This window comes from Anser anser (assembly GCF_964211835.1).
Source record: "Anser anser genome assembly, chromosome: 7".
Classification (NCBI taxonomy): Eukaryota; Metazoa; Chordata; class Aves; order Anseriformes; family Anatidae; genus Anser; species Anser anser.
In genome coordinates, this window is record NC_139727.1 from 20,127,495 (window position 1) to 20,404,361 (window position 276,867).

General features: G+C 50.8%; 13 protein-coding genes and 1 long non-coding RNA gene across 25 annotated transcripts; 6 read left to right on the top strand and 8 right to left on the bottom strand.

The window, feature by feature from the left end:
• Nucleotides 1–4,568: 4,568 nt before the first annotated feature.
• Nucleotides 4,569–13,316, bottom strand: LOC310902815. 2 transcript variants are annotated; one of them, XR_014587026.1, is made up of 3 exons: nt 8,578–13,316; nt 7,712–7,783; nt 4,569–7,321 (listed from the first exon to the last, which is right to left on the bottom strand). It is a non-coding gene; the product is annotated as an uncharacterized lncRNA (long non-coding RNA). The 2 variants fall into 2 exon arrangements; XR_014587027.1 differs by having other exon boundaries at nt 7,663–7,783.
• Nucleotides 13,317–17,711: 4,395 nt separating this feature from the next.
• Nucleotides 17,712–25,287, bottom strand: LOC310902807 (lipase member M-like). Its single transcript, XM_083844859.1, has 10 exons — nt 25,168–25,287; nt 22,725–22,835; nt 22,271–22,388; nt 21,575–21,773; nt 21,333–21,442; nt 20,305–20,441; nt 19,608–19,754; nt 18,779–18,850; nt 18,283–18,348; nt 17,712–18,108 (listed from the first exon to the last, which is right to left on the bottom strand). The coding sequence occupies exons 2-10, from the start codon at nt 22,824–22,826 to the stop codon at nt 17,875–17,877; spliced, it is 1,185 nt and encodes a 394-aa protein (XP_083700985.1). The 5' UTR covers nt 22,827–22,835; nt 25,168–25,287; the 3' UTR covers nt 17,712–17,874.
• An 11,414-nt stretch (nt 25,288–36,701) lies between these two features.
• LOC310902320 (uncharacterized protein) lies at nt 36,702–61,104 on the top strand. The gene is made up of 22 exons (XM_083843676.1): nt 36,702–37,778; nt 38,160–38,281; nt 39,486–39,575; nt 40,143–40,308; nt 41,936–42,134; nt 42,656–42,765; nt 43,134–43,270; nt 44,111–44,254; nt 45,232–45,303; nt 46,577–46,642; nt 47,396–47,623; nt 53,105–53,156; nt 54,559–54,580; nt 55,399–55,510; nt 56,587–56,704; nt 57,367–57,565; nt 58,213–58,322; nt 59,061–59,206; nt 59,575–59,721; nt 60,018–60,089; nt 60,455–60,520; nt 60,721–61,104. Exons 2-22 carry the CDS (start codon nt 38,273–38,275, stop codon nt 60,952–60,954), a joined length of 2,499 nt encoding a protein of 832 aa, XP_083699802.1. The 5' UTR covers nt 36,702–37,778; nt 38,160–38,272; the 3' UTR covers nt 60,955–61,104.
• A 130-nt stretch (nt 61,105–61,234) lies between these two features.
• Nucleotides 61,235–64,343, top strand: PAOX (polyamine oxidase). The gene is made up of 7 exons (XM_083844858.1): nt 61,235–61,514; nt 61,622–62,111; nt 62,223–62,422; nt 62,724–62,979; nt 63,240–63,352; nt 63,534–63,691; nt 64,192–64,343. The coding sequence occupies exons 1-7, from the start codon at nt 61,367–61,369 to the stop codon at nt 64,321–64,323; spliced, it is 1,497 nt and encodes a 498-aa protein (XP_083700984.1). The 5' UTR covers nt 61,235–61,366; the 3' UTR covers nt 64,324–64,343.
• Nucleotides 64,344–64,763: 420 nt separating this feature from the next.
• MTG1 (mitochondrial ribosome associated GTPase 1) lies at nt 64,764–67,430 on the top strand. Its single transcript, XM_083844866.1, has 11 exons — nt 64,764–64,952; nt 65,020–65,083; nt 65,303–65,408; nt 65,491–65,571; nt 65,764–65,820; nt 66,059–66,149; nt 66,236–66,297; nt 66,523–66,619; nt 66,826–66,907; nt 66,998–67,110; nt 67,229–67,430. The coding sequence occupies exons 1-11, from the start codon at nt 64,814–64,816 to the stop codon at nt 67,324–67,326; spliced, it is 990 nt and encodes a 329-aa protein (XP_083700992.1). The 5' UTR covers nt 64,764–64,813; the 3' UTR covers nt 67,327–67,430.
• A 288-nt stretch (nt 67,431–67,718) lies between these two features.
• Nucleotides 67,719–68,820, bottom strand: SPRN (shadow of prion protein). The gene is made up of 2 exons (XM_083844872.1): nt 68,718–68,820; nt 67,719–68,331 (listed from the first exon to the last, which is right to left on the bottom strand). Exon 2 carries the CDS (start codon nt 68,319–68,321, stop codon nt 67,935–67,937), a length of 387 nt encoding a protein of 128 aa, XP_083700998.1. The 5' UTR covers nt 68,322–68,331; nt 68,718–68,820; the 3' UTR covers nt 67,719–67,934.
• ECHS1 (enoyl-CoA hydratase, short chain 1) lies at nt 68,787–70,561 on the top strand. The gene is made up of 8 exons (XM_083844867.1): nt 68,787–68,980; nt 69,138–69,335; nt 69,412–69,539; nt 69,613–69,712; nt 69,796–69,900; nt 69,976–70,095; nt 70,173–70,240; nt 70,330–70,561. Exons 1-8 carry the CDS (start codon nt 68,845–68,847, stop codon nt 70,393–70,395), a joined length of 921 nt encoding a protein of 306 aa, XP_083700993.1. The 5' UTR covers nt 68,787–68,844; the 3' UTR covers nt 70,396–70,561.
• Nucleotides 69,478–73,406, bottom strand: LOC310902812 (uncharacterized protein). 3 transcript variants are annotated; one of them, XM_083844870.1, is made up of 4 exons: nt 71,619–73,406; nt 71,480–71,538; nt 71,267–71,304; nt 69,478–71,161 (listed from the first exon to the last, which is right to left on the bottom strand). In XM_083844870.1, exons 1-4 carry the CDS (start codon nt 72,090–72,092, stop codon nt 70,995–70,997), a joined length of 738 nt encoding a protein of 245 aa, XP_083700996.1. In that variant the 5' UTR covers nt 72,093–73,406; the 3' UTR covers nt 69,478–70,994. The 3 variants fall into 3 exon arrangements, with proteins under 3 accessions (XP_083700996.1, XP_083700995.1, XP_083700994.1); XM_083844869.1 differs by having other exon boundaries at nt 71,240–71,304; XM_083844868.1 differs by having other exon boundaries at nt 69,478–71,304.
• Nucleotides 73,407–73,556: 150 nt separating this feature from the next.
• Nucleotides 73,557–79,920, bottom strand: ZNF511 (zinc finger protein 511). Its single transcript, XM_083844871.1, has 6 exons — nt 79,748–79,920; nt 79,594–79,667; nt 78,814–79,015; nt 78,480–78,604; nt 77,411–77,596; nt 73,557–75,482 (listed from the first exon to the last, which is right to left on the bottom strand). Exons 1-6 carry the CDS (start codon nt 79,880–79,882, stop codon nt 75,413–75,415), a joined length of 792 nt encoding a protein of 263 aa, XP_083700997.1. The 5' UTR covers nt 79,883–79,920; the 3' UTR covers nt 73,557–75,412.
• TUBGCP2 (tubulin gamma complex component 2) lies at nt 79,920–106,975 on the top strand. Of its 4 annotated transcripts, none has more exons than XM_083844853.1 (18): nt 79,920–80,016; nt 80,807–80,977; nt 83,406–83,534; nt 83,884–84,060; nt 87,342–87,501; nt 89,153–89,360; nt 91,067–91,266; nt 92,416–92,605; nt 93,520–93,665; nt 94,328–94,508; nt 95,410–95,590; nt 96,305–96,477; nt 97,840–97,968; nt 99,381–99,501; nt 100,024–100,167; nt 100,766–100,894; nt 101,785–101,948; nt 106,610–106,975. In XM_083844853.1, exons 2-18 carry the CDS (start codon nt 80,828–80,830, stop codon nt 106,713–106,715), a joined length of 2,688 nt encoding a protein of 895 aa, XP_083700979.1. In that variant the 5' UTR covers nt 79,920–80,016; nt 80,807–80,827; the 3' UTR covers nt 106,716–106,975. The 4 variants fall into 4 exon arrangements, with proteins under 4 accessions (XP_083700979.1, XP_083700977.1, XP_083700980.1 ...); XM_083844851.1 differs by lacking the exon at nt 106,610–106,975 and adding an exon at nt 102,868–106,594; XM_083844854.1 differs by lacking the exon at nt 79,920–80,016 and adding an exon at nt 80,105–80,416.
• A 1,893-nt stretch (nt 106,976–108,868) lies between these two features.
• ADAM8 (ADAM metallopeptidase domain 8) lies at nt 108,869–123,901 on the top strand. The gene is made up of 23 exons (XM_083844850.1): nt 108,869–109,028; nt 110,014–110,123; nt 112,537–112,613; nt 112,914–112,992; nt 113,969–114,045; nt 115,193–115,379; nt 115,763–115,828; nt 115,918–115,986; nt 116,484–116,653; nt 116,727–116,808; nt 118,579–118,727; nt 118,933–119,110; nt 120,159–120,248; nt 120,755–120,950; nt 121,117–121,216; nt 121,300–121,483; nt 121,568–121,645; nt 121,772–121,856; nt 122,029–122,143; nt 122,247–122,421; nt 122,591–122,692; nt 122,816–122,920; nt 123,037–123,901. Exons 1-23 carry the CDS (start codon nt 108,968–108,970, stop codon nt 123,085–123,087), a joined length of 2,586 nt encoding a protein of 861 aa, XP_083700976.1. The 5' UTR covers nt 108,869–108,967; the 3' UTR covers nt 123,088–123,901.
• Nucleotides 123,902–127,540: 3,639 nt separating this feature from the next.
• Nucleotides 127,541–145,960, bottom strand: ERLIN1 (ER lipid raft associated 1). 5 transcript variants are annotated; one of them, XM_083844861.1, is made up of 12 exons: nt 145,764–145,960; nt 145,329–145,452; nt 143,911–143,992; nt 143,405–143,451; nt 137,035–137,096; nt 135,926–136,051; nt 134,656–134,729; nt 130,321–130,379; nt 129,205–129,296; nt 128,575–128,664; nt 128,219–128,298; nt 127,541–128,017 (listed from the first exon to the last, which is right to left on the bottom strand). In XM_083844861.1, exons 2-12 carry the CDS (start codon nt 145,439–145,441, stop codon nt 127,799–127,801), a joined length of 1,044 nt encoding a protein of 347 aa, XP_083700987.1. In that variant the 5' UTR covers nt 145,442–145,452; nt 145,764–145,960; the 3' UTR covers nt 127,541–127,798. The 5 variants fall into 5 exon arrangements, with proteins under 5 accessions (XP_083700987.1, XP_083700988.1, XP_083700990.1 ...); XM_083844862.1 differs by having other exon boundaries at nt 145,772–145,942; XM_083844864.1 differs by having other exon boundaries at nt 145,728–145,935.
• A 152-nt stretch (nt 145,961–146,112) lies between these two features.
• Nucleotides 146,113–175,740, bottom strand: CHUK (component of inhibitor of nuclear factor kappa B kinase complex). The gene is made up of 21 exons (XM_083844855.1): nt 175,541–175,740; nt 175,355–175,449; nt 174,223–174,337; nt 172,045–172,114; nt 169,546–169,634; nt 168,788–168,877; nt 168,462–168,586; nt 167,388–167,495; nt 164,311–164,446; nt 163,137–163,331; nt 162,715–162,817; nt 161,530–161,653; nt 160,134–160,285; nt 158,960–159,021; nt 155,878–155,987; nt 154,744–154,793; nt 153,904–154,000; nt 152,914–153,061; nt 150,079–150,215; nt 148,498–148,597; nt 146,113–146,511 (listed from the first exon to the last, which is right to left on the bottom strand). The coding sequence occupies exons 1-21, from the start codon at nt 175,679–175,681 to the stop codon at nt 146,485–146,487; spliced, it is 2,274 nt and encodes a 757-aa protein (XP_083700981.1). The 5' UTR covers nt 175,682–175,740; the 3' UTR covers nt 146,113–146,484.
• Nucleotides 175,703–189,610, bottom strand: CWF19L1 (CWF19 like cell cycle control factor 1). 2 transcript variants are annotated; one of them, XM_083844856.1, is made up of 14 exons: nt 189,452–189,610; nt 189,265–189,349; nt 188,756–188,834; nt 186,964–187,065; nt 185,989–186,203; nt 183,092–183,210; nt 182,280–182,364; nt 181,588–181,728; nt 181,022–181,133; nt 179,903–179,982; nt 178,767–178,976; nt 177,894–178,010; nt 176,024–176,121; nt 175,703–175,934 (listed from the first exon to the last, which is right to left on the bottom strand). In XM_083844856.1, the coding sequence occupies exons 1-14, from the start codon at nt 189,469–189,471 to the stop codon at nt 175,790–175,792; spliced, it is 1,608 nt and encodes a 535-aa protein (XP_083700982.1). In that variant the 5' UTR covers nt 189,472–189,610; the 3' UTR covers nt 175,703–175,789. The 2 variants fall into 2 exon arrangements, with proteins under 2 accessions (XP_083700982.1, XP_083700983.1); XM_083844857.1 differs by lacking the exon at nt 175,703–175,934 and having other exon boundaries at nt 176,028–176,121; nt 177,882–178,010.
• Between the last annotated feature and the right edge of the window lie 87,257 nt (nt 189,611–276,867).

Genomic DNA, 276,867 nt, shown 5'->3' on the forward strand with positions numbered 1-276,867 from the left:
TGATTCATGGATGGTAGCAAATGCCCTGTGGGGGTGGTTACAGCAATGGAAGCAGAGCAACTGGCAGCACAGAGGCAAACCCATCTGAGCTGCTGCAGTGTGGAAAGATATTGCTGCCTGGGTTGAGAACCTGGTTGTAAAAGTATGCCATGTAGATGCTCATGTGCCCAAGAATCGGGCTACTGAAGAACATCAGAACAACCAGCAGGTGGATCAGGCTGCTAAGATTGAAGTGGCTCAGGTGGACCTGGACTGGCAACATAAGTGTGAATTATTTATAGCTCAATGGGCCCATGACACTTCAGGCCATCAAGGCAGGGATGCAACATACAGATGGGCTCGTGATGGAGGGGTGGACCTGACCATGGACACTATTGCACAAGTTATTCATGATTGCGAAACATGCGCTGCAATCAAGCAAGCTAAGCGGTTAAAGCCTCTTTGGTATGGAGGACGATGGCTGAAATATAAATATGGGAAGGCTTGGCAGATTGATTACATCAGACTCCCTCAAACCTGCAACGGCAAGCACCACGTACTTACAATGGTGGAAGCAACCACCGGATGGCTGGAAACATATCCTGTGCCCCATGCCACCGCCTGGAACACTGTCTTGGGCCTTGAAAAGCAAGTCCTGTGGTAACATGGCACCCCACAAAGAATTGAGTCAGACAGTGGGTCTCATTTCCGAAAAAACCTTATAGGCGCTTGGGCCAAAAAGCATGGTATTGAGTGGGGGTATAACATCCCCTATCATGCACCAGCCTCCGGGAAAGCTGAGCGATACAATGGATTGTTAAAGACTATACTGAAAGCAATGGGTGCTGGGACATCCAAAAATTGGGATATACATTTGGCAAAGGCCACCTGGTTAGTCAATACTAGGGGATCTGCCAGCCGAGCTGGACCTGCCCAATCAAACCTGTTACACACTGTAGAATCACAGAATATTAGGGATTGGAAGGGACCTTGAAAGATCATCTAGTCCAGTCCCCCTGCCAGAGCAGGAACACCTAAATCATGTCACACAGGACCGCACCCAGGCAGGTTTTGAAAGTCTCCAGAGAAGGAGACTCCACAACCCTCCTGGGCAGCCTGTTCCAGTGCTGTCACCCTCACTGTAAAAAAGTTTCACAGATTCACAGAGATTCACAGATTTCTCTAGGTTGGAAGAGACCTCAAGATCATCGAGTCCAACCTCCGACCTAACACTAAGTACTCCACTAAACCATATCCCTAAGCTCTACATCTAAACGTCTTTTAAAGACCTCCAGGGATGGTGACTCCACCACCTCCCTGGGCAGCCCGTTCCAATGCTTAATAACCCTTTCGGTAAAGAAGTACTTCCTAACATCCAACCTAAAACTCCCCTGTCGCAACTTTAGCCCATTCCCCCTCGTCCTGTCACTAGGCACGTGGGAGAATAGACCAACCCCCACCTCTCTACAGCCTCCTTTCAGGTAACTGTAGAGAGCGATGAGGTCGCCCCTGAGCCTCCTCTTCTCCAGGCTGAACAAGCCCAGCTCCCTCAGCCGCTCCTCGTAAGACTTGTTCTCCAGACCCCTCACCAGCTTGGTCGCCCTTCTCTGGACTCGCTCGAGCACGTCCATGTCCTTCCTGTAGCGAGGGGCCCAGAACTGAACACAGTACTCGAGGTGCGGCCTCACCAGAGCCGAGTACAGGGGCACAATCACTTCCCTAGACCTGCTGGCCACACTGCTTCTTATACAGGCCAGGATGCCGTTGGCCTTCTTGGCCACCTGAGCACACTGCTGGCTCATATTCAGCCGACTATCCACCAATACTCCCAGGTCCTTCTCGGCCAGGCAGCTTTCCAGCCACTCATCTCCCAGCCTGTAGCTCTGCTTGGGGTTGTTGCAGCCCAGGTGCAGGACCCGGCACTTGGCCTTGTTGAACTTCATGCAGTTGACCTCAGCCCATCGCTCCAGCCTATCCAGATCCTCCTGCAGAGCCTTCCTGCCCTCGAGCAGATCGACACACGCACTTAGCTTGGTGTCGTCTGCAAACTTACTGAGGGTGCACTGGACGCCCTCATCCAGATCATCAATAAAGATATTAAAGAGGACCGGCCCCAGTACCGAGCCCTGGGGGACTCCACTAGTGACCGGCCTCCAACCAGATTTGACTCCATTCACCACAACTCTCTGGGCCCGGCCATCCAGCCAGTTTCTAACCCAGCGAAGCGTACGCCAGTCCAAGCCCCGAGTACGCCAGTCCAAGCCCCCAAGTTTCGTCTCAGATTTAAGCGGAACCTCCTATGTTACAGCTTGCATCCATTGCCCCTTGTCACCGAGGGTGACACCGAGGGTGTCACCGAGAAGAGCCTGACTCCATCCTCCCGACACTCCCCCTTTACATATTTGTAAATATAAACATTAATAAGGTCACCCCTCAGTCTCCTCTTCTCCAGGCTGAAGAGACACAGCTCCCTCAGCCTTTCCTCATAAGGGAGATGCTCCACTCCCTTAATCATCCTCGTGGCTCTGCGCTGGACTCTCTCAAGCAGTTCCCTGTCCTTCTCGAACTGAGGGGCCCAGAACTGGACGCAATATTCTAGATGTGGTCTCACCAGGACAGAGTAGAGGGGGAGGAGAACCTCTCTCGACCTACTAACCACACCCCTTCAGATACACCCCGGGATGCCATCAGCCTTCTTGGCCACAAGGGCACAGTGCTGGCTCATGGTCATCCGGCTGTCCACCAGGACCCCCAGGTCCCTCTCCCCTTCACTGCTCTCCAGCAGGGCAGTCCCCAACTTACACTGGCGCCTGGGGTTTTTCTTGCCCAGATGCAGGACTCTACACTTGCCCTCTTTATATTTCATTCAGTTTCTCCCCGCCCAATTCATCCAGCAGGACGCTGGATGGCAGCACAGCCTTCCGGCGTGTCAGCCACTCCTCCCAGTTCAGTGTCATCAGCAAACTTGCTGCCGGCGCACTCCATTCCCTAATGCAAGTTGTCAAGGAATATACTAAACAACACTGGTCCCAGGACTGACCCTTGAGAGACTCCACTAGATACAGGACTCCAATTCAACTCCATCTCATTAACCACAATCCTCTGGCTTCTTCCCTTCAGCTAGATTACAGTCCACCTCACTACCCAATCATCCAGATTTTTTTCTCAGTTTCTTTCTCAGTTTAGCTGCGAGGATGCTGTGGGAGATGGTGTCAAAGGCTTTACCAAAATCAAGATACACCACGTCCACTGCCTTTCCATCATCTATCCATACGGTTATATCCTCATAAAAGGCTATTAGTTTGGTCAAGCACGACTTCCCCTTGGTGAAGCCATGTTGACTGCCCCTAGTGACCTTTTTATCCTTGATATGTCTAGAGACAATGCCAATGATAAATTGTTCCATCACCTTACCAGGGATGGAGGTGAGGCTGACCGATCTATAGTTACCCAGGTCCTCTTTCTTGCCCTTTTTGAAGACTGGAGTGACATTTGCTTTCTTCCAGTCCTCAGGCACCTCTCCCAATGCCCACGACTTACCAAAGATGATGGAGAGTGGTTTAGCAATCACTTCTGCCAGCTGCCTCAGCACCTGCGGATGCATCCCATCAGGACCCATGGATTTGTGCATGCCCAGCTTGCTTAATTGGTCCTTAACCCAGCCGTCATCAACTAAGGCAAACTCCTTTATTCTGACTTCATCTGGGGCCTCAGGGGTATGGGGCTCCTCAGGAGAGCCTCTGGCATTATAGACAAAGAAGGCATTCAGTAACTCCACCTTCTCTTTATCTTCTGTCACCAGGGCACCCACCTCATTGATTAGTGGGCCTACATCGCCTCTAGTGTTACTTCTACCTGCAATGTATTTGAAGAAGCCCTTTTTGTTGTCCCTGACCCCTCTTGCAAGGTTTAATTCTAGGGAGGCCTTAGCTTTCCTAGTTGCCTCCCTACATCCTCTGACAACAGCCTTATATTCCTCCCAAGTGGCCAGCCCCTCCTTCCACAATCTGTAGACTCTCCTCTTCCACTTGAGTTTGCCCAGCAATTCCCTGTTTAACCATGCAGGTCTCCTGGCTCTCTTTCCTGACTTCCTACCTGTTGGGATGCTCTGTTCTTGAGCTTGGAAGAAGCAGTCCTTGAACGCTAACCAGCTATCTTAGGCCCCTTTTTCTTCAAGTACCTTGTCCCATGGGATTTCCCCTAGCAAATGCTTGAAAAGGCCAAAGTTGGCCCTACTGAAGTCCAGGGATGCAGTTCTGCTTAGTACTCTGTTCCTGCCACATGAGATCCTAAACTCCACCATCTCATGGTCGCTGCAACCAAGGCTGCACTCAACCTTCACCTCTTCAACCAGCTCCTCCTTGTTAGTGAGGACAAGATCCAGCAGTGCTCCTCCCCTAGTTGGCATGTCCACCATTCGCATCAGGAAGTTATCATCAATACACTGAAGGAACCTCCTGGACTGCGGAAGGCTGGCTGAGTAGGCCTTCCAGCAAATGTCAAGGTAGTTAAAATCCCCCACAATAACCAGGGCCTGTGTTCACAAGGCTGCTATTGTTAGCGTTCATGAAGACACATAATCCACAAAGTGATTATATGAAGGTGCTTTATTAGGCGCCGGAAGTTAGGGGCATGCCTGCCCAAATCTAACTTCGTCTGATTTGTTTTCTTAGTTCTCTTTTATCTCCTAAGATACTACATATGCATTAGGTTTCACAACTCATCTATGCATATTCATTTCCTAGCTCCACCTAGCCTCGCTTCGTATGCTAATTATCTTATCAGTCCTTCTGCGCTTGCGTATCACTCTCTGGTGGTCGTCCGGGTGGTCGTCGGGATGAAGTAAGATGTCTTCATCAGAGCTGAACTTTTTAACCTTTCCTTTTCACGCATGCTCTCTGAGCCCTTGGTCTCAGTCCAAACCGCAAGGTTGGTTTGACCCAGTTCCCAGAGTCCAAGAAGCCCCAGTTATCTAGATGTCTTGCAAATTGAGCATTCTTTTAATCCTCCTTACTCCTCATCATGAATTGGTGCATTCTCATGTTACCCTTGCACATATATTTTGTATCTTCCAAGCGCAGCCTCAGAACAGTACATCGCAAATGTAACATACTAAACAATATTGTATTATTTCTTCTTCTATTACTAACATTTCCCCCCTTTGAAAGCATTTCACTCCTTTCGAGGAGGGCAAATGCTTTCACTAACTAACTAAAATATTTTACACTCAGTGCTCACCAATAATATAATCACGGAAAATTACATCATTAAGAATCAAGGAAATTACAAAGATTAGGATTGTCACAACATTTCATAAGTCCACCACTTCTGCTTTATGTTACGTTCACCCTTCTGGTTGGGTTCACTTGACCTGAAACTGATCTTGTCTATTCGGTTTTCATTCTATTTCACCTCCTGGGTTCCTCAGATTCTTTCTCTGAAATCCAAAGTTGTTAGATGCCGGTGGAGGATATTGAGGATGTGGTTCCATTTGCCGAGCAATAGTTTGCATCACTGTCCGGTTCCAGGTTGTCTTCCTTAGAATCAGACTTTTCAGCATTATAAATGTTAACCAAATTAGTACCCCTACAATCACCAATATAATTATTGTCTCCAGTAAGGACTTAACCCAATTACTAATATTCCATCCACTAAAAATTTTATCCAACCAACTTGTTGTCATATCTTTCTCTTCCTGTTCTGCATCTTGTTCCACTTGAGCCAGTTGTTCTATGTCATGTTCTACGTCAATAGTCACATTTGGAATGTGGATGCAGCAATGATCAATACGATCTTTTAGAAATCCACATACTCCATGTTCCTTTAATAACAGTGTATCTAATGCTAATCGATTCTGTAGCACCATTTTAGTTGTAGATTGTAGTTGGATATTAAGGTCTCTAAAGCCTTCTTTTGTGGCTCTCGCAAGCCTACTCACTTGTCCTGTAAGTTTATAAATCATTTCCCTATTTCGATAAGTAGCTACCTGTGCAAATAGAGATTCTAATGCCCAACTGAATTTTACTCCATCCGAGGGTTCATGCCACGTATCTTCATCTTCCCCTTCTTCTAAACTTCTTTTTGCCCTACTAATTTGTAGGGTTTCCAACTTTCCCTTAAAAGGAGACTTTTTCCATATTGGACGCAGTGTGGGGAGGGAGTCCTAGAGTTATTTCTTTTACTTCCCCATCTATCAGTGGGTGTGTAGTCCAAGTTCCATTACTGGCTGCCCATACAAATTGTCCTGGACTTTGTATGGTACTATAGCTACAATCCACTGCGACTTGACTAGCCTGGCTATTTCTTTCCGAATTGTACTTAATTCCTCGGCAAGCACATCCTGCCCTAAGAGCTATCAATACCGGAAGTAAGTGCTCGATATCTTCATTATTACTGTCGCAAGTATATTTCTTCTCACAAGTCCACCAAGCTACCTTTGTTGACTCTTGTCTACCACTACTGTCAGCCCGGCTTACTGTATAAAACTGATCAGTTCCATTCTGCTTTCCCTGCCATTTAATACACCATGATGTATTCCCTCCATACTGGAATTTCTGCAATAAACTTACTGTCCAATCACTATCCCACCCTTTCATTCCTTTTGGCTCATTTTTCTCTTGACATTCCCAAACAATCTTTTCTCTAACTCCTTCTACTACACGTAGTTCATCGTAATAACACTGTCCCACATTCTTAAATCTGCCTATCGTTATGAAATGGTAGTTCTTCTTTTCACATTCAGACCTTGATGTTGGGGGGCTCAGTTTCCTATAGTATTGTGTAACATTTATCCTCTCTAGAACTTTCACTTCTTTACATTGAATTGTTTCATTTCCTTTTACTTGGGGCAGTGGCAGGTGGTTATACCCCACTCAAGCGGGTCCCCTGTTGCTTTTGGAATGGGCAAACAAGCAGTAATTCTATCAGTTCCTTTCATTATGGCAAAATCTTTAATCAATCCTACCAGTAAATTCTCTGATGGTTGCCTGTGTGGGATCTGTACCACTTGTGTCCATGGTACCTGGCCCTCTCTTTTTCTTCTAGATCCTTTTTGGTGGGCTACCAATATTCCTTTATCCAATTTCGGATATACCAATATTTCTCTTATCCCGTAATCTGTGCTATTTTCATGTGTTACCACGCACCGGTAATTTCCTTTGTTGACTTTAGTAACACTAAACAGGGTTCAGGTGGTAGCTCCTCTCAGTTGTTGGCCCAATTCTATGGTTTTACTTACGTATGCCTTCCCCTTCCATCCAGCCTTCAATCCTGTATTGTCCCTGGTTGTGTCTACGTATATTTCCTGGCTCTGTCCGGAGTCACTTATTTTTTCCCAGACCACCTGTAGAGAGCTAATTGTTATTGGTTTATCGTTGTGCATTCCACATTCCAAAGTAACATTTTCTCCTCTGAATATTTCCTCTTTCTTATATTTTTCTGGTATTTCTAGGAACCCAATTACAAGGTATTTACACAAAACAATTACTGTTATCGTTACTGTTGTTAAGAACCCCAACATTGTATGGTTATACACGCTTCATCTGTAGTTTTGTATCTCCGATTGCTCGCACTGACCAAAATTCGGGAACCTTTTTCACCCGAGTATAATGAATCCAAGCATCCACCCCTTCTACCTTTACAGCTGTAAAAGTAGTCAATAATACTTGATAAGGTCCGGCCCACCGTTCTCTCAGGGGTTCTTCATTCCAGTTTTTAATGTACACTTGGTCACCTGGCTGAATGTCGTGGACAGGATTTTCCAGTGCCAACGGTCAGTTCCACACCAGAACACTTCGAAGTTGAGCTAAAGTTTTACCAAGAGACAATACATAATTATGAACATCCTGGTTCCCTGTTATATGCATGTTAGGATTTGGTTCTGGGGATTCGTAAGGCTTTCCATACATTATCTCGTATGGGCTTACTGACATTCCACTCCTTGGCTTTATCCTTATTCTCAATAAGGCTATAGGCAAAGCTTGTGGCCATTGTATTTTGGCTTCCTGGCAGATTTTACTGATCTGTCCCTTTAGAGTTTGGTTCATCCTTTCTACCTGTCCACTAGATTGGGGTCTCCATGCAGTATGTAAATTCCAAGAAATTCCTAATAGTCGACTTACGTCTTTAACCACAGATGAAACAAAGTGCGGCCCCCTATCCGAGGATATTCCTAATGGTACCCCAAACCTCGGAATGATTTCCCGCAGTAACCATTTTACTGTCTCTTTAGCTTGATTGGTGCGACAGGGAAGGGCTTCCGGCCATCCGGAAAAGGTGTCAACCCCTACTAACAAATACCTATATCCCCCGGTCCTAGGTAACTCTACAAAATCAACTTGCCAGTAATCTCCTGGTTCTATTCCTACTCTAACTCTTCCCATTTCAGCATGTTTTCTTGCTACTGGATTATTTTTCAGACAAATTTCACACTTTGACATTACTGATTTTGCCATTGTTAACATATGTGTAGAGATGATGCTACGTTTTAAAAATGTTGCCATTGCCTCTGCACCCCAGTGACACTCATTATGTCTTGTCTGAAGTATCTCTCGCATCACCAAGGGGGGTATTACTACCTGGCCCGTAGCAGTTACATACCGTCCATCAGAGTTCTTTCGGGCCTTTAGGAGATTTGCTAATTTCTCATCCTCTGGTGAATATCTTGGTTCCTTGGGAAGATTAAGACAAGTGGGGCCTACCTTGAGTGGTACCAAAGCCATTACATTCCACACCTCCCGAGCAATTTGTCGAGCTGCTCAATCTGCCAGCCGATTCCCTTCTGATATTTTCAAGGTTCCTCCTTGATGAGCTTTACAGTGCATAATAGCCACTTGTTTTGGTTTTTGTACCGCATTTATCAAATTTAACACCTCCTCTTGATATCTTATATTGGCTCCTTGTGAGGACAACAGCCCTCTTTCTTTCCATAATGCTCCATGAACATGGACTACTCCAAAAGCATACTTTGAATCTGTCCAAATATTTACCATCTTTCCTTTACTCAGTTCCAGTGCTCGAGGTAGGGCTATCAGTTCCACTCGCTGTGCTGATGTTTCAGGTGGTAAAGGTTTTGCTTCGATTACTGTCTTCAGGGTTGTTACTGCATACCCTGCATATCGTGTTCCATTCTCCGCAAAACTACTACCATCAGTAAAAAGTTCCCAGTCATACCTTTCAAGGGGTACATCCTTCAAATCCTCGCGGCTCGCATGGGTATGTTCAATTATTTCCACACAATTGTGTTCCAACGGTCCTTCTTCTGGAACAGTTCCTAGAAAGACTGCTGAATTTAACAGGTTAGTTGTTTTCAAGGTTACGTCATCTTGTTCAGTTAGTATTGCCTGATATTTCATCATTCGGCTGGGTGATAACCAGTGGCCCCCCTTTTGTTCTAAAACAGTTGTTACCATATGTGGTACAAAAACTTCAATATGTTTTCCCATTTGAAGGCAAATAATTTTCTACTATCTTTATCAAGAGGTATGCAAAAGAAGGCATCCTTTAAATCTATCACAGTAAACCATTTATATATCTCTCTCACAGATGTTAACAATGTGTAAGGATTAGCCACTACCGGGTGAATGTCCTTTGTTATTTCATTTATTGCTCTAAGATCTTGTACCAATCTATACTCACCATTCGGCTTCCTTACTGGAAAAATTGGAGTATTGTATTCCCATTTACATTCTTCCAGAATCTGATGTTTGAGAAATTTGTCAATAATTTTCACTGTCCCCTGCCTAGCTTCTATCTTAAGTGGATATTGTTTGATTCGAACAGGTTTGGCTCCTTCCTTTAATTCCACCTTTACCGGTTGTGCCAGTTTCGACTTCCCTGGTACATCTGTTTCCCATACTGTTGGTATAACTGCATTTTCTACTTCTCTTGGAATATTAACAAAGGGTTTATCTTTGATCATTAGGATTTGTCCTACTTTGGACTCAGGTACCTTCATTATTAATTCTCCATCCTCAAAGGTTATTGTTGCATCTAATTTAGCTAATAGATCCCGTCCCAAGAGTGGAATCGGGCATTCTGGTACATACAAGAATTCATGGGTTAGTTCCTTACCCCCAAAACGCAAATCAAGGGGTTGTAAGAATGGCCGTTCCTCCTCCTTCCCTGTGGCTCCAATTATTGTAGTTGTCTTAGTTCCCAATCGTCCTTTTAAACTATTTAACACTGAATATGTTGCTCCTATTACATTTACAGACTAATTAACACAGAGAAAGAAGCTCCTGTAACCAACAACAACAAAAAATTCAAGCCTCTCTCTTCGTTTCCTAGCTTTATTTCAACTAGTGGACCTGCTAGGGTAGATGCCCCAGGTCCCCGTCATTTCTGACTGTTGTAAGTTTATCCTGCAGCCTAAGACAAATTCTTTCTGATATCAGGGGCTGATTGCCCTAGAAAGAGGCTAGCCAATTGCCTCTGTTTGTTTTCTGAAGCCAGGTCCAAATTTTCGTCTTTTTTTTTTTTTTTTCCATTGCATTTCAAAGTTGGTCCAAAAATTCAAAAATTCCATAGGGTTTTCTTTTGGACCTTGTTGGAACAGATTCTCAATTCCCAATTTAACCAGATTTTGGTATTTACATAATTTCCGGGGTGGTAAGGGTCTTGGGGGGGGGGGGGGGGGGGAGTCGGTCAGGGGAATGCAATGGTTGAAAGTTCCCTGAGCGGTCCCATTGGCAATCTGAGCTCACATAGGAACTCAGGTTGTTTTAAGAGTTAGCTGCTTTTCTGTTTCCATGACAACTCTCCCGGACCCATCACGGTCCCTCTGCCCCAGAGGGCTCACACCGCGATTTTGAGATCTCAGCCTCGGGTTGAGGCGGAACTATTAACATTCCTACATCCTCTTCCCCTGCTCATTCAACTTCAAACAGCTCTGTTAAATACTACATGCCACACAGCCTTTAACACCTTCAACAACCCTTTTAACACTTCCTTTATCTTCCTCCAGCCTGTACTTTTCTAATGCCAACACCAAAGGCTCAGTCAGGGGCCAACTTAATTCCATACCTTTTCCCTCCAAGATGCTGAAACAACATATCAGTATACAACATTTCATCCTATTTTCCTTCTCTCCTCAAAAACAATTGATCCATAAAGTGGCCATTTAGTTTATATAGTGGCCACAATTGATTGCAATACTTAGTGGAAATCCTCTTGCTTTCCGCGCCCCCCCCACTCCCCCTTCCGACAATATCCTTGCAATGTGCCAATATACACCCAAGGAGGCTTTCTTTAAAACGTCTTTGTTTTGGATATTACCCATTTCCTTGATTTCCCATTCCCTTTTATTTATTTATATTAATTACTGTCCCTTGTTTCAATTTCCACGCAAACCTTTTTATTGCAGGTTTTTACTATGTTTTCCTAGTCTTCTCAAATGTCCCAATTCTCTGGGATTAAACTCCACATACAAACTTCACTATTTCAGATTATTAATGACCCCCGTTCCAATCGTAAATCCACAGGACTTCGGAAAAACACCTGAAGCACTCAGCCTTCCGTCTTCTAGACAAACAATACCACCTTTTCCACAAAATTTACATTTCAACAAGGCCGAATTTCAAGCCGAATGCTAATTTTTCTCATGCACTTTGTTAGTAAGCCTACACAAAACAAGGAATCACTCCTGTGTATCCATCAAGACGGGGGTTTAAAAGGTATTGAGGCCTAAATAAATTCGCTCTCCCCCTTCTTACCAAATTCCCAGGGCTCAGGCCCGAACCACCAAAGAAGTGGCTCTCTGTTCTACCGCTTTGATAATCAGTCAGCCCCCCTCCCCCGATACTTGGGAAACCGACCAAACACCACCGCAAATATACTGAAACTTTTAAACTGTTATTTAGATAATGCTCCCACCTTCCTCCTTGTCACACTCAAAACATTTAAGAACGAAATAGGATTGCAAGATGCACCGCCGGGCCCGTGTATTGGGCACCACCAATCAACATTTGGATAAAGCAGCACTTCTTTTCGGTCTGTCATGCGCTTCGTTCATCTCCGGCCGCTCCCCTCGCGGAGAATACGGAACCGCGGATCGGAACTCCGCACTCGCTTCGCAGCGATGCTGCGTCTCACTCACAACACAATCACGCAATCACACAGAGGGGCCCCTTGCACTCTCGCTCACAAAATAACATTAATTGTAAGATAGTATTGTACTGTAAGGTTCCGTTTTCTGGCCAACTTTCTTGATCTTCTAGTTCATACTGTGGCCACCAAACATTACAGTAATCAACCAGTTTACCCTTTCGTAACTCCTGCCCGAAACACCCCTCCTTCCAGTGTGCTAGTAAACAGCCCAAAGGGGAGGATCGCGGTACCGAAGCATTACCGCCCAGAATACTTTTAAGTTTTTCCATTATCAGCTATAGCTTTTACCGAACCGAACCAGATGCTGAGCCTGCAGCAAAACCAGACCACTGATGCCGAACCTGCAGCGCTTTCGCGACTGTCTGACGGACGGCGCCTAGGCTTACCACGGGAATTCCCTAGCCCAACCGTGCGTGGCTTTCGCCGCGTCTGACCGGCAGGCTCCCAGACCAGATCGGTACCGATTACCAGAAAGCACCTTTTTCTTACCCTTTCAGAGGTACGTTGTGAGCAGCGGGGGTCGGTCGCGGCCGATGGCTCCCCGAGAAACTCCTCGGTGCCGGCTGGAGCGTGATCAGTTCGCGAGCCGCCTCAGCAGTGCCCACGAGGTCCCACCTGGGTCGCCAAAATGTTAGCGTTCATGAAGACACATAATCCACAAAGTGATTATATGAAGGTGCTTTATTAGGCGCCGGAAGTTAGGGGCATGCCTGCCCAAATCTAACTTCGTCTGATTTGTTTTCTTAGTTCTCTTTTATCTCCTAAGATACTACATATGCATTAGGTTTCACAACTCATCTATGCATATTCATTTCCTAGCTCCACCTAGCCTCGCTTCGTATGCTAATTATCTTATCAGTCCTTCTGCGCTTGCGTATCACTCTCTGGTGGTCGTCCGGGTGGTCGTCGGGATGAAGTAAGATGTCTTCATCAGAGCTGAACTTTTTAACCTTTCCTTTTCACGCATGCTCTCTGAGCCCTTGGTCTCAGTCCAAACCGCAAGGTTGGTTTGACCCAGTTCCCAGAGTCCAAGAAGCCCCAGTTATCTAGATGTCTTGCAAATTGAGCATTCTTTTAATCCTCCTTACTCCTCATCATGAATTGGTGCATTCTCATGTTACCCTTGCACATATATTTTGTATCTTCCAAGCGCAGCCTCAGAACAGTACATCGCAAATGTAACATACTAAACAATATTGTATTATTTCTTCTTCTATTACTAACACTATCAGCTGCCTGTAGAAAGCCTCATCAACTTCCTCATCCTGATCTGGTGGCCTGTAACAGACACCCACAACAGTATCCCCCATGCCAGCCTGCCCCTTAATTCTCATCCACAGACTCTAAATTCGCTCCTCATCCGCCCCTGCACAGTACTCAATACAATGTATTTGCTCTTTCAGGTAAAAGAGCAACCCCGCCTTGCTGGCCTGTCTTTCCTGAGCAGGACATAACCATCCATGACCACATTCCAGTCATGTGAGCTGTCCCACCATGTCTCTGTAATTACTACCAGATCATAGTTTCCTGACCGAACACGGATTTCTAACTCCTGCTGCTTATTCCCCATGCTATGTGCATTGGTGTACAGGCACTTTAGGGAGCAAGCTGAGCACACTGATTTTACCCTAGAGGGGTGGGAGGTCTCCCAGTCTTCATCACTGCTAGGATGCTGCCCCAACAGTGCAAGCCTGGCTACAACCCCATTCCCCTTCAGATCTAGTCTAAAGCTTTCCAACTGAGCCATGCTAATTCCTGTCCCAGAACCCTTTTGCCCCTGTGAGATAAAACTTTCCCGAGTATTACTGTCAGGCCTGGTGTCTTGAAAAAACAGACATTATCAAAGAACCCAAAGCCCTGCCTGTGCACCAGTCACGTACCAAATCATTTATGGACCAGATCCTTCTATTCTGTCCCATGTCATCACCCCAGAATGGAAGGAGGGAAGAGAAAATGACTTGTGCTCCAGACTCTTTCACCAACCGTCCCGAGGCCTTGAAGCCTTTCTTCATTCCCCTCAGACTATGGGACGCAGCTTCCCCCCCACCTATCTAGAAGATCAGTAGTGGGTAGTAGTCTGTGGAGCGCACCAGGCTGGGGAGTGTCCTGGTGATACCCCTGATCCGGGCTCTAGGTAGACTACAGACTTCCCTTCGATGAGGGTGAACTCTGGGCCCTCTGTTCCTCTCAGAAGGGAATCTCCTACTACAATTACCTTTCTTTCTTTTTGGACGCAGTCTTGAGGCGTGGTGTCAGCTGCCTCTTCTGATGTGACCTCGTAGGCAGGCCTTCCACCACATCCTCACCTAACTCTCCTTCAAGATCCAGGGCCTCAGACCTATTACGGAGGGGCACCTGGGGAAGCAAGGTAGGTAGGGAGGGGAGTTGCCTGTGACGTCGAAGTGGGACTCGCTTCCAACCCTCCTTGATTTTTTGGCCCCTTCCCTCTGCCTGACAGCGACAGTGCAGGGGCTCCACCACCCTCTGGGGGGCATCCCCCCAGCACCCTTCCCTCTGGCACACCAGGGAGTTACTCCACCAGTCAATCTCCTGCTCACACGCCCTGATGCTCCTCAGTCTCTCCACCTCTGCCTTGAGCTTAGCCACCATGGTGAGCAGACCTTCTTCCTGAGAACAGGCGGTCTCCCTGCTGCCCTCCCCTGGCAGCAGCAGGCTCAGGCACTCCCTGCAGCCAGAGGCCTGAACAGCCATGTCTCTGGGCAGGCCATCCGTCTGGGTCGCCACAGTCTTTGGAGTGAGCTTTCTGCCTAGTGAACGCCACAGTAGGCGTGTGATCTCGCAGAATGCCAAGAGTTGGTGTATAAGTCCCGTGCCCTGCCACCCCAGCTGCACACCAGCATGTACGCACTGCTGGCCCCTCCCCGCTCGTGGTGTGAGTTTAATGACTGCAGTGTGGGACACACAGGGCATTTCTAGGCTATTTACCTACAGCATGAGCTCAGGCCATGCCTTCACTCCTCATCTGGGTTCAATGGCCGACATGCAAACCATGCAGTTCTGCACCCAGCTGCATGCACGCTCCTGGCTGAGTCAGCCTGAAGCCTCATGGCCCTTCCTGGGTCCTGCAAAGCATGTCCCCCCTCTGGGAAACAAAACCAGCCTTCCCACGATGGTGTAGGAGCTGCCCTGGCCATGGGGACATGGGAAGGTGTAGGGAATGAGCCGGAAGCGGCTGTGCTCTGAGCCCAGGTGGCCGTCACCCCAAGAGACAGATGTCATGGGGAAGGGCCCGGTGTCACTCCCCTTGATTTGCCCTAAAGGTATGGAAAAGTGCTGTGTCCCAACCACTGCCAGAGCTGGGGCCAATAAACAGGGGTATATACTTATCTGTAGTGGGACTCGCTCTAGACCAACTACCATCATCCAACACTGGATCCAGGATCTCTGTCTTTCTTTCCTTTTTTTTCTCTTTCTCCTTCCCTCAAAGCTGCCAAGTAACCCTAGGCCTACCTTGATTTCCCATAAAGCTGCATAGCTCAGGTGGATATAATTGATAGCGCCAGCACTGACACATTGACAGAATATTTGTTCTCTGTGTTCCTATTACAGTTAATATCTATGCACATACCTTGAATGTTATCTCACCTTAGTCTGCACTGAGTGGATTTGCAAATCTGAGTCACTGTCCCCACCTCCCCACAGGTGGGACGTGACAGCAGGGAGCTGCAAAATTTGGGGGCACATCCCTGGGCAGGCAAACTGTCCTCAGAGCCAAGCGGGACCAAGCCGCCACAGCTCAGGGTGCCTGAAGGAAGGACACAGCCAGCAATCGCAGCAAATGCCACCCACTGTGGGGGAGCAAGAGAGGGGTGCAAGGAGACTTTGTAGGGACCAAAAAATGGGTGCTGGGGATCCAAGACCCCAGGGTGCATCAGAGGGGAACTTTCTCCCATCTCCACACGGTCACACGGTGTGCAGTGTCAGGGGGACAAGCAGCCAGTCTGAGAAAGTTGTACAGAAACCACCTATGATTTGGGTGATCCCAATGAAAGGGCAAGTCCTGCCATCTCAGTACTATGGGGCTGCCAGCCAGAGAGGAGAATGACAACTACCCTGGTCCCACAGCAAAACCTGGGGCAGAAACAGTGCCCAGCAAGAGCAAGGTTGTATAAAATATCTGGGGAATCTATCATGCACAGGTTCTTCCTCTGTGAAAATAATTTCTCTTTTCAATCCCTGCTTTCTGTTCACAGTGCTCCTCCCACACAGCTTTAGCTTAGATAGGCTTCATGGCCGAGTATCACACAGCACAGGAGGTTAGGATGGATAAATAGATACATAGATCTATAGAATGGATGGGTGGATGGATGGATGGATGGATGGATGGAGAGAGAGAGAGAGGGAGAGAGGAGGAGGGAGAGAGAAAGAGGGAGACAGATTTCCAACATACATGTTAAGAAAATAATGATGTTCTTGGACAACACTCCATGCCATGTTAAATTCAGCCTCCTAGAAAACACAGCTGTGTTTTTGCCATTTTTGCCAGGAGGTGATGTGGGACACTGTTCTGGGTGAGTTATCTCCCAGAAAAGACTTAGCCAAACGCCGAGGCCCAGATGTTGCCCTTTCCCAACCTCTTGGGCTTGTGGTGCCTATCTACCTCTCTGGTTTTCTTCCACTTCCTTCCAGGAAAAACATTCCTCTCCTTTAATCAGTGCTAACTCACGTCAGTCTGTCCAGAGCCACAGACAAGGTCACTTGTCACCCTTCTTTCACATAAGTCGATACTCCAAAGTACATGCTCAATTTCTGGAGTAAAATTTCAGCCCAAAATGTCTTTTCATCAAACCGCGTATAATGGCAATGCATTACAAATGGCAAGGGACTGTTGATTTTGTGGCTGAAGACACTCGCCATTGGCAAGAGGAGGGATGTTTATCAGTGTTGTGTGCTCCTCAAGTTCTCCAGATCATTGTGGGGACAATGCAGCCAAAGGAGAAGATGTGTTGACAGGAAGTCTGGGGCCAGCCAGATCCCAATATGTCCCCAGAAGGTCAATGTCTTGAGCCAGGAAAAGGGAAAATAAAAAAAGCAGCTAGGGTCTTCTGCACACCTCAGTCCAGCAGTGGGATACAAACACAGAATCACAGAATCACAGAATCGTCTAGGTTGGAAGAGACCTCCAAGATCACCTAGCCCAACCTCTGACCTAACACTGACAAGTCCTCCACTAAACCATATCACTAAGTGCTACATCTAAACGTCTTTTAAAGACCTCCAGGGATGGTGACTCAACCACTTCCCTGGGCAGCCTATTCCAATGCCTAACAACCCTTTCAGTAAAGAAGTTCCTCCTAAAATCCAACCTAAACCTCCCCTGGTGCAACTTTAGCCCATTCCCCCTCGTCCTGTCACCAGGCATGTGGGAGAATTGACCAACCCCCACCTTGCTACAGCCTCCTTTAAGGTACCTGTAGAGCTTTCTCTTCTCCAGGCTGAACAATCCTAGCTCCCTCAGCCGCTCCTCGTAAGACTTGTGCTCCAGACCCTTCACCAGCTTCGTTGCCCTTCTCTGGACAAAGCCTGGCAATGCCCACCAGGCAAAGAGTTGGAGTTAGGCTATGATATGAGAGTTTATTTTAGTCTCTAGTCACAGAAAACAGGCAGAAATTAGACAATTATATTTAGCCCATTAAATCTGTGTGGAATAGGGTGATAGGAGACATTTTTAAGAAGGGAAGAAGAGAGTGGCAGACTTCACACAAAACTCATGCCCCTGAGCTTGTGGGAACAAATGGGTTCTCCATCCCAGGGCAGCATGTAGAACATTCATGGATTTTTCTCCATCAGAGCAACAATCTGCCTGTACATGCGCTGTGGTGCATCCCGGCCCCAGTGGTGGTCAAAGTGGTTCCAGTCAGGAAAATGCTCATGATGAATGATGTTGGTGATGCGGGGGAGCAAGCGCTGGGTCTCTGCAGGTGGATTCACCCAGTCCTCACCACCACTCCACAGGGCGGTTGGCACTGTCATGTCTTCTATCCTGTACAAGGGTGGGGTGGTCTGGGGGGAAACACTCCAGTTATTCACAGCTCTGACCCTAATAATGCTATTAGATGGGGTGTGCTGTCCCTGGCATCCTGGTGTACTCTGGACACACCAGCCACTGGAGGATACAACCCTCATCCCAGTCAGCCAGCCTCATGCTCTCCTCCTCCTCCTGCAAGTGCCACTGACCTGGTTGTACTTCTCCTGATTCTTTTCCCTGTAGTCAAACTGCTTGAAGTCCCCAGTTTTGGCAGTCTGAAAGGCAAGAGCTAAGAGTCAACTCCATGCAGGTAACAGGTGCCCTGGATCAGCCCCACCAGAAGGAAAGGACAGCTGTAGGGGCCAGGTGAGGTTGCCCAGCACAGCTCTGGTGTCCAGGTTTGCACTTGCTAGTGCTCACCCCACATATTGAAGCAAAGAGAACATCCAAAAAACACCTCCACAGGGTGCTTACCCAGGACTGGAGCAGGTATCTGGGTGGCCCTGCCTTGGCCAGCCTGAAGCAGCAGCTAGCATCTGTGACTTTTGGGACACTTCAGTGTAGTAATTTCAAAATATATTTTATTGGCTTTGTCCAACTCTACCGCCTTATCTGTCTCCAGGGTGAATGAAGGGTCATTGTAAAATATCATATTCAAAGATTAAAAATCATAGGTTGTAGTCATCATAAAGTCAGAGTCCCTACCTGTCCCCAGTGGAGAAGAGTTTTTACTGATGTATAGTCTGGAAAATGAGCTAGGTATACATCCAGTCGGCTCTGCAGGAGAAAGAAAGTTTTTTCTAAGTGATTTGAGAATGATGAAAATCTGTCTAGGCCAAAAAAAAAAAATCATTCTGTTTTATAACTGCAATGTAATTTTTTATATGCAAAAGCAGCTATATTCTATTCAGAGCTAAGAGTAGCTTTTAAAGGTATATCATTTAACCATCTCTTTAAAATGGAAATGCAACTGGTACAATTTTTTTTTCTTCAAACTTGTTACATGGTCACAAGTCAGCAGAAAATAAGGCAGGAGTTACCTTACCTTTGCAGACAAGTCCACAAGTGATTGTTACCCACAGCAGCATTTCTTAGGTTTAACATCCCAACCCAGGGAATGCCGCTGAAATACCCCCAAATACCCACTGCCTTGACCAGTGATTTTTGCACCTTCATTTTTGGGAGTTTTATACTTATTCCTTATTCTTGTATTGCTAACTATGCAGATCATGCATTCAAACATAGGTTCATCTTACATCAGGAGAGACATTTTGATTGGTGAGTAATTAATACTACCTTCACATGCCATCATCTCTCCACTTTCCCATGCAGAGCATATTTACCCAACAGCATCCAGGTAAAACACTTGTACCCAGAGCAGGCTGGGGAAGAAGTACCTACCAGCACTCTCCAGGCATGAAGAAGCCTTATTTTTTGTAGCTCATTAGGTATTTCCACGCATCTAGGAAAAGCTCATGGAAATTGGAAATTACAAGTGTGGGTCACTGTGACCTGGAAGACCTAATATACCTACCATGTTCAAGTTCTTCTTATTGTATCCACCAATAAGGAAGATCTCATTTTCACAAACTTCAGCTGTTAGCAGGTTGCCGCATGTCTTGGCAAGTATGGCTCTTTCCTCCCTTCCCACCAGGGTCAGTTGTTTTGTTCCAAATATTGTCTGCAAGAGCACAAGGAAACAGGTCACTATGTGTCCTGTACCCCTCTTCACAGGAACTGCCTGTCCCCAGCCAGCACTGACAAGTAACTCCTGAATACGGTTGACCCACAGTCACACCTGGGTCTCAGAGCGGCATAAATACATCACTGTCCTTTCCACCCCATGCTGTTGTCCCCATCGTCTTGGTGTACCACTTCAGATGTACCAACTTCAAAAGCTCAGCCTAGCTGCGGTCTGCCTGGGATAGCCAGACTCATGTAACTGGTCTGTCACCTCTGTTTAAAAACAGTAATGATGGACGGGTAATGATGTTTTAGAGTGAAATGTGGCCGTCCTAAACTGGAAAGAGAGGGACATCCCTGCTGTCTGGGATCTTCTCTCTAGTCTCTCCACACACCTCTTCAAGAGCTGGTGCAGGCATGGGCTCAGTGCACAATGGCTGGAGAGCCACTGCAACACAGAGAATGTGACTTGACTTGCTGAAAGTTCTTGAATTTCATTAATTCATTGGGAGTAGACAGGGTAATAACACAACAAAATATTCGCATACCTTCAGCACTATGTCTGGTAAAAATGCTATCTTTAACACAGGACCTTTAGCATGATGAAAGGTGTAAAGAGGAGCCAAGGCAAAGAACACTTTGATTTTCTGAGCCAGCTGTGGCATGCTTGAAAATGCTATGAAACCTGAAAAACAGCAAGCGTTCACAATAACCCCAACAGCAACAACACTGATGCAGCATATGTCCCAATGCCCAGTCTGACTGAGGAAATCTCTGATGTGTGACTGAATGTATTTTTTTTTTTTTTTCTAGAAAATAAGCTTACAGAAGGAGGTGGTGGCTCCTTGGTTTGACTAGAAGCTCAGAGCTGGGCTGGGTTGGGAAAGATCTCTTCCTCTGGAAAAGTGAACTTCTGCTGTGAGGGAAGGGAAAGGGGAGCATATCTGAAGCAAGGGTAAGGCATAAAATGTAAAAAGTTCTTTGCTGGTTGTAGCTTGCCGTTAGTGTTTCTCCTTCACTAAGAGGTTTGGGTAAGTTCACCTTGGCTCTCCTGAGCTGTGGCTGAAGTTAAACCTCTTGAATCACAGAATCATAAAATCGCAGAATGGCTTAGGTTGGAAGGGGCTTTACAGCTCATCTGGTTCCAGCCCCCTGCCATGCACAGGGACACCTCCCACCTGCCCTGGCTGCCCAAAGCCCCATCCAGCCTGGTCTTGAGCGTTTCCAGGGTTGGGCCATTCACAGCTTCTCTGGGCAGCCTGTGTCAGTGCCTCACCACCCTCAGAGTAAATAATTTCTTCCTAATGTCTAATCTAAACCTACCCTCTTTTAGTTTAAAGTTTTAGTTTAGTTTTGAAGGCATGGGGGGACCTGAGGGGTGGCAGAACCCTGGAGATCCCCACCAGCCAGAGCCTGGTGTGAACATGCAGTGGCAGAAAAGACCCAATCTGCCTGATCTAAAGCTCCTCCCGAGGGCAGCAATGAACCCAGCACAGACCCAAAGGTTGCCTTCAACCTGGGTGTGCCATGGGCCAACACAGCTCCCACGCTTAGCTGGCTCCTCCTCACCACTCACCCAGAGAGTTGCCCTGAGCGTGGCCAATGTAGTACAGCTTCTCCTGCGCAGTGTGCTGCAGAATGAAGGACACCATGGCTGGCACATCGTACATGGCCATCTCGTGGAAACTGGGAAGCAAGGGGAGAAGCTGGAGGGGATGCCTATTTACCATCCACCGGCTGTCCGCAGCCTCCCATGGATGTAGGGTGGGTGGTGCTGGCAGCCCCACATCCTGGCCGTGTCCTTGTGGTCCTCCTCACCTGAAGTCCCAAAACTCCTCCTGGTTGACAGAGAGGTTCAGGTGCCGCTGAGACCAGCTGTTCCCCCGGCAGTTTCCAATCCACACGTCATAACCTGCGTCTGCCAGGAGGAAGCCCAGGCTGCTGTTGGGGAGATTGTCCACCCAGTCGCCACCATCTAAACTGAACCCGTGCACTATCAGCACAGGTGGTCTGGATCCTGAAAGAGAAGAAACTGGTTACTTCACACAAGAAAACCCAAATGGAAAGGAAAAGTCCTTACACACCTCAGTGAGCATTATTTTCTGCAAGCTGTGTATTAAATATTCCCTTCCCCCATAATTTGCTGGTGATTTTTCACTCTGAAACATTTTGCAATCCCTGTCCCTGAGCTGTAAGGAAACCTTGACCCAGGGCCATGGGTTTGCTCCAGGGAAGGAGCCACCAGGGACCTCCTTCTGCTAGTGGTGGGGTCATTGGGCCATGTTGTCCCATCCAGGGCAGCTCTGCCACAAGCAAAACATGTGTCCCTTCTGTCACCAGGGACAGCTCACGGCTGCTTCCTCCCCACCAGCACTCACCAAAAACTTCTCTTTGCTCTTGGCTGCCAAAACCATCTCTAAAGGTGTGGGTGCTTCCACTGACTTCCTCTTGGACACTGCCCTGCCTCTGAGCAGGGTCATAACTCCACTCCACACTTGGTGAAACTGAGCCCACCTGAGTCCCCAGCATCTCCTTTGCCGTGGGGAATTCGGTTCACACTGAGGAAATAGCCATCGTCAGTCAGCACATCATACTCCTCACTGGGGTACCCCTGGAAACGGATCTTCTGGCTCTGCAGGGACAGAAGGCCGATGGGAAAGGTGACCTGCTGGTGTCCATCAGGTCATCCAGACATGCTGCCTCTGCCCTGAGCCTGACCGAGAGCCACCATGCTGTCTGGTGTCACCTTCACATGCACATGCAAGACCTGGAGGCCCGTCTACACCAGGGGAAGGCCAGAGTGGCCGATTTCAGGCTGAGAGCATGAAGTGAGTGACACCAATAGAAAAATAGGGAAAACTTGGTTCCTGTGCCCTCCCCACCACTGTCCCCTGGGTGCTGACAGCGGGCAAGGAATGGGGAGAGGCTGGCAGGTTCCCTGGGGAGGACTCTGCCCTGCAGCACTTACGATGTTCATGAACTGCTCAGGGTTGTTGCGGCTCACTCCTCCATGCGGGGCGGCGGCACACAGCCCCTGGGCCAGGCCCAGGGCCATCAGCAGCAACCACATCTCGCCACTCTGGGGGATAACAGGGCTGGTGTGAGCAGGCCAGGAGCTGGAGGCACTAACCCACACCGTCCTGTGGTGTCTTACTATATCAATGTTGCTTCTTGGCACATCCTAATGCTTCCCACCCCACCCTGCAGTCAGAAGCGCCTCCCCCCCCCCCCCCCCCGCAACTCTTGCTGACCCTAGCTCCTCTGTTCTGTCCCTGCCTTATATCATAGAATCATTTAGGTTGGAAAAGACCTCTAAGGTCATCTAGCCCAACCTTTAACCTATCACTGCCAAGTCCACCGTTAAACCATGTAACTAAGCACCACAGCCACACATTTTTGAAGACCTTCAGGGATGGGACCTCAACCACTTCCACAGGCAGCCTGATCCGATGCCTCACAACCTTTTTAGTGGAAAAAAAAAAAAAAGCAACCACCATTGTTGATAGCTCATCTCCAGATGCTCCTACAGCAGCCCAAAGGAATTCAGGACAGGAATGAAGGAAGGATGGGAGGGAGAGGAGAATGGAGGGATGGATTACAGTGGCCTTATTCTCACCTGACCCATGCGTACATTGACTCAGGAGAGACATTGCAGGCCATGCCTGAGGGCATCAGAGACAACTCATATTACTGAAATAACCACCTCGACAAGCAGCGTGGATTACAAGGGACTGAGAAGCTTGGCCTGCATAGGAATTAGCAGATGGCAGACACGTCCTCCCTAAGCCAGTCATAACAATGTGCTTCCCAGCATTATTGTCCTGTCGCAAAACTCACTGTGAGTTCTCATACCAATTGCACTTTCCTGCTGCACGTGCCACATAGGAAACAGCTGAGGTGGGCAGCATTGATCGTATTCCAGTATTTTGTGGGGTATATACATAAAAATAAAATGTGACCCAGTTCAGTAGTGAGTGAGAAGGAGTGCCTATCCCTTGTCCGGTAAGTTTGATGTACTGCGACATCCCTTGACATGTCTTTAAACAATGATGTTCTGTCTGTTGTCATTGACATTGAGATGGCAAAAACTGCCAAAGACCAACAAAGCTGCTTCAGAAATGCTGTGCTGAGATAACCTGCTTGTCAGAAGTAGTCCCTTTCTGGTACAGAAGAGCTGTGAGCACAGTATTGCTTTTGGCCAACTGGTTTGAGTTTGGCCAGAAAAGAGGTAGATGATGTAAAGAGGAGCAAAAGGAGCAGACAGCCACTAGGGAGTTTCAGACTGGACACAAGGAAGTGGAAGGTGGGGGCTGCCCCGAGACACAGGGCAGCAGAGGAGGAAGGTTCTACACCTTGGTTTTCAAGGCTGGGCTGGACAAACCACAGGTCTATGGTTTCCGTGGCTCGTGGCCAGCTAACAACCTGAACATTTTGTGGTGAGGATTTCCTCCACCTACCACCCCCTTGCCCAGCTCCTGAGCAGTGGGCTCTGGCAGCAGGAAGATGCACTAAGATTTCCCATGTTATCTTGGAAGACACCACCGTAACTGAAGGCTCTGCTGCCCAAGCCAATGTCATCCAGGTATTATGGTGGCACAACTCAATAGCTCAGACCTGGAACAGGCTCTGCCACAAAGCCCACACATGTCAGTGAGATCACTGGCACTCAGCCGTTTATCGAGGCAACTTGTCCTGGTACCTCAAGAGAGCAAAGCCTCTGTGGCAAAGGAGGAAAGGGATTAGTCACATACCTATGGCATTCAGCAAGCATTAATAGGGTAAGATGACATACAGACCAAACAAAACGACAGTCTCCACCTCCTGCACCCAAGCCTTGGGAGTGCACAAGTTATCCAAGTTGCATCCATGACCCTGGAAAATTCCCTAGCTACCCAGCACAGTCCAGAGCCAGCCTGCAGCAGAGCATCCCCTGCTCCTGCCCCAGAAGAAGAGTCCTAGCAAGAGGACTTCATCTCATTTGGAGCTTCCACATCACATGATAGCACCCCCAGGCTCAGACCCTGGGTGTTATGAATCCATCAACTCATCTGTGGGTCCTGCCAGCATTTGCCCCCTACCACCAAGCCAAAGTACCTACCAGAGCACGACAACACACTTGACAAGAGCCCAACAGTCTGACCGTGAGTCCATGAGGACTTGCATTGCTCCTAAGCTCACTGGGAATCAACAAAGCTCATGCTCACAAAACCCAAAGACTTCAGATGCAGAATTGCAAAGCAGAGTCTACAAAGGAAACTTTAACTGTTATGATCACCAAAAAGCCATGTGTGTCTCTAGAAGCAGAAATGAACAGCCAGAGCTATAAACAAAGCCTTATGACTCAGTCAGGAACATTTCTTCCAGCAATAGACTGGCCTAGAAGGAGAGTAGATGTTACAGATCAACCTGACCTTCTGCTCCAGGCCCGTCTGTGCAGTCAGGAGGGACAGCGGCACCAAGACAACTGGTCGTCTTGGCTTATAAAGAGGAACAGAGAGGCTGGGACTTGTCCATCAAGCACCTGAAAGGCCAATCTTGTTCCAAATACACCACCCTCTCTTCCTCTCCAGCCCTGTGAGTCAGACACAAGTGTCCTAAACCTCAGGGAGCAGTAGCAAAGCACCACATCTTGAAGGCAGATAACGAGCTGTTGGGTAACAATCACATCATCAGGAACACCCAGGCCTTGTGGCACCCTGCAATTGGGAATTGCATTTTTGGCATACCTCCTCATGGATATTCCAGCCACCTCATCTGTAATCCAAAGGGCAATGAATGTGCTCTGGGGTTGGAAGAGGTCACCAGCTGCTCATACTTGGCTTTCCTGTTGCAGGCACTCACTAGCAATGCGTGTCAGCTCTGCATGCCCTCAGCAGGCACAGGGACAACCACATTACCTAGAGAAGGTGACGCAACCATGCCTGGGTTAAAAGGGAAGATACAGAGGCTCACCCAGGAAAGGAGGAATACCAGCTTCACACAGCACTGACAGTCTGACTTTTACTGGCATGGAAATCCAGATTGCAAAGCAAATCTCATGGGGGCTGGCACAACCATCAGCCTTCTGTGATAGCTCTGCATTCACAGGCCCCTACAACCACACATCTTCCAATCTTACCACCACTCCTCCTGCCAGGGGAGCAATGGTGGCAGGACAGAAACTCTGGAGTCTACAGCCCAGCCTCCCACTTGCAGCAGGACTGTCACCAGAAGCCATGGCCCTGGCTGAGGTGGACCTGTGTGACTGCAGAGCAGCATCCAGGCAAAAAACAGGTGGAGGAAAACAAGCATAACCAGACTGGCACAAGGGATAGTCATCCCTGAGCCAGCAATTAGCGCATTAACGGTTCCTGGTCTACACTGCGTTTTTTTCATGCAGTGCTCACTAAGATTGCAGCACTGGGGTCCCACCTTGGGGCATTTCTTCCATCTTTCTCATAGTTGATATATTGGACATCTTCCACTTTCCAATAGCTGGGGAATGCGGGACAGTCAACATGGGAGCTCCAGAAGTTCATGGCCCAGATCCTCCCTTCCTTCCTTCATCCAATAGATCCGCAAGAGCTTGCTGTGAGGTTGGGACCCCCTCTTCTGCACAGACCTCCTTGAGACCTTTCCCTGGTGCAGAAGCAGCTGCCCAGCATGAACATTTCTGCTCTTTGAGCTGGGACCAGGGTTGCATTCTGCTTTGTCCACCAGCCTCTGCAGCTTTATTTCTGAATCAAAGATGGAGAGATCACCATGGGTCTTCTTCTGGGAACTGCTTTGGCCAAGGCTGGTAGACAACCCACCCATTTGGCATGGCAAAATCTAGTCACTGTCAGATTTGGATTTTCATTTCATTTTATGTGAAGTCTAATAAGAGCTAAAAATAGTCACTGTGACGTTTGAAAGCCTTCCCTCTGTGCCACAACCTTGCTCATACCCTACCTAGGTATTTACTGTCAGCCACTGCCAACCACTGCTGGAGACATGTCTACCCTGGACATGCTGATGTGCCCTGGTTTTTGAACTGTTTTTTGTTGTGTCTTTAATGGCAGCAAAGACATTAAGTGAAAAGGGTTCCTCCTGCCTGCAGCTTGTGCAAGTTCTGGGAACCACCAGCCTGACTGGGGACTCCAACTTGGTCTGAACAAGCAACATCTGTGTTTGGCCAATGTTATGCCTCCTCAGAACAACCAGAAGGTCAGGTCCTTTACAGTGAGCTTCAAGTCTAGAGCTTGTGTTGCAATGTCTCAGCTGTGTTAGAAGAAAGCTCAGACCAGGACTAAATTTGAACCTGCTCATTTCACAGCACGGCCATTTGATACCCAAGTCAGGCTGCATTATTTCCAGAGCCAAACCTGCCTGACCAGAGAAGGTCCCTTTCATGTTCTGCTCTGCTCACCGCAAAGAGACAAGCATGTTTTATGTACTGGCTCAGAGATACACAGTCCTGAGCTTTTGAAGGCTTTGATTTGTCCCAGTTACCCTGCAACCGCTCTTTTCCCATTTCATTCTTCCTGTCCTACACAAGCTTTTCTCTGAGTTCTGACTCATGAGTGTTAAAGGGCAAAATTTGTATCAGGAGGTTATTCAAGGTCATTACTTTGGAAAGCAAACTGGACTTCTGTGGCCAGACAAGAAGTGATAGATCTATTGCAAACCACTGCCTGCAAGTTTGCCTGAGCAGCTTGCTCTTCCCCACAGCTAGGAGCCCTGATGCACCCCACGTGAGAGCCAAGGAGCTGCCAAGAACAGATTTTAGAGGAAGGACATGGCAGGGGACTGTCCTGGCAATCCGCAAGGCTGAGCCTGTCCTGGGGAGCACAGCCCCAGAAAGACCATAACAGCTTCCCCCTCTTCACAGGGTGTAAAGCAAGTCTTAGAAGTGGTAGGAAAAAGCTTTTGTGCACAGGGCAGGTGCTGAGGTGCAGAGCCAGGAGGGCAGAGACCATAGAACTATGTTGTCATCAGTGGGTCCTCCTCAACACGGGAGTGCTGGAAGGGCTTGGTCAGGAAACAGGTATCTCAGCGAAGGCTGATGAGAGATCTCCAAGTCACTAATAGCTGGTTGGGTAGCAAAGATATGGGAGAAACCTTGAAATACAAGAATAGACACCACAACCTGTCCTGGCTGAAGATGTAGCTGTATCACACACACAATGGCAGCTTGGTTTTCACTGGAGTTTCCACCTCACGGAAGCTTATTTCTTCTGAAACTGGGTGCCAGCACAACCCCCCTCATCCTCCCTGGGAAACTGAGCAACCCTTTCCCATAGAGCAGGAGGATCTCCGCCTTAATGATTGATATGTTTGTTCAATGCTATCCGAACAGCTAGTTTTGCTCTTGCTCCAGCTTGCTCTGAGGATATGACTGCAGACCACAGAGATCTCCTGTCCGAGTTTTCCATGGGCCAAGCTGATCCACAGATCTGGAAGGACATTGTCACCTTCGTTGAAGGAGTTCAAGTAGTGACTATCTAGCACAGAGGAAGATAGAACAGGGCACAAAGTGCTCCTAAATTTTTTGGGGTGGTATCACCAGTGATAACACTTTTTCTTAGCGTATTTTTCTCTGTCAGCATGAAATACCTCTGTTTTGGATGTACCTATGTTTATTGAGGTTTTCACCAACGGGATTATTTTTTGTTTGTTTTCCTAAATTGAAACACACATGCAAGAGCAGGATGTGGGACTTTGTAAGAGATTTGTTTAATGACAGGTCCTTTTCCCCACACCCAGCTGAGGTCCTGGAGGAAGAGGGCTGATTTGGTAACTCAGTGGGAAGCTAAAACCGCTCACATGGCATTTTATTGAGCACAAATGTCAGGACTCAGATCCAGGGCTGACAGCACAATCCAAGCAATCCAAAGGGCAGCATTCATTTACCTGCAAACTCTTCTACAGTGGCTTGTGCAAATCAGAGTATGTTGTGGAAAACAGAGTATCTGCAATGCTTTTGGTGGATATAGCATGTAGCAGAGGAGCTGTAGTGTTTTGAAGAACATAGAGAGGATAGAGTGCAAAAATAGTTGGGGTTTGTGTATTTTTTTTTATTTTGTCTTGTTGTTCTTTTTTGTTTGTTTTGTTGTTTTGTTTTGTTTTGTTTTTGAGTCACCTGGGGTACTGAAGAAAATGCACTGAAACCCAAAGAAGTCTAAGAAGTATAAAATATTTGCAGGAACTTAAGCACCTACAAACACATACAAGAAAAGAGTGAAAACCATGCTGAGAAGTGCCATGGAGTTAAGTAGGTATTTCATTATCAACTTGATGATCCAAGGCTCCTTTTATGCAATATGATGTTACCGTGCACTGACAGCCTTAACCACAGGTATCCAAGAAAAACATAAATACAAGTAAAAGGTTAAGAAGTGGCAGGGAAAGCCACTGGCATGCAATTGCTAGAGCAGAAGACACGCAAGATATTACTGGTTGTCAAGAAGGGGAAACTTTCGTAACAGCTTCCCATTTGGGGCAAGCTGCTTATGTATGGAGCAGACATTCTAATGACTTCTAATGGCCCTACAGTGTTACATGAATGGTATTTCCTGTCTCAACACTCCTGAAGTGTTGTCCCAAGAAAGGCCAACATAAGTCATCTCTTGTTCAGTGACCTGCAGAGTAAGATCAACGGTTGGTGAAAGGTCTAGCAATGCAGCAGATGTCAGGGAAAAGAAATCTTGTAAGTGTAATTAAGCAGTAGAACAGGTGCCCAGAGTGTTGGTGGGACGTCCGTCTGTGGAGATGCTATGAACTAGGCAGGACAAAGTACTGAACAGCCTGGTCTGGCTGGAAAATTGCCCTGCTTTGAGACTAGGTAGAGACCAGAGACCTCCTAGGGTCTGTCCAACTTAACCCACGTCTGTATCAGGAAGAGCAAAGAGCAGCAGGAGAAATGTCGCACCTCATGATTGACACACACACAGTCAGACCACAGAAGACTGTTGATGAGGAAGCCTCCTGAGCAGAGGCTTTGGTGGGACTAACCCCACAGGGTCAGGAGCTTTGCAAGGTGGGGACAGTACTGGGCAGGCAGGACTGCTCTGCTGAGCCACCCAGCTCCATGAAGCAGAGTCCTGCAGCAGCTCCCTACATGAAGCAAGGCATGTATCTGAGCACCAGAACTCCCCAAGCTCCTGCTCAGCAGAAATGTCTGGCTGTCCTCTAGACTCACCATTCTCCATCCAGGCATCATCCGGAGGGACAGAACCAGGGATGCTGCTTTATGTCCGGGCAGCCTGGTGAAGTGAAGCAAAGGAGGGAAGGGCTTCGAGGTCAAAGTGAATGCATTACCTGTGAACTTCTTGGGTGTCATATCTGCCTCTTCTCCTGAGCTCTTCTGCAGCTACAAGGCCTCATGTAGTGCCCCAATTGTGCCCATGAAGTTTGAAGTACTTGGTGCTGAGATAACATAAAGTTTTGTCTCCTCCTTACTCCATAAATTGCAGGCATGACTCCCTTCAAACATATAACATGAGTAACGCTGGGTGTGTCTGCATGTGGCTCTGCAAACCCTCCGACGTCCAGTGGTGTTTTAGTTAGTTCAAAAGACCTCACCACTCCCCCAAACCCACAGGGCAGCCACATCTGCCCAGTAGCTACATTCAGGTGTCCGTGTCTACTGAGACCCAATTTCGACATCACTGAAGGCATCATTCCAGAATCTCATGTCCTCTGTGCATGGACCATGCTTCATTATGGATGCTGAAGCTTTTCAAGAGCTCATCACAGCACACAGAGACCCAGCAGTAATGCAGAGACCTCTGGGCATGCTTGCCTCCAGCACTTCTCCTATATCACAGCCTTCCTACAGCTAGAGCAGGTGACACTTGCTGCACTTCAGCCCAAAACCAAACCTTCAGATGTCTCCAGAAGTCTCCTGCACAGGGCAGGGAGGCCCCTTTCACCAACCCACTGGTCCAGCAAGGGACCATCACAACCTGCCTATCCCAGTAAGATGCTGTAGCACCAGGTCCACAGGCCGCTTCCTTATTTTGTTCCAGGAACAAGAGTGGCATCCAAGAAAGAGGAGGTCACAGTAGCTTGACATTTACGATGGATCAGCAGTTAAGCGTTCAAGCGAGATGCTGGCGAGGAACAACCAGTAGCTTTCACCTGCAGGAACCAGCTGCCCTTGGCAGCTTGGCCATTGAGAAGGGCCTCTGGGAACCCTGGAAACTTCAGGCTCCAGAAAGCTGCCCCAGTCCCTGGTCTCTGGGCAGCTCAGACCATGGCCATGGCACAGCCAAGACCGTGATGAGACCAGCCCTCTTGTGATGCCCATGGATCTCTCCCCCTGCCTCCAGAGCCCTTCACAGCCCTCCCTTGCTCCCTGGGGACCCCGAGGCTTTTGGCACATGACCGACAAGCAGTTCATCTTTTCAAGCCAGCCATCCATGGCTTGCTCTTCCAGGAGACTGTGAGCCCTGTAGCAAAATTGTGTTTGGAGTCCCTTTATCTAGGGTTCATTAACACTGCTGGTCGTGGGTGTGCCACCCAACAGATTGTGAGAAGGCAGCTGTGGATGGCACTTCATGCTGTTTTCTGCTGGAAAAATAAATAAATAAATAAATAAATAAATAAATAAATAAATAAATAAATAAATAAAACACTCATCCCTGGTGCATACGGATTGGGTTTGGACCACTGGGAATTGTTCTGAGATGCAGGGCTGTGGCTGGGGTGTGAAGAACTACACCTGAGGACCATCAGCAGGAGCACAGCTCCCTCCCAGGCAGATGTCAGAAGCAATGAGAAGAGAAGAGCCCCAGCCTAGGAATTACCTTGCCTGCTACATACCAATGGGCTAAAAACAGCTTTTGCATTTGGTTGCTGTTCAAAGACCAAAGCACTCGGTCAAACCCAGCTCCCAGCCTTGTCCCAGCACAGAGCCATCTCCCCAGCACTTCCAGCGTTGGAGACAACCTCCACCAGCAGATGTGACGTGACAGCCTTCCCCACCGCCATGGCTCGAGGGTCCGATACTAATCCAGTCTTATGCTATGGACAGGCTTGGTGGCTCCCAGGCGTGGATGAGGCTTCCCCTGGCCTTGCTGCTCCCCTGAAGAGAGAGGACACATGTCTTGTACAAGCAGGGGCAACCCTGCTGTGGCCCTGCAATGTGTTGCTTGCAGGACTGTGGTCCCCACAGATCTCAGGAACAGGATTGACCCTTTTGTTCTCCAGCAGCCTGTGTCCAGAAACCCTTTCTCCTCGAGCTGCCCCTCACATAAAGACAGACCTGTGTTTTATAGTGAAGCCAAGCTATAAAAGGATGCAGAGTGTGAACATCAGTGGAGAATAAGACTAGCTTTTGGCTCAGAGGATGGTGAGCAGACAACCAGCATGTGCATGGCCATTAATCAACAAAACCAAAGCCAAAATCAAGGTGTGCTTTCCCTCACCAAGAAAGTGCTGAAAAATATGGAGGGACCTGAGGACACTCAGGGAGTTGCTCCACCACTCCACAGCCCAGCATCAGTCAGACCTCGAAGTTAATGCCATGCTTCTGCCCAGCTGCCATCCTGCGATGCTTTACAAAATAGCTTCACAGAGAGCGGATGATGGGGTTTAGGCATATATCAATGGAATTGCACAAAGCCTTGCTTCTCTCTCTGATGACAAAGGAGGACAGCAATCCAGACACAGAGGTGCTCTGTTTTTGTTTTTTGTTTGTTTGTTTCCAGTAGTGGACTTCACACTCTGCTGCTAACAAACCAGAAAAAAACTGAACTCGACTTTTTTGTTAAATTAAACTCAACAGTACAGAGGAGCCTCTCCTGATGTTTTTCAAAAGGAGCAACAATAAGCTTCATAACCGGCTAGAAAACAAGGAGGGAACTATAGAGGAGCTTATTTCTTCCCCTCTCACTCCTCCACAGCTGCAAAGAGAAGAAATGCAGAGTCAACCAAGGCATAGTGGCAGTGCTGGGTGGCAGCAGACTCTGGAGGTCTGTGGACTGACCCCAGCTCACATCAGGGCCAACTTTACAGCTGCAGCATGTGATGAGGGCCTGAAGAATAAATGAGGACTTTGCATTTTCATCCAGCACATGGTGATGGTGTTTTGTGTTGCTGTCACTGAAAGAGTACATCTCACTTTCCTAAAATAAAGCAGCTTCAAGCCCTCATCTTCATCTTAGAAAATAGAAAGTGTCTTCCAGCAGCAGATCTTTGTGCAACAGAAAGTCTAGCACAGATGAGGGCTGCTAGGCAGGCTCCATATCCTTGCAGATAAAGATCTTGCTTGCCACAGAAACCTCTTCTGCACCTCTACTGAGCTTCCAAGTGATACCCAAACTCACCAGATTGCAGTCTGGGGCACAGGCCTCCATGCTCCTCCCCATCCACTGCTGCTCAGTGCTATTGAAATATCAGCAAAACATACTACATTGTGGTGATCACAGTGAATGCATACCACTGACCCAGCTGAAGCAGCACAAGTGTAGCTGGTGGCAGTACAGTTAATAATCAGAGAATCATAGAATCACAGAATCATTAAGGTTGGAAAAGACCTCCAAGATCATCTGGTCCAACCTTTCCTTAAACACCCCATGTGACTCCACCACCTCCCTGGGCAACCCGTCCCAATGCCTAATCACTCTCTCTGAGAAGAAATGTTTCCTAATTCCCAACCTGAACCTCCCCTGACACAACTTGAGGCCATTCCCTCTAGTCCCGTCACTAGTTACCTCTGAGAAGAGGCCGACCCCCAGCTCCCCACAGCTTCCTTTCAGGTAGCTGCAGAGAGCAATGAGGTCTCCCCTGAGCCTCCTCTGCTCCAGACTAAACAACCCCAGTGCCCTCAGCCGCTCTTCTCAGGCCTTGTGTGCCAGGCCCTTCACCAGCTTCGTAGCCCTTCTCTGGGTATGTTCCAGGGCCTCGATGTCCTTGTACTGAGGAGCCCAAAGCTGAACACAGCACTCGAGGTGTGGCCTCACCAGAGCAGAGTACAGGAAGGACGATCACCTCCCTGGTCCTGCTGGCTGCACGAGTCCTGACACAAGCCAGGATGCCGTTGGCCTTCTTGGCCACCTGGGCACACTGCTGGCTCATGTTCAGGCGAGCATCGACCAACACCCCCAGGTCCTTTTCCTCTGCACAGCTTTCCAGCCACCCTGCCCCAAGCCTGTAGTGTTGCATGGGGTTGTTGTGACCAAAGTGCAGGGCTGGATCAAAAGTGGCCTATCCCATCCTCCTGGCAGAGAAGGCTCCAACCCTGCAGAATTTCCACCCCATGTGGCCATGGGCGAGCAGCACCCAGCCACCCCTCACATCTCCTCAGGGCTGTGGAGAACCGCCAAATGTTCTCTCCGAGCCCGGCCTGGCCTCCACAACACCACGTGGATCCAGATGGTCCACGTGGATCATCTCCCTCACAAATGCTTTCACAGCACCCTCTACTGCCCAGGATTTCTCTTATCCTTAGGAGATAACCATCCTGTGGAGAGCACTCAGGCCAAGACCTGTCTTCGTATGTGACCAGAGAGCATCCTGCTAAAGAGTAGGTAGCACCGAGCAGTCTAGGAAAGAGCGATTCAAGAGGCTTTGGGCAGGAGGCCTCCTGTTATGGAGGAGGTCTGCTCTCAGCGCTGCCCAAGGAGACTGGGGACTGTGGAGCCACTGAGGCACAGCAGCTTTGGTCCCCGTGCCACCAAGGCTGTGCACCCACCCAACAGTATTTCCAGGAACGCCCCTTGGCAGCACAACAGGTGGGCGGCAGCTTGCATGCTGGGCGTTGACAGCCCATGAGTAGGGAGGGTGCTTGGTGCCCTTCTCTCCCCTAACTCTCTTGCCCTGGCACCAGCTCCTGTTGTGGTTTTCTTTGCAGAAAGCCCCTCCAGGGGCAGGAGGTTTTGTAAGGATTGCTGTTGAATAGATGTGACTTGGCCTCTATCAAAACAAAGAGAATTTCGCTTTGGTGTTCCCTGAAAGGTCATATGTGTTTCAAAATATTGTGTTCAAAGCACAGTTTCAAATGACAACAAAAACTTTCAAAAGTTTGGAAAAAATAATCTCAAGAAAATTTAAGAGATTTCAGAATACATAAATTTTTAAATCTCTGAAAAATTCCATTTCAGAACCCAAGCAAGTCCCAAACTTCCATGTTTTCCTGTGGCTACCACTGCAGTCAGCAACAGCTTCAGATGATTCCTTGAACCCCCAGTGCCCACGAGGTAGAGGAGTTTTCTCCTACTAGTTCAGTGTCTCTTGCTGTGGTTCGCTGGTTCTCAGACAGACAGAAGTCATATTCCCCTGACAAAACCTGCGTGTGTTGGAAATTTTCTACCATTACTCAGACCAACACACACTAGTCCTGCTGGGATTTGATACCTACCAGCAGCATAAATGATAAAGCAGTCCAACAGTTTGATTTGTGGTTGCTTTCGAGTAATACCCTCTTCTCGCTTCCCTTTAGTGGGCTTTTGTTGTTGCAAGAGGAAAATAAAATAATTTTTAAAACCTATGAGGTAAGCCTGGCTTTTCAGCTCAGAATTCTTTATTTTTATTTTAATTTTATAGATGGATTTTTTTTTAATTGCTGTTCTTCTTTCTTTGGACAGATGAGAGAAATGTATTATTTCTCCAATAACAAATGCAGCCAGTAGGAAAAACAAAGTAACATATTTTTTAGGAGAAAGGAAAGGGCAGTAATCCAAATATCTACAACTATGTAAGGTCAAGGTTAAGAAGAAGGGCGTCTGAATGCATTGATTCTTCCCAACACAAATGCAGGGAGCATTTCAGGACATGTTCGTGCACTTGTAGCTGTGCCACCATCATTGCTTAAATGATAACATATTTATGATAGTATATTTGAGAAAGGATAAAAAGTGCTGCACAGGAGCAGTTGGGAGAGAGGAGTGAGAAACTGAGAGAGAACCAGCCCTGCAGCCCCCAAGGTGAGTGTAGCAGGAGGGCAGGATGTGCTCCAAGCACACAGCAGCAGTTCCCCTGCGGCCTGTGGAGAGGCCCCTGGTGGAGCAGGCTGTCCCCCTGCAGCCCATGGGTCCCACAGGGAGCAGATCTCCACGCTGCAGCCCGTGGAGGAGCCCCCGGTGGAGCAGGTGGATGTGGCAGGAGCTGCTGCCCATGGGGAAAATGTGCTACCAGGGACCTGCAAGGCTGTCACAGGGAGCACAACACATTCCAAGCCTGGGAGCATAGATTGTGTTGTGATGCTGAGTCTAACTGTGCTGTCTCCCTCACTAGGTGGTATTCGGTATGTGCTGCATGCTGTGGACCCTCCCTGTTCATTGCCAGATAGTGGGCCAAAATTGCAGGTGCCTGATATAAACCCCTTCTGCAATGCGCTGGATGTCTGGGTATACAAATGCAGTCCAGATGTCCCATCCACTACAGGCTGCAGCATGCACAAGTCTTATTTCTGCAGGTGGCAGATAAGCCTCTGAGTAAGAAAATGTCGATGCTTCAGAAGATCTGATTGTGGCTGATTTTACTGGCTTGTTCACACCTTAATAGTCTATGCAATAATTCAGGGCTGATTGAAGTCGTTCTGGAGGCCTTCCAGCCTGATTTTATCAGTGCTTGAGGAGAGGGAGGGAATACTCATGGGGCTGCAGAGATGGCAGTAGTGAGATATGGGCTGGGACTGGTGCAGAAGGGACCCAGGGACACGACTCCATGCTGGTGGCGTAGCAAGCCTCAGCAGATGTTCTGAATCCTCTCTGGAAAGTCCCCATCCCACACAAGAGTGCACTGAGGTCTGAGGTCACTGGGAACAACTTGGTGAATGTTTAGCTCCTGTTCTTCTCTCTTGCCATCAGGCTCAAGTAATATGGAAAGTAATATGGGAAGTAACAGAGACCCAGACTTGGTGCATGGCGCCAGGAGTAGCCATGGCTAGATCAGGAGACTCTCCGAAGGCCTCTCCCCCAAGGAAAGGTGAGTTGCGCCGGTGTTAATACACGCTGGGGGGCAGGAGTGGTTTGTTGTCAACGTACTTGATCCTGCCTTTCTGCCTTTCCCTGCAGGGGAAAAATCAGGCTCTGGGCTGAGTCACTGCTCGTGAGAGGTGCGGCTGGGAGAGCTTTTGGCCCTGCCTTAAGCTAGTCATTAGTGAAAACCAGTCATTACAGCTTTGGATTGAGGTGGGCTTATCTAGGCTTCCCAAAGAGCTCCTGTTTCTCTTTCAACAAGCTCTGTTCGACCAGATCTAGCAGGTATTAACGTCAGGAGAGATGACAGGAGCCCAGACCCCAGATCACACTGCTCCCTCTAAGCTGGGTCGTTGCAATAGGCAAGCGCGTAGGCAGCTTGGCGAGGGGTGGAGTGCTGGCTTGGAAGGCAGTGCTGCCAAAAATCCACCCACGGCCCATGCCAGCCTTCCCCAGCTCTGCAGAGCCCCCCTGGCAGCGGTGGACTGAGGACACTGCCAGCTGCGAAGCGGTGCAGCCCACAGGAGGCACGCGGGGCAGGCTAACATCGCCTAACAGGGACCACGTTAAGTGCACGCCGACACATGGAGGTAACCACGCGGGTGGGGGTGGCCGTGCACAGACACCCAGCAGTGAAAGTCACCTCACGCAGTGCTCCCGGCAGGCATCCCACGTGCTGTGTGAGAAAGGGCACGTCCTCCTGATGAAACTGCTCCCGTGGGAGCGCAAGGCAGCTTCATCCCCAGCCCCTTCCACCCCGGTACAGGCAGGGAGCGGTCTGGCAGCAGCACGCTGGCCCCATGGAGGCCATGGGCAATGTCAGATCACACTGCACTGCATTAGGTGGGAATGGCCGATTCGCCGTGTCTCTCTCCTCTTCTGGGTAATATTCCCACGTGAACCTGGATAGGAAGGGTGTCTCCTTTTGGAGCGATTCCAGTCCTTGGGTAAATTACACATTAGTGGGAGAAGGGATTAGGGGGAGTGGCGACCTGCGGCACTGCCAGGTGTGCGGAGCAGAGGGATAACAGCCTGGTGTGTGAGGGGAGAGTGCAGCACAGCGAGCACGCTCCGCTCCCTCCTGCTCAGCAGATCCTGGGACAAAGGCACCTGTCCTGCTGCAGCAGACGAGCTGACAGGTAACCCTTCCTCCTTCTGTGCTTGAACTGCATCCGTGTGGGCGTCAGGAGAGAGGTGCAGTGAGCTGAAGAGTCCCGCGGATGGGGGGGACAACAGAACAGTTGCTTTCTGCTCAAGGGAGGGATGGTGGGGATGCTCAGAAGTCAGGAATGTGCTGCTGGTGCAAGAGGTTTCTCTCTGCTGCTGAGCCAATGGTCCTCTGGCTGCCAATTTACAGAGGGGTTATTTTTCCAGGTTGACTGTTGCAAGGGAAAGTCCGTCCTGAGCTAGGCTCTTCCCTTGAAATTGCATGCTATTCCCATGACGTTGCACTGTGAAAAATGCTTTCTATCTCTTTCTGTCTCTTTCTGTCTCCCCTTGCTTTGCTTTTCAATACAAAGCAACAAGACAGACCCAGGCATCTTCGGGAGTGGAGCCATCGGCAGCACACACAGCCGCTACCCTGCTGAGCCTCCCTCCTCTGCCCGCTGGTCCTGGTGGCCCTGCCCTCCTCATGAGCATGGTGAGAAAGGCCCTGCAGCTGCCTGAGGCTGACCCCAGCTGCCATGGGCAATGCAATGCCTGGCAGCCCCAGGTGCTTGGGTTGGATGCAGGGAACCCTTCTCCCCCAGAGCAGGGAGGTCCCTGGGGAGGTGGGGGGTCTCCATCGGCTGGGCCATGCCACAACCACCAGGACCCAGTGCTGGTGATAGCCCTGCTGTGAGTAGGACATGGGCAAAGGACCTCCCAATGCCCCCTCCACCAGCACAGCAGTGCTGGTGTGATCCTGCCCACATCTGCTCCAGAGACAGCAAAGGGAATAGGTGGCCTTCTTCCCCTCTGTGCAACCACCTCCTGCAGCAAGGAAAGCCAGTTACTCCAGCCAGAGAGAGATGATGGAAACCTGCTCGCTCTCCTCCTTTCCTTGGCCAGCAAGATATTTTGCAGGGAGGCAGTGGGGTGGATTGCAGTGGGGTTCGGCCGGGCTCATCGGCTGGTCTCCGTGCTGCCTCAGTGTGACCACAGCACGATCTGAGATCCTTTCCAGCCCTGAGCATGCTGACTCGATGCCTGTGCTGTGAAAGCCACACACATGCAGGAGCAGTGGGGCCCCCATGCGGGCTCCTCAAAAGGCCTGAAGTCTTGGTACAGCATTTGTGCCATCAGGGAGAAGAGAAGGTCTCCTGGGACAGTAAATCATGCTGGTTTGCAAACAAATCCAAAGTGTCCTAAGGTTTCTACAGTCTTACCTCCAGCCATAGAGCCCAACCAAAAGTGTTATAAACAAAACCTCCATTATCCTAAAATTTAAAATCGGGTGATTTACTTCTGACTAGTTCGTCTAGTTTAACCAAATTATTCTGACTATCTGAAACATCATTTAAAATGAATAGTCTGTAATCCTCTCTTCAAAGACCAGGAATGCTTAGGTGGGTACAGATGTATACGTGTATGTGCATGTAAATACTTTATCAAAAAATGAGGCTCTGATGGAGAACGTGTGATTAAAATGTGATGGAGTTTGGACACTGGCATTGTACAAGATAAGCAAAATGAGCATTTCTTAAAACAAATTGGATGATTTCAACTTTAAAATTGTTTCACCTGTTGGGTGGTCAGATTAATCTACTAATACAAGTATATAGCACATGTCAAACGCCATTCCTGTCTCCTGTGCCAGCAAGACCAATGTCTCTTATTCTCATTATATGGACACTGTTTTGCAGAGAACCATGATGTGGCTGTTCATCACCATTGCTTGTTTCATCTGCAGCACTAAAAAGTGCAACGCAAGCCCCGAGGTGTTCATGGATGTTGTAAGTCCTGCCTTCTCTCTGCTCTTTTCCTGATGTGCTAGCCCCTAAAATGCTCAAATCTTGGATATGCAAGTCATATACTGTCACAGTCTAGATAGGACCCATGGTCTCTGCATGTGTATTTTTACCAGAGTTTGGTGCCAGAGGTTTATTAGACCTTTTGTCTACCTGTGTATATACACACACAGATTTACAGCTGGCGTTTATGGGCAGTCCAGTCTGGGTCAACTGGTTTGGTCCAGACAGCTGTCTCAGGCTTGGAGCTTCACTCTCATCGCTGCCTAGATCTTCATAGGCATTGACTGCAAAATAAAAGTCAGCCCTGGGCCTTTCTTTTTTAGACCTGAGTGAGAGAAACTCACACCTGCCAAAACTGTTAGCTGAAGTCATGGTATCTCCACAGCATTGGTGAGGGGACATAGGGAGGTCCCTACACCACCCTCCTGCTGACAGCAGGAGTAACCAGATCTGGGACAGGGTGGCCAGGGCTTAGTGTGGCATCTCTCCAGGATGGAGGACCCCCACCTCCCTTTGGACCTATCCCATGTCCTCCCTCCTGTCCTGCAGGGTGAAATCGTTCGCTACCACGGGTACCCCTATGAAGAGCATGAAATCGTGACAGATGATGGTTATTACCTCACCATGCAGAGGATTCCTCATGGTAGAGACAACTCGGGAAGTTCAAGCACCTCCCATGAAGCAGAGACACAAGGTTCCAGCATGTTTTGCATCCGTAAGTGCCACAAGAAGGTCTGCTGGGTCCTGGGGCCTCGAAAACTTTGCTGGGCTGGAGGAGGCTATGGGAAGGTGTGCCTCAGCATGGGTGTGTCCTCAGATAGGCATCCTTCCCTGTAGGATTAGCCTCAGGAGCAGAAGAAATGCAGGTGCCTACCATGCCAACCCTGTTCCAGGAGGATCTACCCAAAAGAGGAGGGAAAAGATAAGGAAAATGAACGAGGCAAAGAAATCTGTCCCCAAACTTTACTCCAGTCCAAAACCAGACAAACCCATCAGCTAAAGTACAAGGGAAGCTGGAATATGGACCCATGCACCTGGTAAAGGTATTCCTTGTAGAGCAGCTAAGAGACATTTATTACCAAAAAAACCCCACATGTCCAGTCCAATGCCATCTCTCCATTTTGACTGCTTTCTGCTCCTGACTTGAGCCATTGTTTCAAAGGGAAAGGATGAGGCCCCAGTCTGGGCAGGGTGCCAATCTCCTGGGAAATGGGAGGACTGACATATGAACATGGCAGATGAGTGTAAAAAGCCAGATTTCTGTTCAGGTTACTTTGTCGTCTTACAGTGAGGGTCTAGAAAATAACAGAACAAAGAGAAGACAAAGAAAAAAAAGAGGAGAGGAGAGGAGAGGAGAGGAGAGGAGAGGAGAGGAGAGGAGAGGAGAGGAGAGGAGAGGAGAGGAGAGGAGAGGAGAGGAGAGGAGAGGAGAGGAGAGGAGAGGAGAGGAGAGGAGAGGAGAGGAGAGGAGAGGAGAGGAGAGGAGAGGAGAGGAGAGGAGAGGAGAGGAGAGGAGAGGAGAGGAGAGGAGAGGAGAGGAGAGGAGAGGAGAGGAGAGGAGAGGAGAGGAGAGGAGAGGAGAGGAGAGGAGAGGAACTTTTATATCAACCTTTTCATGCTGCAGTCTGTGGTAGATCTCCTGTTTGAATTCAGATATCCCTACGATGACCTATTGTGGCTGTGAAGTTGGACCTGCTTTGACCAGGGAATTGGAGCGGTCCTTTCCAAACTGAATCTTTCCATGCTCTCTTCTACTCTCTTCCTATGGCAGTTCAGGCTTTTTGGTGCTGTGTCAAAACAAACATTATTTTTTTTTTCTGGGGTGCTGAAATATGCCCATATGGATTGAAGTGGACAGAAATGGGTGGAGGAGATGCTTCTGGCCCCCTCCAGTACCTGTGTCTCTTGTGATGGGGCTGTGCTGTGAAAGATAGGCACAAAGCCTAGACTATGCTGGGTTTTTGGTGTTTCCTGGTCAGACACTGAGCCAAACAAAAGGCACAAGGAGGGGGTGGTCTCCATACAATGGGCACATTCAGTGTCCAGACAGACATGGGGCATGGTTTCCTTCTTTCTGGGGGCGTAATTTACCATGCTGCATTCAGTGTGGAGTCCCACCTTTTTTTTTTCTGCTTTATTTTATCAGTTTTCTCTGCCCTGGGATTACCAAAGAGCCGACACGTTCACCAAAAGCACATCTCCAAAGAGGCTGAAGGTCACAGGCAAATCATTCTCCCTACACTGTAGTCAATTCTCCAGCGGGGCGCTGACAAAGCAGTGTCTGAAGTGTGAATAGAAAGTTATGTTAGTTGGAGAAAATGACCCTTTTCTTCTTTTTTCAGCTCCAAAGCCTGCGGTGCTCCTGCAGCATGGCCTGGTGTTGGAGGGCAGTAACTGGGTTACTAACTTGCCCAACAGCAGCCTGGGCTTCATCCTTGCGGATGCTGGCTATGATGTCTGGATAGGAAACAGCAGGGGGAACAGCTGGTCACGCAAACACAAAGAGTTTGAATATCACAACGAGAAATACTCAACTTACAGGTATTTTCAACGAAGCTACAGAAATGCCATTAGATCTGCCCGGGAGTGCTTTCAGAAGAGTAAGCAGGTATCTGGTACTGTGTTGGGCTCCTATCCCTGGCCCTGCAGTTTCCTTAGACTGGAGAAGTGGCTCCACCAGCACAGTTGCACAAGCTGCCATTGGGCATAAAGTTTACTTCCACCACCAAGACACGACCAGGGTGCCTGTACCTGCTAGAGACCTAGCAAAAATAGCTCTGCCCAAATAGTCTTTCCCTAATTTAGCCTTTTCCTGCAAACAGATTCATCCTCAAAGGTGTTCATGCAGCTGGGGCTCCTCCAGGTGATAGGAGCAGATGGCACTTTCCAGAGCAAATGTAATCTTTTATGGGGACAAATAGCAAATAAACTTTGCAACTCAGAAGTGGCAGCACAGATCCTGCATATGTGCTGGTGGGAATACGACATGGCAAAACTTGTCATGACATGCCTGTTACTCTCATCATTCTAATAGTTTAGTTACATGCCCATCTCTGTTGCAGCTTTCATGAAATGGCCATGTATGACCTTCCAGCAACAATCAACTATATTTTGCAGAAAACTGGACAGGAGCAGTTATACTATGTGGCTTACTCTCAAGGCACCACCACAGGTACTTATGAGGGCATCAGGATTAGGTTGTCTGTGCACCTCGTGTATAGATTTATATTATATTTGTGTATAGGTTTATATTATATTTGAGCAGTGGTGGTCCAAAAACTGTTGCAGCATTGGTTTTTGATTAATTCTGCTGTTGCCAGAGCCTGAAAAAGGGCTTGTGGGAGCTGCAGCTGGACTCAACATTCAAGCTGGGAGCTGAAATGCATCAGCAGCAAAAGGTCCAGGTCAGGTCACCAACATGCTCTTGTTCTTGCATGTTAGAGCACTTTCTAGGGACTCATCCAATGGCCACATGCATCAGGGAGCCAAAACTCACACATAAATAGCAGGGCAGGGTCTGATTCCTTCTCACTCCCACAGGTTTCATTGCGTTTTCTTCCATTCCTGAGCTGGATCGCAAAATCAAGATGTTTTTCGCTTTGGCTCCTATCACCGCAAGCTCAAACATGAAGTCACCCTTGGTCAGGGTGTTTGACCTTCCTGAAGGTCTGGTTAAGGTAGGTTCTTGCCACACCTGGTTTCCTGGTTTTCCTGTTGGTCAGTCCTTGGTTTAGCACTTGAGAAAGGTCCCACCAAAAGGAAGGTTTGCCCTGAAACACATGAACTGAGAGGGGAAGGTGAAAGTCTTTCATTTCCCTGTGCTCTGTCTGCCTTTTGCATTGAGCAGGGTACATTTGTACTTGTAGTCTTGAACCTGGGGAGCATTAAACCATGTAAAACATCATGCTGCCCAGTCCTAACCAGAGAAGAGTTATTTCTAGATATTGTTTCTGGATCCTTCCTTCTAGAAGAAACTTCTTCTACGAAAGATCCTGGCTCTTCCAGGGCCCTGATCTTTTTGGAAGAGGCCAAATTACAAAGCACAGCAAAGTTGTGGGAATGCAGACAGCAACTTCCAGGGGTGAGCAGATTGCTGGGGAACATCTGGAAGAGAAATAGGAGTGTGGGCCCTTCCAAAGGGCAGGGACGGAGCTGCTGACTCACCTCCTGCCACGCTCACACAGCAGGCTTGGGGGCGTAGGGATTCACTGCTGACAGCCACCTCCAAGTCACATCCCAGTGGCACAGCGTGCTTGCAGCTGCCAATCCAGAGCAGATGCACAGCAAGTTCAGGTGGTTGTAGATGTCCCAGTAGACAGAGCCTTGCTCCCCATTTTCCCGACCTACATGGCCACACAGAGCGTGCCCATGCCAGCATCAGCCACACAATGTAAGGGTCCTGGCCCCCATCTTTGGTAGCCAACATCTCCTGAGGGTTGTTCTGGCTTTGTGAGCTCTCCTCTGCGTGCTGCTGAAGCATTGTGAACCACGCTGACTGATGCCTTTGCATTTCGTAGTTCATTTTAGGACACATACTGGTCTTCGATAAGGGCGAGATTTTGCAGCAAGTGACTTCCCGTCTGTGCCGCTACACATTCTTTAAAAGCTTTTGCTCTTTGGTCCTTTACTTGCCTGGTGGGTTTACCAACAGCTTAAATGTGGTATGTATGCTACAGATTACTTGTTAAGTGATCCAGTTTCTCATTGTTTAAGCCTGATTTGGCTGTGCAATCGACATCAGAGAAAGCACGATATCTTGCTCTCACTGGCTGTCAGAAGTGGGGCAGGCTGTGGGGCTGCCCACCTGCACGGCAGATCCCCCAGTGCAGAGATTGTGTGAAACGTTCTGGGACCCTGGGACTCTTAACTCACTTAAAATACTCCAAGACTTGACGCACGTAGTACCTCAAAGCCAAGTAAAGCAGCACCGTCAGCTAGCTGCTTTCATCTGCCTTTTGCATCTTTCATTCACCAAGAAATCTGCTCCCAACAGGGCCAGCACTGCAGCAACCCAGGTTGCTCGTTGCTGTGTCCAGGTGAGCTGGGGCTGTCCCTGAGGATGGAGACCCCTCACAGCTTCATGTGGGGAAGGGCTGTTTCCTCAGAGCCAGGTCCTGTCACAATCGGCTCCTGCAAGTAAAATCAGTGACAGATCCATGGAGATACCAAGGTTGGTCATGGATAGAGTCAGAGCTAGGCCACTATTTCTCAAGGAAATTGATGATGTTATTCCTTAATTTTTCAAGGAGGGAATGCTTTAGAAATAATGTGTAGAACTACTGTGATGTGTTGCACATTGTCTTTGCAACAGGGTCCTGAGCACAAGATACAGAGTTTTACTTTGATTTGAAAACCGCATAGACTCGTAATGTGACCCAGCATCCCATGAAAATTGCCAGGCTTACGGAAGGGATCCCTACAGCACTCTTCATGCTGCTGTCTGTCTGCAGTGTGGGTTTGCATGACATGGGGCTGAGTCTTGCCTTCAAAGAGATAAGATGAAGCAGTTTGTGCAAATGAGAGCCCCAGCTAGCCTGTGTGAGTCAAAGACATTGTATTGCTACTGAACAGGATTAAATTTATTTCTAATGGGATTTCCCCCAATGCAGAGAATAAATATCTCCATGGTTTCTTCCAGAGCCGCATAGATGTCTACTTGTCTCGCTACCCTGATTCAACATCCCTAAAAAACATGTTACATTGGCGCCAGGTAATATTTCCTGCTGTAGAATAAGATAGCATGCAACCAGGAACCATATTCTTCTCTCTAAGCTGCCAAGGACCTCTTTTCATTACTTAGGTGTAATCCTCCATTACTTTCCCTGCAGAGCTTTATGAGAGAAGGGGGAAATTTGGCACGAAACAGTTGTGCAGATGCAGTTCTTTTGGCCACAACTTTCAACAAAAGATGACCAGAAGACTTTAGAGCTGCTAGGGGATGGAAAAGGAAGGAAAAACTGGTAATAAACCAGAACAAGAGGTGCTAGAGTAAAGGCTAAGAGATGAGGGTCAGTAGATCCAGCACCCAAACAATTAATCATTGAAAACATGCACAACTGTTGTAGACATGGACCATGACAGACAAAGGAAACTTGCCCAGAGTTAATATGTGCCTTTTTTTGAGGGTAGCTCTTGGATGTGTGTTAGGTGCACTGTGTGTTTCTGGGGCTTCAGCCTCCAGGCATCTATGCTCTGCAGCTCACCAGTCACCCAAGAGAGGAGAGAGGAAAAATGTAAGCAATGCCGAGGGAAGTTACAGGCCATGCTGAAATCTTCCTGGGAGTCAAGCTCTCCTTGTGAATGACAATATCACACACAACAAGCAGCATCCTCGAGCCCTGGTGGCAGGAGGGAGCAGTGGGGTCCCCTGGCTACCTCCACCATGCAGCTGTTCCCTCTGATGGCTGGCAGCAAGCCCCAGCACTGGGCTCCAGCAGCTGAACCTCCTCCAAGGAGCAGGGAGCTTATTGCACAGAGCTGGTGGAATGTCCTCCTTCTGCAACCTTTTATTCCTGTTGATATAAAAAGTGTTGGTCTGACTAATGAAGTGAAAATGAAGCATCCTGTGTGACAGCACAAGCATGACAGGAAAATACAAACTGGGTACACGCGGAGATAGTAGCGCTGTTTGGATGGACACAGCTCATGCTTCCATCCCAGAGGAACGTGAACTCTGGTCCCCTGCTGACCTTTGAAATGATGGCACACCCAGTGCTTCAATACAAAACCTTCCTAAAGCATTTCTGTTTAGTTTCAATCAGTTTATTACCATTTAGAAATGAAATACATAATTTCTAGGGCATCAGCATGCTTAATTTGTCTATCTTTTGTGCTCTTAATAAAATATGCAGTCAAAAATAGCTTCTCACTGATATTTGAAGCTGTGCAGGGGTAAATCAGCCATCCACCCTTCCTCACTTGCTTTTATCTTTCTCATGGTCTCATGCAATGCATGGAAAATAAACATAGCTCTCCTCTTCTAGCTCTATCAAACAGGGGAATTCAAATATTATGATTATGGCAGCGACAATGTGCTTCATTATAACCAGGTAAGATAAATTCATTCTCATTTGTCAGTTAGAAAGAAAGAAAGAAAGAAAGAAAGAAAGAAAGAAAGAAAGAAAGAAAGAAAGAAAGAGAAAGAGAGAGAGAGAAAGAGAGAGAGGAAGAGAGAGAGAAAGAAAGAGAGAGAGAGAGAGAAAGAAAGAAAGAAAGAAAGAAAGAAAGAAAGAAAGAAAGAAAAAGAGAGAGAGAAAGAGGGAAAGAGAGAAAGAGAGAGAGAGAGAGAGAAAGAAAGAAAGAAAGAAAGAAAGAAAGAAAGAAAGAAAGAAAGAAAGAAAGAAAGAAAGAAAGAAAGAAAGAAAACGGAGGGAGGGAGGGAGGGAGGGAGGGAGGGAGGGAAGGAAGGAAGGAAGGAAGGAAGGAAGGAAGGAAGGAAGGAAGGAAGGAAGGAAGGAAGGAAGGAAGGAAGGAAGGAAGGAAGGAAAAAAAAGCAAACAACAATGAAAATATTGCTGTGACTGAGACTGAATTTTATGGGATTTATGGAATTTACCTTGTCATATGGGATTGTACCTTTCTTATAAAGAAGAGTTCTGTGATGTCATTCATTGATGATTTTTTGTCCCTCTGGTGAAATGTGTGGGAGTCCAAGACATAGTCGAGATCTGCAGTGATATTTTCTGGGCCATTTCTCCAGATAGGCAAGAAATTCCAAGCAGCAATCAAGAACACTTTGTATCTTCAAATTGTCTGTGACTTCCCAGGCTTTTCTTTCTCAAGTAATATTATTTATCTTCCAGAGCACACCTCCTTTCTATGAGCTGGAAAATATGAAAGCACCACTTGCTGCATGGTATGGCGGCAAGGACTGGATTTCAGCCCCTGAAGATGTAAATATAACACTGCCTCGTATAACCAACATGGTGTACAAGAAGTATATTCCTGAATTCGTCCACTTCGATTTCCTTTGGGGTATGCAAGCATATGAACAAGTATACAAAGAAATTCTTGAACTGATGAAGAAGAATGCCTAGAGTTGGAAAAGTGGCAGTAACTGTTCATTTCTCCTTTGTCTTTGGGGGCTTCTTTTATTTGAAGAAAAAAAAAAAGTGAGCAAAAAAAGAGGGGGAAAAGGTTCATTAAACTGCTGCACTTGTTGTGGGATTATATTACTCTGGCAAGTGAGGAAAATAGGCCAATCCCATGATCAGAGAATCGCATGGGATTTAGGTTAAGTAGGTGGAGGTCCTCGCAGAAGTTGGGCATGGACTTTCGACTCTGAGTCTCTCAGGTGCCTCACGCACATGGGTTTCAAGCAACAAGCAATTTCTGTGGAGCTTGGCTCTTGGCTGCTGCTGTAGGCTCTGGCCTCCCTATGGCTGGGTTCCCTGCTGCGAACAACAGGATAGCAGCTTGGCTCTGTTGTGCATGCTGGTGTTTCAAGTGTGCACAGATGGGACCACACAGTTCATTGCTTTATAGTCAGAAGGAGCTAAAAACTTTCTGCTAGTAATAAAAAGAGCTAGTACTGCTGATTCAGGTGACACGAAACTTGATCATATGCAACAGGGTTTTCAATAAGCTGTACTGAAAAAGACCATTTTGCACCATTTTATGTAATAGTCCCAAGGTACAAACCCAGCTGGAAGAGTCACTTTTTGCTGAGTCTCAAAAAATGCTTTGGTTTTCCTTACGTGTGAGAGAGAAGAAGAGTCGGGAGTCTAACTCTGTTCTTAGCCTCTGGATTACCCTTCATAATACAGTATTGATTAGGGGAGGAATGGTGAATTTGCCTGTTTGTGCAATGATATTCTTAAAATATGTCTACAAGCAAGCAGGGCAAAGGATAAGGCACTTTTCCCACAAAGATGTACGAAAAATAATAATAAAGCAAAAAGGGTCCACTGGGCTCTGTGTGGTTGTACTGCCTTAAACCTCTGGAGGAGCACAGGGATTTTCAGCACAGACCTCTTGTTGCATGCAAGCGAGGGACTGCAGCTTGTCCAATCCTCCCCCTGCTCAGGGACAGCTTTCTGTGGCTTGCAACACTGGCAGGTGCCCACTGCCCACAACGCCCCCAGCATCCACACACCCTGAGGGAAGAGGTGGGTGGCAGAGGGCAGGATGGAAGTTGAGGAGAGGTGCGGAGGGGTAGGAATGCCCTCCCCAAAGGCAAGCTGTGGGTGCTAGCAACATGCTTCCATCCAAGTGTCTAGAGCTGGTGGGATGCGGGTGCTGGTGCTGGAGCGCATCCCTGTAGGACAACTGTAGCAGGCTCTGTCTGAGTCTAAGGAAATGATCAAGGGAGACCAACTGTAAAAACATTCACTCCCCATCCTTAAAGCTAGAACAAAAAAGGACTGGGCAAGGTAATCATACCTCCCACCAGACCACGTTGCCCAAAGCCCAATCCAAACTGGCCTTGAACACCTCCAGGGATGGGGCATCCACAGCTTCTCTGGGTAGCTTCTTCCAGTGCCCCACCACCCTCACAGTAGAGAATTTCTTCCTTATATCTAATCTAAATCGACTCTAATACCATTACTTCTCATCCTACCTTGACAAAGCATCCCTCTCCAGCTTTCCTGTAGGTGCCCTTTAGGTACTGGAAGGAGCTCCAGTGATTAGCTACATCACTTGTTGTATTTATAATGACATTTTTTTTCTGTGTGATTAGTTATTTACTGCGGGGCTCTGTCCTAGAGCAGCATTCTTCCAGCACTGCAGTGGATCTCCATGCAAATGCAAGAAGACTCTTCTATCCTTGCAAATAAACATACCAAGCTTGGCAAGACTTTTCCCAAACAGACTTCTGAACAGCTTGTAAGAACCTATTTATTTTTAGTTAAAAAGTACTAATTTATTCATTCTGAAGGTTCATAAGAATTGCAGCACTTTCTTTCTAGTTAGTTTAGAATGTTTCTGCCACTTCTGTAATTGTCTGAAGCAGTGCTTGTATTGAATTAATTTAATTCGTTCCCACAATGGAGTGTTTTGGTGAAGTTCTTTCCAAACCAGGTTTTAGAAGTGCTTTGCTCCCTATGGAACTGATACTTGTCACCTACCACGTGTTAAGGTTTCAGCAGTAGTTGAACTAGTGCATTTTGTAAGGAAAGAGAACAGTAAAAAATCAAGGTGCTTGTAAGCATAAATATTGTGATGTTCTGTCATCTCAGATGGCCTTGATCAATAAATGGACTGAGTTAACTGGGAAGCTGTGCTGATCTTGGAGGGACTGGAGTCCTTGCCCATCTGAAGCCTGTTGTTTTGCGGCCTGAGCTTTCCTCGGTAGAACAAGGATGTCCAGGCACCGTGAGGGCTGGCAGCTCCCTGGGAGCTGGTCAGCAGAAAGATGAGGGGGATATTTTGGGCGGCAGAGCCAGGTTTCCCCAACCAGGCCCTCTCCCAGAACCTCCATCAGCAAGGGAGCAGGGCAGGATGGTGGCCAAGTGCAACCAAGACTCATCAGGCAAGTCCACAGTGATGACATAGGTGCAAGATCAGCCCCAGACATCAGCCCATGGGCTGGGGTCCAAACCAGCTCAGTCTCTCACGCTTAGACTTCACAGCCCGGCATGAGGCCTTCACCATCCCAGCGAGTGTATTCATGGCACAGCAATGCTCCCTTTCTATTCTCCAAGGGTGAGCAAAGGAAAAAACCTTGACCATACACCAGCATGTGTGGAGGGTGTTGCTCATTTAGCCACTTACTTAACTTTCTTCCAGATGTTCTCAGGCAAAGCAATTCATGATCTGCTTGTGCACAGTGTGCCAAGCAGGAAGGGCTTAAAACTATGCCACATCCCATTCAAAACACAGTAATCACACCATATTTGCTGACCTATAATTTTCTATTACCGTCATAGCCAATGTAAAAAAAGCAGCAGGCTCATGTGCCTTTGTGTGGAGCATATGGTCAGCTCACAGGGCTGTGTCCACATCAGGGAGGTGGTGAGTGCGTCTTCTACGGAGCCATTCCCACTTGAGGATTATGCAGAGGCACATGCCTAAAATGAAGATGTACTTTTGTAAGTAATCCTAGGATTGTTTTAGTATCTGCTTTAAGCAATTTACTGGCCTACGGTTTTATTTAGAAACTGAACTGTACTGGGATTAAACTAGGACAGGGTTTCATCAAGCCATGTCACATGGTGCACTGCCTTTTCATGTTTCTCTGATCCTTAACAGCAAGCCTGAAAAACATCTCCCGCAGTCACTGGCATTGCTGAGTAGATTCAGAGTTTTACTCATTTGAGGACACGTAGATTTCTTGGTTTAGCAACTATCAGCAATTTCTGTGTTATTTCCTAAGTTATTTCTGAAATCTCTTTCAAGATTGCTAGATGAACGCTTGGAAGAAAGAAAGGGTAATTGGTCCTGGAGACCTGTATTTTTGTGCATTGGTACATTAGGCAGATGGAACAGGATGAAGCCATGGAAAGTTACATTTAGCCAAAATAATTATGAGATATAACTAACTCCAGCACTCTTCATTAGCCTGAGTTGGTCTCTGTTCCTGACTGCCGCAACTCACCCTGGACTCTGTTGTGTGGATCTTGCTGCTTCCCGAAGGTCTCTGATTGCCTTGACCCTAAGTCAGACTTTCTGCAATACATTGAAAAAAGGCCCAAGAGCACTAAAATTCCAAATTTGAAAAGTTAATATTTTAATATTTTAAATTATTAATATTAATTTATTAAGTTTTCTGAAGTTGCCCAGGTCTGTTCATAAACAGACCAAACTATTTCAATGTTAGACATGCTTTAAAATCAAGTGTACTGTTAAGAGAGATCAGAAAAGTACAAGAAGTTCAGGATTCTTCTGGGGTCACCTGAGCAAAGAAACAGGAAGAGATCTGAGAGAAATCACTGGTCACCGTATCACGGTTATTTTGCAATAAACCTTATGAAACGTGTAAGCTCTTGTTGATTCAGTTTCACTACTGTGTATAAAATGATTGCATGAACAACTATAGCAAGGTGTTGTGAAAATAATTCATTGTTTCATCAAGCTTGACTGTGCAACTCTAACATGGGTAAAGTCCCTATTAACTGTATAATCAGAGATACTGGTGATATACCAGCCTCATGGAGGGGCTTTAAACTAGGAGACGTACAACCAGATAAGCAGCACTTTCCTTATCAGATTTTTCACTTGAGCAAGGTTGTTCAAGTTTATTGTGAGGGAATCATGTTTATCTGGCTGGGATTACAGAACAGTCTGTCATTCCTAAAATCAGAATGATACTGTCTTTCCCAGCTCAGGATGCCAAGACCAGACAACAGCTAGTTAAGCATCTCCCTACTTGTGATTTGCCTACCCTCATGCTTGGTAAGCATTAGCAGATAGAAGGTAACAACCAGCACATTGGACATACTATCTGGAAGCTGTTACATGTGTGACAGCACCAGGAGAAATGACAAAACAAGAGTTAGAAGAATTGTATGCATTGATCTGGTATGCATTGATCGCTGAGGACGTGATTAACACCAATCAATCTCGTAAGCACTGAGGAATGTGTTGCTTGCACCCTGATCTGCCACAGAGAAGGTGACTCACTGGCAGAAGATGCGCGCCTGACAACAGAACAACAGCAGAGGGGATACAGTACATCTTATGGGCTGTTTCTCTTCCTGTTATCCCAAGAGGATGACAGGTTATAATCCCAAACAAGAAAATGAAAGAGGCCCATCATTGCCTAACACTTATGAAGCCTGAAGTAAATAAGATGCAGAGCCAAAACATCACACCACAACTTTTGTCTCCTAAAAGACCTTAGAGGCCTGTCCTGGAAGGAGTTGGCCTGGGTACTCAAGAGGAACCCAGAAGGCATACTGACGGCTCAACAGCAGCAACCTTTGCCTTCCATGTCACCCTCAGGTGACCTCAGCCAGACCACTTGGACACACACATTTTGGCCCTGCTGAGTCTGTGTGTGTGAGTGTGTTCATTGGTATGGTTTACTTGCTTAGAAAGTCAAGTAAAATGTCTTTCAGTTTCTAAATGGTCTTGAGTTTTCTTAAGTTAGATCCTACAACAGTACTGTACGAATATTCCATGAGTGTGATTATACAGTTTAATTTTAAGATGCCTCTGATAGTCTACCCAATATTTGCTTATGCACCCTACCAGGTATTATGAGGCCCTGGCACTGTAGGTTAATATCAGTGATGATTCACAGTTCTGTCAAATGTACACGCACAGCACTGTCATGATAGTGTTGTTCTTTTAACCCAAACTTGCACCTATGTGTCAAAATGTTCAGCTCTGGTCCCCTAACCTCAGAAACCTCTAAAGTCTTCATTTCTTCCTTTGACTAAGCTAAATAAGAATTTCTCAGTAAAAAGCTAGCTGCTTTTTGTTAGCAACTTCTCTCTTTCCTACCACAGATATGATAAGTACCAGTGCTAAATGTTACACCAGCCACGGTGCTGATACACCACTGACAGCCTTGTCTCTTGGCCAGAGGACACTGGAGAACTCCCTGACGTCTTTCCAACCTCTACTAGTCACTACTGCTAGTATCTAGTACCTCCACCACAGAGCTAGTACCTAGTGGAGGTAGCAACAGACATGACAGTGGATGAAGCAGCTGACTGTACAAGTAAAAGGTGAAGTCTGTCTTGATGCCGCTGAAGGAAACCAGAGGGTAGTGTAGAGCAACGCAGGCCGGGTGCTGGTTTCTCCATCCACGGGGCATTGTTTAAACACTCTCAGGATGGATGCTGGAATTGTCCTCTACACAACTTGTGAAGTCTATCTTATATAGTGGGACTTTGGTGTTCACAAGAGGCAGAAGACACTTAAGAGGCACAAACATGGACAGAAGTAAGGTAATGAAACAGCAAAGGCTTTGGCACACCTGTTGTGGGAAGGTTGTACCCACACACATAGCTCCTTTAAGTCAGTGTTGAGCACTGATAGAAAATCAGTCTTGTGGATGGAGTAACCTGTGCGTGTTTTGAAGAAGTGTGTTGGCTGAGTGTGTTTCACAACTCACAGACTGCTCCTGGACTATGGCTGGTATGAATGTTAGAAGTCAACCTAATCCTTGTCCAGGAAATATACATGTAAGCAGAGCACCTGGTAGCCAGCCAAAGGCTTGGACTCTTGGGTGGCTACCGAGCAGCTACAGAAAAGCGCAGGTTGTAGCATCATGGGCTGCAGGTGGAGAAAGAGCACCTTTGCTCTGTGTAATACACATCCCTTCAGCCAAACAGAGGCATTGCACAAACTCTCCTTCTCTCTGCAGTCCATCGGCAAGATGCTAAGGTTAGTGCTTTCCCAGAGAACATTACAGAGGTTTTGCAAGTTGCCTGTTGCAAATACAATACTGCTTGGGCCTAGGAGGTATGTGGAGGCTGCCTGGGCCGCTGCCACTTGTGAAGGATACTGTAATGGCCTAGTGTTTTCCACCCACACAGCCAATGAAGTCTGGCCTGCCACTCCTGTGCCTATGGAGAGGTCAACATGCTTGTGTGGCCTCATGAATCTGGTAGAGAGCCAGACACAGCTGCTGTTTGCCTACACCATTTCATGGGGACTCAGAACTGTGCACACAGGCAGTGAGAGCAGCCTGAGTCTTCTCCTTTCTCCACAACCCCTTCTAAGAGGCATTCCCATGGGCACCTGGGAGTTAGGAAATGACCTTTTCCAAATGAAACATTTGGATGTTTTTTTACTGTGGCTATCATCAGCTTAAGATGAAATTCCATAGCTGAAATTCCTTACTGCATCACCTCAGCTGCTTCTGAAAACGTAATCCGTTGCAAGCCTGAGAGTTATGACCACAAGACCAAGTGGAGGAAGTTATCAAAGATATGACCCATGCTCACATCCCTTAATTGGAGGACACATGGTGTGGTCCTGTGTGGTGCCGACGTAGCAGGGCTCTGACACAACATGCTCCTTTTAATGCTGGTGTTGGTAGAGCTGCCACCATTCCCACCACCAGCCTGATCAGATACGACAGTGGGCTCTGCCTGGTAATGTATTTCACTGTAATTCAGGTTTGTGTTGGAGCTATCCTGAGGGTGAAAAAGCATTGACTGCTTTTTTTTTTTTCTCAGTAACTTATCTCTTGGTATTAACATAGAGAGAGTTACTGTGAACACTGGGAATATTTCAGAGGGCAGGTATGTCTCACGGTGTGGGAGACCCAATGGGAGGAGGTGAAGGAAGGTAGAGAGAAAACAGATGGCTGGTGATTTGAGAAAACAGATTTGCAGCTCACGTGACTGAGTAGAAGTTACACTCTAACTTTTAAGAGACTGGTAAAGCATTAGAAATCACGTATAATATTAACTGTGTTATGAATATATCTTTGTTCAGGGCAAGAGATTCTAAGGTATCAAAAAGCTTCCTTTTTTTTTTTTTTTCAGGCAACACTTATTTAATAAATAGTCTTCCTACAAGTCTCTAGTAGTTTCAGTTCATGGGACCCTCGGTGGCTTCTGTGTGCAAAAGCTAAGCAGTAACGAAACAGCAAAAGTATAGATATGTGTTTCTTTCAAAGTGCAAATTCTTATTTAGTATTAATTCTCTCCATGTGACAATTGGCCCAATGGCATTTTCTATCACCCTAGTACTTGCATTACATCATGTTTTTACGATTAAAACTTCAAACGGGTCTTGCCCAGTACCCGGTCCGGCCTGTGTGGAGAAGCATGGAGAGCCCTGCGGGGAATCTAAATGAAACCTGGAGCTGGAAACCCCCTTTTCTTCCCCAGCACAGCCTGTCATTTGTGATCTACAGATATACAGTTATTAATGAATAATTATAATATAATAATATTTTACACAGGTGCAAGATGTGGTTGTTCATTGCAACCTTGTTTTTGACACAAGCAGCTGCAAACTCAGAAGATGTCATCGAGCACACAAAGGGTGCAAATCCTGAGACATTCATGAATATTGTAAGTTCAGGAGAAGCCTGAATTTCCTCTCTGTCTGAAGGTTTGCAGATGTGTAGCTAGGGGAAAGAGGGTTGCAGAGGGATGGAGGGTGTGTGGAGAGGGCTTGTGTAGCTGCGTGTGCTGGGTTTGTACAGCTGAGTAGTATTATGTTGCCTCAAAAACACCATTAACAAGCCCTGCTTCCTGAATGAATCTTTTTCCTCCCAGCATTAAGTGCAATTATAAGCAGGTCAGTTACAGGAGGCAGTAATCACAATGTGGATTGGATCAGATTTCTTCCTTGAGGGCAGAAAGTTTTGCACACTCCTCTTCTCCTTGTTCAAACAGTTTGGTATTCTCCCATGCCCCTTGATAAGGCTGGAGTTCAGCCAGGAATTAAAAACCCCACAAGTGAGCCTAAAATGGAGCCAGCGCCGGTGGTGCTGCACCAGGCACAGGCTCGCCAGCACACCAGGCCTGGGCTGGAGGCACCAGGGCAGGGGTTTGCATCCAGACCCCTGCTGGCCCCACTCCCAGCTGGGCCAGCACTGCAGATCCAGCAGGCTGCACCTTTAGATGCACTCAGGAGTTTGGCAATGAAATTGCTGAAATCAGCCTCTTCCAGCAACCATGTGAAAATGCAAGCGTGGCAATCTGTAGGCTTGATTTCACTGGACTGAAACGTCCCAATCTGTTGAATTTTCAGCATAGATAAAGCTTTGGCAGAGCCATGTGATTCCTGTGACAAATCCTACGGAGCTTGTCCTGTTTCTACAAGAGGCACTTCCAGTCAGCCCAGCTCTGCAAGATGGATATGCCCACGATCTTATCTGCCCCGCCAGCTGGCTCAGAGCGTGACATGACATGTTTTACTGCTAGTGTCAGGAGCCAGTAAGCCCTTTTGCTTTCAGCCCTCACTTTTGGAGGAATCCAAAGACACGTGCCGCATGTTGCAGCTGGGCCCTGCTGCCTCCCGGCCCTGAGGAGCCCCACTCCTGCTCAGTCACTGCCCATGCCTCCTCATCCCTTGTAGGCCTCAGCATTTGGTATTGTCAAACACTTGATCGGTTTTTCCACCTTGTTTTTTGTTTTCTCAGAGCCAAATGATCTGCTACAGAGGGTACCCCAGTGAGGAGTACGAAGTCCTGACTCGTGACGGTTACTACGTCAGACTGAACAGAATTCCTCATGGGAGAGAAAAGACTGGAAACGGAGGTATGGTTCTGTATGGCAAGAAAGCCAGCAAAAGAAGCATAACCCAATGATCAGCTACCTGAGATCTGTGTGAAGGGATGAAATTTATCCAGCTAAGGGAGTATGTGCTGTTAAAGCTAAAATACCAAATCCATGGCACTTCTCCAATTTGCAGCCAAGGTTTTGCCAGCCAGCAAAGGGAAGAATGAGTGTAGCATGGGAACCTTTTGTATCAAGCAGCAACTTGGCTTCAAGGCTCAGAGGGCGCAGACATATCTTGGGATAATTTAGTTTTACTTTTTCCTCCTAAATCTGTGACTTTGGAATGTGCACTATCCCGGGGACAGGCCTGTAGGCCTGAGCTTTTACATGGTTGCTGTGAGCTGCCCGTGGCTACGGCGCTGAGGGGATGGGCATGTTGGGTCAGAAAGACTTGGGAGAGACGACAGCAGCTCTCCAGCCTGAGACAACCAGGATAACAGCCACGAGACAACTACAGCAGAGATTTCCTAATGTCCCTGATCTGATGTCTTTCTCCAGGCTTTCTCTTCTCCAGGAGATGTCGTAACAACATGCATTGCATGTTGTCTGACCATGCAACGAGGAGGCTGTCTTAGCCTGAATTTGGGTTAAGTAGAGGGATTCTGGTTCAATGAAACATGCTGTTTCTCTTTCAAATCCAGGCCCCAAATTAGTCGTGTTTCTTCAGCATGGGCTACTCGGTGAAGGCAGCAACTGGGTTGAAAATCTGTCTAACAACAGCCTTGGCTTCATACTAGCAGACTCTGGCTATGACGTCTGGCTGGGAAACAGTCGGGGAACACGCTGGTCCCAGAGACACCAGCATCTTTCCACTGATCAGGTTGAATTCTGGGATTTCAGGTAGGCTGGAGTGGATTACAAAAGCTGGCAAACTTTCCCGTCTGTCACTAACCTCCGGGCAGAGGTGGGTGCCTCCATGCAGGCAAGTCAGAGCGTATAGTCCCAGGCATGGCCTCCCCCAGGCCTCCCAGTGGAGGCTGGAGGCAGGGAGGCTGGAGACACCTGTGCAAACCCAGCTTGTGATATGGTGCCAGCATCTCCGGGCAGTGGGGTGCTGCAGCCTCCATAGGTCTCCACCCTGTGGAGACACCAGCTTGCAGTAGACAAGCTAATAATGTAGGTCTGCATTTCACCATATCACTCTAAAAGACACATGGGCAGGAACTCTCAAGAAGCAGAGCAGGTGCTGGCACCCTGACCTGCAGAGCCAGCTGTGGGTCTGCAGAGCTGTCATGTGTCGCACCTAAAATGCTGTGTTGCACTGCTGGCTGGGGACTGCACAGTTTCCTAACTACGGTTATGGTGGGACTAAGCCTTTTCAAGGGAGGATGAGGCCTTGGCAGAAGAGATGCCATTGGACCTCGTGTAGTTCCACCCACCACAGAGCTCTCCTTGGCCGTGAGAATTTTCTACTGGAAGATTACCCTCAGATGTCAAAGCCTTCTGTATATATACCTTGTAACTGACATGCTATTCCTGTATTGCAGTTTCCATGAAATGGCTATGTATGACCTCCCAGCAATGATCAACTTTGTTCTGCGGAAGACTGGCCAGAAGCAGATATATTACGTGGGCTACTCTCAGGGTGCCACTATTGGTGTGTTAGAAAGGGTTGGACATCACCTTTCTCTCCACAGCAGGGAAGGCATGGCCTGGACCACCTTGAAAACAATATTTTTTCCATATGTGAGCAGGAAGTGTACAGAGGTCCCATCTTTGTGGACAGCCAAGCAGGCACAGGAGGGCAATGTCCAGAAGGTCTCTTGCAGTGAGGAGTCCCTCAGCAACAGTGCTTTCTATACAGGAGAACTGGGAGGACCAGCATGCTCCAGAGCAGTAGGAAAATTTCTTGGTGACCTCAGTAAGCTCCTGAAAATGAAATTTCAGCCCAGAAAATCAAATTGCAGTGTTCCGCACCAAACACAGAGGCATTTTGCATGGAGGTCACTGTTTGTGCTTTCTGATGAAGCACACAGTGTTGTTTTTTTTTCACCAGCTAGGCCACCACAGGTATGAGAGGACCTCAGTGATGATGATACCTTTTAGCAGTGGCTTATGGAAGATGACAGGACTGTCCTCCTTGCCTGGTAAATGGGGCAGGACTTCCCATTAGTGGAGTTGTTAAAGCGTTTCATCAGCCACTTTTAACCATAGGAATAAAGACATTGTCTCCTTTTGGATGGCACTAACGCTGAACAGAAAGGAGGAGCATGCCACATTTCTAATTCAGGCTAGTGTCAGCTATGCCCATGTAGGCAGTGAGTCCACAAGAACCCTCAGAGTAAGCACCTGAACAACGACCAACAAGTCTCATATTGTTTTTCTGTTTTCTCAGCATTCATAGCATTTTCATCCATGCCAGAACTGGCTCAGAAAGTCAAAATGTTTTTTGCCCTGGCTCCTGCAGTGATAATTAAGCACGCCAAAAGTCCAGTTATGAAAATGTCGTTCCTGCTTGACAGACAATTCAAGATATTTCAGGTATGAGATTGGTCCCTACTCTACTCCCCTGAGCTCAATTTTAATGACAGTGAGAAACAAATCCAGTGCTTTCAGCCCACCGGAGAGGTGGAGTGAAACAGAAGAGGCGAGAACATCGATTTCCCCAGCGTGCCTTCCACCAGCACATGGGCAGCACAACCTTCAGCGACCTGCACACATCCCAGCAGGGCAGGAGGGTAGAGGGAAGTGGGTTTTGCTCCCACAGGCACCCTGCGCGGCACGTCCCCTCGCAGGACAGCTCGTGGGGACACCGCAGGGCTCTGGCCAGCCGGGTTGTGGAAGACAGGCTGAGGGGTGGGTGCAGAAAGGGAAATGCAAGCAGTTACCTTTGCCCTTTGTTTCCCCAGCTCTTGCTGGGCCAAACGGACGCCTCACTGCGAATGAGAAAGCTCTGGAGATTTCTTCCTGACCTGTGCAGGCACCCAGTCTTGCACAAGCCCTGCGCCACCCTGTTGTTCCTGCTGGGAGGCTACAATGAGAAGAACCTCAACACGGTATGTGCGCCTCTGTACCCCTCTTGCTGCCACCCCAAAAGGAGAAGTCCCCAGGCTTTCTGCACTTGCACTGCCTGTCCCCAGGAGACATGCCGCACCTCCTGGCAGCGCAAGGAAGCACCAGAGCCATGCCAGAGCAATTGATATTTAATGGAAATTATATTTCTGAACCTGACCCAAGTCTACAGGCAGCACAACTCAGCAGCGGCTGTTTTGGAAAATGCATTGTCTGGCAACTGTTGTCTTAGTTCCTAACTATTTGCAAGGAATGATATCTTGAATGTTTTTCCCTGCAGACCCGGCTGGATGTATACACAGCCCACTATCCTGACAGGACATCTGTCAAAAACATGATACACTGGGCCCAGGTAGGTTCCCTGAAAGAGAGCAGAAGGACACTGAGTGTGTGGAAGTAAAGTCACCAACACGAAGTTCTCTCGCAGCACCCCGCACACAAAACACTGCTGGTGAGGAGGGTCGCACAGGTGCAAGGGTAGCACCAAATCATGTGCAACCCCTTGCTTTGTGAACTTGGCAGCTCTGGACAGGAGGTGAAATCACCACCCCTGTACAAGAGGAAGGTCTGGCTCTGTGGGGATGCTACCCCACTGTGAAACACCAAGCACCCTCTTGCAAAGTAGTCCCTCAAGGAGGCTTTGCGATGCGGGACTTTTGCAGCTGCGCTCAGGGGCCCCACTGCGCATCTCACTGCAGTTTTGTCCTCTCCTCCCAGGTGATGATCTCAGGAGACTTCAAAGCCTTTGACTATGGCAGTGAAAACCAAGCCGTATACCACCAGGTAGGAGGAGGCTGCAGCGCTGGTGTCTGCAGGAGGGAGGTGGGCAGGTGGCAGGGGCGGGGGCCGGGGAAGCCCCCCTGCCTTCATCCCACGGGATGTCCCCATCCAAAACCACCTCCAGCCTCACGTCGAGTCTGTCCCAGGTGTTGCAGGGCTGGGTTAGCTTGCGGGGGTTCTCAGACGTGTCTGCGTCTCTCCAGGAGACACCTCCCTCCTACCAGCTGGAGAAGATGCCCGTGCCCACCGCAGTGTGGTCAGGGGGTGAGGACTGGGCAGTCGACTGGAGGGACGTGCAGCTGCTGCTGCCCCGCATCGCCCACGTCGTCTCCTACGTGCACATCGCCGACTGGAACCACTGGGACTTCATCTGGGGCTTGGACGCCCCCGGCCGCCTCTACAGCCACATCCTGGCCCTGATGGAGAGGCCCCGGTAGAGCGGGACCCGGCTCAGCAGGCCGGCTGCACCTGGACACGGGGAGGCTGGCGGCCGAGCGCAGCCCCTGGCTGTGGCACAGAGGAGATGGATCGAGCCAAGCCTTTCTCGGCTGCCACAGGCGATGCGAGGAGGGGCCCCAGCCCCGGGCTGCGGCCCAGGGGGGCTCGGGTTGGACGCGGGGAAGCCGGGGCCGGCCGACAGCGATGCCACCGCCAAGCCGCCTGCTCCTGCTCTGCGTGTCCCCGCCCCGCTGCTTGCTGCAAGGCCGCGGAGACGGTTAAAGGCCACAACACCCCTACGCGCACGTACAGAACAAAATAATAATCACAACAATTGCTCGCAGGGGCCTTCTCTCGCACGGGCGCGTGGCCACGCAGATCCGGGGTGGCCCCGGAAGCGGCGCGGGCGCCATGGAGGGCGGCGGCGGGCGGCGGGTGCTGGTGGTGGGCGCGGGGCTGGCGGCGCTGGGGGCGGCGCAGCGGCTGCAGGGCCCCGGCGCTGTCCGGCTGCTGGAGGCGGGGAGCCGCGCCGGGGGCCGCATCTGGAGCCGCCCCTTCGGTAGGGAGCGGGGGGAGCACGGCGCTGGGGGAGGGAAGGGGGGGGCTGGGGGGCGGCTCCGTGCTCGGGGTCGGGAGCCCCGGGGTGAGCCCGTCCCCCTCCTGCAGCCTCGGGGCTGGCGGAGCTGGGCGCGCACTGGATCCACGGGCCCTCGGAGGGGAACCCCGTCTTTCGCCTGGCCTCCTGCTGGGGCCTGCTGGGGCCCGGCGCTGCCGAGGAGGAGAACCAGCGGGTGGAGGCGGGGGGGCACCCGCTGCTGCCCTGCGTCACCTACGGCAGCTCGGGGAAGGTGCTGAGCCCCGAGCTGGTGAGCAGCACCCGCGCCCTCTTCGCTGAGCTGCTGGGCTCGACCCAGGCCTTCCTCCATGCCAAGGAGCTGCCTGCTGCCGGCGTGGGGCAGTACCTGCGGGCAGAGCTCGCCCGGCTGGCCCACGCCTGGGATGAGAATGAGGACAGCAAGCGGCTCCGGCTGGCCATCCTCAGCACCTGTCTCAAGCTGGAGTGCTGCATCAGCGGCACCCATAGCATGGACCTGGTGGCCCTGGGGTCCTTTGGGGAGTACACCTCGCTGCCCGGCCTGGACTGCACCTTCCCGGGGTAAGTGTGGGGCAGGGAGCAGAGGGGAGCGCTGGGGACGCCCTGGTGGGGTCCCACACAGGGTGACCAAGCGGGGAAGGTAGGCACCCCTGCCGTCATCCTCTCCCACAGCGGCTACAGCAGCCTGCCCGACCGCATGCTCGCAGCTCTGCCTGAGGGCACCGTCCTGCTCAACAAGCCAGTGAAAACCATCCAGTGGCAGGGGTCCTTCTGTGAGAAGGGGGATGTGGCAAGGACCTTCCCCGTCCGGGTGGAGTGCGAGGACGGTGACTCCTTCCTCGCTGACCACGTCATCATCACCGTCCCGCTGGGTGAGACCACCGGTTCCCTGCCAGGCCCATCCCCTGGTACCCAGTCCCTGCCCCACACCACGAGGGGATGTTCCTGTCCGCTGCTGCTGGCTGGCAAGGCTGAAGATGGGCAGGATTGGCCTGAGCCCCTTCCCAGCCCCCCCTTCCCACGGACCACGAGGAGGAAGCATCCCGAACCCAAGCACTGGGGCCCTATTCCCTTCCCTGACTGCTGCATCACCCTACTGAGCCCCACTGCCACCCCAGGCTCAGTGAGCAGCCGGATTGCAGTGGAAGGAGCTGCCTGATCTTCTCTCTGTAGGTTTCCTCAAAGAACACCATCAGGACTTTTTCCAGCCCCCCCTGCCCAAGCGGAAAGCAGAGGCCATTCGCCGCCTGGGCTTCGGCACCAACAACAAGATCTTCCTGGAGTTTGAGCAGCCCTTCTGGGAGCCCGAGCAGCAGCTCCTGGAAGTGGTGTGGGAGGACGAGTCGCCCCTTGCAGAGCCCAGCACTGACCTGGAGGCCAGCTGGTTCAAGAAGCTCATCGGCTTTGTGGTCCTCCAGCCACCAGAGCAGTATGTGGCTGGGCGCTTCAGCCCCACACCACGGCATCTCTGCGGTGCTGGCAGGCAGTGCTATGTTTGGGCACCTTCAGGGCAACGTGAATGAGCATCTCGGTCCTGTCTGTGGTATCAAGCCTTCACAGAGCCGCTGTCAGCTCTGGCTGCGGCACAGTGGGAACGGTGGTGTTCCCAGGGCAGAGAGGGCTCTTGCCTGCGCGGATCCAGCCCCATCGCCTGCTGTCCTGATGGGTGCCCTCCTCTCCCTCCCCCAGGCTCGGGCACGTCCTCTGTGGCTTCATTGCTGGGAAGGAGGCGGAGTACATGGAGACGCTAAGCGATGCAGAGGTTCTCCGCACCATGACCAGCGTTCTCCGCACGCTGACAGGTACCTGCTCCCCTACCCGCTGCCGCCCAGTGGGGCCAGGGTGACTGCCTTCAGAGATGGAAGATCCCCTGAATCTCCGTGCAAGAGCTCCCAGGCTGCTTAGGCAGAAGGCTGGGGGGCTCTCCCGACACCCGGAGTGGTGCTGGGAGGACAGGTCTCAGCTTTGTCCCCATGTGTGTAGGGAACCCACGCCTGCCTGCTCCCCGGAGCATGCTCCGGTCCCAGTGGCACAGTGCACCCTACACCCGGGGCTCCTACAGTTACGTGGCTGTTGGCAGCTCAGGGGATGACATCGATGCGCTGGCCCAGCCTCTGCCTGAGGATGCATCAGACCCCAGGGTAATACCCTGTAATTACCCAGGATAATTACAGATGGCGGGTGTATGGGACCCATGGGACAGCCACCCTGGTGCTGTTCCTCTGACTGGGTGGAGATGCGTGGGGATGGGTGGCCACAGGTGGGAACAGGGCACCCCAAGAAGGACAGGGAGACGGCTTCTGCTCTGTTCAGGAGTCCACGATGCTCGAGTCCTCCTGCCGAGCTTCAGGGATGAGGGGGGGGTACCCCATTCCCATAAACTCTGGGGACGTGCAGCTTCCCCCCACCCACCTTCCGGCATCCTCAGGCCACGCAGTATTCCTCCTGGGCCTCTGCCACGGTGCCTGAGGCGTACAGAGGCGCCTGCCTCTTGCTCCCCGCAGAGCTGCGCAGCGGGCTGTGCATGCGAGGGGGCACCCCCCCCTCCCCACGCCGGACCCCGGGGATGGTGGGAGGCCTCTGGGTCCTGGGGGAGCTGCTTCAGGAGCAGCTGGGGAGCTCACCTCCCGCCTCCCCGCAGCCGCTGCAGCTCCTCTTCGCCGGCGAGGCCACCCACCGCACCTTCTACTCCACCACGCACGGGGCGCTGCTGTCGGGCTGGCGGGAGGCCGACCGACTCAACCGGCTGCCGCGAGCCGCCGACCGGCAATAAAACCCGCCTGGCCGCTGCCATCCGAGCCTCCTTTATTGAACGCGGGGCCGCCGGGGGCCCCCCCCCCCGGCCCCGCGGGGCCCGCAGCGCCGCTAGTACCAGTTGGTGCCGGCGATCATGAAGCGCGTGTCGTCCAGCGGGGCCGTCGCCGGGCCTGGCTGCGGGGCGGGCTGGAGGGCGGGCTGGAGGGCAGGCTCCGCGGCGGGCCCCGGGGCGGGCGGCGGCTGGGGGGCGGCGGCGGGCGGCGGGGGGGGGGCGGCGGGGACCGCGGGGGGCGCCCCTCGGGCTCCGCCCGGCCCCGCCGCCGAGGCTTCGCCCCCCGCCGCAGGCTCGGCAGGGCGCGGCGTCGCCATGGCTCTGAGGGGAGAACGGCGACGAGCGGTGCGGGGCGGGACGGGGCGGAGCGGAGCGAGGCCCCGGCCCCCGGTGGCGGCCCCGCCTCCTCCTTCGCCTGCCCGCCGCCGCCGCCGCCGCCGCCGCTCGCGCCGCCATGACGGGGTGGGCGGGAGCGCTGAGAGCGGCCGCCGCCGCCGCGGGCGGGCCTCGCTCGGGGCCCGGCGCCTTCCGGGCTCGTTTCGACTTCGGCGGCCGCGACGTGGCCTCCTGGTTCCCCGGGCACATGGCCAAAGGTGAGGGCCCGGCGGCGGGCGAGCCCCTCCGCGGGCGTCCCGCCGCTCACCCGGCGCTGCGTTCCAGGGCTGCGGCAGATGCGGGGCTCCCTGCGGCGCGCCGACTGCCTCGTCGAGGTGCACGACGCTCGCATATCCTCCGCCACGGCACCCTCCCCGGCACCTCGCCCCGTGTCCTATCGCCCCCCGCTGCCCTGGCCCAAGTCCCTTAACCCTCCCCTTCCCCCCCCCCACTGTACAAGCCCTGTCACCCCCAAACAGGCCCCCGGACCCCCCCCCCCCCGCCCTTCTGTTTTCCCCAGTATCTGCCCCCACTGCCAGCACACGGTCGTTCACCTTAGCAGCGTGCACATCCCGCTGTCAGGCCGTAACCCCATGCTGCAGGAGGCACTGGGCATCCGCCCACACGTTCTGGTTCTGAACAAGATGGACCTGGCCGACCCTCGCCAGCAGCCGGTGAGCACAAGGGGTGCTGGAGCTGGCCAGGGTCCTGTGGGGCCACTGCAGGACGGTGCCAGGAGTGCCTCTGTCTCCACAGAGAGTCCTGGAGCAGCTGAAGCAGCAGGGATGTTTGCACGTTGTCTTTGCTGATTGCCAGCGGGACAACAATGTCAAGAAGGTAACGGGACAGCAGCCCCAGTGTGGCTCCCCGCTGCGCCATGCTGTGGGGAGGTGACATGTAGTAGCATGCCTGGTGACCAGCATCGCTGGTTCACGGCATCCCACGCCTCCAAGGTTGGCTCCAGTTGGCCAAGGTGCCCCATCCTCTCCTTGGCCCCAAGTGAGAGCCCTTCTCCCCGCTTCCCTGCAGATTGTCCCCCTGGTTGCCAAGCTCATCGACAGCAGCCCCCGCTACCACAGGGCCGAGGTAAGAAGAGACAAGACTGCAAGCACGTGTGCAATGTCACTCTGGGCCTGCGGTCTCAGTGCGGCACCAGCAAGTGGGTGACCAGGGAATCAGGGCTGCAGGCACCTCCCTCTCCCACTGAGGAGAGGGTGCTGCACGCCTGGAAGTGCCGGCGAACACTGGGCTGCTTCTGTGTGGCTGCTGAGGTGTAGCTGGCTGGTAACCGGCTTCTGCCTGCGTGTATCCTCCTTGTTTCCAGAACGCCGAGTACAGCATCATGGTGATCGGTGTGCCCAACGTGGGCAAGTCGTCACTCATCAACTCGCTGCGGAGGCTGCACCTCAGAAAGGGTATTTCTCTGGCGTGGGAAGGAGGCACTGGCATAGCCGTGCCGAGGCAAGTCACTTGTTTCCCTCACTCTCTCCTTTCCCCAAAGGAAAAGCCACCGCAGTCGGTGGCGAGCCGGGTGTCACCAAGGCAGTGCTGACCAGAATTCAGGTACTGTCCCTTTTCTCCCTGCCAGCTGGGTGGGTGCTGGCCTTGGGGAAGGGCCTGTGCACTTGCTGTCCTCAGAAGCCTGTCAAGGTACCCCGTTACTTTGCAGCAAGACTCCAATGAAGAGCTCAGCTTGTTAGTGGTGTCACCACCCCTGCCTGAGCCTGTGTTGCTAATTACTGGGCCACGTGTCCCTGCCTGTGTAACAGCCCCGCCGTCCCACTGCAGGTCTGTGAGACGCCCCTCATGTATCTGGTGGACACTCCTGGAGTGCTGCCCCCGAAGTTGGGGGACGTGGAGACAGGCATGAAGCTGGCACTGTGTGGTAAGATGCATTCAGGGCCTGAGCTGGCGCTGGCCACTGGGCAGAGCAGCGCCATTGTCCACAGCAAACGCTTGAGGGCTTTGTGTCTGGCCTAGTGTCCACAGGCCACGCATGGGTGCAGGGAGAGGTGACAGGGCTGGGAGCGGGGCTGCCGTAGCGCAGAGCTGAGGCAGGCTGAAGGTGCTGGGACTTGCCCTCTCTTCCAGGAGCTATCCGCGACCACCTGGTCGGGGAGGACATCATGGCTGACTACCTGCTGTACACGCTGAACAGGCAGCAGCAATTTGGGTGAGCATGGCGCGGAGATGGGGAGGAGCCGGAGGCACCCTGAGGCGCAGCCACGTGCCGGGCCGGGTGGCAGCCACGTCCTTCTGGCAGGTACGTGCAGCACTATGGGCTGCCTGAGGCCAGTGACGACATTGGGCATGTGCTGAAGCATGTGGCGCTCATCCTGGGCAAGACGCAGAAGGTGAAGGTGCTCACGGGAACAGGTGAGTGTGGGGCACTCTATGGTCCTTGGGTTTCGGGGGGTTGTAGGGCTGTGGACTCTGCTGAGGGCTTGCACCAGCCTCTGGCACCTTCCTTCACGTCCTCTGCCTCCTTCTCCAGGGAATGTCAACGTGACGATGCTCAACTACTCAGCTGCTGCTTACGAGTTCCTGCGTGCCTTCCGTGCCGGACGCCTGGGCAAGGTGACGCTGGACTGAGGGATGGGGTCAGCGTGGGCTCACCAAGGGGCGCAGAGATCTCAGCAGCAGCAGGGAGGCGGACCCTGGCAGCATGGGGGTATGATTAAAGCGGCTTTTGCTGATCTGTGCCTTGCTGGAACTTGTGTGGCTGGGGGGGGGCGGGGGTGGGTTGTGCCATGGGCACTGCCCTGTATTGTTGCTGTGGGGGATCAGGTGCCTCAGGGATGGCTGTGGCCACCCCGCAAGGACTGGGGGAAGAGGGTGCCTCCAGCAGAAACCAAACACTGCAGTCGCAACCTCCAGCCCCAGATAAAGCCACTGTGGCCCTGGAACAGGGGCTTCGGCTGCCCCATGGCGCTCAGCTTGTGCCACCCATCCCGTATTCCGTGCTTGGGCCGCAGCCAGTCACGTGCACTTTCTGCCTGGCTTTATTGCTGCGCTGTCACTGCCGAAACATCGAGAATCCAACGTGCGAAGGGGTGGTACAAACAGGGGCACCTGAGGCGGTGGGGCTCAGCATTGGCGCATCGAGGCCGTGAGCCCGGGGCTCTGTGGGGTCCTGCCCCACAGCGGGGGCACCTCTGGCCAGGCACAGGTGTCTGGTCCTCGTTGGGGGGTGGGCAGGATCAGGCCACCAAGCGGTGCAGGAGGGCAGCGAGCGGGCAGAGCCAGGAGGTGACCTGGCCCCACGCCGCCCAGCCCGGGGCCACCGAGGTCCACGCGCCGGCCGTCCCGTTGCCCTCGCGGTACTCGATGCCGTCGTCAGGCCCGCCGGCCAGCCGGGCTCGCTGCAGCGCGGCCCCCGCCGCTGCCCCGCCAGCCGCCGCCGCCGCCGCGACGCGCAGGGCCCCGCCGTAGCGGGGCAGGGCCCTCGGCCGGCTGCGGGCAGCCCCCCGCGCCCTGCCCCGTGCGGACCCCCGGGCGCCCCCGCGCCCACCTTTGCCGGCGGCCACGTCGCAGAAGGCGGCGGCGAGCAGCATCAGCGTCCAGCACCACGCCACGCGCCGCCTCATCCCGCGGGACCTGCGCACAGGGAGGGCCGGGCTGCGAGCACGTGCAGAGCGTGCCGGGGTTGCGCGCGCGCCCTCGCTCACGCGACGCTCGAGGGGCGTGCGGGCGTACCACGCGCAGCAGCGCACGGGGTGCGTGCACGTGCGCCCCGCTGAGTCCTGCACGTGCGTGCGCGCGCACGGGCAGCGCGCACCCTCCGGCGCGCCCACGTGCGGACTGGCGCTCGGCCCCGAGGGGCGGCTGCCGGCACCGCCGCGCGGGCCGCGTGCCCGCGCCCAAATCACGCCCGCGGGTGCGCGCTCCCCGCTCCTTCCCCCCCCCCCCCGCGCGTCGCCGCCGTGCACCGCCGCGGCCGCGCGCTTCCACGCACGCGCGCGATCGCTCCCGCCCGCGCTCACCGGGCCCGGGGCCGCCGCCGGTTCCGCTCCGCTCCGCGGCGTGGGGCGGGGCCGCGCCGGCCAACGGGCGCTCGGCGGGGGCGGGGGGTGTGGCCTCGGCCGCCGTCCGCCGCCGCGCTCCGCTGCCATGGCCGCCGCCGTGCGCGCGCTGCTCCGCCCCGCCGCCGTCGCCCGCCGCCTGCTCGGCCCCGGCCCCGGCCCCGGCCCCGTCCCGCTCCCGCCGGGCCGGCCCCTGCCGGCGGCGCGGGGCTGCAGCAGCGCCGGTGAGCCGGGCACCGGGAGCGCCCCGCGGGGCGAGGGGGCGCCGCGCCGGCCGAAGGTCGCCTCGAAATGGCGGCGGGCGGCGCGGCGCTGGGAGCGGGGCGGGGGGCGCGGGGTTGCCGCCGACGGCGGCGTGACCGGTTACGGGGCCGCGGGCAGGGCCCCCCTTCCAGTTCCTGCAGGTGCAGAAGGCGGGGGCCAAGGGCAGCGTGGGCCTGATCCGGCTGCAGCGGCCGCAGGCGCTGAACGCCCTCTGCGAGGGGCTGATGGCGGAGCTGCGGCAGGCGCTCGACGCCTTCGAGGCCGACGCGCAGGTGGGCGCCATCGTCATCACCGGCAGCGACAAGGCCTTCGCAGGTAGCGCCGCCGCCCGCCTCCCCGCCCTGCTCGCCTCGGGGTCCCCGCGCCCCGACCGCCCCTGCTCCCGTTGCAGCCGGCGCCGACATCAAGGAGATGCAGGGCAAAAGCTTCCAGCAGTGCTACGGCGGCGCCTTCCTGGCCGGCTGGGACCGGGTGGCCACCGTCCGGAAGCCCACTATCGCCGCTGTCAACGGCTACGCCGTGAGTGTCCCTGTGTCCCCGCGTGCCCTCCGCCACACGCCCCGCGCCCACGCTAACCCTGCTGTGTGGCCAGCTGGGCGGCGGGTGTGAGCTGGCCATGATGTGCGACATCATCTACGCTGGGGAGACGGCGCAGTTCGGGCAGCCCGAAATCCTGCTGGGGACGATCCCAGGTGAGCACGGGTCACGCAGCCCCCTCGACAGGGCAGGGACAGCTGGGGGTCCCCGCCCGCTGTGCCTAGCACCCCTTCCCCAGGCGCTGGCGGGACGCAGAGGCTAACCAGGGCGGTGGGGAAGTCGCTGGCCATGGAGATGGTGCTCACTGGGGATCGGATCTCGGCGGCGGAGGCCAAGGCAGCAGGTAGGGATGTGGGTGAGGCCAGCATCACGGTGACACTCCCCCAGCCCTGCTGCTAGCTCCCTGCTTGTCCCCTAGGTCTCGTCAGCAAGGTCTTCCCCGTGGACAAGCTGCTGGACGCGGCCATCAGCTGTGCTGAGAAGATTGCCGGCAACTCCAAGCTGGTGGTGGCTATGGCAAAGGAATCTGTCAACACTGGTATGGGTTTTTAGGGGTAGGGGGCACCGTGGGAGGTGCTGGCTGCACGGTGTCCCCATCTTCTCCCCCTGTCCCAGCCTTTGAGACAACACTGGCGGAGGGGAACAGGACAGAGAAGCGGCTCTTCTACGCCACCTTTGCCACCGTGAGTGTGGGGCCAGCCCTGGGTGCATTGTGCGGGTGGAGCAGGGCCACGGCCTCCCTCCCCCCCCCCAACCTCTACTCTTCCGCTAGGATGACCGCAAGGAAGGGATGACGGCGTTTGTGGAAAAGCGCAAAGCGAACTTCACTGACAGCTGAGCTGCGATGGCACAGGTGTCGGCTGCCGTTTGTCACCCATGTGCCTCAGCTGGGCGTACGCCCTGCCCCCAGCACCACATCACCCTGCTTACCTCTGCGCTGGGCAAGGCGATCCCTGTCAGAGAGTTCGACATCGCTATTAAAAGGCTTTCCTGGTGCTGCCGCAGCATCGGTGTCCTTGCTGGTAGCCAGGCAGGGGCCCGCCCAAGCTGGGAAGTGTTGGGGTTTGCTGAGATCCCCACACCGCACCGGGGTGATGGGCTGAGCCCCCTCCCAGCCTGTCGAGGTTCCCCAAAACTGAGAATTTTGGGGCTGTCCTTTGGTACAGAATCATAGGATCATTAAGGTTGGAAAAGACCTCCACGATCATCTGATCCAGCTGTCCCGCTACCACCAATATTACCCACTAAACCCACATGCCCCTAAGTACCACATCCAACCTTTCCTTAAACACCCCCGGATGGTATAGAACTGTAGAACTGTGCTCCTGGCAGAAACGAGGAGACAACCAGGATAAGGAGTGCGGAGAGGTTTTACTGGGGGGCTACTGGGGAGGGCAGAGCCCCTCGTCTGCAGCCCGGGCAGGGCCACAGTCCCACTCAGCCATGGTAGAGGTGGTCGCGGTCCTTCTCAGGGCCGTTCTGCACCTCCATGGACAGAGCCAGGGGTTTCCCGAGGTCAGCAGGCTCCTCGGCCTCGGCCTCCGCTACAGAGTGGTAGAGGTGGTCGCGGTCCTCCTCCGGTCCCGCCTGGACTTGGGGTGACCCTGCAGGGGGGAGCAGAGGTTGTAAGTGGCCAAGGCGGTGGCACAAGGCCTGGGCGCTGCCAGGACAGACAATGCTACCTGCTCCAGCATCCTTGGCCCATTCACCTTCTTCTGGTGGCTCCACCGCTCTTCGACCCAGGAGGCTGGAAGGGAGAGCAGAGGCAGCATGTGGGGCAGCGGGGCTGGCAAATCGCACGCAGCGAGAGCAGTGCATTCCCCCTGAGGTGCCTTATGCTTGGGGGTGTTGTTTTGCCTGCTGCTTTTCCCAGCCAGATCCATCACCACCCCCCTGAACAGCGGTGCCATGATATTTCTTACATTTCCTTCACCAGATCCAGCTTCACGTCCACATCCTCCCCAACGGGGCCGTCGAGAGCCTGCAGGAGAGAGGGGGGCACGCATGAGGGCAGTGGCTCCTCGCATCAGGGTTCCTTGCACCGCAGAGGCTCAGGCTCACCTGGGTGCCCCCGGGGGCCAGCAGGAGGAGAGCGGTGCCCAGCAGGACGGCCGCACCGCACAGAGCCATGGCTGCCTCTGCCCGCACCTGGCCTTCGCCCCGCACTTTGTCCTCAGGTGCGGTGCAGCCACGTGTCCCCTGGTGCTCCGTGGGGAAGCAGTGCCGGTGCACCCTGCCCTGCACTGCTGCACCTGCACCCTGCCGTACACTGGGGCACATGCACTTCACCATGTGCCACTGCAGCTGCACCCCGCCGTGCACTACTGGGCTTTGCTGCGCAGGCGGGTGAGCAGTACAGAAGGGGGTCGTCGGTGTTTTAAGAAAGGAATTGGCCACCAGCAGGGCATTGAGATGGTCCGTCCCAGCACACAGTGGTGCGGTGTGGGCCTGTGTTTTGTGGCTCGCACCCCAAGCGCCAGGGAGGTGATGGTGGACGTGCTGCATTTTGTCCACGTTATTCCAAGTGCTGCACATGGCTTCAGTGGCTACAGCACTGCCAGGACTGCTGCCACTGTAATGGTTGAGCTAGCAGCTGCTGGGGCCTGGAGCAGTGCATGAGGCTGCGAGTGTGTGGGCATTTCCTCAGCAGCACCTCCTGCACGTGACAGAGCTTCCTGCTCACCTTGTGCCTGAATCCCAGTGGGATTTTGGTGCCATCTCCCACCTGTTGCAGCAGGATGGTGCTGGTGGGTGCCAGCAGCAGGCGAGTAGCAGGTGAGCAGCAGGCAATCCTGCCATTTTAGTGCATTGGGTGGAAGTGGTGAATCTGGGGCTTGTCCTCTGCTCTGACCCTCGGGTACAGCTTGTGAATGAGGCAGAATAACTGGGAGGAGAAAAAGCCTAGAGCTGGCTGCTTTTTCCTTTGTTGGGATTTTGTTTTGTTTTCTTTTCCTTTTCTGGGGCATAAAACCTCTGCAGCAAGCCAAAGCTGCTCAACCACCTCCTCTTCTTGCAGTGCTGGACTTGGGCAGTGCTGGAGCCAGAGACAGCACCTCCAAGATTCATAGAATAGAATCACAGAATGGTTTGGGTTGGAAGGAACCTTAAAGCCCATCCGGTTCCAAACCCTGCCACAGGCAGGGGCACCTCCTATTAGACCAAGGTTGCCCAGAGCCCCATCCAACCTGGCCTTGGGCACTGCTGGGGTAGAGCATCCACAGCCTCTCTGGGCAGCCTGGGACAGTGTCTTGCCACCCTCACAGTGAAGAATTTCTTCCTACTATCTAACCTAAACCTACTCTCGGTTTAAAGCCATTCCCCCTTGTCCTGTCACTACACCCCCTGACAAAGAGCCCCTCTCCAGCTTTCCTGTAGCCCCCGTTAGGCACTGGAATTCTGCTATCAGGTCTCTCTGGAGCCTTTTCTACTCCAGGCTGAACAATCCCAGCTCCCTCAGCCTGTCTTCACAAGGAGAGGTGCTCCAGCCTCTTGATCGTCCTCGTGGCTTCCTCTGGACCCTCTCCGACAGGTCCCTCCTGTGCTGGCTGCTCCTGAACTGCAGCTGGGGCCTCACGAGACCTGTCTTCTGCAGCACAGGGCTCCCGGGCTGGCGAAGTAGGGGGAGCTGGAAAGATCTCCGTCTTTGAAGGCTACAAGACCTCAGGGTGGCACCCGCCCACATCTCAAGTCCACTGATGGCTCCAGTGACTGGAGACAGCCCTGCAGGCCTGGCATCCCCAGCAGCAGCACTGCCAGGGAGGAGCGAGCTGGGGGCGAGGGATGGAAGAACCAGGCTCCAAGAGCCACCAGCCACGGGGTAGTGTGCCACCAGAGACATGCCAGGGATGCCAAAGCTAAGCGGGGGTCACACCACATGCCCTTCACTTCCTTGCTTGAAATAAAGTTTTCTCAACAGCACCAGCCACCCAGGAAAGGCTGGCCCGTGGACTCTGCAAAAAGCTGATCCCCCCGCCAAAAGAGGCAGCAATGAGCCCAGAGTCTGTGACTATGATTTTTACTTATTTTTTTAAGACCAAGGGTGGACACTCAGAGTCTGGGAAAAATGAAGAAAGATGTTTCCAGATGGAAGCTTCAGAGCTAAACATACAATGGGGAGCACTGAGCAGCAGACTTCGTATCTCCTGTGTGATCTTCATACCTCAGCACACCCGAGCCTGCAGGCTCAGGGACTTAACATTTTCAGTTATCTCAGCACGGAAATATCTCATTAGGGGCTTCCTGCTTCGGGATGTGCTTTTTTTGATGGCCTGCCTCTGCTGCTGGAAGCCCCAGGGCAGTGCATGGCACCTGCTGCACTGCTGAAGTTGTGGGTGGTGGCAGGCACCAGATGTGGGGTGGCATCCCTCCTTCTGCAATATCCTCCATCCCATTTGTCCCTCCCAGCACCTGTGCTTCCCTCTGCACAGCCTTCACTCTGTCCCTGCCCTCCTTTTCCACATTTCCCTCCAACCCTCCACTCTACTCAGCTCCAGTGGGTTTGTTGGCCAGGGACCGCTGTAGCTGAGGAGCAAGGATTAAAGCTGGACAAACCAGCTGTTTTAAACAGAATGAAACATTTTAAAACTCACAAGGAAATCACTTATGTCCCTTTAAAGATTCTTCTCTGCTCCTATTTGCAAGAAGTTTTCAAAGACTTTTTTTGCCCTTTGTTCCTTCTAGAGAGGAGAGAGGGAAAAAAAGCAATTACGGATCCTAAGCTTCTTGGATAAATGCCATACCAGCGACCTCCTGTGATCTTTTTTCTTTATGGATGGAAAAATCATCTCCATCATCAATTGATTTTGGAGTTATTTGGGGCAAAGGCCAAAGGTTCCTTCTGTCTTTCTGGCTCCACCTGCATTGCAAGACAGCACCTTTACTCTCACCTCCACGTTGCAGTGCTCTGCTGCAGGCTGGAACTTTTTGCTAGCAACTGGTGACAAGAAACCAAAGTTCACCCCACCCCATGTCCATATGCTGTCAGCAGGTCTGTTTGCACCATGATCTTTCAATAATGCTAGAAAACGTCAGACAAAAAGTAAGCTACACTGTGAAAGTGTTGTGCCTTGTTATCTAGGGGCTTTCAGACATACTCTGCTCAGTACACTGAAGGCAAGACTGCAGAAGATACAGGTATGGCAAATATAATGTTTTTTCTGCATGCATGGTTTCACGCAGGAGCAGCGCAGCCCTAAGCCACTCCAACAGCCCTTCTCAGACACTGCTCCATACAAACACAGTCCTCACCTGCAGGTGAGTAAGGCTGGTAGGGGAGTGTGATACTCATCCAGCAGGCCAGCTGATGGGGCTGGGAGGATGCAGGCGTTTCCTAGAAGAAGAGGGCATACAGTGGATGTTTCTCTGTGTTACCCCTGCTGCATTTTTGGCAGTGATTAAGTCTGTGCAATTTGTGTGACTGTCTGGAGTTCAGAAAATCATTTACCAAGATCAGGCAAGGTATGTCTAGAAAGCTGCTACTACCCAGAGGAGTCCTGCTGCTGATGAGACACAACAACTCAGCAGCACAGAGGCAGACAAATTTATCTGTAGTTTGGTTTTGGGGGTATCAGAGAAGAGAGCTTTGTGGCTCACGGAGGATGAATATAAGCATGGCTCTGCTCAGAAATCCTCTCAAAGGGATGAGGTACGCAGACAAAGGGACTGTAGCAAAGCACCTCCCGAGATATTTATGCATCCCAAACCGCACAACCCCCGTTGTCTCCTTTCCACTTTCCCGTAAGGGAGTGGATCCTTGCATATGACTGCAAATATTCCTGCATGGCCACGGCACCATCGATAATGTCTGCTGGTGGTGGCAGCTGGTGTCTTTTCATCTTGTGACTATCTCTAGTGCTTCAGACTTTCTTCCTTGGGCCTTTGAATCCCCGGGTGGCACCTTGCCCGAAGCAAATTGTGGATGGGACCCTGGAAAGAGAGACATCTGTTAACACGCATTTGTGAGATCTTTGCTCTTTGTGTATCGGCAGAGGTCCTGCTGTGACCATTCAATTATCAGGAACGGTCATGCTTTAAAATGAGAAGCTGGCTTAGCCCAAGAATGCAAGGCAACGGTGCTGGAGTTGAATGAGTTAAGTGATCTTTATTTGATACCAGTGCAGAACTGACTGCTGCACAGAGTAAGACTTGAAGCACAGGGCTCAGCTGCAGACTGTGTTAGGAAGTCTTGCAGAAACAGTCACTTATTTCAGCTTTTGCCAGCACATTAAGCACTGCAGGAGCTCTGTAGGATACAAGTTGCTAGTGCAAAGGTCTGGCTGCACACTGATTCGCTTGGACAAGCTCTCAGTATGCTTACAGCCAGCCTGTTTCCCAACACCCATGCCCATCCCTTAACACCCCACCTCCCACAGGATCACTGGGATGTTTTATGCCTTGCGTGATTTTCAGCACCCAGGATGGGAAAAGTAAGGTATCACAGACACCAAAGCAAAATTTCTAAATCGCCAAAGCCTATTTCAAAATATGGGGGAAATACTGTCTTCTTTTCCATTTGTTCTGCACATTTCATTTATGTGCTGGAGGGCTCTCCTCTCTCTTCACAAGCAGGTACAAACTGTTACAAAATGTATTATGCCACTGGGCAATTAGAGTGTTTTTTTTGTGGAGGTGGATGATTGCGAAGAGCAGAAGCAACAGTAAAAGTGAGGCCTTTCAGCAAAGCCTCTTATGACCAGGAGCATCATGTCAAATTCAAGACAGCTTTTCTTCCTTGCTTATAACCTGTTACTCCTGAAAAAGCAGTCGAGTTTAAAATGTCACTCTGTCAGCCAGTTAGCATCACCTTAACCCCATGGACATGTAAAGCCACAGTTTTCTGTCACATAGACCATTACATGCTACTGTCAAAAGCAGACCCAGTAGGCCGTAGCATGTTGGTGAGCACTTTCAGACATGGTTTCACAACTTAGAGTTGTGAAACAGCATAATTTCACAGACAAAGCGAAGTGCAAATGCCAATGAAAGTGCAAGGGAGCTGAGGTCCCTGTGTGGCACTCTGGCACAGTTGTGGGCGCACCACGCTTCTTCCAGACTGCGAGCCTGTCTCAGATGCAGCAAACTCAGAACAAAGTATCCCTTTGCTAGCTGGAATAGTATAAGGAAAACCTGGAACTATTGGTGCCGAGACCAGGATACTTGAACTATATTGACCATTAACACTGTCACTAAAATGTCAATAATCCAGGTGCTGTGAAGAGGGTGACATGCTGCTTCAGTGACCTTTGGATCACATCACATGCTGCTACTGTGTGTAGATTTTACAGTAAGTGATAAAGGTGATTTGAAATCAAGTCAAGGCAGTATTAGCCTGTTCAGATTCAATTTTCTGTAATGCTTTTATCTAAAAAACAGAAAATACAGCAATGCTGATCTGGCCTTGGAAAAGGTAAGTAGGGTGTTCACCTACTTTATTTATACCTTGTCCTGTGACTGCATGGGAGCCCAGAAAGCTACAGCCGAACACACCAGCTTGGCCCGGAGTCAGCTGGGATGGGAAAGTGCTACAAAGCAGGACGGAAACTTGTTTGAATACTTTAGGGCTTAGACTCCAACTGAATTACCTTCAGACCCATGCCATTCTGCAGTACTCTGGGAAGAGATCATGGGCTGGCAGAGTAACAGAAAAAACTTGCTAACAAGGCTTTCACAGCATACATACACTTTTTATTCCTTATGCTTTTCTCTTTTTTAAAAAGGGCTTTTAAAAAATAAATGGAAATATTACCTCTTTTATCTTCAATACAGAGACACCCTGAGCTGTGTTGCAGTATGAAATTAAGATGGTACGGTTCCAACCCTGGAAATTTTTGCCTGTGAAGGCAATTGGTACAGACCTGGATTTATAGAGTCGTTTCTCTGGCACTGAGGGGCTGGGGCTGGCTGCAGGCTGAGGGATCTCCATGCTCTCACTGGGCCCTACTTCCATGGGGTCCACTTGGAATTGCTCCAAGGTCTCCATGCTGACATCCATTGGCACACTTGCACCCTGCTGCGTGGGACAGCTCATCTGTTTGGTGCCACTGCAGAGACAAAATTTTGTATCCTTTCTCAGCAGATGCCATGTGAGCCCAGAGCAAAAGAAACAAAAGGTATTTCATGATGAAGTTATAAAGCAGGTCAAGTCAGACTTTTGTGAGTTATTGCATGAAAGACATTTGGCTACACAAAACACCCACAGAGGTCATAAAGCTGCTTGAGAGCTAAGCAAAAGTATTTAGCACCGCTGCGTTATAGCACACAGCTTAGTCCCTAAGTTTTATTCTTCTATCCATAAAGCATAACTTATTCACAGGCTTGATTCCCAACTTAGCTTGGACAGGACCTCTGAAGGCTTTTAGTCCAATCCTCTGCCTCAAACAGGATTTACTGTGTGACTGGAGCAGGTCACCCAAGCAAGCGCTGAAAGACTCCATAGACCCAGGCTCCCTGTCCCTTTGGGCACCCATCACATGGCTGCACCCCCATGGCAGGAAAGGAATTTTCTCTTCACCCCATCATCCAGGTCACTGACGATGGTTTTAAGCAATATCAGTCCCTGTGTTAATCCCTGTAGTAAATGCAGCGCTCGAAATGAGCAGCCAGCTGGGAAAACCATCCACTAAATTTACAAAGGCTCCCTATGCTCTACTCACACTTTTCGGGAGTGGAATATCTCAAAGAGCTGCAGATAAAGCAGGAAACATGCAAAAGGTGACGCAGAGAGACGTTGGACTTTGCATTTAAACTCGAGAAAGCATGAGAGAACTAAGACACACTTCAACATTAAGATAAGGCAGAAAACTTAATTTCTGAGTCTTATAAGGTAAAAACTTGCTTACTCTGGAAAGGGAGCAAACCAGCAGAGAAGCACAACACTACCTCTACGTGGGAAAGCCAGTTGTGATACTGCAATTCAGCAGTTACCTTTTCACTTTCTTTGATCTACCAAATCGGAAGTCAGCAGGATAAAGGTGAACGGTGACCAAGTGATCCTTTCTGTCTTTGCTGCTCTTGAATTTCTCTGTACAGCCTTCTACCAAGCACTTGTACTGAAAGACAGGAAAAAAGGACATCACTGGCAAAGGCAACGTATGGGGGATGCAGGATCATTTTGGTGGGTTCCCCTCCTCCTTCATAATGTCTGAATGGAGCAAAACTAGAAGTTAATGTGGCTTTCCCAGTCTTACTGCCTTGCCAGCATCCCGCCACACACAGGACAACTGCCACTTCCACAGGACTCAGCCAGTGGAAGACTCACCATGTTCTGTTTCTCGGCCATTATCTGGAAGAGTGAGTCATGCCACTCCAAGATGTGGATATCCAAGAGATGCCCTGAAGGAAAGGAGCGCTTGCAGAAGGAGCAGACATTCCTGTGCAGCGTGTTGTAGTGGTGCTCATAGCCCTCCAGGGTGTCAAAGACCTGGGAGCACCCAGAGATGTGACAACAGAATTCAGACACCCTGCGAGGAAATGAGGACATCAACAGTATGTTACAGCCATACTCAATATGTAAATTAGTGCCTTAATGTAAGCTGCATGTACCTCTTTAGAAGATTTTATTTAACTGTGGCCTTTTTAAGAAGAAAGGGGAGAAGAAGAATTGCGGCCTGCAGCTCCCTCACGGGGAGCAGAGGGGCAGGCGCTGAGCTCTGCTCTCTGGGGACAGCGACAGGACCCGAGGGAACGGCATGGAGCTGGGACAGGGGAGGGTCCGGCCGGTGTTAGGGAAAGGTTCTGCAGGCAGAGGGTGGTCGGGCACTGGGACAGGCTGCCCAGGGACTGGGCACAGCACCGAGCCTGACAGAGCTGAAGGAGCGTTTGGACACCGCTCTCAGACACAGGGTTTGGGGTTTGGGTGGTGCTGTGTGGAGCCAGGAGCTGGGCTCGGTGATCCCTGCGGGACCCTGCCAGCTCGGGGTACTCGATGACTTCTTCGCGAGCAATCCGTAAACCAGACGAAAAGACGCGACGGAGTTAGGACCGTAACGGTGCCGCCCGCTGGGGTCCCCTGTCGGCTGCCACAACCCCAGCACCGAACCTGGGTCTCTCCGCCTCCTCGGCCCGGCCCGTGAGGGCGTCCCGCAGGTACAGGTGCCTCTGCACGTCGCCGTCCTGCAAGAGGAGAGGCGAGCTGGGGGCTGCCCGCGGCCGCGCCGCTGCCCCCCGCCCCGCCTCGCCCCGCTCCGCCTCACCTCCAGCAGCGGGTGCTGCGGGCCCAGGCGCAGGCGGCGCGGGGCGAAGGAGAAGGGCGGCCGCGGCGGAGCCCGGCGGGGCGGCGGGGCCGGGGGCGGCGGGGGCCGCTCCCGCAGGCGGCCGAGCAGCGCCATGGGGCCGGGCCGGGCAGCGCGCAGGCGCCGGCAGCGCTTCCGTGGGGAGGCGGCGGGGGCTTCCGGGCGGGGTCCGGCGGCGGGCTGGGGCCGGGGCCGGGGCTGGGGCCGGGGGAGCCGCTCGGAGCCGCGGGGTGAGGACGGGGCACGGCGGGGCGGGAGGGGGCACGGCGGCGGCGGCCGGGAGGGAGCGGAGCCGCCGCTCGGGGCTGGCCCCGGGGCGGGGACCCACCGCGCGCGGGCTCCTCGCCGGGCGGAGCCTCGCGCTGGGGCCTTCGGCAGCCGCCCCAAACGGTTCTTTTCCTTTTTTCTTTTTTTTTCCTCTTCCTCTTTCCTCTTCCTCTTTCCTTTTCCTCTTTTTTTTTTGGCAAGCCAGAAGCGCGCCCGTGCGGCCGATGCTCGGCGCGCGTCAGGCTTGCGGTGTGGGACCCCTCGCTGGTGGCGCTGCCCTGCGCTTTTACTTGTGGCCGTCGTAACCGCAGACTTTGGCGGTTAATTTTGCGTCCATCCCTTCGTAATAAAGGGCAGTAGAAGGTACAGACCCTTCAGCGTGGAAGAGCTGCCGCTGAGTAACTCCAGAAGCAGTGGGGGCATAGGCGGTTTTGGCTGTGTCTGCAGCGTGTTGCTCAGCACGCCAGCTCTTCTCGTAAAGAGGCAGTAACTTGGCAGCTAGTGTCACTTACACCATGAAGAGTCCTCTGCTGGCTCACCCGCATCTACAGTGAGCAGAGTTAAACCAGGCCAGACGCGGAGTTGCAGTTTTGCTTGTTTTTTCCCCTTACACATATTTCTTCGTTCCAGTTAAACGTCCCTGCGTACCCTGCGGGCTCATAATAAACTTAGGAAATGTTGCTTGTGTGGTTACGTTTTCATATGTAGAAGCAAAATAACATCTCACTGCCTTCCTTTCTGTGCACCATGCAGTTTGTAACCTCGGGCAGGAATATGAGCGAGTTCCGCATCCACCACGATGTCAACGAGCTGCTCAGCCTGCTGCGTGTTCATGGAGGGGAAGGAGCCGAAGTGTACATCGATCTTCTACAGAAGAACCGCACGCCGTATGTTACCACCACTGTCTCTGCACACAGTGCTAAGGTAAACGGTGTGCTGTAGTCACGGCTGAGATGTGTGTAAAGTCTTGCGGGCAGACCTACTGAAGCATTGTTCTTCCTTTGCAATTGCTGCTAAAAGCGACACGGTCTCCCACGGTATTGTCCTGGAGAAGCTGGCAGCCCACGGATTGTACAAGTACACTCTTTGCTGGACTAAAAACTGGCTAGACAGCTGGGCCCAAAGAGTGGTGGTGAATGGAGTGAAATCCAGCTCGTGACCGGTCACCAGTGGTGTTCTCCAGTGGTCGGTGTTGGGGCCCTTCCTCTTTAATATCTTTACTGATGACTTGGATGGGGGAATTGAGGGCACCCTCAGTAAGTTTGCAGATGACACCAAACTGGGGGGAAGTGTCGGTCTGCCAGAGGGTAGGAAGGCCCTGCAGAGGGACCTGGACAGGATGGGTCAATGGGCAGAGGCCAAGGGGATGACGTTCAACACGGCTAAGTGCTGGCTCCTGCACTTCGGTCACAACAACCCCATGCAACACTACAGGCTTGGGGCAGGGTGGCTGGAAAGCTGTGCAGAGGAAAAGGACCTGGGGGTGTTGGTCGATGCTCCCCTGAACATGAGCCAGCAGTGTGCCCAGGTGGCCAAGAAGGCCAACGGCATCCTGGCTTGTGTCAGGACTAGTGCAGCCAGCAGGACCAGGGAGGTGATCGTCCTCCTGTACTCTGCTCTGGTGAGGCCACACCTTGAGTGCTGTGTTCAGCTTTGGGCCCCTCACTACAAGAAGGCCATCGAGGCCCTGGAGTGTGTCCAGAGAAGGGCTACGAAGCTGGTGAAGGGCCTGGCACACAAGGCCTGAGAGGAGCGGCTGAGGGCACTGGGGTTGTTTAGTCTGGAGAAGAGGAGGCTCAGGGGAGACCTCATTGCTCTCTGCAGCTACCTGAAAGGAAGCTGTGGGGAGCTGGGGGTCGGCCTCTTCTCACAGATAACTAGTGATAGGACTAGAGGGAATGGCCTCAAGTTGCACCAGGGGAGGTTCAGGCTGGAAATGAGGAGACATTTCTTCTCAGAGAGAGTGATTAGGCATTGGAAAGGGCTGCCCAGGGAGTTGGTAGAGTCACCGTCCCTTGGGGTGTTTAAGGAAAGGTTGGACGTGGTGCCCAGGGACATGGTTTAGTGGGTGACATTGGTGGTAGGGGGATGGTTGGACCAGATGATTTTGGAGGTCTTTTCCAGCCTTAATGATTCTGTGATTCTATAAGCTGCTGGCTCCAAGAAGACAAGGCATCTTATGGAGAAACTTGGCATAAACTCTCTTCAGTGTGATTTCTTTGTGTATAATCTCATCTGGAGTCTTGATTTTGAACTTAGAGTAGAAAAGATTTCATCAGGAAAAAGGTAAAACATCCTTGCGTCTTGCAGGGACCGGTGAAAGAATCTGAGGTTTGTTAACACTGGGAGAAAAATTAAAAGGAGCTTATTTTGTACCTGTGATGGTTGTTTCAAATTGTAATTAGAGGGGTTGTTCTCTGGAGAAATAAAACAAATGAAAAATAGTAATCGTATGAAATGTGATTGTCTGAACAATATCTGACTTTCTTTCTGAGTACCCACCCACGGTATCAGGGATTTAAAGCCTGACACTCTCATGACCAGGCATACTTGCATGGCCATTGTACTCCAGTCTTACGCATCGTTTATGTTACAGCTATAGTTCATTGAAATGTGGAAAGGTTAGAGGAGGAGGAGGAGGCGGCACTGCTGGAGATCCGTAGCCCAACCCTTTGCTCATACCAGGGCCAACATCTCAGCCACAGCAGATTGCTTAGCTGTATTTCGAATAACCTTACAGATTCCTCTGTTTCCCTAGGCCACATCCCAGGGCAGCGCTGCTCTCTCAGTGAAGGACCCCAGGGACAGCTTGGGCTTTCTTTGGTGCAGTTTGTGTCAGTGCCTCCTGTGCTTTTGCTGTTCCTCTCATGGCAAAGTCTGCAGCCCCTCTGTGAGCGACGGGCAACATGCTCGGCCATCTCCGTGCCCCTGCTCTGGGTTCAATCCTTTTTGTTCATATCTCTCTTGTTAGTGAAGCCCCCAAAGAGGACCTGGTATCCAGATGATGCTTCATCAGAGCCAAATGCCTTAATAAAGCTGCTGATACAAAACTGTATTGCTGCAGACTGTGCATGTGCAAAGTCAGTTCTGCTACAGAGCTTGTGCTTTCCTTAATCTTTTCACTCCTGCAGTACCATGGCCATCACCTGAAGTGCTAGGACCCTCCCACGCTTCTGTTGTAATTATTAGTAGGAAGCCAATGCTATATCATTCAGTCCAAAGCCTATTCCCTGAAGTACTTTGGAGCCAGCAGCAGCCTATGCCTTGTCTCCACCCTTGCATAATGCTCCTCCCTTGAATGCTGTGATGATGATGTCTGTTAAACATTTAATATTAATGTGGTGTTTTGCAGGTTAAAATAGCAGAATTTTCTCGAACACCTGAAGATTTTTTAAAGAAGTACGATGAGCTGAAGTCTAAAAACACAAGACATCTAGATTCTTTAGTATATCTACTGTCAAAGCTCACAGAAGATAAAGAGGTTTGTTTCTGTGTTAGAACTGAGTTTGTTGTAAGTATTCAGAAGTAGTAGCAATGCAGTGGTTTTAGGTGCACACACTTTCTGATGATAATGTTAAGTGAAATGCATTGAAATCAACAGAACACAACCGGTTCTAGCATTTTCTGTTAAATATAACCAGTTCTAGCATTTACATTAAAGCACTGCTGAGAATTATGCTCCTCTTGACGTAGACCACTTTAAGACATGATACTGGGATGTGAAGACCCGTGGTCTGATGCAGCATAACCATCTTATGGTCAGATGTTTTTTACTTTATTACGTGTTGACCTGTATTCACAAAATCTCTTCTTTTTTTGTGTATGTACAGACACTCCAGTATTTGCAACAAAATGCTAAAGAAAGAGCGGAACTCGCAGCAAATGCAGCAGCCAGTGGCAACACAAATTTTTCCATTTCCTCATCTACTTCCAAGATATCTCTACAGGAGCTTGAGGAGCTACGCAAGCAGCTAGGCAGTGTCACAGCCAACTCCAGTGTACAGCAGGTACTAGCCTAGTCTCTTCCCTAGCCTTGGGCATGGGATCTTTCCCTACTGCTTGCATGTAGCTGTGCTGTTTCTTAACTTTTATCGTTTAGTGGAATTAAAAATGTTCCTATCCATGCAGATAACATAAATTCTCTCTCAAGATGTGTTAGTCAACTTATATTAAATCTTCGTGTTGTTCTTCATAAAAGTGGCCTTTTCTATTTAAGTCAGTAAAGGTGAGTTGATTTTAGGCCACAGCAGTCCTTAGTGGCTGGGATCAATATAATTTCACTTTCCCATTTCAAACCACCTCTTTAACCTGTGCAGGCATTTCCTTTTCTGCCTGTAGTAGCGCTTACTCAGGAGCCCAGCAGCCTTTATGACTTGTCCCATCCTTGCTGAAAATTCTACTCTCCCAGATATGTGGGTGCAATACCTCACATAATCATTCCACAAGTGGGCACAGCCATTCTTTCTGCTGAGCTATTTGAATGAGTCTTCCTGTAATAAATGCTTCAGGTTGATCCCAGTCAAAGAGAAAAAGGGAAAAAACAAACAAACAAATGAAACAACTGTAAAAGTAAATGGTATCATTGTAAGACACAGGCTTAGAAAACAGGCGAATGTTTCATTATCAGTAGACCAGAAAGTTCAAAGGTATGATTATTACTTAAATCCAAACATCGTTTTTCCTATAATCAGTTACAGAAATAACCATTTCCTAGCTATGCTTAGGCATTTTGGCTGCAGAAGGCACAGGAGCAACAGTATGAACAGTTATTTGGACAGAAGCAAAGATGATATGTGGGGAGAAGGAGAAGAAGAATGGGGGCTCAGAGGTCTGTAGTGAGTAACTGGACAATATGTGCAAATTCTTCCATTTAAAATGTTGTGATTCCCATTCTCGTCAGAGTTTTGGTTTTGTTTCTGTTTTGCCTTCTGGCTGACTATTCAATAAAATCTATCAAGGGACAAACCTATAGGCTCTGAATGTTTCTGACATGTAGGCCTGCTTGTGAACACTCAGAAAACACATGCCAGGGTCTTTTCGGTCTGCAGTCTGTGCCACAGCAGCTCTTTGCCTGAGGTCTGTGGAGGCATCGCTGTGTCTGTATTGTGTGTGTTGTCTGTTCGTATTGATGGGGTGTGAATACTCAAGTGCTCGCTCTGTAGGGGGACTCCGCATGTTCAGTGTTTAGGGATGCCTACAGGGTCTCTCAGCTTTAAGGGCTTTGAGTGCATGTGATGATGGGGAGTGCAGACCCCCCGTCCTCTGTCAGGCAGTGATGAAGCTGGTCTTGTTCCACAGATATTTGTGAAATGCATGTCTCCACAGACTGTTTGCTTGACTCATCCAAATCCACAGATGTTTCGAGTCAAGCGGTTGATTTAGATCATGAAGGAAAGACAAATTTCCAGTAAGATAACTGAAGTTTCTAATAGGATTTATGTGTGGACTTGCTATAAGAGGAGAGAAGAGTAAGCAGTGTTCTCTAGGATGTATAGTTCAATTACAAGTTGGTTTCCCATGCATGCTTTTCCTTTGAGGCACGGATATGACTCCACAACCAAAGGAATTGAAATGGCAATGCAAGCCAGTTGAAAAGATTTATACCTCCCTGCTGCTCCGTTTATGCTTTCTTCAGGCTTACAGAGCTGAAACTCTCATAAAAGGTCTGGTGCTCAGGGTCATTGGGTCATTGTGACCGTATCAACTCACATAGCAGAAATATCTCAGCAGCCCTCTCACGGAACTGTCACCTGCACTAAGTGAGGATGGGTGTCGTTTTGTCGCTCCAGGAGTGAGATCCTGCATCTCCCTGCTGGCCTAGCCTATGGCTGCTGCTCCTCTGTGGGGAAAAAAGGTCTCCTGTCAAATATTACTATCCTGAGAATATTTGTGGGAATATTTGGACCTCATCTGTCTTTCTTCCTGATGTTCCAGAATTCCAGCTTAATCCAGGAGTCAAACTGGATTTTTTTTTTTCCCTAAATCCAATACCTCTGAGTTAAAGCTTGCCGGAGAAGACCTCTTCTGTTCAGAGGCGCTCTGTGAGCTGTTGTAGAGATGACAGAGAAATCCAGAGGCACAGCTGTCACTGCAGAGAGGCTCCCAGGCAGATAGGATGTTCTGCAAGGCTATGAATCTTGTGCCTCTCGGGTCTGAGGACGTTGCACCAGGGTTATGCCAGGACTGAGGCTGCAGCAAACACCAGCAGAACTGGTGTTGTCTAGGGGAGCAGTCCCATGGCTGATTCTTGTTTGAAGGATTTTAAGACCTCACACTGAGCAGCTCTTAGAATGTGGGGAATGGTTGGGGTCAGCCCCAGGGTGGATGAATTAGAATCATGGAATCATAGAATCATAGAATATCCCGAGTTGGAAGGGACCCATACGGATCATCAAGTCCAACTCTAATTCACACATAAAAACACTGTTCTTTAAGATGCAAAGCTCATGTTTGCTCGCTTCCTTCCCACATTCCACTGTCCTCTGAGACCTTCTACAAGAAGAAAATAAAACGACCCTGTGCATATCCCATTTCACATAAGTGTTTGTAGAGCTTATGAAATGGCTTTTATAAGCATGTCCCCCATGTTTGTGCACTTGTGGGTGTAAATGTTCATGTAGGTTACATGTCGTGCAGGCCCCTACCGCTGAGAATTAATCTTTCACTCCATTTATTTTACTGACAGATATCCAGAGCTGGGGATGAAAACTTTTGACATTTTTAAGAGCTCAATTCCTTCACTGACTCTGATTCAGAGTAAAAACACCATTATTTTCCACCAGTGGATTATTGGGATTGCATTTCAGATGCAGCTGCTCACTGGGCACTCTGCAGAAACTGAGTTCAGAAGTGTTCATTTACCTGTCTGCAAGTGCTCCTTGAATAAGATGTTACTGCTTACAGCTTCTGCAAGTAGTTTGCTGGCTTTTATGTGGTGCACTTTGCAAACTAATAAGATTCCTGGTGCTTGTGCATGTCCCCATTCTGCTCCCATATCTGTGCCATTGCACCGAGGCTGGTGGGGAGGCATACAGCAAGGCATTATTTGATGTATCCTCCAATAAAAAGGAGGCCAACTGTATAAAAAATCATCTCTGCAGACTGAGACCAATAGACTAGATGGTACTGATAGACCAAATCCTGTGCTGTGCTACTGTAACATCAGTTATTCTATTTTCTGTTCTCAAGGTAGCAGCTGCAGTGAATTTCTGCTTAAAATTCAAAATTTCTTGCACTTCTGAAGATCTCTCTTTTTCCTTCTCTCTCTCCCTCTCTCTTTTCTCAACAGCCTCTTGAGCTTACACGAAAAGTGCTCCGAGATAAGCAAAACAAGAAGAATTCAGGTCAGCCTGTTCCAGTATTTCCATCCTGGGTATATGAGAGACCTGCACTTATTGGCGACTTCTTAATTGGCACCAGTTTAAGCACTGACACAACGGTACCTATAGGTATGTGATACACAGGGAAAGTTACCTTAACATATTATGTTCCATTCAGAAGTGCCATTCGGATTTCATCACACTCAGAATGAAAGCAAAACATGGCTCCTTGGACTCTGCCGATGAAGACCAGGGTTCCAAAAAAAACCAAAAGCAAACAAACAAACAAACAAACAAACAAAACCTACCACTAACAAACTTACTTTCTTCAGTGCTTCTCCTGTGCTGAATTCCATCCCCATTGTTAAACCACACAATCTAATCTGTTTAGCATTTTCCCAGTCCTTTTTCTCTTGAGTCACAGCTTCCATAAAATACTACTGTAGGAGAATCATATCTCTATTCTCAGCTGTAAAATCCGTAGTTGTACCTGTCAAGGGAGCCTTCATTAATCCATCCAGCTCAATCTCCTCTCCAGTAAGACTATAACAACCTGCCCGATTTGCTCTCGTTTCTAGCCAGAGCTGCAAGGGACCAATCTTACCCTGTTGTGTTATAGCTTTAAGCAGAGCTGTGTATAGAACTCCTGTAGGAAACCTGTAGTTTCTTTCTGATGTGAGTTTGGACTGTGTGGAACGTGACAACAGTAGGCTCATTCCTGGAGGAGCCCCTAAATAATGATACATAAATAAATCCACCATTGGGTTTCTGCTGGGTCCTCTTGGGATGTCCTTTAAGGGTATGTTCCTAGCAAGCTCAGAACCGTTTGTTCTGTCAAAGTTTGGAAAAGGCCAGTATGGTTTTGCTGCACATAGATCTTCTGTCTTTCTTCTTTCTCTGAGATGCTGATTTGAATAGCAGGGCTGAGTGTTTCCCTGCTGTCAAATGGTTCTTTTAGCTGCATGGGAGTTTTAAGCATGCCTGATGCATACATTTTACATGCTTTTATTTGAGGCTTTTGAATCATACATGACTGAGACTCTCAGTCATATCTTCAGTTAAATGTTTTTTTTCCAGGGATTAGCAAATTCCATAGTGCCCAGTAATCACTGGTGAGTGACTGTCAAATGCTGCACCAGCACATACAGTCCTACAAACTGAGAGGGACTGTTACCTAGCTTCATGAGATAAGGTTTGCTGTAGTGAGTGCTGTAGCCACTCTGATCCAGTCCTCTGATATGTTACATTTCAGGTTGAGTCCTCTATACTTCTTTGTAGGTTGTAGTTGATTGCACCGTTCAGAGACCCTGCAACTTCTGGTTCACCTGCAGCTTTTGCTGGGTTAGCATTTCTTTGTGTCTGTATTTAAACTGTATATTTGAATATTTCAGTGAGGGGAAGTAGGGGGAATTGTCAGCAAGACTAGAACTCCTCAGATCCAGTATAACTGAGCCCATTTCAGTGAAAGGATCAGCAGTGTGAGTGATGTTTTCTTCGTCACAGATGTCAGATGTATAGCCCTGTCTGCCTGGTTTACTTTGAGTATAAATGACCAAAGGATTCTTTTTTCCTGGAAAGCAAGGTAGAAGATTTTGGAGCTGGCCCTAATTCTGTTGTATTTCTTTGTATCTTGGTTCAGCTTTGTGTGATCTTTGTTCTCTTTGTATGGTAGTATGTCTTCCTTTTAAGTTTTAGGTCTTCAATCAAAATGATATGAATGATAAAGTAGTACTATGGCATGTTCTGATTGTGTGCTTTTTTGTCTTCTCTTTGAAAACAGGTACTTTGCCATTAGCCTCTCAAGAATCCGTGATTGTGGAGGACTTGCTATATGTTTTGATTGGTGTGGATGGAAGATACATCACAGCACAGCCTCTCGTAGGCAGGCAGAACCGAACATTTTCGGTTGATCCAAACTTGGACTTGTCCATCAAAGAGCTGGTGACCAGGATTCTTCCCGTAGCAGCAAGTTACTCTGCTGTCACCAGGTACAGAACTGACATTTCCTCTCAGAGGAGGATGTTCTCCTTTGAGCATCCAGATGTGGAATATAGAGTCTGTCATTTTGCAGATGGTGACTTCCAAGCTAAATTTAAACCTTTGGGGATATAAAATAAGATCGACACCTTATTTGAAATGGTTTTGACCGCATTTCTTTTTTTCTGACTTTTCCTCTGTGCTGCATGTTCACTTTTACATTCACCTCACCTTTGCTGTATCCAAACACTGTCTTGGTGCATTCAGACAAAGGAAAAATGGGATGTGTCATCTTATTATTGCTTGTCTCTTCCTGCTCTGCTATGGATTTCTCTTTGCTTCCTGCCTTTTGATCTCCTCTGGGCATCCAGGACTAAGACAACCTTTGTGTCTGCTGCTGAGCAGGAGACACAGCCTACTGCTGCCTGGTTTCTGGTAGCTACCTTAAGTAATTTTTGAAAGGCCTTAGTATAAGGTACACCTCACTGACAGCAGACGTTTGTAGTGTGGATGTCTGTATTTGATTCAATGTCCCTAAAAGGTCAGAAAAGAGAAAGAAACACTTTAAGGAAGCGATTTATCTAGTCTCTTTTACCCAACTCCTTGATGTGACTTGTATCTGGAAGCATCTCTCTTTGTCCACTAACTGTGCTGGGTCTGGCTGAGATGGAGTTAACATTCCCTGCAGCAGCCCACACAGTGCTGTGCTCTGCACGTGTAGCTAGAACAGCACTGGTATCACACCAGCGTTTTGTCTATTGCTGCATAACACTGGCACAGCATCAGGACTCCCTCCAACCGCCCCCAAGAGCCAGCAGGCTGTGGGTGGGCAAGACGTGGGGAGAGGACATCACTAGGGCAGCTGACCTAAACCAGCCGAAGGGATATTCCATACCATATGGTGCCACACTCAGCAATAAAAGGTGGGAAAGGGGAAGGGGGGCTCTCGTTATGAAAATGTCTGTCCTCCCAAACAACCGCTACACTTATTGAGGTCCTGCTTCTCAGGACGTGGCTGAACATTGCTCGTTGATGGGAAGTAGAGAGTAATTTCTTTTCTCTCTCTGTGCTTCTGCACAGCCTTTGCTTGTTTTTTTTTTCCCCGTCTTTCTTTTCCCTTTAATTAAATCATCTTTATCTCAGCTCGTGAGTTGTTTTTTTTTCCTTTCCAGTATACTTTCTTCTTCCCCTCTTCTTCTTGAGGAGAGGAGGTGAGAGAGCAGTTGTGGTGGAGTTCGGCTGACCACCTGAGTAAAACCACCACACTAACATATATGAAGCCGTCTAAGTCTGATGAGGTGAATCCCTGCTGTGGCATGTAGAGTCAGAAGCTAGCAACAATATTTTCCCCAGTGTCTGGGTCCATGATACTGCTTCCTTTTGAGATCTTTTCCTGTCTTCTAATCTGTTTCTTATACAAAGGCAATCACCTTGAAAATGCTGGCTCTCACTTTTTATAGTGGTTTTACTCTGAATTCTAGATCCCCTGCAGTTTGAGAGGAAACATTTTCCCACCTCTCTCTGTACTAAGAAACTTGGTAATGAGAAGTAGGCAGGGGGACACAGAGCAAATGTGAAACCTGAAACTCCAGCTGACGACTGGTATGCTTTGCAACACATGGTCTGCTCGTGTTAGTATAGCCTCCTGAAGTTAGAGTTCTTGAAAATGATGGAAATTGCCTTGTCTACCCAGGAGTTTCTATTTTGCATTTTACAGGTTTATAGAGGAGAAGTCTTCCTTTGAGTATGGACAGGTAAATCATGCTCTGGCTGCTGCTATGCGTACTCTGATCAAGGAATACATGATACTAATTACACAGCTGGAACATCTTCAGAGACAGGGACTTCTGTCACTGCAGAAACTCTGGTTTTATATCCAGCCCACAATGAGGACTCTAGAGATTCTTGCTTCACTTGGTAAGTTTCAAAAAATACAGTCATTGTTTTGACAGGTGCATGACAGTGGCTTCTGAAAACTGTACAGAGTAACAGTACAGACAGGGCATGTATCATTATGTCAAGAGGCGCTGCATCAGCAGTGGCCATCTCCTGCACCATGCATAGTGGAATGGCAGAACAGGCCCTCTCTGGATACCTCAGAATTACACTAGTGTGCTGAGTGATGAGGCACGGTTGCAACCCATTTGAGAACATATGTTGCTTGCACATCTCACAGGAATACCACCAGGCAGATAACCCTTCCTACAGGAATGAATTGCAGCGCTTTCATTAATACCATTTTAATACCTTCCATTTCTTACTTCATTGTATTGTTTCCTCAATAATTTTGATTAAATTAAACTCTCTGGCATGAGAATACTTTTATATTTCTGTCTACTCAGCCCAGAGGATTTATCTGGACATAAAAATCTGTTTTACATAGAATCCGAAGTTGGATCATCCCTCCTGGTATTCATGTTTCCTGAAATTTTCAGGTTTCTGGAACACAACAGTTAGCCATCTACATTAAGGTTCACTTCAATCCAAAATTCATGACAGTACTGTGTTCCTCTTCCTCTGTCCCTTACATCCCTTTTGCTATGCAAAGTATAAATTTTACCATCAGCCTACCCAAAATCAGGTGTTTCAAGCTGTATGTGTGACTAGCTCAGTTATGTTGGAGAATGGATGTACTTTTGAGATTAGAGGTTTCACAAGCAAGTCACTGAAGTGTAGGATTCTTTCATTAGTGTCTGGAAAGAAAGATCTCTGTATATGTTTTCTTCAGCACAGAAGCCTTTTGGACTTTGAGCCATCAGATGCTTTGTGTCTGCCTGAGTTCAGTTCTCCTTGTCTGGAGAACTGCCTTTCATTATTGCTTGTTTGTAAGGTGGATCATTTGGGATTTTATTTCAGCGTGTTTCAGGCTATAGGCTTATGGCTGCATGGTGGAATAGCCTTGCATCTTCACAGATGTACAGGAGGAGTCTACTGCTGACTAGGAGAACTGTTGATGTCGGCTAATCAACTACTAAAGTCATTATGTTTGTCAGCATAGCTTGTGCAGATAATTTGTGTGTTTAAATGAATAGCCTTGTGTCTCACACCTATATTTTTTAATTTTAGCTACTTCTGTGGATAAAGGTGAGTGTATGGGAGGATCAACCCTGAGCTTACTCCATGATAAGACTTTCAACTACACGGGAGACAGCCAGGCCCAGGAACTGTGTCTGTATTTAACCAAGGCAGCCAGTGTGCCTTATTTTGAAATTCTGGAAAAGTGGATATATCGAGGCATCATTAATGATCCATACAGGTAAAGAATAGCTGAGGAATGAAAATGAAATCAAAAAGTTAAGAAATATTGTTTCAGTCTCTGGTTTTTACGTTTTCTAGTGTACCCGTCCCTCTGTTTTATAGAGTCTGCATAGCCTAAGTGCCCAGACCAAGCAGCAGTGGGTACCCAAGGCAACATTGCCTGGAAAGGGAGCTACTGGAGTGTGTTTAACTACATTTCCTATTTGATTCAATAGTTAAACAGTCAGGGGCATGCTCACTTGTTTTATTTGTCCAAATTCAATGAAATTATTTCCAAATTCAATAGCACAATAGTTCAAATATGTAATCCAGTCGAATTCCACCTTACCATGCTTGTCCCACTTGAAGTGTTCTCCTTCCACATCCCCATCCCCTTCAGGACAGGGCTGAACCCTGTTCTCATAAGGCGCAAGTGTGATAACTCACTGAATCTGTGTTAATGTAGTCCACTAATATGATAATCTGGTGCAAGTTAACAGCACTCTTTAAAGTTTCTTGTCTTGTAGAATCATTTAAAGCATTTTTCTGTTCTTAATAGTTTATGCAACACTTCTGTTCCCCAAGTTTTCAGAATCCTAACAGGGAAGAAACTAAAATAGCTAAAGAGAATGCCTTCCTGATGGTGAGAAAGCAAAGGCCAGCTTCCTCACTTGTACACTAACAGCCAAATAACATTTAGGCTTGGTTTCTGAGCCCTATAAAATTCTGTATCTGTGATAATTGATTGCAGATTAGCGCAAACACTCCACAAAATGCTTCTCTTACTACAAATACAGACTAATTTCAGTTCTCAGTTGGAATGTATCTTCATGAGACCTTGTTTCTGATAGATTATATTACCAGTTTACAGGTCAAAAAAGTAATCCTCATTGTACCACTTCCTGCTTCTAAACATCTCCTTTAAATGTTCAGTGAGTTCATGGTAGAGGAACACGAGTTGCAGAAGGAGAAGATTCAGGAGGACTATAATGACAAGTATTGGGATCAAAGATATACTGTTGTACAGCAACAGATTCCATCATTCTTACAGAAAATGGCTGACAAAATACTAAGCACAGGTAGGTAAAGATATGCTTCTGATATAAGAGAAATCTAAGATGACCATCGCCATTCTTTACATAAAGATGAAATAAATGTCATCACACTTTGCCAGTTCATGGGGTTATCCAGCTGCAACTTCTCAGAGGAAAAGAGGAAATTAAAAGGAACTCCAGATCATGTAAATAAAAAAATGTGTGAAGGAGTACAGCAGGAAGAGGAGCTTTCTGTCTTAGTCCTCTGTTACATGGTTACAATTTTCTAGCAGCTAGCTAGATGGAGCTAGATGGCTGAGGTTTGGACACACTGAGTCTTAGGTTGGGCACTCGAAGGAAGCATGCCACCCAATGGTTACCGTTGTTCCCTGCCAAGTACAAACTCCTCAAAAGCTACATCTGAATACAGCACCAGATTTTCAAAGTTTCTGGCTATCTGCAAAGGTGTTTTACCACCGCTGGAAAACCAAAAACTTTTCTGAATCACCTTAAACGTGGTATTAGTAGCCTAATTTAAATTCTGTATCGTCTTTTGAAAGGCATTTAAATCCTTTCCAGCTTTCTGTAGAACTTAATATAAACATTTCACAATGTATCTTCTGCTTCATGATAGTGATTTGGAAGCTTCTTTCTTGGAGGCACATACAATGTTGTGAATATTGGTCATTCTTTCTCTTTTATTCCAGGGAAATACTTGAATGTTGTGCGAGAATGTGGACGTGATGTTACCTGCCCTGTGGCTAAAGAGGTCATCTATACTTTAAAAGAGCGAGCGTATGTGGAACAAATAGAAAAAGCATACAACTATGCTAGCAAAGTTCTTCTGGATTTCCTAATGGAGGAGAAAGAGCTGGTGGCTCACCTGAGGTTTGATTTATTTTCTTAAATGTATGTTAAATAGATTGTTTCTGGTAATGAAAATAAGGTTTTAAAGTTAGTTCTCTTTTCTTGGGATATTACTATTGTATTGGCTCTGCTCCTGTTAGAAATGGTGACCTGAAAAAAATAAGATTTTTTTTCCCAAAATAATAAAACATGGCATAAAATCACAGAAATGTTGGGTGCGAGAGACTTCTAGGGGTCTCTAGTCCAACTTCCTACTTGAAGGCTACCACCAAAACTAGATCAAGATGGCTGTGGCTTTGTCTAGCCCAGTACTGACGCACACCCCCACGCCCCGTGTGTAACCACGGTATTTTAAGACTGTGCTAGTACCATTTTAACTCTGAAAATGGCAGTGATCATGTGTGATCTTTGGCCAGATGCTAATATCATCCTCCAGCCCTCCTGTGAGCTGTTTCCAAGCTCCTGGCCCGCTGCAGTTGACTCTCCCTCATGCCATGTAAAAATTGAAGTTAATGCATCATACTATAGCAGAAGTCAACACAAGTACGTGGAATACTTCAAAAGTCAGCACAGATACTTGGACAGGAGAGTTCAGGATTCTCCCCTGAGTTAGCAACTGCCTCTTGGATGGATCTGGGCTCTGTGGAGGCTGGGTTGTTTTTCAGGAGAGCAGCAGTATGATCCTTTGCCTAGCAGTGTAGTGCATACCTTTTTTCTTACTGTGCATTTTTACAGGAAAAAAAGAACAGCAGTAACCCTGATATGAGTGCACAAAAGCATGCTGACTGAGGTGATGGGAAGGAGGGGAACGTGAATGAAAGACTAGCTTTCAAATGGGTTATTTATGTCAGTGCATTCTGTAAACAAGTAAAAAAGTTTGGTTTTTAAAAATGTAATCAATTATCCTCATTTTCCTGAGCAGATCTATAAAACACTATTTCCTAATGGATCAAGGGGACTTTTTTGTTCACTTTATGGATCTCACAGAAGAGGAGCTTAAGAAGCCTGTAGATGACATCATAACTACTAGGCTAGAAGCTTTGCTTGAATTAGCCTTGCGAATGAGCACAGCCAACACAGATCCTTTCAAGGACGATTTAAAGGTAAGAATGTATGTAAGCAGAAGATAACTGAATCTGAGCAGAAGGTTTGCTATTGGGAAAATCAGCGTGCCTGTAAGAAGCTGCTGAAAGTGCAGTCAAGGAAAACGGAATTAATGCCTATATTTCTGCAGACCTTCCCTGAGTTAAGTCCTGTTTCATCCACATTAGCAATGGGAAACACTTGTCCTGTGCAAGGGGGCACATCTTCTTGCTGATGTCTGAACACAGAGACGGTGCTTTTGGTGGCATCAGGATGAGATGGAAGCAGTAGCATATGTCTCATGCTTGTTCTCGGCTTGGATGCCCGCTCTGGAGTCCAAGAAAATACCTAATTAGATGCCCTGACATATAATGATTACTACATCTCAGGTGAAAGTCAAGGGCTTCTGCTGTAGTATTTTACAGAATGTGAAGTGTCACAGAAGCTGCACTTGGGGAGTGTGGAATCTGAATTGACCTGATAGGGGCCGAGGACAAGGTAGAACTAGTGGCATAGTAGTATGTTATATGCTGATGGTCAAACACTACAATGGCACTCTCTGCTGTCTGCTGTAGCACTGTCCGGATCAAACCATTCACCATTGTATTCTAGTTTGATCTGATGTCTTGAGAGCAACTTGGATAAAATGCAGTTGTTCTGCCACATAGCTCTTGCTACGCAATAGTTGTGAGTACCCTATTGACTTCACTTTTTTTCCCATTCTTTCTTTATAGATTGACTTGATGCCCCATGACCTCATTACGCAGCTCTTGAGGGTATTGGCCATAGAAACAAAACAGGAAAAGGCCATTATTAGTGCAGATCCCACGGAGCTCACTCTCAGCGGTCTGGAAGCATTTTCCTTTGACTACATCGTTAAATGGCCTCTGTCCCTTATTATAAACAGGTAAAGTATTCATCCACTGGAGGAAAAAAGGCAGAAATTTTTGTATGGGGTTAAAACACATTTGCAAACAGCAAAATACTGCAAAGTCAATGTCTTTAAAGTGACGTTAAAAATCAACCAGTAGAAAATGCTGTGGGGTTGCTGAGCTCCGCTTATAGGCTATGGAATATCGATTGTCAGTACAGCCCCAACAGACTATGCCAAAGACATACTTGGAAAATCAAGGTTCCATTTTAAATGGAATCTCAGCCTGGTCCATGATCTTCTTGTGACCAGTTTCCCAGTGTTCATTTGTCCATGGCTTTTTGAAGGATCTCCCTGAGAAGATCTTCATTTGAAAATGAACTCTCACTAGAAGGTTTCCATGTTTCCAGTCAAACATTTCTTAGGTGTAGAGGGGCAGAAAAAAAGTCCTTTCTGGTAGCCCTGGTTACAAACTAGAAGGATACAGTCTGTTGCTAGAATTACTGTATAAGCCATTTTGCATTTAATGGAATTAGGAGGAACCAAAAGTTTAATTTTTTTCTGCAATGTGTCTCCTGTTCTCCTGGAGGAACACTGGCAGACATGCTACTGTGAGCCAGGGCAAATGGGACAGGCAGTGTTATGTGAAAAGGGTGTCAGATGTTGATTGCTAAATGCCAGTAATTAGCTTATCCCCTCATTTCTCCTTTAAAAAAATCAGTTGACGCAGCGGGACTTTCCTAATGACATGATGCTTTAGAAATTATCTCTCTTTCTCTCAAATCGAGCGTATTAACTTTGATGGTAACTATGGAGTGAAAATACTATATGATGCAGTTTCACAAACTGTGTCGACTGGAGCTCTGTAGACACCTACACGGAAGTGTCTGAATGCAGACCTGAATCCAGTCCCAGACGCTATAAATAAGCATCCCCATCTGTTTCTAGCAGTGCATTGCTGGCACGGTATTGCTGCCTGTAGCTTGGTTACAGTTTTTCTTCATCTTTTTGGAGAATCCTGGTGAATTGTTTTGGCAGTCATTGCAGTCTTAGTGCACTGGGTATAAAACTACAGGCTTTCAGCCCTCCATCCCAGTAGGTATGTGAGTGACCTTCCTACAGGTGGCTCAAGGGAATTGGAAAAGGAGCCTGGTGATGTACCTTGTGGTAGGAAGTATGGAGGAGGGTCTCCTTGGAGAGGAATTCTTTGGGATGATTACAAATGTTATTTTTTTCCTTGGTTTGAATTATTTCAGTGCAGATCTGTGTGTGTCTGAAGGCGTAAGGAACATATTGTGTAAAGTCTCTTTGCCTTTGAGCAGCTTCAGCCTTCATAGCTTACTTAGTCTGACAATCAGAAGAGGGCTTAATCTGAATGGTTTTCTCCTTTCTTTCCAGGAAAGCACTGACAAGATACCAGATGCTTTTCAGACACATGTTCTATTGCAAACATGTGGAAAGACAATTGTGCAACGTTTGGATAAGCAATAAGACAGCCAAGCAGTTCTCCCTACATTCAGCTAAGTGGTACGGCCTTTTTTCCTGCTGGGTCAGTTGTGAAGCTTTGGTTTTCCTTGTTTCCATGTTAGTTAGGTATGTCTTGACATGAAGCAGATCATTTTGACGGGAAACAGATCATTACAAATTTCTGACAGGCTAAGAGAGGTCAGAATATAACATTTTAGGTTTCAGTTGAAAGTGTCTGCTCAATAATCTTTGTGCTGCTTGACTTGTTCCTCTTTGTTGACAGAAAAGGAACTTGTTCCTCTTTGTTTAGAAAAGGAAGCCAATGATCTTTAGGGTTGGCTCATTATATACCAGCAGTTACAGCAGAGTACGTTTGTGGACATAGTCTTGCTCGCTACTTTAGCATCAGCAAGATTAGTTAAGGCCCCAGTAGTTTAAAAGCAGCATCCTTCACTTCTAGCCAGGAAACTATGCAAGGACTCATGACCTTCACATAGCTTGGCTAATGTTTGGGATTTTGGTGTCATACCAAGTCAATAAGGTAAAATTGGTGGGGTGTTTTCCTAGAAAATCGTTCTACCTTGTTCCAACTGTGAGGGCAGATTTTAGTCTTTGGAGCTGCACACCAAGTGCAGGGGATGCCTGTTTGGAGCACGAGAGAGGTGCCAGCACTGCAAGGCAATCCCTTCTGCCTTGCCAGTGCCACTTTCCTGTCACAAGGTGACCTCAGCTGCCTTGGTCCTGACCTCAGCCAACATGACTGTAGCTCTGGTTCCTCTGAAATTGTAGAGGAGGTTAGTGGAAGAGACCTGTGGTGGTCTCTAGTGCAACCCCCTGTTTACAGCATGACTGTCACCAGCAATGGACAGGTCATTGTGGCTGAAAACCCCTAGGGTGGGTATCCCTCACCTCTCTGGTGGCCTGTCCCACTTTATTGAAGTCAGTTCTTAGTTTGGCATCACAGTGTCTGTGTAAATTAACATTGAAAGAACCTGTATATAATCCCGCCATTCTGCCACGGCCTGCAAAGGTGAAATTGCATTAAATGCCATTGGTGGCAGGTGATTTGATTAAATATAATATTTTTAAGTATTCATTTTACAAGCAAGCATTTATAGGCTAGAAAGAAACAAGAGCCATTTATCTTGTTATATTTTACCCTGCTAACACTTGCATGTCTCACTAGATAGCTACACCAGTAAAATGGCTTTAATACTGTCCATTTATGGCTGAGTATGAGCAAATATTCAAATTAACTGTCCAGATTCAAAATTAAGGGAAAGCCATTTAAATAAGTGGAAAATAATCAGAGATGTTTTCCATTAACTTTATAATCACTGTCACACTGCAGCAGCGAATTTGCTAGGACAGAAATAGTTAGCTCTCTGCTTCGCTTGGTTGTGCAAGCTTAGTGATAGCTCTCCATGGCATTTGCTAGTTCTAAGTTGTGTGGGTGTGATTTTTTCCCCTAGGTTTGCTGGTGCTTTCACACTGCGGCAGCGGATGCTGAATTTTGTACAGAATATCCAGTATTACATGATGTTTGAAGTGATGGAGCCAACATGGCACATTCTTGAGAAGAACTTGAAACTGGTGAGCGTGTGTGCTTGAGAGAAGTACAGACAAAATTCTTAAGTTACCAAATTTAATGTAGGGAAAAGCTGCCTAATTTCAGTTACTGCAGGCCACTGTTCAGTGTTTTATTGAAGACGCTTTGTTGGACGAACTGTTGTTCTTACCACACTACAAACTCTGCTGCTGTTCTGCATAACCTTTCTGCTTTGTTAGTCATGTATCCCTTTCCTCTCGTGCATCCTCCTGTCTATTCCCAGCTCCCATACTCTTCATCCTGCTATGGAAAGGTGGTGTTCTACTGAACATCACTTTACACAGAGAAAAGAAACCTGCGGAAAAGGAAGAAGGATGCTGGGTGCAAAGATTACAAGCAGGTCTAGGCATCATCAATTGATTCCGTGAGGTACACGAGAAGTAGCTCAACATGCCCCAGAGCATGTCTCAGAGGTCACTGTCAGAAGCAGGATGCTGGCCTAGAGCTTTGGTCCAGTACAGCACAGCTGTCCTGGTTTGTTTCATTGATGTTCTGTCCTGTAATAGGCTTCTAATATTGATGATGTCTTGAGCCATCATACGAGCTTCCTGGATAACTGCCTGAAGGACTGCATGCTAACCAATCCAGAGCTGCTGAAGATCTTCTCCAAGCTGATGTCTGTCTGTGTCATGTTCACAAACTGCATGCAGGTATGTACAGCCTCCCCATTTTTACCATGCTGGCATCAGTTGCTTTGGGTGCCAGACAGCCCCGACAGTCCCTTCTTTCAACTCTACCCCTCTTGTCATTGGTACATATGGAAGAGCTTCTCTTTCACCCACCAACAGGCTTTATGAGCTTTGATGGCTCAGACTTTTCCTCCAAGTGGTTTCTATAGCTTCTCCCTCTGCAAAATGGCCTTTGTGCTCTTCTATTTCGGTACTGAGATCAGGTTCATATGAACCTTATTACCTCTCTTCATCCATTTCTGCAGCAGAATTAGATGTGTAAGTTCTGTAGGTTTTAAGATGCTCTCTAGTTTTTAACACACTGTTGTAAGGACCCATGAAGACTGTTCTCCTTAGGCAGATTCTAGCCAGCGTGTCAGGGAGCCTTGAAACAAAACAAAAAAACACCTTCCTTTGGGTTAAGTCGGTTTTGTGTATTAACTTCGTAATTTTAATCTCAGAGAGTTAGCTTTCGCTGGGATTAGCTAGCATCAGGGCTAGCAGGATTGAGTCAACCTCATGGTTTGCAAAGTGGAAAAAACGGGAGCTCACTGTTTCCGCAACCCTCTGTCCTTCCAAGAGGTTCACCCAGAGCATGAAGCTGGATAATGAGATGGACCGGCTCACCTTAGAACACGGCACAATGCTGGGCCCACCAACAGAGGAGGAGCGTGCTGAAGAGACTGCAAAGAAGAAGCTGACTAACAAGGTGGGGTGCTGGGGGAATAGCTTGGCCTTTTCCTCTATGAATGCTGCCTGGGGCTGCAGCCTGGTTAGGGTGGCTTTCGTGTCTCCTGCAGATAGACCATTTGGTTTCCAGAGCACCACTGGTGCCAAAAGCAGAATCTTCGCAGAATTGTGGGCATTTTTGAGGGCAGCATGGAGCACTGATGGTGCTCTCAAAGTCTGCTTTGAAGACCTTGTCTCCCACAGAATTCACTGCACTTGTTTTTAAGTTCTTAGCTGTGTTTTCAGATGTGCAGTGGATACATGCAGGCTTTTTGCAGCTCAAGAACTTTCCTATTTCCAGACTTGCATTTCATGACAGTTAAGCCAAAAAGCTGTGAGTGTGACAGCCTTTCATATCTGGGGTGTTTGTGTTGTCTGTATTCTTGTCTGTTATTCCTGTTTGTGTTGTCTGTATTCCATGTCTAGAGGCATGCTTACTAAGCCATTTGTTTGGCATGCTCTGCTGTTAGCAGACTGCCTCCTGTCCTGCTGAAAGCCCCTCTCTGGCACAGAGGCACTAGAGTCCATCACGCTGCAAGGCAATGAGAGCACTCCAGAGGTTGCAGCCTGGCTTAGGCAACACTCCCTTTATTCTTACTGACCTTTCCTACTGCTTGAAAATAAGCAACAGCATGTATTTGAGGTTTACTCTACTGGGATCTACTCTGGTGTTCTCCCAGATAGGTAGGACAAGGTTTTTAATTACCCGGGATCTTGCAACTGCTTTGGAGATCTTCTTTCAGTGCCTGAGTGACTGTTAAGTTTTATGGCAATATTTTTGAACAGGTTTGAAAAAGGGAGGGAATAGTTTCATCTCCTTAGCAAGTGTGAATCAGCAAATATGAGGCTACTCATCCTTTGTTTTGGTAGCTTTTAGCAGAGCATGCTGACAACTTCCACCTGACATCTGGCTTCGAAGCAACAATCAACAAGTTTGATACTAATTTCTCTACGCATCTGCTGGACCTGTTGGACAAGCTGAGTGTTTACAGCACCAATGACTGTGAGCATAGCATGCTCAACATCATCTACAGGTGAGCCAGTAGTTTTCTCTCAGTAACTTTCCCTCCTGTGGTACTCAGGTTCAGCCCAGAAGAAATGATTGATGTTTGTAACTGTGCATCTCCTCCATTAGTGATAACACTGAAATCACAAGAAATGTTGCTTTGCTTTGCAACCCATACCTTTAAAAATAATCATTTGGATTATGTGATTTATTTTTTTCTATTAATGTAGTAAATCTAATACAAATGTTAGTTTTCATGGGGATTGTCTCATTGAGTAGGCAGATTTTTTCCTTAATATGCTAGCTAATTCCTGAATGCAGCATAAATATTCCACAATGAGAAAACCATGCAAGAGCTTAATCAGAAATGCCTATTTTGATAACAGTTTTTAATGTTTATGGCTGGACTATGTTTTTCAAGAGTTAAACACTCATGAAACTGGTCAGCCTGCAGATTGGAAATGCTCAGCTGGGGCATGCGCGTGACCACAGAAGAAGAAGGCAAATGTTTCTCAGGAGTTGGCATCTGTTAACTCAAAGAGTCTCCATGGTGGAGTTGCGTATAAGAGCTCTTGGATACTGACTGCCTCACACCTGGCAAAGACTCTAACGCTTCAGTAATGCTTCTTGCAGACTGTTAGGCACTTAAAGACAGACAAACAAACAAACAAAATTATTTTTTCCAGTATTGCACAGAGGCATAATTTTAAGAGGCTCGGAGTTTCAGGAATATAAAATATTTCAACACCAACGCTTCTTAAGTGCTCATTGTATGTTTGTAAGCCTAATAGACACATTCATTCTTACACCTTTGTTGAGATGTGCCACACCTGAAATAAGAGAGAGAGTAAAGGCTTCAGGAAGATTTTTTTGATGCAGGTTGTTGTCTCCTCCTCATGCCATGGCTCTTGAAACTTTCTTTTGCCTTTTCTGGCCATATCTGACAGTCCTGTCCAGGATCTCTGGTACCTACGTGTTCAGATATTGTTTTGTGAAGTATTCCAGAGGAGACTGGGCTTCCCGTTGTCCTTTACTTCTGAGAACTTCTTGATCAGCAACCACTGTACATTTACACGGCCCCCAGCCTCCTGTGTTGGCATCTGTTGCTATGCCTGAGATGTGGTCACACAGCTGAGACTAAGGTTGAAGAGTAAAATCTGTCATTCCTGTTACCATGGGTGCTTCCAGGAGTGAAATCTAGCCCACCAGCTCCCACACCACTGTAGAAAATTACGTCATCTTCCCTGCGTTCATCATGTAAGGGAGGACAGTTATTATTTTATCATTTCCCGTACAAGCTCCAATGGACTGGCTTTTTTATGATGCTTCATCCAGGAGATCTTAATGGCAACCAACTCCGTGATCCAGCCTCTTAGACACCGTTGGAGGCAGCACTGAGCACAGCCAACACACTGTTGAAGACCAAGTTACCTGATCTGTTAATAGAAAAGCATCACGGCCCACAGTCCCTGAGTCCCGTGAAGAACGTGTGGAGATCCTCCCATGGGTGGCCTCACCCAGCTCAGCCCAAAGCTGGAGGTGGTTCTCAGCTTACTCAGGAATTCAGAAGAATGTCAAGTGCTTGACCATTCTTTCCACCACGGAACAGCAGATGTCCTGGAGCAGCCTTCCATCACACTTTATCACATGTCACGCCAGAGATTATATTAATGTCTTTTTTGGTGGTAGCTCAGGTGTTGCCTTCCTTCCAGTGCTGTTCCTAGCATAGCATCAGAGGTTCACCCCTTTTATCTTTGCCTCTCCACCCTTCTCTCAACTGCTTATGCTTCCAGCAGGGCGATGGAAGCTGTTTCTCCTGGTGATGCTGCACCATGGAGATTGCCGGTGCATCCTGTTCAACTGTGGGTCGCTGGTGTCCAGGCCAGGAGTCACCCTCCACCAGATTCCTTTGTGTTTTACAGACCACACATGAGTGTTAGCTGTGTCAGAAGGTTAACTCCTGAGCCATGGAAGCTGTGGAGACAGTTCTTTCAAGTAATGAGAACTTGTTTTTTAAGAGCACTTCCTGCTTCTGAAGAAAAGAGAAGTATGGTGATTCAGCAGGATGTGGGAAAACAAAACGCTTCTTTGACAGTTTGCTCTGAGGACGGTGAGCTAAGCTGCGACAAGCTGTTCTGAACAGGGTCTGAGGCCTTTGCCCTCAGGTACTTCCATGCCTCATTTCTGTTCAAGGGTTGCAGAGGAAATACTGGGTACTGGGTCTTTATGCTGTCAGGGCTGTCACTGCTGTTAAGTCCCCCAGTTTGGACCATCTAGGATCATGTGAGCCCTCACCAAGATGTTGGACGCAGCTGGACCTTGAATTACAAAGCAGATGTCCCTATTTTCTCAGCTGGAGTTCTGTGTGTTAGCAGGCCGTACAAGAGAATGTCTTTCTATTTCTACAGGCTGCTAGATAATGTTTTAAAAAGTGGAAGTCCCACGGTGAATGCCCAGACTTGACATTTAGCTCTCATTCAGTCTGTAGAGATTATTGGATTGAGTCCTGGACTCTATGGCAACAAGAAGCAGAATGGAGATGGTTACCATCTAAAATACCATACTTGAGAGAGAGACAGAGGAGTTTGTAAGAAATACTGGTCTTTTCTAATTGACTATTTGTTAAAGATGATTGTCAAAATGTAAAATAGGTAATGGATACCTTTTATTCATAATTCTAATTCTTTTATTTACTTAATCCTGATTAATATTTATTCAGTTTATAGTACCTGTACATTTTTACTGAGTAACTGAGGACCAACTGTCATATTTGTAGCATCAAACAACAGAAGACAGAGATCTAGAGGGGTTTCTTCAAGCAGTGAAGCACACACGTAATTCAGCTTTTCAGTATGCTGAAGATGCTCAGGTGTCTTGGCTTCATCAACAACAGTGCTGGCAAAGAGCTGGCAACTGCAGAAAATGCCCAAAGTCTCTCTTTCACTCTGCAGCAAGTCAGAAGGAGAATTACAGCCTGGGGAACTGTCACATGGTTGTCTTTGATGTCAAATACTCTGAAAACTTTACTCATCAAGTGCAGCTAGTGTTCATCAGATATCCTTCCTTCACAAATTCGGAGGCAACAGCAATGACTGAGCTTAGAGTAAGACCAGCAGAACATACGAAGTGATAGAAAAAAACAGCGAGTAAAAGTTCCAGTCACAGAACAAGAAACTGAAGTGTAAGCTGGGTTTGAGGAAGCACCAGGCAAATTCTTAAGAAAGTTATCAAAAATAATTTGATTGTAAAAACAGAGTTGAAATGGAAAAGGATGTAAATGAGTCCTGGCCTTATAAGCCCTTAGATTTGAATCAAAATTCAGTAATTATGACTGCCTCGGTGTTGCATTTCCTTTTTCTATCATTTAAAGGACAAAAGAGATGTAAGCTTTTCAACCAGGAGAAAGCAACCAGTAAATTCCATCTGTTTAGGCTGCTTTCCACAGTCACAAAAAATGTCAAGGAACACTTTGTTGCCATTTATGCAAGGTTGTTAAGCAACATGAAACTCAAATATTGTGCCCATTCATTGAGTATTGGAACAACTTATTTGAGAAATGAAGAGAGTAACTTTTGTGTGATTCACACTCTTATCACTTGGTGTTCCTAGGGCACACATTTTGAAGAGCCCCATGTGTGTTACATGGCTTCATAGTGCAGAGAGCTGCCTAAGGAAGGCCACAGCAGGAGTGGAGCTGGGTGTTTCTGTGGCATCTGAGACACTTGGATTGTTAAAGACACAGTATTATGATATTGCTGATGTTGTCTGTTTTGTAGAGACATTTAAATGTATCAGCAGTACTTGTGACTTTGCCTCAGCAGCTTTCAGCCAGTTGTTTGCTTCAATCATTAATCTGTTTAAAACATAATTGTTTTAACAAAAAGGTGGTGGTAATGGAAACTGCATTTCGCAGTAGTTTCAGTAGATAATTTGGTAGATTTCATGCTATACTCCTCATACAGGAGTTCAGTGTTTAAGGAGATAATTTAGGAAGGAGACTGTCCTGCATGTCTTTTCACAGAATCACGGAATCATCTAGGTTGGAAGAGACCTCCACGATCACCTAGTCCAACCTCTGACCTAACACTAACAAGTCCTAAATTTAGTCCTGAAAAAGTCCCATTTTCAGGACATAGCTACTGCTTTTGCAGTCAGGGTAATGGTGGGGATGAATTAAAGCCCGCCTTTGCTCAGATGACATGTAGGGTTGCTCCTTGGCCACTCAGTAAAATGCACCGCTTCCTCATACAGTCCTTGCAGGTGCCTGATGCCCATACCTGTCCTCTTGGTCTGTAGTGAGGGGCTTCCCCCAGCAGCGTGCTTCAGCACACACAGAATCCTGCTGTGGCTGGGCTGCTGTTCCTGTTGGCTTCAGTGGCTCATTCCCCCAGAGCAGGGCACACGTCTCCGGTGCATCACGGCACACATGTGGCACGGGGCAGATGCTGAAATACATGGCTTTGGTTCAGACCCCCTCCTTTCAGCAAACTGCGTCCTGAAATTCATATGGCCCTGTAAAACAGTCACTGTGTTTTGGGAACCCCTTGCTGCCTGCGAGCACCCTGACAAACGTGCTGCAGCACTTGTATGCTCTCGGAGGCCCTGGGCAGCACATCCAGCTTGCTGCGTGCCACTGTTTGGGGCAGGTGAGCAAGGAGGCTGACGAACTATCTGCCTTTTGTCTCTCAGGTTGGACTTCAATGGGTTCTACACAGAGCGTCTGGAGCACATGTCTGCTGAGCGGAGCCAGAAGGCAGCTCCCCTGCTTCCCCACACAGCCATAGCTGCCCAGTGAAGCCCTGCCGCTGCCCACTGCAGCTGCCGTCTCTTCTGCACCAGCAGAGAACAGGACACTCAATCACTTCCAGCCCTCTACACTCACTGTGAGCTGGAAACAAACCACAAGGGTTATCGCAGAGAGACGGGGGAGTATAGGATCTTCTGGATTGTATGTGTTGGGTTTTGCCTTCTGAGGCTTTTAAGTCCCTTTTTTTTAAACTGCATTGTAAAATGATGTATTTGTGTGTTGTAAAATAAAAAAAAAATAAATCAGGATTATTTTGTCTGTTAACATAACCGACATTGCAAATTAGTCTTTAGGTGACTATATCCTGGTCAGTTCACAGAGGTCTGGCTCAGCTGCCTGCAGCGTTGTTTTGTGAAGACAGCCTAATTGGGTGGCTGCTGGAATGGAGCTGATCAGCGGCTCAAACTGATGAAGTGGGATTTGTAGCTGGTTAGAAAATATGTGGTACTCAAATCATGTTGTCTTGAGTCCTTCACAGAAGCACTCGGTATCTGTGGGGTTGTGCAGGCATAAGAATTGCACAAGCCTGTTTGGGAGCAGGTGTAGTAGTGGGCAATCATTGATCTCTACATTCAGGATCAGTTTAAACAGTATAACAAATAGTTGTGAAATGTTAACTTTTAAAGTTAACAGCTAACTTCTAAGCACCTATCTGTGAGTAACCCCAAGATGTCCTGGTCACACCAGCACATGTACATGCATGGCTCGCTGTCCTAGGCAGAGGTGGTGATGCTGGTGGGGCAAAACGAAAGTGTCCCAGCAGCCTTCAGCTCCTGCTGTTTATATGCGGAGCTCTACACCCTCCTTACACAGCTTTGTAGGCTGTCAGGCTGATTGCTGCTTTGCTTCAAAAGCCCCTTTGAAGCTCCCTGGGTTACTGTTTAATCCAGTTGTTGGTCATCTCTCTTGTGAACACCCTCCAGGGTTTTCTGCATCCTGCTTCACACGCATACGCCATTTACACTCATTCTTGTAAGGTGTTGTCCTGGCCATTGGCCACGGGGAGAATGTGCAAGCCCCCTCCAGTGTCCCCAGCATGAGGACACACTGACAGGTAACTTCAGCTGCCCAAAAACTGACCCACAAGTGGCTATTTGCTTGACTGAGCGGCAACTTTGAAGGTTTGGGGGTATTCAGACAGATCACCACAGAGATACACCCTCTCCAAGGGCAGGCCAGGTTGGACATCTTCCTGCTAGCATGGAGCAGGAGGCACCTGTGTGTCTTCCCTCCACAAAGGGCTGCATAGCCTTCTTGTGCCAGGAGAGCAGCAAGGAAAGACTGAATTCAGCAGCCTCATGTCCCACGGGTCGGGTCTCAGAGTGTCCGGAGAAGCTTGTTGTTGCTTGGCCGGTCTGTATCTCTCCTGTGAGCCAGGTCGCCTGCTGTGGCCCGTGGGTCCTTCAAGGCCTGCTCAGCTCTGCACGACTTGCAAGCACGGTCATCGCAGTGGGGACAACCGTAATATAAATAATAATGTTATGAACAGAAATGACTAGGAGTGTTCGGGCGAAAGTACTGGAAGGAAAAAATAGGCAGGGAAAGGGTTCTTATAGGTAGACAGGACCCCGGCTACAGGCCACCAAGGTCCCTGAGGCTCCCCAGGACACCCTGGCCAAGAGGCAAAGGACGGTGAGTAAACCCCAGTGGCTTGCAATGGTGACATAGGACGGAGCCACTGGCCCGAGGACATGAAGCAGAGCCCCAACCAGCATGTGGTCCCCGAGCCCAGGAGACCCCAGGAGAGGAGGGGGGCTCTCCAAGCAGCACCCATCCCCAGGTCGTGCCAAGCAGTTGGAGGCCAGCGGAGACCCAGGCCTCCAGAACCCAGCAGCTTTGGGTCCTGTGAGCCCTCGGGAAGGAGCCCGTGACCACAAGCAAGCGACGCCGGCCGCGTTTCCCTCCCCGGGGCCAAGATGCGGTTCTCCTCCACGGCCACGCGGCCGCCGCAGCGCCTGCACCCGGGGCTGCCCCCGTCCCCATCCCCCCCCGCCTGTCGGATGTCCCGGGCGAATCCCCGCCACGGCAACCGGGGGGGGGGGGGGCCCTGCTGCCTTCCTCTCGTAGTCTACCCGCCCCGTCCCAGCCCCGGCCCCACGGGCCCCCTGCCGGGGGCGGCCCCCTCCGCGGCCCGTCCCGCCCTGCCCGGCCCCGTCCCGCCGCCCGTGGGTGAGTCACGCCGGGCGGGGGCTGCCGGCGCGGCGCGGCGCGGAGCGGCTGGGGCCGGGCGGTGCCGAGCCATGGTCCCGACGCTCGTCCTCCTCCGGCTGTTGGGGCTGCTGCTGCTGCTGCTCGGCCACGGTGAGAACGGGCGGAGGTGCCCAGGGGCTCCGGGGAAGCGGCGAGGGGTTTCCCGCGGGCGCTGGCCCCACGGAGAGGAGCGTGGCGGGTGGGTGCGCGGGGATGCTCGCGGGGCGCGGCAGCAGCGGGATGGCTGCCCGGAGGGGCGCTGGCTTTTACGGACGGCTCGGTCGGGAAGATTTCGGCTGCTTCAGGTGGGAGGCAGAGCTCCGGTGCCGGGCTGGCGGTCATCGCGGCCATCGCCACCCCAGACTCCATCGCCGTCCCACGCTCCAGCACTGCCCCACTCTCCAGCACTGCTCCACTCTCCATCACCTCCCCACTCTCCATCACCTCCCCACTCTCCATCACCTCCCCACTCTCCATCACCCCACTCTCCATCACCTCCCCACTCTCCATCACCCCACTCTCCATCACCTCCCCACTCTCCATCACCCCACTCTCCATCACCTCACTCTCCGTCACCTCTCCATGCGCCATCCACCACCTCACACTCACTCAAGGGCAGGGGATGGCAAACGGGGCGCTGAGCCCAAGCGCCTGGCTCGCCTCCTGCAGCCAGAGAAGCCCCCGTCTGACACCGGTCCCCACCACAGATGTGCTCCCGGTGACCTCTGCCCCGTGCCGTGCTGCCGTCCCACGGGTGTGCGGCATTATGCAACTGCACCTGGATGAAACTCCTGCGAGAAGGGCGGGCGGGGGGGGGAAAGGGGGGGGATTTGTCATCGGCAGCCCGAGATGTGCCGGCGGGGGAACTGTGACTCAGCCAGCCGAGGGGGCGGCAGCAAAGGCTGCTGGCTCTGCTCGGGCACCATGTGTGAGGCTCCAGGCACCGCAGACGGGCACTTTGCTCCACCGCTGGCCCGGCTGGCTCCCTCCTGTGCTGAGGAGCCTCTGCTTTCTGACATCAAGAAAACAAGGGTTGCAAAGGTGCCAAGCTCAAAACACAGATGAATTTTGAATTTTCCCCCTTTGAATTTTCCAGGCGTCTCTAGTGGGCCAGAGGAGGAGCTGGCCCATGTCGAGCGGTATGAGATGGTGATGCCACGCAGGGTGCTGGAGCCCCAGGGGAAGAGGGACCTCTCTGCATCACCTGTGAGTAGTGTTGCCTCCCAAATTCCAGCTCTGCACAGCCACCCTCACTGCTGCTCAGGGTAGGGTGTCCAGCAGGGTTTTGGTCAGCAGAGGCCAGAGCTCAGGGCTGGACCTCTTTAGCCAGGTGTCTGCACTGGTTGAATGATACAGCATGTTTTGTCCACCCCAGAGGATGGAGGTATTTGATCACACGAACTTTTCTGGAGGGCTTCAGGTCAAAATAGGGGCTGATAGCAGGAAGGACTCTCAGGGAGGGCGATGTTTAGTGCTTTCTTTGGAGATGTTATATAGTGTGGCTGCCCCTTGCAGTCTTGTACGGATGTTGTGACATCTGGTCTTTACTTAAGTAGGAGTTTGCAGATTCTTGCTGAGCTTTAAGCACTTTTCTTGCTGTGTTTGCTTAAGTTTTTTTTTTTGTTGTTTTTTTTTTTTTAATCCTTTGGGGCCGGGAAATAAGAATCAGAAAGTTTCAGAAACCCACATGAAAGAAACTCAGAGTTATTTTTTTTCAGAAACCTTGTAATCTGAGGGAGGGAATGGGGTTTGACTCATGATTTTTGAGTGGTCAGGGCAGGCATTCATGTGATGACGGCCTTGAACTCAGAGAGGCTTTCCACATCTCCTTGAAAGAAGTGAAGATCAGCCAAATACATGGATTTGTGTTTTAGGAGTGTAAAGCACCAATTTTAGCACCTGAGGAGACGGAGGGGTTGAGGACATTTGTTTCCTAGTAAACTTCATGCAGCATGTTCATCTGTGATTCAAACCCTTTCTGATAAAATAGCTCCAAAAACACTCCCCGAAAGCATCTGTTTTCTCTGCTCTAGAAACCTAAACTTGTCCATGAGAAAAACGTTGCTATTTAAAGACACCATCTGTGCCACTGGGCATCTTTGCCCCTCTCTTTGCATCTCTCTGCTCCCCCACAAGAAAGGGTCCTGGAGGAGGAGCATGAAGGGCTTTGAGGAACTTGGGCTGGACAAGTCCTCCTGGATGGCGGCAGCCAAGCCTCAGGCTTTGCAGGATGCAGCGGCACCCTCTGATGTGTGGCTGGGTGTGTTGTGGGGAATCTTTATCGTGTTTTTTTTTTTCTTCTCCTCACCCTGTGGTTGTCTCCAAGAGACTGCCGCTTCTCTCCCCTCTGAATTGCTTTTCTGCAGTTTCTTAAAGCCTCCAGCACTGCCAACAATAACAAAGCACCACTTTGTCTGCGGGTGCTGGACAGACATGTCTTATGGGAGATATTGTTCATGAGAGAAGAATTTGCCAGGGACCTGTGAGAGCATTTTGTGGCCGGCAGCCGATTGCTGCCAGCAGCAATGCAAGCTGGAAAGACAGGCGGCAGGATCTGAGGGTGACCGAGGGCAGGAAAGCCCCTCTACCTGACCAGGCTCCATGATGACTATAGGTACCATCACCATCCACCCAGGCAGAAGCCAGACACCTCATCCAGGAGGAATGTGAGCCCTCACTTTCCAGTTTGCTCGAGTCTCCACCCCAGGATCCACAAGAGCTGAGGATGCGCCTCGGGGCACTGTCTCCTTGCTGCAGCGGTGGCTGAGGAGGTCTCAGGTCCCACATCCCTTGCTGTCTCTCTCAGCAGCCCCGGGGAGCTGGGATCTCTGGAGATCTCTGTCCCAACCTCCAAGGGTGGGGGATCACATGGGATCTTTGCCCAGTGGAAAACAAATCTTCCCGTAAAGGTGGAGCAGCCCTGCTCTCTGGGGATGTACAGCATCTCCATGGGGGCTCTGGGCCTTGGCCACGCTGACCTGGTCCTAGGTCAGAGACCATAGGGCGTGCTTGAGACACCTTTGGGTCCCTTCCACCAGCACTATGGTGATACTGGGGGGGGGGGGGGGGGGGGAGAGGGAGGAATCCAACACAACAAGACTGAACTTTGCCGTCAGTAACAGACAAGAATCCAAATCAGGTTATTTCGCATTCATCATATTCATGTTAGATCAGGCAGAGGTAGGGGAGACTCTGCTGATGAAAGCAGTTGGGCACCAGGGATCTTTGTGGTTCAGCCTGTGAGTAAGTTCTGAACTCAGTCCCAGAAAAGGAGCTCTTGTGACTGATGAGCAGGAAACTTCAGTTTCTGATGCGGCCATCTGCAGCCATGTGTCAGACACGGGAAACCAGCCTTTGCTGACTCAGCTTCATTGCTGGTGACCTGCTTGTTATCTCAGGATATGCTGGGGATTCACATTATTGCCTGCATGCTTTCTTTTTGTCTGATTTCCTGTGTCTTTGCTGGATGCCTTCAGGGTGAGCTTACACGTGGCCAGTGAGGAGCAAGTCTCCCCATCCCACGGTTGCCTTCCAGCAGGAAGGATGTGCAGGATCATGGCAATGGAGCCATCCTTTCTGCAGTCTGTGTTGACTTGTGCCATCATCTTGTTTCCTGCAGAGCACCTACCTGGACCATGTCGTCTACAGCATCCAAGCTGAAGGCAGGGACTACCTTCTGCACCTAGAGAAGAACAGGTGAGTGTGGGTGGGCAGGCCCTGGGCAGGCTCACTTACCACCCTGCTACACGTCACTTCTCAGGGGCCCAACATCACAGCTCTGGCCACCAAAAAAAAAAAGCCATCAGCCCAGACCCACACTGGGAAAATAAATCCATGCTGGGAGCTCTTGGGAGTGTTGAATGTGCTGTGGGTCAGGAGGGTCAGATTTGGCTTGAGAGATCTGGAGCGACATGGAACCCCCCTGCCTTGCTTTCTAGCCATCTTCTCCCCAAAGCTGATGTTTCTCCTGATGCTGCTTCCTTTCCTGATCTGCAGGGAGCTGCTGGGACAGCATTACACTGAGACACACTACTTGGCTGATGGCACAGAGATCACAGAGAAGCCAGATGTCCAGGTACGGGTCTGGAGTAACAGCAGCCTCCTGGAAGAGGAATTTTTGGGCCACCACCAATGACACGGAGGCTTCATCATGCTTCCTGGAGGGCTGAGATGCCTCCAGGGCTGTGCTGAGACCCACTCCAAGCCGCTGCCATGAGCTGGGACCCACTCCAAGCCCCCTGCCATGGGCAGGGACAGCTTTCACTAGATCAGGTTGCCCAAAGCCCCATCCAGCCTGACTTTGAAAACTTCCAGCAGTCAAGCTCCTCCAGTCAGCTTGTTCCGGTGTCTCAGACCTCATTGTAAAACAATTCATTTGTATATCTGATCTAAATCTAACCTCTTCTAGTTTAAAACCATTTCAACTTGTCATAGCGCTACAGGCACATGTAAAAAGTACCCCCCCACCCCCAGCTTTCCTGCAGCCCCCTTTAGGCACTATAAGAGTGCTGGAAGGTCTCCCTAGAGCCTTCTCTTCTCTAGGCTGAACAACCCCAACTCCCTCAGCCTGTCTTCATAGGAGAGGTGCTCCAGCCCCTTGATCATCCTTGTGCCTTGTCCAATTCCGTCTGGGTGATATCCCTTCCCAGTAGCATATCAACCACACCACTCAGCTTGGTGTCATCCACAGACTTGCTGAGGGTGTACTCAATCCCACTGTCCATGTCACTGATTAAGATATTAAATAGTATTGGTCCTGGCATGGGCCCTTGAGGGACACCACTTGCTACTGGTCTCCATTTAGACATTGAGCCATTGACTGCAACTCTATGAATGTGGCCACCCAGGCAATTCCTTATCCACCAAATAGTCCATCCATCAAATCCGTGTCTCTCCAATGTAGAGGCAAGAGTGTTGCCATATCAAAGGCCATACAGAAGTCCAGGTAGATGACATCAGTTGGTCTTCCCTTGTCCACTGATGTAATCACTCCATTGCAGAAGGCCAGATTGGTCAGACACAATGTTATGCACCTCTTTTCTGGGTTTCAGGATCACTGCTTTTATCAAGGCCACGTTGTGGGGTACACAGACTCTGCAGCAAGCATCAGCACCTGTGGTGGGCTCAGGTAGGACCTGTGGCTTCCCCGGGGCACAGTTTGGTCAGGGGCAGTAGGGAAGAAAAGGGAAAACAAAAGACATCCTTTCCCCACATGCTGGGTGTGCATGGCTCTGTGGCTCAGTGCCTAGCAGGGAAAACAGCCACAAAGTTTTACATTGTCGCTTTTGGGGGAGTGATTCATGGCTGAGTGAAAGTGGAGAGCTGAGCAGGACAGGAGGTCAGGGCAGGCAGCACTTTCCCCGGGTCTGCAAACGGGACCAGAGCCATCCACTCTACCACACCAAACTTGCTCTTCCCTAGCTTCTGGCAGTGCTGCTGCTCCTTCCTCAAAAATCTGCTTTGGCTCTACCTTCTGCTGAAGTAGCTGAAAATGCCCTTGCAGAGGAACCTGAGCCCCCAGCTCTATGCGGGGTTGCTCGATTTGCATTCTGCTATTCTTAAAAAAGCTCAGCTGACAGCCAGAAATTGCAAGAGAATAAATCTAGTAGCTGGGGAGGAAGGGTTGTCTTGCAGGGATATGTGTGAGAAGGACAGGTTGTCTCTGCAGCAGTGGAGGTCCTCAGCAACTGTGTTAGCAGGATGAACAAATGCCGGGTTGCAGGACAAGTGCCTGCTGCAGCTCTGTGGCGGCTGGTTCCTTGTTTTGAGAGCAGTGGTTGTGTCTGCAGGGACCCTGGCTCAGCACAGCTTGTGCATACATGGGACATGTAATATGTTTGTGTAGCAGGAGGACTAGATGTTCACAGGCAGGACAAGCAGCATAACGATACACACAGAGCATGGGATAATGCAGGCGCAGAAAGACGAGACAAAGTTGCAGGGAAGAGGCACAAAGTCCCTGGCTTTTCCTCTGCACAGTGGCTAGGGATTAAAGTACGGCCCAAGGGCTGGTTAGGGCTTTTTGCTGTTTGTGGTGTCCTGCACGTGGCCAGGAGGACCTGACTGCCAGGGCCTGCGAATGGCCCGTAACTCATCCCAACTACCTAGGGGAGCCACGGAAGAGTGGGTTAAGTGGTGGGTGCTTTCCTGTATGGATGTGTGTTGTATCGCAGGTGCTCACAGGGCTGGTGTGGGGTCTGTCCATCCTGCACAGTGTCTGTGAGGCTGCTGGTGTGACACCGCCCCAGCCTGATGCTTGCCCTCTCTCTTGGCAGTGGCTTTTTCCAAGTGAATGAGACCACCTTCCTGCTGAAGCCTCTGGAGAAGGACGAGGCCGGCTGGCATGCGGTGTACAGAGCTGCCCACCTCAGGACAAAGCGCGGCGCGTGCCAAGAGGCCGGGGCCACCCTGGAGTATGACCACGACCCTAAAATTGCTGCACCCATGAAGCTCTATCGCTGGGTTAAGGATCACATTGCTTCTCCTTGCCATAGCTGAGTTTTTGAGAGCCTAGGGTCTGTGAAGCTCAGGAGAGAGCTGGGCCATGCTGCATTTCATGGAGATGCTTCCCTCCCCTTGCCTGGCGCAGTCCCACACAGGGTCTCACAGAGCCTCTCTCCTGCCTTACAGCAGTAGCAGGCTGGAGCTTTTCCTTGTGTGTTGGAAGATGTCTGAAACACCTGGGCAAAATAACCTCAGAAAGCAGAGTTAGAAGAGCCACTAGCCTTGCATAGCACTGGAAGGTGCCTGAGGTTCCAACAAATCCCACAGGACGGTCAACAACAGGGCTCAGCAAACCAGAGAGCTGTGCTTTTTTCTGCACTCACTTTTGTCTTCCCTTCCAGAAATCAGCCCAGTTACACAAAGGGCCCCGATACGTGGAGCTTGTCCTGGTTGTGGACAATGAAGAGGTAAGGGAGGGTGAGTTTGTGCTTTCACTCCTACATGGCTGCTGGGAACTGGAAGCCAACTTGGGAATCTCTCTGTGTCCTTCCCCTAGTTCAGAAAATACAAGGACTTGCGCAAGGTGCAGAACCGCATGAAGGAAATTGTGAACCATGTTGACAAGGTGAGCCCCAGGGTGCCAGCTTACCTGCCCTACTCATGCTGTGCTAGCACGGGCCCCGGTCACCCAGTCAAAGCCGGGAGAGATCTGTGGTAGAGCCGGAGCCACCCTCACACTGTTAGATAGGTGACCAGAGGGTGACCAACTCTGCTGGCCAGTGGGGTGCGCAAAGTAGGCATTGAGGCTTGGCTCTACCTGGAGTCCTCAGGAGCATGTGAAGGCTGCCTCTGAGCTCTCAGTTAGGTACCTCACATGAAGGGACAGCAGGGAATTTCTTCTGGGAGCACGTCCTACTGATGCCCTCAAGAAAAGGGAGGGCCTGTCTACATAGTTTAGCCCAGCTCATGCTATTTTGTGAGGGGGACTTGAGGTGCCAGACCTCATATAGTATTGCTGGGGGGGGGGGTTGGCTGGGCAACAAGTTCCCAGGGGAGGTGAGACTGTTCCTCTGCTGTGCGGCTAAGGTACAAGCACTCCCTCTAGCCTGTATTCCTTTGCAGCTTTACCAGCCTCTGGGCCTGCGTGTGGCCTTGATTGGCTTGGAGGTGTGGAGCAACAGGGACAAAATCACCGTCAGTCGCAATGCAGAGGTGACACTGGAGAACTTCCTCCGCTGGCGGGAGACGGAGCTGCTCAAGAGGAAGCAGCATGACAATGCCCAGCTGATCACGTAAGCAGGCTGGATGGGTGCTTCCCAGCTGGCACAGAGATTCCATGCCCACGGTCACTTTTCCTTCCCACAGTGGTGTAGACTTCTATGACACGACCGTGGGGCTGGCAAAGAAGCTTGCGATGTGCACCAGGGACTCAGGCGGTGTCAATCAGGTGGGTCCCACTGCCTAGGCACATGCCACAAGGGCGGCAGCAGAGGTCTCTGAGGTACCTGAGCAATACAAAGCATCCCGGAGTTGCTCTGTGGACACAGGGCTTCTCACACCACCTGTCACCTGGTTGGGACTTGACCTGCAGTTGGTCTTTGGTCATCTTGTCTATGCTTCTCGTCCACCCATTCCTCCCCAGCGATGACATCCTTTGCTAGAACATGAGCAGTCAACTGTGCGACACACAAAGCAGCGTTTCAAGGTAGCTGCTGTATCTATGCTGACTTATGCCCCTCAGAGCCCAGTCTGGAGTTCTTCGGAGGCTGTGAGACCAGGCTCAGCTTTTGTCTTCAGTTACCTCAGTCTAGAGAAGAGAAAGCTCTAGGGAGATGTTATAGCAGCCTTCCAGTACCTACAGGGGTACTACAGGAAAGCTGTGGAGGGACTTTTTTTCAGGGGGTGTGGTGATAGGAAAAGGGGTAGTGGTTTTAATCTAAAAGATGGTAGGTTTAGATTAGGTATTAGGAAGAAATTCTTTACTCAGAGGGTGGTGAGGCACTGGAACAGGCTGCCTAGAGAAACAGTGGATGCTCCACCCCTGTTTGGAGTCCTGTATCTAGTGGAGTCCCTCAAGGGTCGGTCCTGGGACCAGTGTTGTTTAGTATATTCCTTGACAACTTGCATTAGGGAATGGAGTGCGCCGGCAGCAAGTTTGCTGATGACACTGAACTGGGAGGAGTGGCTGACACGCCGGAAGGCTGTGCTGCCATCCAGCGTCCTGCTGGATGAATTGGGCGGGGAGAAACTGAATGAAATATAAAGAGGGCAAGTGTAGAGTCCTGCATCTGGGCAAGAAAAACCCCAGGCGCCAGTGTAAGTTGGGGACTGCCCTGCTGGAGAGCAGTGAAGGGGAGAGGGACCTGGGGGTCCTGGTGGACAGCCGGATGACCATGAGCCAGCACTGTGCCCTTGTGGCCAAGAAGGCTGATGGCATCCCGGGGTGGGATCATCACCATCCCTGGAGGTCTTTAAAAGACGTTTAGATGTAGAGCTTAGCGATATGGTTTAGTGGAGTACTTAGTGTTAGGTCGGAGGTTGGACTCGATGATCTTGAGGTCTCTTCCAACCTAGAAATCTGTGATACTGTGGTGTATCTGAAGGGGTGTGGTTAGTAGGTCGAGAGAGGTTCTCCTCCCCCTCTACTCTGCCCTGGTGAGACCACATCTAGAATATTGCGTCCAGTTCTGGGCCCCTCAGTTCGAGAAGGACAGGGAACTGTTTGAGAGAGTCCGGCGCAGAGCCACGAGGATGATTAAGGGAGTGGAGCATCTCCCTTATGAGGAAAGGCTGAGGGAGCTGTGTCTCTTCAGCCTGGAGAAGAGGAGACTGAGGGGTGACCTTATTAATGTTTATATTTACAAATATGTAAAGGGGGAGTGTCAGGAGGATGGAGTCAGGCTCTTCTCGGTGACACCCAATGATAGGACAAGGGGCAATGGATGCAAGCTGGAACGTAGGAGGTTCCGCTTAAATCTGAGACAAAACTTTTTTACAGTGAGGGTGACAGCACTGGAACAGGCTGCCCAGGAGGGTTGTGGAGTCTCCTTCTCTGGAGACTTTCAAAACCTGCCTGGGTGCGGTCCTGTGTGACATGATTTAGGTGTTCCTGCTCTGGCAGGGGGACTGGACTAGATGATCTTTCAAAGTCCCTTTCAATCCCTAATATTCTGTGATTCTGTGATTCTGTGACCACATTTCACTTCTTGTTCCATAGGACCACAGCATGGATCCTATCGGTGCTGCATCCACCATGGCTCATGAGATGGGACACAACCTAGGGATGTCTCATGATGAAGATATTGCTGGCTGCCGCTGTCCTGTCATCAAAGATCAAGGAGGATGTGTTATGGCAGCGAAGATCAGGTGAGTGGAGAAAATGTGAAGAAAGAGTGAAGAGTAGCCCTGGGCAGCAGATATTTCCAAATGTCCTGATGAGAGCTGGAGTGAAGCCTGGGAGACTGTCAGGTCTGGGAGAACATTCACCACTTTGTTAACTGACCTTTGCTGGGTGGGAAGGCCTGCAAGTGCTCCGCCGTGCTCACTACTGCCTGGTTTTGTGCCCCTTCAGCCTGACTTATCCCAGGCTCTTCAGCAGCTGCAGTGAGCAGGACATGTGGCAGTTCCTCAAGGACCCCAGGACCAGCTGCCTGCTGAACGTCCCCCGGGCGGATGAGCTGTACGGGGAGCCAGTGTGTGGGAACCGGTTTGTAGAGCGGGGAGAGCAGTGCGACTGCGGCAGGCCAGAGGTACAGCCTGGGCACTCAGGAAGGAACGGGGTGGCTGGGACCTGAAACCCCCTCACTCAGACTCGGAGAGGGTTGTGCAAGCTTCCTCCCCGCCTTTGGGCTTTGCAAGACCTCCTGACTCATCTTCCCTGTGCTCCTTATGTTCATGCCAAAAAATAGCTTGGGGAAGGCATTTGTTAACTGAGATGTGTGCCCCCCACCTCTCATGTAGCTGGCTGTGGTTTTAGCAGGAGCATTCCTAGGAAAGGCATCCCCAGGGAAACATCCCCCAGCATGTCCTCAGGAGAGATGGCCTAAGAAAGGGGACATCAGTGCGCATTGTCCTCGCAAGAGGTGTGTTTAGCTGTTCCTCATCCCAGTGCAACACAGTGGGAAGCTTTGTGACAAACTGCCAGGGGACATCTCCTGTGCTGGGACCTGTGGGGAGGAACCCATTGCCTTCCTCATGCAGTGAGCACAGAGATCCTCCGTGTCATTCTTGGAGATTTGCGAAGGGTGCTACCTTTCCAGGGGCCCAGGTCATGTCTGTTTTCCTCCAAACTCCACATCTTATGAAAAATCTTTTGTAGTCTTCTGGTTTTATGGTGGTAATGGGGGTAAAGGTGCTGCAGGAGCAGTTCACACCCACAGTGCAGGGCCCCAGTCAGGCAGTGCTGAGTTTTGGACCAGGATGTTGCTGTGCTTTTGCCCCATGGTTCAACCTGGAGCCATTTTATGCCTGTGATGGTTACACTGCCCTAGTAACTTGGCAGCCCCCCAAAAAGAAGGAAAGAGTCTTTCAGGGGGCATTTGGGAGAGTTTCAGCCCCTTCCTCTTTTGGAAGGCTTCTGCTGCTCTCTCTGCAGTATGGGTTTGTGGCAATGGCGTTTTTCTCTTGGGAGCTTGCAGCTAAAGCAAAGCTGAGACTTGTCAGTCCTGTGGTAATGGGAGGCCCCATGCAGCCTTGGTCCTTGGTCCCACCCACACAGGCCCCATGCAGCTTCTGCTCCTCCAGCCACCTTGGACTCTGCTGTCTCAAAACCAAGCCATTTTTGGCTGTGTCTCACAGGAGTGCTTTGATCGCTGCTGCAACGCCACCACCTGCCAGCTGAGAGAGGGGGCCGAGTGCGCACAAGGCGACTGCTGCCAGGACTGCAAGGTACCGTGCAGGGATGGAGACCTGGTGGAGGCCTAGTGTTTGGCTAGGGCATCACGCCCACTCTCCCCCACCCCCCACTCCAACTCCTCAGGAGCTTTGTGGCAGAGGCAATGCATGCCTACGGCTGCCAAAGGGCCTGGAGGACCTCTGCCGCTGCCCAGTGTAAGAAATGCCTTGATATGAAGGGCCAGAACAGTAAGAAGATCCTGGGGCAAGCCCAAACTAAAAGCAAAACACAAGGTGCTGCATGGGGGGAAGTACTTAAGTACAGGAACAACTGGTCTGGTGGTATGTCCCCTTCCTGTGCAGTAGCTCAGTCAAAAGCAAATACCTTTGTACCGTCTTTGGCACAGATCTGTCTGTGGCACAAGCCACTGTGTCTGAATCCCCCTTTCTGGGGGTGCAGAGAGATGCTTTGCAGACCTGGGTGCTGACAGGCTCTGGCCTGGATCAGGGCAATGGGATGTGGTGCCCGTGTGGCTCCTGACAGCCTTCTTTCTGCACAGGTGAAGGCTGCCGGCACGATATGCCGGGCCAGCAAGAATGACTGTGACCTTCCCGAGCACTGCACCGGCCTCAGCTCCGAGTGCCCGGAGGATGTCTTCCAGGAAAACGGCATCCCCTGCCAGAGTGGCAATGGCTACTGCTACAACGGGGCCTGCCCCTCGCATGCAGAGCAGTGCCGTGTGCTCTGGGGCGCAGGTAGCTTTCCCCTCTCCCCCCACCTCGGGAGAGGGCTGGTGGTGGGGCAGGCAGTTCTTAGTGTCGGGGATGGCCGGTGGTAGCTGCCCTCATGTTGCTGCCAGCTGCTGTTGGCTTGCTGCAGGCTCTGGCTCCACGTGATCCTTCTGCTCTGTGCCTCCCGCAGCAGCCCGAGTAGCTCCCGATGAATGCTTTAAGCAGAACAGCAGGCAAGACCTCAAACTCCACTGCCTGACTGAGTCTGGGAAGAGGCCCTGCAGCCCCAAGTAAGGAGCAGGGAGCCTGTTTTCAGTTCTGACCCTGGGGAGCAAGCAAAGCTCCTCAGGGCTCACAGCTGCTCTGCTGACAGGGATGTGAAGTGCGGCACACTGCTGTGCACGAGTGACAACACCAGTCCTGTCCTTGGCAGCGGCTTCTTCACGCTCTCCTTTGGCCAATTCAAGTGCAAAGCAGCCCTCGACAGCAACGACGGCAACGAGTTGGTGGCTAACCTCAGGCTGGTGCCCACTGGCACCAAGTGTGGGGAGGAGATGGTGAGTGCCCGGGGGATGGGCTGGGGCAGTGGGAGGTGACTCCCGGCCATGGGGCTGTGCTCAGAGCCTCCCACCCACCCCCAGGTCTGCTACGCTGGGCGCTGCCAGAACCTTCTGGTCTATGGCAAGAAGAACTGCTCAGCAAAGTGTAACAGCCACGGGGTAGGTTGTGCTTCCGTGCTCCCTGTGGCTGCAGCTAGCAGGGCTCTCCATCTCCAAGCAGCTTGGGTGGTAGTCCCTGCCGTTCACTTTGCCTCCTTGCCTTGACTCTGCCCTCCCTGGTTTCAGGTGTGCAATCACAAGCGGGAGTGCCACTGTGAGCCAGGGTGGGCACCACCATACTGCCAGCACAAGGTTTTGGAGCTCACACCAGGTAGGGCACCTTGTGCACGCAGCCAGCATCATCTCTCTCGGCTTTGTGCTTGTGCCAAGGTGGGAGCGTGAGATGAGGTCGGTGTCTTGCCGCCATGCTGGCCACCTCTCTGCCCCCATGCGGCATTCCTGGCGTCGGGGTGCCTGTCCCAGTGCCAACTGTGTCTCTGCAGGGGGCAGCAGCATGGTCCTGGCTGCTGTGCTGTCCGTGCTGGCACTCTCCAGCGTCCTGCTCGGCGGCGGTGTTGTTCTGCTCAGAGGCAGAGGGATGAGGTACTTCCAGAAGGGGTAAGAAGGCCTGCAGCAGGGTTAAGCTACAAGCACACAGGGCAAAGCTCAGGGCTGGGGGGCCGCAGCAGCCCTTGTTGCCTGTCGGTCCTTTGCCTCACAGGACCTTCAGCAGACCCACCGCTGGCCTCGCCAACCCGGTGTTTCAGGAGGGGAGCCGGCTGCAGCCCCCCGGCAGCCAGCTGTCCCGCCGTGACATCAGCAGCCCCAGTCTGCTCAGCACCACAGCGGCCCCACGCAGCACCCGGCCCCTGGTGCCCAGCCGCCCGGTCCCGCAGGTAGGAGTGCAGCATGAAGCCCTGGGGTGGGAGCTGCAGTGAACCTGGGCTCCGGCTCATCCACATCCCTCTGCTGGGTGTGATGTCCCTGCCTGGTGGACAGCACCATCCCCGCTCCCCGGGGCAGCTGTTCCTCTGCCCTGAAGTCTGGCTGCTGTCCCTCACGCAGGTCCCTTCCCAGCACCCAGAAGGACTCAAGTCTCTCCTCTCCTGTCCCCAGGAGAGGCCAAAGCCACCCAGGAAGCCTCTGCCAGCCCTAAAGAGGAAGGAGGTAGGTGCCCCCAGTACAGCACTGGTGCTGGGATGGAGTTGGGGCTGGTGCCTGGGGAGCAGGGCAGCGCAGGCTCGCCTACAGGGAGTCCACCTCACTTTTGCCTCTTGCACTTCTGCCCAGCCCTGCAGTGTGGTGGCAGGAGCACCGTCACCATCACCACCAGTGCCTCCTGCTAAGCCTCCGACCCTCTCGTCTCAGCCATGCACATCCCTGGTCCTGCCCCAGGTGAGCTGTGCCCAGTGCCCCCCAATACCCAGTGTCACTTCTGTCCCCTACCAGCAGCAAGAGGCCCCACGGGGACCTTGCCAACCCCCCCCCCCAACACCCATTCGTTGTTGCAGCTGGACATCCCCCCCAAGGTGGCCCTGAAGCCGACAGCAGCCAGAAGGTGACCTGGGACGTGCCCGTCACTGCGGCAGAGGAGGTGTGGGTGCTGGCACTTCGGCAGGATGGCTGAGGGCCGCTGTGTCTTGTGTCACCAGTACTTGAATCGCTTGCTGGACCTCCCCGGACAGCATCCATGTTTACAGATATTCGAGTTGTGCCTTAACAGACTTTGTAGCTTTATGAATTGCCCAGACAGCCATGAGCTGGGGGCTCAGTGTCAGAGGGAGACCAGCAGCAGGGACAATGCTGACACCACTGTCCCCCCAGGAACATCCCCCCCCCCCCCCCCCCCGACAATGCCCATTTTTCTCCCCCAAGCCCCTCTTGGTGCCGCTGATGGGACAGCTCTGATTTGGAGGCCAGCCTGGGTTGTTACAGGCTGTCCTGTGCTCTGGGTGCTGCTGCCTTCTCCCTACACGTAGTGAATGTGTCCTGTTCCTCACACCCCATCCCTGTTGAGGCCACAGTAAGGAGCTCTTGGCCCTAAGCACGCTGGGGTGGCACAATGGGGTTGCTGTGTAGACCTGACACTGCAGCCAGGGCCAGCTGCACCACACATCTTGCCAGGGGCTCTGGCAGGTCCGAGCCAGGCTTGGCTTCACTGTGGTGTCCCTCCCCACCAGGTTTTTAGCTCTGAAGTTACCACTCAAGCTACTGATCTCCTGAAATTAGATTTCCCCTGTGCATTTTTACTGTGGCTGTTAATTTAAGATGATTACACGATCATTTTGAGCCATTTGTTGTGAAATTGATCCTCCCCATTTTTTTTTACATCATTTAGTCTGAGGGCTTTTATACAAATAAAGACTGAAGACAGCGGTGGCTTGGGGTGTCACATCATAGCTTTGGGGCAGGAGGGGGAACACGTGATGCACCACATGGAACCAGAGGCATGTGAGGACAGCTCTGGGCTGCAGGGCTCAGTGCTAATTGCGCTTAGCAAGAAGGTGTGGATGTGGGCAAGGGCAAAGTGCTGGAGCTGAATTGGATCCTGTGCCAGAGGTGCAGGGGCCAAGTGCCTTCTCCCAGTTGCAGGCAGTTAGATCAGCACAGTGGTCAAAAGAAAAGCCCATGGGTCCCTTACAACTCTGCCCAAGGACCCTGCCCCTGGGAAAGGTTCCATGCTAGATCCATGTAAATCACATGGCTGCAGCATGCGTGGCAGCCCAGCTCCCACCCCGAGCTCTGGGGGTGGAGGGTAGAGACAGAACAAGCTGTAAATACCACGTTCACTGCACAGCTCCACCATCCTGTGGCTCTCTTTGAGCTTGGCAAAGCTTGGGATGCTTGAGGAGCTTCCAGTGTTGCAGTCAACAGGAGACGCACCGGAGGCAGCATTACTGCTGCGTGAGCGGCAAAAAGCGACACCAGCTCTAAGACACACAAAGCCACCAAATAAATGGTAACAAAATAGTTTTATTGTTTTTATAAAAAGAACACAACACTGTGCATGTAAACTTGAACATATGTATAGTGCTTTTTATAAAGAAGGTGCTGATCCAGGAGCAAGCCCCTCTAGTCACAAGAGCATGCAGGCCCTTCTGAACAGAGAGAAAAACCAGTTCAAAGCCATGTTCCCCATTACATCCACATTCTCACTCAGCCCTCCCAGCTGAGTGAGAAGCAAAGCCCATCCCAGGTGTCAAGGCCACGCTCATTCAGCTGCCAGCCATGGCACCTCACCCTTTGCACATCCACTCAGGCTTCTCCATCAAGTGGGGTTGGAGGCTTTTGTGCAGGGCACCGAGCATCATGCAGATATTGCTGCAGGATCTCAAACCCCAGGAGCATCGATCACCGGTCCACAAGACAAGGGGTGGAGGTGGCAGATGCACACCTAGCCAGATGGGGACAACATTTAGCCAGAGTGACAGCCACTGGTGGCAAGCCCACACACACACCTGGATGGCTGCAGGGGCAGGAGATGGCTCAACCCTTCCTACACCAGCTACCCTTCTCCCTGTGTGGGGGTCTTGCTGTAGCTATCTGCAAGCTGCCTTGGTGTCAGTCCGAGGTTCCCTGATGCCCTTGCTCCCCAGAACCTCCAGGCTAGCATAACCCACCCTTGTCTGCTCACCTGTGGCATGACCCCTGGGGTCTGATGCCAGCAGTAAGCAATGCCTAACCCCAGGCAATTCTGTAACCCCTCTAAGGACAGCTTCTGTTCACAGAAAGCCTGCATTCATCTCAGAAGCCAAACAAATTGACAAGGAGAGGCCGTGTTTCTGCTGCAAAGCAACTGCTACAAGCCAGAAACACTGAAGGGCTGAGATGTGACTCCACTGGCTCCTCAAAGGCCTTCCCACAGGGAAAAGGGGGTCTTGTAAATCCAAGAGTACTTCCAGGAGCCACTCCAGTCACCACAGCCACAAAGCATGCTGCCACCCCGCCTCTGGCCTGTACCCTTCCCCAGGGGCAGGCCCTGCCGGCTTTAGAAAGGCTAACCCTGTGCCTGCCTGTTCCTCTGCCATCACCGGCCGTGGGATTTCAGCACCCTTCCTGCTTCCCCACCTCCACGAGGAGTCCTCAGGGTCCTCAGCAATCCCTGGCCACCAGCACCTTTCCATCTCTGCTCTGCAGCAGGAGGACACTGCTTACCAAAGCCTTTGGCAGCAAAGAGACAAGCTCCCCCTGCAAAAGCTCTGCTTGGCAGTCCCCAGGCATTACATCTGTACGTTGCACAGAGGCATGCAACCCATGTGCCATGCACATGCATCCTGAAGCAGAGTAATAACTAGGCATTGGGAGTCTGCAGATGGAGGAAAGGGTCAAAATATCCCTGCTCTACTCCAGAGATAGATGAGAAGCAGCTGGACAGGAACTGAGAAAGGGTAAGGCAGCCTTTGTTACTGAACTTCCTCAGGGGGTGACACCACCATCCTTTCAGCCAATGAAGCTAAACAGCATAAGCAAAATAGCACTGGAAGGACTGACACACACACAACTACCTGGGGAGATCATTAGCAGACATGTTCATGTTGTTCATTCTGGAATTGAATGCTCCACCAAGGCAAAAGCTAAGTAAGTTCCTTCCCATGCCAGAAGACTGTAGATGGTGCTATGGACAGAAAAGCAGGAACGTACAGATATCCAAGGCACACGGAGGAGAGGTGGTCTCTGAACATGCAGTGGGTTAAGAGCCAGACAGCACTGCAAGCAGGGGCATGGCCTTCTGGCTCAGGTCTTTGCCAGTGGCTTCTCCAGACATCTTCTCAGACTGTCACAGAACACAACAAGAAAGAGGTTCTAGAAACAAGCACATCCTCATAGGCAAAGGGGAGCATGGAAGAAAAGAGGAAAGCAGGTTATACAAACAGATTTCATCCCCCACAAGGAAATTCACCTTTGCTGCATGCCTCTTCTCTCACCCTGAAGTGATACACAGGGAGCAGGGAAATGGGTACATCACAACACATGCCAGGGGAGGAGATCATCCCGCCAGCATCGCTGATGATTCAAAAGCCTGGGAGGCAGCAAAGCCCAGCCAGTGCCTGTGGGACTGGAGACAGACTCCCCACTGCAGCTGGTCAAGGATGTACAAGGCAGGTCCAGCTTCTTGGAGTGATGAATGCTGCTCTGGGGAGTGGCGATGCCCTGCCAGCTTTGCAGCTGAGGAATCAATCTGCTGCAGAGCAGGCTCAACTGCACAAGTGGGATGGAGAGTGCAAAGCAGCACTGGGCTGGACAGGCTGCCTGCTGACCTCAGGCACCTGGTTCTCTGCCTGGCAGTGGTCTGTAACAGAAGGCCATCTGAGGAGCAGGATAATGACAAGACTCCTGCACTCCACCCCAAAAATTTCTTGCATCTCTCATCACTTCTCTCCTTTTGCTTTGCAGCAAGGCAAAGCCATGGAAATTCAGCACCCTTTCTGTGATGAAAAGACCTAGAGGGAAGCTGTAGTCTGACCAAAGATTTCCCAGCTCTGGACCCTCTGTTCCCAACCAGCTGCTCTGAGGTGTTCCACGCACTCTGAATTCTGGTTTACGGAGCAAGGTGAGACCCAGCCACCCAGGTGAAGTGTACTGCAGTCAGTCACGGACACCCAACGTGAGGCTCTTGCTTGGAGAAGGGGAGTTACAGAACCCCATCAGAGACTGCTTGCTCTGAGTTATCTACTTTCCACTGCCTACAGGAAAGGAAAAGATTATGGCTATGCAGATCCTATTCAAATAATCTATTCCACACCAAACCACTCCTTGCTGGGTCTTGCCCTGAGCAGGAACATGCAGCCTCTGCTGGCCAACAACAGAGTCCTTGAGGAGAGTTATGTCCCGTAGGCATAAATCTGCCTTGGAGTCCACAAAGTGAAGCTTCCCCGGCAAGACGAAGGAAAACTCTTTGCTTAGCCTCAGCGAGAGCACTGTGGAACAACCAGTGCGCAGCCACATCGCACTCAAAGCCACATATCCTACCTCACGGGTAATGCTTGCTAAATAATTGCACCTACTGCAGAAGGCTTTCCTGGTGTCCGTCTTTTAATATTCCAGTATAGGTATGTTAGTACAGGATTATCCCTCATTTGGAAGCACCAATTTAATAGGGAAGAAACGGAAGAGGCAGAGCACTTGCAATGTGCTGCTAGAAGAAAATCAACCCAACTGCTGCCTATATGCAAGATGTCCACATATGCCACATCTGCCCCACCAGCACAGGGCAACATCCCCATTCACAGCTGGGTAAGCTGTCAAACTACACCAGGTCTCTTTCTACCTCTGTCAGCCAGTACTTTCCTTTGGTTTGAGGTGGCTTTCTGCAGAGGTGTCTGGGACTTCCTGTGAAGAAAGGCTGGTTTCTTGGGCAGTCCTCAGTTCAGCTTGCTGAAAGGCACAGGAATCCAGAAACACATTGGGGATGCTGTCACCAAAATACAGCTTGCTGTTTGTAGCTATCGCCTGATACTTCATTAGTTCCAGATACTCGGGGGTAAGTTTCAGCTACAAAAAAGAAACCAGAGACTGTAAGAGACAACTTTCTAGGATTGGCATCATTAGACTTCATCTCAGGTAGCTGCTTCCTGGAAGTTGGAATGTGGGCTATTAAATCAAGTGGTTTTTTTTCAGTGCTGCCCACCTGAACCTAGTCTGTGCAGAGGAAGAGTAAGCAAGTCCTCTTCTGACCAGCTTTCAAGTGCTCACCTTGTTGGAATCAGCCAGCTTCCGAGCAGTGTAATACTCTGCATCTGCTTTTGCTTTCTCTCTTGCTAAGAATGCAGCATCTAACACAGCAACAGAGGATGGACAGGAAAAGAAGCATTAGCAAGTGAACAAGTACAGCATGCCCAGCACGGGACAAGCTGACCCACGTGTACCTGCGACAGCTCTGCTGCCAGGCACCTCCACTTCTGGCTTCTTGGAGAGATAATCTCATGCTACTGCACCCTTTATTATTTTTGTAGGACAGTACTGCTTGTGAGCCCAGTTTGGGGTTTCTCAACCCGCAACCACCCTTAGGCTGAAAGATGCCCCCAGCAGCATGCCAGCACCACGGTTACCTTCAATCTCAGAAATTCGCTTCTCAGTTTCCTTCTCCATAATCTTCTGTTGATAGTGAATCCTGGCCACCTGAGCAGCCTTCTCTGCCTCTGCAATCACAACAGGCTCATCTCAGATATTCGCTTCTCAAGGCCTGAGCATCAGCACCCTGACCCCAGCCCTGGTCAGGGACATGCTGCCACGCAAGTGATTTGCCCTCTGCTGCCTCCCTTTCTGCTTGGGTCCTATGGTCCTGTATAGGTTCAGTGCATTTATGCTTCAAGCAACAGTTATAGAAGGACAATAGTGCTGATGCTTCTAGTACTGAACTGGCTGACACTCCTTTTACAAGTATGTCAACGTTCCCTGACTTGGGGACATTTTAAAGCACAATCAGTTTTGCTGGCAGAGGGGTTAACTCTTGACCTGCTGCAGCAGCAGCCGTGCTGTAGGATGGAGGCACTCTTTGCTCTGCTGCTGTGGGGAGGGAGGTGGGAAGTAGATACAGCAACATAAACACTCCTGTTTTCTACTGTCTCTGACTGTTGGTGCAGCTTCCATCAGGACAAGGTCCTGTACCAGCTTCCTGGGGGATGCAGGAATGGGAACTCTGTCTAGCCCCAGTCTGCTGGTACTGACTGCTCACTTACCAATAAGCGCTTTTTTCCGGTCTGTCTCTGCCTCCTTCTCTACTACCTTCTGCTTCTGGGCTGCAATGAGCAGCTTGGTCTTCTCAGCCTCCCTGCAGGGCAAAAGACAATATTGCATGAAAACAGAGCAGGGGAGCAGTTCTGCAAACAAGGGCACTAGATGCCTGGGTGGGAAGATGTTGACCAGATGTCAGCAGCATTCCCTTGCAGCAATGAAGGCTAGCTCCGTCTTCAGCTGCATGAGCACATGCATTGCCAGCAGATCAATGGAAGGGATTATTCCTCCTCTTTATTTGGCACTGGTGAGGCCGCATCTGGACACTGCATATGGTTTGAGACCCCCCACTGCAAAGGGGGCATCGACAAACAGAAGCAAACCCGGGGAGGTTCTGGTGATGGTGGGTGGAAGATGTGTACGTGTGTGTGGGGGGGGGTACGTGTGGCCAGGATGCAGAAGCAGGGCTTGCTCAGCTGCAGGCAAGGAGACACCAGGGTCCCAAGGGCACCTCCTCTGGCCCAAGGGGGTCCTGGAGATGCTGGGGCCAGACCCTGCTCCCAAGGGTACAGTGAGAGCACTGGAGGCACCAGCACAAGTTGTAGCACCAGACACAGCCCCGAGGAGACAGCCCTTCCCATGCAAGCAGGGCGTTTCTGTCCTCGGAGACAACCCTGATGCACTGGGACACAGCCCCAAGGAACTGTGGTGTTGGCCCTGCTTTTGGGAAGGGGTTTGGACAGGAGATCTCCACAGGTCTGTATCAACTAAAATCTTTCTATGATTCTTTAAGTTTGCAGACAGGAGCTTGCAAGCAAAGCACAAGGACTCCAGAACCCTGAATTCAGTTTATCAATCTTCTACAGGTTCTCTACAGATCAGTGTCCCCTCCATACGGGAGCAGTAATGTAGCCTTGCTACAGACTAACCATCTAATAACCATGAAAGGCTAAAAGGCTTCAGAGTGAAAGAGATATGGAAATGGAAAAAGACTGCACAGGTGTACCTAACCAAGCAACTGCATGGCTAGAGTCCACCTCTCACCTTCTGAACATAAGGTTAGAGTCTTCTAACAATACACTTCCAAACCAATTCATACAGTTTTAGGTGTTGCTACTCACATGAGCTCAAAATTTCTTCGGATGGCTTCTGGTATTTTGGGTTTCGTAACACGAACAGCCTATGAAAAAAAAAAAAGTGGGTGCATTTTAGATTAAACATTTTGATGAAATCTGCATAGCTACGAAATGTCTTTGCAAAACTGGACATCTTCAAATTAATCCAAGACCACATATAGAGGATTCCAGTCCTTGTGTACAACACAGTTGAGTACAGCCACTTTCAGACAAGTACCTTACATTTTATTTCCTGTCTCTGCACCTTTAATGAAACCAAAGTGATCACGTAATGAATGTGGAAAAGACTCCTAAAGAGGTTCACCAGCTCTGTTAGAAGCCCAGCTCTCCATCCCACAGATGGGAAGACTCCTCAAGCATCACCAGACAACAGTTCCCAAAATAGTGCTCAAGAAAGGGGCTCACCAACCCAATGAAATTAAATTGCAGGAGTAAGAATTGCAAACAGAGGCAGAGCCACAAGCTCAGTAATGAGTTTTCTAGGAGAAAAGCTTGCAGAAGCTACCATGCAATGACAGACATTGCAGTGAAGACACAGGAGAGCAGCAGGGCATGCGAGGCAGCGGGGCACAGCTGCTGCATGTGACCACTGATCACCAAGAGCGATTTGCATGGCAATACTGATACCACGTGGCCAGAGGCAGAGCCAGTTGCTGAGCTGCTCTGCAGAGGGCTCCCTCTGAAACAGGAAGGAAACATCTAAAGATAAGACCAAGAGCTGATGCCTCCCAGCCCATGTGCTGCCTGGTTCATTAGGGAGCTTTGCAAGATGGAGATTAACACAGTCCATGGCGGTACAACGGCTTCACAACCCTCCTGCTCCACCTCTACTGCAGGCCTAGCACTGAACCTGCTGCTCACTTCTCTCTGGGGCCAGCAAACCTGCAAAGAACAGATCTGAACTTCCACAGAGGGGAACATCACACGGGCACATCCGAAACAAGTCTTTGCAGGTGGTAAGAGAAAGGGAAACGTTTGTATGACAGGTACTCCAACCCTGTTACACGCATCCTGTCTGGAGAGAAGCAGCCAGCCTGGCATCACAAGACACTCAGGAACAACTGCTGCTTCTCTAAACAAGCAAAGCAAGCAGATTTATGGGACATCAGACCAGAACATCTTTCAGCGAAAGGATTTTTTTTAAGCTCCTGACAGGAACAAAGCCTCTCCAAGTCCCTGGAAAGGTTCTGCATGCAGAAAGCTCACCTTGAAGCAACTCCCTCATGCTCCCAGCCACAGCAGGCTGCATAGAGGTATATTATTTCTACCTCTGTAATACCACCTGCACCAAAACAAAGACTGGTTTCCAGAAGCGTGGCTTTTCAAACATGGTCAAAGATTCCTTTTCACAGTTATTAGGAACCTCCCTTGCTGGCCGTAATCTTTCAAAGATAAGTGAGTAGCTTCACAATGTCAGGAGGCAGCAACTCAGACCCCTTGGATGCATCCCCCCTGGTTTCACCCATTTGTGTATTCCCATCTGCCTAAGCGGTTTCTATGCTCAGTCGTCTTCTACAGCAGGCAATGCTTTACCTCTGCAGACTCTGGCAGCAGGGTAAGGACCTGGGCAGTCTGAGGGCAGGCCATGCTGGAAAGAAGTGATGGGCAAAGAAGGTGCCAAGTACGTGAGCCTTTTCCATGTTCTTGGCCACCACGTCCCCTGCCCCACAGTACAGTAGGCCCATGGCTTCTTGAGCCTTCCTCTCGCTTGGATGCACCTCTGAAGCCCTTTATGTTGCCCTGCACATCCACACCATTAGGTCCAAGCCCCAGCTCACCTATCCCCTTTTGTAGGCTTTTCACTTTTCAGCTCAGCTCGGCGCACTGTGTTCATCCATACCAGCCTCCTATCTCACATACTAGACTTTCTACAATTTGGGATGTCCTTGACATTGAAGCAGACTCCTGCTCCCCTTGGCCATCCATGGTAGTCACTCGTGGGACCCTGCCAAACAGATCTTACACAAAGTGAACTCTGTTCTCCTGAAGTCCAGGCCTATATATTCTCCTGTTCATATTGCTTCTCTAAGGACCTTGAACTTACCACCTCACAGCTGCTACAGACAACGCTGCTATCTGACTTCACCTCTCAACCAGATCTTCCTTCTAAAAGGTCCAACAGAGCATCTCCTACAGTCAGCTGTGCTCACCAGTGCCAAAATCCGTATTCGACACCCTTCAGAAAATCTGGTGTTGCCTGCAGCCAACCCTTTCTGCCCTTCCAAAAAATATGTCAGTGGTTAAAGCTCTCCATGAGTACTAGTGATAATAACGCTTCCTCTGCTTTTCCACATGCAGCTTTACCTACTTCATTCTTCGCCCAGCTAGGGTGAAGGTCTGTAGCAGAAAAGGACCACACCATACCCAGTGTTTGCCTGGTCTTTACCTACAAGGTGTCTCATCTCTCGTGAGCTATCCCCAACAAGCCACGGGACTGCAAACAGGCACAGGTTTCCAGTTGCACATTTTTGTTTCCCAAGATGCACCCGTTTATGTCCAGACACATAGGAAAAGCCCCAGACTGTGCTGCTATCTGAAGGAAAGTGCAAAAGCCAGCCCTATGACACTGTCCCTAGACACCTTCTTACTATCCACTGGCCTCCGCTTCTCTTAGAATCATACAATATCCCAAGTTGGAAGGGACCCATAGTGATCATCAAGTCCAGCTCCTGGCACCGCACAGGTCTACCCAAAAATTCACGCCATGTGACTAAGAGCACAGTCCAAACGCTTCTTAAATTCAGGCAGGCTTGGTGCAGTGACTACTTCACTGGGGAGCCTGTTCCAGTGTGCGACCACCCTCTCAGTGAAGAACTTCTTCCCAAAGTCTAGCCTAAACCTCCCCTGCCTCAGCTTGACACCATTCCCACAGGTCCTGTCACCGGTGACTAAGGAGAATAAATCAGCACCTTCCCCTCCACTCCCCCTCATGAGGAAGCTGTAGACTGCGATGAGGTCTCCCCTCAGCCTCCTCTTTTCCAGGCTGAACAGGCCAAATGATCTCAGCTGCTCCTCATATGTCTTCTCCTCTAGGCCCTTTACCATCTTTGTAGCCCTCCTCTGGACACTCTCCAACAGTTTTACATCCTTTTTGTACTGTGGTGCCCAGAACTGCACACAGTACTCGAGGTGAAGCCACAACAGTGCAGAGCAGAGCGGGACAATCACTTCCCTTGACCGACTAGCAATTCCAACTCTTCAGACTGTGGTCAACGCTCCACTTAGAAAATAAAGTTTTTTTATCAAGCAACTTGCAGGATTCGTCAAAGTTTCATCTACATTAAATAGTTTTAATAGAACCTTGAAATAAATGCTGTTAAATCCCTCTAACACCACCTTTTCAATAATGAATTGGGAGGGGCCCTTTATCAGGGAGTGTAGTGATAGGACAAGGAGTAATGGCTTTAAACTAAAAGACGGTAGATTTAGATTAGATGTAAGGAAGAACTCTCTACTTATGAGGGTGGTGAGACAGTGGCACAGGTTGTCCCAAGAAGCTGTGCATGTCCCATCCCTGGAAGTGCTCAAGGCCAGCCTGGATTGGGCTTTGAGCAGCCTGATTTGGTGGAAGGTGTCCCTGCCCGTGGCAGGGGGCCTGGAAGTAGATGATCTTTCAGGTCCCTTCCAACCCAAACCATGCTATGATTCCATAAATTATTAAGAAATAATAAGAAAAGATCTGAGCTTTTCATCATGATGGTAATTTTGTTTTACGATAATCCTCCATAGGAATGCTGTGGGCAATGTACAGTTGGGTATTTGGAAGAGCAGAGCCATCTCATCTTTTTTGGTAAGATACTGCCTGTGGTTGACTCTTGTCAACAGAGCAGCCTATGGCAAAAATACGCCTTAAAGCGGAAAGTAATATTTACTGCAGCACTTCATATGCTGTCAAAGGGAGGCTCTCTATCCCCGCACAGCCAGCTTAGCTAAATGTGGCAATAAGAATTGCAAAACAGATTTAGTTTCATTCTTCCCCACAGTGGAAGTTTCCAGAGATTTCCATTTTAGCCCTTGCAAGCCTAAGGTTTACCCAGTTGGTTGCCCTGAACTTCAACATGACAAAAACTGGCAGGTCCCATAGCCTGACTAAGACTAAAGATGATCTTCTAACATTAAACATAAACAGAAAATCATAGCATTTCAAAGTGGTAACTGTTACATGGACAGTCTTCAACTGACAAACCTCATATCTCCAGGCTCAACTATTTCATGAGGTGGAAAACAGAAGCAAGAAACTTCATCAAACCAATAAAACGTGAGCAAATGAGAGGTGGGAAATAAAAAAAAAAAGAACGTTTTGTTAGGCAAGGAACCTACCTGGATAGTAAGACCTGGTGCCATGACATTGAGATCTTTCTGCAGGGCCAGCTTCAGATTCTCATCTATCTGATCTGTTTGGAGGACAAGAGAGAGACCAGTTAGCTTTTATCACCATTTCTCCTACACCTTGTGTGGCAACAAGTCAGCTGGCTTTGAAGAGGCATCTCTATGGTGCAAGATAAAAAGACTTTTTGAGTACATTGCTTCCCTTCCTATACTCCCTGGAAAATATTCCCAAGAGTAGAGCCATAAGAACCACACACTAGTGCCTCTGGAAAAGTTCAACTACTGATGAACTCATGATACCTGAGCTGAAGGTAAGTGGCTTTCAGGGTCTCAGAAAGGAAACATACCCAGAGCCCACAGCAGAAGTCCATCCCTCCCTAGCCAGAGCCATGCCAACCCCACTGCCAACAGCAAGCTCTGCCTTAGGTCTTGAGGGACATGCTGGATCCAATACTTGCTACTGAAAAAAATGTATTTCTGTCACTTCCAAGTTCCAGGAAGATTTTTCCACTAAACTGGACAGTTACAATGGGATTAAACTGCATGTACCATCAGAAAACTCCTCTCTGACTACAGATATTTGGCAAGTCTGAGTATAGCATTCAAAGATCTACTGTTTCTTAACATTATAAGTCTGACAGCCTTTCACCTTCCAAAGTGATAAATCCATTTTCCCCTGCTCCTTCCCTCAAGAAGGAACATAATGCTGTTATGTCTTTGGAGCCACGGGTATATGCCAAGGTCAGGGCACTGGATCCCAGGAGCAGAACATTAAATGGCATAATTCCTGAATGACTGATACCCCCTTGTGAAAAAACTAGAGCAGTGCAATGAACTGCAAGCACGTCCCTTCTGGCTCTTCCCTGCCAACAGTCAGAATTAAGCTTTTAAAGTAAAGAAGTTAATTCAGCAACAGGCTGAAAAATATAAGTGAACAAGAAGAAGCATCATCATAATGAAGACAATGAGCATGACTCCATGCACAATAGCAGAGAAACTACTTAGTATATCCAGAACTCAGTCCTAAGTGGAAGGGGACAAATCAAATTGCACATATAGATGGGGTAAGACAAAGAAATCCAAATCATTAAGGAGTGAACCTAAAAAGGAAGTGGCATACAGATACATAAGGAGATGGTTTCTAGACTACAACTTCAGTACAGAGGCTGTTTGCTCACAGGACACTGCTGTAACATATTCCACAGCAGAAGAGGGAGACTACACAGACCTTGGTGTGTGTGTCTGGCTGCCATCCACTTACCAAACAGCTCGATGTATACTTCCTGAAGAGTATGAGCACTGCAGAACTGATTCAGCTCATGATGAATTTTATTGAAGATCAAGGTCTTATCGTAGTCCGCAGTGTAGTTTTTCACAATATCATACACTGAGGAAATAAGAGAATTATCACAGCTCACCACCAGCATCGATCGCATCCAGTGACTCCGTTGACATGTACTGCTTTCTGCAATGCCTGAACCTCAAAATGACAGCTCAAGACATTAGGAAAGTAGCGCAGCGCTACTCAGGAAAGACATCAGGAAAGTAGTGCAGCAGTAGGTCACCAGAGAGGTGGGGGACCTCCATCCTTAGATGTGTCAGGACTTGGTCGGACACAGCCACAACTGCCCAGACCGGCTGTTCGTGGTATGCCTGCTGCAAGTGGGAGGGAGGTCAGAGGAGAAACCCACAGTGGTCCTCTCCACAAGCACTGCTGGGGTCGTATGACTTCAAAGAGATGAGTCAATACAGCAACACATTTTGTCAAACATTGTCCTGTTTTATGATCAGCATAAACAAATGAAGCCCGTCCAGGACCCACATGTATAGGAAAGGACACTAGAAAAAAGTGATAAAAAAGCATAATTCCCACAACTGTAACATGAAAAATGCCTCAATAACACAAGAGTTTTGCATTAAACTATGCTGCTGAAGAAAAGCTGTTTGGGTCTTTGGGCTTGGCAGCTGGTGAAATAAGTTAAGAGGCTCCTACATGGGATTTGCCTTTGTAATGGTCTCAGTAGTTGAGCTGGCAAGCAGCTGGGAGCTCTGCTGTGTACGCCGAGTTTCACAGGTCTCCCTTCTCTTCAGCTCCAAGAAATAGGATTGCTCTAGCACTTGCCACAAGCAGCCTAACACGCACAGGTATAAAATCCTTCAGGGGAGAAGCAGTCCTAGAATTTACTGTCACCTCTGCAAATCTATGGCTCTTTGAAAAGCTTGCAGACACAAACATGAAACTAAGTGGTGGGAACCACAAAGGTACTAAGACAGAAAAAAAGGAAGCAGTGTTGCAAACCAAGACAGAGCTGCTAGAGGATGAGTGAAAACAGTCACAGTGCTGCTTGTTGAAACAGGACAGGAAAATACCTGCATATGGTGCCAATTTATTCACAACTTCTATTCGGTCAATGTAGATCATAACACCGCCACTACAAGTGAAAAAGAGAGTTAATGGATTACTAACTAAATTGTTAACACTGGTCTGCATTTAAAGCAAAGTTGTCTTTTTTCACCTTTTTACCAAACTGTTGGAAACTTGCAGTTAATTTTTACCCAGAACAATTCTGACCTCTTGAGCATTTTGCAATCAGATGGCAGCAAGCAAGCCCCAGCTTTGCACAGACTGGTCCCTCTCTCTGCATAAATCAAAAGCCTGTTTCAACAAGTCTGCAAGGCAGCTTTCACTTCACCTTATCTCCTACTCAACCAACAAAAGGAAAATACCCTCAAACAGGAACGTAGCTGCAACCATCAGAAAGGTGGAGTCCAACACAATGAAGGGAAGGCAGCAAGGACAGCAGGTAACACCTGCTGCAAGCAGCAGGGCCGCCTCTGTTTTACACAAACTGGAGACAGATTGCAGCTCTTGTAGGCAGCAAACACATTTAAATAGAAAATCCACTTAAGTTCACTAACTCCAGCAGTAACTGGACAAGGTCACTGTCAGAAATGAAAGAAAGAAAGCACGTAAGAGATTTTAATTCACATTCATGTGTCACCATGCCACACCACAGCTGCTCTGCAGCAGTAATGCAGCTGCAGGAAAAAAAAACCAAAAACCTCCAGATGCTGATAGGAAGGAACCCACGGCCCTCCTGGCGAGACCAGGCGCTGTCAGATGGGCCAGAGAAAGTTGGCAGGGCTTGGTCTCACGAGCACTTCCAAATGCTAACAGACTACTGGAGCTACTGCTCATACTCCAGAGCAACAGCAGTGACAATCCAAAACAGAACAGAAAGCTCTGAGCCAGCCCCCAAGGAAGACTCACTAGCTATTTATTTTAAACCTGTGGCACTAGATAGGAATAAACCATCATCAGCACATGGACCTCCTGATCCGAATGAGGTCTCCAAACTTGTCTCTCAGTCCGAGGCATCAAGAGGCTTCCAGTACACTTCCACTCCCTTTCACTACCTTAGCCTCTCCTAGAGCTCATCCCTACCTTTAATTTATGAAATTAAATGCCATTAAATTCAGGCCTTGTTTATGACACAGGTGAAAAGCACAGACTCTGCAGTGTAGAAAAAAACTTGCAACAGCTCTTAACTCTCTCAAGAGCACGTTTTTAAAGTATGATACTCTCTCAGTTTTACCCTCTGTTGAAAGGCAAGGCACAAACAAGAAGTTTTAGCAGAAACCATTAAGAGTCAGCTGCTCTCTAGATGTGGATCTCATCCGGCTCCAAACTGTGTGTTTTAACTCAGATATATTCCCCACAACCAACTTGGTTTCTTATTTCGCACTTCTTAATCTCCATCAGTTAAAAGTTAAGCTTGCAGAAAAATTACCTTGCCAGTTTTAAGCCAAATCTTATTGCAAGTGGGCAGATTGAAACAGGGAATCATTTCTGTGCTCTTTTAGGAGAGGTCTGCCAGGCACAGCCTGTAGCTTGTTCTACAAACCAGTGTGCTTCACGGTAAGCTGCTAGTTGAAAAAAATGATGATGGACTGCACTTGTCTGCTGGGAGGTAAAAGCCAGCAGAAAAGACATTCATGGCTGAAGAGAAACTTACTTCCTGGTGAGATAATACTCTAAGGAGAATTTATCTCTTTTTTTGCTCAAGATTTCTTTCTAGGCCATGGTCATTCCTTCTGGCTCTCTTAAGAATTATTATTACTTTTATTTAAGACAGGCCTTCGAAGTCCTTCACAGATGTGTCAAGCTATGAGCAGTTATAACAACACAGTATGTGCATTTTTCTCCATCTCATTTGTTCTGCACTCTAACTGTCCCTCCATGCTCAAAAAAATGACTATTTCTCATTTCAAGTGACTTCCAACAGCATTCCGCAGGATTTTCTGAACCTGCTTTCATCCTAATGATTTGCTCCAGTCACCTCACAATGCTTCCACAAGGACAGGGAAATCCAGTTACCATCTTGGCTTATCTTCAAAACATCCTGGTGAGGAACCATAGCAGAAAGTGTGGGTTTCTTCCACCGCAACCCCCCAGTAGAGCAATGCTGCACATTTTAATACTGGGGTCCTTTTCGCATTTCAATTTTATGGGGCTATTAGAAGCAAAATGATAACATCTCATACAATCCGTCTCCTATGCAGCATGCATATGCAACTCCTCATCACCTCACGTGCAAGAAAGGCACCTCAGGTCAGAAAGGACTGCCTGCTCACCCTAAACCAACCAACACTATCTATAACTCTTCCAAGGATCCCAGCCACCAGTGTGGGTCAACAGAGAGGGCATAAGCGAGTATGCTCACTGAATAGGCGGGCCACCTCCTTCCTCACTGAGGGTGCAAGCCTACAAAGCAGTTAACACTGAGTTTTACATTCAGCCAGCTGTTGAAGCATCTCATCTAACACTGGGCAGCACGGATGGTCCTTTGGACCTTGCTGATGTAGATCCAGGAGCCAAACTGGACTGTAACACACTGTCCTTAAGATGAGCACTTCAGACAAGATCTCCTCGCAAACGGCCTGGTACAGAGGATACTGGTAATCTACTGGGCTGCAGGAGATAGCATCCTGGGCAGTTTGGGGACAGTTGTTCTTGCAAAGCACCATGCACTGATCTGAGATAAGAATCCAGCTGCTTTACTTGTGCTTTGGCACCTACAGCTTAAATGCCATCTCGGACAACACTCTTCCCATTTCAGCAACTGACTTCCACTCAAAAAACACCCCAATTTACAAAAGCATGCTCCTCGCCAGATGCAAGGCAGGCTGACTCTTACAGTGCAGCTCCCGCAGGGACCTCCAGTGCTTACAACTCTGCACCATAGTTTCCACAGCCTCTCACGCACTGGAATTTGCAGCCTCTGTAATGGTGACTCACGGGGCCCAAGGTCCTCACGTCAGAGCTGCTCACAAGGTTGGTCAGACAGAGCAGCCCTGAACTGATCGGGCTCTTTAGTCAGGGAGAAAAGAACAAGAAGAAATCCATAAGAAGTCTGAAAGGAGAATCAGCACATTGGCTATGTGCATCTGGGAGAAGTTTAAGCATGTGGCAGTTTGCTGTATCATCTAAGAGATGAAACCAAGAAAAGTTGCAGGGAACACAGCTAGAAAGAGACCCGTGGTAGCGGTGTCTCTACTACAAACCTTCAGCAGTACCTGTCAGCCCTAGCCACAAAACAAGATGCTCTTATTCTGGGTACTGCTAAAAAAAAAAAACACAGTAAAAAAAAAAAAAGCTATCCCGAACTTTAAAGGACAGGTGAAAACGTACAGGGGATGCTACAGGAGACTGACGTACACTAGCAGGCATTTCAGTAGAACTTTGCCTCATACATTTCCGGATTTTAGCGTGTGTCAGGCCAGAAGTCAAGGGAAGAACTAAGGATGCTGCCATAAAAGAGGCTATAAAAAAAGCAAACCTTCAATGCTCACTGCTAGAGCTGACCATAGACAACACCAGACCAGGTTAGGTAATGACAGCATATAAAAACAAGGCTTAAAAGTTAGACCTGATAAACCTAACACATCCACTTGCAATCTGCATAACACATTTTTCCACAGGACTAGCTAACAGGGATCCATCCCAGAGCAGCATTCCTCTAGCCTAGAATCTTCAGCACAAACACAAGACAACTCTCACGTTTGCAAATAAACATCTAATACTACAAATAAAACATCTATAATACTAATACAAATAAAACATCTAATGTTACCTGGGTAACAATACTACTTAGTGTCTTGGCTATTTACTGTTTCTTGGCATGGTAAAACCTGTACCATATTTAGCATGAGTCCTTCCAGTTAAGTTTGTAAGAAAAATGCCACTTACCTAATTCTCTCACGCAATATTTGACTAAACTACTCTCAACCTGTTTATTATATTGCACAAGCAATACGTTCAGTGAAGTATTCTTCAAGTCAGTTCTTTGGAATACCTTGCTCTTCTACAACTAGTTTATTGAGCTCTCCTGATTTCTCCTTTATTTTGGAGATAACAGACATGCCGTGAGGAAACTGCTGAACTTCCCAAGGAACTGAGCACGCATTTTCTTGTCAGGGAAAGCCAGAAGTCTCAGACACTAGAGGCAATCACATAATTGATTTTCTTCATGGCTTAGAGCACATAAATATCCTACCTGCTATAATGAAATGGTTTTAGTCTCTGGGGTGACAGCTGTTTTATGAAAAACATACGTCTGGTGCCAAAACATTTTAAAACCTCTATTGAACATATTCATTTAATACTGTCAAGTATAAATGGGACAAGTAAGGCAAAAATTGGAGATGGGCACCCACACAGCCACTGGGAATCTTCCCAATGTAGATGAGGATACAGGGAACATGAATAAGGTGGAAGAGAAACCAGCCTTTGAAGTCTGATGGTTCAGAATACAATTACAGAACTTTTAAGTGTTTAGGGTCTACTCCTGTAACAAACTTTGAGCCTGGATAGTAAAATTTCAGATTTGATCCGTTCATTACTTATAAACGAATGTTTTATTACAGAAATTTGGATTCAAAGCTTTGGAACGGAGTGGCTTCAGACTTTGATTCCAAATGCAGAAAATTTGAATGCATAAAAGAAAATACAGAAACTCATTCTAGTAATAACATCTTAAAAATGGAAAGGTCTACTGGGACCTCTGGTCTGAAGTATATTCAATTACTAAGAACTGCTTCAGCAGCTGTTTGGTGTATTTGAGCATGCTTATTACCTGTAACTTCACAATGACTTGTAGTGCACAACTGAATTCTGCAACTCTGAAACTTAGCAGGAGCTTAATGAACTTGGTATATGAAACTACACAGTTTAGCTGTTAAATGACAAAACTGCAGAACAGCTGAAGCTGGCAGGGACCTCTGGATCTCCTGTCCAACCTCCTCTGCTCAAGCAGGGACAGAGCAGCACAGTTTAATTTTGACTGTCAGTATGTCTACCGTGGTTAAGCTTCAGCAGAAATCTCTGCTTGGTCTGTTGAGACGGCTTCCAGGACAACATCTCTGGCCCAGAGGTGTGACGCTGTTTTACGAAGTCCAGCAGGTGAAATATTATTGATACTCATAAGCCAAAAAAGTTAGCATTAAACACATTCTTAAAACTCTGCTCTGATGACTTATTTTTTACTGTGCCATTTAAGACATGGAAAAATCACAAGTCTTACTTCTCTTCCAGCAATTACTTTTCATTTGCACCCAAAGATTCTTTACCTAATAACAAAGCCCTGGCTGCAGCTCTGAACAGTAGCATTATTTACAAACACTCCTGTAAGAAGTTTAAGATCTAAAATTTAAACCTGTTAGCAATCCGTAAGAATGTAATGTTAATATTTAAGCCCAAGCAGTATCTCATGACTTGCTATAGGAATAATTCTAAGAACTAATTCTAAGAAGAAAAAGAGATCAAAATCAACTTTGCTTTATTTAAGATGTCACTAGTGTTCAACTTTTAATTTCAGCAGGGTTGCTATGTGTCATTATTCAAGTCATACTGGCAGTTTTTTTTTTTTAAAAAAACAAAAAAAAAAAAAAAAAACAAAAACAAAAAACCACCACCACCACCAAAAAAAACCAGAAATATTAGGAGTACATTACAGTTAAAACATAGGAAGAATCACCAGTTTTGACTGATCCTGCAGGAACAGATTCAGTGATCCCTTTAACTTGAGAATGAACGAACAGACCAGAACCTGCAACCCAACTCAACTTGCCCTCTCCTTCTGTTCTTGCTCTACTTGTTGGAATTATAAAAGGATCAACTTAATTATGAAGCAGGCAAGGGCCACCCATGCATATGCTGCCTCTTTAGCCTGCCTCTTCCTTTATGTCAGGTGAAATGCTTATTCCAAAAATGCCCCAATTATCCCAAGAAACTCATTTTCTTGAGCTGTTTTTGACATGAACCATCTCCCCTTAAGGAGGAAGGATTCCTATTTTCCCATTCATTATTTACTTCTGCCCACTACTGGAGCCAACACTTGTATGAGCCACAAGCCTCAGACTAGAAATAATGCAAAACACAGGGCAGTCCAAGGCACAACAATGGGTTTGCAGAGTAACTGAGGGAAGAAAACAACAAGTTAAGAGAATATCACCGGAAATGCAAACGATCTCTGAACATAGATTCCAGTGAAAGCAAGAACATTCTCTCCCATACCTCTGCTTAATTTCCAAGTATAATGTATGTGTTCATGTTTGGGACCAATTTTAGGGTAGGTGCCTTTACTTTTCAGCCTCCGTATCACAGTACTATACACAGTTGCAACCTACACAATGGAACACATCTGCTCATCACCAGAAGAAATACAAAGAAAAAACATACCTTGTCCCACAAGGCACGTTTTTCACTTCATCAGTCTGCAACGTGGTCTGAAATAAAAAGACAACCAGTGCTCAGAAAAACACCGTGTTCCCAAGGAAGATTGTGCAGTATCCAGTCCCTTACAACCATTACATAGGCATGTGGAATCAAAAACATGTCCTCTACCTCCCTCGTGACTTCTGTAGGTGTGAGCTGAAGACAGACTTTGTTCTGACTGCATTTTGGGAGACACAATGCAGCTGTGCTCATTTCCCTACTCATACTTCCTGCAACTCTCCTGGCAAACAATCAGGCCACAAATGCAGACTGTCTTCCTGAAGCGAGGCATATCTTGTCCAAGCAACGCACATTGGCACCCAGGTGGTGGGAACAAAGGGCTTCTGAGGAGCTGTAGCTCCAACTGCCAACTCACTGAGCCCCTCTGGAAACACCAGTTACCTAAGTCACCCCTATCCCTTCTGACATTTGCTCCCACTCACCCTCTTCCAAGATGAGGAGGCACTAACCTGCACAGATTTGAAGGTGGTAATGAATGGGAGCATGATGTGGTAGCCTGGTCCACTCGGACTAGTTAACAATGCACCACCCCTAGAGAGAGAGAAAGAGAAATGCAGAAAAAAAAAAGAGAAAATGGAGAAAAGGTTCAAGCAAACAGAAAATACTATGTGCTGGTTCCAAGAGAGAGAGCATGTTCAAAACGCCAGGAGTCACAGCTGTGGTAAGGCAAATTACATTACTCACCTGCTCCAAAGTTGCAGCATCAACACAAGGTGTCTCAGAAGGAGTCACTGCAGGCCTGTAACCTTATAGACTACAATACCAAACAGCAAGCTGGTGAGCATAAAGCAAACTGCCCTGACTACACAACTCGCCTATAAAAGAGCTGATTCTGCATAAGATGCTTGTCTGTTGCCACTTGACAATCATTTTCTTCAGTCCTGTGAGCAATTAACTTCTAGAGGTAGCAGATATTGCTAAAATCCTCCATCACTGGCAACATTGCAAAGAGCTTCAAGAACACAGATTTTTCTTCTCTAAATAGTTGACTGGCAACCATGGAAAAATCCAGCAGTTGGTGTGATACTGTCAGTTTGGATTTCCACAAGGCATTTGGTACAGTCCCTTACCCAAAGCACAAAACAAATCTGCAGTCTCTTGTGTGGTCAGACAGTTGGTTAAAAGACAGGAGGCACAGAAGAACTCTTAAGTGATCAATCCTCTCAGTGCATTAATGTCTCCTGCAGCATCCTGCTTCAACGCACTTGTAATAAAAGGAAAAAGCAGCACAAAGGAAATGGCCCATGATGGCAAATGTGAAGTGTAGAAAGGATGTAACAGAAATATAGCAGAAAAAAAGGAAATCAGAAAGGCTGGGTACTGAATTCCTCTGTTCTTTCATTAAAGTTTGAAGTAAAATCTGGTCAACAGGTGGCATTTAGTGACTGCGACCACTCTCTCTCTTGCTCTGCAAAGACTATCCACAGCAGCTGCAAGCCCCCTGTGAAACTCATTCCTGAGTCAATATTCTGGATGGCCTAGCACAGAGGTAACAGCACTCAGCATGAGAGGGAGAGGGTCTACAGATAGGAAAGGACTGGGTGGACCAAGAACATTGGCTTTAAGCTTTTAAATCCAAGTTATGACCGGAAAAGCCATCTCATAAGAGATACGAGAAGTAGCTCAGGATTCAGAAAGACCAAAGTTCATAATGGCTCTGTACACAGACGGGCTTTCTAGACCCATGTTGGTGTAAGAGCGCAGAAACAACTCAGCCCGCCAATCTCTGAGCGAAACCCTGAGAAAAAAATCAGAGGGCAGCAATCACCTCCAAACGTGGTCCAAGGGCCGAGGAAGAAACCTAGCGACAGGAAAAAAAGCTACGCAAAGCCACAGAACCCTTCAGAGCGCCAGAAGGAAACAGTACCTGTAATACACAGCCAGGTGCCCCTCCTCAACCTTGTGAATGGAGGAGTACAAGAAAAAGACGAGGACTCCCGTGGCGGCTGCAACTACCGCTCCGGCCTGGGCCATGGTCATTCTCGCAGCACCTGCGGGACAAACACGGCGCGGCTCAGGGGACAGCGGGGCCGAGGTCCCGCCTCCCCTCCCGCTGCCCTTTTTGCAACGGGAAGGGAAGGGCCTGCGCGGGCCGGCGATGCGGGAGGCGTCCCCGCAGCACCCCGCTCAGCACCACGGCGGCCTCCCCCGTTCCAAGCGCTGTTACTGCCTCGGCCGCCGCGCTCCGTCTCCCCCCCACGCCCCCGCCCCGCATTACCGCGACCTTCCGTCGACGCCCCCCGCCCCGGGGAGCCGCACACCTCACCGTCGCCCTGCGGGCTGACCGGGGACCGGCTCTTACCCGGTTACCTGGCGGAGCCGTCCCGGGGGAGGCGCCCGCCGGGCTCCTGTGAGGAGGGAGGGAGGGAGGCGCGGGCCCGGGCCCGCTGGACGCCGCTCCCCCGGCGGAAGGCGAGGCCGGGCCGGGCCGGGCCGGGCCGCGCCCGCTGCACCGGCGGCCCAACGGGTCCCGCCGCCGCCCGCGCAAAGGCTCCGCCCCCCCCCGCTCCCCTCCCTCCCTCCCTTCAGCCGCCGGGGGCGGGAGCGCGGCCGGGGAGGCGCCCGCTGATGGCGTCACGGCGCGCGGCCGCGGCCCGGTTGCCCGAGCAGGGCGGCAGGACGGCTGCGGGGGGCCTGGGGGCAGCGTTTATTTACAATAAACTCGGGTTAAAACACACGCGCGTCTGCGGCACACGTCGCGAACCGCTCCGGCCCGTTCTCCCCCCCCCCCCCCCCGTCGCCTTCCTTGGCGGGGCCCGGCCCCGGCCCCTCAGCGCGGAGCCCGGCAGCGGCGGCTGCTTCCTCGGTGCGGTGCCGCCCGGCTGGGTGCTCTCACGGCGGCAGGCCGCCGAACGCCGTGGCTGCCAGTCCCGTATATCCGCTGCAGCCGTTGTCACCAGCTCGGCTGCGGTTACAAAAGGCGAGGCGAGGGGGCTGCTGTGCCCCTCCGTCACGGCGCGGGGCAGCCCAGCAACCTCTCTGCGTGCAGGCACTCGCAGACAGCGGCACGGGGGGTCCTGGGGCTATTTCAGCCAACTCCAGTCAAAACCCTGCAAGAAGAAGCAAGGAGACGACTGACGTGAAGGAGGCGACTGTTCCATGCCTGCAGGCAAGGCGGTGAGCGAAGGGTTCTCGCTATCTAGCGGCTCTCCTGAAAAGCATCATTTTGACGGAACAGCTGGAAAAATCCTCACAATTTCACTGCTTGGTTTGCCTCCCGTGCAAAATTCCCTGTCCTCATTACAGCACTCAGGCATGTCACAGGCTGTACTGTGCTGTCACTTCGGAAATTATATCCTGTGAATATGTGATTTTGGGAATTATATTCTGTGTCTCAACAAAACCTAGTGCCACTGGTCCTAGTGATTGTACAGGTACTGCAAGAACACAAAAAGAAAACTAAAGTCTCCAAGTTATACTTCTGTAAGAATAGAGAAAAGAATTTTATAGTTATTCTTTTTTTCCTCTGTGTTTTTCCAAGTGAATTGGACAACTTCAATTTTCTGCTGCTTTTCTGTTGCCTAACTTCTGTTTCATGATGCAAGGAAAACAGGAAGGAAACCAAGCATAAACAAACCCTATGCTGATCTGCAGAGCGTGATTCCACCACAACAAACAATCCTTCTGGGTTAAAATATGCCAGAGACAGATGCTGCACCTTGGAATGAGAGGCCGGAGAGGACAGATTAACAGGTAACTAGGCAGTCATAGGTCTGCTTTCTCCTCTCCAGCAACAGCAAGGAAACACAACAGGAAAGACTGTATTACAGAATTGATACCAACCCTGTGAGGGCTGAACAGAGTATTCACTGACCAATGGCTAAAGACCAAGCTATGCGTAATTAAGGTTGTTTTCTTACTAACGTAACTACTTTGCATTAATCAGTGGCTAATTTCATCCCCCCATGCATATTGCTCAATGCCTTGGTATTATGAAGTTGTCTGCAACTCCTACTAATGAGTTTTCATTTGCTGATGAGTTTTCATTTCACTGAACTCATCCTGAATAACTTAGTAACTCCAGCAAACTCAATTCACTGTTTACTATGTTTCATAAACAGCAGAACATTAAAATGTCTATGAATTAAAATGTTTAAGAATTACAAGAGCTCCATTTCATCAAACATCTCCATTTCTCCAACCCTCTGTTCCTTGCTATTTTGGCGGTTACAACTGGTAAACAGCTTTAACTTTTTATCCCATGAGAACAGATGTTAGCCCTAAGGAGACGCTATAAGAAGCTTTTTGAAAATCTGAGGTATAGCATGCCAGCAGATCTCACTTCTCCACAGATCAGTGACTTCCTTAGAAGACTGCAGTAAATCTGTGAGACAATCTCATGCTGACAGAAGCTGTATTGACACTTCTCCTTGATAAAAAGGTTGATATACATGCCTAATTGTTCTTTTCTCATTATATTTATATAGGTGTTTCTATGATATAGCCTCCAAAATCAGGTAAGAACCTTTTCTAGAAACCTGGTATTCTGTGGTGCTCTTCATCCTCCCAGTAACTGAGCTCTTTTAAGCCGTAACTTACCAGCCTTCACCAATAGTTCAGGAACAGTTTCAGATCACATCAACACTTCTGGGTGATCTTTATCTACTTTTGTCATGTCTTGGTATTTCAAACACAGATTAATACAAAAAGCCTTCCTAGGACTCTCTCAGCCCTGCTTCTGCCCTAAGGAGAGCTTCATTTAATAACCAGAAAAGGGCTCTGGGAATTGGAGAGCCCTGCCCACTCCAGTGCAGGGATGTGAACCAGAACAGTCTTGTTGAAAATGAAACCAATATTCTGATCAAACACTACCCGCCGGAGTCTCCCTGTGCAGTCTACCCAGCTGACACTTTTCCAAGTACTACTTTCCGTAAGGACCAGCATGTTAGCAGAGTCCAGGGGAGTGAAAGACATTATGTGCCAGCCACAGCAATTTGCATAATTACAAATTACCCTATTTAAGGAGTTATTTGCACCCCAAAAGGATCTTGTGGCTTTTAAAAATCAGGTCCTCAGAAATACACCGACAGGCTTACCATCATGCTGTTACTCTGCTCTTGTCTTGCCTCTTGCAAAATACTGCTGAAGCGGTCGAGATAATTGAAATTCTCTTCTATCACATCAATAAAATCTTCCCTGTAGGGAAGGCATAACAAGACAGATTTAAAAGACAATTAAAACTGATGTCAGTAGGCTCTGCACTGAAGAAAAGAAAAGAAACAAACAAAAACAACGCAAGAACTAATTGTTCTCTGCAATTATAGGAGCTGCCTTGTAGTGCACAAAACATGCCTTAAGGTGGCATCGTGCAGATCCTGACTCTGGATGTGTGGATTTGCACTCCTTCCCTTCAGAGGCAGTACACAAACCACACTGAAATCCAACCTTAACAGAACCTGGGAAGCAAGCTGAGTACAAAGGGCCTGGAATTAAATCTCTCAACTCTTTATACAGTGCCTCACAGTGAAGCCATAGTTCAAAGAGAAGCTTTGAGGAGATCACCCATTAAAGGGTGATCAATGCACATCCCTTGGAGGTGGAATTTGCCCTGCAGCAGCAGACAGAAAAGACAAAGTAGCAAGAGTTGCTCAAGTTTCAAAAAACTGACTTCCAGCAACAGCCTGCTTAGAAAATGTTTATCTTCAGACCTAAATATTTCCTTGACCACCCAAAAACAAAGAGATGGCCAAATGGTTTGATAAATGAAATGCTTGTGTTTATAACCCCTGCCCTGGTCAACAAAATCATCATGGCTGCAGATCGAGTGCTGAGCAGTCTTTGAGGAGTGTCTTCTTTCTGTTAGGCTGACTGGAAGTAAAACTATTACTGAATTCAGAAGAGCGGGGAAAAAAAAAAAAGACAAAATCCAAACCCCTCAGCTCCTGACAACTCTCCTACTTCAGCTAGGACCAGCTGATAGACCTTAATAATGAAAGTCAACCAACCACAAGACTAAGTAATCTGACATGAAAGAAATTAACGGTACAGTGCTAGCTGACGGAGATTCCAAGCAGTAGCTAAGAGTGGTATGTAGAACTTGCACAGGACCAGAGTGTGGAAGTTTGTGAATAAAGATAACCTAACTTCTGATTTTTATAGCATTAGTAACTTACTATTACTAGGTACTGAAAACTTTTTGGGAAGGACAAAAAAAAACAGACATTGAACCAGATGGACTGCTTGCTAATAACCCCAGCTTCAGACATCCATTCACACAATTAAGACTTTTTAAAATCACTGAAGCCGTCTGTAATAAGCACTAAATATAGCCTGATTTATCTAGGACTTTCACCAGAACTTGGGTATGAAAAGAAACCGGTCAAAGTCTAATTTTGCTGTGGTCCCCTGGGCCACTGTTGTGGTGTAGCTGGAAGAAATTATTTAAAAATGCCAGTCAGGAACTGAACAATGTTGCCTTCAGAGGCAGTATGGTATGCCATAACGCTCCTTGCCTGTTATCCAAAAACCACCACATGGGAAGTGAAGACATGTCAACAGGATGGGCTCCCGAACACTGGAGACTCCAGTGGCAGAGGACAGGATTTCAGAGTGTATGCACAAACAATAGTTACATTGGCTCTTTCTCTGCAGCAGCATCCTTTCCCCATAGTTCTTACCCATCTCCGGGAGTTGCCATAGATGATAGCGGGTGAGGTACATGCTCCGAGGAGCTCTGGGGGAGCCACGTGGCTGCGGAAGTTGAGGCTGCCCCTTCCAGGCTGGAGCTTACCAGTGATCGAGAAGAGCTCTGAGTCTACAAAAAAAAAAAATTATCGATTTGCTGTAATAGGCAAAAGGAAGAATTTAGTCAGGCTTACTTTGTATGCAAGACTTGTGATTTAGGCCCCACGAACTCCATTTGTTATATACACAATCTAAGCAAAGTCTACAGCTAGGAAGTCAGCTGACAGAACCCTCAGTAAGTTTGCAGACACCAAGTTGGGGGGAAGTGTTGATCTGCCAGAGGGTAGGGAGGCCCTGCAGAGAGACCTGGACAGGATGGGTTGATGGGCAGAGGCCAAGGGGATGATGTTCAACATGGTTGTGTGCCAGCTCCTGCACTTTGGCCACAACAACCCCATGCCACACTACAGGCTTGGGGCAGGGTGGCTGGAAAGCTGGGCAGAGGAAAAGGAGGATGTTGGTCGATGCTCACCTGAACATGAGCCAGCAGTGTGCCCAGGTGGCCAAGAAGGCCAACGGCATCCTGGCTTGTATCAGGACTCGTGCAGCCAGCAGGACCAGGGAGGTGATCGTCCTCCTGTACTCTGCTCTGGTGAGGCCACACCTCGAGTACTGTGTTCAGCTTTGGGCCCCTCACTACAAGAAGGCCATCGAGGCCCTGGAGCGTGTCCAGAGAAGGGCTACGAAGCTGGTGAAGGGCCTGGCACACAAGTCCTGAGAGGAGCAGCAGGGGGCACTGGGGGTGTTTAGTCCGGAGAAGAGGAGGCTCAGGGGAGACCTCATTGCTCTCTGCAGCTACCTGAAAGGAAGCTGTGGGGAGCTGGGGGTCGGCCTCTTCTCACAGATAACTAGTGATAGGACTAGAGGGAATGGCCTCAAGTTGCACCAGGGGAGGTTAAGGCTGGAAATGAGGAGACATTTCTTCTCAGAGAGAGTGATTAGGCATTGGAAAGGGCTGCCCAGGGAGGTGGTGGAGTCACCGTCCCTTGGGGGGTTTTAAGGAAAGGTTGGATATGGTATTTAGGGACATGGTTTAATAGGTGATAGTGGTGGTAGGGGGATGGTTGGACCACATGATCTTCGACATCTTTTCCAACTTTAATGATTTGATGATGGTTCTGCAAATAGCTGGTGCCAACTGTCTCTGCAAATAAGTCACCTGTGCTATGCATGGCATGTATTTTACAATGAGGAATTTGGAGGAGGTGTCTATTGGGTTTACATGACAAGGTTTGGGTAGTGAGGGAGGGGTGCAGGGGTGGGCAGGAGCTGCCCTGTGTTAGAGAAGAGCCAGCTCCAAAAGGGACCTGCTGTTGGCCAGAGTTGAGCTAGTGAGCAATGCTGGTTGAGCCTCTGAGAGGGGGCATTGAAGAAAGGGTAAAAAATGCTGCACAGTAGCTGGCGAAAGTGAATAAGAAAATATGAGGGAAATAACCGTGCAGACACCAAGGTCAGTGAAGGAGGGCAGGAGGTGCTCCAGGCACCACATAGAAGTTCCCCCGCAGCCTGTGGACAGAACCATTGTGATGCTGGCTGTCCCGCTGCAGCCCGTGGAGGAACCCATGCTGGAGCAGGTGGATGTGCCTGGAAGGAAGATGCAACTTGTGGAGTGGAGCCCATACTGGAGCAGGTTTGTTGAAGGAGCTGCAACCTATGGGGGACCCATGCTGGAGAAGTCCTTTCCTGAAGGACTCCATCCCATCCAAAGGAGCAGCTTGGGAAGGAATGCATCCCATGGGAGGTACCCTGCACTGCAGCAGGGGAAGAGCACGAGGAAGAAGCAACATCAGAGATGAAGCGTTATGGACTGACTGCAACTCCCATTCCCCATCACTTGTGCTGCCCAAGGCAGGAACAGGCAGAAGAACAGAGATCGAAGTTGAGTCTGGAAAGAAGGGGAGGGTGAGCGAAAGTGGTTTTATTATTATTTTTTTCAGTTCTCACTGTCCTACTGTTATCAACTGGCAAAAAATTAAATTAATATTCCCCAAGCTGAGTCTGTGATGACTGATGGTAATTAGCAAGCCATCTCCCTGTCCTTATCTCCAGCCACAAGTTTCTTCATTTTATTTCTCTCCCTGTCCTGCTCTGGAAGGGGAGTGAGAGCACAGCTGGGTGGGCATGTGGTGGCCATCAAGGCCAACCCACTGCAATGTGCCATGTCCTAAACTGTGAGCCACGCACAGCAGCAACTATTTTGAGCGTGTAAAGACTATGTTTCCTATGCTGACCTTAAATGTTAGCATGTGGAAATCAGGAGATTGTTTTGGCTCTACAGTCACTAGAAATGATGCATAAAAAGCCGTGTATCCTTAGAACACCTTATACTATTCAAGAAAGCACCTATTTCACTTGTGCAGCAACACTATCATAATGACAGGTTTAAAAGAGCAGACTGGAGTTCACCTATCCCAGTATATGCCCTCCGATGCTACATGCTCAGGGAACCTAAGAACAAGGCTCATGTCGTGCCATGTCATGTGTACTGTACTCCAGCCTCCAGCAGTTTGCCATCTGAGGACTCACTAGAACCAACGACTCTTTTACTGGACTTCTTTTCCATTAGTTTATCTAGTGTCTTTCTAAATCTGTGTGAACTATTAGCATTTCAAACTTCTCTTCTCTACAGTGAAGTACCGGTTGTGTGGATGTATCTTTTTTTTTTTTTTTTCGGTCTGTTTTGATCTCGTCTCTTCACAGTTTCATTTGATGTTCCCTGGTTCCTGTAATGGAAGGAAGAGCCAACAACTAATCCAAAAGCTACTTACGCAAGCAATTTTGAGCAAATGCCATATCTCCCTTTGTCTTTTGCCCTGCATCTGCATCACCGAGTTATCAGCTTCTTTGATGTTATTTAAAGCCACTTCAATCTTTGGAAGCAAGTCAATAATCTTCTGCTTACAGCCCAAGAGCTTGCTGAAATGAAAACAAAACACAGTTACTTTTCTACTTGTGTGGCAACACGCTTTGGCAAGACCAAGGTGGCCTCATCTTGGGATTCACGAAAACGTCTGTGAGAACAGTCCTTTCTCTTAGCACAGCACTGTGATGCAGGTACAATAGCCGCAAGACTGGAGAGGCTCCTGGACTTTACTAAGTCCAGTTAAAACTCAAAAAAGCGGGCAGACAACACACAACAATACCCAGAATATAAGCTATTCTTATACGAGATACAAAAATTGGTCCTAATGACAATGAACAACAGAGAAACTCAACCATGGTATTTTAATTTTCCTTGGTCTGTACTGGTCTCTGTGGGCTGAGCATACTTTAGCCAGCAACTTTTTTTTGTGGCATAAGCCACACCTGAAAATAAAACTAGGTCATGTTTTGCTGATTACTGAGATCTGCATATTATTTCTTTTGTTGATCTGTTTGAGAATTTAATGAACAAATCAATGTTATCTTCTCAACTGTTACACTATTCTTTATTTTATTTTTAAAAAGAATTTAATCCCAACCTAAGCACTGGCAGAATTTGTCACATTTTAAAGCAGCTTCTTGGATGCTAACAGTACAAGCCATTACATTCTCCTCCCTCTTGCTACTAGTTGCATACATTAGCTGCATTTTAAAAGAGTTAGGTGGAAATTCAACTCTGACACAAAGGAGCAGAATTAATACAATTAATACTGCTATGAGAAGTTCACATTTGTGAACACATCACCTGGGTTCTGTTCTCCATGGTTTTCCTCTCCTTTCCCGCTATAAAGATACAAATACTGAAAGTTGCATGTTTGTTTTTCTGCATAAAGTACCTGAGATGGCCGAAGAGTTCCTTGAGAACTCGGTCTTGACTCTGAACTATCTGCACAATAATCTTCACCATGTCCGTGCTGTCACTGTAGGCATGATCTGGAAGGGACATCAATCACCATATAAGTATAATACTCTTCAGTGAGGAGCCACTGTGGACACAAATGCCCAGCACCAAAGAAAGTCAATGAACACGTGCAGCCACATAAACTGAAACATAATTAAAAAATTCTGAAATCAGCTAAAATCTCTCATTAGGCCCAGCTTTTCCTTAATGTCTCTTCTCTCCACAGGTATGTATACAATTCCAGCAACTCTTGCTGCCCAGATACTGGTTTCAATAAGGTCTGCAGGTGGTTGCCAAACGCGTAAGTAACTGACTCTTCCTACTCATCAGCTACTATGTTCAGAACACCTAGCACCCAGACATGGGGCTCCATCCAGTATAATTAAGACGTAGAAGGAGGAGAAAAGAAACTGCCCTTTGACTGGAGTGATGACAGAGTTCTTCCTGAATCTGGTTGGAATAAAGGACTACCCCGTAATTGGGACAGGAGAAAAGAAATGCCTGGAGGCAGACAGACTTCTTCAAGGCTGATGCTCCAAGTCTGAAAACTGTAGGACAAACTCATGTCTGAGGAACAGTGCTACAGGAATTTGGGAGAGCTCTAGGCTGAGCAAGAAGAAGAAATCAGCTTGAGGTATGCTCTTGAGTCTGGTTAATTTTAATACAATAATTTGCCTTCTCCTAAACAGTATTTTCAGGGTTGCAGGATTTGAGTTCAGAAAAATTAGCAAAAATTAGTGGTCAGGTACAAATGCAGAACAATCTCCTTCCATACCTGGTGGTCTTGTTTTTAATTGCTTGTACAGGTCTATGGCTCTCTGTTCCCTTCGAAAAGAAGAAAATTATTCGTACATATATCAACAAAGAGATGACTCAAGAAAAAAAAAAACAACACAACAACATTATAATTAAGTTATGCCTTGCTGAACCTCATACACTGGAGATGCCACCTTCTTCTGTTGCAAGTGCACAAGTATGGTATTTGGGATACAGTAACAGTCTTCCTGTGATGGAAGTCAAGACTTCCCTAAAAGCAGTCTCTCTTTTCCTGTGATTATATGCATTTTCTTCTCAGACAACCACTAACTGGAGGTTATTTTCAGTGTCAAATTTTCATGTGGCTCAGATGTGCAATCATTCTGTGATATCTTTAATTGTGAAACTTAATTTTCAACTATAGGTATTTCTGCACAACTGCCTGAAAAATTCTTGTTCCTGTTCTGCTTACTTTGCCTGGTCAATTTTACAGTGAAATTCTGCAAACAGAAAGACAGCCACATCAAAAACAATAGGACAATAGTGTTTTTCTTCTTCCCATTAAGTCTATGTTCTTTTACAGTGAACTCCTAATTTTCTCACGAATCACTGTAAATTCACTCTTCCCCAATTCCAAAAAAAATCCTCTGCATTTTTAATTTGAGACCAAGATATGAATATCTTAGGCCCATCCTATTCTTAGATGAAGGTCTCGTAGTCAATGACGGAAAAGCATCCTGTTCTCTCCAGCTGTGTTCTCCATGTTTCCCCAAGTCTAGTTATTGTGTGGCTGCAATTAAGTTAGACAAGCTAGGTAAGCTTGCTCCTGTGACTGAATGCTAATCTTTCTTGGACATCTAGCTTTCTGACAGATCAGTGTCAATCTGCCTTACTATGTTGCTAACTGATCAGTTGATCTTCAAGAGGAAGGAGGAGCATACGCCACAGAAAGTGGGACTTTACCTCTTACCAGCAGAATGATCTTAAACTGATTGCAACGCTACTCTGTATACTCAGATTGGAAAAAAATTGAGGAGTGCATTTCTAAAGAGCTGACAGAACAGCCATTACAAAAGACAAAAAAATATTGCTCAAACACCAAAGTCCACAAAATCCATTCATGTACAACAAAAACAGCAAGCAAAGGACTTACAGACTCTCCATGACTTCTCCTTGGCGTCTTGCATACGGACTCTTCTGAAGCTCCACAATCTCTGTGTGCAGAGCCATGATCTGTTCATCTAGATGTCCGATATCTTCGGCCTAATGGGGAAACGTAGCTGCAAATCAAACTGAAGGAGATATAAATTCCCAGAATATACATTTGGGTAGTGGGCAGACTTCAGGAGACAAAGACTCTTCAACATGGCTGCTGCTGTAATAACTGAGGTCACTATTAGTACCTTCTCAGTGATTGTATCACCTACATTCACATCTCTGACAATCACACTGGACGAGAAAAAACAACTTCTATATAAATCACAGTGCTTTAAGATGCACACTTCACACACACTCTGGCTCTACAAATGCTCCAGCAATGGAGAATTTTTCCCCTGCTCTTACAGAATGAACAAAGGATGTTCTCACATTTATTTTACACCTCCATATGCCGGGGGCGTAAAATAAATCTGTATTTTGGTCTGACATATTTCTAGTATTTCACACCTTCCTCAGAGCAAGGTACCAACCTCATACCAAGCCTCCCACATGACTTAGATGAAGCAACCATCAACAAACTTCTTGAGCATGTGGACTAGCCAAGTGGTGCCTGACATGCACCAGAGATCTCCGGTAGCATGGTAGAAAAGACACAGGCTAACAGCTTTGTACCATGGACTGGGCACTGATCACACAATACAACTGGGTGGCGAAGAAACTGCCTTCCTGAGAAAGTATTTTGGGATATTTCAGCTTTTTCTTTCTGACTTGGGGCTGTAGGATCTGCAGGAGGAGTATTTTCTAGAACATACTTGGTGCTGAAGCTGCAGAAGTACTTGGTGTGAGGCTGCATAAGTGGGATGTGACCCCTTGACCAGGAAAGGACATCTTGAAAGTAAAGAACAAACCAAGAAGAGGAAAAGTCACACATGGTCAAAAGAGAATCAGATTGTGAGAAAAATGTGAAGTAAACCCTGTTGTCAGAGTCTCTATCTGGAGCACCGTGGCTCACTACACAGACTAACTGTGTCTCACAGAAGTTAAGGTGCCCTCTAGATAGTCTAAGATACCACTGTATATTACATGATAAAATATTTTCCATTCCTGATAAATGTTATGTGGTGCGGCTACTTATTGGATTACACAGCTTGAAGACAGAACATAATTCTGATACTCTGCAAAGCAAACAAATGTTGATGCTCTTGGTTTTCTGGAAACAGCCATCGACAGCTTCGAATTATTCTGCTAGAAGCAGCTTCCATTCTATCTTTTTTGCTTTCTAAACGGAACTGTATTGGGTTTACGTTACAAGGTTTTGGTAGCACGGGGCTGTAGGAGTGGCCTCTGTGCAAAGAGACCAGGAGCTGCCCCCATACTGGACAGAGCCAGTTCCAGCTGGCTTCAAAAGGTACCTGCTGCTGGGCAAAGCAGATGCTATCAGTGGTGCTGTCATAACCTATTTAAGGAAGGGCAAAAAACACTGTGCAACAGCAGTGAGAGAGGAGTGAGAAAAGCATGAGAGAAGCAACCCTGCAGACACCAAGACCAGTGAAGCAGGTGCTCCAGGCACCAAAGCAGATGTTTCCCCTGCAGCCCGTGGAGGACCATGTCAGAGCAGACATCCATGCTGCAGCCCGTGGAGAGTCCCCAAAGGAACAGGTGGGTATGCCCTGAAGGAAGCTGCAGCTTCCATTAGAAAAGAAGAAACAACAGCCTTTGACAATAAACTTTTACACTTATCCTACTTCCGAACCTAATTTTCATAGCTAGAAGTTTACTCTTTCCCTATTAACATCTGGACAGAACTGTAAGCAGAATTAGTGCAACTCCTCACTGCTTTCAGTGGAAGTAGAATTAAAATGCTCATTCCTCAAAAATGGAGATCAGAATTCTAAGTAGTAGATACATTTCAACTAAACGTTCTTGTAGGACTCTCTAAGAAACACAAAGCCATTATGTCAGCTCAACTGTCCACAAATGAAGACATCCATTATCCATTAGGACAACTCTGAGTAAGAACTAGCTCTAGCTCCACTCTGAATTTCTTAAGAACGCATCTGTGCTGGTGTGTCCTTACCTCAAGTACTGTGTGCAGTTCTGGGCACCACAGTACAAAAAGGATGTAAAACTGTTGGAGAGTGTCCAGAGAAGGGCTACAAAGATGGTGAAGGGCCTAGAGGGGAAGACGTATGAGGAGCAGCTGAGGTCACTTGGCTTGTTCAGCCTGGAAAAGAGGAGGCTGAGGGGAGACCTCATCACAGTCTACAGCTTCCTCACAAGGGGGAGTGGAGGGGCAGGTGCTGATCTATTCTCCTTAATCACCAGTGATAGGACCTGTGGGAATGGTGTCAAGCTGAGGCAGGGGAGGTTTAGGCTAGACATCAGGAAGAGGTTCTTCACCGAGAGGGTGGCCACACACTGGAACAGGCTCCCCAGGGAAGCAGTCACTGCACCAAGCCTGTCTGAATTTAAGAAGCGATTGGACTGTGCACTTAGTCACATGGTCTAAACTTTTGGGCAGACCTGTGTGGTGCCAGGAGTTGGACTTGATGATCCTTATGGGTCCCTTCCAATTCAGGATATTCTATGATTCTATGATTTAATTTCTTTTACCAAAACCTAATTTGCATATTTACTCGCAAAATCCAAACAAATGTATGTCTGTACTCCTAAATGAAGTAGTGCAATTTTGAAACCACGGGTTAGTAAGGGATTGCTACTATTTTCAGCTTCAGCAATGCAAACTTTTGTGTGTAACAAAACCAACAACGACTCTTGGCTATAGCAATGCTATTTCTTCTCTGCAATAAATAACACATCTCTGTAGTCTCCTCTCCTATAGAGACAACTGAGTCTGGTGAAATTTGCATTTGTTTTGTTCAAACCAATAAATCCAAACAACCTTGTGACTGAGGACTGTTTCTTTTTAATGCTCCTTCCTGTAGCTATGATTTTCTCGTTCTCACAGCATAAAGTGTATCAAATAGACTGAAGGGACAAAGCAATAGACAACAGTTAAAGTTCCTGTCACATCCTCCTTCACAGAGAGATAATAAAGCCTCTTTAATATCCCCTACCTGGGCACACTGAGAAGCCTTCTCTTCCATCTCCTTCCATGCTTTGAGCATCTTTTCTGAAGCTTAAGAGAAGAGATTTGTTAACTTATAAAAAGCTATAGATAACAGAAATAAAGCGCGACCTGAACTTTGCATCTATCAGTTGAATTTGAACACAAACAGCGTAAGGCCAAACCTCCAAGCAGGAGGCATAAAACCAGAGATCAGAGAGAGCCAGCAAAGTCACAATGTAACAGAAACTCCGAGCTGACCTTAACTTGAAGCAAACCGTTTGTTAGGATTTCACTGTTTGCAATCACTGGTCTAAAATGGCTTTAAGTCTTTAAACACCATTATTAAGCTCAACAACTGTCACATTTGATTAAACACAGACTGTACAAAAAAATTTCACTGAGTACTTCTATTTTCCATCATCATCCTTCTGCCCAGTTATAATTTTTGACTCAAGTTTCATTTTCTAGCCATATGTCCAAACTGTGCATAAATTGCTACTGTCCCCTGAACAATATTTGTAAGATCCAAACATTTCTACAACATTAAAACTGCAGTTAGGGCTTTTTTTTACCTAATCTCTCAACCTGACTTGTGCTACCTCCTGATATCAATCACCACAAGATCGCTCTTTCAGTGCTGTTCAAAACAGTGTTACAATTACCATGTTGGTTTCTTTTGCCACAGATGGTTAGTAGCCCTCCTACTGCACATCAAGTGCAGCAACTCTGCCCTTCACTTTATGCCCACTGACCATTCCAAACCAGTAAGGCTTTGAAAAAAATAAACAGCAAACACTTACAACATGAGTATTTGGCAGAATGGGTAGTGTTATATATCTTAAATGGTAAAAAAAGTGACATCATTCACATGGAGCCATATGCACTACAGAAGCCCAATGTTCCTTTATTTTCTTGGCTTGGTATGATTAGTTGGGAACAATCTACTTGTTTCACTGTGCCTGAAGGTATGCAGACATCTTTTACTTATTATCTTCCTGCCTTTGCTTGTGCCAAACTCTTCCATTTTCTCCCAGCAAAAACATAAAGATGCTGAGGAACAGAACGGCAGCTCCTGCATTCATTTTCTTTTAAGCTAGTTCCTACCCACAGTCCTTCACAGTCAACTTGATCCTTTACAGGATCAGAAAAGAAACTCAGGCGAGTATTACAAAAATACGTACATATGCCATAAGCCATCTGGTCACTGTATCTCTCCAGGTCGAGGCGAATGCTCTGATGAAAGAATTCCAGCTTTGCTTTCAGTTGCTGAGATGCTGATACCATATTGTTTTTCATTTTGATTAGGTTGGCATTATACCGAAGGAGACTCAGCCTAACAAATGAAACAAGAACAGCACATGTTAGTTGAAAAGTGTAGGTGGGCTTATGTAGCCAGAGCCCAAAGAAGCTGTCACATCACCTGAAGGAAAGACAGAGTTAGCAAAAAACTGCCTAAGATCTTTGGAACAGGGAGTCTCGGTGGGGCCACAGACTCATATCCACAGAAGCTGCAGGTGCTCAGCAAGCAAAAGAGAAAGTACTTCCATGGTTCCTTCCTCCCTCTCCCCCCCCCCTCCCCATTTAAACTGTCTTTGCAGTGTGGACTATTTTTAACATATATGGGCTCCTGTAGCACATGTGGCTCCATGTGAATGATGTCACCTTTTTATCATTTGAGATATAGAACAGTGCCCATTCTGCCACTCAGTCATAGGATGAAACCTACAAACATAGCAAACAGTTCCATAGATTCTGTCACCAGTTCCATGTGAAACAACTGTCCTGGGCTGTGTTGGGAGGAGCACTGCCAGCAGGCTGAAGGAGGTGATGTGATCCCTCCCTTCTGCTCAACTGTGGTGAGGTCACACCTGGAGTGCTGGGTCCAGGTTTGCTCTCCCCAGTACAGAAGAGATGTGGAGCTACTGCAGAGAGTCCAACGAAGATGATTAAGGGACTGGAGCCCTCCTCGTGAGGATGGGCTGAGAGAGCAGGGACTGTTCAGCCTGGAGCAGAGAAGGCTGACTGAGGATCAGCATGTGCAAATACCTGAAGAGAGGGTATAGACTGAGCCAGGCTCATTTCAGTGGTGCCCAGTTACAGGACAAGAGGCAATGGGCAAAAAATGAAAACACGGGAGGTTCCATCTGAACATCAGGAAACAATTTTTTACTGCGTGGATGACGGAGCACTGGCACAGGTCACCCGGAGAGGTTGGGGGGTCTCCCTCCTTGGAGATCTTTCCAAGTTGTCTGGATGTGGTCCTGGGGAAGCTGCTTGAGCAAAGGTTAGACCAGATAACCTCCAGAGGTCCCTGCCAAACTCAGCCATTCTGGAAGTCTGTGACTATATTCAAGGTTCAACTTTCTTTAATTATTATCAACATCAGGAACTATGCAGTAAAATTCATGGAGTGGAACTATTTCCAAGCCCAGATACGCTTTATAATGTAAAAGTACAGAAGAGCAGAGGGCTGTAAAATTTTTGGTAATCAGAACTCCCCTGAGATGTACATTTCCATTCAAACAGTCTCCATGCTTATATAATACTGTATCTCCTGAATTAGGAATAACAACTTACATGGCAGCTCTCTGGCCCTGGAAAAGCCTGCTATAATCTTCTTTTAGGCCAATCACGTAGTGAACTGCTTCTGCCCATACCTTGCGCAGCTGAGGAATTGGCAGTTGGATTTTACTATCCTGTACTGAATGCAAGAAAAACATGACTGTACATAAACGAAAGAACAACTCTAGAAAAGGAGCCTAGTGCTTACACTATTCCAAATTCCTGATTTAGGTGCCTAAACTAAGAGATCAAGACATGTAAGAGCTGCTTATATGTGCTTAAGCATCACCATGTAACAAATAAGCTTTTCATGTTACAGTTCCCAGGTACTGGCCAGGCAGTAGCTCATGTTTAAACTCACAGCTAAGATTTCTTTGAGCATGTTGGTTTTTAGCACTACAAGTCATGGACTAACACCGCATGAAACACGGCAGAAGGCAGAACCCATGATTGGTTTTATCCACTAACTCCGTTGCCTGAAGCACTTGCTTAAGCTATCAAAGCAAATTTAGTTGCTCTCTTTAACCAATTGACACTGGTCACTGTCCTGACACGTGTTTCATCTGAAATTGCCTTCAAATCTTCTTTACATTTCCCTCCAGAATCCTGAAGTAGATACCTAAGGAAAAGATGTAGGATTCACGTGGGTTCCCCTATAGAGATGAGGAACTGTCAGTACACTGGGATATCAATGAGCGTGTTGTAAAAAGCCTTAGCCCCAAGATATACCGCAGAATAGGGCAATACAAGGGGATTCACCAGAATAGAATAGTCCAACATACAGAAAACAAACAAACACACACACAAAATAAACCTGAGTGGCAGTAAAAGGAGACAGGGAAATCCTGTAGAATCAGGCCAAAGAAAATTAATCTATTTAACAGTAACTGGTATGTGTCACGAGGCATTTCCTTTACATGCAGCATCCTTGCAGATGTCTCCTGTCCTTTGACACTGTTTTTTCTTTCGTAGAGGTATAGTAGGTCAGGCAATAAATGCTTTGACCTGTTAAATCTACAAAATGTGGAAATACAGCACTGTAGATGAAACTTTGTTAGGCTGCTCCAGGTTCTTAAATGGTCCTCTTTATACTAGAGGCTGCCCTTCAAGATATACACAGAGATCTGTAAGGCAAATCTACTTCCATATTAAGTGAGAAGCAATGCTTTCAGGTCCAAGGGGTCCTCCAGCATTACTTACCAATGTAATTTACACAGTCAGACAGACTCCGAGAAGCAAAGGGTCCATCATAGACGGTTTTGCTTTTATCAAACAAATAGACCATATAGCTATCCCAGCCTCTCTGGTGAGGAAAAAGAACATGAATATGAGAAATCCTGGTTACAACATGAACTAATTATTGTTGACAGAAACTCATCTGATGCCTTAAAAAAACACATTTTGATAGATCCTACAGAAACACAGGACCATTTGCTAGCAAGTTACTTTAAATAAAGATTTAGAGTATAACCACAGGAACCTAATTTACATTACCCAATAAAGAAAATAATGCTGCATAGAGTAAACTCTCCAGTGGGAAGAGAACAAGGCAATTAATCTTTCCTAAGATTTTACATTTCCTGAGAATGTGAAAGACATTAAATGAACAGAATCATTCTTACTACGCCATCAATAACACATTGGGAAGCAGGCTTCCGGGGGTCCAGGCAAATTCCTGTTTCCAAGAGTAGTTCCTGATTACCAGTACTTATTCCAGTTTCATACTCAATCCGAGTCTGAAGGGAATGAAGGCTTTCCTCGGGATGCAAGAGAAATGAAACAATCTTGGCAGAGGTCATATTTAGGATATGTACTATCTGTAAAAAGAGTACAAGTTAATTACAAATCACTGGCTGTCAAAGACAAAGGACACAAAGGCATTGGAGGGAGTATGTAGCAATAAATGTAAGTTAGGCTAAGAGCATCATTTGAGTTTTGATAGCCACAATAATCAAGTAAAAGCCCCATAACAAAAAATTCAAAGCCTGGGCCTTTAACTTTTAATGTCAGAGAAAACTATGATCAAACCAATTAACAGCTTGCATAAGCCAAGCCGCAGCTTAATTACATCAAAAGAATAGCGACAAGCTAGAAAAAAGGCCATCTTCAGTCCTGTTGTCTCTGATGTTGGCCAACATCGCTCCTAAGAAGGGGAGTCTCACATCTTTTAATTCCTCCATGTAAAGAAAGCATTTACACACCTCTGCCTATCATTGCTTTCTCTAGTTTTACTGTATCTGGGTGGAGACTGTAGGACCCAAACCCCACCACAATATACAGATTTTTTCAAGTCCCAATTATTGGCACAACATTTCTTGCTTCTGTCTCCAATTCCTCTGGAATCCTTCCAGATCAGACCAAACTGTCCTCTGGCTTCTGCACACACTTGCCTCAGCTAGTCTCACTGCAGCAAAGCTCCAATAAATTACTTGGAGGGGAACAGCCAAGTGAATATAATCTCTGCTCTACTACATGTAGTAGTACATGGGCCTGGAAATCACAGTATCAGTAACAGTGTTCAAAAGTCATTAGAAAATATTAAACCATCACTTGAGCTTGCTGAGTCCTTACTAAGATGACAGGCAGGAATATAGGGCCATTCTTCTAGAGAGATTAATATAACTGGTGATATTCTGCCTTCGAATATGTACTGGACAGGCTGCATATACACTTCCCAATACCAACAAAAACATCCCTCATGATCCACAAGTTGGATGATGCCAGGATTATAGCCTTGCTCCACTGAATGCAATTTCTGTCCTCTGCTTTCAGTAAACCCAATAAAACTACGCTCACCTTCAAATTCAGTATGTGATCCATTACTACGAAACACTTTGGACGGCTGGTCTCAGGATCAAAACCTCCACCCCTCTGTTGTGGATCCCAGTTCAGCATCAGTTGCAACCAGTTTTCCATGGGTTCTACAATTAAACTAAACAATAACAACTTTATAAACAGAAGAGTCATGAGAAAGAGAAGGCAGATATTCTGCCACGCTAAACCCACTTAGGAAACCAAAGTCTTACAAAAGCAGTAAGGTTACGAGAACATCTCGAAGAATAGTATGCAGTGCAAAAAGCTCAAAGCACTACATAACTCTAGTTACATTTCATTCTCAACTTCAGTACTTTTCCTAGAAGTTTGCCAGTGCCAATGAGTTGTGCTGCACCTGCTGGGCACTTTAGCACTTGTGTCTTTAGATAAGCGACAAATAACCTGAGTCTGACTTCTGACTTGGTCAGAATCCTTAATTCTTCCTTCTTAATTTAGGTTGGAGGCACTCCCAGAGGTCTCTCAGTCTGGGCATTGCTCCCAGCAGGGCCAGTGCCACAGATCCAGCAGGCTGCACAGGGCCATATCAGGGATATAAACATGAAGAATTCCCACTGCCTGGGCCTGTCCCATGGATGCATTACTAGCACGGGGTAACTTTTTCTTGTGTCAAATTTCACTTCCCTTTTTGAAACTTGCACTGTGGCCTTCTGTCCTCTCATTTTGCCCCCTGGTAAGAGTCTGAATCCATTGTCTCTGTAATGTCCCACTAGACAGTGGGAGACAAAAATCAGATCCCCCTTTGCCTTCTTTGTCGTTCTGAACAAGCCCAGCTTCAGGGACCTCTTTTTTAATACGCTCAGCATGCTCTGACCATCTTTGTGTCCTTTGCTGGGCTTGCTGCAGTTTTTATCCATCACAAGTACTAGAAGCCTTTGCTTTCACCGAGCAGCTAATTCAAGTACCTGTGACTAAGTTGTATTAGAAGTGTTTAAGACCTGGTTTATGAGATTTAATACCATCAAATTTTCAGGTAGATATTACTCAGTGGCCGTGTGATAATGGGCGGAAAGCAGTGACAGAGCTCACACTGCAAGGTGAACTGCTACCGTATCATTTATACCGCCACTCTCAGTGAACAGCCCAAAGTATCAAAAAAAGAGCCACTGTGGCTATAGGCTATTCATAGAATCACAGAATGGTGTGGGTTGGAAGGGAACTTAAAGCCCATCCATTTCCAAGTCCTGCCATGCACAGGGACACCTCCCACCAGCCCAGGCTTCCCAGAGCCCCATCCAACCTGGCCTTGGGCACTGCTGGGGTGGGGCATCCACAGCTTCTCTGGGCAGTCTGTGCCAGTGTCCCACCACCCTCACAGGGAAGAATTTCTTCCTAACGTCTAATCTAAACCTACGCTCTCTTAGTTTAAAGCCATTTCACCTTGTCCTATCACTACACGTCCTGACAAAGAGTCCCTCTCCAGCTTTCCTGTGGACCGCCTTTAGGTACTGGAAGGCTGCTGTACGGTCTCCCCGGAGCCTTCCTCAGGCTGAACAATCCCAACTGCCTCAGCCTGACTCTGTAGCAGAGGTGCTCCAGCCCTTTGACCATCCTTGTGGCCCCCTCTGGACTCGCTCTAATAGGTCCATGCATGTCCTTCTTGTTGTGAGGGCCCCAGAGCTGAACACAGGGCTCCAGATGGGGTCTGACGAGAGCAGAGCAGAGGGGGACATTCCCCTCCCTCGCCCTGCTGCCCACACTGCTGTTGGTGCAGCCCAGGGTACAGTTTGTTTTCTGGGCTGCACGCACACATTACTAGCTCTTGTTGAGCTTCTCATCAACCAACACTCCCAGGTCCTTCTCCTTAGAGCTGCTCTCAATCCACTGCCTGCCCAGCTTGGATTTGGGCTTGGGATTGTCCTGGCCCAGGTGCAGGACCTTACACTTGGCCTTGTTGAACCTCATGAAGTTCACAAGGGCCCACTTCTTAAGCCTGCCCAGGTCCCTCTGGATGGCATCCCTTCCCTTCCCTCCAGTGTGTCTACTGGTGTCATCAGCAAACTTGCTGAGGGTGCACTTCATCTCACTGTCCATGTCACAGACAAATACGTCAAACAGCATCACTCCCAATACCAACACCTGAGGAACACCACTCGTCACTGGTCTCCACCTCGACAATGAGCCGTTGACTGCAACTCTTTGAGTGCAACCATCCAGCCAATTCCTTACCCAGCGAGTAGTCTATCCGCCCAATCCATGTCTCTCCAATTTAGAGACAAGGATATCATGGGGGACAGTGTCAAATGCTTTGCACAAGTCCAGATAGACGATGTCAGCTGCTCTTCCCCTATTCACCAATGCTGTAACCCCATGTTGTGGTTTAACCCGGCCAGCAACTAAGCACCACACAGCCATTCGCTCACCACCATTCGATGATTGATGCCCAGCCTATCCCCAAGCAGCCAGTCCCCCCACCCCGGCCAGCCCTCCCACATTAATTGTTCAGCATGCTGTCAGATGGTACGGAATACCCCTTTGGCCAGTTTGGGTCAGCTGTCCTGGGTCTGTCCCCTCCCAGCTCCTGCTGCACCCCCAGCCTGCCCGCTTGAAAAGTCCTTGGCTTAGTGTAAGCACTGATCTGCAACAATTAAAGCATCAGTGTGATATCAACATTATTCTCATCCTAAATCCCAAACACAGCACCATACCAGCTACTAGGAGGAAAGTTAACTCTATCCTAGGTGAAACCAGGACACCCCATCATAGCAGGCCACCAGATTTGTTAGGCACAATCTGCAGTTAGTGAAGTCATGTAGGCTTTCGCCAACCACCTCCTCATTTTCCATGTGCCTTAGCAGAGTTTCCAGGAGGATCTTCTCCATGATACTGCTGGGCACAGAGATAAGACTGACTGGCCTGTAGTTCCCCTAGTCTTCCTTCTTTCCCTTATTAAAAATGCGGCTTATGTTTCCCATACCCTATTACTTAACTGCAAATGGTAGCTTGCCTGAGGGCTCAAACAGTGTTTAGAAGAAAGAAGGACCCTTCCGTTTAAAAGGCGAGCCAAAAATTATCACTTGTAACCACATCGTCACGCTTACCTACAGACACTGTGAGGCTGTGGCAAATGAGTACTAAAGCGAACTTCCCCATTCATCTCTTCGAAAGCAAATATGTGCTTTGGATCCTTCTTCTTGATTTTTTCATGCCTAGAAAATAATTTGTGGATATACTAACAGTTTTACTTTTGTAAAGGGACAAGTTAAATTTGGCATCAGCCCGAAATGCCAAATTATAGTAACTTTAGAAAATAAACTGCTCTTTCAGGGCAAAGAAGACATTTCTAAATAATCCACCTAGAACAACTACCTCCAAGAGGAAGAAATGAACCCTTGCAATTATCTCTGCCTCTGGAAGCATTTTCACATCTGCTTGCAAGGACATCTGGATAGCATTAAACAAAAGGATCAAGAGGTAACCAATCACTGACCCCATGGCAAGTTTTCCATATGTTGGAAAAAGTGGGACAAATACTGAATTACTAAAATAATAAAATAATGTTTGTTCTGTTGCAGAATCACCCTTTTAAATACCTGGCTTACATACAGTACTGATATTGCAAGGTAAGAAGTGGAAATACATAAATAAGCATCTCTGCCCCTTGTTGTAGCTATCAAAGAGCAAGAAGAAACTTCCACATGCAGGTTAAAGTCTTTTAGTCCTCATTTTTGTAAAGTTATTTAAAAGCACATCCTATGTGTTTACTACAGAACACACCGTCTGGTGTGTTATTTATTGCTAAAACCTAAGTAACCTCACAGCCTAGGTGAACATAGGACTGTATGACTCCTCCCCATACCTGAAATTTTTCTGACACTGCTGCTGCCTCAATGCACCATCATTTAAATGACTGGTTTATAATTTTTTTGATTCAAGTTTCCCTTTTGAAGGAACTGCTATACCCAGAGGCTATCACAGGAGGTAATCAGCACCTATGGCAGTATGTATAAATAGCCAATTGAATCATCATTGATGCCATGGAAGAAACACCTGCTTCTGCAAAGCTGAACAGACCAACAGCCTCACCATGCAACCGGCAATAAATCTGTCATTCCGGTTCACACAGTCCCCTCACTACACACAACAGACATTGGGTCCTCTTGAGAATGTCTTACCAGGTGAATGGCTGTAGATTATGTAAGAAAGGTCGAAATCCTGCAATGCACTCAAACACCATCGTTCCAAAGCTCCAGTAATCAACAGTAACAGAGTAGGATTTATTCTCAAAGAGTTCAGGAGCCTAGAAAACAGCATAAAGAGACATTTTGAAAGCAGTGTTTTCAGGCCACAGCTGCCCTGACCTAGAGCTGGTGCCAGCCCCAGTGCCAGCTGGAGGCTGACAAGGGACCTGTGCAGGTTCTGACACATGCTTCCATGATTCTGTAAAATGTGGTAATAACAAACTATTTGTATACATCACCCACCCACCCCCCCATCTTACCAAATATTGTAATGTTCCAACAAATGAAGTGCATAAACTTCCTTGGTCCAGGTCCTTCGCATAACCCAGGTCTATTATTTTGTGAACAATCTGAAAGCAGTTTAAATAGTTCATCAAACACCAAACAAAACAATCAAACAAAACCAAACCTGTTCAGTGACATCCAAAGCATGCATCTAAGAAAGGGGAAAGAGAACAGAAATTCCAGAAAAGGTCCATGGTGAAACTCTGAAACGTGACACAGTGTTAAAGCCTGCTGTTTCACCATGTAAGCTGGCCTCATTCACCTAACTCAGCTTAGACTCTATTTATAGAGCTTGGCCAGTTATAGCTTGGCTGTATCTAGCTTTCTGTCTTGGCATTTGAAGTTATTTATTAAAACAGTAACAATAAAGAAAACCCCTTTTATTAAAAAATCCCCTAGGTTGTCTATTTGAACTAGTTTGATTGTACATGCAACTGTCAACCCCACAAATGTACCGTTATCATAGGCTACTATCTCATATCATTCATATTCTGTTGCATGAAAGGTTCTTGAATGGAAGCAAAAGTTGTTTGACATGGTTTTCAGAATAAGCAAAATAGGATTTGATTCTCCAAGAAGATGTGAACTTTTCACAAATTCAGAGTTGAGTTTTCAGCCCAGTTCAATGCCAGAAACTACCCGCTCTCTTTTATTTCTCTCAGGCAAAACAAAGCTGCTGACAATTTCTAGAAATGACAGCTGGAACACTGCCGACAGAGGCCACCTGACCTACCTTCCCACCTTCATCCTGTAGAACAATGTTTTCAGGCTTTAAATCTCTGTGTATAATTTTGTTTTCATGCAAATACTGGATACCAGACCCTGAAAGACACGTGTGATTTAAGAGAAAAAAACACACTGATTAAAGACATTGTTAATAAAAATCTAATGTCTCTGATTTTAGGGTTGACAGTAGCGTATTTTCATTTAAAAGCATCACTAAGAACTTGACTTAGATTTATTAGCTTTAAGTGTATGGATACAGGACTAAACAAGCCCTGTTCCTCTGCTCTGCAAAAATGGAGCCCATTGTGGGGTTTAGATCTTGTGGTATAACCACAAGTCAAATCCCTTGCCTTAAAGGTGAGAGAAGGGAGATGAATTCTTCTCAAACTGTACAGTTACAAAATGAACCACGACATGCAGACAAGAAAAAGGTCTCTAAAACGTGCAGACTGCCTGAAACCTCTCTACATCTCCTCTGTTCTAAGACATTGATAAATTAAGACAGGATAATGAGAAGGCCTATTTATACTTTACGGACGTTATGCAAAATATTGTTGTAAGAAAGCACTGACATTCATTATGTAAATGAAACAAGTCCAGCTTTCTTTTGACCTAGAAGTACTGCCAAACAGTGCCTTACAAAGTGCCTCATAAACTTGCACTGCTCCTTGAAGCAGTGCAGTGCACATCATTGCTTCAGGGAGGGGATTGTCCAGCTGCGGTAAGACAGAAGCACAGCTGGAGCTAAGGACTCATGTCTGGGTAGCCTCTGCTTAGCACTGCATGGAGCAGCAGCCCCATCAGTAACAGCAGCACTGAACTCACTGGCTTAGGGAATCCCCTCTCCTGCTGGGGAACTGGTGTGCTCAAAGCAGCATCGCTTTTGTCACTCCCACCCTTAAAAACGTAATTCCACGGTTGCTTTAAGCTGATCTACATGGGGTCTGTCCCCAGAATGAACACAGGTTCCTGAACTCTCCTTTCCCAGACACAACTTCCATGGCAGCACAAGCATTTATCGGGCTGTGTGATCAGCTTGATCCCGGAGCTGATCCAGCTGGAAAATGCACAAGAAAAAAATAAATCAGTTTTTAGCCAGGCTGGTTTCCAGAGCCTACTCCTCACATGGTTGTGGGTGAGGCTGGAGGGAACAGGAGCACACACCCAAGAAAAGGCAAAGGACAGGATTTTGCCTTGTGGCAAGTTGCCTTGAGGTGACTGTAAAGCCACTAGCAAAAAAAGAAACACAGCACAAATCCTGCCAGAGAGAAGGGGAAAAATCGGGTCTGTCCAAAGAACAATGCAGGCTGCGAAATAAAAGGTTTTCTATTAAGTATCTGCCACAGATACTTTTTTAGACAAAAAAAGACTTTCAAAATCCAATTTATTTTTTTTAAGTCATGACTTTTCAGTCTTGGAGATGTCCAAGTGGAAACAAATAAACGAAAAAGATCCTGTGAAAGGCCCAAGACAGGTAGTGTATCTTTCTATCTCCATCACAGGGTACTTTAAATTTTGCTATGCAAAAGGTATTCAGACTGCTAATTGTGTTAATCCAGAAGCCTAGTACTAACCAGCCATGCCTGTAAATTCATTATGGGATTATTATAAGGGAAAAATTCAACCCATGTGCCTTATCCACAGTTCAACACTTTATCCCATCAGAGCCAAGCCCCCAGCCCTCACTGATTTATCACTCATTTACACACTTAACAGCTTTTCACTTGTGCATTTCTTTTCCATGGCATTTTCAAATGCCTTGGGAGCCACTGCAGAGACAGAAAAGCAGCTATAGCATGAATTTAATACAAAGGCAGCAAAACTCTGTCTGCATGTGGAAAAGGAATAGGGATGAAGGAAGATGGGAGTTGCATCTGATTTGGGAAATTCAGCTGCAAGTCCTCTGAGCACTGGAAGGAGAGAAGCATGCTGCTAAACGGGCTGTGAATGTGGAGAGGCCTTTGAGTTCACACACCTGATCCGCACCTCCAACACTTCTGAGTTGGACAGTTTCCTGTGATTTTTCAAGTGGTCTCATACCCACCACTTGAAATGTTGTTTTTTTTTTTTCCACCAAACACAAGTTCCTTGTTACTAAGCGAACCCCACACAGACAAGCCACACTGCAACTTTGGCGCTTCTCAGATTGCTTCTTGCTTTTAGGCATGTACAAGTTGCTTCAGCTGACATGGAGCTTGGCATCCGCAGAGCCATGAACTGAGCGTTCAGAACAGTAAAACTGCCACCTTAATGCTACGGTTACCCACAACTGATCAGTACACATCTTTTCCAGTCCCTTTCCACAGACACATCATTAGTGTATGTTTCTCATCTCTGTGATCAGGAGGGACAGAAACAAGGTCCTTCCTCTGGAACAAAAGCCCAATTTGGTTTTGCACCCTGATCTTGTTAGTACCCTTCTCAGGGTCAGCTGAAAAAGCAAAATGCCATTACACATAATAAAGACATAAAAACAAACAAACAAGAAAGGCAGTAGGCTACGTACCAATGTCGCTAAGCAGAGACAGTATTTGACTTTCCTTAAGTCCACAGCAGTTTTCTGGTTTGTTTAGCAGCTACAGTAAAGAAAAATATGTTTACACTCATAATGCAACAGTTAATAGTCTAGAATGTCATCTTACATTCCCTGCCAACATGACACAGCAAACAGCATAGCTCAAACGTAACTCTAGTTGAACAGAGTGAAATAAAAGAGGGGACGGGAGGAAAGAAAACAAGTTGGACCAAACAAAAATTCACTGCACTGAGTCAGGGTTGAAAAGAGTTGGACTGCTAGAATAATAGCACAGAAGCATAAAAGCCATCGGAAGGCAAGAGACTCAGGCAGGGCTGCATGCAACTTAACCAAGCCCTGTTTTGGAGCACGGTCTCTCTCCTGACTGCTCTCCCAAAATGGCAAGAAGCTGTTCAGCACTCAGGCATGCTGACTCTGAGATCAACCACATAGTTAACCCTGAAGTAAAAAGCAGATCATGGACCACGATTTGGAGTCTCGGCTCTGCACCCACTCTAAAGCCCTCCTTCATCTCTCCTCTCCCTTGCCCTGAGTATTTTTCCTCTAGAAAAAGGTGTGGCAGAAGCACTGCAGGCCACCCCCTCCTAAATTACTGTCTCAGACAGTGCATATGCCCTTGAATCAACCGGCATGTGATCTGTTTTTTTTCACTGAGGACTTTTATAAATGACTGAGGTACCCTCTGCTCTGCAGCCACCTGCTGTACCCTTGTACTTCTGCCTGCCTCCGACATCTCAGGCACAAGCAGCAGTCAGACTTCTACAGGAAGAGAAACCAAACTTCACCATCCTGCTCCCTGAACTCTGGGTGTTGCTCTACTGAGCAACAAAGGAGGATGGGGCAAAGTCAGAAATCAGGCTCAGAGCTGATAGTACTACCCTAAAAAAGCACAAACCAAAAATATGTGCATAGCCCATATACAGAAGCTGTCTTTATGGAAGATTATGGATGTGTAATGAGAAATTAACAGCAGTGCAAAACACAATGCCAAGCAACTGGAAGAGAAAGACTCAAAGATGAGTAGGATCAGAACTAAGAAACCATGGTTATTTTTTTTAAGGAACAAAGCATTACATATGATCAAGTGAAATAAAGTATGTTACTTCTTAAATTGTACCACTATCTATGCATTAGAAATTAAATACTGCACTGAAGGTAGAGCTAATATAACCCCAAATTTCTTGGACTCCAATTTACCTTTAAGTGTCCCCAAAACTTCTCCATAAATACAACACCCAACTGTCACAGTTCTTTGGAATTTTCTTTGCAATATGCTATTTTCATGCACACCCACTTCCTTTAACTGCCAACCTTTCAGCCTCTTAATGTCCCAATTGTTTCAAACAGCACTAAAAAACACAATGAGGCTAAGTAAGTTACACATTAACTGCTGTCACAGATACGCAGTTACTGCATTCAACATCTACTCACATTTCCTAGTTCGTCTGCTATGTAGTTCCAGAAAACAGTTTAGTAGTAGTAGTAGTTCCAGAAACAGTTTAACAGAAAAAAAAGTTTCCCGATCGCTTATATAAGCTAACTCCTAAGCAGATGTTAAGCAACAGAAATTTACTTCTTCATCCGTAAACAAACGGCTGCTTCCTGAACTTAACTATCTACAATGGAAATGGAGCACAAGCTCCTCTCTGGCCATGCAGCTGCTGCCTTCCTCTTGAGTGCTGCTGCTTTGCAGAGGGGGCAGTTCCCAGCTCAGCAAGAAAGAACCTGCTAAAGCCTCTGAAATCCTAGTGGCCCCAACCCAGTACGAAAGAATTCTTCCTTAAGCTGTGAGCAATGCAACACCAGAGAGACACAAATTAATTTTAAACAGATACAGACACAGAGCAACAAAGCCAGACACACTGGGTGCTAGGATCTAGGCTGCAGGAAGCTGCACTAATGCTGAAGCAGTTCTGTGAGAGGATACACTGCTTCAAGATAACGTAATACGGATTGCTGTCTGTCATCTGGCTTCAGTAGTGCAAACCTTATTTCCCCACTCGTGATCACTATACATTTACTTCCCTGCACTTGTACTAAAAAGAGAAGTGCCACAGAACGTGCAGGGTTTCACAGATGACCACGGCTATGGACATAGCATTAATCGCACTCATTTTGCTACACAGGGCAAAGCAAAGCAGACATTACCTTACGGAGGTCACCCCCTGAACAATACTCCATTGACAGACGAGGAACACCATTAACAAGAAAGTTCATCTCCTCAGGAACTTCACAGGCTTTTACTACATTTGGATGGTTCAACCTAGGCACATGGAGATCTTGATGAAAACTCCAACTCCTCTTTTGGAAGAACGGGAATAAAAATTGCCAGCTAACCAGGTTTTTTGTTTCAGGTATAATTTCTGTTCCCCAAACAAATCCTTGCTAAGAAGTGCTACCTACCAGTTGGTATCCAATTGCATAAAATTTCTACTTTGTATCATCCCTTACCACTGCAGGGGGGTTAGAATTAGATGATCTTTAAGGCCCCTTCCAACCCAAGCCACTCAATGATTCTGTGATTCTATGAATACAGGAACATCTCAAAGCCAAGATATAGGACTTTGACGCTGAAGATCCAGGTTTCTGGATTCCCGCACATTCCCTGCAAAGTCATTTTGTATGTGTCTCTATTTCTGCATATGGGTACAGCCTCTTTCTGGCCCAGGGGTTTCTTGAGAACATTGTCTAACTGTACGGGAGAGGTGGAAGCAGGTGGGTAAAACACATGTACGCTACAAAGGATTCCTTTCTGCAACTGAATTCTAGCAGGGGCCCCCCAACTACCTCTAATTCACTACTGCTAGGAACAATGACGGAATTAGATGATCTTTAAGGTCCCTTCCAACCAAAATCACTCTGTGATTCTATGACAAACAGATCCGGGAGAACCTGAAGACAAATTCCTCCTCCGTACGCATCCCAACCCCCCTAGAAGCCAACACAAAAGCAGCTGCAGACGTGTGTCTGAGCGTCCGTGCTCAGCAAATTAACAGGTTTGTGTGAAAACGTGAGCGAGAGCAGCAACCCCCCCGTCCCAGCTCAGACTGGGCTGCCAAGCGCTGCCTGGGAGCGGCTTCCTTTGCCACCAGGCCAGCAAGGCGCGGCACGACGAGGGCTGGGGGGGACAAGGGCTGCTGGCAGGGCCCAGCGCCCCCTGCATCCCCAGCATGGGGTCAGGCGGGTGAGGCCCCGGCACCCAGCGCCGCATCCACGGGGAAAACCCCCAAGGGCAGGGAATCGCAGCTGAGGCGACTCGAGGGCCGTGCCCCGCACTCACTTCTTCATGATGTCGATCTCGTGACACCAGCGGTCCTTGTTCTTCACGCTCAGCTCCAGCCGGCACGACTTGACGGCCACCTTGGCTCCCGTGTCCTGCGGGACGCAGCGCCGTCAGCGGGCCCCCTCCCGGCCCCGGCTCCCGGCCCCGGCTCCCGGCCCCCCGCCCGCCGCCACCCGGCCCCACCTGGTGCTGGTAGAGGCACACGTTGCCGAAGCCGCCGGTGCCCAGGCGGTCGCGCATCTCCCAAAGCCCGCAGCTCGCCGCCGGCTGCCCGCGCGGCGCCGGGCCGCTGCTCGGGGGGCCCCGCTCCGCGCCCCGCTCCATGGCGCCGCAGCCGACTCCGCGCCCGGGCAGCTCCGCCTTTATTGCCGCGTCAGCGCCGCCAGCCGCCCGCCCGCCCCTCCGCCCGCCCGCCCGCCCGGCGCCCCGGCGTCACTCCGGCGGGGCCAAGTCGAAGGGCTGGAAGTCGCGGCGGAAGGCGCAGGCCTGCGCCGCCTCCTCGGGCCGCCCCGCGGCGCAGCGCCGCCAGTCGGCGCGCTCCGGCAGCGCCAGCAGGGCCGGGCTGGCCAGCACCGCCCTGCGAACACAACGGGGCCGCCTCAGCGCCGGGCAGCGGCCGGCGGAGGGGCCGGGGGAGCGGGGCGAAAGGGAGAGGGAGGCGCCCACCTGCCGAACTGCAGCGGGAAGCTGCGGCGGATGCGGTGGAAGAGCTTCTCGCCCGTGTCCAGCTCCACGTAGAAGTACGGCGTGCCCGGCCGCGCTACCTGCGGGGAGGGGAAGCAGGAGGCTGAGGCCTGCGCTCCGATCGCCAAAGCAGATGCCCTCCTGGGATGGGTTTCCCTGCCGATTCCTCACCACTTGCTTCCCTAGGTGCCAAGGGAACTCGTGTTTCCCCCAGCACTTCTCCGAGACCATACAGACCCCGAAGTTCAAGCCTTTTGGTTTGAAAACGCATGCAGAGCCTATGCACGTCTGGTAGCTACTCTAAAGAGCAGGCGTTGCCTCGCAAGAGTCTCCGGCTCCATTACTTTTAGATGGGAGCCCAACAAAACAAGCAAACCCAGACTGCAGCACGCATTCCAAACCGCGTCAGTGGAGATCTCAAAAAGTTAACTTCCAAATATAAGGAAGTGGTGGATTGAAAAGTCTTATGAAGAGAGGCAGAGGGAACTAGGGTTTCGTAGCCTGGAGAAAAGGAGGCTCAGGGGAGACCTCGTTGCTCTCTACAACTACCCCAAAGGAGGCCGCAGTGGGGTGGGGGTCCATCTCTTCTCCCAAGCAACCAGCGAGAGGATAAGAGGAAATGGCCTCAAGTTGTGCCACAGGAGGTTCACGTTGGGTATCAGGAAGAATTCCTTCACTGAAAGGGTTGTGAAGCAACCTTGGGACAGGCTACCCAGGGAAGTGGTCGAGTCCCCATCCCTGGAGGTATTCAAACGATGTGTAGATGTGGTGCTCAGGGACATGGTTTGGTGGCAGACTTGGCAGTGCTAGGCTAACGGTTGGACTTGATGATCTTTTCCAACCTAAATGATTCTATGATTGGTTTCTGCTGGGTTCACTGTCTACCCTTGCCACACAGGGCACTGGACAGTACACTACTATAATACTTGTTGCAGTTTAATTCTGCAGATAGCACTACAGGGACATTAAATAACTGAGCTTGGGTACAAATTATCAGAACTGCCTGGCTAAGCCATCCCATGCTAATATGCCATATTGTAGAGAAAGAAAGGAAAATTACATGAATAGAGTACATCTGCACTTCTCAGATGAGAAACTGGCCTCAAAGCTTGCCAGGGTGGCTATAAGCAATTGCAATGACTAAGAAAGCAACCAGCATGCACAGTGCATGCTGTTTCAGGCTCCTGCTGCAGATATGGACTCCCTGTGACCACTTGGTACACACAGAAGAAGCCCAAGTCCCTGCTGACTCACTTCTCTCACTGTAACAGGAGGATTTCTTTAAAATTCCTATCTGGTGGAAATTAAAACTACCTGATATTTAGTGACACTGGAAAAGGGGTTGTTGATCTCAGGAGGAGTAAGTTCAGCAAGCCTTACACAGAGCTGAAGTAACATGACAAGGGCTATTTCTTAAATCCCTGCCCTTTGAGTCATGTTTGTGCCTCACCCTTTTGTCTTAGCTGTATTTTGAGTTTTGCCTCTAGGAAAAGCCATGCTGAGGAAACCGGAGGACATCTTAGCATTCTGCATTGTGATAGAAGTGCTAAGAGAACCTAGAAGCACAGATGTCTGTCAAATGGAAAGAAGACCTGTGCTTTAGGCCCTCCAAGGGTAGTCAACAAATGCTGTAGGCAGACAAACCACTTAATTTTCAGATAAACAATGCATCTTACATTGTTTGCAGGAACTTTACCTGGGCAGAACACATCTGGCATGGGGGCTCCAAATCAAGTCTACCATGGTCTGCCTCCAACAGCTTAATCTTACCCCACAAAGTGATCTCATGGGGAAACAGAAGCCCCAACAGGGCAGAGGTGAAGTAAAGTGGAAGTGAAACCTTGTCTCATACTTGCGTGATATCCGAGTGCTCTGGGATTTCTAATAGATCAATCTGTTGCTCCTGTGCCTGTGTAATAAAGGACTCTTTAATGTCTTCGGAAGTACAGTCCAATGGGACAGGAATTACCTGGAGAGGGGAGACAACATTTCCAAAGAGATGAGTGAAACAACTGACTTGCAAAAAGCAAATCAATCCATCATTGGAGCTGGTATGCTCCTCAGTTCTGATCAACATCATCAAACAGGAACGGTGAGCACCTCCCTGTACAGGCTTAAACTTATGAGAGATTTTCTGTCGGAGGTGAACAAAAAGCTAAAAACTAAGAGTCTGAAAAAGTTCTCAGCACAGCCTCCCTCCTTTCTGATCTCTGTGGTAGTTCAAGGCCGCTCTGATACAGTTACAGATCTGCCAAATCCAGAAGCCACCACAACAGGCCACTGACCGATATACAAAGAAAATAAAACCAAAGGGTTGGCATGACAATGACCAGAGTTCTGCATATATCCTTAGATTTTCAGTCTACTCCAGTTAAACTATGAGCATCAAGAGCTTCTGTATCCATGGGAGCTTATCAGAGGAGGAGCAAGGTCTCGTAACTTGTCTGGAAACCTTGTGGGCTTTTAAAATCAGGTCCAAGGGAAAAGTATTCCTTATCCACTCAACACAGTCAACACTGTGCTGCTGTACCAGGAAGAATTTAAGGGCTGTGGCAGAACCATCACACTGGTTTTATTTTTATTCTGCCTCTATCTGTGGGCAGAATGACTTCTCCCTGTACTCTGGAAAGGCACAGAATGAAGAGGGAAAGCTGAAGGTGAGCTTTCTCTTTCAATTTATTCAAGTGCAAGGTTATACTCTCTTAAGGTTACACTAAAACCATACCTGTAACTGCAGATGTTGACTCCTATAGTTTCTTTCAAATAAAACATATCTCTTCCCCTTGCTTCTGAAAAATTCCTTCAGGGCAGATTTGTACTTGGTCACTTCTTCCATCACCTCTGGAGACAAGTCAACCACTGACTGATAGTGCCCAATAGGCAAAATCAACACATGATCAGGTAGTAAGCCACCCTTGGCCAGCGCAAGATAACACTAGAGTGACACAATACGCAACAGTTACTCACTGCAAGCAACACTTACTGGTATGCTGTGGAAATTTACTTGTGCTCTCTGGCTGCGCTCTAGGTATCCCCCAGCCTAGCTGTTTTACCTCAGGAATAGTACAGTCTTTTACCCCATGTCACTTATTAGGGATTGTTCAATAGCAATCAATAAATTACGAGAGGAATGAGAAAGAGAAATGAACTGCTAAATTTATAAATAAATAAATAACACTCTTCTGAATGCCAGAGAATGCAAGGCCTGCAGGAAAACAGCTGAGTGAACTTTACCACTGCTGCTAGAATTTCTCATCATGACAGGAAAATCCACTTGAAAATTTAAGCTAAAAACATGGACAAAGGTGTCCTAGCAGTTTGAAGTGGATTATTCCATACAGTAGCAACAACTTGAGGCAACGTAAATGTACCAATGACTTAATTAGTCTCCAAGACGTACTTTGAAATGTTGACTTAAAAGCTGTCTCATCTTCCGCTTAATCTACATGCGACAATATTGGAACCAATCAATGCAGGGACTTTTGGCATAATACCAGACAGTGCATCCCCTTGTCAGCAAGGTCCCAGTTTACACCAAGTTCATACTGGAAAAGTTTTGACAATTAGTAACTGAAGCAAATCATGAAGATTGCCCCAGCAAAAACTCTTCAGGCTCTAGAACTCAGCTCTGCTGATGGAGCAAAACAGGGCCACGTTTCGTACTTGAAAAGACTTCTGCCTATACACCTATGTCTTCTGTAGGGGGGATGCGAAGTAACTGAAAACAAATATAGGGAGTCAGTTCCAAACAGATTGTTTGTTTGCTTCTTTTTTTAACATTTAAAATTAGAGACAGGTATTTTATATTGCCACGCATTAGCATGATTCTGCTTCATGTCGGAAATTGCTACGGGTACTTACATGCGTGCCAATGCTGACAACCAAGTGCTTCTCCACTTCTGGGCTGGCAAGGCAGAACCAGCAGGGCCCCGTGGGCTGTGCTTTATTGGGAAAGGAAAAAGAATAAGTGTTGGATAAAAGCTCATTGGTCAGAACAAGGTCTGGCAGAGCTGAATTTTCTGGCCACCTTTCCCAGTTGGTGCAGTGCTGAAGACGTCAAAAGGTCACAGCCCTGGGAAATAGGATCTGGCCAGAGAACTGATGCCTCTGGGAAATTCCAGCAAGAGAGCTGCAGGTGGCAGAGTCACAAACTTGTTGAATGCCATTCCCATTGAGTGCTCTGATTTACTGGAAGAGCACTATGTCCAAGAATTTCGTGATTACAGCTCACTAATAAAAAAGCACCACTCAATTTAAACACAAATCAAAATGAGTTAGAATTACTGTATAGATATAAGGACAGATGCTGTCAAACAGACATGCTTGTTTTGGCCTATTCTTCACACTCAAAACATCTGAATTCACACCCGAATTGCAATACTTGATCTGACCTTTAATATAAACTGTCAGCATTGATAAGCTAGGCCTCTCATTAGGGTCAAACACTACATTCACACCCTCCTCCACAAGCTTTGTACAGGAACAATCAGCTTTGCAAATGCAATACATGATAGGGCTCTCTCAAGAACCACGGGAGGTAACCAAAGGTCCAAGACAAGGGTTCATTTCCAAACAAAACAGTGTATTGAGGTTCCCTTTGTACAACATGAAACTCCAGAAGATTTTGGAAGTTATATGAACGTGTACAAGGGCACGCTATGTCCCACAGAACAAGCTGGTCTGCAGAACTGCCTGCTGTCGAGTTGAGAGGCCAGTCTGGTTCACAGGGTAAATGGCATTAGCCCAAGACTCACAGTTCAACTAACTTTTAAACTGTATTTTTGACTTTTCTTTCATCTGTTTATTGCCAGTTTTTTAGGAAACAAGGGATTGCTCATTCCTCTGTATACCTACATTACCTAGTACATTAGCAAAGTGATATCATAGATAGCCCAACAGCCTGAAAAAAATGAAGAGTGAGATGGCCCAGTGCCTTCAAAGAAGCTCTTAGGGAAAAAAAAAAAGCATCCACAGACTTACAGGGGTTTTTAGCTTGCTTAGGTTGCGGGTTCCCTCTCTCTTTCCCATCTGAGGGACGTTTCTTTCCTTGATGTTTGTTCAAATCAAAGAAAAACTGACACGCTGGTTCTTCCTGTTTAGAAAATGAAAATCAAAACCCATTCATTATACCTGCATCCCAGAGAGTCACAGTGCATACAAGAATCTGCTGTTTTCCTGAAGAAGTGCGTAGCCATCTAGAAAAACATCAATATCCTGGATCAGGACAGCTTCAGCTCTCTGAGTCATGCAATAGTCTTTGCCAGCCTGGATACATATCCTCAACTGGGGAAAGAATTATGGAAGAGCTGCCCCAAATTGCTACATTTTCCTGCGTAGCCTCATGTCCAACATTCAGAATTGCTCAATTCTACAGATGATTCATATCTCTTTTGACTTCACAGCTGGTGCTAAAATGATGGCTTTATCTCTTTGTGGCTAGACTCACAGCAGACTCACATGGAGTCTGAAATCATTTGATCAAGCAGTAATATAAGAAAGAACACCTGAGCACAGAGTGAAACCAGAGCAGCTGAGTGCAGCAGTACCTCTGCACACACAAGTGCTTTGGTCTTCTGTGCCTCCTTTCGTGACTTTCGGTATGGATTTTCTGTGACGTCTTGTGGCTGTTTCACTAGCTCTGCAGGATCCATCAAGCTCATCGGAACAATGCTGAATGCGTAGAGATACTGGAAAGAAAACAGACTGCTCAAATGCAAGAAGCTTTTGCTACGACAGTAGCTCTGAAGAGGTCAGTTCTAAACTACCAACATGTCCCTCTATACCAATATTCTGTAACTTTCTTAAGGGGAGAAGAGAAACAGGTTAAAAAAAAAAAACACAAACAAAACACCCATCTCACCCCAGAAGATATTTTAAGCAATTTGTAAGGATTCTCATAGAACTTTGCTTTTTTCCTAAAGCAGCTCATGGGAAGGGAAAATTACATAAAGCAGCTGAGGAAGGGGAAGGAATGGCAGTTTTCTAACCATTTTCCTCTGTAGCAGTCTTCACAGCTAAATGCCCTTTGACCAGGTGGAGAGAAACAAAGGTGTCTCAGAATACATCTTGCAGTCGGTACCCTTTTGACATGATGGGCAAATGATGTTACTCAAGTGAGACACCTCCACTTCAGCAGAGCTTTTAAGTGATTTACACTGTCTTCCGACTAGCCAAATTTGGGGTTACTGCCCTATTATTTGTACTTGAGAAACGAAGAAAGATTCAAGAGTGCCAGTACCTTTTTCTTGCTTGTATTGCCAACATCAGCAAGAGCAATAAACCTGCTCACATGCTGTGGGGTCTCCTGTAGCACTGTGTGATTTCTGTAGGGAAACAAAATGTGATTGTATTGGCACATATGTAAAGGACAGTGAGAAAACCACATGCCCTCCATGAAGGCACTCAGATACCACATCAAACACATCAAGGCTTTCACCGAGAACGAGAAGGTTTGAGAAGAGAAAGACTCATGGGATCTAATGACCAACAGCTATGCAGACCAAAATGGCATCTCACTGCAGACCAAACATGGAGCCAAGAGGACAATTCACTAGACTGAAAACAACTACATTTCCCAAGTGTTTTTGCTGTGGCAAGGGTATTAAGCAGCATTCACATAAACAGCCTTAGTTTTATTTGTAGGTTGTTCTGACACCTTCTTTATGTCACTAGTCACATTTTGTGTATGAAGTTATAACTGAAGACACCAAACTCTTAACCATATGAGAGCTCTTCCACAATACACTTTAGAGATATACCCCTAAATTAGACTGAACGATTTTGAAATAGGACACAGGGCGACTAAATTGGCATCAGATTCACAGCGATATACTTGGATCAGCATCATCAACAATAGCACAATTTTTGAGGCAGCAGGCATTATGGTCATAAGAGATATCTGAGAAACAATCTTGACTCGTTGTTGAAAAAAGTGAGAGGTTTAAAGGGGTAGCGTGACTTCATAAAATTACTTTAGAGATTTCCTCCTGTGTTCTTCAAAAATTGAACTCTCATTACAAAATAAGTGAGATTTCAGAGGGTCTCACAAACCTGTAAGGAAGTCTTTCATAATAGGCCTTCTCCAATGCAGCAAAGTGATACCTTGGTTTGAGACTTGCAGCTAGATCAGATATTAATGTGGAACCACATTTCTTGGTATCTATTTTTCCCTACAAAATATAAAACAAGTTTTATTTTAAAAACTCTGTCAGGTTACAGTGAAAAGAAATTGTTTTATAACAAAATGCTTGCTGGAAACTTAGAGGTTATAACTACAACTGTTGCTATTCCTCGTAGCAGGAAAGTAAAAATGGCTTCATCTCTTATCTCCAACCCAAGCCTACTCATTTATTCCATTCTGTGGGCTCAAGGTTTGCATCTATTCATTTCACCAATTCAAATTTGTCCTTTTTTTTTTTTCTTCTTTTGGTCTTGTGAAGCCAGTGCAGCATATAATGAGTTTTGGCAAACACCAACACACATCAAAATCATTAAAATGAGTTTTAAGCACATGCCCAGAATGTCAGAGCTATAGTCCACGAGTCAAGCAAATAAGAAAATGCTGAAGTTTCCTGAGGAAGCAAAATGTTATCCCACTCCTGTCCCTAAGACATCAGAGCAAACCAAAATACCAACAAAGAGCAGACTTGAAACTATTTTCTTGGGTGAAGGCTATTTTTGCCCTGTCTGTTCCTTATTAACCTGAAAAGTCACTTCATTACTGAGAAGTAGAGAACAAGGGAATCTCAGAGACTTATTACAGAAATCTTCAGGTCCTGAACTACACATTTCAGTAAGATGCCTATTTTAATAGCAATATTAACATATTCATCTCTTAATCCAAGTGAGTACGTTTTCAGAAATTAATGTTGAAGGAAACCAAGATCAGAACAATATGCTGAACTACTACAGAGGATCCCCATGTGGATTTCTAGACATTTTTTTTCTTGAATGTAGAACACCCCTACATCTTGATTCTCTCCAACCACCTAGTCTTGTGGGGTTGGCCTTTTTATTTGTTTCATTGTTTTGTAGATGTTTTCCTTTTGAGGGGCCTGGGAAGACAGTTTTTATGCTTTTACAGGGAGGATCATATCTCCCTTTTGCATGTCAGAAGATGCTGAGAGGAAGCAAAAAGTTGTCCGTTTGTCATATGTACCATTCCTCTCCAGGGAGGTTTCAGATCATCTGAGTTATGACTGGCAAGTCATTTCTGCCGAGCAACAGTTACAACTGTAAGTTGTACACAAACTAAACAACACCCTCAAAATCCTGACAGAGGAAGAATCAGACCATTTAGTACAACTGACCTAAGGAAATAAACACAAACACCTGAAAAGTTTTGAAGAGTGGAGAAAGATGACTTGATATCAAGTCATAAGGGAGGTGGTTAGAACACAGCATTCAGAGACTAACGGCATGGCCCCACAATAACTGCATCCAGTTGAATGCAGAGCAATAGCTGTGAGTAAAAGAAAGCTGTTTACTCTGATTTTTCCATCACAGAAAGATAAAACACGCTGAAATTTCACAAATCCCCCTCCCCATCTGTCCTTAACTTCATTGCTGAAGAAGAGACAGAACATCCAATGTCACTCTCAACTTTAGCAAGCCCTTGGAGATGGCCCAATGACTGGGATTCAACTTTGATGTAAATGACAAAACTGACAGCTACTTTGGTAAAGCTGAAGTTCAGGAGTATCAAGAATGCTGGGTGGAGAGGGAAAAAGACATACTGGAAAAAAACTTGTGGCCCTCTCATAGCAACATCCACAAAAGGCGAAGGTTGGATCAGGTTCTTCACAAGCAACATTTCTATACGTCTGGATTTTGCAGTGCCAAAGGGAAAAATGCTCGAGAGATACTCTCTATATCTGAGGCAAGTTTTAACCGGCAGCCTGTGTTTGACAAGGACAGCTGTCAAGAGAGGCACCAGGACAAAGAAAGTACAGAGTAAGCCTGACACAAGTTTCCTCTAACAATTAAAGAACTGAAGGGAAAAAATGACTCTCAAACCAGAGCAGTTTCCTCCATCACCTTCATTTAAGCCAGCTCTCAACGCTGGATTGAAGTAACCTGTAAAAACAGAGCAAGCAGCTTTTACTTAAACCCACTGATAAGTCCTGCTTTAGAACACTGCTTTGGGGTTCAAGAGACTCATGTTGACTAGATTAAATGTGCAGAGCTACAAGAACAGAACAGTGCCATGAAGGGACTATTAAAGAAAATAATATATGTACAAGGAAAAAAAACACAACAAACAAAATTCAAGGAAATAACAACTTAGCCTTTCCATGATTATCACAACTGTGATGTTTCCTTAAAAAAAAAATAAAAATTACCAGAAACCTAAGTTTAAGGTAAAGCATGACCAGTTATAGAATGAGCAAGGATTACTCACTCCAGAGACAGCAGTAAAGACATCTAAGGATTAGGATGAATTTTATATCTGATGAAACAGCATTAGCGCCCTGGCAGCCTGAAGGCTTACAGAAGACTATGGAGAAAACTGCAATCCTGGGCTTTTTGTGGGGTCATTTTCCTGCAACGGGCTTTGCCTTTGTACAGCCAAGGCAAACCAAACATTTCCACTTGAGCCTTCCAACTGCAAAGCCAGGATCCCAGGGGGGTCAAGTCTGTAGGACTCAGAAAGACTTTGCTGAGAAAATAATGATTCCAAGGGAGCAGCATTGCCAGGAGGTACAGCCTCACAGTCTCAGCACAGCACCTTGCCGTAAGCTTTACTTACTGGACCCCAACTTTTCTACACAAATGCTAGTAATCTCCATGGAAAGAAAGCTCTTTTAGGCAATTATCCCCCAAAGCCCTTACCTACGTAAATTCCAGCAAAGAGAAGGGTCCTTCTGCTAACAGCCAGAACAAGCAGAAAGGCAGTCATTTGTTAAATTTATCTGGAAACTCATTCCACCAAAAAACACAAGACTTACCGGACTGTTGGCAAAATTCCCCACATCTCTGGGCCATGGAGACGTCAGCAATATATCCACACCCTTGAAGTTTGGGGTTGATAACAAAGATGTTTTTAATTCTGTCACATCCTTTGAGCTAAAGCTGTAGGCAGGAGCTGGCTCATCCTGGGACTCAGTGCCACTCAGGTATGCAATCTGCAGTCCAGAGGTACTGCTGAAAACACCTCGACGGCCTGCATGAACACACAGGCAAGCACTTAAGAGATTACTTGCAGTGTTTGAATCTCATTTGTGTTGTAAACAGAGGACCAAATTTAGCAGTCCTGCCTTACTTTGACTGAAACTTTACTTATGGATAGATCATTTTCTGTGTTCATAAACATGCTGTAGTGCAATGGCAACAAACAAAGAGTGCAACAAACCCCGATGACAGTGAAGAAGACATTTAGACAACTCCCAGTTTTTCTTTCCTCACTGCTACCTTACCTCCCAAAAATCAATAGATATCGAAAGCTTGGTATAAAGACTGAATAAAAAAAGCCAACTGCAAGTGCCTTCATTTGTTACTATTTTGTCAGGCAGCATTCTAGAAAGAAATCAGCTTTTCATTTTGCTACAGCTTCATTACCTTTAAAGATGATACTTACCTCTGCTACTCCAATACAATCTTACAACACAACAAAATCATGCTTCATGTACGAAACCTTCACCGCACACAGATGGACACGGGACAGGAATAAATTGTTCTCACACAAGACTCTAAACCACTCTTTATTTTGGTTAGCGAAGTTCAGAGAGTGTTAGAAAACAATAAAAAACTGCTTTTTCCCATTTTACAGAGCAGATAATATCAGCCTTTCAATGTGAAGTTCAACTCCTGTCTGAGTGTCAGAATAAAAAACACCATCTTAAAATTTCCAGAAAAGAGAATGGAAAAGAAAAAGCAGAAAATCACAAAACTTTCATGAAAGCATCATCACTCAACTATGTTACCTAAATAGGTGATGTTCTCAGCTAATTCGCAGCCACTGACGTCTGGAAAATAGCGCACAGTCTCTTGGTCATTAGCGCCAAGCACAAAGGTTTGAATTGGAGCTGAGGGAGAAAAGGCAATTGGTCTGGTGTAAGTCAAGTACATTAAGAGAAGCTCAGTCCACATATACTAGGAATCACAGCCATCAATTCACCATCCAGACACCCCCTCCTTCGCAGTGGGCTGAAAAGCAATAAGCCCAGAACAAGTAAGTAAACTTCCTTCAAAGTAAGGCCCCCAAGCCTGCTGCTTCAAAAAAATGCTTATCTCACCAGCTGAGAGCAACCTCTGGTTTAACTACAACTAGCTCTGCCATCTGCATATGATGTTCTATGTACGAGCATCATCTGCTCCTATGTGATCCACAGCTCTAAGAACACACATCTTGCCTAGGGTGACGCTAAGTAAATACTACAACACAGGGACACCTGGTGATTCACTTTAAGCTGATCTAAATTCCTATGGCTATTGAAAACCTGCAAACCACTGCCATTTTTCTTAGGGGAAAAGGTCAAGAACATCATAGTTTTGATTCACTTGGCAGAAGAACCTGTTACATGATATAAGGAAGAAATTCTTTACTCTGAGGGTGGTGAGGCACTGGAACAGGATGCCCCATCCCTGGAAGTGCTCAAGGCCAGACTGGATGGGGCTTTGAGCAGCCTGGGCTGGTGGAAGGTGTCCCTGTGCATGGCAGGGGGTTGGAATTAGATGATCTTTAAGGTCCCTTCCAACCTTAAACCATTCTATGATTCCCTCTCAACATGCACACAAACCATACCCCTTGCAAGGCCAGAACTAGTGGATATATGTTAAAAATAAAAACAATGTGAAGTACCAGTTTTAAGTTTTCTACAACTAAGTGATCAGTAAAGATTGTACTTATGCTGTTTGGATAAATCAATTTCCTCAGGCTACTAAAAGTTGGAAAAAGCAATGGCTGGTGTCAGAGACACCTCCTGTAGATTTCCTGCCAGACCAGCATGGCAGTAAGCCTGTCAACACCTCACATGGTCAGGCCATACTAAGCTCTTCCCTGAATGAAATCCAGCGATAGCTTCCTACTTTGGAGCAGAGAGCTGCAGCAGTATAGCAACTCTGCCACAGCTCTTGCTAGACTTGTGCTTGAAGTTCCAGCTCCCATCACCAAATGATACGAGAAACTGATTAGCCTCCCTGTGCTAAGTCCTCATCTACGAGCTGCATACAGGACAACTGTCATCCAGACAGCTCACACAAGCCAGAGTGTAACTCTGGGGAGCGACACAGAAGCAGAGATGAACAGGAAAGCCAGAACCCCAGCTCCCTTCTGGCTCTCCTTGTGCCAGAGTTAAGAGCCAGAGCAATGCTGAAAAGGAAAGAGGAACAAATACTCATGGAAGTGCATCATGAGAGAGCACCTCCCTTGTAAGAGGCACGTGGAAAGAGGCAGAGAAGCCCACGCAGCATTTTTCATACCCGCTGGTGGAAAACCACCTTTGATGCCCAAGCCATGGAAGGACCACTTGGAGACATACATCCTCATACTTCTGAGCACAGGACTGGTAGCGGAATGGGTTTGATTTTAAAATAAACCCATCTTTCCCTCCTGCATAGCATTTTCCTACTTTAGCTACGTTTAACTACTCCAACATTGCAACCTGTACAACTGAATTCAAACACCTGTCACAATGAAGCAGGTAAGTGGGTTGCTAAATAGGACAATCCCCAGCACATTAATGCATATGCCATCCAGAACAACTTCTTCCTTACCTTTCTTGGCCCCTGTGCGATACTCTGTCCATTCAGTGTCTGAAGTAGAGCCAAAGAAATTCCCAACACACAAAAGCATCTAAAAACATCGCACAAAGTGAGAGTTGCTACAGAACCACAGCAAGGTACACTCAGGAAGATGTTTCACCACACCACGACACGCATCTCTTCAATGCTATTTCATTTAGCAAGGAAGCACCTCTCTGCTCTTTGATGCCAAGAACTAAAGGCATAAGGGAGACTTTACTGCATTTAAACCTAAAAAAGGAAGAGTTGCTCTCCCGCATGCCCTGCCTGCAGCCTTCTGCTCCCCCAGCACCTCGGCACATGGCCAGCAAGGCCGACGGCCTGCGAAGACCCCGCCGCCGGCCCCCTCGCCCACGGGCACGGCACAGGCCGTGGGGGGACGGCCAGCCACCTCCGGGACAGCCTCCGCCCCGCGCCCACGGAGGGAGCCGAGCGGGGCGACGCGCCCCGGCACCGCTCCCCCCGCCCCGCCGCAGCCTTACGTCGAAGCGGCCGCTCTTGTCCTGGATGGCCCGGACCCGCCCGAAGAGCGCCTCCAGCCGCCCCTCCGCGTCGCCGCACGCCAGCCTGCGGGAGACAGCACCTCAGCGGCTGCCGCGGCGCGACCCCGCCGCGCCTCGGCCGCCTCCTCGCCCGCGGCTGCCCCCGCCCCGAGCCCGCTCCGCTCACACACGCAGCGGCGCCGCCATCTCGAGACCGCTCGGCCCGGCCGCCCTTCCGGCCGCGCCGCCCAAAGCGCCCCGCTGTCGCCACCAAGCGGGAGAAACAGAGGCGGCCGGGCTCGTCCGCGGCGCGGGGCGGTGCCGGTCTCCCGCAGCGGGCTCCGGGGCTCGCCAGAGAGGCAGCAGGAGCTGCTTGCGTGGATTTAGGAAGGGGAAATGTTCTTCACCAGCCTGGTGAAGGCCTTCTGCAGCTTGGGGGCTGCCTGCAGCCTTAGCACAGCCGCAAGCGACACGAAATCGGTGGTGTGTTGACAACCTGTGGAACCTCACCAGCCTGAGAGAAACCTCGTGGGGTTCAGTTAAGGGAAACGCAAAGCTCTGCCCCTGGGGAGGAGCAGTCCCACGCACTAGGATGTGCTGGAGGCGACTAGTTGGAAGGCAGATCTGTAGAAAAGGGCCTGGGGTGAGACAGGGAACAAGATAAAGGATGTTGATTCCGTAGGTCTTAGCTAGCACAATTGTATGTTAATGACCCCAAATAGACACGAGTAAAAGACTGTATGCATAGATAACGGAACCGGCAATAACTGGCTTGACTGATGAATTCTGTCAGAGAAAGGAAATGTCAGAAGTTCAGCAGTGAGGAAGACTTCTGGACTTCATCAAAAGACCACCAGAGAACGCCAGATGATCACCCAAGGACTCCAGTATCCACGCGAATAGGGGCGGGAACCTATGTTAATGATTCTTCGGAGACCTGATGAATATGCAAGACACTTATGGCAAATAAAATGAATATGTATTTAGCCCACTAAAATAAGCACACTGCCAGTAACCCTTGGTGTGTGTGTGTTAGGTGCAGCGATCCCCCCCACACCCAGCGCTGTAATAAAGAATACCTGCTTAATAACTTTGGTTATTTAGTTTTCACTGTGTCAGGGGGTCCTGCCTGATGGCAGGGCACACTGAACGCTGCTGTGTTACCAGCACTGGGTTAAGTGACAAATGCAAAACATCTTAGCAGTGCTAGAGGTGCCCCTTCACTCCTGCCTTTCAAAGGGCAAACATAGTTTGGGCTGGTGCAAAATAGAACTTTTCAAAGGCAGGGAGCCAGCCACATTTGAGAGCAAGCTCTCAGGCAGTCAGGCAGGGACTTTCTTGTAAGACCTTGAGGTCCCGCAGTTCGCCAGCAATGCCGGTGCCTTACCACCTTGAGCCTACCAGCCAGGAGAGAGGGAAGCCACTGCCCTCACACACACTCAGCAGCTGGGATCCCTCAGCCCCAGCTGGCCTGGAGGCCCCCATGCCCTTGCTGTGCCTAGAGCACCCAGCATGTGTCAGCTCCTCCTGTGGGGCTAGGGGCCAGAGGACAGGGCCCAAGTAACAGGGCTCACTCCGTTCTGTCCCCAGAGGCTCTGGCTGGCATGCCGCCTTTCCCTAGGGCAGGCCAGGAGCAGCAACTGGCAGCAGTTGGAGGTGCCAGGCCGTGGTAGGACCAAGCCCAGCCTTGCTACCTCCAGGACCCTGCACAGCTGTGGGGCTCCAGCCATCTGCTCTCCTCTTGCCATCCACAGAGAGTCCAAGGCTCCGTGGGCTGCAGCTCCTGGGGGATTGTCTCCTCTCTCCTGGCTCAGCCCACGCAGACTCTGTGGGCCAGCCAGGATGGGATATGGCCAGGGGTGGGTTTCAGTAGCTAGCAGTCTTCGTGGCTGGCTTTAGGGACTCTGGTCCTGGGACAACACCCTGGAGCGGCCAGTTCTCCTCTCTGGCCACTATCATCTATCATCTGGTACCCACATGAAACAACATCTGTGGATAATAGTCAATGAGCTGTACAAGTCTTATGGTGACATCCCTGATACGAGCCCCTGATAGGTAACATGCCTGTCTTGTGAGTGGGTCAAGTCAGCAAATGCATGCCTCCATACCTCTTAGAGGAGGGTCGCCTACAACTATCACAAGATGATTGCCTTTTCTTGGTGTCCCTGGTTGTTACAGAGGGAGAAGACTGGGCTGGCTTAGTCAGCACGAGTCTCCCCTGATGTGACGGATCCTTCCTCTTCAGTCCAGCCAGCAGTGAAGCAGTTCTGCAAGGGCACTCCAGGCTGTGAGGGAAGCCTCTTCCTCCTGCTGGTCCTTGCCACTGCAAGCTTCCATTCTTCTGCATTATTGGACTCCCTCCCTTCTCTGTGTACTTGTAGGGGAGTTTCTGTTTGTTTGGCTATGGGTCCATTACAGACTACGCTTGGAACCAGCTAAGTCCTCCTGAGTCTCCCTGATATTACACAGCCTTCTCACTGCCTCCTGCAGCTGAGCCATCCAGGAGGTCCTCCACCTGGGCACGTTTTTGCAGGCAGGTCTGTTGCCTATCCCTGCCACAGGAGAAAGATCTAGTCACTATCTCCACTCTGAGGTGTGCACTGCAGTCTTTCCCTTCAGCAGCTCCATCTGGATGGTGGCATCAGCCAGCACTGGTGTAGATGGTGCAGACCCCCAGCTGGAGCTTTACTCTTGGATGAGTTCTGCACATTCTGCCCTAAGGCTCAGGTAGGAGGAGTGCCCTTGAGCAAAGCAAATCACCACTGAGCAGTCCCCGGTTCTTGGGTTAAATGTGTGTTGAGTGTCCCACTCTGACGGTACAATAGCCTTCTTTCAAAGAGGTGTCCTCCCTGTGCCCTTCCACACACACTGCGTCATAAATTGTCCTCCCTGGTCGGAGTGCTCTCTAGGGCTTCCTTTTGTAAGCGTGGGGGTTGGCCACTGTTGTTCCTGGCACTGCCCAAGCCCCATCAGCTGCTCTCCTGAGAGCTGCCAGCTGTTAGTGGTTCTGTCACCCTAGGCTTTCCTTGGTAGAGGAAAACATCCTGTACAGTGTGAACCTTCACTCTGCTGCAGATCGTTCAGACACAAGAGTTGATCACCACGGCAAGTGATTTAGGCACATGAAATTCCATGTCAATATAAGAAAACACTTTCTTACTGTGAGACTGGTCAGACACTACAACAGATTGCTCAGAGAAGTTGTGTATACAAATCTGAGATACTCCAAACTCTGTGGACTGTGTATTGAACACCAGCTCAAGCTGACCCTGCATGAATAGGTAGGTTGGACTAAGGGGTCTCTGTGCTTGAAGGAGCTTAAAAAATATAATGCATTTGGTTCTGTCTGACTTTCAGGGAAGCACTCAGCAGCCTCTTTTGTCACTCTCCAAAGCCTCAAGGTCCTCCTTTCTCTTGCATTCTCCACTTCCCGAGCAGAACGAGAAGAATAAGAGGCAAGACCTGTGAAGCCATAACTCTGCAGTTCTTGGAAGGGAAGAGCTTGACTTTCCCTTACTGGATGAAGTCCCAACCCCACTGACTTCCCCTGGTGTGGCAGGGATGTGTGTGAATCAGCACACAGCAGCTTCACAGAGACCCACTGCAAAGCCACATTGGACAAACCTCATCTCCTTCTGACCAACCTCATCTCCTTCTATGACCAGGTAACCTGCCTTGTGAATGAGGGAAAACCTGTTCACATAATCTACCTAGACTTCAGCAAAGCCTTTGACATGGTCTCACACAGTAGTCTTCTGGAGAAGATGGCAGCCCATGGCTTGGACAAGTACACTCTTTGCTGGGTTAAAAACTGGCTGGATGGCCAGGCCCAGAGAATGGTGGTGAATGGAGTGAAATCCAGCTCGTGACCGGTCACCAGTGGTGTTCTCCAGTGGTCGGTGTTGGGGCCCTTCCTCTTTAATATCTTTACTGATGACTTGGATGGGGGAATTGAGTGCACCCTCAGTAAGTTTGCAGATGACACCAAGTTGGGGGGAAGTGTCGGTCTGCCAGAGGGTAGGAAGGCCCTGCAGAGGGACCTGGACAGGATGGGTCGATGGGCAGAGGCCAAGGGGATGATGTTCAACACGGCTAAGTGCTGGTTCCTGCACTTTGGCCACAACAACCCCATGCCACACTACAGGCTTGGGGCAGGGTGGCTGGAAAGCTGTGCAGAGGAAAAGGACCTGGGGGTGTTGGTCGATGCTCACCTGAACATGAGCCAGCAGTGTGCCCAGGTGGCCAAGAAGGCCAACGGCATCCTGGCTTGTGTCAGGACTAGTGCAGCCAGCAGGACCAGGGAGGTGATCGTCCTCCTGTACTCTGCTCTGGTGAGGCCACACCTCGAGTACTGTGTTCAGCTTTGGGCCCCTCACTACAAGAAGGCCATCGAGGCCCTGGAGCATGTCCAGAGAAGGGCTACGAAGCTGGTGAAGGGCCTGGCACACAAGTCCTGTGAGGAGCGGCTGAGGGCACTGGGGTTGTTTAGTCTGGAGAAGAGGAGGCTCAGGGGAGACCTCATTGCTCTCTGCAGCTACCTGAAAGGAAGCTGTGGGGAGCTGGGGGTCGGCCTCTTCTCAGAGGTAACTAGTGATAGGACTAGAGGGAATGGCCTCAAGTTACGCCAGGGGAGGTTCAGGTTGGAAATGAGGAGACATTTCTTCTCAGAGAGAGTGATTAGGCATTGGAATAGGTTGCCCAGGGAGGTGGTGGAGTAACCATCCCTGAGGGTGTCTAAGGAAAGGTTGGACATGGTATTTAGGGACATGGTTTAGTGGGTGATATTGGTGGTATAGGTTGGACCACATCTTTGGTCCAGGTCTTGGACACCTTTTCCAGCCTTAATGACTCTATGATCTACAGGAGAGGCCTGGGAGCCCCCATCCCTACATACAACAGGATTTCTCTCCAGCTCTGAGTCCTCCTTTCTGTGTGTGATTGACTTGGTGGAGGCATATCTGCGCTCTGACCTTCTGCTAAGGCCTGCAGACTTCTGCTTCTCAGGATTGGCCTCAGGTCCTTTGTAGCAAGCCCTCAGAGATGATAAAGTTTTTCCTGAGGGTTATTCACTCTCCCCAGAACCAGAAGGATGTCAGTAAACAACACACATCTGTGGCCAGGATCTTCTGAAACTGTTGAGAAGAAACAGGCATGACGCCTGTCAGGATCCTTGGTCTTCTGAGTTGCAACTGGGCTTGCTCTCAAAGATCATGTTGCCTCACTGAGAGGCTGAAAAGAAGCCAAGTGCTACAGATGAGAAACAACCTTGGCTGGGCTTGCAATGAGGTTGGGATTTGAACCCATGCACGGAGAGTACGATGAATTGATTAGCAGTGCATCACCTTCACCACTCATCGACCTCATCAGCCAGTTGCAATGTCTGTAATAGCTGCTTCTAGCCCTGTTGTTCTTGCTGATCCTTCTCCAGCCCATGCTCCTGCTGATCCTGCTGATCATGATCCTCCTGCTGTAGTTGGTACTCTTCCACTTACTGCTCCTGCTGCTGCACTTACTGTGCCTGCTACTCCTATCTTCCTAATGTGGATGCTCCTGCTTCTGCTTTTGCTGCTTCTGCGGCTGCTGCTCCTTAAGTGCTCCCCTAAGCTGAGACTCTCTGTGCCTTGAAGGCCAGACACTGAGAAGGGCAAAATGGTGCAGAGGCCAGGCTTCATGTCCCAATGGACAAAGCTGGAGGGGTGGGGCTCTCTTGCACTACCACAGACAACTCCTAGAAGGGCTGTGTACTTGGGACTGGTACCATCATGACAGACTGATTCCAGCGCCTGGGTCATGCAGGCATGATAACAGAAAGGTGGGTATGGGATAGCCACTTTGGCACAGATACAGTTCCAGGGCCTTAGAAACCCAAGCTGTCTGTACAACGTGTGCTATCCTAGAGATCAGAGCCTGCTCATGGACATTTTGCAGCCAAAAGATCTCAGCCCACAAATGACCTTATGTCCAGTGCGAAGGATGAAAGACAAGGCTCTTTCCAAGCCCGCAAACTGCGTTTACAAAACGGGGTTTTGTAAAGGAAGGAACTCTTTTGCCTACTCAGCTGCCCGGGCTGTGCGAAGAGGGGAGAATGAAACAAGACTCCAAAGGTGATGCTCAATGTCTTTAATGAGAAAATCAAAGGAACATGCAAAAGATGAGAGCTCAGGCAATGCACTTTGGATGTTTGGCAAAGCTCCGAGAACTGCCCTAATGCTCGGAGCAGGCTTTGGGCATGGATGCTCCCCGTGCCCCTTACACCACCTTGTCTGCCCGGGAAGCTCAGCCGGGAGGGACGACAAGGCAAGTGGACAGTTCACCAACTCTAATCTACAGAGTCTTTTAATGGGAAAAAGGCAAAGAAGAAGACCACCACAAGACCAAGAAATGCATTCGCCATGATGCAGAAAGCTCAGAGAAGTGTTCCCGTCTGAAGGCACACCCCCATGCCCGGGGTGCTTCTTTTCCAATTGCCCTTCAAGGCAAAGGAGAGTAAAGGTGGGAAAGAGGGCAGGCTGATGAGGAGAAGTAGGAGGCTGGCACAGGCACCCGCCTCCAGGCACAGAGGCGGAAGCTTGGCTCCTCTGCAGACCACTGCCGTGCTCTCAGGGCTGGCTCCAGGGCTCCCTTGGAAGCTTGTGGTGCTCGTCCACAGGCAGGTGATGGACGGGCTTTAGCAGAGGAGATTGCCCCGTCCGAGAGGTCCGCAGAGCCCACGGCCCAGCCCTGACCACCCAAAGCCCCCCAGGCCCAGGGAGCCCCCGGCACTGATGGGCACGCTGCTAGCGCTGAGCGAGCTCCCCACGGCAGCCGATGCTGTGGATCCCACGGCTGTGCTCTGAGGGAAGGAGCTGAGGATTGGGCCCGGCAGCGTCACCAGGACTGGCGAGGGCTGGATCGCAACGCTGGAGTCAGCACACCGGAGGACACACGGCTCGTTGCAGCTGTTTGCAAGCGGGGCTGGGCCGGAGGCACCTGGCAGGCACGGGCTGTAGCACGACATGTCTGGTGGAGGAGGGAGCTGACCCTGCAAGATGGAGGCGGGAGGGAGCAGAAGGCGTGAGCTGTCGCACCCTTTCAGGCCCCCCCAGCTCCCGGCTTAGCTCCTCTCGTGACCTGGGAGCTCAGCGGAGAGCAGGACCTTGGCAAGGGGCCTCGTTCCGGCAAGCTATGTCCGGCAAGAGGGTCCGCCACGGCGCCACGCTGTGTTTGGGCAGAACAGCACAGCGCAGCACAATGCAGCAGTTGTGCAGCACAAGGCACTCTGGTAGCACGACCCGATTGTTGAAGGCCCTGCAGTGGCACCAGAGGGGGTGTTTGTGGGTGTTTGGGTGGGCATGCGGTGGGTAGCTGTTGGTAGCTTAAGGGTGATCGCAGAGGGGGAGGCTCCCCCTGTGCAACTCAAGCTCCTGTCCAGCCTGTCTCGCCTCTCCCCAGCGTGCCCGGTGGAGGCACTCTCCAGCCTCCGCTTGCTCCATTTCCAAGGGTACATCTCCAGACCGCAAGGCTGTTTCCTTCGCAGCCTACAACAAGGGTTCTGCTCCGCCTTGAAGGCTGCGCTGGAAAATTTGCTAGGGAAAAGCGAGTCCTCGGTTCACCAGCTCCCGAGGAAGGTAGGAGGAACTGGATGCAAACTGTTTCTCATCGGTTGAGTTTAGCCTTGCTGCTAGTGCCTCAGACAGGGCAAGATTTTCTACCGCAGACCAAGAGGCTCCCTCTCGCCATCACGCTGAGAAGGTCTTGCTCATCAGCCGCCGTTCCCAGCAGAAGGCAACTTATTCTGCCAGCATCTGGACCTCAGTTTGTTTGCTCTCTCAAACAGGTCTCCTCCCCCTCCCAAGCACCCTGGTCTTGTCAGGTAAACTCCTCTCTCCCACTTCTTTCAGCGGGGGACAGGTCTGAGTAGAAGACAACGGGGCTCCTGAGGACATTAGCCACCATACCGCAAGACGTCTGGGGTGCGGGGGGGGGGGGTTGGTCTAGGTCTCCTTTGGGAACTCCTCATCACGCTAAGAATGAAACAAGGGCGCTGCTTCCCCACGGATGGTGGAGGAAGAAGCCCGGTCATTGTTTAGAGAGCGTCGGCCGTACCCGCGGAGCCTTGAAGAGAGCTACGACTGGCAAAGAAGGCCACCCAAGCCCCGTTTCAGGTGAAAGAAGCTACGCCTTCCCACGTTCCCTCCCAGAAGAGAAGTCAGGCGCGGTTGTCGGTCCAGGCCATTTGCGGAGGACGGGGGAGGAAAACGAGTGCAGCCCTCTCCACAAAATCCACTCTGAGCAGTGAGGAGACAAGAGGCAAAGGGAACTGAACTGAGACTTACCGATTTCACAGAGGAGAGGAAGGCCCAAGCAGAGGATAGAGCAGCTGGGAGCTGGGCACCTTCTTATACTGCAGCCCAGAGCCCTGAGGCAGCTGAAATGGCATGAACGTGAAGCACAGGCAGAAAGGGTAATTTGGGCTTTCAAAGCTCTGCTGGCAGATGAAAGACATTCCTCCTTCCCCTGAACTGTTTGGCTGTCTTGTTGTGCCACGTAAGGTGGAAGAGATTTGTTTGAGGGCAAATCTGTTTCTGCCTCAGACCAATTCTCCGTTTGAGGGCTCATTGCAGTTGCTGGTGAGGACGTGCAGAAGATTCAGGCCACGAGCAGGTGTTGCGCTCGTCCTCCCCTTGCTGGGGATCATGGCCACCACGTAGGACTTCACCCGTGGAGCGCTGATGAAGGGACCTCTCGAGCGTTTCCCGTTGACAGGCGGAGGCCGAGCCTGAGCAACAGCGGTGCCCGCAGGCTATGGAGGAGCTCAGAGCACAGGCAAGCCTCTGTAGGAGGACTGTCCCAGTGCAGGACAGAGCCTGGAGGAGACTCAGATCCGCTGGGGTGGGCGGAAGGTGGCGGTCAGGCAAGGCCCCCTGCGATCTGGATAGAAACCCTTGTGTGTGTGCAGGGCGAGGGACCCTGAGGCCAACTGCTGCAGTGGGTCAGGCCTCCCCATGGCAAGTCTCTGCTCCCCTCCGGCCTCGATGATGCACGCACTTTGGTGCCACGCAAAGGGCAGTTCAGCTGTTGCCTTCAGCCAGGGAAGGTCAGAGTGTTTTCCTGGAGAAGGGCGCAGCCCGTGCCTTACCTGACTGGCCGTACTCATTCCACACCTGAGGAGAGGCCAGAGCTCCACGAGGCCCTGGAGGGTGATGAAGGAGGCTGCTGAGTCATGCCCGAAAGTGAGCCGTAGCCAGGAGAATCTGTTGGCTTCAGCACTGTGTTGCAGAGCCACAGTCATCTTGGCACCGTTCCCCGGTGGGTTGTTTTTGCGGTCACTGACCCAGAGGCTCTGGCTTGTTTGCTCTCGCTAAGGGACAGAGAGGCACATGCAGTGCCCTTTAATTGCAAGGTGGTGTCAGCAGACCGCCTTGCGCTTACCTGTGAGTCACCAAAAAGTGCTGAGGCATTGTAAGAAACCTCAGGTGAACCTCGGTGCGAGTCATCCACGTCCTGGCATCCGCGATACTGGGGAAAAAGCTTCCGGTGTGTAAGTGACTCTGGTCACGACCCCACATCCTTGTACTTGCAGAAACGTAGCCTTCCTTGCAGTGTTGTCGCGGCCATTGGCATCTTGCCCGACCGCTTGGTGATGCCTTGAAACACCGTCACGCTCCTTGATGAAAGGGCAGACAAAGGAGGACAGCAGAGATGTGCCCTGGCGTTCCTACTCTCGGTCACTGGTGGAGCACAGACCAAAAAGAGGAAAGTTGCTGTCCTTACGTGGCCAGGGGCTGGAAAGGCAACTTTTCTGATGGGCCGGTGTGCCAGAGCATGGGACTGAGGCAGCAGGCGTTGGGTGGCACCGCGTGGTTCAAGCTGTCACTCAGCAAGATATCGAGGCAACCGTGCTGGTCTGGAAAGGTCCGGGGACGCTCTGAGGCCCGGTGTGGGTCTCCAGCCCCAAGCGATGGCTAGAAAACTGTCAGGAGATGTCCCGTGCTCCTTGGGAAGACGAGCCACGCTCTCACTCGGGCACAATAGTATTTGGCGGCAAGAGACCAGGACAGAACCTCCGCTTCTCACGTGGTGCCTTCTTTGTCACCAGGCAGGACCACACCACAGCCCTTTAGAGCTGCGGTAGAGCAGGTAGCGAGTGCCAGTGCTGGGCTGCTCTTCTCCATGGCCTGCCATCTTGCCTTTCTGCTGGCTGTGGGAGGGGTGTGGGGGGCGTTCCTCTACGGCGTGAGGAGCGTGTCCTTTGCTGGGACGGAGCGCACCCTCATCAAGTGTGCAGCTGGTACCAAACGCGGAGGGGTGAGTGGTAGACAAGATGGTTGCGCCGCCATCGCGAGGGACCTGGAGAGGCTGGAGACCTGGTCTGAGAGGCACCTCATGAGGTCCGGCAACGGGAGAGGCAAAGTCCATCACCGGGGGAGGAGTCACCCGAGTGTTACGCCAGGAACTGGCGGTGAAGCCCAGGGGTCAACACTGCGTCTAATCCTCTCTTTGTCTTCATGAACGATGCGGACGATGGGGCAGAGTGTACCCTCAGCAAGTCTGCTGATGATCCCAAACTGGGAGGAGTGTCTGATGCAGCAGAGGGTCATGCTGCCTGCCAGAGCGACGTGGACAGGCAGGAGAAATGGCCTGACGGAACCTGATGGGGTTCAACAAGGGGAAGTTTGAAGTCGTGCCCCTGGGGAGGAACAAGCAGAGGCACCAGGCCATGCCGGGAGTGCCCAGCTGCAAAGGAGCTCTGCAGACAAGGAGCTGGAAGAGCAATGGTCTCCAAAGCAGAGGTGGAGCTGACTTAGGCAAGAGGAAGGGCTTCTGCAGAGGAAGCCCTTGTTGTTCTGAAGAGGAAGATTCAAGGAAACGCAACTGTCCTGATAAATAAGACAGGAGAACTAGTGACAATCGACGTGGAGAAGGCTGAGGTACTCCGACGAGGTTTAGCCTCAGTTTTCCCTGGCAGTGGCTTTTCCCTGGGCTGCATCAGGAGCAGCGCTGCCAGCAGCTTGCTGTGATTCTTCCTCTCAGCTCAGCTGTGGTGAGGCCACACCTGGAGGACTGGGTCCAGTTGGGGGCTCCCCAGTGCAGGAGAGGCACGGACGGAGCGGAGGGAGTCCAGTGAGCGGCAGCCCAGCCACTCCTGGGTGCAGGACTGGAGCATCTCTGCTACGAGGAGAGACAGAGAGCTGGGACTGTTCGTCCTGGAGAAGAGCGGGCTCGGCGGGGATCTCCTCGCTATATATAAATACGCAAAGAGAGGGTGCAAAGAAGACGAAGCCAGGCCCTTTCCGGTGGTGCCCAGTGTCCACCCGTCTCTAGGCAGCCTTGCTTGAGCAGGGGTTTGGAGCAGATGACCTGCAGAGGCCCCTCCCAAACCCTCTGCGAGTCTGGTGTTTTTGCAAAGACTTGAGCCAATGCAGGGTCGTTGAGAAAAAGGAGCCTGAGCAATCGGGAAATCGTGAAGCAGGCTTTGCTTTGATGGGCTTTGCAAGCCCAGGGTCTGTCTGTCAGGCTGGGTGAGGTCGTGGGTGCTGTCACAATGCAACAGCGGGATTTACCCGTGTTGCGTTAAAGTGTAAGGAAGTTTGGCAGGACCTAGCCGGCTTGCGTTTCAGCTTGTACTCAGATCTCAGAGGGGCTTGGGGCGGCTGGGCTTAGATTCTGAGTGATGCCCAATTTGGCGCTGTAAGTCCAGTTCCATTCAGTCTATGAAATTATCCCGATCAGGGATGCACAAATAGCAAAATACGCTTTCAGTCCAGTAAATGACTGGTGTAGTTTATTGAAGCAACACGAGTACAGGTTCTTTTGGATTGCCGGTGATATATACACTGTCTGCAAAAGCATGTGCAAATGCCAAGAATGTGACAAACACAATCACAATATGACGCAATGCTGACTTATGAAACAATGCCATAGAGAATGTTAGGACTGCCAGGGAAGCACTCGGTATAACCAAGAGTTCGAATCTCACCCAATAGGCGTCCCTGGTGGAGGAGGAGGTGGAGGAGGGGAGAGGTTCAGCCTGTCAACGGATCCCAGAAGTAAGCGATGGCCTTCCAACTTGTCTGTGATGGTGACTTGCCCTCCATTTTCCTTCTCTTGAGCCATTTTTAGACTATTTTCTTACTTGTAGGTGGAGCCTGAGTGACTCTAGTCATACGTGTCTTCGTTGTGATTGGTATAAATTTTTCTCGCTTTTGTTTACAGGTATAGGCTCAGAGAAATTCAGAAGGCATGCTCAGTGAAGGGTGGTCGCACCTTGGGAGGCGGGTAGCCTTTGGGATGGAGGTGTGTTTTGGCATTATGATGAGATTATAAGGAGCAAAGTTCACCCAGAGGACATGTTTTGGCAGTTAGACTCAGGGCTGGCCATGCAATCTGTCAACTCCATAGTACCATCCACTTCCCTCTCCCTGCAGCGACAGCATAGAGCCTGTCTGCGGAGCCTTCACTGCGCTCTACCCTCCGCGCCATCCCTCTTCCAGTCAGCACACCAAGCTCCCGTGGCGTTACCAGCACCTAAGGCTGCAGGCTACGTTGGCAAGGGGACCATCCTGGAACAGATTCCTTGCATATCCGCCGCATCTCACGTTGGAAGTTTCCTCAACGCTGAACCTTCTCTTAAGAAGCGGACAAACATTTAGCCTCAACAAGTCACCTCCAGCACTTAGTCCACAAGGCGGCCCATGGCTGTATAGAGATGGCAACAGTGGGTTTGGAGGATTCCGGACAAGGACACAAGGACACGCAGGCTTTATTTTCTAAAACCCTGTGTTTATTACAGATCAGCAGCAATCACCACTAGCAAGCCTACTGTGATTAAGAAGGCACATGATAGGTAAGTAGATAGCTAGCTAGTTACATTGATTGATAGCTGGGTAGGTAGGAAAGAGAGAGAGAGACAGCGAGGATGAGCTACTCTGTGTGTATTCCTCATCGAATCAAATCTATGTCCGAGCTGGATCAGGACATTACTGGGGTTCCCCCACAAGGATGAACTCGCTCCCTTCAAAACCTCCTTCATTAGGCTTGCTGACTACATCCCTTGTTACACTGTGCCGTTTGTGGGAAGAGGGTAAACGCACGCAGTCTCTTCCTGCCTCCAGAAATGGAGCCCTGAGGGTTGCCTCTGTCTTGCCCCTTGGCTTTCTGTACTTGTTGCAAGACTGGCACTGCCCCGTGTGGAAAAGGAGTTGGAAAGCTGACTTTCTACAGGCTGTGCAAGATACTTTGGCTTGACGTTCTGGCTTCTTAGCAGGGCGTTTCCTCGCAAAGTAGCCAGGGCCAGTGTCGGCTCTCACTGACCCAGCAATCTGTTGAGCCCCTGCTCTAGGCAGTGCAGCACAGGGACATTCAACAGAAAACGTGGGCTTCCTTCCTACTTTGCTTTGTGGCTTTTGAGGCGTGCCAATGGGTAATGATTCTCTATCCAAACAAGCTCTCAGCCCACAAATGACCTTATGTCCAGTGCGAGGGATGAAAGACAAGGCTCTTTGCAAGCCCACAAACTGCGTTTACAAAACGGGGTTTTGTAAAGGAAGGAACTCTTTTGCCTACTCAGCTGCCCAGGCTGTGCGAAGAGGGGAGAATGAAACAAGACTCCAAAGGTGATGCTCAATGTCTTTAATGAGAAAATCAAAGGAACATGCAAAAGATGAGAGCTCAGGCAATGCACTTTGGATGTTTGGCAAAGCTCCGAGAACTGCCCTAATGCTCGGAGCAGGCTTTGGGCATGGATGCTCCCCGTGCCCCTTACACCACCTTGTCTGCCCGGGAAGCTCAGCCGGGAGGGACGACAAGGCAAGTGGACAGTTCACCAACTCTAATCAACAGAGTCTTTTAATGGGAAAAAGGCAAAGAAGAAGACCACCGCAAGACCAAGAAATGCATTCGCCATGATGCAGAAAGCTCAGAGAAGTGTTCCCGTCTGAAGGCACACCCCCATGCCCGGGGTGCTTCTTTTCCAATTGCCCTTCAAGGCAAAGGAGAGTAAAGGTGGGAAAGAGGGCAGGCTGATGAGGAGAAGTAGGAGGTTGGCACAGGCACCCGCCTCCAGGCACAGAGGCGGAAGCTTGGCTCCTCTGCAGACCACTGCCGTGCTCTCAGGGCTGGCTCCAGGGTTCCCTTGGAAGCTTGTGGTGCTCGTCCACAGGCAGGTGATGGACGGGCTTTAGCAGAGGAGATTGCCCCGTCCGAGAGGTCCGCAGAGCCCACGGCCCAGCCCTGACCACCCAAAGCCCCCCAGGCCCAGGGAGCCCCCGGCACTGATGGGCACGCTGCTAGCGCTGAGCGAGCTCCCCACGGCAGCCGATGCTGTGGATCCCACGGCTGTGCTCTGAGGGAAGGAGCTGAGGATTGGGCCCGGCAGCGTCACCAGGACTGGCGAGGGCTGGATCGCAACGCTGGAGTCAGCACACCGGAGGACACACGGCTCGTTGCAGCTGTTTGCAAGCGGGGCTGGGCCGGAGGCACCTGGCAGGCACGGGCTGTAGCACGACATGTCCGGTGGAGGAGGGAGCTGACCCTGCAAGATGGAGGCGGGAGGGAGCAGAAGGCGTGAGCTGTCGCACCCTTTCAGGCCCCCCCAGCTCCCGGCTTAGCTCCTCTCGTGACCTGGGAGCTCAGCGGAGAGCAGGACCTTGGCAAGGGGCCTCGTTCCGGCAAGCTATGTCCGGCAAGAGGGTCCGCCACGGCGCCACACTGTGTTTGGGCAGAACAGCACAGCGCAGCACAATGCAGCAGTTGTGCAGCACAAGGCACTCTGGTAGCACGACCCGATTGTTGAAGGCCCTGCAGTGGCACCAGAGGGGGTGTTTGTGGGTGTTTGGGTGGGCATGCGGTGGGTAGCTGTTGGTAGCTTAAGGGTGATCACAGAGGGGGAGGCTCCCCGTGTGCAACTCAAGCTCCTGTCCAGCCTGTCTCGCCTCTCCCCAGCGTGCCCGGTGGAGGCACTCTCCAGCCTCCGCTTGCTCCATTTCCAAGGGTACATCTCCAGACTGCAAGGCTGTTTCCTTCGCAGCCTACAACAAGGGTTCTGCTCCGCCTTGAAGGCTGCGCTGGAAAATTTGCTAGGGAAAAGCGAGTCCTCGGTTCACCGGCTCCCGAGGAAGGTAGGAGGAACTGGATGCAAACTGTTTCTCATCGGTTGAGTTTAGCCTTGCTGCTAGTGCCTCAGACAGGGCAAGATTTTCTACCGCAGACCAAGAGGCTCCCTCTCGCCATCACGCTGAGAAGGTCTTGCTCATCAGCCGCCGTTCCCAGCAGAAGGCAACTTATTCTGCCAGCATCTGGACCTCAGTTTGTTTGCTCTCTCAAACAGGTCTCCTCCCCCTCCCAAGCGCCCTGGTCTTGTCAGGTAAACTCCTCTCTCCCACTTCTTTCAGCGGGGGACAGGTCTGAGTAGAAGACAACGGGTCTCCTGAGGACATTAGCCACCATACCGCAAGACGTCTGGGGTGCGGGGGGGGGGTTGGTCTAGGTCTCCTTTGGGAACTCCTCATCACGCTAATAATGAAACAAGGGCGCTGCTTCCCCACGGATGGTGGAGGAAGAAGCCCGGTCATTGTTTAGAGAGCGTCGGCCGTACCCGCGGAGCCTTGAAGAGAGCTACGACTGGCAAAGAAGGCCACCCAAGCCCCGTTTCAGGTGAAAGAAGCTACGCCTTCCCACGTTCCCTCCCAGAAGAGAAGTCAGGCGTGGTTGTCGGTCCAGGCCATTTGCGGAGGACGGGGGAGGAAAACGAGTGCAGCCCTGTCCACAAAATCCGCTCTGAGCAGTGAGGAGACAAGAGGCAAAGGGAACTGAACTGAGACTTACCGATTTCACAGAGGAGAGGAAGGCCCAAGCAGAGGATAGAGCAGCTGGGAGCTGGGCACCTTCTTATACTGCAGCCCAGAGCCCTGAGGCAGCTGAAATGGCATGAACGTGAAGCACAGGCAGAAAGGGTAATTTGGGCTCTCAAAGCTCTGCTGGCAGATGAAAGACATTCCTCCTTCCCCTGAACTGTTTGGCTGTCTTGTTGTGCCACGTAAGGTGGAAGAGATTTGTTTGAGGGCAAATCTGTTCCTGCCTCAGACCAATTCTCCGTTTGAGGGCTCATTGCAGTTGCTGGTGAGGACGTGCAGAAGATTCAGGCCACGAGCAGGTGTTGCGCTCGTCCTCCCCTTGCTGGGGATCATGGCCACCACGTAGGACTTCACCCGTGGAGCGCTGATGAAGGGACCTCTCGAGTGTTTCCCGTTGACAGGCGGAGGCCGAGCCTGAGCAACAGCGGTGCCCGCAGGCTATGGAGGAGCTCAGAGCACAGGCAAGCCTCTGTAGGAGGACTGTCCTGGTGCAGGACAGAGCCTGGAGGAGACTCAGATCCGCTGGGGTGGGCGGAAGGTGGCGGTCAGGCAAGGCCCCCTGCGATCTGGATAGAAACCCTTGTGTGTGTGCAGGGCGAGGGACCCTGAGGCCAACTGCTGCAGTGGGTCAGGCCTCCCCATGGCAAGTCTCTGCTCCCCTCCGGCCTCGATGATGCACGCACTTTGGTGCCACGCAAAGGGCAGTTCAGCTGTTGCCTTCAGCCAGGGAAGGTCAGAGTGTTTTCCTGGAGAAGGGCGCAGCCCGTGCCTTACCTGACTGGCCGTACTCATTCCACACCTGAGGAGAGGCCAGAGCTCCACGAGGCCCTGGAGGGTGATGAAGGAGGCTGCTGAGTCATGCCCGAAAGTGAGCCGTAGCCAGGAGAATCTGTTGGCTTCAGCACTGTGTTGCAGAGCCACAGTCATCTTGGCACCGTTCCCCGGTGGGTTGTTTTTGCGGTCACTGACCCAGAGGCTCTGGCTTGTTTGCTCTCGCTAAGGGACAGAGAGGCACATGCAGTGCCCTTTAATTGCAAGGTGGTGTCAGCAGACCGCCTTGCGCTTACCTGTGAGTCACCAAAAAGTGCTGAGGCATTGTAAGAAACCTCAGGTGAACCTCGGTGCGAGTCATCCACGTCCTGGCATCCGCGATACTGGGGAAAAAGCTTCCGGTGTGTAAGTGACTCTGGTCACGACCCCACATCCTTGTACTTGCAGAAATGTAGCCTTCCTTGCAGTGTTGTCGCGGCCATTGGCATCTTGCCCGACCGCTTGGTGATGCCTTGAAACACCGTCACGCTCCTTGATGAAAGGGCAGACAAAGGAGGACAGCAGAGATGTGCCCTGGCGTTCCTACTCTCGGTCACTGGTGGAGCACAGACCAAAAAGAGGAAAGTTGCTGTCCTTACGTGGCCAGGGGCTGGAAAGGCAACTTTTCTGATGGGCCGGTGTGCCAGAGCATGGGACTGAGGCAGCAGGCGTTGAGTGGCACCGCGTGGTTCAAGCTGTCACTCAGCAAGATATCGAGGCAACCGTGCTGGTCTGGAAAGGTCCGGGGACGCTCTGAGGCCCGGTGTGGGTCTCCAGCCCCAGGCGATGGCTAGAAAACTGTCAGGAGATGTCCCGTGCTCCTTGGGAAGACGAGCCACGCTCTCACTCGGGCACAATAGTATTTGGCGGCAAGAGACCAGGACAGAACCTCCGCTTCTCACGTGGTGCCTTCTTTGTCACCAGGCAGGACCACACCACAGCCCTTTAGAGCTGCGGTAGAGCAGGTAGCGAGTGCCAGTGCTGGGCTGCTCTTCTCCATGGCCTGCCATCTTGCCTTTCTGCTGGCTGTGGGAGGGGTGTGGGGGGCGTTCCTCTACGGCGTGAGGAGCGTGTCCTTTGCTGGGACGGAGCGCACCCTCATCAAGTGTGCAGCTGGTACCAAACGCGGAGGGGTGAGTGGTAGACAAGATGGTTGCGCTGCCATCGCGAGGGACCTGGAGAGGCTGGAGACCTGGTCTGAGAGGCACCTCATGAGGTCCGGCAACGGGAGAGGCAAAGTCCATCACCGGGGGAGGAGTCACCCGAGTGTTACGCCAGGAACTGGCGGTGAAGCCCAGGGGTCAACACTGCGTCTAATCCTCTCTTTGTCTTCATGAACGATGCGGACGATGGGGCAGAGTGTACCCTCAGCAAGTCTGCTGATGATCCCAAACTGGGAGGAGTGTCTGATGCAGCAGAGGGTCATGCTGCCTGCCAGAGCGACGTGGACAGGCAGGAGAAATGGCCTGACGGAACCTGATGGGGTTCAACAAGGGGAAGTTTGAAGTCGTGCCCCTGGGGAGGAACAAGCAGAGGCACCAGGCCATGCCGGGAGTGCCCAGCTGCAAAGGAGCTCTGCAGACAAGGAGCTGGAAGAGCAATGGTCTCCAAAGCAGAGGTGGAGCTGACTTAGGCAAGAGGAAGGGCTTCTGCAGAGGAAGCCCTTGTTGTTCTGAAGAGGAAGATTCAAGGAAACGCAACTGTCCTGATAAATAAGACAGGAGAACTAGTGACAATCGACGTGGAGAAGGCTGAGGTACTCCGACGAGGTTTAGCCTCAGTTTTCCCTGGCAGTGGCTTTTCCCTGGGCTGCATCAGGAGCAGCGCTGCCAGCAGCTTGCTGTGATTCTTCCTCTCAGCTCAGCTGTGGTGAGGCCACACCTGGAGGACTGGGTCCAGTTGGGGGCTCCCCAGTGCAGGAGAGGCACGGACGGAGCGGAGGGAGTCCAGTGAGCGGCAGCCCAGCCACTCCTGGGTGCAGGACTGGAGCATCTCTGCTACGAGGAGAGACAGAGAGCTGGGACTGTTCGTCCTGGAGAAGAGCGGGCTCGGCGGGGATCTCCTCGCTATATATAAATACGCAAAGAGAGGGTGCAAAGAAGACGAAGCCAGGCCCTTTCCGGTGGTGCCCAGTGTCCACCCGTCTCTAGGCAGCCTTGCTTGAGCAGGGGTTTGGAGCAGATGACCTGCAGAGGCCCCTCCCAAACCCTCTGCGAGTCTGGTGTTTTTGCAAAGACTTGAGCCAATGCAGGGTCGTTGAGAAAAAGGAGCCTGAGCAATCAGGAAATCGTGAAGCAGGCTTTGCTTTGATGGGCTTTGCAAGCCCAGGGTCTGTCTGTCAGGCTGGGTGAGGTCGTGGGTGCTGTCACAATGCAACAGCGGGATTTACCCGTGTTGCGTTAAAGTGTAAGGAAGTTTGGCAGGACCTAGCCGGCTTGCGTTTCAGCTTGTACTCAGATCTCAGAGGGGCTTGGGGCGGCTGGGCTTAGATTCTGAGTGATGCCCAATTTGGCGCTGTAAGTCCAGTTCCATTCAGTCTATGAAATTATCCCGATCAGGGATGCACAAATAGCAAAATACGCTTTCAGTCCAGTAAATGACTGGTGTAGTTTATTGAAGCAACACGAGTACAGGTTCTTTTGGATTGCCGGTGATATATACACTGTCTGCAAAAGCATGTGCAAATGCCAAGAATGTGACAAACACAATCACAATATGACGCAATGCTGACTTATGAAACAATGCCATAGAGAATGTTAGGACTGCCAGGGAAGCACTCGGTATAACCAAGAGTTCGAATCTCACCCAATAGGCGTCCCTGGTGGAGGAGGAGGTGGAGGAGGGGAGAGGTTCAGCCTGTCAACGGATCCCAGAAGTAAGCGATGGCCTTCCAACTTGTCTGTGATGGTGACTTGCCCTCCATTTTCCTTCTCTTGAGCCATTTTTAGACTATTTTCTTACTTGTAGGTGGAGCCTGAGTGACTCTAGTCATACGTGTCTTCGTTGTGATTGGTATAAATTTTTCTCGCTTTTGTTTACAGGTATAGGCTCAGAGAAATTCAGAAGGCATGCTCAGTGAAGGGTGGTCGCACCTTGGGAGGCGGGTAGCCTTTGGGATGGAGGTGTGTTTTGGCATTATGATGAGATTATAAGGAGCAAAGTTCACCCAGAGGACATGTTTTGGCAGTTAGACTCAGGGCTGGCCATGCAATCTGTCAACTCCATAGTACCATCCACTTCCCTCTCCCTGCAGCGACAGCATAGAGCCTGTCTGCGGAGCCTTCACTGCGCTCTACCCTCCGCGCCATCCCTCTTCCAGTCAGCACGCCAAGCTCCCGTGGCGTTACCAGCACCTAAGGCTGCAGGCTACATTGGCAAGGGGACCATCCTGGAACAGATTCCTTGCATATCCGCCGCATCTCACGTTGGAAGTTTCCTCAACGCTGAACCTTCTCTTAAGAAGCGGACAAACATTTAGCCTCAACAAGTCACCTCCAGCACTTAGTCCACAAGGCGGCCCATGGCTGTATAGAGATGGCAACAGTGGGTTTGGAGGATTCCGGACAAGGACACAAGGACACGCAGGCTTTATTTTCTAAAACCCTGTGTTTATTACAGATCAGCAGCAATCACCACTAGCAAGCCTACTGTGATTAAGAAGGCACATGATAGGTAAGTAGATAGCTAGCTAGTTACATTGATTGATAGCTGGGTAGGTAGGAAAGAGAGAGAGAGACAGCGAGGATGAGCTACTCTGTGTGTATTCCTCATCGAATCAAATCTATGTCCGAGCTGGATCAGGACATTACTGGGGTTCCCCCACAAGGATGAACTCGCTCCCTTCAAAACCTCCTTCATTAGGCTTGCTGACTACATCCCTTGTTACACTGTGCCGTTTGTGGGAAGAGGGTAAACGCACGCAGTCTCTTCCTGCCTCCAGAAATGGAGCCCTGAGGGTTGCCTCTGTCTTGCCCCTTGGCTTTCTGTACTTGTTGCAAGACTGGCGCTGCCCCGTGTGGAAAAGGAGTTGGAAAGCTGACTTTCTACAGGCTGTGCAAGATACTTTGGCTTGACGTTCTGGCTTCTTAGCAGGGCGTTTCCTCGCAAAGTAGCCAGGGCCAGTGTCGGCTCTCACTGACCCAGCAATCTGTTGAGCCCCTGCTCTAGGCAGTGCAGCACAGGGACATTCAACAGAAAACGTGGGCTTCCTTCCTACTTTGCTTTGTGGCTTTTGAGGCGTGCCAATGTGTAATGATTCTCTATCCAAACAAGCTCTCAGCCCACAAATGACCTTATGTCCAGTGCGAGGGATGAAAGACAAGGCTCTTTCCAAGCCCGCAAACTGCGTTTACAAAACGGGGTTTTGTAAAGGAAGGAACTCTTTTGCCTACTCAGCTGCCCGGGCTGTGCGAAGAGGGGAGAATGAAACAAGACTCCAAAGGTGATGCTCAATGTCTTTAATGAGAAAATCAAAGGAACATGCAAAAGATGAGAGCTCAGGCAATGCACTTTGGATGTTTGGCAAAGCTCCGAGAACTGCCCTAATGCTCGGAGCAGGCTTTGGGCATGGATGCTCCCCGTGCCCCTTACACCACCTTGTCTGCCCGGGAAGCTCAGCCGGGAGGGACGACAAGGCAAGTGGACAGTTCACCAACTCTAATCTACAGAGTCTTTTAATGGGAAAAAGGCAAAGAAGAAGACCACCGCAAGACCAAGAAATGCATTCGCCATGATGCAGAAAGCTCAGAGAAGTGTTCCCGTCTGAAGGCACACCCCCATGCCCGGGGTGCTTCTTTTCCAATTGCCCTTCAAGGCAAAGGAGAGTAAAGGTGGGAAAGAGGGCAGGCTGATGAGGAGAAGTAGGAGGCTGGCACAGGCACCCGCCTGCAGGCACAGAGGCGGAAGCTTGGCTCCTCTGCAGACCACTGCCGTGCTCTCAGGGCTGGCTCCAGGGCTCCCTTGGAAGCTTGTGGTGCTCGTCCACAGGCAGGTGATGGACGGGCTTTAGCAGAGGAGATTGCCCCGTCCGAGAGGTCCGCAGAGCCCACGGCCCAGCCCTGACCACCCAAAGCCCCCCAGGCCCAGGGAGCCCCCGGCACTGATGGGCACGCTGCTAGCGCTGAGCGAGCTCCCCACGGCAGCCGATGCTGTGGATCCCACGGCTGTGCTCTGAGGGAAGGAGCTGAGGATTGGGCCCGGCAGCGTCACCAGGACTGGCGAGGGCTGGATCGCAACGCTGGAGTCAGCACACCGGAGGACACACGGCTCGTTGCAGCTGTTTGCAAGCGGGGCTGGGCCGGAGGCACCTGGCAGGCACGGGCTGTAGCACGACATGTCTGGTGGAGGAGGGAGCTGACCCTGCAAGATGGAGGCGGGAGGGAGCAGAAGGCGTGAGCTGTCGCACCCTTTCAGGCCCCCCCAGCTCCCGGCTTAGCTCCTCTCGTGACCTGGGAGCTCAGCGGAGAGCAGGACCTTGGCAAGGGGCCTCGTTCCGGCAAGCTATGTCCGGCAAGAGGGTCCGCCACGGCGCCACGCTGTGTTTGGGCAGAACAGCACAGCGCAGCACAATGCAGCAGTTGTGCAGCACAAGGCACTCTGGTAGCACGACCCGATTGTTGAAGGCCCTGCAGTGGCACCAGAGGGGGTGTTTGTGGGTGTTTGGGTGGGCATGCGGTGGGTAGCTGTTGGTAGCTTAAGGGTGATCGCAGAGGGGGAGGCTCCCCCTGTGCAACTCAAGCTCCTGTCCAGCCTGTCTCGCCTCTCCCCAGCGTGCCCGGTGGAGGCACTCTCCAGCCTCCGCTTGCTCCATTTCCAAGGGTACATCTCCAGACCGCAAGGCTGTTTCCTTCGCAGCCTACAACAAGGGTTCTGCTCCGCCTTGAAGGCTGCGCTGGAAAATTTGCTAGGGAAAAGCGAGTCCTCGGTTCACCGGCTCCCGAGGAAGGTAGGAGGAACTGGATGCAAACTGTTTCTCATCGGTTGAGTTTAGCCTTGCTGCTAGTGCCTCAGACAGGGCAAGATTTTCTACCGCAGACCAAGAGGCTCCCTCTCGCCATCACGCTGAGAAGGTCTTGCTCATCAGCCGCCGTTCCCAGCAGAAGGCAACTTATTCTGCCAGCATCTGGACCTCAGTTTGTTTGCTCTCTCAAACAGGTCTCCTCCCCCTCCCAAGCGCCCTGGTCTTGTCAGGTAAACTCCTCTCTCCCACTTCTTTCAGCGGGGGACAGGTCTGAGTAGAAGACAACGGGGCTCCTGAGGACATTAGCCACCATACCGCAAGACGTCTGGGGTGCGGGGGGGGGGGTTGGTCTAGGTCTCCTTTGGGAACTCCTCATCACGCTAATAATGAAACAAGGGCGCTGCTTCCCCACGGATGGTGGAGGAAGAAGCCCGGTCATTGTTTAGAGAGCGTCGGCCGTACCCGCGGAGCCTTGAAGAGAGCTACGACTGGCAAAGAAGGCCACCCAAGCCCCGTTTCAGGTGAAAGAAGCTACGCCTTCCCACGTTCCCTCCCAGAAGAGAAGTCAGGCGTGGTTGTCGGTCCAGGCCATTTGCGGAGGACGGGGGAGGAAAACGAGTGCAGCCCTGTCCACAAAATCCGCTCTGAGCAGTGAGGAGACAAGAGGCAAAGGGAACTGAACTGAGACTTACCGATTTCACAGAGGAGAGGAAGGCCCAAGCAGAGGATAGAGCAGCTGGGAGCTGGGCACCTTCTTATACTGCAGCCCAGAGCCCTGAGGCAGCTGAAATGGCATGAACGTGAAGCACAGGCAGAAAGGGTAATTTGGGCTCTCAAAGCTCTGCTGGCAGATGAAAGACATTCCTCCTTCCCCTGAACTGTTTGGCTGTCTTCTTGTGCCACGTAAGGTGGAAGAGATTTGTTTGAGGGCAAATCTGTTTCTGCCTCAGACCAATTCTCCGTTTGAGGGCTCATTGCAGTTGCTGGTGAGGACGTGCAGAAGATTCAGGCCATGAGCAGGTGTTGCGCTCGTCCTCCCCTTGCTGGGGATCATGGCCACCACTTAGGACTTCACCCGTGGAGCGCTGATGAAGGGACCTCTCGAGCGTTTCCCGTTGACAGGCGGAGGCCGAGCCTGAGCAACAGCGGTGCCCGCAGGCTATGGAGGAGCTCAGAGCACAGGCAAGCCTCTGTAGGAGGACTGTCCCGGTGCAGGACAGAGCCTGGAGGAGACTCAGATCCGCTGGGGTGGGCGGAAGGTGGCGGTCAGGCAAGGCCCCCTGCGATCTGGATAGAAACCCTTGTGTGTGTGCAGGGCGAGGGACCCTGAGGCCAACTGCTGCAGTGGGTCAGGCCTCCCCATGGCAAGTCTCTGCTCCCCTCCGGCCTCGATGATGCACGCACTTTGGCGCCACGCAAAGGGCAGTTCAGCTGTTGCCTTCAGCCAGGGAAGGTCAGAGTTTTTTCCTGGAGAAGGGCGCAGCCCGTGCCTTACCTGACTGGCCGTACTCATTCCACACCTGAGGAGAGGCCAGAGCTCCACGAGGCCCTGGAGAGTGATGAAGGAGGCTGCTGAGTCATGCCCGAAAGTGAGCCGTAGCCAGGAGAATCTGTTGGCTTCAGCACTGTGTTGCAGAGCCACAGTCATCTTGGCACCGTTCCCCGGTGGGTTGTTTTTGCGGTCACTGACCCAGAGGCTCTGGCTTGTTTGCTCTCGCTAAGGGACAGAGAGGCACATGCAGTGCCCTTTAATTGCAAGGTGGTGTCAGCAGACCGCCTTGCGCTTACCTGTGAGTCACCAAAAAGTGCTGAGGCATTGTAAGAAACCTCAGGTGAACCTCGGTGCGAGTCATCCACGTCCTGGCATCCGCGATACTGGGGAAAAAGCTTCCGGTGTGTAAGTGACTCTGGTCACGACCCCACATCCTTGTACTTGCAGAAACGTAGCCTTCCTTGCAGTGTTGTCGCGGCCATTGGCATCTTGCCCGACCGCTTGGTGATGCCTTGAAACACCGTCACGCTCCTTGATGAAAGGGCAGACAAAGGAGGACAGCAGAGATGTGCCCTGGCGTTCCTACTCTCGGTCACTGGTGGAGCACAGACCAAAAAGAGGAAAGTTGCTGTCCTTACGTGGCCAGGGGCTGGAAAGGCAACTTTTCTGATGGGCCGGTGTGCCAGAGCATGGGACTGAGGCAGCAGGCGTTGAGTGGCACCGCGTGGTTCAAGCTGTCACTCAGCAAGATATCGAGGCAACCGTGCTGGTCTGGAAAGGTCCGGGGACGCTCTGAGGCCCGGTGTGGGTCTCCAGCCCCAAGCGATGGCTAGAAAACTGTCAGGAGATGTCCCGTGCTCCTTGGGAAGACGAGCCACGCTCTCACTCGGGCAGAATAGTATTTGGCGGCAAGAGACCAGGACAGAACCTCCGCTTCTCACGTGGTGCCTTCTTTGTCACCAGGCAGGACCACACCACAGCCCTTTAGAGCTGCGGTAGAGCAGGTAGCGAGTGCCAGTGCTGGGCTGCTCTTCTCCATGGCCTGCCATCTTGCCTTTCTGCTGGCTGTGGGAGGGGTGTGGGGGGCGTTCCTCTACGGCGTGAGGAGCGTGTCCTTTGCTGGGACGGAGCGCACCCTCATCAAGTGTGCAGCTGGTACCAAACGCGGAGGGGTGAGTGGTAGACAAGATGGTTGCGCCGCCATCGCGAGGGACCTGGAGAGGCTGGAGACCTGGTCTGAGAGGCACCTCATGAGGTCCGGCAACGGGAGAGGCAAAGTCCATCACCGGGGGAGGAGTCACCCGAGTGTTACGCCAGGAACTGGCGGTGAAGCCCAGGGGTCAACACTGCGTCTAATCCTCTCTTTGTCTTCATGAACGATGCGGACGATGGGGCAGAGTGTACCCTCAGCAAGTCTGCTGATGATCCCAAACTGGGAGGAGTGTCTGATGCAGCAGAGGGTCATGCTGCCTGCCAGAGCGACGTGGACAGGCAGGAGAAATGGCCTGACGGAACCTGATGGGGTTCAACAAGGGGAAGTTTGAAGTCGTGCCCCTGGGGAGGAACAAGCAGAGGCACCAGGCCATGCCGGGAGTGCCCAGCTGCAAAGGAGCTCTGCAGACAAGGAGCTGGAAGAGCAATGGTCTCCAAAGCAGAGGTGGAGCTGACTTAGGCAAGAGGAAGGGCTTCTGCAGAGGAAGCCCTTGTTGTTCTGAAGAGGAAGATTCAAGGAAACGCAACTGTCCTGATAAATAAGACAGGAGAACTAGTGACAATCGACGTGGAGAAGGCTGAGGTACTCCGATGAGGTTTAGCCTCAGTTTTCCCTGGCAGTGGCTTTTCCCTGGGCTGCATCAGGAGCAGCGCTGCCAGCAGCTTGCTGCGATTCTTCCTCTCAGCTCAGCTGTGGTGAGGCCACACCTGGAGGACTGGGTCCAGTTGGGGGCTCCCCAGTGCAGGAGAGGCACGGACGGAGCGGAGGGAGTCCAGTGAGCGGCAGCCCAGCCACTCCTGGGTGCAGGACTGGAGCATCTCTGCTACGAGGCGAGACAGAGAGCTGGGACTGTTCGTCCTGGAGAAGAGCGGGCTCGGCGGGGATCTCCTCGCTATATATAAATACGCAAAGAGAGGGTGCAAAGAAGACGAAGCCAGGCCCTTTCCGGTGGTGCCCAGTGTCCACCCGTCTCTAGGCAGCCTTGCTTGAGCAGGGGTTTGGAGCAGATGACCTGCAGAGGCCCCTCCCAAACCCTCTGCGAGTCTGGTGTTTTTGCAAAGACTTGAGCCAATGCAGGGTCGTTGAGAAAAAGGAGCCTGAGCAATCAGGAAATCGTGAAGCAGGCTTTGCTTTGATGGGCTTTGCAAGCCCAGGGTCTGTCTGTCAGGCTGGGTGAGGTCGTGGGTGCTGTCACAATGCAACAGCGGGATTTACCCGTGTTGTGTTACAGTGTAAGGAAGTTTGGCAGGACCTAGCCGGCTTGCGTTTCAGCTTGTACTCAGATCTCAGAGGGGCTTGGGGCGGCTGGGATTAGATTCTGAGTGATGCCCAATTTGGTGCTGTAAGTCCAGTTCCATTCAGTCTATGAAATTATCCCGATCAGGGATGCACAAATAGCAAAATACGCTTTCAGTCCAGTAAATGACTGGTGTAGTTTATTGAAGCAACACGAGTACAGGTTCTTTTGGATTGCCGGTGATATATACACTGTCTGCAAAAGCATGTGCAAATGCCAAGAATGTGACAAACACAATCACAATATGACGCAATGCTGACTTATGAAACAATGCCATAGCGAATGTTAGGATTGCCAGGGAAGCACTCGGTATAACCAAGAGTTCGAATCTCACCCAATAGGCGTCCCTGGTGGAGGAGGAGGTGGAGGAGGGGAGAGGTTCAGCCTGTCAACGGATCCCAGAAGTAAGCGATGGCCTTCCAACTTGTCTGTGATGGTGACTTGCCCTCCATTTTCCTTCTCTTTAGCCATTTTTAGACTATTTTCTTACTTGTAGGTGGAGCCTGAGTGACTCTAGTCATACGTGTCTTCGTTGTGATTGGTATAAATTTTTCTCGCTTTTGTTTACAGGTATAGGCTCAGAGAAATTCAGAAGGCATGCTCAGTGAAGGGTGGTCGCACCTTGGGAGGCGGGTAGCCTTTGGGATGGAGGTGTGTTTTGGCATTATGATGAGATTATAAGGAGCAAAGTTCACCCAGAGGACATGTTTTGGCAGTTAGACTCAGGGCTGGCCATGCAATCTGTCAACTCCATAGTACCATCCACTTCCCTCTCCCTGCAGCGACAGCATAGAGCCTGTCTGCGGAGCCTTCACTGCGCTCTACCCTCCGCGCCATCTCTCTTCCAGTCAGCACACCAAGCTCCCGTGGCGTTACCAGTACCTAAGGCTGCAGGCTACGTTGGCGAGGGGACCATCCTGGAACAGATTCCTTGCATATCCGCCGCATCTCACGTTGGAAGTTTCCTCAACGCTGAACCTTCTCTTAAGAAGCGGACAAACATTTAGCCTCAACAAGTCACCTCCAGCACTTAGTCCACAAGGCGGCCCATGGCTGTATAGAGATGGCAACAGTGGGTTTGGAGGATTCCGGACAAGGGCACAAGGACACGCAGGCTTTATTTTCTAAAACCCTGTGTTTATTACAGATCAGCAGCAATCACCACTAGCAAGCCTACTGTGATTAAGAAGGCACATGATAGGTAAGTAGATAGCTAGCTAGTTACATTGATTGATAGCTGGGTAGGTAGGAAAGAGAGAGAGAGACAGCGAGGATGAGCTACTCTGTGTGTATTCCTCATCGAATCAAATCTATGTCCGAGCTGGATCAGGACATTACTGGGGTTCCCCCACAAGGATGAACTCGCTCCCTTCAAAACCTCCTTCATTAGGCTTGCTGACTACATCCCTTGTTACACTGTGCCGTTTGTGGGAAGAGGGTAAACGCACGCAGTCTCTTCCTGCCTCCAGAAATGGAGCCCTGAGGGTTGCCTCTGTCTTGCCCCTTGGCTTTCTGTACTTGTTGCAAGACTGGCGCTACCCCGTGTGGAAAAGGAGTTGGAAAGCTGACTTTCTACAGGCTGTGCAAGATACTTTGGCTTGACGTTCTGGCTTCTTAGCAGGGCGTTTCCTCGCAAAGTAGCCAGGGCCAGTGTCGGCTCTCACTGACCCAGCAATCTGTTGAGCCCCTGCTCTAGGCAGTGCAGCACAGGGACATTCAACAGAAAACGTGGGCTTCCTTCCTACTTTGCTTTGTGGCTTTTGAGGCGTGCCAATGGGTAATGATTCTCTATCCAAACAAGCTCTCAGCCCACAAATGACCTTATGTCCAGTGCGAGGGATGAAAGACAAGGCTCTTTCCAAGCCCGCAAACTGCGTTTACAAAACGGGGTTTTGTAAAGGAAGGAACTCTTTTGCCTACTCAGCTGCCCGGGCTGTGCGAAGAGGGGAGAATGAAACAAGACTCCAAAGGTGATGCTCAATGTCTTTAATGAGAAAATCAAAGGAACATGCAAAAGATGAGAGCTCAGGCAATGCACTTTGGATGTTTGGCAAAGCTCCGAGAACTGCCCTAATGCTCGGAGCAGGCTTTGGGCATGGATGCTCCCCGTGCCCCTTACACCACCTTGTCTGCCCGGGAAGCTCAGCCGGGAGGGACGACAAGGCAAGTGGACAGTTCACCAACTCTAATCTACAGAGTCTTTTAATGGGAAAAAGGCAAAGAAGAAGACCACCGCAAGACCAAGAAATGCATTCGCCATGATGCAGAAAGCTCAGAGAAGTGTTCCCGTCTGAAGGCACACCCCCATGCCCGGGGTGCTTCTTTTCCAATTGCCCTTCAAGGCAAAGGAGAGTAAAGGTGGGAAAGAGGGCAGGCTGATGAGGAGAAGTAGGAGGCTGGCACAGGCACCCGCCTGCAGGCACAGAGGCGGAAGCTTGGCTCCTCTGCAGACCACTGCCGTGCTCTCAGGGCTGGCTCCAGGGCTCCCTTGGAAGCTTGTGGTGCTCGTCCACAGGCAGGTGATGGACGGGCTTTAGCAGAGGAGATTGCCCCGTCCGAGAGGTCCGCAGAGCCCACGGCCCAGCCCTGACCACCCAAAGCCCCCCAGGCCCAGGGAGCCCCCGGCACTGATGGGCACGCTGCTAGCGCTGAGCGAGCTCCCCACGGCAGCCGATGCTGTGGATCCCACGGCTGTGCTCTGAGGGAAGGAGCTGAGGATTGGGCCCGGCAGCGTCACCAGGACTGGCGAGGGCTGGATCGCAACGCTGGAGTCAGCACACCGGAGGACACACGGCTCGTTGCAGCTGTTTGCAAGCGGGGCTGGGCCGGAGGCACCTGGCAGGCACGGGCTGTAGCACGACATGTCTGGTGGAGGAGGGAGCTGACCCTGCAAGATGGAGGCGGGAGGGAGCAGAAGGCGTGAGCTGTCGCACCCTTTCAGGCCCCCCCAGCTCCCGGCTTAGCTCCTCTCGTGACCTGGGAGCTCAGCGGAGAGCAGGACCTTGGCAAGGGGCCTCGTTCCGGCAAGCTATGTCCGGCAAGAGGGTCCGCCACGGCGCCACGCTGTGTTTGGGCAGAACAGCACAGCGCAGCACAATGCAGCAGTTGTGCAGCACAAGGCACTCTGGTAGCACGACCCGATTGTTGAAGGCCCTGCAGTGGCACCAGAGGGGGTGTTTGTGGGTGTTTGGGTGGGCATGCGGTGGGTAGCTGTTGGTAGCTTAAGGGTGATCGCAGAGGGGGAGGCTCCCCCTGTGCAACTCAAGCTCCTGTCCAGCCTGTCTCGCCTCTCCCCAGCGTGCCCGGTGGAGGCACTCTCCAGCCTCCGCTTGCTCCATTTCCAAGGGTACATCTCCAGACCGCAAGGCTGTTTCCTTCGCAGCCTACAACAAGGGTTCTGCTCCGCCTTGAAGGCTGCGCTGGAAAATTTGCTAGGGAAAAGCGAGTCCTCGGTTCACCAGCTCCCGAGGAAGGTAGGAGGAACTGGATGCAAACTGTTTCTCATCGGTTGAGTTTAGCCTTGCTGCTAGTGCCTCAGACAGGGCAAGATTTTCTACCGCAGACCAAGAGGCTCCCTCTCGCCATCACGCTGAGAAGGTCTTGCTCATCAGCCGCCGTTCCCAGCAGAAGGCAACTTATTCTGCCAGCATCTGGACCTCAGTTTGTTTGCTCTCTCAAACAGGTCTCCTCCCCCTCCCAAGCGCCCTGGTCTTGTCAGGTAAACTCCTCTCTCCCACTTCTTTCAGCGGGGGACAGGTCTGAGTAGAAGACAACGGGTCTCCTGAGGACATTAGCCACCATACCGCAAGACGTCTGGGGTGCGGGGGGGGGTTGGTCTAGGTCTCCTTTGGGAACTCCTCATCATGCTAAGAATGAAACAAGGGCGCTGCTTCCCCACGGATGGTGGAGGAAGAAGCCCGGTCATTGTTTAGAGAGCGTCGGCCGTACCCGCGGAGCCTTGAAGAGAGCTACGACTGGCAAAGAAGGCCACCCAAGCCCCGTTTCAGGTGAAAGAAGCTACGCCTTCCCACGTTCCCTCCCAGAAGAGAAGTCAGGCGCGGTTGTCGGTCCAGGCCATTTGCGGAGGACGGGGGAGGAAAACGAGTGCAGCCCTCTCCACAAAATCCACTCTGAGCAGTGAGGAGACAAGAGGCAAAGGGAACTGAACTGAGACTTACCGATTTCACAGAGGAGAGGACGGCCCAAGCAGAGGATAGAGCAGCTGGGAGCTGGGCACCTTCTTATACTGCAGCCCAGAGCCCTGAGGCAGCTGAAATGGCATGAACGTGAAGCATAGGCAGAAAGGGTAATTTGGGCTTTCAAAGCTCTGCTGGCAGATGAAAGACATTCCTCCTTCCCCTGAACTGTTTGGCTGTCTTCTTGTGCCACGTAAGGTGGAAGAGATTTGTTTGAGGGCAAATCTGTTTCTGCCTCAGACCAATTCTCCGTTTGAGGGCTCATTGCAGTTGCCGGTGAGGACGTGCAGAAGATTCAGGCCACGAGCAGGTGTTGCGCTCGTCCTCCCCTTGCTGGGGATCATGGCCACCACTTAGGACTTCACCCGTGGAGCGCTGATGAAGGGACCTCTCGAGCGTTTCCCGTTGACAGGCGGAGGCCGAGCCTGAGCAACAGCGGTGCCCGCAGGCTATGGAGGAGCTCAGAGCACAGGCAAGCCTCTGTAGGAGGACTGTCCCGGTGCAGGACAGAGCCTGGAGGAGACTCAGATCCGCTGGGGTGGGCGGAAGGTGGCGGTCAGGCAAGGCCCCCTGCGATCTGGATAGAAACCCTTGTGTGTGTGCAGGGCGAGGGACCCTGAGGCCAACTGCTGCAGTGGGTCAGGCCTCCCCATGGCAAGTCTCTGCTCCCCTCCGGCCTCGATGATGCACGCACTTTGGTGCCACGCAAAGGGCAGTTCAGCTGTTGCCTTCAGCCAGGGAAGGTCAGAGTTTTTTCCTGGAGAAGGGCACAGCCCGTGCCTTACCTGACTGGCCGTACTCATTCCACACCTGAGGAGAGGCCAGAGCTCCACGAGGCCCTGGAGAGTGATGAAGGAGGCTGCTGAGTCATGCCCGAAAGTGAGCCGTAGCCAGGAGAATCTGTTGGCTTCAGCACTGTGTTGCAGAGCCACAGTCATCTTGGCACCGTTCCCCGGTGGGTTGTTTTTGCGGTCACTGACCCAGAGGCTCTGGCTTGTTTGCTCTCGCTAAGGGACAGAGAGGCACATGCAGTGCCCTTTAATTGCAAGGTGGTGTCAGCAGACCGCCTTGCGCTTACCTGTGAGTCACCAAAAAGTGCTGAGGCATTGTAAGAAACCTCAGGTGAACCTCGGTGCGAGTCATCCACGTCCTGGCATCCGCGATACTGGGGAAAAAGCTTCCGGTGTGTAAGTGACTCTGGTCACGACCCCACATCCTTGTACTTGCAGAAACGTAGCCTTCCTTGCAGTGTTGTCGCGGCCATTGGCATCTTGCCCGACCGCTTGGTGATGCCTTGAAACACCGTCACGCTCCTTGATGAAAGGGCAGACAAAGGAGGACAGCAGAGATGTGCCCTGGCGTTCCTACTCTCGGTCACTGGTGGAGCACAGACCAAAAAGAGGAAAGTTGCTGTCCTTACGTGGCCAGGGGCTGGAAAGGCAACTTTTCTGATGGGCCGGTGTGCCAGAGCATGGGACTGAGGCAGCAGGCGTTGAGTGGCACCGCGTGGTTCAAGCTGTCACTCAGCAAGATATCGAGGCAACCGTGCTGGTCTGGAAAGGTCCGGGGACGCTCTGAGGCCCGGTGTGGGTCTCCAGCCCCAGGCGATGGCTAGAAAACTGTCGGGAGATGTCCCGTGCTCCTTGGGAAGACGAGCCACGCTCTCACTCGGGCAGAATAGTATTTGGCGGCAAGAGACCAGGACAGAACCTCCGCTTCTCACGTGGTGCCTTCTTTGTCACCAGGCAGGACCACACCACAGCCCTTTAGAGCTGCGGTAGAGCAGGTAGCGAGTGCCAGTGCTGGGCTGCTCTTCTCCATGGCCTGCCATCTTGCCCTGCTGCTGGCTGTGGGAGGGGTGTGGGGGGCGTTCCTCTACGGCGTGAGGAGCGTGTCCTTTGCTGGGACGGAGCGCACCCTCATCAAGTGTGCAGCTGGTACCAAACGCGGAGGGGTGAGTGGTAGACAAGATGGTTGCGCCGCCATCGCGAGGGACCTGGAGAGGCTGGAGACCTGGTCTGAGAGGCACCTCATGAGGTCCGACAACGGGAGAGGCAAAGTCCATCACCAGGGGAGGAGTCACCCGAGTGTTACGCCAGGAACTGGCGGTGAAGCCCAGGGGTCAACACTGCGTCTAATCCTCTCTTTGTCTTCATGAACGATGCGGACGATGGGGCAGAGTGTACCCTCAGCAAGTCTGCTGATGATCCCAAACTGGGAGGAGTGTCTGATGCAGCAGAGGGTCATGCTGCCTGCCAGAGCGACGTGGACAGGCAGGAGAAATGGCCTGACGGAACCTGATGGGGTTCAACAAGGGGAAGTTTGAAGTCGTGCCCCTGGGGAGGAACAAGCAGAGGCACCAGGCCATGCCGGGAGTGCCCAGCTGCAAAGGAGCTCTGCAGACAAGGAGCTGGAAGAGCAATGGTCTCCAAAGCAGAGGTGGAGCTGACTTAGGCAAGAGGAAGGGCTTCTGCAGAGGAAGCCCTTGTTGTTCTGAAGAGGAAGATTCAAGGAAACGCAACTGTCCTGATAAATAAGACAGGAGAACTAGTGACAATCGACGTGGAGAAGGCTGAGGTACTCCGACGAGGTTTAGCCTCAGTTTTCCCTGGCAGTGGCTTTTCCCTGGGCTGCATCAGGAGCAGCGCTGCCAGCAGCTTGCTGCGATTCTTCCTCTCAGCTCAGCTGTGGTGAGGCCACACCTGGAGGACTGGGTCCAGCTGGGGGCTCCCCAGTGCAGGAGAGGCACGGACGGAGCGGAGGGAGTCCAGTGAGCGGCAGCCCAGCCACTCCTGGGTGCAGGACTGGAGCATCTCTGCTACGAGGCGAGACAGAGAGCTGGGACTGTTCGTCCTGGAGAAGAGCGGGCTCGGCGGGGATCTCCTCGCTATATATAAATACGCAAAGAGAGGGTGCAAAGAAGACGAAGCCAGGCCCTTTCCGGTGGTGCCCAGTGTCCACCCGTCTCTAGGCAGCCTTGCTTGAGCAGGGGTTTGGAGCAGATGACCTGCAGAGGCCCCTCCCAAACCCTCTGCGAGTCTGGTGTTTTTGCAAAGACTTGAGCCAATGCAGGGTCGTTGAGAAAAAGGAGCCTGAGCAATCGGGAAATCGTGAAGCAGGCTTTGCTTTGATGGGCTTTGCAAGCCCAGGGTCTGTCTGTCAGGCTGGGTGAGGTCGTGGGTGCTGTCACAATGCAACAGCGGGATTTACCCGTGTTGCGTTAAAGTGTAAGGAAGTTTGGCAGGACCTAGCCGGCTTGCGTTTCAGCTTGTACTCAGATCTCAGAGGGGCTTGGGGCGGCTGGGCTTAGATTCTGAGTGATGCCCAATTTGGCGCTGTAAGTCCAGTTCCATTCAGTCTATGAAATTATCCCGATCAGGGATGCACAAATAGCAAAATACGCTTTCAGTCCAGTAAATGACTGGTGTAGTTTATTGAAGCAACACGAGTACAGGTTCTTTTGGATTGCCGGTGATATATACACTGTCTGCAAAAGCATGTGCAAATGCCAAGAATGTGACAAACACAATCTCAATATGACGCAATGCTGACTTATGAAACAATGCCATAGCGAATGTTAGGATTGCCAGGGAAGCACTCGGTATAACCAAGAGTTCGAATCTCACCCAATAGGCGTCCCTGGTGGAGGAGGAGGTGGAGGAGGGGAGAGGTTCAGCCTGTCAACGGATCCCAGAAGTAAGCGATGGCCTTCCAACTTGTCTGTGATGGTGACTTGCCCTCCATTTTCCTTCTCTTGAGCCATTTTTAGACTATTTTCTTACTTGTAGGTGGAGCCTGAGTGACTCTAGTCATACGTGTCTTCGTTGTGATTGGTATAAATTTTTCTCGCTTTTGTTTACAGGTATAGGCTCAGAGAAATTCAGAAGGCATGCTCAGTGAAGGGTGGTCGCACCTTGGGAGGCGGGTAGCCTTTGGGATGGAGGTGTGTTTTGGCATTATGATGAGATTATAAGGAGCAAAGTTCACCCAGAGGACATGTTTTGGCAGTTAGACTCAGGGCTGGCCATGCAATCTGTCAACTCCATAGTACCATCCACTTCCCTCTCCCTGCAGCGACAGCATAGAGCCTGTCTGCGGAGCCTTCACTGCGCTCTACCCTCCGCGCCATCTCTCTTCCAGTCAGCACACCAAGCTCCCGTGGTGTTACCAGTACCTAAGGCTGCAGGCTACGTTGGCGAGGGGACCATCCTGGAACAGATTCCTTGCATATCCGCCGCATCTCACGTTGGAAGTTTCCTCAACGCTGAACCTTCTCTTAAGAAGCGGACAAACATTTAGCCTCAACAAGTCACCTCCAGCACTTAGTCCACAAGGCGGCCCATGGCTGTATAGAGATGGCAACAGTGGGTTTGGAGGATTCCGGACAAGGACACGCAGGCTTTATTTTCTATAACCCTGTGTTTATTACAGATCAGCAGCAATCACCACTAGCAAGCCTACTGTGATTAAGAAGGCACATGATAGGTAAGTAGATAGCTAGATAGTTAGATTGATTGATAGCTAGGTAGATAGGAAAGAGAGAGACAGCGAGGATGAGCTACTCTGTGTGTATTCCTCGTCGAATCAAATCTATGTCCGAGCTGGATCAGGACATTACTGGGGTTCCCCCACAAGGATGAACTCGCTCCCTTCAAAACCTCCTTCATTAGGCATGCTGACTACATCCCTTGTTACACTGTCCCGTTTGTGGGAAGAGGGTAAACGCACGCAGTCTCTTCCTGCCTCCAGAAATGGAGCCCTGAGGGTTGCCTCTGTCTTGCCCCTTGGCTTTCTGTACTTGTTGCAAGACTGGCGCTGCCCCGTGTGGAAAAGGAGTTGGAAAGCTGACTTTCTACAGGCTGTGCAAGATACTTTGGCTTGACGTTCTGGCTTCTTAGCAGGGCGTTTCCTCGCAAAGTAGCCAGGGCCAGTGTCGGCTCTCACTGACCCAGCAATCTGTTGAGCCCCTGCTCTAGGCAGTGCAGCACAGGGACATTCAACAGAAAACGTGGGCTTCCTTCCTACTTTGCTTTGTGGCTTTTGAGGCGTGCCAATGGGTAATGATTCTCTATCCAAACAAGCTCTCAGCCCACAAATGACCTTATGTCCAGTGCGAGGGATGAAAGACAAGGCTCTTTCCAAGCCCGCAAACTGCGTTTACAAAACGGGGTTTTGTAAAGGAAGGAACTCTTTTGCCTACTCAGCTGCCCGGGCTGTGCGAAGAGGGGAGAATGAAACAAGACTCCAAAGGTGATGCTCAATGTCTTTAATGAGAAAATCAAAGGAACATGCAAAAGATGAGAGCTCAGGCAATGCACTTTGGATGTTTGGCAAAGCTCCGAGAACTGCCCTAATGCTCGGAGCAGGCTTTGGGCATGGATGCTCCCCGTGCCCCTTACACCACCTTGTCTGCCCGGGAAGCTCAGCCGGGAGGGACGACAAGGCAAGTGGACAGTTCACCAACTCTAATCTACAGAGTCTTTTAATGGGAAAAAGGCAAAGAAGAAGACCACCGCAAGACCAAGAAATGCATTCGCCATGATGCAGAAAGCTCAGAGAAGTGTTCCCGTCTGAAGGCACACCCCCATGCCCGGGGTGCTTCTTTTCCAATTGCCCTTCAAGGCAAAGGAGAGTAAAGGTGGGAAAGAGGGCAGGCTGATGAGGAGAAGTAGGAGGCTGGCACAGGCACCCGCCTGCAGGCACAGAGGCGGAAGCTTGGCTCCTCTGCAGACCACTGCCGTGCTCTCAGGGCTGGCTCCAGGGCTCCCTTGGAAGCTTGTGGTGCTCGTCCACAGGCAGGTGATGGACGGGCTTTAGCAGAGGAGATTGCCCCGTCCGAGAGGTCCGCAGAGCCCACGGCCCAGCCCTGACCACCCAAAGCCCCCCAGGCCCAGGGAGCCCCCGGCACTGATGGGCACGCTGCTAGCGCTGAGCGAGCTCCCCACGGCAGCCGATGCTGTGGATCCCACGGCTGTGCTCTGAGGGAAGGAGCTGAGGATTGGGCCCGGCAGCGTCACCAGGACTGGCGAGGGCTGGATCGCAACGCTGGAGTCAGCACACCGGAGGACACACGGCTCGTTGCAGCTGTTTGCAAGCGGGGCTGGGCCGGAGGCACCTGGCAGGCACGGGCTGTAGCACGACATGTCTGGTGGAGGAGGGAGCTGACCCTGCAAGATGGAGGCGGGAGGGAGCAGAAGGCGTGAGCTGTCGCACCCTTTCAGGCCCCCCCAGCTCCCGGCTTAGCTCCTCTCGTGACCTGGGAGCTCAGCGGAGAGCAGGACCTTGGCAAGGGGCCTCGTTCCGGCAAGCTATGTCCGGCAAGAGGGTCCGCCACGGCGCCACGCTGTGTTTGGGCAGAACAGCACAGCGCAGCACAATGCAGCAGTTGTGCAGCACAAGGCACTCTGGTAGCACGACCCGATTGTTGAAGGCCCTGCAGTGGCACCAGAGGGGGTGTTTGTGGGTGTTTGGGTGGGCATGCGGTGGGTAGCTGTTGGTAGCTTAAGGGTGATCGCAGAGGGGGAGGCTCCCCCTGTGCAACTCAAGCTCCTGTCCAGCCTGTCTCGCCTCTCCCCAGCGTGCCCGGTGGAGGCACTCTCCAGCCTCCGCTTGCTCCATTTCCAAGGGTACATCTCCAGACCGCAAGGCTGTTTCCTTCGCAGCCTACAACAAGGGTTCTGCTCCGCCTTGAAGGCTGCGCTGGAAAATTTGCTAGGGAAAAGCGAGTCCTCGGTTCACCGGCTCCCGAGGAAGGTAGGAGGAACTGGATGCAAACTGTTTCTCATCGGTTGAGTTTAGCCTTGCTGCTAGTGCCTCAGACAGGGCAAGATTTTCTACCGCAGACCAAGAGGCTCCCTCTCGCCATCACGCTGAGAAGGTCTTGCTCATCAGCCGCCGTTCCCAGCAGAAGGCAACTTATTCTGCCAGCATCTGGACCTCAGTTTGTTTGCTCTCTCAAACAGGTCTCCTCCCCCTCCCAAGCGCCCTGGTCTTGTCAGGTAAACTCCTCTCTCCCACTTCTTTCAGCGGGGGACAGGTCTGAGTAGAAGACAACGGGGCTCCTGAGGACATTAGCCACCATACCGCAAGACGTCTGGGGTGCGGGGGGGGGGGGTTGGTCTAGGTCTCCTTTGGGAACTCCTCATCACGCTAATAATGAAACAAGGGCGCTGCTTCCCCACGGATGGTGGAGGAAGAAGCCCGGTCATTGTTTAGAGAGCGTCGGCCGTACCCGCGGAGCCTTGAAGAGAGCTACGACTGGCAAAGAAGGCCACCCAAGCCCCGTTTCAGGTGAAAGAAGCTACGCCTTCCCACGTTCCCTCCCAGAAGAGAAGTCAGGCGTGGTTGTCGGTCCAGGCCATTTGCGGAGGACGGGGGAGGAAAACGAGTGCAGCCCTGTCCACAAAATCCGCTCTGAGCAGTGAGGAGACAAGAGGCAAAGGGAACTGAACTGAGACTTACCGATTTCACAGAGGAGAGGAAGGCCCAAGCAGAGGATAGAGCAGCTGGGAGCTGGGCACCTTCTTATACTGCAGCCCAGAGCCCTGAGGCAGCTGAAATGGCATGAACGTGAAGCACAGGCAGAAAGGGTAATTTGGGCTCTCAAAGCTCTGCTGGCAGATGAAAGACATTCCTCCTTCCCCTGAACTGTTTGGCTGTCTTGTTGTGCCACGTAAGGTGGAAGAGATTTGTTTGAGGGCAAATCTGTTCCTGCCTCAGACCAATTCTCCGTTTGAGGGCTCATTGCAGTTGCTGGTGAGGACGTGCAGAAGATTCAGGCCACGAGCAGGTGTTGCGCTCGTCCTCCCCTTGCTGGGGATCATGGCCACCACTTAGGACTTCACCCGTGGAGCGCTGATGAAGGGACCTCTCGAGCGTTTCCCGTTGACAGGCGGAGGCCGAGCCTGAGCAACAGCGGTGCCCGCAGGCTATGGAGGAGCTCAGAGCACAGGCAAGCCTCTGTAGGAGGACTGTCCCGGTGCAGGACAGAGCCTGGAGGAGACTCAGATCCGCTGGGGTGTGCGGAAGGTGGCGGTCAGGCAAGGCCCCCTGCGATCTGGATAGAAACCCTTGTGTGTGTGCAGGGCGAGGGACCCTGAGGCCAACTGCTGCAGTGGGTCAGGCCTCCCCATGGCAAGTCTCTGCTCCCCTCCGGCCTCGATGATGCACGCACTTTGGCGCCACGCAAAGGGCAGTTCAGCTGTTGCCTTCAGCCAGGGAAGGTCAGAGTTTTTTCCTGGAGAAGGGCGCAGCCCGTGCCTTACCTGACTGGCCGTACTCATTCCACACCTGAGGAGAGGCCAGAGCTCCACGAGGCCCTGGAGAGTGATGAAGGAGGCTGCTGAGTCATGCCCGAAAGTGAGCCGTAGCCAGGAGAATCTGTTGGCTTCAGCACTGTGTTGCAGAGCCACAGTCATCTTGGCACCGTTCCCCGGTGGGTTGTTTTTGCGGTCACTGACCCAGAGGCTCTGGCTTGTTTGCTCTCGCTAAGGGACAGAGAGGCACATGCAGTGCCCTTTAATTGCAAGGTGGTGTCAGCAGACCGCCTTGCGCTTACCTGTGAGTCACCAAAAAGTGCTGAGGCATTGTAAGAAACCTCAGGTGAACCTCGGTGCGAGTCATCCACGTCCTGGCATCCGCGATACTGGGGAAAAAGCTTCCGGTGTGTAAGTGACTCTGGTCACGACCCCACATCCTTGTACTTGCAGAAACGTAGCCTTCCTTGCAGTGTTGTCGCGGCCATTGGCATCTTGCCCGACCGCTTGGTGATGCCTTGAAACACCGTCACGCTCCTTGATGAAAGGGCAGACAAAGGAGGACAGCAGAGATGTGCCCTGGCGTTCCTACTCTCGGTCACTGGTGGAGCACAGACCAAAAAGAGGAAAGTTGCTGTCCTTACGTGGCCAGGGGCTGGAAAGGCAACTTTTCTGATGGGCCGGTGTGCCAGAGCATGGGACTGAGGCAGCAGGCGTTGAGTGGCACCGCGTGGTTCAAGCTGTCACTCAGCAAGATATCGAGGCAACCGTGCTGGTCTGGAAAGGTCCGGGGACGCTCTGAGGCCCGGTGTGGGTCTCCAGCCCCAGGCGATGGCTAGAAAACTGTCAGGAGATGTCCCGTGCTCCTTGGGAAGACGAGCCACGCTCTCACTCGGGCAGAATAGTATTTGGCGGCAAGAGACCAGGACAGAACCTCCGCTTCTCACGTGGTGCCTTCTTTGTCACCAGGCAGGACCACACCACAGCCCTTTAGAGCTGCGGTAGAGCAGGTAGCGAGTGCCAGTGCTGGGCTGCTCTTCTCCATGGCCTGCCATCTTGCCTTTCTGCTGGCTGTGGGAGGGGTGTGGGGGGCGTTCCTCTACGGCGTGAGGAGCGTGTCCTTTGCTGGGACGGAGCGCACCCTCATCAAGTGTGCAGCTGGTACCAAACGCGGAGGGGTGAGTGGTAGACAAGATGGTTGCGCCGCCATCGCGAGGGACCTGGAGAGGCTGGAGACCTGGTCTGAGAGGCACCTCATGAGGTCCGGCAACGGGAGAGGCAAAGTCCATCACCGGGGGAGGAGTCACCCGAGTGTTACGCCAGGAACTGGCGGTGAAGCCCAGGGGTCAACACTGCGTCTAATCCTCTCTTTGTCTTCATGAACGATGCGGACGATGGGGCAGAGTGTACCCTCAGCAAGTCTGCTGATGATCCCAAACTGGGAGGAGTGTCTGATGCAGCAGAGGGTCATGCTGCCTGCCAGAGCGACGTGGACAGGCAGGAGAAATGGCCTGACGGAACCTGATGGGGTTCAACAAGGGGAAGTTTGAAGTCGTGCCCCTGGGGAGGAACAAGCAGAGGCACCAGGCCATGCCGGGAGTGCCCAGCTGCAAAGGAGCTCTGCAGACAAGGAGCTGGAAGAGCAATGGTCTCCAAAGCAGAGGTGGAGCTGACTTAGGCAAGAGGAAGGGCTTCTGCAGAGGAAGCCCTTGTTGTTCTGAAGAGGAAGATTCAAGGAAACGCAACTGTCCTGATAAATAAGACAGGAGAACTAGTGACAATCGACGTGGAGAAGGCTGAGGTACTCCGATGAGGTTTAGCCTCAGTTTTCCCTGGCAGTGGCTTTTCCCTGGGCTGCATCAGGAGCAGCGCTGCCAGCAGCTTGCTGTGATTCTTCCTCTCAGCTCAGCTGTGGTGAGGCCACACCTGGAGGACTGGGTCCAGTTGGGGGCTCCCCAGTGCAGGAGAGGCACGGACGGAGCGGAGGGAGTCCAGTGAGCGGCAGCCCAGCCACTCCTGGGTGCAGGACTGGAGCATCTCTGCTACGAGGAGAGACAGAGAGCTGGGACTGTTCGTCCTGGAGAAGAGCGGGCTCGGCGGGGATCTCCTCGCTATATATAAATACGCAAAGAGAGGGTGCAAAGAAGACGAAGCCAGGCCCTTTCCGGTGGTGCCCAGTGTCCACCCGTCTCTAGGCAGCCTTGCTTGAGCAGGGGTTTGGAGCAGATGACCTGCAGAGGCCCCTCCCAAACCCTCTGCGAGTCTGGTGTTTTTGCAAAGACTTGAGCCAATGCAGGGTCGTTGAGAAAAAGGAGCCTGAGCAATCAGGAAATCGTGAAGCAGGCTTTGCTTTGATGGGCTTTGCAAGCCCAGGGTCTGTCTGTCAGGCTGGGTGAGGTCGTGGGTGCTGTCACAATGCAACAGCGGGATTTACCCGTGTTGCGTTAAAGTGTAAGGAAGTTTGGCAGGACCTAGCCGGCTTGCGTTTCAGCTTGTACTCAGATCTCAGAGGGGCTTGGGGCGGCTGGGCTTAGATTCTGAGTGATGCCCAATTTGGCGCTGTAAGTCCAGTTCCATTCAGTCTATGAAATTATCCCGATCAGGGATGCACAAATAGCAAAATACGCTTTCAGTCCAGTAAATGACTGGTGTAGTTTATTGAAGCAACACGAGTACAGGTTCTTTTGGATTGCCGGTGATATATACACTGTCTGCAAAAGCATGTGCAAATGCCAAGAATGTGACAAACACAATCACAATATGACGCAATGCTGACTTATGAAACAATGCCATAGAGAATGTTAGGACTGCCAGGGAAGCACTCGGTATAACCAAGAGTTCGAATCTCACCCAATAGGCGTCCCTGGTGGAGGAGGAGGTGGAGGAGGGGAGAGGTTCAGCCTGTCAACGGATCCCAGAAGTAAGCGATGGCCTTCCAACTTGTCTGTGATGGTGACTTGCCCTCCATTTTCCTTCTCTTGAGCCATTTTTAGACTATTTTCTTACTTGTAGGTGGAGCCTGAGTGACTCCAGTCATACGTGTCTTCGTTGTGATTGGTATAAATTTTTCTCACTTTTGTTTACAGGTATAGGCTCAGAGAAATTCAGAATGCATGCTCAGTGAAGGGTGGTCGCACCTTGGGAGGCGGGTAGCCTTTGGGATGGAGGTGTGTTTTGGCATTATGATGAGATTATAAGGAGCAAAGTTCACCCAGAGGACATGTTTTGGCAGTTAGACTCAGGGCTGGCCATGCAATCTGTCAACTCCATAGTACCATCCACTTCCCTCTCCCTGCAGCGACAGCATAGAGCCTGTCTGCGGAGCCTTCACTGCGCTCTACCCTCCGCGCCATCCCTCTTCCAGTCAGCACACCAAGCTCCCGTGGCGTTACCAGCACCTAAGGCTGCAGGCTACATTGGCAAGGGGACCATCCTGGAACAGATTCCTTGCATATCCGCCGCATCTCACGTTGGAAGTTTCCTCAACGCTGAACCTTCTCTTAAGAAGCGGACAAACATTTAGCCTCAACAAGTCACCTCCAGCACTTAGTCCACAAGGCGGCCCATGGCTGTATAGAGATGGCAACAGTGGGTTTGGAGGATTCCGGACAAGGACACAAGGACACGCAGGCTTTATTTTCTAAAACCCTGTGTTTATTACAGATCAGCAGCAATCACCACTAGCAAGCCTACTGTGATTAAGAAGGCACATGATAGGTAAGTAGATAGCTAGCTAGTTACATTGATTGATAGCTGGGTAGGTAGGAAAGAGAGAGAGAGACAGCGAGGATGAGCTACTCTGTGTGTATTCCTCATCGAATCAAATCTATGTCCGAGCTGGATCAGGACATTACTGGGGTTCCCCCACAAGGATGAACTCGCTCCCTTCAAAACCTCCTTCATTAGGCTTGCTGACTACATCCCTTGTTACACTGTGCCGTTTGTGGGAAGAGGGTAAACGCACGCAGTCTCTTCCTGCCTCCAGAAATGGAGCCCTGAGGGTTGCCTCTGTCTTGCCCCTTGGCTTTCTGTACTTGTTGCAAGACTGGCGCTGCCCCGTGTGGAAAAGGAGTTGGAAAGCTGACTTTCTACAGGCTGTGCAAGATACTTTGGCTTGACGTTCTGGCTTCTTAGCAGGGCGTTTCCTCGCAAAGTAGCCAGGGCCAGTGTCGGCTCTCACTGACCCAGCAATCTGTTGAGCCCCTGCTCTAGGCAGTGCAGCACAGGGACATTCAACAGAAAACGTGGGCTTCCTTCCTACTTTGCTTTGTGGCTTTTGAGGCGTGCCAATGGGTAATGATTCTCTATCCAAACAAGCTCTCAGCCCACAAATGACCTTATGTCCAGTGCGAGGGATGAAAGACAAGGCTCTTTGCAAGCCCGCAAACTGCGTTTACAAAACGGGGTTTTGTAAAGGAAGGAATTCTTTTGCCTACTCAGCTGCCCGGGCTTTGCGAAGAGGGGAGAATGAAACAAGACTCCAAAGGTGATGCTCAATGTCTTTAATGAGAAAATCAAAGGAACATGCAAAAGATGAGAGCTCAGGCAATGCACTTTGGATGTTTGGCAAAGCTCCGAGAACTGCCCTAATGCTCGGAGCAGGCTTTGGGCATGGATGCTCCCCGTGCCCCTTACACCACCTTGTCTGCCCGGGAAGCTCAGCCGGGAGGGACGACAAGGCAAGTGGACAGTTCACCAACTCTAATCTACAGAGTCTTTTAATGGGAAAAAGGCAAAGAAGAAGACCACCGCAAGACCAAGAAATGCATTCGCCATGATGCAGAAAGCTCAGAGAAGTGTTCCCGTCTGAAGGCACACCCCCATGCCCGGGGTGCTTCTTTTCCAATTGCCCTTCAAGGCAAAGGAGAGTAAAGGTGGGAAAGAGGGCAGGCTGATGAGGAGAAGTAGGAGGCTGGCACAGGCACCCGCCTGCAGGCACAGAGGCGGAAGCTTGGCTCCTCTGCAGACCACTGCCGTGCTCTCAGGGCTGGCTCCAGGGCTCCCTTGGAAGCTTGTGGTGCTCGTCCACAGGCAGGTGATGGACGGGCTTTAGCAGAGGAGATTGCCCCGTCCGAGAGGTCCGCAGAGCCCACGGCCCAGCCCTGACCACCCAAAGCCCCCCAGGCCCAGGGAGCCCCCGGCACTGATGGGCACGCTGCTAGCGCTGAGCGAGCTCCCCACGGCAGCCGATGCTGTGGATCCCACGGCTGTGCTCTGAGGGAAGGAGCTGAGGATTGGGCCCGGCAGCGTCACCAGGACTGGCGAGGGCTGGATCGCAACGCTGGAGTCAGCACACCGGAGGACACACGGCTCGTTGCAGCTGTTTGCAAGCGGGGCTGGGCCGGAGGCACCTGGCAGGCACGGGCTGTAGCACGACATGTCTGGTGGAGGAGGGAGCTGACCCTGCAAGATGGAGGCGGGAGGGAGCAGAAGGCGTGAGCTGTCGCACCCTTTCAGGCCCCCCCAGCTCCCGGCTTAGCTCCTCTCGTGACCTGGGAGCTCAGCGGAGAGCAGGACCTTGGCAAGGGGCCTCGTTCCAGCAAGCTATGTCCGGCAAGAGGGTCCGCCACGGCGCCACGCTGTGTTTGGGCAGAACAGCACAGCGCAGCACAATGCAGCAGTTGTGCAGCACAAGGCACTCTGGTAGCACGACCCGATTGTTGAAGGCCCTGCAGTGGCACCAGAGGGGGTGTTTGTGGGTGTTTGGGTGGGCATGCGGTGGGTAGCTGTTGGTAGCTTAAGGGTGATCGCAGAGGGGGAGGCTCCCCCTGTGCAACTCAAGCTCCTGTCCAGCCTGTCTCGCCTCTCCCCAGCGTGCCCGGTGGAGGCACTCTCCAGCCTCCGCTTGCTCCATTTCCAAGGGTACATCTCCAGACCGCAAGGCTGTTTCCTTCGCAGCCTACAACAAGGGTTCTGCTCCGCCTTGAAGGCTGCGCTGGAAAATTTGCTAGGGAAAAGCGAGTCCTCGGTTCACCAGCTCCCGAGGAAGGTAGGAGGAACTGGATGCAAACTGTTTCTCATCGGTTGAGTTTAGCCTTGCTGCTAGTGCCTCAGACAGGGCAAGATTTTCTACCGCAGACCAAGAGGCTCCCTCTCGCCATCACGCTGAGAAGGTCTTGCTCATCAGCCGCCGTTCCCAGCAGAAGGCAACTTATTCTGCCAGCATCTGGACCTCAGTTTGTTTGCTCTCTCAAACAGGTCTCCTCCCCCTCCCAAGCGCCCTGGTCTTGTCAGGTAAACTCCTCTCTCCCACTTCTTTCAGCGGGGGACAGGTCTGAGTAGAAGACAACGGGTCTCCTGAGGACATTAGCCACCATACCGCAAGACGTCTGGGGTGCGGGGGGGGGGTTGGTCTAGGTCTCCTTTGGGAACTCCTCATCACGCTAATAATGAAACAAGGGCGCTGCTTCCCCACGGATGGTGGAGGAAGAAGCCCGGTCATTGTTTAGAGAGCGTCGGCCGTACCCGCGGAGCCTTGAAGAGAGCTACGACTGGCAAAAAAGACCACCCAAGCCCCGTTTCAGGTGAAAGAAGCTACGCCTTCCCACGTTCCCTCCCAGAAGAGAAGTCAGGCGCGGTTGTCGGTCCAGGCCATTTGCGGAGGACGGGGGAGGAAAACGAGTGCAGCCCTCTCCACAAAATCCACTCTGAGCAGTGAGGAGACAAGAGGCAAAGGGAACTGAACTGAGACTTACCGATTTCACAGAGGAGAGGACGGCCCAAGCAGAGGATAGAGCAGCTGGGAGCTGGGCACCTTCTTATACTGCAGCCCAGAGCCCTGAGGCAGCTGAAATGGCATGAACGTGAAGCACAGGCAGAAAGGGTAATTTGGGCTTTCAAAGCTCTGCTGGCAGATGAAAGACATTCCTCCTTCCCCTGAACTGTTTGGCTGTCTTGTTGTGCCACGTAAGGTGGAAGAGATTTGTTTGAGGGCAAATCTGTTTCTGCCTCAGACCAATTCTCCGTTTGAGGGCTCATTGCAGTTGCTGGTGAGGACGTGCAGAAGATTCAGGCCATGAGCAGGTGTTGCGCTCGTCCTCCCCTTGCTGGGGATCATGGCCACCACTTAGGACTTCACCCGTGGAGCGCTGATGAAGGGACCTCTCGAGCGTTTCCCGTTGACAGGCGGAGGCCGAGCCTGAGCAACAGCGGTGCCCGCAGGCTATGGAGGAGCTCAGAGCACAGGCAAGCCTCTGTAGGAGGACTGTCCCAGTGCAGGACAGAGCCTGGAGGAGACTCAGATCCGCTGGGGTGGGCGGAAGGTGGCGGTCAGGCAAGGCCCCCTGCGATCTGGATAGAAACCCTTGTGTGTGTGCAGGGCGAGGGACCCTGAGGCCAACTGCTGCAGTGGGTCAGGCCTCCCCATGGCAAGTCTCTGCTCCCCTCCGGCCTCGATGATGCACGCACTTTGGTGCCACGCAAAGGGCAGTTCAGCTGTTGCCTTCAGCCAGGGAAGGTCAGAGTTTTTTCCTGGAGAAGGGCGCAGCCCGTGCCTTACCTGACTGGCCGTACTCATTCCACACCTGAGGAGAGGCCAGAGCTCCACGAGGCCCTGGAGAGTGATGAAGGAGGCTGCTGAGTCATGCCCGAAAGTGAGCCGTAGCCAGGAGAATCTGTTGGCTTCAGCACTGTGTTGCAGAGCCACAGTCATCTTGGCACCGTTCCCCGGTGGGTTGTTTTTGCGGTCACTGACCCAGAGGCTCTGGCTTGTTTGCTCTCGCTAAGGGACAGAGAGGCACATGCAGTGCCCTTTAATTGCAAGGTGGTGTCAGCAGACCGCCTTGCGCTTACCTGTGAGTCACCAAAAAGTGCTGAGGCATTGTAAGAAACCTCAGGTGAACCTCGGTGCGAGTCATCCACGTCCTGGCATCCGCGATACTGGGGAAAAAGCTTCCGGTGTGTAAGTGACTCTGGTCACGACCCCACATCCTTGTACTTGCAGAAACGTAGCCTTCCTTGCAGTGTTGTCGCGGCCATTGGCATCTTGCCCGACCGCTTGGTGATGCCTTGAAACACCGTCACGCTCCTTGATGAAAGGGCAGACAAAGGAGGACAGCAGAGATGTGCCTTGGCGTTCCTACTCTCGGTCACTGGTGGAGCACAGACCAAAAAGAGGAAAGTTGCTGTCCTTACGTGGCCAGGGGCTGGAAAGGCAACTTTTCTGATGGGCCGGTGTGCCAGAGCATGGGACTGAGGCAGCAGGCGTTGAGTGGCACCGCGTGGTTCAAGCTGTCACTCAGCAAGATATCGAGGCAACCGTGCTGGTCTGGAAAGGTCCGGGGACGCTCTGAGGCCCGGTGTGGGTCTCCAGCCCCAAGCGATGGCTAGAAAACTGTCGGGAGATGTCCCGTGCTCCTTGGGAAGACGAGCCACGCTCTCACTCGGGCAGAATAGTATTTGGCGGCAAGAGACCAGGACAGAACCTCCGCTTCTCACGTGGTGCCTTCTTTGTCACCAGGCAGGACCACACCACAGCCCTTTAGAGCTGCGGTAGAGCAGGTAGCGAGTGCCAGTGCTGGGCTGCTCTTCTCCATGGCCTGCCATCTTGCCCTGCTGCTGGCTGTGGGAGGGGTGTGGGGGGCGTTCCTCTACGGCGTGAGGAGCGTGTCCTTTGCTGGGACGGAGCGCACCCTCATCAAGTGTGCAGCTGGTACCAAACGCGGAGGGGTGAGTGGTAGACAAGATGGTTGCGCCGCCATCGCGAGGGACCTGGAGAGGCTGGAGACCTGGTCTGAGAGGCACCTCATGAGGTCCGACAACGGGAGAGGCAAAGTCCATCACCGGGGGAGGAGTCACCCGAGTGTTACGCCAGGAACTGGCGGTGAAGCCCAGGGGTCAACACTGCGTCTAATCCTCTCTTTGTCTTCATGAACGATGCGGACGATGGGGCAGAGTGTACCCTCAGCAAGTCTGCTGATGATCCCAAACTGGGAGGAGTGTCTGATGCAGCAGAGGGTCATGCTGCCTGCCAGAGCGACGTGGACAGGCAGGAGAAATGGCCTGACGGAACCTGATGGGGTTCAACAAGGGGAAGTTTGAAGTCGTGCCCCTGGGGAGGAACAAGCAGAGGCACCAGGCCATGCCGGGAGTGCCCAGCTGCAAAGGAGCTCTGCAGACAAGGAGCTGGAAGAGCAATGGTCTCCAAAGCAGAGGTGGAGCTGACTTAGGCAAGAGGAAGGGCTTCTGCAGAGGAAGCCCTTGTTGTTCTGAAGAGGAAGATTCAAGGAAACGCAACTGTCCTGATAAATAAGACAGGAGAACTAGTGACAATCGACGTGGAGAAGGCTGAGGTACTCCGACGAGGTTTAGCCTCAGTTTTCCCTGGCAGTGGCTTTTCCCTGGGCTGCATCAGGAGCAGCGCTGCCAGCAGCTTGCTGTGATTCTTCCTCTCAGCTCAGCTGTGGTGAGGCCACACCTGGAGGACTGGGTCCAGTTGGGGGCTCCCCAGTGCAGGAGAGGCACGGACGGAGCGGAGGGAGTCCAGTGAGCGGCAGCCCAGCCACTCCTGGGTGCAGGACTGGAGCATCTCTGCTACGAGGCGAGACAGAGAGCTGGGACTGTTCGTCCTGGAGAAGAGCGGGCTCGGCGGGGATCTCCTCGCTATATATAAATACGCAAAGAGAGGGTGCAAAGAAGACGAAGCCAGGCCCTTTCCGGTGGTGCCCAGTGTCCACCCGTCTCTAGGCAGCCTTGCTTGAGCAGGGGTTTGGAGCAGATGACCTGCAGAGGCCCCTCCCAAACCCTCTGCGAGTCTGGTGTTTTTGCAAAGACTTGAGCCAATGCAGGGTCGTTCAGAAAAAGGAGCCTGAGCAATCGGGAAATCGTGAAGCAGGCTTTGCTTTGATGGGCTTTGCAAGCCCAGGGTCTGTCTGTCAGGCTGGGTGAGGTCGTGGGTGCTGTCACAACGCAACAGCGGGATTTACCCGTGTTGCGTTACAGTGTAAGGAAGTTTGGCAGGACCTAGCCGGCTTGCGTTTCAGCTTGTACTCAGATCTCAGAGGGGCTTGGGGCGGCTGGGCTTAGATTCTGAGTGATGCCCAATTTGGCGCTGTAAGTCCAGTTCCATTCAGTCTATGAAATTATCCCGATCAGGGATGCACAAATAGCAAAATACGCTTTCAGTCCAGTAAATGACTGGTGTAGTTTATTGAAGTAACAGGAGTACAAGTTCTTTTGGACTGCCGGTGATATATACACTGTCTGCAAAAGCATGTGCAAATGCCAAGAATGTGACAAACACAACCACAATATGACGTGCTGACTTATGAAACAATGCCATAGAGAATGTTAGGATTGCCAGGGAAGCACTCGGTATAACCAAGAGTTCGAATCTCACCCAATAGGCGTCCCTGGTGGAGGAGGAGGAGGTGGAGGAGGGGAGAGGTTCAGCCTGTCAACGGATCCCAGAAGTAAGCGCTGGCCTTCCAACTTGTCTGTGATGGTGACTTGCCCTCCATTTTCCTTCTCTTGGGCCATTTTTAGACTATTTTCTTACTTGCAGGTGGAGCCTGAGTGACTCTACTCATACGTGTCTTCGTTGTGATTGGTATAAATTTTTCTCGCTTTTGTTTACAGGTATAGGCTCAGAGAAATTCAGAAGGCATGCTCAGTGAAGGGTGGTCGCACCTTGGGAGGCGGGTAGCCTTTGGGATGGAGGTGTGTTTTGGCATTATGATGAGATTATAAGGAGCAAAGTTCACCCAGAGGACATGTTTTGGCAGTTAGACTCAGGGCTGGCCATGCAATCTGTCAACTCCATAGTACCATCCACTTCCCTCTCCCTGCAGCGACAGCATAGAGCCTGTCTGCGGAGCCTTCACTGCGCTCTACCCTCCGCGCCATCTCTCTTCCAGTCAGCACACCAAGCTCCCGTGGCGTTACCAGTACCTAAGGCTGCAGGCTACGTTGGCGAGGGGACCATCCTGGAACAGATTCCTTGCATATCCGCCGCATCTCACGTTGGAAGTTTCCTCAACGCTGAACCTTCTCTTAAGAAGCGGACAAACATTTAGCCTCAACAAGTCACCTCCAGCACTTAGTCCACAAGGCGGCCCATGGCTGTATAGAGATGGCAACAGTGGGTTTGGAGGATTCCGGACAAGGACACAAGGACACGCAGGCTTTATTTTCTAAAACCCTGTGTTTATTACAGATCAGCAGCAATCACCACTAGCAAGCCTACTGTGATTAAGAAGGCACAGGATAGGTAAGTAGATAGCTAGCTAGTTACATTGATTGATAGCTGGGTAGGTAGGAAAGAGAGAGAGAGACAGCGAGGATGAGCTACTCTGTGTGTATTCCTCGTCGAATCAAATCTATGTCCGAGCTGGATCAGGACATTACTGGGGTTCCCCCACAAGGATGAACTCGCTCCCTTCAAAACCTCCTTCATTAGGCTTGCTGACTACATCCCTTGTTACACTGTCCCGTTTGTGGGAAGAGGGTAAACGCACGCAGTCTCTTCCTGCCTCCAGAAATGGAGCCCTGAGGGTTGCCTCTGTCTTGCCCCTTGGCTTTCTGTACTTGTTGCAAGACTGGCGCTGCCCCGTGTGGAAAAGGAGTTGGAAAGCTGACTTTCTACAGGCTGTGCAAGATACTTTGGCTTGACGTTCTGGCTTCTTAGCAGGGCGTTTCCTCGCAAAGTAGCCAGGGCCAGTGTCGGCTCTCACTGACCCAGCAATCTGTTGAGCCCCTGCTCTAGGCAGTGCAGCACAGGGACATTCAACAGAAAACGTGGGCTTCCTTCCTACTTTGCTTTGTGGCTTTTGAGGCGTGCCAATGTGTAATGATTCTCTATCCAAACAAGCTCTCAGCCCACAAATGACCTTATGTCCAGTGCGAGGGATGAAAGACAAGGCTCTTTCCAAGCCCGCAAACTGCGTTTACAAAACGGGGTTTTGTAAAGGAAGGAACTCTTTTGCCTACTCAGCTGCCCGGGCTGTGCGAAGAGGGGAGAATGAAACAAGACTCCAAAGGTGATGCTCAATGTCTTTAATGAGAAAATCAAAGGAACATGCAAAAGATGAGAGCTCAGGCAATGCACTTTGGATGTTTGGCAAAGCTCCGAGAACTGCCCTAATGCTCGGAGCAGGCTTTGGGCATGGATGCTCCCCGTGCCCCTTACACCACCTTGTCTGCCCGGGAAGCTCAGCCGGGAGGGACGACAAGGCAAGTGGACAGTTCACCAACTCTAATCTACAGAGTCTTTTAATGGGAAAAAGGCAAAGAAGAAGACCACCGCAAGACCAAGAAATGCATTCGCCATGATGCAGAAAGCTCAGAGAAGTGTTCCCGTCTGAAGGCACACCCCCATGCCCGGGGTGCTTCTTTTCCAATTGCCCTCAAGGCAAAGGAGAGTAAAGGTGGGAAAGAGGGCAGGCTGATGAGGAGAAGTAGGAGGCTGGCACAGGCACCCGCCTCCAGGCACAGAGGCGGAAGCTTGGCTCCTCTGCAGACCACTGCCGTGCTCTCAGGGCTGGCTCCAGGGCTCCCTTGGAAGCTTGTGGTGCTCGTCCACAGGCAGGTGATGGACGGGCTTTAGCAGAGGAGATTGCCCCGTCCGAGAGGTCCGCAGAGCCCACGGCCCAGCCCTGACCACCCAAAGCCCCCCAGGCCCAGGGAGCCCCCGGCACTGATGGGCACGCTGCTAGCGCTGAGCGAGCTCCCCACGGCAGCCGATGCTGTGGATCCCACGGCTGTGCTCTGAGGGAAGGAGCTGAGGATTGGGCCCGGCAGCGTCACCAGGACTGGCGAGGGCTGGATCGCAACGCTGGAGTCAGCACACCGGAGGACACACGGCTCGTTGCAGCTGTTTGCAAGCGGGGCTGGGCCGGAGGCACCTGGCAGGCACGGGCTGTAGCACGACATGTCTGGTGGAGGAGGGAGCTGACCCTGCAAGATGGAGGCGGGAGGGAGCAGAAGGCGTGAGCTGTCGCACCCTTTCAGGCCCCCCCAGCTCCCGGCTTAGCTCCTCTCGTGACCTGGGAGCTCAGCGGAGAGCAGGACCTTGGCAAGGGGCCTCGTTCCGGCAAGCTATGTCCGGCAAGAGGGTCCGCCACGGCGCCACGCTGTGTTTGGGCAGAACAGCACAGCGCAGCACAATGCAGCAGTTGTGCAGCACAAGGCACTCTGGTAGCACGACCCGATTGTTGAAGGCCCTGCAGTGGCACCAGAGGGGGTGTTTGTGGGTGTTTGGGTGGGCATGCGGTGGGTAGCTGTTGGTAGCTTAAGGGTGATCGCAGAGGGGGAGGCTCCCCCTGTGCAACTCAAGCTCCTGTCCAGCCTGTCTCGCCTCTCCCCAGCGTGCCCGGTGGAGGCACTCTCCAGCCTCCGCTTGCTCCATTTCCAAGGGTACATCTCCAGACCGCAAGGCTGTTTCCTTCGCAGCCTACAACAAGGGTTCTGCTCCGCCTTGAAGGCTGCGCTGGAAAATTTGCTAGGGAAAAGCGAGTCCTCGGTTCACCGGCTCCCGAGGAAGGTAGGAGGAACTGGATGCAAACTGTTTCTCATCGGTTGAGTTTAGCCTTGCTGCTAGTGCCTCAGACAGGGCAAGATTTTCTACCGCAGACCAAGAGGCTCCCTCTCGCCATCACGCTGAGAAGGTCTTGCTCATCAGCCGCCGTTCCCAGCAGAAGGCAACTTATTCTGCCAGCATCTGGACCTCAGTTTGTTTGCTCTCTCAAACAGGTCTCCTCCCCCTCCCAAGCGCCCTGGTCTTGTCAGGTAAACTCCTCTCTCCCACTTCTTTCAGCGGGGGACAGGTCTGAGTAGAAGACAACGGGTCTCCTGAGGACATTAGCCACCATACCGCAAGACGTCTGGGGTGCGGGGGGGGGTTGGTCTAGGTCTCCTTTGGGAACTCCTCATCACGCTAAGAATGAAACAAGGGCGCTGCTTCCCCACGGATGGTGGAGGAAGAAGCCCGGTCATTGTTTAGAGAGCGTCGGCCGTACCCGCGGAGCCTTGAAGAGAGCTACGACTGGCAAAGAAGGCCACCCAAGCCCCGTTTCAGGTGAAAGAAGCTACGCCTTCCCACGTTCCCTCCCAGAAGAGAAGTCAGGCGCGGTTGTCGGTCCAGGCCATTTGCAGAGGACGGGGGAGGAAAACGAGTGCAGCCCTCTCCACAAAATCCACTCTGAGCAGTGAGGAGACAAGAGGCAAAGGGAACTGAACTGAGACTTACCGATTTCACAGAGGAGAGGAAGGCCCAAGCAGAGGATAGAGCAGCTGGGAGCTGGGCACCTTCTTATACTGCAGCCCAGAGCCCTGAGGCAGCTGAAATGGCATGAACGTGAAGCACAGGCAGAAAGGGTAATTTGGGCTTTCAAAGCTCTGCTGGCAGATGAAAGACATTCCTCCTTCCCCTGAACTGTTTGGCTGTCTTCTTGTGCCACGTAAGGTGGAAGAGATTTGTTTGAGGGCAAATCTGTTTCTGCCTCAGACCAATTCTCCGTTTGAGGGCTCATTGCAGTTGCTGGTGAGGACGTGCAGAAGATTCAGGCCATGAGCAGGTGTTGCGCTCGTCCTCCCCTTGCTGGGGATCATGGCCACCACTTAGGACTTCACCCGTGGAGCGCTGATGAAGGGACCTCTCGAGCGTTTCCCGTTGACAGGCGGAGGCCGAGCCTGAGCAACAGCGGTGCCCGCAGGCTATGGAGGAGCTCAGAGCACAGGCAAGCCTCTGTAGGAGGACTGTCCCAGTGCAGGACAGAGCCTGGAGGAGACTCAGATCCGCTGGGGTGGGCGGAAGGTGGCGGTCAGGCAAGGCCCCCTGCGATCTGGATAGAAACCCTTGTGTGTGTGCAGGGCGAGGGACCCTGAGGCCAACTGCTGCAGTGGGTCAGGCCTCCCCATGGCAAGTCTCTGCTCCCCTCCGGCCTCGATGATGCACGCACTTTGGTGCCACGCAAAGGGCAGTTCAGCTGTTGCCTTCAGCCAGGGAAGGTCAGAGTTTTTTCCTGGAGAAGGGCGCAGCCCGTGCCTTACCTGACTGGCCGTACTCATTCCACACCTGAGGAGAGGCCAGAGCTCCACGAGGCCCTGGAGAGTGATGAAGGAGGCTGCTGAGTCATGCCCGAAAGTGAGCCGTAGCCAGGAGAATCTGTTGGCTTCAGCACTGTGTTGCAGAGCCACAGTCATCTTGGCACCGTTCCCCGGTGGGTTGTTTTTGCGGTCACTGACCCAGAGGCTCTGGCTTGTTTGCTCTCGCTAAGGGACAGAGAGGCACATGCAGTGCCCTTTAATTGCAAGGTGGTGTCAGCAGACCGCCTTGCGCTTACCTGTGAGTCACCAAAAAGTGCTGAGGCATTGTAAGAAACCTCAGGTGAACCTCGGTGCGAGTCATCCACGTCCTGGCATCCGCGATACTGGGGAAAAAGCTTCCGGTGTGTAAGTGACTCTGGTCACGACCCCACATCCTTGTACTTGCAGAAACGTAGCCTTCCTTGCAGTGTTGTCGCGGCCATTGGCATCTTGCCCGACCGCTTGGTGATGCCTTGAAACACCGTCACGCTCCTTGATGAAAGGGCAGACAAAGGAGGACAGCAGAGATGTGCCCTGGCGTTCCTACTCTCGGTCACTGGTGGAGCACAGACCAAAAAGAGGAAAGTTGCTGTCCTTACGTGGCCAGGGGCTGGAAAGGCAACTTTTCTGATGGGCCGGTGTGCCAGAGCATGGGACTGAGGCAGCAGGCGTTGAGTGGCACCGCGTGGTTCAAGCTGTCACTCAGCAAGATATCGAGGCAACCGTGCTGGTCTGGAAAGGTCCGGGGACGCTCTGAGGCCCGGTGTGGGTCTCCAGCCCCAAGCGATGGCTAGAAAACTGTCAGGAGATGTCCCGTGCTCCTTGGGAAGACGAGCCACGCTCTCACTCGGGCAGAATAGTATTTGGCGGCAAGAGACCAGGACAGAACCTCCGCTTCTCACGTGGTGCCTTCTTTGTCACCAGGCAGGACCACACCACAGCCCTTTAGAGCTGCGGTAGAGCAGGTAGTGAGTGCCAGTGCTGGGCTGCTCTTCTCCATGGCCTGCCATCTTGCCCTGCTGCTGGCTGTGGGAGGGGTGTGGGGGGCGTTCCTCTACGGCGTGAGGAGCGTGTCCTTTGCTGGGACGGAGCGCACCCTCATCAAGTGTGCAGCTGGTACCAAACGCGGAGGGGTGAGTGGTAGACAAGATGGTTGCGCCGCCATCGCGAGGGACCTGGAGAGGCTGGAGACCTGGTCTGAGAGGCACCTCATGAGGTCCGGCAACGGGAGAGGCAAAGTCCATCACCGGGGGAGGAGTCACCCGAGTGTTACGCCAGGAACTGGCGGTGAAGCCCAGGGGTCAACACTGCGTCTAATCCTCTCTTTGTCTTCACGAACGATGCGGACGATGGGGCAGAGTGTACCCTCAGCAAGTCTGCTGATGATCCCAAACTGGGAGGAGTGTCTGATGCAGCAGAGGGTCATGCTGCCTGCCAGAGCGACGTGGACAGGCAGGAGAAATGGCCTGACGGAACCTGATGGGGTTCAACAAGGGGAAGTTTGAAGTCGTGCCCCTGGGGAGGAACAAGCAGAGGCACCAGGCCATGCCGGGAGTGCCCAGCTGCAAAGGAGCTCTGCAGACAAGGAGCTGGAAGAGCAATGGTCTCCAAAGCAGAGGTGGAGCTGACTTAGGCAAGAGGAAGGGCTTCTGCAGAGGAAGCCCTTGTTGTTCTGAAGAGGAAGATTCAAGGAAACGCAACTGTCCTGACAAATAAGACAGGAGAACTAGTGACAATCGACGTGGAGAAGGCTGAGGTACTCCGACGAGGTTTAGCCTCAGTTTTCCCTGGCAGTGGCTTTTCCCTGGGCTGCATCAGGAGCAGCGCTGCCAGCAGCTTGCTGCGATTCTTCCTCTCAGCTCAGCTGTGGTGAGGCCACACCTGGAGGACTGGGTCCAGCTGGGGGCTCCCCAGTGCAGGAGAGGCACGGACGGAGCGGAGGGAGTCCAGTGAGCGGCAGCCCAGCCACTCCTGGGTGCAGGACTGGAGCATCTCTGCTACGAGGCGAGACAGAGAGCTGGGACTGTTCGTCCTGGAGAAGAGCGGGCTCGGCGGGGATCTCCTCGCTATATATAAATACGCAAAGAGAGGGTGCAAAGAAGACGAAGCCAGGCCCTTTCCGGTGGTGCCCAGTGTCCACCCGTCTCTAGGCAGCCTTGCTTGAGCAGGGGTTTGGAGCAGATGACCTGCAGAGGCCCCTCCCAAACCCTCTGCGAGTCTGGTGTTTTTGCAAAGACTTGAGCCAATTCAGGGTCGTTGAGAAAAAGGAGCCTGAGCAATCGGGAAATCGTGAAGCAGGCTTTGCTTTGATGGGCTTTGCAAGCCCAGGGTCTGTCTGTCAGGCTGGGTGAGGTCGTGGGTGCTGTCACAATGCAACAGCGGGATTTACCCGTGTTGCGTTAAAGTGTAAGGAAGTTTGGCAGGACCTAGCCGGCTTGCGTTTCAGCTTGTACTCAGATCTCAGAGGGGCTTGGGGCGGCTGGGCTTAGATTCTGAGTGATGCCCAATTTGGCGCTGTAAGTCCAGTTCCATTCAGTCTATGAAATTATCCCGATCAGGGATGCACAAATAGCAAAATACGCTTTCAGTCCAGTAAATGACTGGTGTAGTTTATTGAAGCAACACGAGTACAGGTTCTTTTGGATTGCCGGTGATATATACACTGTCTGCAAAAGCATGTGCAAATGCCAAGAATGTGACAAACACAATCTCAATATGACGCAATGCTGACTTATGAAACAATGCCATAGAGAATGTTAGGATTGCCAGGGAAGCACTCGGTATAACCAAGAGTTCGAATCTCACCCAATAGGCGTCCCTGGTGGAGGAGGAGGTGGAGGAGGGGAGAGGTTCAGCCTGTCAACGGATCCCAGAAGTAAGCGATGGCCTTCCAACTTGTCTGTGATGGTGACTTGCCCTCCATTTTCCTTCTCTTTAGCCATTTTTAGACTATTTTCTTACTTGTAGGTGGAGCCTGAGTGACTCTAGTCATACGTGTCTTCGTTGTGATTGGTATAAATTTTTCTCGCTTTTGTTTACAGGTATAGGCTCAGAGAAATTCAGAAGGCATGCTCAGTGAAGGGTGGTCGCACCTTGGGAGGCGGGTAGCCTTTGGGATGGAGGTGTGTTTTGGCATTATGATGAGATTATAAGGAGCAAAGTTCACCCAGAGGACATGTTTTGGCAGTTAGACTCAGGGCTGGCCATGCAATCTGTCAACTCCATAGTACCATCCACTTCCCTCTCCCTGCAGCGACAGCATAGAGCCTGTCTGCGGAGCCTTCACTGCGCTCTACCCTCCGCGCCATCTCTCTTCCAGTCAGCACACCAAGCTCCCGTGGCGTTACCAGTACCTAAGGCTGCAGGCTACGTTGGCGAGGGGACCATCCTGGAACAGATTCCTTGCATATCCGCCGCATCTCACGTTGGAAGTTTCCTCAACGCTGAACCTTCTCTTAAGAAGCAGACAAACATTTAGCCTCAACAAGTCACCTCCAGCACTTAGTCCACAAGGCGGCCCATGGCTGTATAGAGATGGCAACAGTGGGTTTGGAGGATTCCGGACAAGGACACGCAGGCTTTATTTTCTATAACCCTGTGTTTATTACAGATCAGCAGCAATCACCACTAGCAAGCCTACTGTGATTAAGAAGGCACATGATAGGTAAGTAGATAGCTAGATAGTTAGATTGATTGATAGCTAGGTAGATAGGAAAGAGAGAGACAGCGAGGATGAGCTACTCTGTGTGTATTCCTCGTCGAATCAAATCTATGTCCGAGCTGGATCAGGACATTACTGGGGTTCCCCCACAAGGATGAACTCGCTCCCTTCAAAACCTCCTTCATTAGGCATGCTGACTACATCCCTTGTTACACTGTCCCGTTTGTGGGAAGAGGGTAAACGCACGCAGTCTCTTCCTGCCTCCAGAAATGGAGCCCTGAGGGTTGCCTCTGTCTTGCCCCTTGGCTTTCTGTACTTGTTGCAAGACTGGCGCTGCCCCGTGTGGAAAAGGAGTTGGAAAGCTGACTTTCTACAGGCTGTGCAAGATACTTTGGCTTGACGTTCTGGCTTCTTAGCAGGGCGTTTCCTCGCAAAGTAGCCAGGGCCAGTGTCGGCTCTCACTGACCCAGCAATCTGTTGAGCCCCTGCTCTAGGCAGTGCAGCACAGGGACATTCAACAGAAAACGTGGGCTTCCTTCCTACTTTGCTTTGTGGCTTTTGAGGCGTGCCAATGGGTAATGATTCTCTATCCAAACAAGCTCTCAGCCCACAAATGACCTTATGTCCAGTGCGAGGGATGAAAGACAAGGCTCTTTCCAAGCCCGCAAACTGCGTTTACAAAACGGGGTTTTGTAAAGGAAGGAACTCTTTTGCCTACTCAGCTGCCCGGGCTGTGCGAAGAGGGGAGAATGAAACAAGACTCCAAAGGTGATGCTCAATGTCTTTAATGAGAAAATCAAAGGAACATGCAAAAGATGAGAGCTCAGGCAATGCACTTTGGATGTTTGGCAAAGCTCCGAGAACTGCCCTAATGCTCGGAGCAGGCTTTGGGCATGGATGCTCCCCGTGCCCCTTACACCACCTTGTCTGCCCGGGAAGCTCAGCCGGGAGGGACGACAAGGCAAGTGGACAGTTCACCAACTCTAATCTACAGAGTCTTTTAATGGGAAAAAGGCAAAGAAGAAGACCACCGCAAGACCAAGAAATGCATTCGCCATGATGCAGAAAGCTCAGAGAAGTGTTCCCGTCTGAAGGCACACCCCCATGCCCGGGGTGCTTCTTTTCCAATTGCCCTTCAAGGCAAAGGAGAGTAAAGGTGGGAAAGAGGGCAGGCTGATGAGGAGAAGTAGGAGGCTGGCACAGGCACCCGCCTGCAGGCACAGAGGCGGAAGCTTGGCTCCTCTGCAGACCACTGCCGTGCTCTCAGGGCTGGCTCCAGGGCTCCCTTGGAAGCTTGTGGTGCTCGTCCACAGGCAGGTGATGGACGGGCTTTAGCAGAGGAGATTGCCCCGTCCGAGAGGTCCGCAGAGCCCACGGCCCAGCCCTGACCACCCAAAGCCCCCCAGGCCCAGGGAGCCCCCGGCACTGATGGGCACGCTGCTAGCGCTGAGCGAGCTCCCCACGGCAGCCGATGCTGTGGATCCCACGGCTGTGCTCTGAGGGAAGGAGCTGAGGATTGGGCCCGGCAGCGTCACCAGGACTGGCGAGGGCTGGATCGCAACGCTGGAGTCAGCACACCGGAGGACACACGGCTCGTTGCAGCTGTTTGCAAGCGGGGCTGGGCCGGAGGCACCTGGCAGGCACGGGCTGTAGCACGACATGTCTGGTGGAGGAGGGAGCTGACCCTGCAAGATGGAGGCGGGAGGGAGCAGAAGGCGTGAGCTGTCGCACCCTTTCAGGCCCCCCCAGCTCCCGGCTTAGCTCCTCTCGTGACCTGGGAGCTCAGCGGAGAGCAGGACCTTGGCAAGGGGCCTCGTTCCGGCAAGCTATGTCCGGCAAGAGGGTCCGCCACGGCGCCACGCTGTGTTTGGGCAGAACAGCACAGCGCAGCACAATGCAGCAGTTGTGCAGCACAAGGCACTCTGGTAGCACGACCCGATTGTTGAAGGCCCTGCAGTGGCACCAGAGGGGGTGTTTGTGGGTGTTTGGGTGGGCATGCGGTGGGTAGCTGTTGGTAGCTTAAGGGTGATCGCAGAGGGGGAGGCTCCCCCTGTGCAACTCAAGCTCCTGTCCAGCCTGTCTCGCCTCTCCCCAGCGTGCCCGGTGGAGGCACTCTCCAGCCTCCGCTTGCTCCATTTCCAAGGGTACATCTCCAGACCGCAAGGCTGTTTCCTTCGCAGCCTACAACAAGGGTTCTGCTCCGCCTTGAAGGCTGCGCTGGAAAATTTGCTAGGGAAAAGCGAGTCCTCGGTTCACCAGCTCCCGAGGAAGGTAGGAGGAACTGGATGCAAACTGTTTCTCATCGGTTGAGTTTAGCCTTGCTGCTAGTGCCTCAGACAGGGCAAGATTTTCTACCGCAGACCAAGAGGCTCCCTCTCGCCATCACGCTGAGAAGGTCTTGCTCATCAGCCGCCGTTCCCAGCAGAAGGCAACTTATTCTGCCAGCATCTGGACCTCAGTTTGTTTGCTCTCTCAAACAGGTCTCCTCCCCCTCCCAAGCGCCCTGGTCTTGTCAGGTAAACTCCTCTCTCCCACTTCTTTCAGCGGGGGACAGGTCTGAGTAGAAGACAACGGGTCTCCTGAGGACATTAGCCACCATACCGCAAGACGTCTGGGGTGCGGGGGGGGGTTGGTCTAGGTCTCCTTTGGGAACTCCTCATCATGCTAAGAATGAAACAAGGGCGCTGCTTCCCCACGGATGGTGGAGGAAGAAGCCCGGTCATTGTTTAGAGAGCGTCGGCCGTACCCGCGGAGCCTTGAAGAGAGCTACGACTGGCAAAGAAGGCCACCCAAGCCCCGTTTCAGGTGAAAGAAGCTACGCCTTCCCACGTTCCCTCCCAGAAGAGAAGTCAGGCGCGGTTGTCGGTCCAGGCCATTTGCGGAGGACGGGGGAGGAAAACGAGTGCAGCCCTGTCCACAAAATCCACTCTGAGCAGTGAGGAGACAAGAGGCAAAGGGAACTGAACTGAGACTTACCGATTTCACAGAGGAGAGGAAGGCCCAAGCAGAGGATAGAGCAGCTGGGAGCTGGGCACCTTCTTATACTGCAGCCCAGAGCCCTGAGGCAGCTGAAATGGCATGAACGTGAAGCACAGGCAGAAAGGGTAATTTGGGCTTTCAAAGCTCTGCTGGCAGATGAAAGACATTCCTCCTTCCCCTGAACTGTTTGGCTGTCTTGTTGTGCCACGTAAGGTGGAAGAGATTTGTTTGAGGGCAAATCTGTTTCTGCCTCAGACCAATTCTCCGTTTGAGGGCTCATTGCAGTTGCGGGTGAGGACGTGCAGAAGATTCAGGCCACAAGCAGGTGTTGCGCTCGTCCTCCCCTTGCTGGGGATCATGGCCACCACTTAGGACTTCACCCGTGGAGCGCTGATGAAGGGACCTCTCGAGCGTTTCCCGTTGACAGGCGGAGGCCGAGCCTGAGCAACAGCGGTGCCCGCAGGCTATGGAGGAGCTCAGAGCACAGGCAAGCCTCTGTAGGAGGACTGTCCCAGTGCAGGACAGAGCCTGGAGGAGACTCAGATCCGCTGGGGTGGGCGGAAGGTGGCGGTCAGGCAAGGCCCCCTGCGATCTGGATAGAAACCCTTGTGTGTGTGCAGGGCGAGGGACCCTGAGGCCAACTGCTGCAGTGGGTCAGGCCTCCCCATGGCAAGTCTCTGCTCCCCTCCGGCCTCGATGATGCACGCACTTTGGTGCCACGCAAAGGGCAGTTCAGCTGTTGCCTTCAGCCAGGGAAGGTCAGAGTGTTTTCCTGGAGAAGGGCGCAGCCCGTGCCTTACCTGACTGGCCGTACTCATTCCACACCTGAGGAGAGGCCAGAGCTCCACGAGGCCCTGGAGAGTGATGAAGGAGGCTGCTGAGTCATGCCCGAAAGTGAGCCGTAGCCAGGAGAATCTGTTGGCTTCAGCACTGTGTTGCAGAGCCACAGTCATCTTGGCACCGTTCCCCGGTGGGTTGTTTTTGCGGTCACTGACCCAGAGGCTCTGGCTTGTTTGCTCTCGCTAAGGGACAGAGAGGCACATGCAGTGCCCTTTAATTGCAAGGTGGTGTCAGCAGACCGCCTTGCGCTTACCTGTGAGTCACCAAAAAGTGCTGAGGCATTGTAAGAAACCTCAGGTGAACCTCGGTGCGAGTCATCCACGTCCTGGCATCCGCGATACTGGGGAAAAAGCTTCCGGTGTGTAAGTGACTCTGGTCACGACCCCACATCCTTGTACTTGCAGAAACGTAGCCTTCCTTTCAGTGTTGTCGCGGCCATTGGCATCTTGCCCGACCGCTTGGTGATGCCTTGAAACACCGTCACGCTCCTTGATGAAAGGGCAGACAAAGGAGGACAGCAGAGATGTGCCCTGGCGTTCCTACTCTCGGTCACTGGTGGAGCACAGACCAAAAAGAGGAAAGTTGCTGTCCTTACGTGGCCAGGGGCTGGAAAGGCAACTTTTCTGATGGGCCGGTGTGCCAGAGCATGGGACTGAGGCAGCAGGCGTTGAGTGGCACCGCGTGGTTCAAGCTGTCACTCAGCAAGATATCGAGGCAACCGTGCTGGTCTGGAAAGGTCCGGGGACGCTCTGAGGCCCGGTGTGGGTCTCCAGCCCCAAGCGATGGCTAGAAAACTGTCAGGAGATGTCCCGTGCTCCTTGGGAAGACGAGCCACGCTCTCACTCGGGCAGAATAGTATTTGGCGGCAAGAGACCAGGACAGAACCTCCGCTTCTCACGTGGTGCCTTCTTTGTCACCAGGCAGGACCACACCACAGCCCTTTAGAGCTGCGGTAGAGCAGGTAGTGAGTGCCAGTGCTGGGCTGCTCTTCTCCATGGCCTGCCATCTTGCCCTGCTGCTGGCTGTGGGAGGGGTGTGGGGGGCGTTCCTCTACGGCGTGAGGAGCGTGTCCTTTGCTGGGACGGAGCGCACCCTCATCAAGTGTGCAGCTGGTACCAAACGCGGAGGGGTGAGTGGTAGACAAGATGGTTGCGCCGCCATCGCGAGGGACCTGGAGAGGCTGGAGACCTGGTCTGAGAGGCACCTCATGAGGTCCGGCAACGGGAGAGGCAAAGTCCATCACCGGGGGAGGAGTCACCCGAGTGTTACGCCAGGAACTGGCGGTGAAGCCCAGGGGTCAACACTGCGTCTAATCCTCTCTTTGTCTTCACGAACGATGCGGACGATGGGGCAGAGTGTACCCTCAGCAAGTCTGCTGATGATCCCAAACTGGGAGGAGTGTCTGATGCAGCAGAGGGTCATGCTGCCTGCCAGAGCGACGTGGACAGGCAGGAGAAATGGCCTGACGGAACCTGATGGGGTTCAACAAGGGGAAGTTTGAAGTCGTGCCCCTGGGGAGGAACAAGCAGAGGCACCAGGCCATGCCGGGAGTGCCCAGCTGCAAAGGAGCTCTGCAGACAAGGAGCTGGAAGAGCAATGGTCTCCAAAGCAGAGGTGGAGCTGACTTAGGCAAGAGGAAGGGCTTCTGCAGAGGAAGCCCTTGTTGTTCTGAAGAGGAAGATTCAAGGAAACGCAACTGTCCTGACAAATAAGACAGGAGAACTAGTGACAATCGACGTGGAGAAGGCTGAGGTACTCCGACGAGGTTTAGCCTCAGTTTTCCCTGGCAGTGGCTTTTCCCTGGGCTGCATCAGGAGCAGCGCTGCCAGCAGCTTGCTGCGATTCTTCCTCTCAGCTCAGCTGTGGTGAGGCCACACCTGGAGGACTGGGTCCAGCTGGGGGCTCCCCAGTGCAGGAGAGGCACGGACGGAGCGGAGGGAGTCCAGTGAGCGGCAGCCCAGCCACTCCTGGGTGCAGGACTGGAGCATCTCTGCTACTAGGCGAGACAGAGAGCTGGGACTGTTCGTCCTGGAGAAGAGCGGGCTCGGCGGGGATCTCCTCGCTATATATAAATACGCAAAGAGAGGGTGCAAAGAAGACGAAGCCAGGCCCTTTCCGGTGGTGCCCAGTGTCCACCCGTCTCTAGGCAGCCTTGCTTGAGCAGGGGTTTGGAGCAGATGACCTGCAGAGGCCCCTCCCAAACCCTCTGCGAGTCTGGTGTTTTTGCAAAGACTTGAGCCAATTCAGGGTCGTTGAGAAAAAGGAGCCTGAGCAATCGGGAAATCGTGAAGCAGGCTTTGCTTTGATGGGCTTTGCAAGCCCAGGGTCTGTCTGTCAGGCTGGGTGAGGTCGTGGGTGCTGTCACAATGCAACAGCGGGATTTACCCGTGTTGCGTTAAAGTGTAAGGAAGTTTGGCAGGACCTAGCCGGCTTGCGTTTCAGCTTGTACTCAGATCTCAGAGGGGCTTGGGGCGGCTGGGCTTAGATTCTGAGTGATGCCCAATTTGGCGCTGTAAGTCCAGTTCCATTCAGTCTATGAAATTATCCCGATCAGGGATGCACAAATAGCAAAATACGCTTTCAGTCCAGTAAATGACTGGTGTAGTTTATTGAAGCAACACGAGTACAGGTTCTTTTGGATTGCCGGTGATATATACACTGTCTGCAAAAGCATGTGCAAATGCCAAGAATGTGACAAACACAATCTCAATATGACGCAATGCTGACTTATGAAACAATGCCATAGAGAATGTTAGGATTGCCAGGGAAGCACTCGGTATAACCAAGAGTTCGAATCTCACCCAATAGGCGTCCCTGGTGGAGGAGGAGGTGGAGGAGGGGAGAGGTTCAGCCTGTCAACGGATCCCAGAAGTAAGCGATGGCCTTCCAACTTGTCTGTGATGGTGACTTGCCCTCCATTTTCCTTCTCTTTAGCCATTTTTAGACTATTTTCTTACTTGTAGGTGGAGCCTGAGTGACTCTAGTCATACGTGTCTTCGTTGTGATTGGTATAAATTTTTCTCGCTTTTGTTTACAGGTATAGGCTCAGAGAAATTCAGAAGGCATGCTCAGTGAAGGGTGGTCGCACCTTGGGAGGCGGGTAGCCTTTGGGATGGAGGTGTGTTTTGGCATTATGATGAGATTATAAGGAGCAAAGTTCACCCAGAGGACATGTTTTGGCAGTTAGACTCAGGGCTGGCCATGCAATCTGTCAACTCCATAGTACCATCCACTTCCCTCTCCCTGCAGCGACAGCATAGAGCCTGTCTGCGGAGCCTTCACTGCGCTCTACCCTCCGCGCCATCTCTCTTCCAGTCAGCACACCAAGCTCCCGTGGCGTTACCAGTACCTAAGGCTGCAGGCTACGTTGGCGAGGGGACCATCCTGGAACAGATTCCTTGCATATCCGCCGCATCTCACGTTGGAAGTTTCCTCAACGCTGAACCTTCTCTTAAGAAGCAGACAAACATTTAGCCTCAACAAGTCACCTCCAGCACTTAGTCCACAAGGCGGCCCATGGCTGTATAGAGATGGCAACAGTGGGTTTGGAGGATTCCGGACAAGGACACGCAGGCTTTATTTTCTATAACCCTGTGTTTATTACAGATCAGCAGCAATCACCACTAGCAAGCCTACTGTGATTAAGAAGGCACATGATAGGTAAGTAGATAGCTAGATAGTTAGATTGATTGATAGCTAGGTAGATAGGAAAGAGAGAGACAGCGAGGATGAGCTACTCTGTGTGTATTCCTCGTCGAATCAAATCTATGTCCGAGCTGGATCAGGACATTACTGGGGTTCCCCCACAAGGATGAACTCGCTCCCTTCAAAACCTCCTTCATTAGGCATGCTGACTACATCCCTTGTTACACTGTCCCGTTTGTGGGAAGAGGGTAAACGCACGCAGTCTCTTCCTGCCTCCAGAAATGGAGCCCTGAGGGTTGCCTCTGTCTTGCCCCTTGGCTTTCTGTACTTGTTGCAAGACTGGCGCTGCCCCGTGTGGAAAAGGAGTTGGAAAGCTGACTTTCTACAGGCTGTGCAAGATACTTTGGCTTGACGTTCTGGCTTCTTAGCAGGGCGTTTCCTCGCAAAGTAGCCAGGGCCAGTGTCGGCTCTCACTGACCCAGCAATCTGTTGAGCCCCTGCTCTAGGCAGTGCAGCACAGGGACATTCAACAGAAAACGTGGGCTTCCTTCCTACTTTGCTTTGTGGCTTTTGAGGCGTGCCAATGGGTAATGATTCTCTATCCAAACAAGCTCTCAGCCCACAAATGACCTTATGTCCAGTGCGAGGGATGAAAGACAAGGCTCTTTCCAAGCCCGCAAACTGCGTTTACAAAACGGGGTTTTGTAAAGGAAGGAACTCTTTTGCCTACTCAGCTGCCCGGGCTGTGCGAAGAGGGGAGAATGAAACAAGACTCCAAAGGTGATGCTCAATGTCTTTAATGAGAAAATCAAAGGAACATGCAAAAGATGAGAGCTCAGGCAATGCACTTTGGATGTTTGGCAAAGCTCCGAGAACTGCCCTAATGCTCGGAGCAGGCTTTGGGCATGGATGCTCCCCGTGCCCCTTACACCACCTTGTCTGCCCGGGAAGCTCAGCCGGGAGGGACGACAAGGCAAGTGGACAGTTCACCAACTCTAATCTACAGAGTCTTTTAATGGGAAAAAGGCAAAGAAGAAGACCACCGCAAGACCAAGAAATGCATTCGCCATGATGCAGAAAGCTCAGAGAAGTGTTCCCGTCTGAAGGCACACCCCCATGCCCGGGGTGCTTCTTTTCCAATTGCCCTTCAAGGCAAAGGAGAGTAAAGGTGGGAAAGAGGGCAGGCTGATGAGGAGAAGTAGGAGGCTGGCACAGGCACCCGCCTGCAGGCACAGAGGCGGAAGCTTGGCTCCTCTGCAGACCACTGCCGTGCTCTCAGGGCTGGCTCCAGGGCTCCCTTGGAAGCTTGTGGTGCTCGTCCACAGGCAGGTGATGGACGGGCTTTAGCAGAGGAGATTGCCCCGTCCGAGAGGTCCGCAGAGCCCACGGCCCAGCCCTGACCACCCAAAGCCCCCCAGGCCCAGGGAGCCCCCGGCACTGATGGGCACGCTGCTAGCGCTGAGCGAGCTCCCCACGGCAGCCGATGCTGTGGATCCCACGGCTGTGCTCTGAGGGAAGGAGCTGAGGATTGGGCCCGGCAGCGTCACCAGGACTGGCGAGGGCTGGATCGCAACGCTGGAGTCAGCACACCGGAGGACACACGGCTCGTTGCAGCTGTTTGCAAGCGGGGCTGGGCCGGAGGCACCTGGCAGGCACGGGCTGTAGCACGACATGTCTGGTGGAGGAGGGAGCTGACCCTGCAAGATGGAGGCGGGAGGGAGCAGAAGGCGTGAGCTGTCGCACCCTTTCAGGCCCCCCCAGCTCCCGGCTTAGCTCCTCTCGTGACCTGGGAGCTCAGCGGAGAGCAGGACCTTGGCAAGGGGCCTCGTTCCGGCAAGCTATGTCCGGCAAGAGGGTCCGCCACGGCGCCACGCTGTGTTTGGGCAGAACAGCACAGCGCAGCACAATGCAGCAGTTGTGCAGCACAAGGCACTCTGGTAGCACGACCCGATTGTTGAAGGCCCTGCAGTGGCACCAGAGGGGGTGTTTGTGGGTGTTTGGGTGGGCATGCGGTGGGTAGCTGTTGGTAGCTTAAGGGTGATCGCAGAGGGGGAGGCTCCCCCTGTGCAACTCAAGCTCCTGTCCAGCCTGTCTCGCCTCTCCCCAGCGTGCCCGGTGGAGGCACTCTCCAGCCTCCGCTTGCTCCATTTCCAAGGGTACATCTCCAGACCGCAAGGCTGTTTCCTTCGCAGCCTACAACAAGGGTTCTGCTCCGCCTTGAAGGCTGCGCTGGAAAATTTGCTAGGGAAAAGCGAGTCCTCGGTTCACCAGCTCCCGAGGAAGGTAGGAGGAACTGGATGCAAACTGTTTCTCATCGGTTGAGTTTAGCCTTGCTGCTAGTGCCTCAGACAGGGCAAGATTTTCTACCGCAGACCAAGAGGCTCCCTCTCGCCATCACGCTGAGAAGGTCTTGCTCATCAGCCGCCGTTCCCAGCAGAAGGCAACTTATTCTGCCAGCATCTGGACCTCAGTTTGTTTGCTCTCTCAAACAGGTCTCCTCCCCCTCCCAAGCGCCCTGGTCTTGTCAGGTAAACTCCTCTCTCCCACTTCTTTCAGCGGGGGACAGGTCTGAGTAGAAGACAACGGGTCTCCTGAGGACATTAGCCACCATACCGCAAGACGTCTGGGGTGCGGGGGGGGGTTGGTCTAGGTCTCCTTTGGGAACTCCTCATCACGCTAAGAATGAAACAAGGGCGCTGCTTCCCCAAGGATGGTGGAGGAAGAAGCCCGGTCATTGTTTAGAGAGCGTCGGCCGTACCCGCGGAGCCTTGAAGAGAGCTACGACTGGCAAAGAAGGCCACCCAAGCCCCGTTTCAGGTGAAAGAAGCTACGCCTTCCCACGTTCCCTCCCAGAAGAGAAGTCAGGCGCGGTTGTCGGTCCAGGCCATTTGCGGAGGACGGGGGAGGAAAACGAGTGCAGCCCTGTCCACAAAATCCACTCTGAGCAGTGAGGAGACAAGAGGCAAAGGGAACTGAACTGAGACTTACCGATTTCACAGAGGAGAGGAAGGCCCAAGCAGAGGATAGAGCAGCTGGGAGCTGGGCACCTTCTTATACTGCAGCCCAGAGCCCTGAGGCAGCTGAAATGGCATGAACGTGAAGCACAGGCAGAAAGGGTAATTTGGGCTTTCAAAGCTCTGCTGGCAGATGAAAGACATTCCTCCTTCCCCTGAACTGTTTGGCTGTCTTGTTGTGCCACGTAAGGTGGAAGAGATTTGTTTGAGGGCAAATCTGTTTCTGCCTCAGACCAATTCTCCGTTTGAGGGCTCATTGCAGTTGCGGGTGAGGACGTGCAGAAGATTCAGGCCACAAGCAGGTGTTGCGCTCGTCCTCCCCTTGCTGGGGATCATGGCCACCACTTAGGACTTCACCCGTGGAGCGCTGATGAAGGGACCTCTCGAGCGTTTCCCGTTGACAGGCGGAGGCCGAGCCTGAGCAACAGCGGTGCCCGCAGGCTATGGAGGAGCTCAGAGCACAGGCAAGCCTCTGTAGGAGGACTGTCCCAGTGCAGGACAGAGCCTGGAGGAGACTCAGATCCGCTGGGGTGGGCGGAAGGTGGCGGTCAGGCAAGGCCCCCTGCGATCTGGATAGAAACCCTTGTGTGTGTGCAGGGCGAGGGACCCTGAGGCCAACTGCTGCAGTGGGTCAGGCCTCCCCATGGCAAGTCTCTGCTCCCCTCCGGCCTCGATGATGCACGCACTTTGGTGCCACGCAAAGGGCAGTTCAGCTGTTGCCTTCAGCCAGGGAAGGTCAGAGTGTTTTCCTGGAGAAGGGCGCAGCCCGTGCCTTACCTGACTGGCCGTACTCATTCCACACCTGAGGAGAGGCCAGAGCTCCACGAGGCCCTGGAGAGTGATGAAGGAGGCTGCTGAGTCATGCCCGAAAGTGAGCCGTAGCCAGGAGAATCTGTTGGCTTCAGCACTGTGTTGCAGAGCCACAGTCATCTTGGCACCGTTCCCCGGTGGGTTGTTTTTGCGGTCACTGACCCAGAGGCTCTGGCTTGTTTGCTCTCGCTAAGGGACAGAGAGGCACATGCAGTGCCCTTTAATTGCAAGGTGGTGTCAGCAGACCGCCTTGCGCTTACCTGTGAGTCACCAAAAAGTGCTGAGGCATTGTAAGAAACCTCAGGTGAACCTCGGTGCGAGTCATCCACGTCCTGGCATCCGCGATACTGGGGAAAAAGCTTCCGGTGTGTAAGTGACTCTGGTCACGACCCCACATCCTTGTACTTGCAGAAACGTAGCCTTCCTTGCAGTGTTGTCGCGGCCATTGGCATCTTGCCCGACCGCTTGGTGATGCCTTGAAACACCGTCACGCTCCTTGATGAAAGGGCAGACAAAGGAGGACAGCAGAGATGTGCCCTGGCGTTCCTACTCTCGGTCACTGGTGGAGCACAGACCAAAAAGAGGAAAGTTGCTGTCCTTACGTGGCCAGGGGCTGGAAAGGCAACTTTTCTGATGGGCCGGTGTGCCAGAGCATGGGACTGAGGCAGCAGGCGTTGAGTGGCACCGCGTGGTTCAAGCTGTCACTCAGCAAGATATCGAGGCAACCGTGCTGGTCTGGAAAGGTCCGGGGACGCTCTGAGGCCCGGTGTGGGTCTCCAGCCCCAAGCGATGGCTAGAAAACTGTCAGGAGATGTCCCGTGCTCCTTGGGAAGACGAGCCACGCTCTCACTCGGGCAGAATAGTATTTGGCGGCAAGAGACCAGGACAGAACCTCCGCTTCTCACGTGGTGCCTTCTTTGTCACCAGGCAGGACCACACCACAGCCCTTTAGAGCTGCGGTAGAGCAGGTAGGGAGTGCCAGTGCTGGGCTGCTCTTCTCCATGGCCTGCCATCTTGCCCTGCTGCTGGCTGTGGGAGGGGTGTGGGGGGCGTTCCTCTACGGCGTGAGGAGCGTGTCCTTTGCTGGGACGGAGCGCACCCTCATCAAGTGTGCAGCTGGTACCAAACGCGGAGGGGTGAGTGGTAGACAAGATGGTTGCGCCGCCATCGCGAGGGACCTGGAGAGGCTGGAGACCTGGTCTGAGAGGCACCTCATGAGGTCCGACAACGGGAGAGGCAAAGTCCATCACCAGGGGAGGAGTCACCCGGGTGTTATGCCAGGAACTGGCGGTGAAGCCCAGGGGTCAACACTGCGTCTAATCCTCTCTTTGTCTTCATGAACGATGCGGACGATGGGGCAGAGTGTACCCTCAGCAAGTCTGCTGATGATCCCAAACTGGGAGGAGTGTCTGATGCAGCAGAGGGTCATGCTGCCTGCCAGAGCGACGTGGACAGGCAGGAGAAATGGCCTGACGGAACCTGATGGGGTTCAACAAGGGGAAGTTTGAAGTCGTGCCCCTGGGGAGGAACAAGCAGAGGCACCAGGCCATGCCGGGAGTGCCCAGCTGCAAAGGAGCTCTGCAGACAAGGAGCTGGAAGAGCAATGGTCTCCAAAGCAGAGGTGGAGCTGACTTAGGCAAGAGGAAGGGCTTCTGCAGAGGAAGCCCTTGTTGTTCTGAAGAGGAAGATTCAAGGAAACGCAACTGTCCTGATAAATAAGACAGGAGAACTAGTGACAATCGACGTGGAGAAGGCTGAGGTACTCCGACGAGGTTTAGCCTCAGTTTTCCCTGGCAGTGGCTTTTCCCTGGGCTGCATCAGGAGCAGCGCTGCCAGCAGCTTGCTGTGATTCTTCCTCTCAGCTCAGCTGTGGTGAGGCCACACCTGGAGGACTGGGTCCAGTTGGGGGCTCCCCAGTGCAGGAGAGGCACGGACGGAGCGGAGGGAGTCCAGTGAGCGGCAGCCCAGCCACTCCTGGGTGCAGGACTGGAGCATCTCTGCTACGAGGAGAGACAGAGAGCTGGGACTGTTCGTCCTGGAGAAGAGCGGGCTCGGCGGGGATCTCCTCGCTATATATAAATACGCAAAGAGAGGGTGCAAAGAAGACGAAGCCAGGCCCTTTCCGGTGGTGCCCAGTGTCCACCCGTCTCTAGGCAGCCTTGCTTGAGCAGGGGTTTGGAGCAGATGACCTGCAGAGGCCCCTCCCAAACCCTCTGCGAGTCTGGTGTTTTTGCAAAGACTTGAGCCAATGCAGGGTCGTTCAGAAAAAGGAGCCTGAGCAATCGGGAAATCGTGAAGCAGGCTTTGCTTTGATGGGCTTTGCAAGCCCAGGGTCTGTCTGTCAGGCTGGGTGAGGTCGTGGGTGCTGTCACAATGCAACAGCGGGATTTACCCGTGTTGCGTTACAGTGTAAGGAAGTTTGGCAGGACCTAGCCGGCTTGCGTTTCAGCTTGTACTCAGATCTCAGAGGGGCTTGGGGCGGCTGGGCTTAGATTCTGAGTGATGCCCAATTTGGCGCTGTAAGTCCAGTTCCATTCAGTCTATGAAATTATCCCGATCAGGGATGCACAAATAGCAAAATACGCTTTCAGTCCAGTAAATGACTGGTGTAGTTTATTGAAGTAACAGGAGTACAAGTTCTTTTGGACTGCCGGTGATATATACACTGTCTGCAAAAGCACGTGCAAATGCCAAGAATGTGACAAACACAACCACAATATGACGTGCTGACTTATGAAACAATGCCATAGAGAATGTTAGGATTGCCAGGGAAGCACTCGGTATAACCAAGAGTTCGAATCTCACCCAATAGGCGTCCCTGGTGGAGGAGGAGGTGGAGGAGGGGAGAGGTTCAGCCTGTCAGCGGATCCCAGAAGTTAGCGCTGGCCTTCCAACTTGTCTGTGATGGTGACTTGCCCTCCATTTTCCTTCTCTTGAGCCATTTTTAGACTATTTTCTTACTTGCAGGTGGAGCCTGAGTGACTCTAGTCATACGTGTCTTCGTTGTGATTGGTATAAATTTTTCTCGCTTTTGTTTACAGGTATAGGCTCAGAGAAATTCAGAATGCATGCTCAGTGAAGGGTGGTCGCACCTTGGGAGGCGGGTAGCCTTTGGGATGGAGGTGTGTTTTGGCATTATGATGAGATTATAAGGAGCAAAGTTCACCCAGAGGACATGTTTTGGCAGTTAGACTCAGGGCTGGCCATGCAATCTGTCAACTCCATAGTACCATCCACTTCCCTCTCCCTGCAGCGACAGCATAGAGCCTGTCTGCGGAGCCTTCACTGCGCTCTACCCTCCGCGCCATCTCTCTTCCAGTCAGCACACCAAGCTCCCGTGGCGTTACCAGTACCTAAGGCTGCAGGCTACGTTGGCGAGGGGACCATCCTGGAACAGATTCCTTGCATATCCGCCGCATCTCACGTTGGAAGTTTCCTCAACGCTGAACCTTCTCTTAAGAAGCGGACAAACATTTAGCCTCAACAAGTCACCTCCAGCACTTAGTCCACAAGGCGGCCCATGGCTGTATAGAGATGGCAACAGAGGGTTTGGAGGATTCCGGACAAGGACACAAGGACACGCAGGCTTTATTTTCTAAAACCCTGTGTTTATTACAGATCAGCAGCAATCACCACTAGCAAGCTTACTGTGATTAAGAAGGCACAGGATAGGTAAGTAGATAGCTAGCTAGTTACATTGATTGATAGCTGGGTAGGTAGGAAAGAGAGAGACAGCGAGGATGAGCTACTCTGTGTGTATTCCTCGTCGAATCAAATCTATGTCCGAGCTGGATCAGGACATTACTGGGGTTCCCCCACAAGGATGAACTCGCTCCCTTCAAAACCTCCTTCATTAGGCATGCTGACTACATCCCTTGTTACACTGTCCCGTTTGTGGGAAGAGGGTAAACGCACGCAGTCTCTTCCTGCCTCCAGAAATGGAGCCCTGAGGGTTGCCTCTGTCTTGCCCCTTGGCTTTCTGTACTTGTTGCAAGACTGGCGCTGCCCCGTGTGGAAAAGGAGTTGGAAAGCTGACTTTCTACAGGCTGTGCAAGATACTTTGGCTTGACGTTCTGGCTTCTTAGCAGGGCGTTTCCTCGCAAAGTAGCCAGGGCCAGTGTCGGCTCTCACTGACCCAGCAATCTGTTGAGCCCCTGCTCTAGGCAGTGCAGCACAGGGACATTCAACAGAAAACGTGGGCTTCCTTCCTACTTTGCTTTGTGGCTTTTGAGGCGTGCCAATGTGTAATGATTCTCTATCCAAACAAGCTCTCAGCCCACAAATGACCTTATGTCCAGTGCGAGGGATGAAAGACAAGGCTCTTTCCAAGCCCGCAAACTGCGTTTACAAAACGGGGTTTTGTAAAGGAAGGAACTCTTTTGCCTACTCAGCTGCCCGGGCTGTGCGAAGAGGGGAGAATGAAACAAGACTCCAAAGGTGATGCTCAATGTCTTTAATGAGAAAATCAAAGGAACATGCAAAAGATGAGAGCTCAGGCAGTGCACTTTGGATGTTTGGCAAAGCTCCGAGAACTGCCCTAATGCTCGGAGCAGGCTTTGGGCATGGATGCTCCCCGTGCCCCTTACACCACCTTGTCTGCCCGGGAAGCTCAGCCGGGAGGGACGACAAGGCAAGTGGACAGTTCACCAACTCTAATCTACAGAGTCTTTTAATGGGAAAAAGGCAAAGAAGAAGACCACCGCAAGACCAAGAAATGCATTCGCCATGATGCAGAAAGCTCAGAGAAGTGTTCCCGTCTGAAGGCACACCCCCATGCCCGGGGTGCTTCTTTTCCAATTGCCCTTCAAGGCAAAGGAGAGTAAAGGTGGGAAAGAGGGCAGGCTGATGAGGAGAAGTAGGAGGCTGGCACAGGCACCCGCCTCCAGGCACAGAGGCGGAAGCTTGGCTCCTCTGCAGACCACTGCCGTGCTCTCAGGGCTGGCTCCAGGGCTCCCTTGGAAGCTTGTGGTGCTCGTCCACAGGCAGGTGATGGACGGGCTTTAGCAGAGGAGATTGCCCCGTCCGAGAGGTCCGCAGAGCCCACGGCCCAGCCCTGACCACCCAAAGCCCCCCAGGCCCAGGGAGCCCCCGGCACTGATGGGCACGCTGCTAGCGCTGAGCGAGCTCCCCACGGCAGCCGATGCTGTGGATCCCACGGCTGTGCTCTGAGGGAAGGAGCTGAGGATTGGGCCCGGCAGCGTCACCAGGACTGGCGAGGGCTGGATCGCAACGCTGGAGTCAGCACACCGGAGGACACACGGCTCGTTGCAGCTGTTTGCAAGCGGGGCTGGGCCGGAGGCACCTGGCAGGCACGGGCTGTAGCACGACATGTCTGGTGGAGGAGGGAGCTGACCCTGCAAGATGGAGGCGGGAGGGAGCAGAAGGCGTGAGCTGTCGCACCCTTTCAGGCCCCCCCAGCTCCCGGCTTAGCTCCTCTCGTGACCTGGGAGCTCAGCGGAGAGCAGGACCTTGGCAAGGGGCCTCGTTCCGGCAAGCTATGTCCGGCAAGAGGGTCCGCCACGGCGCCACGCTGTGTTTGGGCAGAACAGCACAGCGCAGCACAATGCAGCAGTTGTGCAGCACAAGGCACTCTGGTAGCACGACCCGATTGTTGAAGGCCCTGCAGTGGCACCAGAGGGGGTGTTTGTGGGTGTTTGGGTGGGCATGCGGTGGGTAGCTGTTGGTAGCTTAAGGGTGATCGCAGAGGGGGAGGCTCCCCCTGTGCAACTCAAGCTCCTGTCCAGCCTGTCTCGCCTCTCCCCAGCGTGCCCGGTGGAGGCACTCTCCAGCCTCCGCTTGCTCCATTTCCAAGGGTACATCTCCAGACCGCAAGGCTGTTTCCTTCGCAGCCTACAACAAGGGTTCTGCTCCGCCTTGAAGGCTGCGCTGGAAAATTTGCTAGGGAAAAGCGAGTCCTCGGTTCACCAGCTCCCGAGGAAGGTAGGAGGAACTGGATGCAAACTGTTTCTCATCGGTTGAGTTTAGCCTTGCTGCTAGTGCCTCAGACAGGGCAAGATTTTCTACCGCAGACCAAGAGGCTCCCTCTCGCCATCACGCTGAGAAGGTCTTGCTCATCAGCCGCCGTTCCCAGCAGAAGGCAACTTATTCTGCCAGCATCTGGACCTCAGTTTGTTTGCTCTCTCAAACAGGTCTCCTCCCCCTCCCAAGCGCCCTGGTCTTGTCAGGTAAACTCCTCTCTCCCACTTCTTTCAGCGGGGGACAGGTCTGAGTAGAAGACAACGGGTCTCCTGAGGACATTAGCCACCATACCGCAAGACGTCTGGGGTGCGGGGGGGGGGTTGGTCTAGGTCTCCTTTGGGAACTCCTCATCACGCTAATAATGAAACAAGGGCGCTGCTTCCCCACGGATGGTGGAGGAAGAAGCCCGGTCATTGTTTAGAGAGCGTCGGCCGTACCCGCGGAGCCTTGAAGAGAGCTACGACTGGCAAAGAAGGCCACCCAAGCCCCGTTTCAGGTGAAAGAAGCTACGCCTTCCCACGTTCCCTCCCAGAAGAGAAGTCAGGCGCGGTTGTCGGTCCAGGCCATTTGCGGAGGACGGGGGAGGAAAACGAGTGCAGCCCTCTCCACAAAATCCACTCTGAGCAGTGAGGAGACAAGAGGCAAAGGGAACTGAACTGAGACTTACCGATTTCACAGAGGAGAGGAAGGCCCAAGCAGAGGATAGAGCAGCTGGGAGCTGGGCACCTTCTTATACTGCAGCCCAGAGCCCTGAGGCAGCTGAAATGGCATGAACGTGAAGCACAGGCAGAAAGGGTAATTTGGGCTTTCAAAGCTCTGCTGGCAGATGAAAGACATTCCTCCTTCCCCTGAACTGTTTGGCTGTCTTGTTGTGCCACGTAAGGTGGAAGAGATTTGTTTGAGGGCAAATCTGTTTCTGCCTCAGACCAATTCTCCGTTTGAGGGCTCATTGCAGTTGCTGGTGAGGACGTGCAGAAGATTCAGGCCACGAGCAGGTGTTGCGCTCGTCCTCCCCTTGCTGGGGATCATGGCCACCACTTAGGACTTCACCCGTGGAGCGCTGATGAAGGGACCTCTCGAGCGTTTCCCGTTGACAGGCGGAGGCCGAGCCTGAGCAACAGCGGTGCCCGCAGGCTATGGAGGAGCTCAGAGCACAGGCAAGCCTCTGTAGGAGGACTGTCCCAGTGCAGGACAGAGCCTGGAGGAGACTCAGATCCGCTGGGGTGGGCGGAAGGTGGCGGTCAGGCAAGGCCCCCTGCGATCTGGATAGAAACCCTTGTGTGTGTGCAGGGCGAGGGACCCTGAGGCCAACTGCTGCAGTGGGTCAGGCCTCCCCATGGCAAGTCTCTGCTCCCCTCCGGCCTCGATGATGCACGCACTTTGGTGCCACGCAAAGGGCAGTTCAGCTGTTGCCTTCAGCCAGGGAAGGTCAGAGTTTTTTCCTGGAGAAGGGCGCAGCCCGTGCCTTACCTGACTGGCCGTACTCATTCCACACCTGAGGAGAGGCCAGAGCTCCACGAGGCCCTGGAGAGTGATGAAGGAGGCTGCTGAGTCATGCCCGAAAGTGAGCCGTAGCCAGGAGAATCTGTTGGCTTCAGCACTGTGTTGCAGAGCCACAGTCATCTTGGCACCGTTCCCCGGTGGGTTGTTTTTGCGGTCACTGACCCAGAGGCTCTGGCTTGTTTGCTCTCGCTAAGGGACAGAGAGGCACATGCAGTGCCCTTTAATTGCAAGGTGGTGTCAGCAGACCGCCTTGCGCTTACCTGTGAGTCACCAAAAAGTGCTGAGGCATTGTAAGAAACCTCAGGTGAACCTCGGTGCGAGTCATCCACGTCCTGGCATCCGCGATACTGGGGAAAAAGCTTCCGGTGTGTAAGTGACTCTGGTCACGACCCCACATCCTTGTACTTGCAGAAACGTAGCCTTCCTTGCAGTGTTGTCGCGGCCATTGGCATCTTGCCCGACCGCTTGGTGATGCCTTGAAACACCGTCACGCTCCTTGATGAAAGGGCAGACAAAGGAGGACAGCAGAGATGTGCCCTGGCGTTCCTACTCTCGGTCACTGGTGGAGCACAGACCAAAAAGAGGAAAGTTGCTGTCCTTACGTGGCCAGGGGCTGGAAAGGCAACTTTTCTGATGGGCCGGTGTGCCAGAGCATGGGACTGAGGCAGCAGGCGTTGGGTGGCACCGCGTGATTCAAGCTGTCACTCAGCAAGATATCGAGGCAACCGTGCTGGTCTGGAAAGGTCCGGGGACGCTCTGAGGCCCGGTGTGGGTCTCCAGCCCCAAGCGATGGCTAGAAAACTGTCAGGAGATGTCCCGTGCTCCTTGGGAAGACGAGCCACGCTCTCACTCGGGCACAATAGTATTTGGCGGCAAGAGACCAGGACAGAACCTCCGCTTCTCACGTGGTGCCTTCTTTGTCACCAGGCAGGACCACACCACAGCCCTTTAGAGCTGCGGTAGAGCAGGTAGTGAGTGCCAGTGCTGGGCTGCTCTTCTCCATGGCCTGCCATCTTGCCCTGCTGCTGGCTGTGGGAGGGGTGTGGGGGGCGTTCCTCTACGGCGTGAGGAGCGTGTCCTTTGCTGGGACGGAGCGCACCCTCATCAAGTGTGCAGCTGGTACCAAACGCGGAGGGGTGAGTGGTAGACAAGATGGTTGCGCCGCCATCGCGAGGGACCTGGAGAGGCTGGAGACCTGGTCTGAGAGGCACCTCATGAGGTCCGACAACGGGAGAGGCAAAGTCCATCACCAGGGGAGGAGTCACCCGAGTGTTACGCCAGGAACTGGCGGTGAAGCCCAGGGGTCAACACTGCGTCTAATCCTCTCTTTGTCTTCATGAACGATGCGGACGATGGGGCAGAGTGTACCCTCAGCAAGTCTGCTGATGATCCCAAACTGGGAGGAGTGTCTGATGCAGCAGAGGGTCATGCTGCCTGCCAGAGCGACGTGGACAGGCAGGAGAAATGGCCTGACGGAACCTGATGGGGTTCAACAAGGGGAAGTTTGAAGTCGTGCCCCTGGGGAGGAACAAGCAGAGGCACCAGGCCATGCCGGGAGTGCCCAGCTGCAAAGGAGCTCTGCAGACAAGGAGCTGGAAGAGCAATGGTCTCCAAAGCAGAGGTGGAGCTGACTTAGGCAAGAGGAAGGGCTTCTGCAGAGGAAGCCCTTGTTGTTCTGAAGAGGAAGATTCAAGGAAACGCAACTGTCCTGACAAATAAGACAGGAGAACTAGTGACAATCGACGTGGAGAAGGCTGAGGTACTCCGACGAGGTTTAGCCTCAGTTTTCCCTGGCAGTGGCTTTTCCCTGGGCTGCATCAGGAGCAGCGCTGCCAGCAGCTTGCTGTGATTCTTCCTCTCAGCTCAGCTGTGGTGAGGCCACACCTGGAGGACTGGGTCCAGTTGGGGGCTCCCCAGTGCAGGAGAGGCACGGACGGAGCGGAGGGAGTCCAGTGAGCGGCAGCCCAGCCACTCCTGGGTGCAGGACTGGAGCATCTCTGCTACGAGGAGAGACAGAGAGCTGGGACTGTTCGTCCTGGAGAAGAGCGGGCTCGGCGGGGATCTCCTCGCTATATATAAATACGCAAAGAGAGGGTGCAAAGAAGACGAAGCCAGGCCCTTTCCGGTGGTGCCCAGTGTCCACCCGTCTCTAGGCAGCCTTGCTTGAGCAGGGGTTTGGAGCAGATGACCTGCAGAGGCCCCTCCCAAACCCTCTGCGAGTCTGGTGTTTTTGCAAAGACTTGAGCCAATGCAGGGTCGTTCAGAAAAAGGAGCCTGAGCAATCGGGAAATCGTGAAGCAGGCTTTGCTTTGATGGGCTTTGCAAGCCCAGGGTCTGTCTGTCAGGCTGGGTGAGGTCGTGGGTGCTGTCACAATGCAACAGCGGGATTTACCCGTGTTGCGTTACAGTGTAAGGAAGTTTGGCAGGACCTAGCCGGCTTGCGTTTCAGCTTGTACTCAGATCTCAGAGGGGCTTGGGGCGGCTGGGCTTAGATTCTGAGTGATGCCCAATTTGGCGCTGTAAGTCCAGTTCCATTCAGTCTATGAAATTATCCCGATCAGGGATGCACAAATAGCAAACTACGCTTTCAGTCCAGTAAATGACTGGTGTAGTTTATTGAAGTAACAGGAGTACAAGTTCTTTTGGACTGCCGGTGATATATACACTGTCTGCAAAAGCACGTGCAAATGCCAAGAATGTGACAAACACAACCACAATATGACGTGCTGACTTATGAAACAATGCCATAGAGAATGTTAGGATTGCCAGGGAAGCACTCGGTATAACCAAGAGTTCGAATCTCACCCAATAGGCGTCCCTGGTGGAGGAGGAGGTGGAGGAGGGGAGAGGTTCAGCCTGTCAACGGATCCCAGAAGTAAGCACTGGCCTTCCAACTTGTCTGCGATGGTGACTTGCCCTCCATTTTCCTTCTCTTGGGCCATTTTTAGACTATTTTCTTACTTGCAGGTGGAGCCTGAGTGACTCTAGTCATACGTGTCTTCGTTGTGATTGGTATAAATTTTTCTCGCTTTTGTTTACAGGTATAGGCTCAGAGAAATTCAGAATGCATGCTCAGTGAAGGGTGGTCGCACCTTGGGAGGCGGGTAGCCTTTGGGATGGAGGTGTGTTTTGGCATTATGATGAGATTATAAGGAGCAAAGTTCACCCAGAGGACATGTTTTGGCAGTTAGACTCAGGGCTGGCCATGCAATCTGTCAACTCCATAGTACCATCCACTTCCCTCTCCCTGCAGCGACAGCATAGAGCCTGTCTGCGGAGCCTTCACTGCGCTCTACCCTCCGCGCCATCTCTCTTCCAGTCAGCACACCAAGCTCCCGTGGCGTTACCAGTACCTAAGGCTGCAGGCTACGTTGGCGAGGGGACCATCCTGGAACAGATTCCTTGCATATCCGCCGCATCTCACGTTGGAAGTTTCCTCAACGCTGAACCTTCTCTTAAGAAGCGGACAAACATTTAGCCTCAACAAGTCACCTCCAGCACTTAGTCCACAAGGCGGCCCATGGCTGTATAGAGATGGCAACAGTGGGTTTGGAGGATTCCGGACAAGGGCACAAGGACACGCAGGCTTTATTTTCTAAAACCCTGTGTTTATTACAGATCAGCAGCAATCACCACTAGCAAGCCTACTGTGATTAAGAAGGCACAGGATAGGTAAGTAGATAGCTAGCTAGTTACATTGATTGATAGCTGGGTAGGTAGGAAAGAGAGAGAGAGACAGCGAGGATGAGCTACTCTGTGTGTATTCCTCGTCGAATCAAATCTATGTCCGAGCTGGATCAGGACATTACTGGGGTTCCCCCACAAGGATGAACTCGCTCCCTTCAAAACCTCCTTCATTAGGCATGCTGACTACATCCCTTGTTACACTGTCCCGTTTGTGGGAAGAGGGTAAACGCACGCAGTCTCTTCCTGCCTCCAGAAATGGAGCCCTGAGGGTTGCCTCTGTCTTGCCCCTTGGCTTTCTGTACTTGTTGCAAGACTGGCGCTGCCCCGTGTGGAAAAGGAGTTGGAAAGCTGACTTTCTACAGGCTGTGCAAGATACTTTGGCTTGACGTTCTGGCTTCTTAGCAGGGCGTTTCCTCGCAAAGTAGCCAGGGCCAGTGTCGGCTCTCACTGACCCAGCAATCTGTTGAGCCCCTGCTCTAGGCAGTGCAGCACAGGGACATTCAACAGAAAACGTGGGCTTCCTTCCTACTTTGCTTTGTGGCTTTTGAGGCGTGCCAATGTGTAATGATTCTCTATCCAAACAAGCTCTCAGCCCACAAATGACCTTATGTCCAGTGCGAGGGATGAAAGACAAGGCTCTTTCCAAGCCCGCAAACTGCGTTTACAAAACGGGGTTTTGTAAAGGAAGGAACTCTTTTGCCTACTCAGCTGCCCGGGCTGTGCGAAGAGGGGAGAATGAAACAAGACTCCAAAGGTGATGCTCAATGTCTTTAATGAGAAAATCAAAGGAACATGCAAAAGATGAGAGCTCAGGCAATGCACTTTGGATGTTTGGCAAAGCTCTGAGAACTGCCCTAATGCTCGGAGCAGGCTTTGGGCATGGATGCTCCCCGTGCCCCTTACACCACCTTGTCTGCCCGGGAAGCTCAGCCGGGAGGGACGACAAGGCAAGTGGACAGTTCACCAACTCTAATCTACAGAGTCTTTTAATGGGAAAAAGGCAAAGAAGAAGACCACCGCAAGACCAAGAAATGCATTCGCCATGATGCAGAAAGCTCAGAGAAGTGTTCCCGTCTGAAGGCACACCCCCATGCCCAGGGTGCTTCTTTTCCAATTGCCCTTCAAGGCAAAGGAGAGTAAAGGTGGGAAAGAGGGCAGGCTGATGAGGAGAAGTAGGAGGCTGGCACAGGCACCCGCCTCCAGGCACAGAGGTGGAAGCTTGGCTCCTCTGCAGACCACTGCCGTGCTCTCAGGGCTGGCTCCAGGGCTCCCTTGGAAGCTTGTGGTGCTCGTCCACAGGCAGGTGATGGACGGGCTTTAGCAGAGGAGATTGCCCCGTCCGAGAGGTCCGCAGAGCCCACGGCCCAGCCCTGACCACCCAAAGCCCCCCAGGCCCAGGGAGCCCCCGGCACTGATGGGCACGCTGCTAGCGCTGAGCGAGCTCCCCACGGCAGCCGATGCTGTGGATCCCACGGCTGTGCTCTGAGGGAAGGAGCTGAGGATTGGGCCCGGCAGCGTCACCAGGACTGGCGAGGGCTGGATCGCAACGCTGGAGTCAGCACACCGGAGGACACACGGCTCGTTGCAGCTGTTTGCAAGCGGGGCTGGGCCGGAGGCACCTGGCAGGCACGGGCTGTAGCACGACATGTCTGGTGGAGGAGGGAGCTGACCCTGCAAGATGGAGGCGGGAGGGAGCAGAAGGCGTGAGCTGTCGCACCCTTTCAGGCCCCCCCAGCTCCCGGCTTAGCTCCTCTCGTGACCTGGGAGCTCAGCGGAGAGCAGGACCTTGGCAAGGGGCCTCGTTCCGGCAAGCTATGTCCGGCAAGAGGGTCCGCCACGGCGCCACGCTGTGTTTGGGCAGAACAGCACAGCGCAGCACAATGCAGCAGTTGTGCAGCACAAGGCACTCTGGTAGCACGACCCGATTGTTGAAGGCCCTGCAGTGGCACCAGAGGGGGTGTTTGTGGGTGTTTGGGTGGGCATGCGGTGGGTAGCTGTTGGTAGCTTAAGGGTGATCGCAGAGGGGGAGGCTCCCCCTGTGCAACTCAAGCTCCTGTCCAGCCTGTCTCGCCTCTCCCCAGCGTGCCCGGTGGAGGCACTCTCCAGCCTCCGCTTGCTCCATTTCCAAGGGTACATCTCCAGACCGCAAGGCTGTTTCCTTCGCAGCCTACAACAAGGGTTCTGCTCCGCCTTGAAGGCTGCGCTGGAAAATTTGCTAGGGAAAAGCGAGTCCTCGGTTCACCAGCTCCCGAGGAAGGTAGGAGGAACTGGATGCAAACTGTTTCTCATCGGTTGAGTTTAGCCTTGCTGCTAGTGCCTCAGACAGGGCAAGATTTTCTACCGCAGACCAAGAGGCTCCCTCTCGCCATCACGCTGAGAAGGTCTTGCTCATCAGCCGCCGTTCCCAGCAGAAGGCAACTTATTCTGCCAGCATCTGGACCTCAGTTTGTTTGCTCTCTCAAACAGGTCTCCTCCCCCTCCCAAGCGCCCTGGTCTTGTCAGGTAAACTCCTCTCTCCCACTTCTTTCAGCGGGGGACAGGTCTGAGTAGAAGACAACGGGTCTCCTGAGGACATTAGCCACCATACCGCAAGACGTCTGGGGTGCGGGGGGGGGTTGGTCTAGGTCTCCTTTGGGAACTCCTCATCACGCTAAGAATGAAACAAGGGCGCTGCTTCCCCACGGATGGTGGAGGAAGAAGCCCGGTCATTGTTTAGAGAGCGTCGGCCGTACCCGCGGAGCCTTGAAGAGAGCTACGACTGGCAAAGAAGGCCACCCAAGCCCCGTTTCAGGTGAAAGAAGCTACGCCTTCCCACGTTCCCTCCCAGAAGAGAAGTCAGGCGCGGTTGTCGGTCCAGGCCATTTGCGGAGGACGGGGGAGGAAAACGAGTGCAGCCCTGTCCACAAAATCCACTCTGAGCAGTGAGGAGACAAGAGGCAAAGGGAACTGAACTGAGACTTACCGATTTCACAGAGGAGAGGAAGGCCCAAGCAGAGGATAGAGCAGCTGGGAGCTGGGCACCTTCTTATACTGCAGCCCAGAGCCCTGAGGCAGCTGAAATGGCATGAACGTGAAGCACAGGCAGAAAGGGTAATTTGGGCTTTCAAAGCTCTGCTGGCAGATGAAAGACATTCCTCCTTCCCCTGAACTGTTTGGCTGTCTTGTTGTGCCACGTAAGGTGGAAGAGATTTGTTTGAGGGCAAATCTGTTTCTGCCTCAGACCAATTCTCCGTTTGAGGGCTCATTGCAGTTGCTGGTGAGGACGTGCAGAAGATTCAGGCCACGAGCAGGTGTTGCGCTCGTCCTCCCCTTGCTGGGGATCATGGCCACCACTTAGGACTTCACCCGTGGAGCGCTGATGAAGGGACCTCTCGAGCGTTTCCCGTTGACAGGCGGAGGCCGAGCCTGAGCAACAGCGGTGCCCGCAGGCTATGGAGGAGCTCAGAGCACAGGCAAGCCTCTGTAGGAGGACTGTCCCAGTGCAGGACAGAGCCTGGAGGAGACTCAGATCCGCTGGGGTGGGCGGAAGGTGGCGGTCAGGCAAGGCCCCCTGCGATCTGGATAGAAACCCTTGTGTGTGTGCAGGGCGAGGGACCCTGAGGCCAACTGCTGCAGTGGGTCAGGCCTCCCCATGGCAAGTCTCTGCTCCCCTCCGGCCTCGATGATGCACGCACTTTGGTGCCACGCAAAGGGCAGTTCAGCTGTTGCCTTCAGCCAGGGAAGGTCAGAGTTTTTTCCTGGAGAAGGGCGCAGCCCGTGCCTTACCTGACTGGCCGTACTCATTCCACACCTGAGGAGAGGCCAGAGCTCCACGAGGCCCTGGAGAGTGATGAAGGAGGCTGCTGAGTCATGCCCGAAAGTGAGCCGTAGCCAGGAGAATCTGTTGGCTTCAGCACTGTGTTGCAGAGCCACAGTCATCTTGGCACCGTTCCCCGGTGGGTTGTTTTTGCGGTCACTGACCCAGAGGCTCTGGCTTGTTTGCTCTCGCTAAGGGACAGAGAGGCACATGCAGTGCCCTTTAATTGCAAGGTGGTGTCAGCAGACCGCCTTGCGCTTACCTGTGAGTCACCAAAAAGTGCTGAGGCATTGTAAGAAACCTCAGGTGAACCTCGGTGCGAGTCATCCACGTCCTGGCATCCGCGATACTGGGGAAAAAGCTTCCGGTGTGTAAGTGACTCTGGTCACGACCCCACATCCTTGTACTTGCAGAAACGTAGCCTTCCTTGCAGTGTTGTCGCGGCCATTGGCATCTTGCCCGACCGCTTGGTGATGCCTTGAAACACCGTCACGCTCCTTGATGAAAGGGCAGACAAAGGAGGACAGCAGAGATGTGCCCTGGCGTTCCTACTCTCGGTCACTGGTGGAGCACAGACCAAAAAGAGGAAAGTTGCTGTCCTTACGTGGCCAGGGGCTGGAAAGGCAACTTTTCTGATGGGCCGGTGTGCCAGAGCATGGGACTGAGGCAGCAGGCGTTGGGTGGCACCGCGTGATTCAAGCTGTCACTCAGCAAGATATCGAGGCAACCGTGCTGGTCTGGAAAGGTCCGGGGACGCTCTGAGGCCCGGTGTGGGTCTCCAGCCCCAAGCGATGGCTAGAAAACTGTCAGGAGATGTCCCGTGCTCCTTGGGAAGACGAGCCACGCTCTCACTCGGGCACAATAGTATTTGGCGGCAAGAGACCAGGACAGAACCTCCGCTTCTCACGTGGTGCCTTCTTTGTCACCAGGCAGGACCACACCACAGCCCTTTAGAGCTGCGGTAGAGCAGGTAGTGAGTGCCAGTGCTGGGCTGCTCTTCTCCATGGCCTGCCATCTTGCCCTGCTGCTGGCTGTGGGAGGGGTGTGGGGGGCGTTCCTCTACGGCGTGAGGAGCGTGTCCTTTGCTGGGACGGAGCGCACCCTCATCAAGTGTGCAGCTGGTACCAAACGCGGAGGGGTGAGTGGTAGACAAGATGGTTGCGCCGCCATCGCGAGGGACCTGGAGAGGCTGGAGACCTGGTCTGAGAGGCACCTCATGAGGTCCGGCAACGGGAGAGGCAAAGTCCATCACCAGGGGAGGAGTCACCCGAGTGTTACGCCAGGAACTGGCGGTGAAGCCCAGGGGTCAACACTGCGTCTAATCCTCTCTTTGTCTTCATGAACGATGCGGACGATGGGGCAGAGTGTACCCTCAGCAAGTCTGCTGATGATCCCAAACTGGGAGGAGTGTCTGATGCAGCAGAGGGTCATGCTGCCTGCCAGAGCGACGTGGACAGGCAGGAGAAATGGCCTGACGGAACCTGATGGGGTTCAACAAGGGGAAGTTTGAAGTCGTGCCCCTGGGGAGGAACAAGCAGAGGCACCAGGCCATGCCGGGAGTGCCCAGCTGCAAAGGAGCTCTGCAGACAAGGAGCTGGAAGAGCAATGGTCTCCAAAGCAGAGGTGGAGCTGACTTAGGCAAGAGGAAGGGCTTCTGCAGAGGAAGCCCTTGTTGTTCTGAAGAGGAAGATTCAAGGAAACGCAACTGTCCTGACAAATAAGACAGGAGAACTAGTGACAATCGACGTGGAGAAGGCTGAGGTACTCCGACGAGGTTTAGCCTCAGTTTTCCCTGGCAGTGGCTTTTCCCTGGGCTGCATCAGGAGCAGCGCTGCCAGCAGCTTGCTGTGATTCTTCCTCTCAGCTCAGCTGTGGTGAGGCCACACCTGGAGGACTGGGTCCAGTTGGGGGCTCCCCAGTGCAGGAGAGGCACGGACGGAGCGGAGGGAGTCCAGTGAGCGGCAGCCCAGCCACTCCTGGGTGCAGGACTGGAGCATCTCTGCTACGAGGAGAGACAGAGAGCTGGGACTGTTCGTCCTGGAGAAGAGCGGGCTCGGCGGGGATCTCCTCGCTATATATAAATACGCAAAGAGAGGGTGCAAAGAAGACGAAGCCAGGCCCTTTCCGGTGGTGCCCAGTGTCCACCCGTCTCTAGGCAGCCTTGCTTGAGCAGGGGTTTGGAGCAGATGACCTGCAGAGGCCCCTCCCAAACCCTCTGCGAGTCTGGTGTTTTTGCAAAGACTTGAGCCAATGCAGGGTCGTTCAGAAAAAGGAGCCTGAGCAATCGGGAAATCGTGAAGCAGGCTTTGCTTTGATGGGCTTTGCAAGCCCAGGGTCTGTCTGTCAGGCTGGGTGAGGTCGTGGGTGCTGTCACAATGCAACAGCGGGATTTACCCGTGTTGCGTTACAGTGTAAGGAAGTTTGGCAGGACCTAGCCGGCTTGCGTTTCAGCTTGTACTCAGATCTCAGAGGGGCTTGGGGCGGCTGGGCTTAGATTCTGAGTGATGCCCAATTTGGCGCTGTAAGTCCAGTTCCATTCAGTCTATGAAATTATCCCGATCAGGGATGCACAAATAGCAAACTACGCTTTCAGTCCAGTAAATGACTGGTGTAGTTTATTGAAGTAACAGGAGTACAAGTTCTTTTGGACTGCCGGTGATATATACACTGTCTGCAAAAGCACGTGCAAATGCCAAGAATGTGACAAACACAACCACAATATGACGTGCTGACTTATGAAACAATGCCATAGAGAATGTTAGGATTGCCAGGGAAGCACTCGGTATAACCAAGAGTTCGAATCTCACCCAATAGGCGTCCCTGGTGGAGGAGGAGGTGGAGGAGGGGAGAGGTTCAGCCTGTCAACGGATCCCAGAAGTAAGCGCTGGCCTTCCAACTTGTCTGCGATGGTGACTTGCCCTCCATTTTCCTTCTCTTGGGCCATTTTTAGACTATTTTCTTACTTGCAGGTGGAGCCTGAGTGACTCTAGTCATACGTGTCTTCGTTGTGATTGGTATAAATTTTTCTCGCTTTTGTTTACAGGTATAGGCTCAGAGAAATTCAGAATGCATGCTCAGTGAAGGGTGGTCGCACCTTGGGAGGCGGGTAGCCTTTGGGATGGAGGTGTGTTTTGGCATTATGATGAGATTATAAGGAGCAAAGTTCACCCAGAGGACATGTTTTGGCAGTTAGACTCAGGGCTGGCCATGCAATCTGTCAACTCCATAGTACCATCCACTTCCCTCTCCCTGCAGCGACAGCATAGAGCCTGTCTGCGGAGCCTTCACTGCGCTCTACCCTCCGCGCCATCTCTCTTCCAGTCAGCACACCAAGCTCCCGTGGCGTTACCAGTACCTAAGGCTGCAGGCTACGTTGGCGAGGGGACCATCCTGGAACAGATTCCTTGCATATCCGCCGCATCTCACGTTGGAAGTTTCCTCAACGCTGAACCTTCTCTTAAGAAGCGGACAAACATTTAGCCTCAACAAGTCACCTCCAGCACTTAGTCCACAAGGCGGCCCATGGCTGTATAGAGATGGCAACAGTGGGTTTGGAGGATTCCGGACAAGGGCACAAGGACACGCAGGCTTTATTTTCTAAAACCCTGTGTTT

Coding starts and splice junctions, on each gene's coding strand:
- LOC310902807 (XM_083844859.1), bottom strand. CDS start 22,826: ATGTGGTTGCTGCTGATGGCCCTGGGCCTGGCCCAGGGGCTGTGTGCC. Junction 19,755..20,304: donor TACCAGACATAGTGCTGAAG/GTATGCGAATAT, acceptor GTGCTCTTGCAG/ACAATATTTGGAACAAAACA. Junction 18,851..19,607: donor ATAAGAAGAACTTGAACATG/GTAGGTATATTA, acceptor TTTCTCCTGCAG/AGCCGACTGGATGTATACCT.
- ERLIN1 (XM_083844861.1), bottom strand. CDS start 145,441: ATGACCATGGCCCAGGCCGGAGCGGTAGTTGCAGCCGCCACGGGAGTC. Junction 137,097..143,404: donor AACGTGCCTTGTGGGACAAG/GTATGTTTTTTC, acceptor TTTCACTTGTAG/TGGCGGTGTTATGATCTACA. Junction 134,730..135,925: donor AGTATACATCGAGCTGTTTG/GTAAGTGGATGG, acceptor TCCTCCAAACAG/ATCAGATAGATGAGAATCTG.
- MTG1 (XM_083844866.1), top strand. CDS start 64,814: ATGACGGGGTGGGCGGGAGCGCTGAGAGCGGCCGCCGCCGCCGCGGGC. Junction 66,150..66,235: donor GAGGCTGCACCTCAGAAAGG/GTATTTCTCTGG, acceptor CTTTCCCCAAAG/GAAAAGCCACCGCAGTCGGT. Junction 67,111..67,228: donor GAAGGTGCTCACGGGAACAG/GTGAGTGTGGGG, acceptor CTCCTTCTCCAG/GGAATGTCAACGTGACGATG.
- LOC310902320 (XM_083843676.1), top strand. Junction 57,566..58,212: donor GTTGAATTCTGGGATTTCAG/GTAGGCTGGAGT, acceptor CCTGTATTGCAG/TTTCCATGAAATGGCTATGT. Junction 59,722..60,017: donor ATGAGAAGAACCTCAACACG/GTATGTGCGCCT, acceptor TTTTCCCTGCAG/ACCCGGCTGGATGTATACAC.
- TUBGCP2 (XM_083844851.1), top strand. CDS start 80,828: ATGAGCGAGTTCCGCATCCACCACGATGTCAACGAGCTGCTCAGCCTG. Junction 94,509..95,409: donor GAGCTGGTGGCTCACCTGAG/GTTTGATTTATT, acceptor TTTCCTGAGCAG/ATCTATAAAACACTATTTCC. Junction 97,969..99,380: donor TCCCTACATTCAGCTAAGTG/GTACGGCCTTTT, acceptor TTTTTCCCCTAG/GTTTGCTGGTGCTTTCACAC.
- ZNF511 (XM_083844871.1), bottom strand. CDS start 79,882: ATGGCGCTGCTCGGCCGCCTGCGGGAGCGGCCCCCGCCGCCCCCGGCC. Junction 79,016..79,593: donor GAGGAGGCGGAGAGACCCAG/GTTCGGTGCTGG, acceptor ATTTCCTCGCAG/GGTGTCTGAATTCTGTTGTC. Junction 78,605..78,813: donor TGGCCGAGAAACAGAACATG/GTGAGTCTTCCA, acceptor CCTGTCTTTCAG/TACAAGTGCTTGGTAGAAGG.
- PAOX (XM_083844858.1), top strand. CDS start 61,367: ATGGAGGGCGGCGGCGGGCGGCGGGTGCTGGTGGTGGGCGCGGGGCTG. Junction 62,112..62,222: donor CTGGACTGCACCTTCCCGGG/GTAAGTGTGGGG, acceptor CCTCTCCCACAG/CGGCTACAGCAGCCTGCCCG. Junction 62,980..63,239: donor GTCCTCCAGCCACCAGAGCA/GTATGTGGCTGG, acceptor TCCCTCCCCCAG/GCTCGGGCACGTCCTCTGTG.
- ADAM8 (XM_083844850.1), top strand. CDS start 108,968: ATGGTCCCGACGCTCGTCCTCCTCCGGCTGTTGGGGCTGCTGCTGCTG. Junction 118,728..118,932: donor GTTATGGCAGCGAAGATCAG/GTGAGTGGAGAA, acceptor GTGCCCCTTCAG/CCTGACTTATCCCAGGCTCT. Junction 121,217..121,299: donor AAGAGGCCCTGCAGCCCCAA/GTAAGGAGCAGG, acceptor CTCTGCTGACAG/GGATGTGAAGTGCGGCACAC.
- SPRN (XM_083844872.1), bottom strand. CDS start 68,321: ATGAGGCGGCGCGTGGCGTGGTGCTGGACGCTGATGCTGCTCGCCGCC.
- CWF19L1 (XM_083844856.1), bottom strand. CDS start 189,471: ATGGCGGCGCCGCTGCGTGT. Junction 178,011..178,766: donor GTCAACATCTGCAGTTACAG/GTATGGTTTTAG, acceptor TCCCCTCTCCAG/GTAATTCCTGTCCCATTGGA. Junction 176,122..177,893: donor AGCACTCGGATATCACGCAA/GTATGAGACAAG, acceptor CCCTCCCCGCAG/GTAGCGCGGCCGGGCACGCC.
- CHUK (XM_083844855.1), bottom strand. CDS start 175,681: ATGGAGCGGGGCGCGGAGCGGGGCCCCCCGAGCAGCGGCCCGGCGCCG. Junction 172,115..174,222: donor CAGGGGGTGACCTCCGTAAG/GTAATGTCTGCT, acceptor TCTTTACTGTAG/CTGCTAAACAAACCAGAAAA. Junction 148,598..150,078: donor ATGGCAACTCCCGGAGATGG/GTAAGAACTATG, acceptor CCTTCCCTACAG/GGAAGATTTTATTGATGTGA.
- ECHS1 (XM_083844867.1), top strand. CDS start 68,845: ATGGCCGCCGCCGTGCGCGCGCTGCTCCGCCCCGCCGCCGTCGCCCGC. Junction 69,336..69,411: donor CAGCGACAAGGCCTTCGCAG/GTAGCGCCGCCG, acceptor CTCCCGTTGCAG/CCGGCGCCGACATCAAGGAG. Junction 69,540..69,612: donor CCGCTGTCAACGGCTACGCC/GTGAGTGTCCCT, acceptor CTGTGTGGCCAG/CTGGGCGGCGGGTGTGAGCT.
- LOC310902812 (XM_083844868.1), bottom strand. CDS start 72,092: ATGTGCAGCACTTGGAATAACGTGGACAAAATGCAGCACGTCCACCAT. Junction 71,539..71,618: donor TGGCCCCCGGGGGCACCCAG/GTGAGCCTGAGC, acceptor TCTCTCCTGCAG/GCTCTCGACGGCCCCGTTGG. Junction 71,305..71,479: donor CTGGATCTGGTGAAGGAAAT/GTAAGAAATATC, acceptor TCTCCCTTCCAG/CCTCCTGGGTCGAAGAGCGG.